Source organism: Ascaphus truei, chromosome 9 (genome assembly GCF_040206685.1).
Source record: "Ascaphus truei isolate aAscTru1 chromosome 9, aAscTru1.hap1, whole genome shotgun sequence".
NCBI classification, from domain to species: Eukaryota; Metazoa; Chordata; class Amphibia; order Anura; family Ascaphidae; genus Ascaphus; species Ascaphus truei.
In genome coordinates this window covers 56,054,156-56,299,259 of record NC_134491.1, presented here as the reverse complement: position 1 = coordinate 56,299,259, position 245,104 = coordinate 56,054,156, and the positions used below count along the sequence as shown (strand labels likewise).

The following is a 245,104-nucleotide window of genomic DNA, read 5'->3' as shown; positions in this document are numbered from 1 at the left end:
GCCAGCTTGCATTTTTATTTTTATTTTTTTGTATTTTTATTTTTTGTCTGTGTAATCTGTTTAGCTGTGTTGCACTAAATTCTCTCTTCTTTTATTTCATGTTCCACATCCCCTGCATGAATTCCTAACGGAGCACTCAAAGATTCAGTGACTGTAGCACATCCTGGATTTGGGACTATTTCTACTGGACTTCCATCCATTGTGGACTGATCAGGCGCCGGTATCTCTCTTTTATTTATGCTGTTCATCTGATTGTACTATCAGGTTCACCAGGCTGCCTATCTACCAATAGGGTTCCCCCTCTTAACAGGGTACATTGTTATTCCCAATAGCGCTTTTTTACATCACCTTTTTTTCTTTTAAACTCATTTATTGAGCCAACACAACGTTTCGACCATGGTGGTCTTTATCATTGTCACTTGATAAAGACCACCATGGTCGAAACGTTGTGTTGGCTCAATAAATGAGTTTGGATATGCTAAATCCGTTGTGCCCTATGTTCCTTTGTTCATCTACCACTTTAATAGACAGTGCAGTATTTTTCTATTCCATGCAGAATTAAGATTCACCAGTCTACAAAACATTATTAATGACGCTGAAGACACCTTTTTATGGAGCAATAAGTCAATAGAAAAAGTGTGTGTGTGAGTGTGTGTGTGTCATGTTGACGTGAGAGCCCTGAATTTGCAGCCTGAAAGAAATGATAACATTGTATCTATTATTAAATTGTCAAAGCTAGCTTACGAAATACAATCCACATTTGGAGTTCCAGAAAGAAAACATAAAATACCAATACATCCTGATTTTTATTTCTTAAAATGGAGTGAGAATGACTAGTGTTTTAGCACACAAATCTTCACGCCCACCAAACCCTCCCCCCACTTCTTAATACAATAAAGCTCAGAGGGGCTGGTTCTTCATCAATATCTATTACTTATTGGGTCGCTTCAAAACCCAACCGGGAGAGATTCTGTAATGTAGACCCAGTTCCTCCAAACCTATTAACATCTGACGGCCATAATTCGATCACTTTTCAAATGCATTAGTCAATTCTCTGGGAAATGTTTCTCCTGCTAATTCTGCCAAATAATCACTGAAAATTAAATAAGTGAATATATGTCAGGAACATTTTATGGGGCTACAGTCTCTCCACGGCATCTCACAATTAGACATTAGCACTCTCTTCATGGAACAAGCCTCTCACACATGCCCTGCCTGGGCAAAGCTTATCAACATTGTCATTAACCCAGGACTGTTAATGTTTTACCTTTGGGCGTTGGTAGTTCTCCTGTTTTCTTATCAGTAGCTCAGTATAAACCTTTGTGGATGTGCAGTCAGCAAGCACAAGGAAGCATACACAATCAGCTTGTCCAAACCTGGCCTGCAGGCGCGGTGTGGGACCACATGCCATTGAAGCATGTCACAAGAGCAGAGAAGAGTACAAATGTCCCTTTGTTTTCACGACACCTTATTATATTAAATGTGTTGCTACAAGGTGCCAGCAACCCACCAAAGAGCTCTAGCAACAAAGGGATTGAATTGGGTCAGGGGTGGGCAACCCCAGTCCTGAAGGGCCACACACCGGTCAGGTTTTCAGGATATCCCTGCTTCACCACCTGTGCTGAAGCAGAGATATCCTTATAACCTGACCCGTGTGTGGCCCTTGAGGACTGGAGTTGCCCACGCTGTTCTCTCCCACCACATCTGCCCAGAAACGGTTGTTGCCGCTTGTGAGTTATAAAGCAATAGAGATCGTGGACTTTGATATTGATATTTTGGTTTATGCTGGTGCTAGTGAATGAGGTGTGTTTAACGCAGTAAAATAATACAGAGGAGATAAGTCAGTCACTGGTAGATAAGCTGACTTGCCCAAGGTCACACAGAACCAATGTACCAGCCTGGTGGTTGAAAGTGGAATTGACCCTACTGTATAAGTATGGTGAAGCAATAGCTTACCTACTGTATACTGTACATTGCATACTCTTTGAAGTAGTCCGGTCACAAAGTTATATATTCTCCGCAAAGCTTTGGTGAGAACTTTTCCTCCTTATATGCAGTTATTACATAAAGGTAAGAGAGACAAAAAGCAGCAACTTTCAGAAAAATGCACTCAGGTTAGAAATTGGAAAGTTCAAAATAAAAGAGTAGTGGGTGCTCCAAACAGCTCCAGAATCTAATCTAAGTGTGAATCATATAGGTACCACTCTAATATGGAGTGGGTATACTACTAACGTGAGTGACCAATGCATAATACTTCTCAATTCTCCTGAAGGAAACAGTCAAAAAGGATGTTGTCACTTCACTGTACCCTCATTGGTGAAAAATATAATAAATGTCCAAAACTCACCAAATCTTGCAGTAAATCCTGAGTAATAATGATTTCTTCAATAGATTTTGCCCACTCCTAAGAGTCCAAACAGCAGCAACAAAAAAGCAGCGCACTGCCCAGGGAGCCAGGTGGTATACAAATATGAAAATTTATTGTATAGTAAACATTACCAAAAGGAGGTTTAACGCCTCCTACGCGTTTCGCACGACAAAGTGCTTTATCAAGGAGTACTCTTTGGCCGCCTGCTTCAATCCTGTATTTTAAAAAATGAAGGCAAAAACCCTGGCTTGGGTGGCCTCTTTAATAAAAGCAGGGTGGCTGGGAGTGTGAGTAACACTGAAATGTGTTGCTGGCAGCTAAATTGCAAGAAATTGATTATTGATCTTGCTTGTCTGATTAGTAAATCTTAGGTACAGACAATTTATCATAGATCTATTCAGTGCTTTTTGTGATGGCTCCTTTTTTTTCAGAGCAACATTGACACAGGATCAGGGTCACCGACAGGTGGGAGGAGCAAGGACAACTGATGCGGGGGGCCCGGCTGGCGCTGGAAGTTGAACCCGGCAAGAGGTCGGACCCAACATCCGCTTCCGGCTGCCGGGTCCCAGATCTCTCTACCTGCCACTGATTGAGCCACCTGTTCTCTCTCTCACTCTCTCGCACTCTGGTAGGTGTAGGGGATGGTGCTTGTCCCATATATGATAGTATACGAAAATGATACCTGGAGGTAATCAACAGGCAGCACTCGAGGATGATGATCAAACATAAATTGTATTGAAGAAGGTGGCACATAAATCCAACGTTTCGGGGTTCCCCCGAAGAAGGTCCCTCTGCGGGGCCGAAACGTTGGATTTATGTGACACCTTCATCAATACAATTTATGTTTGATCATCATCCTCGAGTGCTGCCTCTTGATTACCTCCAGGTATCTATCATTCATTTATATATATATATATATATACCTGAAAACCTGACCTGTTGGTGGCCCTTGAGGACTGGAGTTGGCCACTCGTGCGTTCATGCCTTTTGTTTACAGCCCGTTCAGGGTAATCTTCGCATCAGCACCTCCTCGTTTAATTTCTCCCATTTCAATGCGATTTTCCAAGCCGGAAAGTGCACTGTGTAAAGCGCTTGAAAGTCCAGCCAGGCCCAGCCAGGATTCCCAGGAATCAGGATCTGGGCTCAATCATTCTCATAAAGGCCTGTCCACGACTGCGCTATGTTTCATCCCGCTCATGTACATACATCTACAGCAAACAGGTTTATATATTGGTATAAACATGCATATTTAATACAATAGAGAATGTACAATTGCGAGGCCTGTCAGAATTACTTACAGCAAACACAGGCCTACAATCTTCTATTAGTTTCCAGAGCTTCTATAGAAATGAGACTTGTTCGCCGATCGATGGGAAAAGTCAATGCGTATGATTTAATTAACTGTAATAAACTAGTCTGTTTCCATAATGTCTTGTTAACAACATATCTCATTAGCTTCTCCGTGATGCATTGCTTGCAATCGTGGGTATGAACCTGTAACAGACATTTAAACTGCACCGGGATTAGTGGAGCAGAAACTGCAGCATTCATAAGAATGATCTGGAGCAGGGGATGCTCAGCTCCAATCCTCAAGACCCACCCCCAACAGGTCTGCTTTTTCAGGATATTACCAGCTTCAGCACAGGTGGCTCAATCAGTCCCTGCTTCAGCTCAGGTGGGATATCCTGAAAACCCAACCTGTTGGATGGGGGGGGGGGGGGTCTTGAGGACTGGAGTTGAGCACCACTGATGTTAACTACTGTTTAGATGTGACGTGATATACTGATTATGGCAGGGTAGGCTAAACGTCGGATCCTGTATACATTTCCCTGCCAGACTAAGCTGTCAGGTTTAGTCTGTGTATAATTGTGGGATCCGTGTGCATGCTGCACAGCTGCTCTTTTACATTAGCTTCTCATTACATTTTAAACCTGGGGAATAAATATATCCATATAAATTCATCTGCAGGCTGCTGCTAAACCTGATGAATCTTTCATTTTTACATCCTATATATCTTTCTCCTACCAAGCGACCAAAAGAGGCCTACTCCAGTTTTCATGTATTTTCCTGCCTTTCCTGCGCTCTACTTTTGTTTGTTATTGGGGTTGATACGTGTACCCGTTGTCTTTATGATTTGTGACCTGAGGATGTGCTTGTTTCTCTGTTTGTTACTAATTGGTCACTTAAAGCAGTAGGTCCCCCAATCCTGGCCCTTGAAGAGTGGCCGAGTAAGAAAAACTGTTGTTGAGCATATTAGTAGCAACTCGTCCAGCCTTCAATGCTTTTCAATGGAGGGTCGGATATAAATTAGATGAATCCAGAAATGTACAAATATACAATTCCTGACGTCCCAGCATCCAGATGTCAGCAGGAGGTGCAATGCTTTCTGCAAAATACCATTTTTGACCTGTTTACCTTTAAGCCGCATACTGTAAGTACCGGAGGTGGCAGTAAAGTGATTTATAATGTCTATATGCTCCCAACTGGAGAAGGAGTGGCAGTAATGTTTATGCCTTTAAAACACGTGAACCTGGTTGAAATCACAAGGTCAGCTAATTGTGACCTTGGGTAAGTCACTTTATTCCCTTGTGCTCCAGCCGCCAAACGCAATACACCAAATGATAAAGCGCAGGTAAAAGGTGCTTTGGGTGCGTGGAAGTGTATAATGATAATCAGCATCTTTCCTTACCATAGAATATTGTTCCTGTACCAGTGAACTGCTTCTTTACATAATCCCTTCATTGGCAGGACCAGTAAATTACTTGTCGGCTGCTATACAATTGAATGGGCTGTTTTTTGAGTTCCAAAGGTGCAGAATTAATAACTTATTATACCAAAAAGGTCAACCTTATCAGACAATAAAGCACTGATTCTTTTTGCAGCTCTTCCCTCCTTACTGTTTATGGCGAAATCATATTGAAGGTATAATAGTTTCATTATTGGAAAGTGTGTATTTGTGTGATATTTGTTAGGATGGGACTCGCAGCCTGCTTCTGTCCCCGGCATTACAGCTTTCTGGGTAGCAGAGTATGTGGGATGTTCCAGACTGTATTAGATTAAGACACTTTATTCCTAGTAATATTTAAGCCAAGGACCTGAAGTCGGGATGTGGCATGCTAAACTGAAAATGTAAGGTGGTGATGCTGTTCCCAATTAGCAATCCATACGATTTGACATTCATGGCAGTTTATTCACAAAAGCCATTAGGAATCATTCATTATTATTCACTTAAAAGGCTATTAAAAAGCAATCATGGTTATCTCATTTTAGTGAATATTCCCTGCAGTCTCTGTAGAACATAGAAAATGAAGATCTCTTTATCATTTCCGTCAAATCCAAGAAGAATTGTCAAATGTCCTGGAATTAGAACTACAGTACCAATATTAAATGTGACATGTCTACATGTACATAGCTACAGGCTACTCAAAATGACTTCCTCAGTGGTTACTTTTCCATCTCATGCTGTGAATAAAATAGTACCATGTCAACTATCTTCCCGACAATTACTGTTGGTGAGTCATGATGATTAAAACACTGCTATTGTCACTTATAATGATGTCTTATATCACCTACAGAATAATATCAGGTGCACTGACTCATTGCTACTTTTTCTGGGCTACAACATATGTATTCATTCTTTATAAAGGAAACTGGAGTGAGGGCACAAAGTGGTAGTGAGTTTCTAAAAGATAAATATTTATATTAGTTAATAATAAAGAAGAACCAGTTACTACTAGCTATCCAGAGAAATCAAGGGACACGAAAAACATTAGCAAATATTTGTGGAGGTACAGTATGTACATTTTACAAGATAGTATATATCATAGATGGTCACTTACATTGAACAGTGTTATTATTTAGAGAGGATCCTTAGCAGGGTGAGTTGTCATATGATGTGGGACCGCCAACTGGGGCAATTGTCTCGGGACCGGTGGCTCTTGGGGAGCCTATGTGGTCAATACCAGAAGTCAAACCCAACTTCCATAGTTGCCCGTCTGGCTGGGTCTTCCTCCTCCTCTGCTGCCCACCTTAGTACTTCTCTCCTTTTCTGCTCACCTGAGTCCTACTCTCCTTTGCTGCTCACCTGAGTCCTACTCTCCTCTGCTGATCACCTGAGTCCTACTCTCCTCTGCTGCTCACCTCAGTCCTACTCTCCTCTGCTGCTCACCTGAGTCCTACTCTCCTCTGCTGCTCACCTGACTCCTACTCTCCTGTGCTGCTCACCTGAGTCCTACTCTCCTCTGCTGCCCATCTGTCCATCTACCCTACTCTCCTTTGCTGCCCACCTGAGTACTTCTCTCCTCTGCTGTCCACCTGAGTCCTACTCTTCTCTGTGACCTAGCTAGGCCCTTCTCTGCCTCCCCAACTTGGCCCATGGTCTCCGCTGCTGCCAGATAATGCAGGTATTGCATGTCCGCGGAAACACCAATCATTCAATATTAATCTTGTATAGGCATCGGAATATCCCTTGTCCAATGAGCCACATAAGTATGCTATTAAGAATCAGCTAATGGGTGATATGCTATTTTACCAACAGCGACCACAGTACAACTAATCTCACAAAGCATGCATACAATATCCACTTATAATAATTGGAAATGACATTCTGATCATAACATCTATATTTGCATATATATATATATATATATAATATATATATATATATATACAATATATATGAAAAAAAGAAGAAAGAAAAAGCGCCCGATCCTAGTGTAAATTCAGATTTAAAAGGTTTTAATTAACATGAACAGACGATTGCCAACTCACACTTTGTCAGTTTAAAATAAGCAATTTATGGGACAAGCCCATGCACCACGCTGACGTCCAAGTTTCAGAAGTCTTCCATCTGCATACAAATGTGGCTGCTGTGAATCAGCCCTGCCGTGGGATATGCTGCCGGTACAACCTTTCTCCTCTGCAGGGATGGTAGATGTTTCTGGCTGTATTCAATCACCCACCGATCGAGTAGCAGGATGCAGGAACTGACGTCTGTGCTCTGGAGCTTGAGCTGCTTGGCCACCGTAGTTTCCTGTACCACGTGACCCTACGCGTTTCCTCTGTCTCAGCGGATTTCATCAGGGGCTGGTCCCATAAAATGCTTTTAACTTATTGAGAAAGTGTGAGTTGGCAATTGTCGTTACTTGGCGAATTAAACCTTTTATCACTGATTTTATACAAGGATCGGGCGCTTTTTCTTTTCTTTTTTTCTAATATATATATATATATATATATATATATTATTTTTTTTTAATTAATACGGAACAATAAAGATCAAATCCTAAAGAATATAAGGACCATTTGGAGCCAGTGTAGTTAAAAGATCCAAAAGCTCTCTTACCTAGATCTTTTTTTCAATCTATTTCCTGTCTACACCAACCAGATCAAACCCTTTCCATTTCAAGATGATTTTTATTGACATTCAGCTAGACCTACTATGCAATAAAGGACATTTTATAATAATATTCATATATTCCACAATTCTCGTTTTTCCCACACCGTGTTGCTTACAGCTACATTGTAACAGATATGCCACACACGTGCGTTCCATGTTTCCTTTTGAGTTACATTGGACATGAATGATTTGTTACAAGTATCCATGAAATCACATGCCTTACATTTAACACACCTAAAGCGTCCCCGTGGGATAAAGGACAACCAATTCTATTGTTTCTCTATGCTTGGTTGTTTCAACATGTTAGGGGGAAAGGAAAGTTATTAAATTCCTAGATCGCTTAAAGATGTCCTTGGATTCACATCTAAAGTATTTTTTTTAAAGAAATGAACCATTTAAAAGAACATGCCAGCATTTCTTAGGAATAACTCCTCATGAGCACGTTCACGTCTCACACAGGTGCACAAACCGTTCTTCCACCATAATCTCATTTCTCATTGTGTGCCCACAATGGGCACATGGCAGGTTGGACCATTACTGGTATTGTCACTGGTGTCATCCTTGGTGTTTAACTGCTGAGAGATATCGTTTTCCTCTAACGTAGCGGTTCACAAAGTGGGGGACGCTAGATTGTCTGGTGGGGGGGGGGCTCGGGTGTTACAGAGACCCTGCGCTTCCCCGAAGGCATTTAAAATAAATGCCGGGATCGCGCGAGGCCTCTGTAACTGGTTTACTTACCTTGGTTCCAACGACGCGTCTCCATGGCAACCGGCATCAAATGACGCAGCGGGGTCATTTGACGCCGGGGCAGTGCGGGGGGGGGGGGGTGGGGGTGCGAGCCGGAGATGAGAAAGGGGGGCCTATGACGTTAAGTTTGCACACCCCTGCTCTAACGAATGCTCACCATGAGGTATTATAAAGAATGAACGTATTAACATTGCTTCCTGACATTTATTAATCAACAAGAACACTCCCAAGCGCAAAGACTCCCCTCAGGTATATAGAAAAAGGAAGAAAAACCACATAGTGCAAATGTGTATTTAACAACTGATTGCAGATTAAACTAATGAATGCCCACTCACGAGGTACAGGAATTTTCCGGCGTTTCCAGATTTCTGATCTGGAGCAGTTTTAGGATAGGTATTCTTCCGGACCATACATAAAAAGAAGAAAAGGTGTATATAGTGTAATACAATTTAATAAACACATATACTGTATATGTGAGCAGCGAGCTCATTCAACTCACATGCTTCAACTCACAGGGACGCAGCATGGAGCCCTATAAGCCAATGCCTGCCGCATTACATAGCCAGTAACCCTAGAGCCCTCACAGAAAAGCCACTTTATTATAACAAGTAATACAACTTGCTCCCTTATTATTATTATAATTAGCTTTTTTATTATTATTATTATTATTATTATTATTATAATTAGCTTTTTTATTATTATTATTAGCTTTTTTTAAATTATTTCTCTGAACATTTTTCAGCACATTAATCTCTTTTCTATCCATTTTTTGTAAATGTATCTCTTGTTTGCTGTTTATGTCCTTTTTTTTAATATACATTTTTCATTTAAATCATGCGCCTAGTTTAGGAAATCTGCTTCATTTGCAAAGTTTCTTGTAAGGCCCTGGAACTGCCCGCACGGTACAGTATATTGCTTATCCATCCTGTATGATGAGAACAATTGCCTAGATAGCTGGTAGTAAGGACTTCCTGAAATAATGTGTGTAGTAGAGTTTTGTCATCTGAGATGAACAGCAATAAATCCAAACATTCTATACATTCTTTACTACATTTAAATCTATATTTAGATCCTGAAGGGAAGGACAGGGATTAGGGAGTGATCAACTAAATCATACAAATGGTAATATAGAAAATAACTTCCAATCGATAATTCAAAGGTAGGTGCAACTGTGATTTGAAATGAATCAAGGGAAATAAGGGATACAAAATGTTTGTATCCCAGAAGAAAATTCACTTATATGCACACTACTGTGGTATAAAATGTAACGTTTAATACTAAATACTTAAAACATATATTACCGAAAAGAGTGGTATAATGAACATTAAAAAATGAATTAAATGGTTTAAACACACAAGCACCGAGATGTAGCTCTCATTAATATAGAGATTCCAATCAATAATTGATACTGCCGAAGCTCCATAGTAGGAGGGAAACGCGCGTTGGACGCGTGATTATGTCATCAGTCCCCGTTATGGGGCTGTTTTAACATAGTGTTTGTCCAGCAGCTCACTAGCGCAGCCATATATATAAAAACAGTGTAGCAGCTAGGGAATGGCTTCACTGATATACTGCTGCGGCCAAGTTTATTCGAGCATTTGCCCGTTCTTGGCCGCAGCAGTAGCCTGGCGCGCGCCCAAGGGTGACGGGCGCGCGCCGAAGCAGCGGAAGAGCGCCCTCCGATCGGGGCGCTCTCCCTACCGCTGCCGGGTCCGCCGGGTCCCCCGGAACCCCCTGCCGCCGTCCCGCGATCGCGGGACACCAGGGCTCCCTCGGGGAGCCCTGGACGCGCGTGCAGGGGGCGCAGGCTCCCGAAGACGCGTGACCGCGCGTCTATGACGCGCGGCACGCCGAGGGGCGGCCACTAGCAAGCCGGGAAATCTCCCGGCTTGCGGTACCGGCCACACTTTAATAAAGTGTGTCGGTAGTGTAGTGTTGCCAACTGGATGTTTAGGTATATAGGGGCCTATGCAGAGAGCAGCGCTATTTCAAAACTCGCCATTTTTTGGAGAAATTCGCGCAGAAAACAGCAGAAAATGGCGAGTTACGAAAATTTTTCTATTTCTAAAACTCGCCTCGCGGCTGGCGAGAACCTCCATCTCTCCAGTTTTAAAAATATCCTAATGCAGAGAGGCGCGAACGGCATCTAGCGGCTGTTCGCGCCAATAAAATGGCGCGATTGTCTCCTTTTTGCCTCGCCAGGAAAAGTTGGCAAGAAGCTGCCGCTCGCGGCCATAGGAAAGGAAAAAAAAAGGCGCGATTTTTTTTTAACACATTTCTGCAGCGCGCATCTCGCCAATTTAAACTCGCCACACGCATTCATGTTAAACATGGCAGAATTCGCACATTTATGCATATGGAGAATAAAACTCTCCAAAAAAGCTACTTTTTATTAAACTCGCCAATTTTAAAATTCGCTGCTCTCTGCATAGGCCCCATAGTGACTTATCCCTGCTGCTGTCTGTGGCAACACATCTATTGCGCTATTGTGTGTAAGAGTTGAGCCTTTGGGCTCACCTTGGTTGGTTGCACCCTGCTAAGTCTCTAGGATTCCAGTATCAATTATTGATTGGAATCTCTATATTAATGAGAGCTACATCTCGGTGCTTGTGTGTTTAAACCATTTAATTCATTTTTTAATGTTCATTATACCACTCTTTTCGGTAATATATGTTTTAAGTATTTAATATTAAAAGTTACATTTTATACCACAGTAGTGTGCATATAAGTGAATTTTCTTCTGGGATACAAACATTTTGTATCCCTTATTTCCCTATATTTAGATCCCCCCCAATGTTATTTAAAAATAAACTCCTTAAAGCTGCAGTCCAAGCAATATCCGACATGTGTTTTTTTTTTTAATAAATCAGTTCTGTACTATGAGAAAATACTTGTAGCATTTTTTTAAAAACTGTAAATAAAATACCCCTTTGTGAGCCCTGCCATGTCTCTAGCAGTGCACAAATTGTATCTAGTCACACAGTGCCTGGTGAAATGATCTTCCCCACAGAACTTTGCATCTTTGGTCCTCTTCTACTGCACTGGCAGCCGTTTAGAGATCCCCTGAGCCAAATCATCACCGATCGATCACAGGAGAACGGATCGATCGGCAACTTAGCTAATTACTTATCACTGTGAGGATTGTGAGGTGCACATATTAAAGTGAAAAATAAAATTTAAATATATTTAAAAAATGGCAGCTTGGACTGCTGCTTTAAGGGGTTCCGCACGTCTCACTTTCCAAATTATCAACACATTGTCGATATAACAACACCATCATGTAATATTGGATAAAAATGGGTTATTATCCTAAATTTGTAGAGCGTCCCAAGCAGGCGTCAATAAATAAGTGTATGATGGGGCAAAAGCCTTTCTCATCACTATACTACGGATCTGCCGATAAAAGGGATTTTTTCAAAAACCAACATATGCCATAGAATAAAATCTTTACATCTAAATCTAAGCGCTTGGTCCCTGTTTGAAAAATTGGATATTAGCTTCTGATACAGGTCAAGCTTTTAGGGTCTGTAGCTTTTCAAAAGATTGTTTAAAGCTGCAGTTCAGTCTTTTTTTAAAAAAAAAAATTTTTTTACTTCAATAGTTTCATGTGGGCAATCTCCAATTACCTAAAGAACTGCATAGCTGCCGGTCAATTTGTTCTCCGTCTATTGATCGGCAAAGTTTGGCGACATCTTTAAATATGGGGAATGTAAATCGTTGCTATAGGAACAAGCATGCTTGCTAAAATGGAATACAAGAAAATTGGTCTTTCAAAGTTGTTGTTTTTTAAACAGAAAATGCTAAAAGTATTTTTTCTTACTACAGAACTGATTTATTAAAAAAAACACACATGCAGGATATTGCCTGAACTGCAGCTTTAAGACATTGATAGTCACTGTATGTATATATCATTTATATGTTGATCACTTTTCTTGTTACCCTTCCTCACCCCACCCCCTTTTAAAGTTCTGCATCCTTTCCTGTACTATACTTAAAAAAATAAATGGAAACGAGGAAGCCCTAGAGGATTTAGAAAAAACCCAATAACAATGGAAACCATTAGAAATTTACATTTAAATCTAGTAGAAATATATTGAATATTTGGACTTATTCTTTAAATAAGTGGCTACTAAAAACTATAAACTATAACTATAAACTAACTCGCCAATATCCCTCATCATCACCCAAGATAGATAAGCAATATACCCTATAGCAGGGGGGCTCATCTTTAGTCCTCAAGCCCCCCATAACAGGTCAGGTTTTCAGGATATCTCAGCATGAGCACAGTGGCTCAGTCAGTCCCTGCTTCGTCTGGGCCTCTGATTGAGCCACCTGTGCTGATGCTGAGATATCCTGAAAACCTGACCTGTTGGGGAGGGGTGGGGGAGGCTTGAGGACTAAAGTTGAGCGCTCACGTGATGCGACCGTCGCCGGACCAATAACAAAACCCTCTGTCTCCTCTCCAGTCGTCCGCCCCGCAGCTCCAGGCGGCGCGCACGTCGCTGATGGTATGGTCAGCTACATAGGATTTCAGCAGTTTGTTTTTGCGCTGCGCGGCGTCGCACTAGGCGATGCCGCCAGTGTTTTTTCGGTATAATTCAGTAGTATTGTGAAGAAAAAGGCAGTGTGAGGGCTTCCTACTCGTTTGTTGACGAGAGGCGGAAGTTTTGCTGTTTCAGGAAACACTCGTGCCAGTTTACGACGTAGCGCGCGCGTTCTCTGTTGAGGTTTTATTAGGAGACTCTGGCATGTTCTTTTAAATGATTCAACTAAGAAAAAAAAAATACTTTACATATAAACCCAAAGACATCTTTAGGCGGTCTGGGAATTTAATAACTTTCCTTTCCCCTAACATGTTGAAACAAACTAGATTGGAGAAACAACAGAATGGTTGTCTTTTAGTGTGCAAACTGGTGGATGGGGGGATAATCAATGGAGATCAAACATATTATGTTAAATTACATCATGTGTTAATGCTATCCTGTGATGGGACATACGTGTTTTGCTTTATATACAAATACACTCTACCAGCTTATTTACATTATTACAACCCGTGAATACAGAGGTCAAAGTGACACTAAAATTTATTAATCTGTGTCTGATTTCAGGAAAGGGTAATCCTGTAAAAAGGGGAAGAGGGGGGGGGGGGGAAGGACAGAACTCTTTGTAAACAGATTTCTGTTCATGTCAGATGGAAGGAACGAGTGTGTATATGTTTTTAGATTTTATGATTTCAAATGAACAAAGTAAAAACACAAAAATATAATTGCTTAATATTTTTTAAAGTACTTTTTAAGTATTCTTTTGCAAAATAATGAAGAGATAGCAATCGTTATTTCTAAAGGTGCCATCTAAATATGTGTGTACTTATTTACGTGTCTTTATTTATATAGCGCCATTAATGTACATAGCGCTTCACCGCAGTAATACACGTGACACTCATATAAATAACAAATAATACATAAAGGGAAAAAGTGCTTCAGACATAAAAGTGATATTTAGGAAAAGGAGTCCCTGCTCCGAAGAGCTTACAATCTAATTGGTAAGTAGGAAGAACGTACAGAGACAGTAGGAGGGAGTTGTGATAAGTGCATCTGCCAGGGGCCAAGGTTAATGTATGAGGTGTAATGTATCAGCTACTCATATGCTTCCATAAGCAGGTGTGTTTTAAGGTGGGTCTTAAAGGTGGATAGAGAGGGTGCTAGTCGGGTATTGAGGGGAAGGGCATTCCAGAGGTGAGGGGCAGTCGGTGAGAAAGGTTTAAGGCGGGAGAGGGCTTAGATACAAAGGGGGGGTAGAGAGAAGACATCCTTGAGCAGAACGCAAGAGTCTGGATGGTGCATAGCGAGAAATTAGGGCTGAGATGTAAGGAGGGGCAGAAGAGTGTAAAGCTTTAAAAGTGAGGAGTATAATTGAGTGCGAGATGCGGGATTTGATGGGAAGTCAGGAGAGAGATTTCAGCTGATGTCTCAGCCGTATGATAAGAGATGCTTCTCCTTGGTGACATATTTGCAGTCGCTGCTCCTTGCATGTGTTGCACACAGCTGTGTATGTCAGGAAACATACCAGTAATAGAGTTACAGCTGTTCAGCTGTTCTCAAAGCCATATAGGGCTGTAAAACCTATAATATATCACATCATCGGGATGTATGGGAACAAATAAGCACGTTAGGAGGTGCACGCTCACTCTTATCTCCACTCTGGAGGAATACAGAGATGTCCGGGAATGAGACCACAATAACGTCTGGATATCTTGGGGCATTTTGAGCATATTTGATATGATGTTTTTTTAACAGGCTGAGGACCTTTGAGGAATTACAGGATACATTTAATATACCACCCACAGAGTCATTTAGCTATCATCAAATCTCACGTTTGATTTCCGCTAAATTTAAAGCATTAAAAGATAAAGAGCTTACCTGCTCTGAGAGCTTATGCTCCATACAAGGGCCCGAGGAGGGGCTGAGTGTATGCAGTGGTGGATTTCCTATTAGGTTGAGTAGGCTGTAGACTGTAGCGGCAATTTTTGTGTGTGTGTCTTAGCTTTTGTGTAACAGGCCCTCTCCTGTAGAGTCGCGTCATCATGACAACGCGGCATCACATGCTGCATGACGTCCGTTGCCATGACACGGCGGCGGCGTGATGTCATTCGCTGAGGAGGAGGAGGGCCGCCTCCCCCCCCAGCCTACAGGTGACCGAAAGCGAAAGCCGCCACTGTCTCAATGCCCTAGAAACAAATATGGAGAGCAGCCTTTCCAGAACACTATCCTTCAATACAGCAATTAGCGTTCTGGGGGTTAGTTGGGAGCTGGTTCATTTGAAGTGGGGTTTAGGAATTGGTCTTTAAGTTTCTGATACTGGTCAGGTTTTGGAAGTCTGAAGCAATCCTACAAATTAGTTACGGTTTGGATATTCACTGGTTGTTTATATATGGTAACGTGTGTGTTGAATGCTTTTCATGTAACCCTCCTCTCCCCCATTTATTTTTAGTTTTGGATCCTTTCCCGTATTTTACTTTGCAAAAAATAAAATAAAGATTTGTTTAAATAAAAAAAAGATACATCACATCCTTCAAAAGACGAATGTAAGGGGTATTATGTGTTAGATTAGGGGCCTTTTAAACTTCAACTTGTAGAAAATGAACGTGGAACACTGAATAATCAGAATTCAATTATTCCACAGCTCTTATGTCTTAGAACAGGGGTCCCTAACGGGGTGCCCGTGGGCACCATGGCACCCGCCAAGCCTTTTGGGGGTGCCTGCGACTGATTTCGAGCTACCGGTAGCTCACTGCAGTGCTGCCGACAGCTGCTGCATGCCTCTCTCGTGCCGGTCCACGCCGGAAGTCGGATCCAACTTCTGCATTCGTGAGCGGCTCTGGAGGCCTCCCCCCACGGTAAGTGTATTTTGTGCTCGTGAGTGCGCATGTTAATTGGTTGGTACCCACCACTCTCTCCTGAACTCTCAAGTGTACTCTTGGGCACAAAAAGGTTGGAGAATAAAGGAGGGAATAAAACCAAAGTAACCAAAAGCGGGTTACACTAGGGGAAGCCCCAATATAAACAACCTGGATCCCTTTTCTCTAATTAGAAGAAGCTTTAGTCATTCAATGTATGCCGTCAGGCACAGGACACATACAGTATGCAGGAAAGTTTGTCCAGTCTGAAGACTCAACTCATTTTGAGAAACATACTGTGCAAAAAGGCTGTGCTGTTCCGTTGAAAGCTGTTCTTCAACCGCTACCATACACGGTATGTGTGTGGTGTAGTATGTTTCGATATGCCTGTAAGAGTATCAGTGTGTGTTATTCAATTTGTATATTCAGAAATCTCATAGACATTAATAGTCTCACTGATGGAAATCAGTAAATTAACATGAAATTGCCGTTTTTGGGGTTGGTCTCTGATGGCTGAAACCTCTGTACATTGTGGACGTAAGAACTATTTAGACATTGCAACTAACATGGGGTGGATGTTTTGCTTTTGCGGACAAAAAGAAGGGAAAATGCAACAGTTTCGCTGCTCCCATGTTGTTCATTGAGATGTCAAGAAACAAAGAGCATTGCAGTGAGACTGGGAAGGCTTCAGCAGAATGTCAGGATTGCAGTGACAACGAGCGGCCTCCGGATTCTGCCAAGCTGTGTGGATTGTATTTCTGAGAGGAAAACATTTCTGGTATGCAACATGTGAGGAATCCAGGACCAGGACTATTATGGAGAGGGGATTTTCTGTGGAGTTCAATTTCCCAATTGTTCATCTTCCCTGTGGGCATATTAATGTGAAACGTGCATTCAAACTGTTCAAGGATAATCATTTTGGATGGACAGGGTAGTATAAGAATGATCAAATAAGAGCAGGAAGTGATTTGCCTCCTCTGTATACGCTACAATAAACTGTCCTGGTCCCTTCAGTGCCAGTGAATTGGACAAGGTGTTGGACTGGTTTATCGTTCCTAAGAGCACTAGCCCTATCTCCGCTAACTTACTGGAAAGATGTGACACATTTTGCATGCGGTTTGTTATGGAAATAGATTGGAAAATAGGGCAGTCAACTCTGTTGCTTCTCAATGGCTACTTTTTTCTTCTATGTACAGGTCTTTTCATGCAGCTGTTTGTGACAGATCCAATGCCGATCATTCTTCCTGTAGTTATACAGGTAAATAAGAATTTTAATCAGTTAGTGTTAGGACCTGCGATATTATGCTCATGCCTTGAAGTGGTTCACAGGCTTATAATGCTTTGGCCAAAGGGTTAAACTAAATGACAATTTTTTTCAAGAGATATATAGGTATTTCACTGTGTATTTTTGTCATATTGGAAGTAGCTCTGGGCTCCCTTTGTGTTTTGTTTTTTGTAGTGTACTATTTTCTTGGTCAGAATTTTTCAAACTACGATGTTGTGTGTTCACACCAATTAACGCAACCATTCGCTCTCATTACGAAGAAGGAGTTGACTGTGGTAGAGTCCTCCAACTAATTAGGAACATGCAGAGGTGGCCTCCTGCTTAATAAGGCCAATGTCGACATTTGGAATGACCATCCTACCCTGAAACTTGCACATGGGGCAGACACCTCACTGTCCAGTGCCCTGGTCTAGTTCTAATAGGGCAAAGGTTCCCAACTCCAGTCATCAAGGACCTCTAACAGTGCAGGTTTGAAGTATATCCCTGCCTTAGCACAAGTGGTTCACTCAAAATGATTGTGCCCCCTGTGCTAATAAGAGGACAGCCTTAAACCCTGCACTGTTAGTGCTCCTTGAAGATTGGATTTGGGAACCTCTGCTATAGGGAATTCATGAAAGTCCTGTGCCCATTCAGATTATAGTAGACATGTAAGCTGCCTTTGATCTGACTTTAGGTATCTTTCGCCACCTGCGTATCCTAAGGCATTTATGCCCTTGCTTATCCTGCCCCACATGCATTCATTTACCTGAACCTGAATTATTTTATTGCACTTTATTTTTGGCTGGTGTATGGCAAAATCATTAAACAAAGACAATCTGTAAGTGAAATTGGTCATTTAATATATGTACGGGCAACTTTGACAGTTCTGAGAATTGTCTTGACTTTGTTCTAATGCTTCTCTCTGCGGGATAACGGAATTTATATTAATGGCGCTATATAAATAAAGACATACAATACAATACAATTTGTGATAGATACAGCGCTTATTTGATCTAATTCATGAACATCCAGAAGTAAGTTAGTTGGTAGCCTTTCAGTAAACACACATTGTTATTGTATATCACATATTCATGATTAAATACAACAATTGAAGCTTATTTCAGAATTCCTTCTTAGTTGGAAGTAACCAGAACAGGGAACATCTACATGGAAAAAACCTGTGTATATTGGGGAGGAATCCATTACCCTCAATTACACTGATCACTCCTCAGATATCGCTGTTTGTCTTAATGACAACCCAAAATATGACTCAAACCAAAAGCTCATTTCATACAGTTCCATATTCAGCCAAGATATTCCTTGGTTTATTTCCATCTCTGGCATTTTGCTGCTGTGCATCATGAATGTTACATAGCTGTGTATCATGAATGTTACATAGCTGTGCATCATGCATGTTACATAGCTGTGCATCATGAATGTTACATAGCTGTGCATCATGAATGTTACATAGCTGTGCATCATGCATGTTACATAGCTGTGCATCATGAATGTTACATAGCTGTGCATCATGAATGTTACATAGCTGTGCATCATGCAGGTTACATAGCTGTGCATCATGCATGTTACATAGCTGTGCATCATGAATGTTACATAGCTGTGCATCATGCATGTTACATAGCTGTGCATCATGCATGTTACATAGCTGTGCATCATGCATGTTACATAGCTGTGCATCATGCATGTTACATAGCTGTGCATCATGCATGTTACATAGCTGTGCATCATGCATGTTACATAGCTGTGCATCATGCATGTTACATAGCTGTGCATCATGCATGTTACATAGCTGTGCATCATGCATGTTACATAGCTGTGCATCATGCATGTTACATAGCTGTGCATCATGCATGTTACATAGCTGTGCATCATGCATGTTACATAGCTGTGCATCATGCATGTTACATAGCTGTGCATCATGCATGTTACATAGCTGTGCATCATGCATGTTACATAGCTGTGCATCATGCAAGTTACATAGCTGTGCATCATGCATGTTACATAGCTGTGCATCATGCATGTTACATAGCTGTGCATCATGCATGTTACATAGCTATGCATCATGCATGGCTTGGAGCTTTCCCGCAGTGTTCGCCCACACACAGGCCAAGCACAGAACAGTGAGGACATTATGTGTTTGAGAAAGAGAAGCTCATCTCTCCCCGTGCCACTTTAAATGTTGCCTTTTGGCTTGAGAGTTGGAGGAAAGCAACCCCCAGGCCGTGCTGTCTTACGTACGTTCCCTCCGACTGCAGAACTAGTGATGTAAGAGAGATACCAACATAATATTACACTAAATATATAGCATGAGGGATGTAACATATAAACACAGGCTTACCTTGTAGCAATATATAACAGTATATAAACATGTGTGGGTCTATGTGTATCTTTGTACATGTTTGTGCATATCATTGTATGTCTGTGTGTATCAGTGTGCCTGTGTAGCTGTGTCTTTTGGTATGTATCAGTGTGTTTGTGTGTACTGTAGTGTGTGCACATGTCTGTAAGCGCATCAGTGTGCATTACTAACATTGTGCAGTATGCCTAAAGACCATCATTACTTAGCACTAGGGGTCAGAGGCTATAAATGGTCAAAGGCACCATCAACCTATTCTAGTGACATTAATTCTTCTACTTTGCACTGCTGACCCCTCTGGTAACAAAGGCAATAAGAGAATGGAGCCATCAGGAATATGACAGGCACATAAGCTTATACGGGTCCATGTTTAAATGGATGGGAAGAACAGAGTGACTCACTGTGCTCATTTGCATGTCATTACCCAGAATCCTTGGCTGCAGTGGAAGCACTGTTTGCTAACTGATAATGGGGAAAGACAGGGTTGCAGACCTGTCTGAGACATGCAAATGCACCACCAGTGGTATATTTATTTACTGTATATCATTATAGCGGAAATGCCACCTACTGTACACTGCTACACGAGACAAGTCGATAGTAAATAGCGTTGCATTCAAACATATGACCGGAGGCCACTCTAACCTGCTGCTTCCACTTTGGCGATAATCAGATATTGGAGATAATATCCACAAACAAAGCTTCCCGTGTGCCTCCCATTTGGGAAAAGAACCTCTGCAGCTCTGTCCCGCAATAACAAAATAATAATATAACCTCTATGTCAGGGGTGGGCCAACTCCCATCCTCCAGGGACACCAACAGGCTAGGTATTGGGGATAGCCCTGCTTCAGCACTGGTGGCTCAATCAGTGGCTCAGTCTAAGACCACCTGTGCTGAAGCAGGGATATCCGTAAAACCTGACCTGTTGGCGGCCCCTGAGGACTGAAGGTGTCCGCCCGTGCTCTATACCAGGTATGGGTTTCCACTGACCTTGATACAGAATTTGAAGGAGACGTTTTTCTATTGGCGTTACCTTTTATAAAAACGTATTTAGGTCTCTTCAGTAGTTCTAACCTTTCACATGCGGTAGTAGTAAAGATATATGCCCAGTCATTGCTTTACTGGTGCATACTGCGCCACAAAACTCTCCGTGGCCAGGTGGGCTGTTCTGTGTCCGAGTTAATGCCCGGGCGTGTTATAAACCTGAAGTGGTCACATTCTGATGTAGAGACACAATAAAGAGAAATGAGGGGTTGCACACGACTGACTGAATGGTTTGATTAGTTTCTGTGTTGACTAAATATCTCTTAGCGCCAACCACACTAAGGCCGCGTCCATACTTAGTGCGACGGCGCCCGCGGCGTGAACAAAAGGGTGTTCCTCAATGAGGACGGCCGTGGAGCGCGACGGCGTGGCCGATTTTTTCGCGTGACAACATAATTAGATTTTGCCGCACGGCGGCCGGGTCATGTGACCGGTTCAGCCAATGAGGGCGAACCACTCACTTGACGTCACGGGTACGCCTTCCCCCGTCGCACCTCCTCCAGATTCTGTGGCCTCGGATCGCCTGCGCAGCAGGCTCTCCGTCACGCGCCTGCTGTATCCGAGGCCTAAGGCAATCAGTCTCAGGGCAGAAGCTGGCGGTGCATGTTCAGATCGAGTGCAAACTGCAGACATTGCAGAGAAGTTGACGAGGGCAGAGCTACGTCTAGCAGCACCCAGGCAGCGTGTCCCGCAGTGCTGAACTCTGCATAACAAGGGACACCAAATGGTCAGATTTTCAGGATATCCCTGCTTCAGCACAGGGGGCTCAATCAGTGGCTCAGTCATTATGATTGAGCCCCCTGTGCTGAAGCAGGGACATAACTAATTCCTGACCTGTCGGTGGCCCGTGAGGACTGGAGTTGGCCGCCCCCTGCTGGAGGTGGAAGCCGGTCCCTCCAGCACTGAATGGAGTAACCCCTTCCCTGCCAGAGGGGTCTGCAGCAAAATGCAGTGCTGGCATCTAAGGGGTTAAATCAGAATGCGCTGCAATCCACTCTGGCAGTGAAGGTGTTAAATCAGAAATGTTAAAGAATGTATTTTATATGATGTCTTCTGTGTGATTATTCATGCAGCAGTATTTTCTTCAAACCATGGAGAATGACTGAGTAATAGGATGTGAAACCAAATATACACGTTTCTATGCATTAAAAAAATTATTGCAAACCCGAGAAAATAACAGGCCTTTGATCTTAAAGGGTAATTTGCCTAGTAGGTGATTTTTATTTGCAAATTTGTAATAAAAAAAAAGAATACACAGGATTGAATCAGGGCCTCTCCAGAGCTGAACCCCATTAATTTAAGCTTCGGGGACACCCTGCTTCCAGAGATTTTTACCGCCAAAGGGGGTGCCCGTATCTCTCTGCTTTTTAAAGTTCACTCGGGCCAATAGGAAGCCTCACCTGATGACGCCACAGCTTCCTATTGGCCCACAGGGCGCAGGCGTAAGTATCTCTGGAAGCAGGGGGTCCCGGAGCTGAAATGTATGGGCTTCAGCTCTGGAGACCCCCTGCGTAAATTCTATATGGAAAAAATCAGCAAAAGAAATGTATTTTTACAAACTATAAGCGTGAGACAAAGATACAATCACCGTGTGCCCGTATGCCAGGTCTTGATGTGGAAATGTAATGCTCATTAATAGATACTTTCAGGGTAAATCCAAATGTTTGTGATTGAGAAGACCGGTGATTTGCCTATTCATCATTTTCATACGGTGCGCCATGAATTAATCCCCATTCTTAATCTCCCCGTTCCATGGAAATGTTTCAGAAACCTATGCGCATTCTGCCTTGTTTGTGCACGTGTTGCATGCAGTAGGGGAAATAATTGGGTTGACTGGAAGTTCAGCTGGGTTTCTTTCGGTGTGAACAGAATCCTGCCTCTTCCCTTCTATAACAGAATGCGAAACGACTGCTGGCTCATTCTGCGGGGCGACATAAGTCTGGAGTACAATAGATGAAAAGCCTGTTTCTAAGGCTACCAAAGAACAGCTTAAGGGAACCGCTGGTCATTAAACATTCTTCTTGAGGTTTCGGAGCAGCTGTGGGGCTACTTTGAGCAGCCAGATCCTCATCTTGCCGCGACCTTGAGCTGACACCTGTCTGTTCCTATCATTTTTCAGACAAATCATAAACTTTCCGAACATCCTGTGGTTTTGAACACGAATGCTGCTTTATAGTAAGACTTAAAACCCAATAGGAGCACCCTACCAATTACATATACAGGAACAGCAAGTCAGAACGCAAGTGGTTCGAGCGACCTCTGTATTGAAATCAAGTAATACTAATGAGGCCCGGTGATAGGAAGTGCAAACTCTAACTCATGTGTAATTCACTTGGCCTTCAGTAGGAGTTTAGCGTTCATTAACCGTTTGCTGCCGGAGGGGCTGGCAATGCATTGCAAATGCAGTGAAAGGGTATATATATATTGCTTCCAGCTCTTAAGTGGTCAAAATTACCATGGATGCTTAATATCACTGAATTACTGTTAACCTATTTAAACTTATCTAATGAGCACATTATACAGCCCAATAAACCATGTACAAGGTAATCGTAAATAAAGTAGTAGGTATAAAGCTTCATATAGAATGATTATCTGTTGCTTATATTGATTGTGAGTGTAATGAATATGCTGACCAACTAATTTAAGGTCCCCTATGTGTTTTTATTTGCTGTACTCTGTACGGTGCAGGGTTTTTGCCATTCTTACTCACTCTAACTTATTTTGTGCCTGGTATAATAATGGGAAATTATACATATATAAATAAATATATTGGTGAAGATGACCTAGGCGCAAAATAGGGGAGGGAACAGGAATGTGAAACAGTTAGGAATCCACACTAAATAGAACAAAAATGAGGCACTGTAGTAGAAGGGGATCTAGAAAAAAACAATGTCACTATATCCAACTGGAAAAAGGCTTCTTACTGCATTCATTAAAACTGTAGATAAATTCACTATAAAAAGAACAATGAAGGTGAATAACCAATATGTTAAGATGGGTAGTAGTCTTCTAAAAATACATTTATTGTAAAAACTTCCTCAAGTACAAAATAAAATAAAAAACATAAATGTTTAGTTGAGAGAGGGTAACACTGAATTTAATAGAAGTAAATGTCCCAATGTGTATCCAAGCCTTTAGAAAGACTTATATAACCTGTTGGATTCAAGGGAAAATTCCTTAATATAGGATAAGTTCACATAGAAATAGCAATAGAAGTGCGTCTCCTTACCCTCCGTGATGTTCTTCTGGGTGGTGGGAGAATATATATATATTTTATTTTTTTTTAAACCAGCAAATGAGAAAAAATACAACGGGGTCGTTATACAGGGAAATGTGACGGGAGCACAAAAATATATAAACAAAACAATATAGTGTAGTACTTTGTAGAATTGTGAAGTGAATGTAAGTGAACTACATTTTATGTGCTCAGATATCCCCCCAAAAAAGGGCGTAAAGACCCTTCAAAGTGTTATGAATCCCTATTGTATAAAGTGACCACTTACGACACAATTATACAAAGTGCTACCCTATGTCGTTTGGTTTATATGCTGTATATATTTGTGTTTTTCCGGTTGGAGTGTGGCGCTCCCGGTGCTTCCAGGTTATTATGCATGGCAGCGTTCTTAGAGAACTGACTTTGCAAAACACATTGGATTGCAGCGAGGACAGCACCCAGATCCTCTTAAGCCCTTGTAGGATCAGAATTACCGCACATTGAAGTGTTTGCTTAAGAGGAACAAGCCCGGATGGTTTTCATCTGGGTTTTTGAGCTGCATTATATTTGTTCTATTCCTGTTTCATTGGTATCATCACTTTAAACACGTTTTTTAATTCACGTTCCGGACATCGTATAGGAGTTCCCTATATATTTTTTGTTTAACATTACTCTGGGAACATAAACTTAGCATGGCAGCTTTGACATCATGAATGTGTTACGACTCATTTTTCTTGTTTTGTAAACTCTTCCCTACTGTAGCGGCCAGCAATGTATTACAGCCCACTGCAGGAGGAGACTCCTGATGAAGGGATCTTTCGTGAAACGCGTTGGGGTAATTGCATGCTGGCTGCACCGTACGTCATAGCTCTTAGACATCGTGCAAGCAACCACGAGGCTTCGGAAGTGCGAGTACGCTCCTAGACCCGGAGGTCTGCCATGATCAGAGCGCCAAAAGTCAGCGCCCGGAGACCGCCACTGGCTTTAGTTACTGGTTGTAATTATCTATGGGGAGATGCACTTTTATTGTGGAAGGGGACATTTAGTCGCGGTCGTTTCGCTGTGGCCAAATGGCCGCCGATTTGCCACAGACGGACCCTCTGCCGCAGCTGATTCTCCACTGGAATCCCCGCCACCGGCCACTTCTAAGGTAAGTTTTTATTTTAGGGTATAGGCACAGGGTAGGGGTTTTTAGGGTAAGGGGTAGGGGTGTTAGCGTAAGGGCTTAGGGTAGGGCCTATGGTAAGGGGTTAGGGTAGGGGGTTTTATGGTAAGAGTAGAGGGAGAAAGGGGGTGGCCCGGTATTAAAGGGGTTGCACCCCATTTGGCCATCCCCTGACCTCACCAGGGAGACAAGGGATTAACAGGGCTGAGGTCCAGAACTGTGATTTAACCCTTGTTATAACCTGTAAATGTATTTTCCCCTATTTCCCTTGTTCCATTGTAATGTCGGGTTTAATCAGTGTCTGCATCACACACACACTAGAATCCATCCGGGAGCACAAGGGTTAATAGTCCTTTAATGATTATAGCTCTTTGTGTAATTTCCCGCCTTTTCAGGCACCATTTTGCAGGTCCCCATTGGCCGCCATTAGGGCTCAATGCATTCTAATGGAGAATCTTGTTGTTTTAGTCCTGTTTCCTGTAAAGACCAGCAGGTGGCGTCCGAGAGGGAGAGCGGCGGTTTCCCATTGAAAGTCAATGGGCCCATTGACTTCAATGGAGATTCCTCAAGGTAACTTTCGAAGAACAAGTTGGCTGCCGTCCAGACCGCAAACCGCAAAGCGGATACATTTTCAATAGGAGCGCTTTGATCACTTTCAAGTCAAGGTCAACGTCAAGTGGCGTGGGAATAAACAGTTCTAGGGCCCCTAGGAATAAAATTATTTTTGCCCCTAGTTCCTAGGCTTCCCCCACTCAACCACAACCGGGTTCCCGAATCCTGGACCCCCGATAAGGGTCGAACCAGATGGAGCGGGTCGCGCCATAGGCTTTGCCGGCGGCGGCAGAAACGGCTCAGAAAAATGACTAAGTGGAAAAAGCTGAAATTTGGTACTCCATATCTCCGGTTCCGGAGGGCCCAGCGGATCAAGGTTTGGGGTATCTGTAGTCACTGCTCCGGCATCACTGCAGAACCATCCTTGACCCTCCTGGACTAACCCGACAGAGTATGGACCCCCTTGAAGGTTCGGGACTTTTCCCATAGACTTCAATGGCGGAGAAACCCCATTGACTTCAATGGCGGCAATTTACCATTGAAAGTCTATGGCAGAGAAGCCCGTTGTTTTCAATGGGGATTTTGTGAAAAGCTGAGATTTCTTTTTTAGCGGAGATTTTTGTATTAAAGTGAAAAATGATTTAATGTGCATTTGTGTATCTCCGGTTCCGAAGGTCGTAGCAAGTCTCTTTTTGGACCATATGGTGTCCCAGTTCTGGCAATGAGAACTGGGAAGTTTGGACCTGCTAGACCCAACAGAACTGGATATTTTAATACATTAAAATTTTATGTTTAATACTGTGTCCCAATGTATGGACAAAGACCCAGAGGAAATTCCTTTGCATACCAGGATAGCAGATGGCCCTAGAGGCGACCCAATGTCTAGGACTTAAGTATTGTTCAAAGGGTTTTGTCACCCTCCCTGTTTATTTGAGGGCGGAGAAGGCTCAAACCAGAGCAGTTTTTAAGTGTCCCATTTAACACCTTCCAACAAAGGTTTTCCTGCCAGAGATCCAAATGGGATACTGGCTGGCATTCCATTTGCATATGTGGGGCTACAGAAATGAGGCCCCAGAGTTCTACTGCGCCTGTGCCAGCTAGCAGGGGGGCATGTATTAAAATGTGTTCCCACATTAAAGATTGGCTGGAGGTAATTGAAAACCAATCACAGGTACTTAATGTTAAGGATAGAGGGACAAAAGGTTTATAAACTGCTGTCCACCCTATATCCTTTGTCTTCGTTTGCTGATATGGTTACCTGATATCACCTGAATGATTACCTGATTGCTGAGAGAAATGCTACATCATACTTCTCATTCCCCAACCCCTAAGTAAGTGTACTTCTTGTCTGTTACAGTATTATTCGTGTGTTCACCTATCCAAAGGAATAAAATCACTTTATTATAACTTAAGCCTCGTTCAGTTCAAACCCAGTTATTTTTGTGTAATATTAATAGACCTGTGTAGGCTACCGTCACAGTCATATTAATAAAACTGGTGGCAGCGGCGGGACTGAACTGGACCTGGATTACAGTATTCTGCGGGGTACTGTGATCCAGTGGGAACTTGATGGTAATTGCAAGTTCCTGGGACTAAAGATATTGAACACACAGTAGTGCAGCAAATAACGCAAGTTGTCACACCACCTCACTGCTGCGACCCAGAACCATGAGTGAAGAGGAGAGCATCTATTACCTGAGAACTAGAACTCAGCTAAAAGAAAAGTGCTGTGACTATGGACTGGAATATGCAGACCAGGAGGTTGAGGACATGGTTGCCGCAATCACAGCCTATGAAGCCGAGAGGCTCTGGAGACAGCTCAGCTTGCCCTTATACCACCGCCCGGAGATCAGGGCCTTGTTCAGTTCAAACCCAGTTATTTTTGTGTAATATTAATAGACCTGTGTAGGCTATCGTCACAGTAAGGGGTTAGGGTAGGGGGTTTTATGGTAAGGGGTTAGGGAAGGGGGTTTTATGTTAAGGGGTTAGGGTAGGGTTTTTTAGGGTAAGGGGTTAGGGTAGGGCGTTTTATGGTAAGGGATTAGAGTAGGGGGTTTTAGGGTAAGGCCACAGATGGACCCTCTGCCGCAGCTGATTCTCCACTGGAATCCCCGCCGCCAGCCACTTCTGAGGTAAGTTTATATTTTAGGGTAAGGGCTTAGGTTAGGGGGTTTTATGGCAGGTGGGGTTTACTTGCCTTAGCAGCCGGTGGCAAAGTGGCTGGTGGCACTAGCTTCCAGCAGCAGAGTGAGTTGCCGTGAAGCGCCGGTGGCCATTTGGTCGCGGCAGAATGTCCAAGGCCGCTTTTATTGTGCCTGCTGTATCTTATCTGAATTGTAAGTGTGGGTGCATCTTCTTTTTTACTAGTAACATTTAATATTTTCCTAACACAACTGCGCCCCTGTTTTGTGTTGTTTTTCTTCTTTGGGGATCGCCGGGCTCATGAGGGGGCAGCATTGAGTTGGTCTCCCCGGATCACCCACCCCCAGCACCTTGGGGACTTTCCTCAATCCCCTATAGCCACGAAGCACAGCGCTATTTTCACGTCCACTGTCGAATATTGATACAAACAGGTTTCATATCGTCCGTGTTTCGGACACCGCGTGAGTCTCGGCTCCCAGCTGATGCCAGCTTTTTCAGAGAACCTGTATGTGCCCATTGTCATCTTAGTGATGTGCAGCCTGCCATGAATTGTAAACAGCACTGCAGGCCCCCGGTGCTCCCAGGTTATTATGCATGGCAGCGTTCTTAGAGAACTGACTTTGCAAAACACATTGGATTGCAGCAAGAACAGCACCCAGATCCTCTTAACCCCTTGTTGTATCAGAATTACCACATCATGTTTAGTACAGCGGTAGCCAACTCCTGCCCTCAACACACCCCAAAAGGTCAGGTGTTCAGGATATCCCTGCTTCAGCACAGGTGGCTTAATCCATGGCTCAGTCAAAGACTGAGCCACGGATTGAGCCACATGTGCTGAAGCAGGGATATCCTGAAAACCCGATCTGTTTGTAGCTCTTGAGGACTGGAGTTCACTACCCCATGTTTAGATCGCAGAACATAACTGGCATTACAGGTTTACTGGTTAGTATATTTAAATTAGGTGACTGATTATTGAAACAGACTTTTAGAAAGCGAATCCTGACGGGTGGTCAAAGTGCTTTTAAAAAAACAATAAAAATGGTGACTGATGTAAATAGATGATAAACCTTTAAATATTGGGGCAAAACGCTCCTGACCTCGTTTAAAAAGGATTAGGAAAAATGTATACACCAAAAACCCAAGGGGACAGATACTTACCACTGGAATGGAACCTGATTGACAACAAAGATTAGAATGCAAGCTTATTTTCCCCCAATGTACCCTTCCCATCATGTTTGTAAATGGCTCTGTCCATATTTAGCCCTATGACAATGAAAAATATAAATACAAGTGTGTGTGTATATATTATATATTTATATATTCATCATCATCATCATCATCATCATCATCATCATCATCATCATCATCATCATCATCATCATCATCATCATCCATCCATCAGCTCTTGTTGATCCACATTTGGATGAAGGCCTACCCAGAAATCTTTTGGGTACTGTGGTTGCAAACATCTCGTCTCCATATTGCTCCAACAACTTGTTTCATTTCAATTTCCCATCTTATTTTTGGTCATTGTCTTGGTCTTTCAATATCCCATGGAATCCAGTTGAGTACCATCTTTGTCCAATGATGACCATTTCTTCTTGCTATGTGTCCAGCCCTCTGCCATTTGAATTTCTTTACCTGTGTGATGACGTCACAGACTTTTGTTTTCTCTACTTCTTACTCAGCTTCTTTCAGGATTTCGGTTGTAATTCCTTCTTCCCCGGGAGCCTTCTCATTCTTCATGGTTTTTTGTTGCCACTTCTGGAAAGACACACTGTACAACATTTGTAATTTCTTCTTGCTCTTCCTGTACTGGGTTATGCCCTGTGTTATCTGTGTTCTTGTACAATTTGTTGTAGAAGTCCCAAATATATTGAGGAAAAAGAAAAAAGAAAAAAGAGGCATGTGCCACATAGCTTAAATCTGTGTTGACATTTATTATCAAAAGTAAAGGATCTAAAATAGCACACTCACTAGTGTATTATCTCAACAGGATAGTACTCATCTTGGGCTTTTCGCACTCAATAGTAGGAAATCCTGGCATCAAGGTGGGTATTAGAGTCCAACAAGAAGGTGGGGGTTGGAGATATAAAATAGCCAATCTTTAAGTAGGTAACGTCACCCGGTGGTAGTCCCTGTCCTGAACCGCAACAGCTAGGAATTTAGCTATCATCCGTTGGTTCCTGCCTTGGATTAATGGGCCTTCTGGGTTAAATCGTGGCTGTATGGACGCCTCTCTCACTCCTGCAGCAAACACTGTGTGTAAAGCAGCCCGGCATCCGCGATCAGTTGCTAGCATGCAGGGAGAGATCAGACCTGCACAACGTGATGATGTCACCTCGTACACTACGTCCCAACGCGTTTCATCATCAACGTGACTTCGTCAGGGGAATAATGTGATGGTAGCCCATACAGCCTATATAGTCACATGAATCACTTCCTTGGGGCTTCTCAATCAACGTTGCTCCCTTCTTCCGTTAACATATGAGAACACTTATCTGCTCCCGGGATCACAAGCCTAGGTTTGGATCACACTCACCTTGATGCCAGGATTTCCTACTATTGTTACTTACCATGGAGTGTGAAAAGCCCCAGATGAGTACCAGAAGATTCAAATAGAAGCAGGAGCACAGCCAGGATCTAGCATGAAAACATAAACGATTCCAGGGCAACTCCAGATATCAATACATTTATTTATTGAATGTAGCTCACAATGGAGGTGAAAAAAAACGCGCCTACGCGTTTCGTCCGTGAGGACTTTATCAAGGTGTGCGTGGACTGCCTTATTGTGGACATTTACACAGCACCCTGGACACTTAAGGAGTAAATTTGATTATTCACACAGAGCATAGATGTGATTTGTGAGCACCAATCACCATCCATCTTTACCAGATGAGTACCATCCTGTTGAGATAATAGATCTCTAAATGCGCTATTTCTAGCTACACTTGTCACTGTGCCATTTTAGAGCCTTTACTTTTAATAATAAATGTCAACACAGATAAACGCCATGTGGCACACACCTCTTTTTTCTTTTTTTCAATAGATTCTTCCGGATGTGGTTCATCCTCCCAGAAGCTGCGGGACCGTATATCCTTTTTTATCTTTTTCAATTTATGGACATTTATACTTATCACTGTATTCATAGATATTTAATATTTGATATTAGAATTGTTATATTCACATGTCCACATACACTTATATCTATGGTTCATTCTTTATACAGTATATCTTTGATAACACTCTTGTGATCTGTATACTCACATCCTACTTTGATTATAATTGTGTAACTTTATGCTATTTTTTGGAATTCATTAGCAAGTGCGAACTTTATATATATATATATATATATATATATATATATATATATATATATATATATATATTGTGACAGAAACCAGGGGTTGGTAATAAACTCCATATACAGGGCTCCCAGGATACTGAACAGTTTCTGTCCTGTCTAAGCTGAACAGGGCAGCCTCGTGGTACAGGCACTCCATTCCACAGTTTGTCTGCTGCCTGTTTTCTGTCACCTGTCATGCTGATTAGAGTTCAGGTATATAAGACCTGTTTCCTCTGGGCCCCGCCCAAGAGCCTGGAAGGCTGCTGAACTGCAGAGGGGTGAGAAAGCCTCTTTCCCAAATCGCTTCATTCATTCTGTTAGTTTGTCTAAAGACTGCAAAGGTACTTATTTTGTTGGTGGAAGTGGACAAGTCAGGGACATCTAAGTTTAAGTTATCGCTCAGACGAGCAGCTTTTTGTTTGGCTTTGTTTTCTGTTTAAACTGTGGCAGTCTCAGTGCCTGGGACTGAATAAACCAGGCATAGCCTGTTTAAAGGAACAGTACGTGACGTCTCATCATTTAACCTACCCTGAAAGACCGTGTTCTAACAGTCCCGGACAGACGGCGGAGCCCCGGAGTAAGCCGTTTGTCACATATGGTGGAGAATGCGGGCAGAACACTAAAAGGTCTGGGGGTTAAAGAACTTTAAAGAAAAAAAAAAAAAAAAAGGTTTTTTTTCTCTCTCTCCAAACAAGATGGAAGACGTGGTGAGTGCGCTGGTACGCAATGTCGCTGTCCAGAGAGACGCGAATGAAGCCCTGCAACAGGCGAATGCAAACCAGCAAGAGACAAACCGCTTGCTGAAAGAGGAGCAACAGCGGTTCGCTCAGGGCTTACAGCAGGAACTCGAGATCCTGAGGGAGACTATCAGTAACCTTCCACTGGCAGCGGCAGCCCCAGTTCCGAAAATGACCAGGGCAAGCCACTACCTTCAGAAGATGGGACCCTCGGATGATGTGGAAGCCTATCTTCTCACGTTTGAACGCACGGCACAGAGAGAGGGATGGCCAGAAGCTGAGTGGGCTGGTCTAATCGCACCCTTCCTAAGCGGCGAACCCCAGAAGGCTTACTTTGATCTAGAGCCAGCCGAAGCTAACGTCTATGCAAAATTGAAGTTCGAGATCCTCGCCCGCCTCGGCGTAACCACGGCTGTTCGCGCCCAAAGGTTTCACGCATGGTCCTTCACGATGGATAAAGCCACCCGAAGCCAGATGTATGACCTCATCCACCTCGCCCGGAAGTGGCTACAACCCGAGATCAACTCAGCAAGCCACATCGTGGAACGGTTGGTCATGGACCAGTTCTTGAGGAAACTTCCCTCTGCCTTACGCCATTGGGTCAGTCGGAGTGACCCCCACAATGCGGATGAGCTTGTGGCCCTCGTAGAAAGGTACAATGCAGCAGGAGAGCACCCGCAACCCACAGTCGTGGAGCAACCCCACTACCCGAGGTTCCAGGACTCTTCCAGAGACGGTAAAAGGGTACCGGGGTTAAGGGGAGCTGAAGAGCGGCGACCACCTTCACGCAGCACCAGCAACAGTGGTTCGCACACTAAGGGCAATAGCCAACATGGGGAGCCGGGAAAAGGCTCTAAGTGGGACACAGACTATGTACCTAAATGTGTAAATTGTCATGAGAGGGGCCACACAGCAAAAATCTGCCCACTAAATGATGAGCCCATGCAATGCAACAGCGTGGAACCTTATTCGCTGTTGTCCCAATGTATGGGCCCTAGCCCAGAGGACCCCTTGAATAACCATCTGTGGGCATTTGTAAAGGTTAATGGTAAGAGGGTTTGGGCACTTCTTGACTCTGGGAGTATGGTCACACTAGTGTCCGAATACCTATTGCCCATTAAGAAGAAACAGGTAAACAGTTCACAAAGAGTGGCAATTTGTTGTATACATGGGGATAATCATGAATATTCCACTGTTGATGTTTTTTTTTAAACAGAATTTGGTTCTTTAGATTTCAAGGTGGGTGTTGTACCCAAACTGGCACATGATGTGTTAATAGGGACCGACTTTCCCCATTTTCTAAAAATGTGACCCCCAGCTCAGAATAGCGCCCAGAGTTCAATAGCAGACCATAACGAAGTGTTAGAAGAAACAAATCCTTTCCCTTTTTCAGAAATGGAGGTTGACGAGGGCCCAAATAAGAAAGGGGAAAAGGAGGAGTGCTGTGAAATTCCCTTCCCCATCACTACTTTGGTAGGGAATACCCCAAATCAAGATGTTGATCAGGCACTTACCACCCCAGTACAGGATAAGACCCTCGCTGACCTAGAGGTCAGTCCTGGGAGTTTTAAGAAGGCCCAGTGGGAGGACCCCACATTAGCGGTAGCAAGGGGAAATATACGGGACCAGAATAGTACTCATGGCCAACCAGATAGGTCACTTGCTTACCCCTACTTCGAGGTAGAGAACGACCTAGTATATCGGGTTGATAAAAGAAAATCAGTTACAACTAAACAATTGTTGGTACCACGGACATTCCGTAACGTAGTATTACACCTCGCACATAGTCATCCATTGGGGGGACACCTAGGGGTGGAAAAGACAAAAGAAAAGGTTCTCCGAAGCTTTTATTGGCCTGGGGTTCTGGCAGAAATTACAAACTATTGTTCCTCATGCCCAGAATGTCAGATCACCGCCCCGTTCAAAGCATACCGCAGCCCATTGGTACCCCTTCCCATAATAGAGGTACCATTTGACCGGATTGCTATGGATCTAGTAGGACCCCTAATAAAGTCTGCTAGGGGACATCAGCATATATTGGTAATATTAGATTATGCTACCCGATATCCGGAGGCAGTTCCCCTACGTAGCACCTCTGCTAAAAACATAGCAAAAGAGTTAGTACTTCTGTTTTCCCGGGTCGGAATTCCTAAAGAGATCTTATCTGACCAGGGAACACCATTTATGTCCCAAGTAACAAAAGAGCTATGTAAACTCCTAAAAATCAAGCATCTCAGAACCTCAGTCTATCATCCACAAACAGATGGTTTAGTGGAAAGGTTCAATAAAACCTTAAAGAGCATGTTACGCCGGGCGGTCGATAAGGATGGGAAAAACTGGGACTGTTTGTTACCATACCTGTTATTTGCCATTAGGGAAGTTCCCCAGTCATCCACAGGCTTCTCCCCGTTTGAACTATTGTATGGCCGACATCCAAGGGGCTTACTGGATATAGCCAAAGAAACTTGGGAACACGAGGTTACCCCTTACAGAAGTGTAATAGAGCATGTTGCCCAAATGCAGGACCGCATTGCTGCAGTCCTACCCATAGTGAGGGAACACATGGAGAAAGCTCAAGAAGCACAAAGGAATACGTATAATAAGGGTGCTAGGGTCAGAATTTTTTTTCCAGGTGATAGGGTACTAGTTCTGGTTCCCACCGTGGAGAGTAAATTCCTTGCTAAATGGCATGGGCCATATGAGGTCTTGGAAAGAGTGGGAGAAGTAAATTATAGGGTAAGGCAGCCAGGTAGGAGGAAACCTGAGCAAATTTACCATATAAACCTACTCAAGCCCTGGAAAGATAGAGAGGTCTTGTTAACCCTAGTACCCCCAGGTCCGTCAGAGAATCAAGAAACTGACCCAGAGGTTAGCATAGCTGAAACACTGTCCGTGCATCAGAAACGAGAGGTCCAGAGTTTAGTGAGAAGGAACAAAGAAATCTTCTCTACACAGCCAGGTAAAACTAACGTAATTAAACATGACATAGTCTCTGAACCGGGGGTCCGAGTTAACCTTAAACCGTACCGAATCCCAGAGGCCAAGAGAGAGGCTATAAGTTTAGAGGTTAAAAAAATGCTAAAACTAGGCGTAATTGAGGAATCCCAAAGTGGGTGGAACAGCCCTATAGTTTTAGTCCCAAAGCCAGACGGTACAACAAGGTTTTGTAATGACTACCGGAAACTAAACGCTGTGTCAAAATTTGATACTTATCCTATGCCCAGGGTGGATGAACTTGTAGAGAGACTGGGCAAAGCCCGATATCTCACAACCCTAGACCTAACAAAAGGGTACTGGCAGGTTCCCCTCACAGAAAGGGCAAAAGAAAAAACAGCCTTCTCAACCCCAGACGGCCTCTTTCAATATAAGGTGCTGCCTTTTGGCTTACATGGAGCTCCCGCCACATTCCAAAGAATGATGGATAAAATTTTAAAACCACATGTTCGGTACGCTGCCGCCTACCTGGATGATGTGGTAATCCATAGTGAAGATTGGCAGTCCCACCTTCCAAAGGTCCAAGCTGTGCTCGACGCAGTTCGGTCTGCTGGACTAACTGCTAACCCCGCTAAATGCACTATTGGTCTGGAGGAGGCCAAGTATCTGGGGTATTCTATTGGTAGAGGGTTACTCAAACCACAAACACTCAAAGTAGAGGCGATACAAAATTGGCCAAGGCCAGTCACAAAAAAACAAGTAAGGACCTTTTTGGGGTTAATTGGCTACTATAGGAGGTTTATTCCCAATTTTGCAACTAAGGCAACCCCACTAACCGACCTCACAAAAGCAAGAGGACCGCTAATGGTAAAGTGGTCCCCCGAAGCCGAACAGGCCTTTAGAAGCCTGAAAGAAGCTCTCTGTGCCCAACCAGTGTTGGTCACACCTGACTTCTCCAAAGAGTTCGTAGTCCAAACCGACGCATCTGAGGTAGGGCTGGGGGCGGTACTCTCCCAGGAGTCTCAAGGGGAGGAGCACCCCATCCTTTATTTAAGTAGGAAACTAAATCCCCAGGAGAAAAATTACTCCATAGTCGAGAAAGAGTGTCTCGCAATAAAGTGGGCTGTAGAGACACTCAAGTATTATCTGTTGGGGAGAAAGTTCCGATTGGTCACAGATCATGCACCCCTTACCTGGATGTGTCAAAATAGGGAGAAGAACGCTAGGGTGACCAGGTGGTTCCTAAGCCTACAGCCCTTTAAATTTTCTGTGGAACACAGGTCGGGGCACAAACATGGCAATGCCGACGGGTTGTCAAGGATGCACTCCCTAATATCCATGGTCGCTCACCCCTCGAGGTCTGAGCTGGGGGGGAGGATATGTGACAGAAACCAGGGGTTGGTAATAAACTCCATATACAGGGCTCCCAGGATACTGAACAGTTTCTGTCCTGTCTAAGCTGAACAGGGCAGCCTCGTGGTACAGGCACTCCATTCCACAGTTTGTCTGCTGCCTGTTTTCTGTCACCTGTCATGCTGATTAGAGTTCAGGTATATAAGACCTGTTTCCTGTTTCCTCTGGGCCCCGCCCAAGAGCCTGGAAGGCTGCTGAACTGCAGAGGGGTGAGAAAGCCTCTTTCCCAAATCGCTTCATTCATTCTGTTAGTTTGTCTAAAGACTGCAAAGGTACTTATTTTGTTGGTGGAAGTGGACAAGTCAGGGACATCTAAGTTTAAGTTATCGCTCAGACGAGCAGCTTTTTGTTTGGCTTTGTTTTCTGTTTAAACTGTGGCAGTCTCAGTGCCTGGGACTGAATAAACCAGGCATAGCCTGTTTAAAGGAACAGTACGTGACGTCTCATCATTTAACCTACCCTGAAAGACCGTGTTCTAACAGTCCCGGACAGACGGCGGAGCCCCGGAGTAAGCCGTTTGTCACAATATATATATATACACACATATATATATAAATATATATATGTATATATATACATATATATACACATATACACACACACATATATATATATATATATACACATAGATATATATATATACACATATATACACACACACACACACACACACACACACACATATATATAGCAACTGTAAATATTACTGTATGTTCATTTGCATGTCTTAGACAGGTCTGCAACCCTGTCTTTCCCCATTGTCACCCAGCATACAGCGCTTCCACTGCAGCAAGGGATTCTGGGAAATGACATATATATATATATATATATATATATATATATATATATATATATATATATATATATATATACACACACATACACATATATACATATATACACACATATACATATATATACATATATATATATATATATATATATATATATACACACACACATATATATACACATATACACATATACACATATACAGTATACATATACACATATATACATATATATACACACACACATATCAGCTATGTGCACAATACCAAGTGCCAGCCACTGCATAGGACAGACCAAGCCCGGCTAATGTTGACTCAAGTACGACCATTTGCCCCCCCACCCCCATTCCCCACTGGCCTGCCTGCCTCTGATCTGGTGATTGCTTCATTTCTTGTCGTTTCCTCAGTAACCGCTTTGTCTCATATGATATGTTCTTAGGCTAAGGCCCCGCTCCCTCCGTCAGAGCTCCCGCACTGCAGACAGGCGGGGCGCTGACAGACACAGACCGCGATATGCGGTCTGTAGGGAGCAGGAGCCGGAGTGGGAGGTGGGCGGGAGTGGGAGGTTTGAGCGGGAGGGGGGGCGAGGTTTGAGCGGGAGGGGGGGCGTGGCTTCAGCGGAGGGTCCCGCTACTCTCCCCCCCCCCCCTCCCTCCCTCCACGGGCTCGGGCTGGCACTCATACACACACGCAGACACACACACACACAGACAGAGGCAGGCACTCACGCACTCAGACACACACATACACACACACGCAGGCACTCTCACACACACACACACACACACGCACGCACGCACGCACGCACACAGGCACTCATACACATACACACACACACACACAGAGGCAGGTACTCACGCACTCAGGCACACACATACACAAACACAGATAGGCACTCAGACACACACATACACAAACACAGACAGGCACTCACGCTGCTTTCCCTCCACACTCCTCCCCGCTCCCCGAAGCCTCTCCTCCTCCGGAAGCCTCCCCTCCCCATTGGCTCACAGCCACACCACGTGACGCGTCAACGCTAGGGATCACCATTCTCTTGTATCCCGTAGCGGCTGACGCGTCACAGCGTGTAGTGAGCTGTGCAGCCAGGGGGGACCGGGACCGGCTCGGGAGGATTCCCCTGCTGGTGGGGAACTCGCGTGTGGCCGCCCGCGCCAACGAGCGCAGCGGGACCCAGCCCTTAGCCTGTTTTGTTAGCAGTTCCTTCATTGATTTTGTACGCTTTCAACTACAATGTTGATAAGTTTTTCATTCTTGTCTGTTAACGTGCCCCATGCATGTCACACAAGCTGAAGGGATACATTTTTTGGGGGGGAGGGGAGGTCGTTTTTTAATCAGTTTTCTTCCTTCTATCTTTGCATTAAGGCCAAGATCAACAACATGGTGCTACACTTTAGCTGCTCGCCTTTACTCCCTTTCATTTGAATGGGTGTGAAGGTGTGCTGAAGCTTTGCACGCTTTTGTGGATCTGGGCCCAAGATGCAATTTAAGGCGATCAGTGATTCTTCAATCAGGTGTTACAGTAGCCAGGATATAGTGGGTTTCATTGTCTATTCCATTGGGTCCCTTCCATGGCCATTTTCTATTTGGATTCTTCTTGAAGAATGAATTAATGATGCAGAAGATTGGTAGAATTTGCAGAATGTCCAATCTGTCCCCACATTCATTCCTGTTACCAGAACCATACTTGACAACTGATGCTTCGGCCTTCTGCTGGGCGCCAATCTCTCGTTCATCAGCACACATGGAAATTGTGATCAGCTCTAGCGACGGAGCGCAAGGCCACCCCCCCCCCCCCGGCGGTTCAGCCAATGAGGGCGAACCTGCCGTGTGACGTCATGGCCGCGCCCCGTCACGCCTCCCCGTCTTTTCCCCTGCAGATCAGGGAACCCGGCAGACATGCGTGCAGCGCAGGCACTGGCTTGTTTGTAACCCTTAAAAAAAATATATAGAATTTTTTTTTTTTTAACAAACCTGAGATGTAGTCTTCTAGTTTTCTCACCTCCTGTTGTTATTGAAATGAGTTCCAGTAAACTTGAATAAATATCTGTATTCAGTATCCCTAAAAGGCAACAATTTTAGCATGTACAAGGTTTACTGCGAAACGTATTAATAACATATATTCTTCTATTTTTTTTAGCAGACTAGTTCTTTAACTTTTGCATTGCCTTAGCTATCTCTATAATGTGCTGCTGGTATCACTGTCAGCCAGGCGAAGAAACAGCCACAAACGCCTTGGAAAGGGTGACCGTAAAATGCAGAGCGTCTCCGCTCCAGCTCAGCTGTTATTACTGCAAATAGAAGTGTGTGTGTTGCCTTGGGTGACGTTTTGGAATTAATTGATTTCCTGATTGTGCTCCGGCTGTGAGATGCTCGGTGTAATTATACTCCATGCAGAGCACCGCAGTGCTTTCTAAATGATGAAGAGCTATTGCAATAACGAGTGTACTGAGAAGCCATGCAAGAAGGACACTATTTATTGGCTGAGGGCTCTGCCCGGTGAATTAACGACTCGTTGAAGTTTGGTTGATGAAGAACATTTAAATAAGGGACCAAGGAGGAAGCTCCAACCCCACGTGGAAAACCTGACTACCAGAACACAATTAACCGAAGGGCCTATCCACATGGGCCCGGTAGGGTTCATGCAGGAATTTAACTCTTTGATTATTATTATTAAGCAGGACACATATAGTTAATAGTATTTTCCTCCCATCCGGTGTAGCATTGAAAGTGTGTGCAGTGCTGTACATATTATATTAGAGCAGGGCTGGCAAACTCCAGTCCTCAAGGGCCACCAACAGGTCAGGTTTTCAGGATATCCCTGCTGCAGCACAGGTGGCTCAATCAGTGGCTCAGTCTTCGAACTGTGCTGAAGCAGGGATACCCTGAAAACCTGACCTGTGGGCGGTCATTGAGGGCTGGAGTTGGCCACCACTGTATTAGAAGCACAACCAGGGGGTCATGTACCATGGAGTGTTTTCCCGAGATACATTTGTTTCTATTTTGTTGCCCGATGTTTTGCAGCTGAGAGAGTTTTGATAAAGCGTTCCGTAAATCAGGGGTTCGCGACTCCAGTCCTCAACACTGAAAACCTGACCTGTTGGGGGGGTTTAAGGACTGTTGTTGAGAACCCCCGCTTTAAGTCTTTGCATCTTAATTTGGATGTCCAGGCTACGGAGCAAGAAAGAAGGTGACATGCCCAAGGTCACCGACATCGGAATTTAAGCTGGGGTCACTGTTGTGGGCAAGTACTGAACTTTCAGTAGGGAAAAAAAGTGTGACCCAACTCCACGTCGAAATATTACTAAATTGTGGGAACTGCAAGGAGGTATATGGCAAAACCAGAACTGAGTGGGCCTGTCCCAGGAATTTGAGATTAAGTGGCTTTTGCTATTGTAACAAACGCCTTTTATTTGTTGTTTTCTGTTTAAAGAATAAATATCTAAAGCCACCAAAATTCTCCTGAAGACAGCAAAATGTTACAAGCAGCAGTTCAGCATCATACTACAAGACAAAGTGTTTTTAGCTTGACTGCACTGTCAACACTGTACTAATTAATGACACACAAAAAAACCACGCAGACCCTTCTCTTCCCCTGGAACCATAGTGCGTGAGGAGAGATTTCTTGTTTTTAACCATTATGCTGCCAGAGCGGCTTCCAATGCATGGTTTTAAATTGACGGGGCTTACAAATGAATAGATGAATTAATCTCTGTCAGTGATCTACGATGATATATCTCTCCTTAGACTACACGAACATTTTAACATAAATCATATTATTTGTTAATGCTTAATGAGCATCTGTGCACGGATTTCACAAATAAAAAGGTTCTGCCCACATCTGTGGCGAGGATAAAAACGATGGCCATTCCCAAGATGAAATGATGTTAAGATTCCCTATACGCATGAGATTTTCCCGAGTTGCCCCCCTGCGGCCCCGACCCTAGAGATTGTTCATATATAATAAAAGTTCCTTTATCAACAATGAGCGGGGATGTGCCAAAACGCAGGCCTTTCCCATGGTTATCCAGTCTGGGGGGATCTTGAAGTTCGGTCTCCAAAGCCTGCGGACAAAAGACAGCTGTATGTGTGACTGGCAGGAGACGCGGCTCCTTTGTATAGAATTGGTACTCTGCTCACATACTCCATTGTCCAGCTCTTGAATAAAGATAACCTCCCACTACATCATTGAAAAAAAAAAAAAAAACCCTCTCTGTTTCGAGGCGTTTGATTTAGCCCATGAACCATTATTTAGTCGGTAAACCAGAAGAGACATAAATATATGTTAAAAATAAAAATGAAGAGACGAGTTCACGATTTTTGCCTTCGTGGGTTATTCGTAACGACTTTGTTGGACGGCGACAGAGCGGCTTAGAGCGGTTTGCAAGAACTAAGCCTAGCAATGGATAGGTTATATTATTCTGTGTGTAACCCTTCCCACGGCTCTACCTACACATTTCCCATGTTGGTTACTGCCTGACACGTAATGGATCAGGGGGACGGCCAACTTCAGTCCTCAAGGGCTACCAACAGGTCAGGTTTTCAGGATATCCCTTCTTCAGCACAGGTGGCTCAGTCAAAGACTGAGCCACTGATTGAGCCACCTGTGTTGAAGCCGGGACTGATTGAGCCACCTATGCTGAAGCAGGGATATCCTGAAAACCTGACCTGTTGGTAGCCCTTGAGGACCGAGTCCTGCCCTACAATCAACCAGAACAGACCCAATTTGCCTTGATACCCTGTGCATGCTGTCACAGTTCTTTAACCCTTTCGCTGCCAGAACGGCTTGCCGGCCATTGCTGTGCAATGCGTTGCTAGCCCTCCTAGCAGCGAACGTGTTCATTTGCTTTGTAGAACACTCTGCCCCGGCTGGGATCATTATGCAAAGCCCCCACACTATCTCACCGCCCACGTAGGTGATGTTGTTTAAGTATTCCGTGCTGAGCCTCGGTGAGTCACTGGCGTGTATCCGCTAACCGCCTCGGGTTTCTGGTTCGGAGCGGAGATATTCACAAATAATGGACGGTTTCCCGAGCATATTGTTTGGAAAGGTTTACAGACCGAGGGATGGTGGAACGCTGCAACATATTAACCCCGCTGCTGCCAGAGGGGCCTGCAACACAGAGAAAGGGTGGCTACTTTTTACACAGAAACATTGCATTTGAGACAGACAAGGACCCCTTGGCCACGCTTAGTAGTCTGCCCATTGTATTATCTGCTGGAAAACCTCAGACCTTAAAGATGCAAATCATGCTTTTTTTTTTTTTTTTTTAAATTATCATTATTATTATAATAACATAGGTTTGAAGCAGGGGGGTCTCCAAAGCTGAACCCCATTAATTTCCGCTCCAGGGACGCCCTGCTTCCTGAGATATAGACCTCCGAAGGGGGGTGCGGGCATCTCGGCAACGTTTAAAGCTTTTGCGTCACGCGAGCCAATAGGAAGCCGAGCCTGATGATGTCACGTCTTCCTATTGGCCCGCCGGGCGCTGGTGCTTTGAAACTCCGCCATTACGTGAACCCCGAGCCGAGCGGTTACCGGCACCTCCTATGGAAGTAAGTATCTCAGGAACCAGGTGGTCCCAGGAGCTCAAATGAATGGGTTTCAGCTCCGGAGACCCCCTGCATCAATCCTATGTTAAATGCTTGGATCGCCTCTTTAATTCTTGACTTTTTTTTTTTTAATAACATTTAGGATTGCCTAATGTCTATCCCAATCGTTTTTGAATTCTCTCACTGCATTAGCCCCTTTCCACCTGTTTGGAAGCTGTGCCACGAATCCGCCACCCTTTCCTCACATTTTCCCTTAGCCTGTCACCCTCCAGCAGGCAGCCATGCGGCACCTCCCATCAACTTCCGGGAACCAACGCGGACCTTTTGTTTTTCATTTTTTTTTACCTGCACTAATGTCCCAGCGTGGCCCGTGGGACCTGATCAGTTTTATTACTTGGAATTGCGAGGCTGGGAAGTGTCTGTCAAGTTAATGTATATTTCCGTTGACGATGTTGATAAATCGTTGATGAGATCCTTTGCTCACTCCACATACATCAGATGACATGCAATTAACAGTTCAACAGGCCTCCGTGACTGTCAAGTACCAAATGGTGGTGATGAGTCAAAATACGAGTGATTTGGTTGTTTCTTCCCCTCCTGCAGAGGAGTTTGATGAGGTTTAATAAATGGAACAATTTCGTAGGGGAGCAATCCAAGCTTTTTTTTTTTTTCATTTTTCTTATCATTTTTTTATATAGGGTTGAAGGAAGGGGTCTCCGGAGCTGGACCCCATTCATTTCATATCCGGGGACACGCTAATTCTGCATCTCCTGCAGTTTAAAGCCCCCCAGTAACGTGCCAACAGGAAGCTGCACTGGATGATGTCACAGCTTCCTATTGGCGCCTGGGAGCGTTGAAAAGCTGCCATATAGTACTGGGGTGCGCAAACTGGGGGGGGGGGGGGGCACAACATTTTCTAAGGTGGACGCCGAACTGAACCCCCATAACATTTAAATTGATTGGCATGGGAGAGCACAGGGCCTCTGTAGCTGTCTCTTATCTTCCCTCTGGCTTCTTCTCCTGCATCTTCTGATAGACTCGAGGCATCGCCGCGACGACACATGGTGTATGATGAAGCGCACCTGTCACGTGAAACGCGTGCGACAGGCTATGCGCTGACGTCATCAGTCAGCTCGAGTCCACCTGGTGAACAACACTCGCTGCTGTTTGCTGTTGCCTGCCTGCCTGATTCATGGGCCGGCTGTGTCTCCGATCGTGGCAGGTTGCTGGCACTTGGCTTTTGATAACATTGGCTGCTAAATAGCTTACTAGAGTCCCTTGGGTCACAAGGGCACATTATACAGAGAATGTTGCTACCCCTACCCTCTACCTAATGGGTTCCATCTTGTGTTGGGTATCTAAGAGTCTCTAGACTCACTATTCATAGCACTACCTAACATAGGTTAATCTCAATCCCTACGATTGATTGATTAGGGCAGCGGTGCGCAAACTGGGGGACTTTTTTGGGGTGGGGCGCGGCTCACTTATCCGGCTTCCCTGTCCACTCTTTTCCATGACAACGAGGCATCAAATGACACTGCGGGGCCATGTCACGTGACGTCAAATTCCCGTACGGCGTCACATGACGCCCGTTGCCATGGAGACGTGGCGTCTCATGACTCTGTGGGACATCTGATGTCACATGACCCCGAGATGTCATTTGACGCCCCGGAGGGGGCGCAACACAGGGGGAGAGCAGGCAGGGGGATGCAGCGGAGGAAGATTGCGCACCCCTGGATTGGGGCATTGTTTTACTACGAGTGATCAGGGTACTATAGACCGGGATCTCTCTTTTCCCCTAGCCCTGATTGAGTAGGATTATTATTTAGGTATCTATATAGGGACTTCTCTACCCCTATTCCTGTTGCAGTAAGGTGTTATTTTGACTTGGCTGAAAAACAGCCATATTTATTTATATCCCTATCCCTGACTGTGGGTGAAAAGGAAGTATGGGACATAAGGCAGGGTCAGATGGATAATGGATCAATCGGATCAAAACAAAGGTATAAATATACAAATATTCAGTCACACAATCCCAAGGTGTGAAAAAAGTACACAGATGCTAATGGGGCAACGGTGGCAGTAACAGTGACATTACTTACACGACCATGTGTTACCATGTAGTCATGTATGGTATCTGTAAGGTGTTATTCTGACTGCTGAGTTCTCAGTCTCCCGTGGATCTGCAGCTGGTAACGTCAGTGTGGGAAGGATGTAAGTTCTCCCTGCCAAATGGGAAGTTCCCCAATTCTGAACAGCGCACACGGAGAGATGGTGTTTTTAGAAAAGGCAGATAGGTTTATTAGACATGTAGTGACATTGAACTCACATATAAAAACTTGCTCCGGGGGCGACAGTAAGATCCCGGATCGCTGCGGGGCAGATGGGTCCCGGCTACCGCGTCCGGGATTCAGAGCTGGAACGCAGCAGGAACGCAGCCTGTCCGGAGAGCTATGGTGGTCGTCGAGTGTCAAAAGTCCACGCAAATGCGAGCAACGCGTTTCGCACAATCCTCTGCTTCTTCAGTCTCAGCGATCCTATATTATCCCTGACTGACTGGGATCCACTACTCTTCCAATTGCCAACAGCACTACAGCTAGAAAATAATCTTTACCATTGCTAGTGATTAGAGATTGGCGAATCCACCCAAATCAGTTTCCTGGATTTTTTTCACATTCCCCCCCTCCCCCAACCCCCCCCCAAAATCCGTTTCGCTGTGTTAAATCCGTGGATGGATTTGGTCAGTTTTAATCCCCGCGGATTCATCAGAATCCACCTTTGGATGCAACCCAGTGATGGATTTGTAGGATCCAAGCCACGGATTGCATAACCCGCGGATTGCATTCAACAAATCCGGCCACGGGCTGCGGAATCCGCGTAGCGTATTGGTAATAATAATTAAAAATCCGCCAAACGCGGATCGCCCTTTTTGAGATGGATCCGCTAAAATCCGCGGACCAAAGGAACCAGCCGCTCCGCTGCGGATCCAAATTTGCCCATCTCTAGTAGTGATTGAATAGCGTGTAGGAACTATTAACTGTTTCTTACGCAGCAACTACTCATACAGCGCAACAAGTAAACACCACCGCTGCTTGTGGAGGTGCCGTTTCGCCACTTAGACTACCCGAGAGGGTTAGTTGTTACGTTTTATATGTACTGTATATATGTTTGCTCGCAAACTGTTATTAAATACTACTGGTTAATCACTTTCGCTTTGTGAACATCTTGCGATATTTTATAGCATATTCGGCCTCAACTGATCACACAGCATGTGTTGCTTGCCCCATATTTGCTCTCTTAACAACTTAACCACAACGATGCCCGTGTCTTCACTAGTTGTGCACGGAATAAGGGTTGCTTCTCGCCTTCCCCTCTGGAGAGCCCATTCATTTCCTGTTTTTCCCTTAGGTGCACCTACAAGGCAACATTTGTTGTGTATAGGCGAAGCGGTGAACCCCCTTTGTGTGTATGTGTATAGAAGCCTATGATAGAAATATTACCGCGGTGCGGTATTAACGCATTATTGACGGTCACGTTAATTCCCATATCGCGATTGTGGCCCGAATATCAGCTGCGATCTTAACTCCACTTTAACCGAGTTTGATTTATCTGGGCCTGAGGGTGACTCCATCTTTCTAACAAAGCCAATTACTCTGATCATTTTAAACCAATGTTCTTGGAATGCTATGTAGTGCAGAGCTTTTAGATTGTAAAACAAGAGTGTCCTTGCAATTTGTTATTAATATAATCATTGTTATTAATCATTTTGTTAACTACAATGAAAGTAACTTTGATACAATAAAGTGTAACTCTATCACTAAATGTGAAGCTCAGCTATTCTGGCAAGTATAAAACCATTGTATTAAGGATTCAGTGACACTGCTGTACTGCACCTGTAACAGCCATAAACATGTCACACACAGCTCCTGGAATGGAAGACGATTCAAAACGTATCTCATAAATCAGAGCAGAAATACGTTTTTATTACAACACATTAACTACTAGAAAATTCAGTTAAGGGGATATTTATATATTGATGAACTTTCCACTGAAGACAAAGGAGAATTGCATTTTGAAGCACATATATGAACTGACTAGTTTATGCTATAGACCAGTGGTGCTCAACTCAAGTCCTCAAGACCACCCCCTCCCCCGCCCCCCAACAGGTCAGGTTTCAAGGATATCCCTGCTTCAGCACAGGTGGCTCAATCAGTCCCTGCTTCAGCACAGGTGGCTCAATCAGTCTTTGACTGAGCCTCTGATCATGCCACCTTTGCTGAAGCTGGGCTATCCTAAAAACCTGACCTGTTGGGGGGGTCTTGAGGATTGGAGTTGAGTCCCCCTGCTATAGACAGGTGCGTGTCTTATTCAGTAAATGTTCTATTTTATTTAGCTTCTAAGCAGACCCTCACTAGGGTGACTTCACAATCTGAACAATACAACCAGCATTAAAGTAAACAAACAACCTTACAAGAAAATACACTTATACACCAACTCAAATTGTTTTCAAAGGAAAATTAAAAGGAATTGGTAGACAGTTTGGGATTCTCCTGAAGTGAACTCTTTGTGTTCAAACAGGGGTGCGTTTCCAAAACAGGTTTGATGAAAAGCTGTTTTTCAGAAAGTAGCCGACACAGGCAAAAATCTGGTTCAAGGAGCATTGAAATCACGGCTGTCAGTTTAGGAACAAGCTGCTGGGAAAATCTAGGACATTGGGCTCATGTAATGGTTGCCATGACAATTCCAAAAGAAGGGTGGGCTTCGTAATGGGCTTTATTCCCAGGGAAGCAAATGTTGCAGCCAGCACTTCGTATCATATCACAAAGCATCTCCCAGACTGGCAACTTCATGGGAAATGCTGTTTGTAGCTACTGGCATTGTATGCAATACAATTATGCATGGCAATACTTGGAATTAGCCAACGACAATGGTATATGCTTCCGCCACCATTGAATTTATCTCACATAAATGGAGTCAGTTATACAGGTAGAAAAGATTTGGCAGAGTTTCGCACGCCTGGTTGGTTAATATTCTAATATTCTTACAAGGCTACTGTATAGCTAACTCAGGGTCCCAGGATAAAGAAATGCTGCAACATCTACCCCTGAGTCATCAGTCAAAGTCAATGGTTTGTGTACCTCTTAGAGACCTCCGCAACGATAAACTAGTTGTCTTGAGTCACCATTCAAATGAAATGGGAACACCACATCCTACAACTGTGGTCCTTCCGGAAAAGGGTAATAGAGCAGTCAAGAGGTGTATTTTCTTGGCGCTGTGTTTACTATTCATTAGTAGCCAGACAGATAAAGGATGTATGTTCTCCTTAACTCCTTTCCACTGTGGTTTGCTCATTCACTATTCCCCTTACATGCTACAGTATATATCATAGTTATGGCTCTTATTTGGTGTGCTAAAAAGCTGCTTCCCCATGTGGCAGAAGATTTGAGTCCCATTTATATGAACAGAGCTAAACTCTTCTCCGACGCTGGAAAGTGGATTCCCAGCATAATGAATATGGGTTTCTTTGTCTCAATTTAGTGCAGCAATGGAAGGCCAATCTCCATCTTTTGTATCCACCCTGGCTAATCCCAAATTCATTTATTGCTTCTTATATAATGCACCCATTGTGTTTTGACCATGGGTGAAGAATGAAGTATTATTTAGCTTTTGTTCTGTGAGGGAGCAATAGGATTACAAGTCTCATAACTACAATATATATTATATGCATTAATCTCACTGATTACACCAATGACATATGTTATAATAAAAATAGGAAGCATAATTAAAAAATACATTAATATCACAGCTGCTGATTTTGTTCAAGCCTATTTCATACAGTACAATGATATTTAAACAGTTCAGTGCATGTTTTAGTAATTTAGCTACAAATAGAAGAGAACACTCATAGTTTATACAGTTTATTCCACAAAAATTAAACAGGATAAAAAAATAGTGAACAAACACATTCACATTTGTGCGTAGTGCTGGAAACACACAAAACCCGATCAGGTATATCCTAAAGCAGAACAAAACAAAAAATATGCGCAAATTATTATTTCTAGTGTTTAACCCTTCACCACCGTTGTGTTAATTTGAAACTAAATACAACCTCTAATTCGATGGGTGATCTGCAGCTATGTGAACAGGGGAAAAACCCCTAGGCAACTGTAACACAAAAAAAGACAAAAGCGAAAACGCACATAGTGAAGTTTGTAAAAATATAGGTGTATATTAATTAGGGTATAATATCTGCGTACATCAGATTAGTTGGTAATAGACATTTCATGTACAATACATGAGTTTACCACACGCCGCACTGCCACCTCCAAGCCTCAGATGGTCTCTCTCACAGCATCCAGGACAGTATCACAGCTGTAGCATGGGATCTCTGCCGCACTGCTGCCTTCCGATCGATATCCTTCCCCACTCGCTGCCGTCACCACCGCTCACTTCTAGGATCTGCCTCCGACCGCCACTGTACTCCGGAGCAGTGTGTTGATGAACCACGTGTCCCGCGGGGTTTTGCGACTGACCGCAAAGGGAGGTTGAGGCGTAAAGCGTGATGCTAGCTTTACTGCAGTTTGCCGAGTGCAGCTTTTGGCATGAAATCAGTCCAGGGCAGATAATACCACACAGATTGTGGAGATAGAGTTCTAGGGCTAATAAAAAACTTATCCAACGCGTTTCGAAGCTTGCGCTTCTTCAGGGATAAAATACACTAGGATAAGAGTATATTTATACCCTTAGATCGCCACTTGATTGGTCAAAGTCAAAAGGTATCTAAACCAATCTGATCTTCACCAGGCATCATCCCACAGGTGTGGGTGTTTTGAAGTACTTACTTCTTAATGTGCTCTGGTGGGTTGACCATTTCAGTGCTGGTCCAAGGGTATAGCTAAAACACATTACATTCTTTTTATTCAACTTATAAAATACATTCATAAAAATCACATCAATAAAATTGCCAATGATTGTGAGTATTTCAAAGGCTCTGAAATAAAACAAACAGGTGTTACTGATACATATACACATTATTTGCCTTATGTTTAATATGAATGGGTATCACAGATGTTTATAGATTTTATATATAAGACCAAGCACTAGTCTAATTGGAGACACATAACTATATAGGGCCTATTTATACAAAATGTTTAATATAGACACCAGAGGTCTATGTTTTCATTTAGACCTTTTGGGCTTAAAGACTGCAATTGGTGGATCCAATAAGTTTCTTGGACAGAAATATCTTTTATTCTGTCTCCTCCACGTCTATTTTGGGGAATGGTTTTAATCCCTTTAAATGTCAGGGATGAGGGGTCTTTGTTATGGTGGGTCGAGTAATGACGACTTACACTATGGGTCTGTAGTGCATGTTTAATATTTCTCACGTGCTCTTGGATACGTGTTTTCAGACAACGTTTTGTGCGGCCTACATATTGCAGGCCGCAGGGGCATTCTAATAAGTACACTAGGAATTTGGTATTACAATTGATAAATTCAGTAATATTATACACTTTATGATCTATATTGGATTTAAATGTTTTGCGTTCTCCATGTAGGAGTTTGCATATACAGCATCTCCCGCATGGGAAGTTCCCTACTACATTATTACTCATCCAGGATAGTGCATCTTTATTTTTTGCAGTTTTCCCAATGTCACTCGGGACTAATGTATCTTTTAAACTGCGTGCCTTCCTGTAAATAAACTTGGGGAATGTAGTAATGTGTCCACTAAGAATGGGGTCTGTAGATATAATGCCCCAGTGTTTTTTTATTACTCCTTCTATTTGTCTGTGCATGGAATTGTAATTTGTGATGAACGGAACTTCTATCCTGTCCTCATCTACATTTAGAGGGCTTTTCTTTTTTTGTATCAACAGTTTATTCCGATCTATTTTTCTAACCTTTTCTAGTTCTAGCATAAGTTGTTTATAGTTATATCCTCTTTCTAAGAATCTCAGGAACAGGAATTGGGCTTGTAATTCAAAGTCTGCCTCCTTGCTGCAGTTTCTCTTAATTCTCATAAACTGACCTCCAGGTATATTGCTAATCCAAGTTCTTTTATGATTACTGGAGGCCAGTAAGAGATTGTTAGTATCTACCTTTTTGAAGAAGGTTTTGACACGGAGAGTGTCAGCTATTTAGATCTGGACCTGAAGGCCTCGGAGGCAGAAGGGGTAACAACTAAAACCTTCTTCAAAAAGGTAGATACTAACAATCTCTTACTGGCCTCCAGTAATCATAAAAGGACTTGGATTAGCAATATACCTGGAGGTCAGTTTATGAGAATTAAGAGAAACTGCAGCAAGGAGGCAGACTTTGAATTACAAGCCCAATTCCTGTTCCTGAGATTCTTAGAAAGAGGATATAACTATAAACAACTTATGCTAGAACTAGAAAAGGTTAGAAAAATAGATCGGAATAAACTGTTGATACAAAAAAAGAAAAGCCCTCTAAATGTAGATGAGGACAGGATAGAAGTTCCGTTCATCACAAATTACAATTCCATGCACAGACAAATAGAAGGAGTAATAAAAAAACACTGGGGCATTATATCTACAGACCCCATTCTTAGTGGACACATTACTACATTCCCCAAGTTTATTTACAGGAAGGCACGCAGTTTAAAAGATACATTAGTCCCGAGTGACATTGGGAAAACTGCAAAAAATAAAGATGCACTATCCTGGATGAGTAATAATGTAGTAGGGAACTTCCCATGTGGGAGATGCTGTATATGCAAACTCCTACATGGAGAACGCAAAACATTTAAATCCAATATAGATCATAAAGTGTATAATATTACTGAATTTATCAATTGTAATACCAAATTCCTAGTGTACTTATTAGAATGCCCCTGCGGCCTGCAATATGTAGGCCGCACAAAACGTTGTCTGAAAACACGTATCCAGGAGCACGTGAGAAATATTAAACATGCATTACAGACCCATAGTGTAAGTCGTCATTACTCGACCCACCATAACAAAGACCCCTCATCCCTGACATTTAAAGGGATTAAAACCATTCCCCAAAATAGACGTGGAGGAGACAGAATAAAAGATATTTCTGTCCAAGAAACTTATTGGATCCACCAATTGCAGTCTTTAAGCCCAAAAGGTCTAAATGAAAACATAGACCTCTGGTGTCTATATTAAACATTTTGTATAAATAGGCCCTATATAGTTATGTGTCTCCAATTAGACTAGTGCTTGGTCTTATATATAAAATCTATAAACATCTGTGATACCCATTCATATTAAACATAAGGCAAATAATGTGTATATGTATCAGTAACACCTGTTTGTTTTATTTCAGAGCCTTTGAAATACTCACAATCATTGGCAATTTTATTGATGTGATTTTTATGAATGTATTTTATAAGTTGAATAAAAAGAATGTAATGTGTTTTAGCTATACCCTTGGACCAGCACTGAAATGGTCAACCCACCAGAGCACATTAAGAAGTAAGTACTTCAACACTCCCACACCTGTGGGATGATGCCTGGTGAAGATCAGATTGGTTTAGATACCTTTTGACTTTGACCAATCAAGTGGCGATCTAAGGGTATAAATATACTCTTATCCTAGTGTATTTTATCCCTGAAGAAGAAGCGCAAGCTTCGAAACGCGTTGGATAAGTTTTTTATTAGCCCTAGAACTCTATCTCCACAATCTGTGTGGTATTATCTGCCCTGGACTGATTTCATGCCAAAAGCTGCACTCGGCAAACTGCAGTAAAGCTAGCATCACGCTTTACGCCTCAACCTCCCTTTGCGGTCAGTCGCAAAACCCCGCGGGACACGTGATTCATCAACACACTGCTCCGGAGTACAGTGGCGGTCGGAGGCAGATCCTAGAAGTGAGCGGTGGTGACGGCAGCGAGTGGGGAAGGATATCGATCGGAAGGCAGCAGTGCGGCAGAGATCCCATGCTACAGCTGTGATACTGTCCTGGATGCTGTGAGAGAGACCATCTGAGGCCTGGAGGTGGCAGTGCGGTGTGTGGTAAACTCATGTATTGTACATGAAATGTCTATTACCAACTAATCTGATGTACGCAGATATTATACCCTAATTAATATACACCTATATTTTTACAAACTTCACTATGTGCGTTTGCGCTTTTGTCTTTTTTTGTGTTACAATATCCTAAAGCAGGGGTGCGGAAACTGGGGGGCGTGCAAGGCCTCTGTAACTCCCTCTTACCTTGTCTCTGGCGGCTTCTGGTGACGCGTCACCATGACAGTGCGGCGTCACATGACGCAGCGGGGTCAAATGGCCATGCGATGCCATGGCAACGTGACGTTACATGACGTCGTGATGTCAGATGATGACGGAGAAAAGGTAAAGGGGGGGGGCACGAGCTGGGAGGGGAGAGAGCAAGGAAGGGGGACGCAGACAAAAAAAAGTTTGTGCACCCCTGTCCTAAACCACCTCATGGACCTCTAGGATCCAGCCGTACACACTGTACCGTGCGTCAGCGTCTCTGTCGGGTGCCTGCACTCTCACCTCCGATCTCCCTCACTTCAGCGCGTCCCCTTAGAAGATGATGTCACTTCCAAAATGGACACCGGGGATTCCCAGACCAGCACTGCTTCGCTGGTTCACCCTACGCGTTTCGTTAAGGTCTCTCTTTTCTCAGGGTCTTTGAGTCTGTGCTGTATTGAGGGCTCATTCAGGAGGCAATTTATACCCCTATAGACCCCTAAGAAACCTCGCACCAGGTTCAAATAACAGAAAGTGGCTTCCCTAATAATATTAGTACTGGTAAACACTATCGCAAAAGATTACTCTGATCCCACGCATCAATACTGTACTGGAAATTGCACATGTATATGTACTGCCACAGTAATAACTAGCGTATGATAAATATACAATTATAAGATAGTGTATATATGAAAATGTCTAGACAGTCAACCTAAATATACCGGACAATAATGACTCAAACTCTAAAAACATATTAGACAGCAAGAAATAAAAAACACAGCAGTCTTCGGTTATGAGAGGCTGCTCAACGCGCTCACCCATTGTCTGGGACAGAGGAACCAGGGGGCGCGGGCGGAGGAGAGTTTTGCCGAGTGCTGGTGCAGTCCGGACTCAACATCAGCGCCAGCCACGCTACCTGCTGCCGCTTGTGGTTAGTATCTGTCCCCCCTCATTGTGGCTTTGTAATCATTTTTGCTATGGCTACACTTCTTATGTGAATGTTTCTCAGACCAACTTGATTTATTGTGTATGTATTGTATGTCTTTATTTATATAGCGCCATTAATGTACATAGCGCTTCACAGCAGTAATACACGTGACAATCAAATAAATAACAAATAATACAAATAACAGATCATGGGAATAAGTGCTTCAGACATAAAATACAATTTTGGAAGAGGAGTCCCTGCTCCGAAGAGCTTACAATCTAATTGATAGGTTAGAACATACAGAGACAGTAGGAGGGCTTACTGGTAAGTGCGTCTGCAGGGGGCTAAGCTTTATGTATCGTGTATAGTATTAGCCACGGTGCTACTCATATGCTTCTTTAAGCAGGTGTGTCTAAAGGTGGATAGAGAGGGTGCTAGTTGGGCATTGAGGGAAAGGGCATTCCATAGGTGTGGGGCAGTCCTTGAGAAAGGTTTAAGGCGGGAGAGGGCTTTAGATACAAAGGGGGTAGAGAGAAGACATCCTTGAGCAGAACACAAGAGTCGAGATAGTGCATAGCGAGAAATTAGAGCTGAGATGTAAGGAGGGGCAGAAGAGTGTAAAGCTTTAAAAGTGAGGAGGAGAATTGAGTGCGAGATCCGGGATTTGATAGGAAGCCAGGAGAGCGATTACAGCCGAGGAGGGCCATCCAGGATGATATCGCAGATGGACATTCAGAAACTTTGTTTTGTACAGCAGGTGTAAGGTCAGCGGTTGAAAAGTAAATTTGTGTGTCGGCAGCATAGAGGTGATATTTAAACCCAAAAGATGTGATTAGGTCACCTAGAGAAAATGTGTACAGAGAAAAGAGAAGAGGTCCCAGGACAGAGCCCTGGGGTACCCCCACAGAGAGATCGATAGAGGAGGAGGTGTTAGCAAAAGAGACACTGAAAGTACAATGGGAGAGGTAGGAGGAGATCAAGGATAGAGCTTTGTTACTTTGTTCATAAAAGCTGTGCCAGTTTAGTATCCTGTAGGGGAGAGTTATTGCATTTTATGTAATTGTTGTATATCTTCTTTTCATTATTAATATTGCTTTTTATTTTTTGTAATTGTGTTATTCAGTTGTCACGGGATGATATATGTGTGGTCATTTAACCAGATATTAAAATGGTTATATTTGTAATACTGATCCCTGGTGCGCTGTGTGAGTGCATTTGCTTTTCTTTATCCTGATATATGGATTACGTGTGAGCACTGCCCCATTATATTTAAACGACCTCTCGGTTAGAAATGTGCAATTCTTTCGCCCGAGCTACGTAACGCTGCAAAAGGTGTCTTTAAAAAAAAATAAAAAATGAAGAGATGCGTCAACAAAACCCGACACAGTTTGCAAAAAAATTAATAGGGGTCACATGATCAACACGCAGGTCATGTGATTGGGTTTTTCTAATGCAAATAACAAACATTCTGGCGAAAATGGAAAATTTCATAAACTTTAAAAAAAAAATAAGTAAAATAAAGTTAAATGTTGGCCTTTTTTTTTATATTGAATCCCCACCCCATGTAAACATTTAACAAAACTCTATTCTATGACAGTGGTTCTCAACTCCAGTCCTCAAGCCCCCCAGACCCCATTCAACAGGTCAGGTTTTCAGGATATCCCAGCTCCAGCCTAGGTTGCTCAGAGGCCCAGTCAAAGACTGAGTCAAAGTCAGTCTTTGACTGAGCCACTGATTGAGCCACCTGTGCTGAAGTAGGAACTTATTGAGCCACATGTGCTGAAGCATGGACTAATTGAGCCACCTGTGCTGAAGCAGGTATATCCTGAATAAACAAACATATCCTGAAAACCAGACCTGTTGGGGGGCGTTTCAGGACTGCAGGGACTTATTGAGCCACGTGTGCTGAAGCATGGACTAATTGAGACACCTGTGCTGAAGCAGGTATATCCTGAATAAACAAACATATCCTGAAAACCAGACCTGTTGGGGGGCGTTTCAGGACTGCAGTTGAGCACCCCTGTTCTAAGAGATAATGGGGAAGGGAAGGGTTGCAGATCTGTCTGAGACGTGAATTTGCTCACAAGTGATATTTTTTATTTGCAGCAAAATTGAGAAAATTCCCCCCCCTCCCCCCCCCAAAAAAAATTTGGCGAATGCAAAAATGGCAAATTTGCACATCTCTATTCCTGAATATTTACTGTAGGAACTTACTAAGCAAATATTGTTCCGGTTGATTGGGTTTTTCAGATAATAGCTTTGGGTTCCATTAACATTCTTTTCTAATCGCAATTTGAAGCCAAAAGTTAATGAGTTGAATTTCCACTGAAAGCAGCCCGCATGGATCTCCCGACACAGAAAATAGAGGGAACATTTCCCAAATGATTAGTCAGGAATAGACTGCAGCGACCCTGCGAGCCCTGGAGGGAACACGTGACATTCCCACTTAACATCTTGAATCAGAAGAGACGCTGCATTTCTTTAAGCTTTAGTATGGGAGGAGGGACGGGGGGAAAAACCCTCGCAATAAAAGGTTCCTTTCTTAATTAACAGTTGTGAAAATGCAGGCGTCACATTTCTCATTATTTTGGTAGCTTTTAAATTCATTGCTGCGGTAGATGAAAGTACTGCAGTGTAATTGTTGACCCTTTCAGTGTCAGAGAGGCATGCAACACAATGCTAAGCCCAGTGTCTGACACTGAATGGGTTAACCTCGGAGACAGGTGGCCAACTCCAGTCCGCAAGGACCACCAACAGGTCAGGTTTTAAAGCAATATTCCTACATTTTGAAAAGGCTTTTGATACTGTTGATCATGTTATTTTGATAAAGAAACTGCAGTGGTCTGGAATAGGGTAACACGCTTTAAACTGGGTTCACTCCTACCTACAGTATCAGATAGATCCCAACATGAGTCTATCCTGGGCTTTAACTCCAACCCCTTAGATATCACCTGCAGTGTCCCGCAAGACTCTGTTCTGGGGGCCCTACTCTTCTCAGTGTTCATTAATGATCTACCTACAGCTTGTAATGGAGCTTCAATATGCATGTATGCGGATGATACAATCTTACACACATAAAGTCCTAGCCTCTCTGACCTTGAACACGTACTTCCATATGATTTTTTTAGACTTGAAAACTGGTTTTCCCAAAAGAAACTGTTTTTAAACACTGACAAGACTGTAACAATGGTATTTGGGACCAAGGCTACATTTCTAAAGCTACAAATGACGGAGCTTGAGATCAGAACCAGCTCTAATACCATCTAATAGCCCCTTTCACTAGTTTTAAATATCTGGGCATATGGTTTGACTCCAATTTAACATTTGGGATGCACATTGAAACCCTGAGATCCACACCTTTTGCCAAATTAGGTGTACTTTATAGGAACAAATCCTCCCTAAGCCTGTTGGTCCAAAAGAGCATCGTACAGCAGATGCTAATGCCAATTATAGACTATGGGGAGATAGTACAGCTGAACCCTGTTATAACGCGGTGCTTGGGGTCCACCCGATACGACCGCGTTATAACCAGGATAGCGAAAAAAATTAAAAAATGGCAGCGGCTATCAGGGGACCTGGCGTCACCCCCACACAGGACTTACCTGTAGCAATGTGCTGGGGATCCGACACCAGGGGTCAGCCATCTCGTAGGGGGGGAGTGTTGTGTCTGTCTCAGTGTGTGTGTCTGTCTACGTGTGTAGGTAGCAACAAAGCATTGAATAGTAGCGGGGAAAAAATGGCCGCCGCAATCAGGGAACCCAGCGGTTCCCCCACGCAGGGGAGGAGGGGGCCAAATGAAACCACAGGAATTTAACACTTTCCAATGCTGCAGCCTCTGCCTCGTGTGTAGTGTGTGTCCGTCCGTTAGCAATAAAGCTTTGAAGAAAAAAAAAGCTTAGCTTTTAAAAAAGGGGAGCCACGCTCACACCGCGTTATAAGCGGATCCGCGTTGTAGCGGATCGCACTATAACGGGATTGAGCTGTATATGGTAAAGCACCCCACTCACCTTAGCAAACTAGGTACCCTCTACAACTCAATATGCCGCGTTGTCCTCCAATGTTACTACACATCACTGCAAAATGCTCAAAGAACTAGATTGGTCATCACCAGAGTCTAGGCGCAAAGTACATTTTTCCTGTTTTGCCTGCAAATGCTTTCTTGGCAAGCTACCCACATATCTGAACAAGCTCCTCACCCCTACCACATGCAGACTTTATCACCGGAGATCTGAGTCCAAAAGACTGTTCAGGGTCCCAAGGTTCAAAATGGAATCTGGGCGCTCCTCCTCTTACCGTGCACCTCACACCTGGAACACAATTTAGACTCTCACAGCCAACAACACCAGTCTAAATTTTTTCAAAACTGAAGCGGTCTCATTTTAATCTGGTCTGTAACTGTTACATACGCCTATAACATATATTATCTTTAACTATGCATGCAATATCTTGTATATAATGTATAACCCTGTTCACTTAATGTAACCATGTATTTGTCATCATAACTCTATGCTCAGGAAATACTTGAACATCCTTTTGGTAGCATTAGATAATAGTGACAGTAGTTTTTGTTAAAAAAAATTAAACCCTAAATGCCATTTTTAATCAGTTTTAAAGCATTCTTTGATTTCTTTAGCAGGTTTAAACCCACCTCCCAAGCAGTGCAAGATCTTTGCAACATTTTCTTGTTTGGGATAATTTGTTGCTAATGTTCCCAGCAGTTTGAGATGCAAACTGTAACAATAGATCATGTTACCGTAGTAATATAAGGGTATAGTGTAACTGCTGAGTTACACTGATTGAAGCAGCCATTATGTTAGTCACACAATCAGGATTTTGACAGGTTTATAACAGGAGCACCAAACGATTGCCAGCTTAGGTAAGAATGTAGAATTATACTTTGTCACAAGCTTTACATATAAAAATAATAATAATACAAGTTGGAAAGTAGTATTGCTGCTTTAAGGATATCCCTGCTTCAGCACAGGTGGCTCAATCAATGGCTCAATCTTGACTGAGCCACTGATTGAGCCACCTGTACTAAAGCAGGGATATCCTGAAAACCTGACCTGTTGGTGGCTCTTGACGACTGCAGTTGGCTACCCCTGCTCTACGATCTAACCAAGGGGCAAATAACTGGAACAATTCTCCTAAAAATATGAAAGTTATGCTGTATTTGGAACCACTAAACATGAGAGAAACAGCTTACCAGTGATACTAACACCAAATTCCTTAGGGGGGAATGCAGAGGGGGGAGTGCCCTTCTTCACAAACAAATATTTTATGTTCTCTTAACTCTATGCCCAGAACATACTTGAAAATGAGAGGTAACTCTCAATGTATTAGTTCCTGGTAAAACATTTTATAAATAAATATTTGAATGTAGAGAAGATGCACCCACTGGATTTCAGAAAAGGTCACGCAACACCATTTGAGCAATAAAGTTGAACCATGACCGTGGAGAGCTTAATGTGTGAACAGCAGAACATATCACAAGCGATGACCTTCAGTAGCTTAATCAGCAGATTTGGCTGAAATGATGAAGCTTTGTACTGTGCATGCAGAGAAGGTCTGGAGGTTGGCTCAGGGTGACTTATAAGATCCAGCCCTGAAACGCCAAGCATTAGGGGATTGTTCAATGTGCGCAAAGGCAGCCAACCGGTCTCTTCGGCAGATATGAAATAAGCTTGTTAGTCTGTCAAGGAAAGAACATTTTAATCAGACAGAAAATCAAGTTTAGTCCATAGAACAATAAGAAATTGCATTCCTTTAGTATACGGCACGTAACTGCTACATTGAAGTTTTACCTTGATGGGGTTAGCATTATCAGCTTCAATCATGTTTTCACCCAAAGATGCAACTTAATGGCACCTTTGTTATTAGAATTCGGATCAAAACGTAGAAATCTTCCTAAGGGCTGTTATATACTGTGTGCGGCCGTGCGCGCGTGCCTGTGCGAAGGCGCGTGCCGCACACGTTTTGTGTGTATACTGTGCGCGAAGTGTATGACTGTGTGTGTGTGTGTGTGTATATATATGTGTGTGTGTGTGTGTGTGTGTGTGTGTGTGTGTGTGTGTGTGTGTGTGTGTGTGTGTGTGTGTGTGTGTGTGTGTGTGTGTGTGTGTGTGTGTGTGTGTGTGTGTGTGTGTGTGTGTGTGTGTGTGTGTATGTTTTCAAATAAATAAATCCTTTAATAATTTTTTTAATAACATTGTACATACACACATATACACACATATACACACATATACACACATTTTCAGCTGCGGTAGCGGAGCAAATTCTTTCTTTTTGTCATCTTCCCCTGTCGGCCGGTTCCACTCTCCCTGCTGTGCACGGCACCATTATAGAAAGGCTGACTAACGTCAGCCAACTATAAATGTCGCGCGCGCACGGCGCAGCGAGCGCAGGCACTATAGAACGGGCGTAATAAATAAGAGAGGAGCGCAGGAATTGTATATTTGTTTTCCATACATGAGGCTCGTGTGCTTACTCTGTAAAGGGAGGCGCGCAGTTTCGATGCATTTATTTGCCATGAAATCAAACTATTGATCTTTCATGCGAAACGTTTCACAGTAAATCAGTCGCCATCGCAACCTTCAAGGTTCTCTCGGTAAATGAGGTCTAACCATCTTGAAGACTGAAGATCCTTTTCTACACTGCAGGAAGGAAAAACGCGTCAGCGCTTACTACGTTGCTGAAAGTTATGAAGCAGCGGAAAGCAGGAATGTCAGATGAAAAGAAAAATGCATTTAATAGTATGTTGGCAAATATTATTTTTTTTAATAGAGTGCAAGAAGCGGATGCCGTAAAATACGCTTGAACTTATTATAACTACGCGAAAAGGACTTAAACCTAGATTTACAGCAGGTCAATAATTAAAAAAATGTAAAAAATAATTATTGGTATTTACCAATTTTATTTATCAACCTTCACTAAAGTCACGTCGCAAGAATCCATGCAATATCCTACGCTTTTTAATAAATCAATACTGTAGTATTAGATAAAACTTGCAACATTTGCTTTTTTATTTCAACTCTTAATCCCATTTTCAATAAATTTTAATATACCGAACCTCCTTTGATTTCTACATCAGGCTTTAACACACTTCCCCAGCAGTGAAAAATCTTTACAACACGTTCCTGTTTGTGATCATTTGTTGACAATATTACCAGCTGTTTTAGCTTCAAACGGTAACAATAGATAATGTTACCTTAGTAATATAAGGATACACTGTAACTGCTGAGTTACACTGACTGAAGGATTGATTGAAACTGAAAGGCAGCCATTTAGTGAACCCTGGGAAGCAGGATCTTTGCTGATCAATCACGCGAGAACTAATCGACCGGCAGCTTAGGTAATTCGTTTTCAATAAAGGTCATCAAAAGCTGCATATATTAAAATAAAAGAGGGGGACTGCCTCGTGACAGCAGGCCGCGGAAATACGTCAGCATCATTTTTTACTGGCAGAGTATGTCAATGAGGAACTAAAGTACCAATCGAAGCTCTGCGTTTTGTGTGTGTTTGAAGCAGGGGGTCTCCGGAGCTGAACCCCATTAATTGGTGCTAAAGATACTCCTTGCTCCCATAGATACTTACCTCCCGTAAGGGGTGCCAGTATCTTGGTGCTGTTTAAAGGTCCTGGTCACAGGGCCAATAGGAAGCTGAAAGGGATGATGTCACAGCTTCCTATTGGCCCGCAGGAGGTGGGGCTTTGAAGCCGCCATTACGAGAACCTCAGCCGGAGCTGCTATTGGCACCCCCTATGGAAGTAAGAATCTCAGGAAGCAGGGGGTCCCAGAGCTGAAATTAATGGGGTCCAGCTTCGGCACCCCCTGCTTCAAACGTATTATTAAAAACGCATTCCATGGATTGCCTCTTTTAACAGCTCATTGATTATTTACATGATATTCACTAAACTACCATGTCTGGCAATATCTGGAAGTCGGACAAAAAATAGCACCCATTTTTTTATCACCCGCCCCAGGCTGGTGTAAGGCCGATCTTACCTATGTATATAATGGTCACTATACACATAGGCAAACCCACACACGAACTTGATATCATGCAAGTAAAGAATCAATTAGGATGTGGTGCATACAGAGAATAAAACTGGCTTTGGAAAGCAGCAATAAAAGAAAATGCTACAGATAGACAAGGTAATCGAAAGGAGATAGATTGTACACACTCCGGCCTGTCTGGCTGACACACTGAACCATTACTGTGCGTGTGTGAATATTTCACTCGGCAGTTAAAGCTGCAGACGAGCAATATCCTACATGTGTTTTTTTTAAATAAATCAGTTCTGTACTATGAGAAAATACTTATAGCATTTTTTTTAAAAACAACTCAGAATTACATTTTTAATGTATTATAATGTAACAAGCATTTTTTTCTATAGCAACCATTTACAAAGTCATAGGTACAGAGTCAATACTCCTCTGCAGTTATTTAGTGAACCACCGAGCTGAATCTTCGCCGATTGATCACAGGAGAACAGATCGATCGGCAATTTAGCTAATTACTTATCATTGTGAGGATTGTATTGATGCACATATTAAAAGAAAAAAATTAAATTAAAAATAAAAACGGCAGCTTGGACGGCTGCTTTACTGTACAGGGAAGGGCACCGTGATACTGTAAATTTGCATAAACATGTAAGGGGAACATTGCTACACGAGCATTCAGTGGGAGCGTGTTTGCTTTAACATAGTACAGTGAACATACCGGTGTCTGTAACAATCCTATGTACTTTGCTGCTTATCGCGCGATATGCTGTAATTGTGACGCGGTTTGAGTCCCATTGGGAGAAAAGCGCTATATGAAATAGTTATTATTATAAGATGTTATGTGTAAGGGTGTGTGGTGTTCGTCTGCATTTCTAATTTTGTGAACAAAATGTTATTTTGAAAAGATATATTTTGAGTGCTCCTATATCCTGCCGTCTACATACCTTGGTTTGTCCCTCCCAGGTGTGATACAGATGTGCCCAGACTTACTGTTCCTGGATCCGCTGCCTCTGGATCCGCGGCCTCTGGCCGTGGTCAGGATTCTCCTGGCAGCAGGAACATTAAGTCTAGCTACATCTGTGGTTCCTTATTAGGGTGCAATAGGGGCACTGTGGCACAGCACTGAATGGTTTCGTCATACTTCTCAGTGCGAACGTATTGGATCATGAAACAGGAGATCTGGGTTAGGATTTGCACATGAACTTGGGCAAATCATGCTGCAGATGTAGCAACATCCGCTGCGGCCTCAGCACCTTCCCACACTACAGATCCACAAAAAGATGAGTCTCTTCCGCTGTGGCCTGTACCAGATTATGCCTGGATTCCCACATCTACTGTTGCAGCGGCTGCCAATGCTTGATTCATTATTATTTCACGCGCTTCCTATTCCTGAAATAGACAAGTTGTCAAATGCAGCAGCCCTTCCTTTAATATGGCTGCAAAAAAAGATGTAAAAGGCTGTGTAATGCACAGAAGCGTACGCTAGGTGTTTAGGAACGGTAGATAGTACTTAAAAATACCTCTATACTTAGGGTTACAGTGCCACCTGCTGGAAAACAGGTTACCTTCTTTCTAGTGTGTACTTTTATGAAAACATAGCTTCCTTACATCCATTTTACCTAGTGATGTGCTTGGGAATCACGTAGGGCAGGCCTGCACAACTCCATTCCTCGAGGGCCGCAAACAGGCCAGGTTTTCATGAAATCCCTACTTCAGCACAGCTGGCTCAATTAGTGGCTCAGTATGTACAGCTCCATTCCTTGAGGGCCGCAAAACAGGCCAGGTTTTCAGGATATCCCTACTTCTGCACAGCTGGCTCAATTAGTGGCTCAGTATCACTGAGCCACTAATTGAGCCATCTGTGCTAAAGTAAAGATATCCTGAAAACCTGGCCTGTTTGCGGCCCTCGAGGACTGGAGTTGTGCAGGCCTGGCCTACGTGATTCCCAAGCACATCACTAGGTAAAATGGATGTAAGGAATGGCGTATGGCTTCATGCTGGGGGGGCTTTTGGAGGTTTCCTTTCAAGTTCACAATGAAATAAAACCATTGATATATTTCTAAAGAAGGGCTCTCAGGCTGTTATTAAGGAATTGTTGGTTTTATACCATTTCACAGAGTAGCACAATTTGCAGAGTAAGTAACCACAGAACAGTTTATCATGCAAATACCTACATATCCAGGTGCCAAATAATGCAGGCTTTCCTACCCAGACTAAGAATTCCCCCAAAACAAAATGAATACTTAAGACGGGTACGCTTTCATTAATTTCGTTTATTTAAGCTTTCCTTAGGAACAAAATGGTTTATAAAACCCCTAACGCATTTCTCCAAGCAGTTTAAAAAGCTGAACTGACCATGCTTTGTAGAATATAAAATACAGCAAAAAGCGCCATTACAACACATTCAATTTTTCAGAGGAAAAATAAAAGATGACCGATTTCCCTTTAGTGAAGACAGAATGGTAACACTATCTGCAGCTGTCAGATATAGCTGGTGGTTTTACAGTACAATGTATCGCTTTGAAGACAGGGATTAGTTAGTGGGGGCGAACTGATATATATATAACCAACCCAATGTATCCATTTAACTCATTGACTACTAAGAACTGCTGTGCATTGCACAACTCTTCTATGTTCAGATTTAAAGACACTAGTATAGTTATAGTACTGTACATCGTAACCTTGGGGTTCAATGTGCCATCGAAATCACAATCATATCAGAAAGAATAAATACTTACAAAAACTACAAAAAGGTGCTTTAAAAAATAAAATAAAAAAGCACTCCTGGTGGCACCTTGTTTTTAAAAAAAAAAATAGGTTTGCAGAAGGGGGGTTCCAGAGCTGAACCCAACTCCATAGGGGGTGACGGTATCTCGGAAAAAGTTTAAAGCTCCCACGTCACGTGAACCAATAGGAAGCCGCAAGGGATGACGTCACAGATTCCTATTGGCCCGCAGGACATTTAAGCCGCCATATCGATAGCCCCAACTGGGCTTCTACTGACACCACCTTCCGAGGTAAATATCTCGGGAAGCAGGGGGTCCCCAGAGTTTAAATTAATGGGGTTCAGCTCCAGAGACCCCCTGCTTCAAACCTATTACACCAATACACAAAAAAAAAATGTCGCCAGGAGTGCTTCAACACAATGCGTATGCTGAAATCTGCCATGCCCCAAAACAAAATCGATAGATGGAAACCATATTGGAGTTTAAAAAAAAAAATCCTTTTACTCAATATAACTCCAGTGTTTTTCACTTTACGAAATTGTAATTTTTTGGTATATTTTCAGACACCAGAAGCTGAAGTGCAGTTCAACTGATTTATAGATACCAACCTCTTAGGGGAAAAAAGACCTATATCAGACCTATAGGAAAATGTAAAAGTACTTTTAACAAAAATAAAACTATCTATTTTACACAGACAAAAACAGGATTGTTTTACCCTTTTTCTAAGGGAATGTTAGTAATTAAGCAATATGTTTAATGGTCATTAAAGCAGCAACAGCTACTGTTGTGACTGCAAATAGTCCACTATGCAATATAACAGTTGCTAAAGTTATTACTGCAGGGAAGCAACACAGTAGATGAGGTTGAAAAAAAAAACCCCATATGTCCATGAAGTTCAACCTATGTTACATGTAGTTATCGTAGATAATCATCCTATATTAGTCATTATATTGATCCAAGAGACAAACAAAAAAAACTGAAACATTAGACAATTATGTCACATAAAGGGAAAAATACACTGCATTCTGACTCCAATAATGGCCATCAGATTTCTTCCTGGATCAACATTCTTCCTATGCTTACTTATTTGGTATATTCCTCTATACCTTTCCTTTCTAACATGATGTCCAACCTTTTCTTAAAGATATGTATTGGATCTGCCATCACAGTCCCCATTAGTAGTACATTCCACATTTGATCTGCCTTTTCAGGAAAGAACCCTTTCCTTTTGCTGCTGGTTAAATCTCCTTTCCTTCAATGTCAAGGGATGACCCAGTTTCATTTGCACTGTCCAGGGGATGAAAAGTTCCCTCGAAAGTTCCTTGCATTGACCTTGAATATATTTGTAAACAGTCAACATATCCCCCACCCCTTGGATGCTTCTTTTCTAAGGTACAGAGAAATACTGGTCTCCATTGCACTCGTAGGCAATAATCTTTCAAGTCAAAATCGACATTTAAATAATTTATTTTTGCAGAGCTGAGAAAAAAATATGCACAACATTTCAGGGTGGTCCCTTTCGTCAGATGATCCCCTTCGTAATGTAGACAAACTTAATTTTGATAGCCTTTTCTCATAAGTTAGACCTTCAATGCCCTTTATTGGCTCGCCTCTGCACTTTTTCAAGTTCCATAATGTCCTCTTAATGGAATGGGACCCCAAACTGTAATCTGCATTCAAGTTGTGGTCTTATGAAGGATTTATACTGTGTCAAAATGATGATGTCTTCCCTTCTGTCTATACCCCATTTTATGCATCATAATATCCAATACGCCTTTGCAGCTACTACCTGACATTGAGCACTTTTGCCAAGTCTGCTGTCTACAAAACATAAATTACATTTCCTGTGAAGTTAGCGAGGTGGCTGAAATGCAGAACATATTAAAGCAGCACTGGGGCTAAAAACGACTTTACTTATTGCCAGGGAACAAAGCTCAGTAACTCACCATTCCGATTGCTCAATATTCTGTAACACTGATGTCAATAAAAAGCTAGTGTGCGTCTTTCGCATGGCATATCAACCTTCTGAAGAGACAATGGGACACATTCATCAAGCTCCGATGCGGGGTATCACACCCAATACAAGTCACTGGTGGATCGGGTGGAGACCCCACAGTGGAGCTTTATTAATCTACCCCTATATTAGTACAACTGTCAGATCAATTGCCTAACTAGAATTGGAAGAATGTTACTACTGTCAGAACAGAGTCAATGGACCTTGTCTATGCCTTTTAACCCTTTCTAGGAAGGAAACGCCACCAACTAATAATGAATTTTTAGAGTGCTGCCCTGAATCTCTGCATCCAAGACTTTTACCAATAAAGTTAAGCGTCCAAGTGCACATTTAAAGCCACTACCTTTAAAAAAAAATAAGCCATCTACTTGACCTCTCTGTGATAAGAAACAGTAAGCCTAATTTATATCTGTGAATCATTTCAGTTCAATTGTATTTTGTACCAATGATGTTTCCTGGAAGATTCTCTCTCGCAAGTATAAGTCACTTTGCTTTATTTCTGGTAAATGTGTTTAATATGCTTAAGAGAATTTAGATATTTAAATACATTTTGTGAATATTTAAACATTTCAAGTAGAAGGTACTACCTATAAGTTAAGTAAATACCATTGAATTTTCTACATATGTGAATGAGCTCCCGTGGATATCACATGTTGTTAGTGGTACATAATATTTGTTTTCCCCTAATTATGTGCATCTCCACAGGTACACTAATTATTCTACAAACTGCACCAGTATTGAGTTTGTTTTCATCTTTTTCATGGAGGCAAATGAGAAATTACTTTATATGAAAAAAAAAAAACTCATCCAAAATGAAACTGATCACCACGCGTGTATTTCCTGTACAATCGGAAATTAGGTTCAAACAAAGCCAATCAAACCCTCATTTTAGTATTCCCACTCATCGGTTTTCATATCTAAGTAGCTTAGGATATTATTTGCTAACTTTACTGCTTGTTTTCTTGCCGTCTTTGAACGCTCATCGCCTAGGGAATCAATGGCATCAAGGGCGAGCAGTTGCTTGGTAATGAACTCTTCCAAAATCATGTAATTCTTATCAGCTCTTTTGCCATCAAAGGAGAGGACTTCTTTCTGAAGTTCTGACAAGTTCCCAAGAACATTCCACACAGCTAAATGCGAGGGGTGTTCTGCATTACTCTGATCAATGTTCTGCCTCCTTTCAAGAGCTTCCTTTAGGTCAATGTATGTGATAACAACTTGGACTTCAACCACTGCTCTTCTCCTGGCTTCTCGAATGCATGGATTCTTCCCTGCGCTCACCTCATCCAACTGGACAATAAGACCCTGCAGCTCTGCTTTAGTTCCCAAATGAATATCCGACACATTCTGAAACCTTTCTAAAAGATGGCTTCTTATCTGTGTTGTACTTTGGCGAATTTCTTCTATTTTTACGATCGACTGATTCTGGGCCAGATCGTACGCTCTGGTCATCTCGGCTTCCTCTTCCAGATCCAAATATTTGAACAAGCTGTTGATTTCTCCCACCACCTCCTTTCTGTAGTTCCTCACTTCGGTGTGTCCAGAAACATCCAGAGCATCCAGGTCTGCAATTAAGCCGGTGAGAACGCAGGATAAGTGCCGGTAGGTCTCGTTAACATTTACACCGGCTAGAAGTGCTATGAGACTCCTCCTGGCCTTGTTCACGTCACACATAACAGAGTTAATTTTAGAGACAGATGGGTGCGTCTCTGTCGAGAGAGGGAGACACAGTATCTGTTGCTTTAAACAATTTTCTAGAATTTCTTGAATGGCAAGGACTTTGGTTAAAGTGCGGTACCTAGCTTTTCTTAAAGGTACTTTGCCCTCTGTTTTTACCTGGGTTAGTCTCATTAAGATGTTTTGAATGCCTTCCTCAAACTCATCGGTGATGCATTTCCCTCCTTCGTACAAGGGTGTCATTTCTTGTGCTACCAGATTTTGGACTTCTTTAAAAATCTTCTCTATTTCCAGCCTGCACGGATGGTTTGCATTCTGCTCTAGTTCTTTTAGAACTCGCTCTGTCTCCTGAGCGGCTCTCACTCTAGCTTGCTGAATGTTGCTCTTCCCCTCTGTGTCAATAGATTCGATTTCAAAGAGTTGGTTAGTCAAAGCTCTCTCCAGCCTCCTGTATTCTGGATGACTGGGTAGACCACTGAATGTAGCCACTTGTTGCTCAATATCTTTGACCTTCATCTGTATTTCTTGGAGGGCCGTGATTGAGGCATGTTGATTCCCCATAGCCATTCTCTTTAAAACCTCTCCCTATATCCAATCGGGCTAAAAGGGCGAGAAAAAAAAACAGTGTTTCATAAAGTTGAAATTAATTAAGTAGAAATAGCAGTGTTAGTCCAGTTACAATAATGCAGAGTAAATGAGCACTCCAGTATTAGGTGTTGCCTTTTTTATTTGGGCTAACAAATTGATATTATAACACAAGCTTTCGAGAGCTCTCTCTTCCGCAAGTCTGCAATTCTGCCTTAAATTATTATGGGTTTTTTTACGTCTGGGTTAAACTCACAGAATCTCTGTAAATCAGCATTGCTGACCTGAGGGAGCGAGAGAACTCTCAAAAGCTTGTCTTATAATATCAATTGTTAGTCCAAATTTAAAAAAAAGTATCACCTAATACTAAAGTGCTCATGAATGTGAAAAAAATACGCATACTTTAATAATCAGTAGATGAAAAAAAATGTGACTCATTTATGGTGTGTGTGTGTGTGTGTGTGTACTTCCATAATGTAATAAAGAACTCCATGGTTATAGTTCTAATATTGGACGTAAGCAAAGTGGATTAAATAAATGTCAAGGTATGTGGGTGTGTAGCACACCACAATAATGCAAATAAATGCAAAGAAAACGCGATACTTGCGCACAATGCCGGAGCTCCTGGTTCAGGGATGGCCTATCTGCAGCAATCCAAGTATACAGCAACAAGAGAGATGATCCAGGGCGCCACGGGTTTTTCAGCAAAAGAATTTATTCATGATACACTAGTGTATCATCCGTGGTGCCCTGGATCTTCTCTCATGTTGTTAAATAAATGTCAGACATTATTTTCCAAAAAGTATTCAAAATAACTAAATACAGCTAAACCCCGTTACAGCGCGGTCCTCGGGGGCCACCCGATCCGACCGCGCTAGAACCGGGGTCGCGCTAATTTTTTTTTTTTTAAATGGCCGCCGCGCGCCTGATCGGGAGGTGGCCGGAAGTCCTACACGTCCCCTAGCAACGGCGAGTCCAGCCGCAACCTGCTCCTTACCTCCCACCACTGGCATCCATTTCCTCCCCCCCCAGGCCTCCACACCTACCAGCCCTCCGCGCCATTGCCCACGCGTCCCTCCAGATTGCGCAGACGAGCCTCAGCGTCAGCGCGGAGGAGCGCGGCTCCCCCCTCCGTGGACGCAGCCTAAAGTACTTAACAGCACAAACCCTCCTTAAACCTCTGACATGGGGAGACATCAGGAAAAGTGTATCACAGCATATTCTGACACAACAGCTGTTTCTCTAGCAAGTCAGGACATGACTATTTATCGCTGTTACATCTCTGGGAATCTTTAGCAGAGTATGAACATTTTATACACAGACTCCTTCCTCATAATTCCAGCCATACATGATTAAAATAGAACGAAAGAAAAAAAAAAAGAATTAGAACACATGTACTGACATGTCATAATTACATTCTGTTTAGGTACCTCCCAAGAAAGGTATTGTGCAAGGAATAATCCCTTCAACCTAAAATCACAACTGACTTAATCTCACCGATCTGTCTTTGTCTGTGGGTGTACTTTGTAATAAAAGCTGTGTGAAAACAATAACCGTAATATCCAATAGTTGCGGAGGAGGTACATCGACGATATTTTGGTCATATGGAAGGGAGATGAGAAATCTTTCTTAGACTTTGTTGTGACGCAGAATAACAACAAATACAATCTAAGATTCAGTGAAGATAACACTAAAATTCATTTCTTGGAACCATAGATTTATAAAAAATAAAAAAAATGTTCGATATCAAAGGGACTTGCAACACACATCATTAAATAAAGAACCTATACAAATTCTAACATATATAGTGCGTCCTGTTTTTGTTTCTAGTGTCCACAATGTTTTTCTAATTTAATAACACAATATAAACTGCCAGGCACCTCCTCAGCTGCAATCTTAAAGCAGAGAAACATAAGAGGAGGGTGTATTTTCAGGGTGTGTGGGTCTGTGTATATGAAAGGGATCATATAGAGAGAGACAGCAGGGTCTGGGTAGTAAGGAGAGGTTAGTAGTGAATGGATCTAAAAGAGAGGTCTGGGAATACAGAAATACTTTGTAGTTTGTGAATCACTTCAAGATCACATTGCAATGTAATTACGAAGTAGCCTCTGTCCTAAATGACTGCAGTGGTTATGAATCATTTCTGATCACATTGGCTGCTGTCACAGGACACGTTTCTTTCTTTTCCACCCTATTAATAAAATATTGGGAAAACCCTACAGAAGGTTCACCTCCATGAAGGTTAATGTGGATTAGGTGGTAGCAATGAATGGCATTGCATATACTTAACGTGGCAGAACTGGCAATGGTAGGTGCTTTGGGACTAATTTAAATTACATTCTCTCTAAGGATGTCTGGTATCTGGATGTCCAGACCCGGGTGCTTTGTGAGGATTAGGCGTTTGGCTGATAACCGTCTGTTAAATGATGCATGGGTATTAGTTGATGTCTGTGGGTTTTGGGTGGGTGCTACTCTCTGGGGTGCTGGATGAGGTCTAGGTGCTTTTGTGGTGTTTGGTAAGGTGCCTGGGTATTAGGTGAGCTTTGGGTGCTAATCTCGGGTGTGCTGGATGAGGTGCTCTTGCTGTGCTATTCTCTGGTATGCTGGAAGAGATTTGGGTGCTGGGTAAAGTCGAGTTGCACTAGAATGCTGGATGATGTCTGGGTGCTACTCCCTGGGCTGCTGGATGAGTTCTGGCTGCCACATTTTAGGGTGCAGGGAAAGGAGTGGGTGCTGGGTGCTAAGTGGGTGCTACTTCCTGGACTGCTGGATGAGGTGTGGGTGCTGCTCCCTGGGGTGCTGTGTGAGGTTGAGGTGTGGGTGCTGTGTAAGTGCTGTGTGAGGTATGGGTGCTAGTCCCTGGGTTTTGTGTGAGGTGTGAGTGCTAGTCCCTGGGTGCTGTGTGAGGTGTGGGTGCTGTGTGTTTATATCAGAGATCCCCCATGCCTCCCTCTGTCCTCACCTCCACACTAACCCCCGGGGAGCTGCTGTCCGGGTCTCCGGTCACAGGCCTGTGGATTCCCCGCTGTTGACTCCCGGTGTCAGGGGGCGGGGAGCCCGGAGATCTGGCCCCGGGTCAGGGGCGGGTCACACCGGGTCCAGCCCTGGTATTGGATACAGGGATCTGCGTACTGATCCCCGGACACACAGATCCACCGTTACCATGACACCGCCAGGGCTGACGTTTGGCCGTAAAGCGGCGTGTCGTGCTGCAGCGGCCGCCGCCATTGTTACGGGACGAGATGGCGGGGGCTGCGCTGCGTGGGATGTGGCTGCGCCCTCTCTGCGCTCGGACCCTCCTCTCCCGCCAGGGGCATGCTGCGGCCTCAGGGGCACGGTCTGACCCGGCCAAGGTGACAGGGGAGGGGGGCTGGGGACCCTGACACTAAGTGACAGGGGGTGCCCGGGGACCCTGAGACAGAGGGGGGCTGGGGACCCTGAGACTAGGTGACAAGGGGGTGCTGGGATGCTGAGACTAGGTGACATGGGGAGGGGTGCCTGGGAGCCCTGATACTAGGTGACAAGGGGGTGCTGGGATCCTGAGACTAGGTGACATGGGGAGGGGTGCCTGGGAACCCTGATACTAGGTGACAAGGGGGTGCTGGGATCCTGAGACTAGGTGACAAGGGGGTGCTGGGATCCTGAGACTAGGTGACATGGGGAGGGGTGCCTGGGAACCCTGATACTTAGTGACAGGGGGAGGAGGGGTCAGGTACTCTGGGGCTGAGGGGGAGCCGGAGGACCTGGGGTATGGGGGAGGAGGAGCTGGGTTACCCTTATACTCTGGGGCTAAGTGATTAGCAGCTGGGAATACAAACATAGGACGAGCCTTCAGTCCTTATATATCATATTCTTATCGCGCGTCCCTATATATCATATTCTTATCGCGCGTCCCTATATATCATATTCTTATCGCGCGTCCCTATATATCATATTCTTATCGCACGTCCTATATATCATTCTTATCGCGCGTCCCTATATATCATATTCTTATCGCGCGTCCCTTTATATCATATTCTTATAGCGCGTCCCCATATATATCATATTCTTATCGCGCTCCCCTATATATCATATTCTTATCGCGCTCCCCTATATATCATATTCTTATCGCGCTCCCCTATATATCATATTCTTATCGCGCTCCCCTATATATCATATTCTTATCGCGCTCCCCTATATATAATCATTTATAAATCATTAGTAAGACTACGCCTTGAATATGCAGAAAAATTTTGGGCACCACTCCTTAGAAAAGACATTATGGAACTAGAGAGAGGGCAGAGAAGAGCCACCAAATGAATAAAGGGGATGGGCAATCTAACTTAGAGGCTAGCTAAATTAGATTTGTTTACATTAGAAAAGAGGCGTCTTAAGAGGGGATATGATAACTATATACAAATATATCCGGTAACAGTACAAGGAGTTTTCAAAAGAAATATTCCTCCCAAGGGCTGTGCAAAGGACACAGGGGCATCCCCTAAGGTGGAGGAAAGGAGATTTCACCAGTAACAAAGGAAAGGGTTCTATACAGGAAGGGCAGTTACAATGTGGAATTCATTACCCAGTGAGACTGTGATGGCAGATACAATAGATTTGTTAAAAAAAAAAAAGTTCGACATCTTTTTTAGAAAGGTATACAGGGATATACCAAATAAGTAAACATGGAATCTGATTGCCAATTTGTGGAGTCAGGAAGGAATTTATATTTCCCCTTATGAGATATCATTGGATGATATTTCATTGGGGTTTTTTGTTTGCCTTCCTCTTGTTGGGATGGCCAACTCCAGTCCTCAAGGGCCACCAACAGGTCAGGTTTTCAGGATATCCCAGCTCCGGCACTGGTGGCTGTCAGTGGCTCAGTCGTCCACCTGTGCTGAAGCGGGGACACCCTGAAAACCTGACCTGTTGGTGGCCATTGAGGACTGGAGTTGGCCATCCCGGCTCTAGATCAATATACTGTAATTATGGATATAGGATAAAGTATCTGTCGTCTAACTTTAGCATAGGTTGAACTTGATGGACGCATGTTTTTTTTTTTCCAACCTCATCTACTATGTAATTATGTATAGTATTCTTATCGCACGCCCCTATATATCATAGTAGTCTAATCGCACGCCCCCATATATCATAGTTTTCTTATTGTACGTCCCTATGTAGCATAATATTCTTATCGTACGTCAATTTGTTGCATAGTATTCTTATCGTATGTCCCTATATCGCATATTACGCTGATCGTATAACCCTATATCGCATATTATGCTGATTGTATGTCCCTGTATAGCACGTTAAACTGTTTGTATGTCCCTAATAAAGCATATAATGCTGAGTGTATTCTTATTGCATGTTAATATATATCATATCAAATCATTGTCATATATAATTATGGGGTCAGTTTGCAGCTTTTCATTAGCTGCTTGGCAAGTGCATTGCTGTTGATCATGCTAACAGTAGTAGTGCTGTGTTTGCTTCTTGAGCCTTATGGCAAATTCTCTCTGCTTGTTCTAGGACTGAAGGATTAGCTCTGTGGTACTGTCACTGCCTTTTGAAGTTGGTGAACCTACTTCTCCTTGTGACCTTGGGAAAGTCACTCAATCTTCCTGTGCCTCTGGCACCAAAATTTAAAATGTAAGCTCTGCGTGGCAGGGTTGCATTGTGCCTACAAAATTCTGTGTACAGCACTGCGTCCGCTGTCAGTGCTATATACGAAGGAAAATATTATTGTCTACCTGTCCGGTGTCATTTTGTAATGCACTGCAGCATTATTGTGTGATGGGGCAGAGCCAGCAAGCAGACTCCTCCAAGTGCGGTAGTTGTAGATATCTGGGGCGCTCCCTCTAATTCTCACCAATAGGTACCGATAATATGCCGGACAGTCGGTGTCTTCAAAAGCAAAGTCTATATAAAGAAAAAGAGCACCTGGTACAATACTGGCCTGATGTGTATTGCTGCTCAACCCAGAAAGGATCCTCGTGGAACGATACAAACAAAGTGCGGGGAGCGCAAAAAGAAAAATGAAGACTAAAGAATGAACAGTAGTTGGTAACAATATTGCTGTAATGTGGGAAGTCACAGCTTTCCGGGTGATGGGGATGAGTATAACATCAATATGAGTGATGTACTCACACGGCCATGTGTAAGACTGTCTCACAAAGGTAGTTCTTTGCAGCCTGTAATCCCTCCTCTCCTCAGTAGAAAATCTTTTCTCCTAGCTCTTTTCCCTCTCTATGGGGTGTTCACGTAGTTAGACCCCCAGCGTCCTCGCGATGGGACCCAATAGGGATGACAGACAGCCACACAGGTGGTTTGCAAAAATGCTATTTATTGTTTAATTAAACACGAGTAACAGTGTACTCGCACATAAAAGACGCCCCTGGTACTCACTGCCACTTCCAGCACTGAGATTCAGTTCGCTCCTGCTCCCGGTCGACAGGACTAGATACAAAGCGCTTTTCTACAGAGGAGGGATCACGGGCTGTAAAGAACTAACTGTGAGACAGTCTCGCACATGGCCATGTGAGTACATCACTCATATAGATATTATACTCATCCCCATCACCCTAAGAGCTGTGATTTCCCACATTATAGCAATATTGTTACTAACTACTGTTCATTTTTTCTTTTTGCGCTCCCCACACTCTGTTTGCATCCTCAGAGTGCCGCCCTTGCATGAAGGGGGAGAGGGGTTGTGTAGGTCTTTGCAGCTATCTTTCGGTCGTCTATCCCACAGCTTCGTTCAGCAGGGTACCATCTCAGAAAGGGAGAGAGATGAAAGCAAGGAACTACGGCATCTGTATGTTAACCATTTGAGTGCTAGATGGGCAAGCAAAGCAATGCCCGAGGGGCTAGAGTGCGATGTCCATCTCCCGTTAATGGCAACAGCGGCTCTTGCACGTAGGTATATACACATATACCCCTTAGTTTGCTCATCTACATGTCCGAGCTCATGTTCTTGCGTATAAATACTGCATGACGCTAGAATAGTCTTAAGGGCCCTGTGTGTAACATAGGTTTCTTAGAAACATGAGCAAGAAGCAACTCGAGTAGTTATTCAGCCATCATAATATGTGTGGTCTAGGACATTTGGCTGAAGCCGTTTTGCCGCGACTAAATCTCCGCCTGTGTTTAGCCGCTACTCGCATCGCCACCAGGACCTCGCACCGCCAGCCGCTTCACCGCCAAAGTAAGTCCCTAACCTTACCATAAAATCCTCTCATTTTAATCCCTAATATTAACGCTACCCTAAAACCCCTACATTAACCCTTAACTCACATATTGGAGAAGCGACTGCCGGCGGAGCACCTGGCTGCGGTAGAGGGCCCCTCTATGGCCGGACGCCGGCGGAGGCTTGGGCCGCAGCTTAATGTCCCATTCCAAATATGTGCGTCACATAATTCCTCCAATTCCTTCATATAAGCAGCCCAAGTAGCTGGATACAATGATGCTTAAATGACATCTCCCATGTAACGGCAAAAACACAATTCCTTCAGCTTCATACTTTGATTTCCGTGGTGCATCACATGAAGACAAGACCTGTGTGTCTGTGCACAAGAATGATTTTCTTGTTGGCCCAATGTAAACACACTGAAAGTTTTCCCCTGTGCCCTATAGCAGGGTTCACCAGCTGTTGTGCTCCCAACATTCCAGGTTTTCAGGATATCCCTGCTTCAGCAAAAGTGGCTGTCATCATGATTGAGCCATCTGTGCAGAAGCAGAGATATCCTGAAAACCTGACCTGTGGGTGGCCCTTGAGGACTGGAATTGGCCGCCCCTGCGCGCGCGCGCGTGCGTGCGGGCGCTGTTGTATAATGTCCGTTTCCTTCAAACTATTTGGCACTGTACAAATCCAGTTTTTATTACATGAACACTTGCAATGTTTACAATGACTTCCTAACCCAGGTACCATTCTCTTTTAGACCATAAGCTTCTGCCCTCCTGCTGACTCCAAATATGATTGGATCGGTCCTCCTGACAGATACTCCAATCTGAGGACAATAAAATACTATATTCCAAAGAATGAATCTGAACTGGAGAGAAAGCTTAGGGAATTACGACAAGAAACACAAGATTGGAATGCCATTTTTTGGGCAAATCACAATCTGACATTCATTAAGGTAAATATGCTTATTTTATTTCTAATGCCATATAATGGTGTTGAGATGTATCCTTTTTTTTTTTTTAAAGGATTTTGTGCTATAATATGTAGATTATCTGGAAATAATCTGACATGCATTTTGTTTTTGGAAATACGTTTTGTTTCCTTGTAAAAATAAAAACATGTTTGGTACAGCATTAAATATATTTAGGTTTTAAATTATCAATTTTCTCCAGGTGAAACCTAGTGTATATTTCAACATTTCTTTGTCTGTATGATTTTGTTTCTTTCCACGCTGCAACAAAACTATATCCTCTTATTTTCTATACATTGCTACATTCTTTAGGATGCGGATTCAAAATAAACCTGTTCAGAAAACGTAAGGAAATGTGTAATTATACTTTGATTTAATGATACAGGGTGTTTTTGTCTTTCAGGAAAAAGAAGAATTTATTATTTCAAGATTAAAAGCTTTGGGGCTGGAAGAAAGAGACGAAGAGGGTGAGATGCCCTAGTCATAGACTTGCTGGTTGTTTAATGTTCTGCTTGGTCACGTATGGTACAGGTGGCACTATACCTGTGCACAGGCCTGTGTTAGGCTACACATCTGACTCCTTGACAAGTTCTGAGGATAGTGCAGTCATAGTTGGGCTGCTTTGGTATAGTTCAGAGGTGGACATCTCCAGTCCTCAAAGGCCAGCGACAGATCAGGATATCCCTGCTGCAGCACAGGTGGCTCAGTCTTTGACTGGAGTTGGCCACTCCTGGTATAGTGGACATCACCTTGCCACATGTCCAAAAGCATCCTGCTGCTTTCACTTCCCAGAGACACTTTGGCCAAACTACACACAATTGCAGTGTGTGATCTCGGCGTTCCTCATCACTGCGTAGCATGGTCGGGAAACCTGTGTGGTTGCAATCTCATAATCTGTGACTATGACGGGGTGTTCCCGTGAGGTCCATGGGTGTGGCCTTGTTCTGTGCTTGTGACCGTTGACATCAGTATTGCAGCAGGTGAAACAGAGGTGGTAAGGGCTGATACAGCCAGGGAATTCAAAAATGCTTGGGATAGGCGTAAAGCTACCTTAAATATGAAAGCAAGCCTAGGATTAAATGGGATCTGAGGTTCTACTACAGACTAGGTGGCCAATCGGATCAGCTGTCAAATCCTGTGTTTCTATAAAACCAGTGTACTGACAAAGCAAATTAGTGTCCGGCAGCTGCACAAAAATACCAAATGCAGAATCTTGGGTCATATCATTTTAAAGCAGGGGTTCTTAACCTTTTGGACCTTTATCACCCCTAAACGACCAACAAGGTCCCCCATCACCCCATACCAATACATTTATATAGAATGTACCAGTACAACCACGCCAGTTGTTGGACTGAAACGTTTTGTATAGGGCCCTCTATTTTTTTTTTTTTTTAAGTAAGTACGTCTACTGAACAGAGACAGGAAATAATGGGGGGGGGACCCTATCGACCACGCATTTATGTGGCGCAAGATAAAGAAGCTTCACGCGATGTATCAGCCACGTGTTATTTTAACAGAATAAAAGTAATAAAATGTTGCAATTAAAGCCCAGCACCGTCTCAATCGCCCCCTGAAACGCCCTTCAATGACCCGTAGGGGTGAAATCTAACCTGGTTAAGAACCCCTGTTTTTAAAGGGTTTTGAGAGCTCGTATATTTCCACGATGAAGATATAGGACTTCAAGACTGCGGTTAACATTAGATAACTTTTTCCTGGGAAGTAAATCCTTACTGGACACGAACGGGACAGTGATATTATTTCACTTTATCTTGGCGTCCTTCACTGTTGACCTGCTATTCTATAATAATAAAGAGTTCTCTCTAGTGCTGACAGTGTATGCAACGCTGTACACAGAATGTTGCCAGTGCAAGATGTCCCTGCCCCGTAGGGACGCACTGGGATCAGAACCAGGTTCACCCTCGTGCGCCCTAGTCTCGGTGTCACAAAGTAGAGTAACACATATTTAACAAAATACAAAAATACCCATTGCTACATCCAATGTGACAAAATACATGGTTTAATACTTCAGTACTTATGAAGTATTTAATTATGTATTTTGTCACATTGGATGAAGCATTGGGCATTTTAGTCTTTTGTTGTATACAACTGGCCACCGTGTTTACATATTTAACAAAGCCGTAACTCTCCTGTATTCGAATAGTTAATACATAATGTTACACCTCATCTCAACGTTTGGAACGCAGACCAGATCCCGACACCAACAGATACTTCCTGATGTGCAATGAAATACTGATACAAGCTGGGATAGAATAAATCATCAATGTCTTGTTTTTTTTTTTTAATCATATAAAGATTTAAATGCATTACAGAAAGTGGCTTCTGGGCCCTAAACCTGTCTCTTTTTGTACACAGGACGGAAAAGAACGCTGAATGCAGAGGAAATGGCAGATTTTTACAGGGATTTTCTTAGCAAAAACTTTACAAAACATGCATGCTACAACAGGTACAATCTGACATCTACTTTTACATGGTTTATAGGTACATAAAAGTTGAATACAATTTTCTTTTGTTTCAATCACTTAAAAATTAATTTAAATGCCATGACCGAACAAGCATGTCCCATTAGTCAGGAATACACCCTTTACAGGTTCTAATGCATTTGCTAAGACTTGAAAAATGCACACACACACACTAAATGTTGTAAATACACTAAATAACACACTGATCTTTTGTCAGCTGTCAGATCTTGAGTCTCTGCGTAAAGCTGAAGACCAAGCAATATCCTACGTGTTTTGAAATAAATCAGTTCTGTACTATGAGAAAATAATTGTAACGTTTTGTTTTTAAAAAAACAACTCGAAATTATTATTTTTTTATGTATTATGTAATGAGCATTTTTTGTTTCTATAAAAAACATTTACAAAGTCACATCCCCTTCTGAAACAGGCTCTGGCACACCCCTTTTTGAGCCCTGCCCTGTCTCTAGCAGTGCACCAATTGTATCCAGTGACGGCCTGGTCACAAGATCTTTTCCACAGAACTTTGCATCTTTGGTCCCCTTCTGCTGCACTGACAGCCATTTGTGAACCCCCGAGCCGAGTCTTCGCCGATTGATCCCAGGAGAATGAAGCGATCGGCAACTTAGTTAATTACTTATCATTGTGTGGATTGTATTGATGCACATATTAAAGGAGGATTTTTTTTTTTTAAACCCGGCAGCTTGGACTGCTGCTTTAAGAGTTTCTTGTGGTTAAAGGTTTTGATCAATTCCGTGAACCATCAAATGCTGTGGTTTGCTCACACTGCTTGTGTGCTCCTTCTAATAAGAGAGAGACCTTCCATAATAACACAGTAGTGCCTGTCTGAGCTGAGGAGAAAAGTGAAATGCGTGTTCTGGAGTACTTCATTAATGGGGGATACAAGAACAAAAATATAGGAAAAAGAGGAACGCATTGGATTTCTGTGAAATCCATTTACATTTTTTGGAGCTTTTTTTAAATGACATTACTTATTAAATAGCTGTCATAGGTACAGAGTCAATACTCCTCTGCAGTTATTTAGTGAACCCCCGAGCCGAATCTTCGCCGATTGATCCCAGGAGAATGGATCAATCGGCAATGTAGCCAATTACTTACCATTGTGTGGATTGTATCGATGCACATATCAAAGGGGGAAAAATAAAATAATAATAAACCGGCAGCTTGGACTGCTGCTTTAATAGGTAATATCTGTTTCCAAAAATCAACAAATTCTGTGTTTTGCCCTTTAGAATTTGTTATTTAGTACCACTTTTTTTTAAAGCAATATGTGTAATTTGTAATTGTTCCACAGCTTACATTATTTTGTAACTTCTTTCTTTTCCCCCCCCCCCCTTTTTTTTTTTTTGGTCTTTTTTTTAAATTGACCTCAGAGATTGGTATAAACTGAATTTTACAATAACATTTCTCATGGGACGAGTCGCAATTCTCAGATCTTGGAAGAAGCTTGGCTGGAAAAAGGGGACGATGGAAAATTAAAACCCAACTCCTTTCTGGAAGAAGCAAAAAGCACTTCACTCAGGAGTTCAAGATTACAGAGACACAGGACACACAGGTTCACAATGTCTGATATGAGCTACTTATTTAGCAGATTCTTGACTTATTTTTATACAGTCTCCTCGCACTGCAAACTGATTTAATACTGTAGGTGTTTGAAGGCAAACATTGTGAAGCACATCACAAATGTGGAATTGACAGCCTTATAAACTTTTATGATGCCTTTTAATAAGAAAAATGAACGTATCATTGCAATGTGCTGCTGACATTATAATACATTATTTATAAATATATAATCCCAGTAGGGATTAAAACTGTCATATGTTTTGCTCTTTATTCATTCATCATCAGTCATGCTGCAGAGGAAACATTAGTCATTTCCGCTAGTTAAAGGATATAGACCATTGGTGAGGGCGGGAGCTCGGGGTGAAGAATCAATCCCTGCACCATCATCACTGTAACATGCATTTTATTTCGGCCTTCGTGACTTCGCTCGTCTTGCAGATGACTTGTTTACAATAACACAGGTGGCTCAGAAATGGGAGGTTCGTAGAATAAGAGATTAGACACATTGGACCCCTATTCATTATGCGGTGAATCTGGATCGCCCGTGCTGGAGAAGAGTTTTAGTCTATTTCATGGAACTAAACTCCTCTCCAGCAGGGTCCACACAAAGCCACATTGCATACCAAGGATCATCTGTGTCTCATGCTTACAAGATGATCCATTATGAGGTCTGGGGAGGGGGAGGACATGATGGTAAAATGACAGCGGTTCATAGCGCGTCCCTTTGCCCATCGTCACTTCACTTATTTTTCCTTGAGTAGCTTTTACTGGTTAGGTACTTCTTTAACCCAGACTGTGCTGAGAAGCTGTGTAATGCGTCAGGCATAGGTTTACAGGGGTCCATGTTAAAATTGACAAAGCAAAAGTTGACACTGCTCATTTGCATGTCATTAGCCAGACTCCCTGAAGCATTTTATGCCAAAACAAGGGTGCTCAACTACAGTCCTCAACCCCCCCCCTGCCCCCCCCCCCCCCCAACAGGTCAGGTTTTCAGGATATCCCAGCTTCAACACAGGTGTCTCAGTCAAAGGCTGAGCCCCTGATTGAGCCACCTGTGCTGAAGCAGGGATATCCTGAAACCCTGACCGGGTGGAGGGGGGGGGGGTAAAGCTTGAGGATTGGAGTTGAACACCCGTGTGTGAAGAAATAATGGTGAAAAGCAGGGCTGCCAACCTGTCTTTCCCTTCTAGAATGTTATAATATATTGTAGAGTTATATATTTAAGCCTGTTGGATGTAATTTTCCAGAAGAATCAAAGTGGTCCTTATGTTCTGCCCATTACCAACTTGCCCTATCACATGTGCTGAAAGACTTCTTTGCATTCACCACCTCCATGTACCCATGGACCTTACACCACATACCTCTCCGACTTCTAATGATTACGTATACGGTAAAAGTGTGGACAGGGCCTAGCTTCCTTTTTACAACTACTTAATCCTTAAACATGTTAAAGTATTAATAATGACTCGGGTACTATATAAATACAATTGTATTGAGTAGTCAATCCTGCTACCTTTTTTATTGCATTGTTCACGTGGCTAAAAGCGCTCTGTAACCTGAACATTATCCATGTTTAAATGCTGCTATCCGAGCCCATCACGTGGCTCTCACTACAGATGCTCTTTTGTGTTTTGCTGCTGTTTAAATATTAATGATAAGACGATGAGAAGGGGGGAAAAAACCCACAAACCGTTTCATGTAATAACCTGAGATTACTGTCTGATGGGAGAATAATCTGGGCTGGGGAAATGCGAGAGCTGCACGACAGCCTGAGGGATGTGTAATCGGAGCAACCGATGATAGTTAAGACGCCTTCGTTTCTTTCATCTTGCAAATATGAACAGCAGCAACAAATTGTACCTAATGAAGCCTGTGACATTCTACGGCTTTGTATGCATGAAAAATGCATGAGGCCCATTTGAAGTTTTTAGGCTTCTTGTTTCAGATGTCAATTTCTAACAACAATAAAAAAAATGTCAGTTTTTAGTATTTGCTTCCTAATTCCTTCGGTGTCTGAGGGACTTGTTTTTTGGCACGGGTGGCCAACTCCAGCCCTCAAAGGCCATCAACAAGCCACGTATTGGGGATATCCCTGCTTCAGCACAGGTGGCTCTTTGACTGAGCCACTGATTGAGCAACCTGTGCTGAAGCAGGGATATCTCAAATACCTGACCTGTTGGTGGCCCTTGCACCTTGGATTATACCACTACTGAACCGCTACTATAACATATAAGAACATCTCCTTCAACTTTCATTTTAAAGGTAAGTGGTTAATTTTTAGAAAGACTGCGCCTTGTTTTTCCAGCATAAGTATTACCTTACAATTTCTAAACGAAAAGATCGCGCAGGGTGCATCATCCCAAAGCTTCAAAAGTAAATCCTTTTTCTTTCTTTTTTTAAATTATTCGGCATTGTACCACTACTCATATTTCAGCCAGTTCAGATACGGCTTGCCTCTCATGTCGCTGTAAAGGCCGTCTTGCACTGAAGCGGTTAAGCATTCTCAGAGTCCCGTTACTGTGTGTGTTGTTGTTTACCTTTTTTTGTTACGATTATTCGTAAATGACGCTAATAAATTGCATCCATATTTAGCAATATTTACTTGCATCAGTCAGCGAAACATACCTTGGGTGTGTGCGTCACGGCGCGGTGACGTCACGAGGTGCAGCGCAGATCGACTGAGACCAGTTGTATGCGATTACTCACTTCTACATTAGGCTTGCTTCTAGCCTTTCTACCCAGACTCTATTATATATTTGGATAGCTACATCGCTGCTTATACATAGTGGGTGTTTCATCTGTGCGGAAAATACTGGGTGTAACTATCCTGGAACAGGATTGTACATTTTCTGTGTTCCTTTGCAGCCCTCGGCATACCTGTTCTCCCCAGTTAAGCTGCATGTTTTTCCCCTGTTCTAGCAGCCTTTGCTGTTGTGTAATCTAGGGGGGCACAAACTTTTTTCCCTGCGCCCCCCTGCCGGCGGTCACCTCACCCCGCGCCCCCCCTCACCTCGGCTCCGGCGTCATGCCACGTTGCCATGGCGACGCGTGTGGAGCCAAGGTAAGTAAAGGTTTACAGAGGCCCTGCAGCTCCTCCGGCACTTAATTTAAGTGCCTTCGGGAAGCGCACGGGGCTTCTGTAAACCGAAGGCCCCCCCCACCCCGCAGGCAGTCTAGCGCACCCCAGTTTGCGCACCGCTGCTGTACACTGCAACACTATTGTAACAATAATCCCCTTTTTACACAAGCCACTAGTTGGTTGCCCTGGCAAACTCCCAATCCTCATAGCCGTGAGGTTGGTTTACCCTGTTCCTCTGCCCCTTTCTGTTTATTAGATTGGTCCTCAGCCTGTTCCTGTCTGACAGGAAAGTGTGCTTTCTTTTCTAACAAGCAGCCGAAGTGAGTACACTGTACCTCCATTCCTCCCTCTGCAAAGGCAGTCCTTTTTTACCTTCCTCTCTGAGAAGCGCTCTCACACAGCAGAACACCTTCCCATCATTAGGTCATTCTCCTGACAAGAGAAATCTGCCAATTATATCCTTGTGCAATCACCTTTATTTCTGTTAACTCTCCCAATAAAGTTGAAGAAAATAGAAGGACTTTGTGTGCTTTAAAAAGGGGACGAGTTAAGCTATCTGGACTTATTCACATCCTACATATGACCCTGGGTCCAGAACAGTAAAAAATGATACCTTGTGCTTTGGGATTAGCATAGAAAACTCTAGCTTCTACAGCCATACTACTGAGAGACAAGCTACATATTACAGCTTTCTGGAGGATCAGATAACTGCACTACAGCTTTATACAGATACACAGAGCAGCAGCCTTTAAAACAGCTACACAAGGCAAACCGCTTTACACAGCTACAGAGAGCTGCAGCACTGCCACACAGATCAGTGCATTATACACAGCACTATCACTCTCCTATCCTGCCTGAGTCCACCCTCTACACGGCTACACCGTGAGGAGCAACCATCACACCTACCCCTGTGCCACGTCCCCACGGCTAAGGCTACCAAGGGCCATGCCACCGGACATCCGCCAGGACACGGGTCAGAGCCACAGACACCTGTAAGTACAGCTAACGCTATGCTGACCGCTGCAGGACACTGACCGGCACCATCTGAGACAGTCGCCCATCGCTGACGCAGGTAACAGGCCACATGTACTGGCTAAAGGCCTACATACACCTGTTCCCGAAAGATCTATAAAAATGTTATGCTATCATCGACGACGAAAGCAATCGATCGTTGGTATTCCAAGGGTACTCTGTGCCCATGAAACGTACTAGATTTGTGTTAATCGATGGGGAAACAGTTGACCACTGGTGGGAGGAGGGGACTTTTACCACAGAAGAGGTAGCAGAAGCACTCAGGAAAATGGTTAGAGAGATACAGTTGGGCATTGTAACGCCTGCCGGTCCCTCCATATTATATTAGGAGATGGCTCCCAAGGAATCCACTTAATGGGTTTTACCAGGAAAGGCTCAGTAGAGCAGATAGAGCCATAGTGTCCAGATACAGGCAGTCCCATGGGTATGAGTACCCTTACGTTCCCGAGCCCATTATGAGGGAGATCGAAGCTAATAGAGATTCTTGGCTCCGAGAAGCTGTCATTGACTATCTGAGTTTTAAAAGCAGCTTCTCAGCATATCCTTTCCTCAGTATGATAGGCAATCTCATCAGGGTCTGGAGTGTAGGCTGTGGGATCTTTATGGATCGGGTAGAATACCGACCTGAGAACGGTCCAATCAGGGTCTACTTAGTCCAAGTAGCAGACCATGAGGGGAGGATAGTAAAGAAACCTGACCCCAGGCATTATCATTAAAAAGGGATTCTTCATGTTGGGAGTAATCCAAGTTATTATTGTTATCACTATTCCAAGGTGGGTGGTAAAAACCTGCGTATGCATTAACTGTATACCGTTGTTATTGGTGGTTAATGTCATTATTATTGTTCCAGGTTACTCATCTGCAGGATGGACCTGTAAATTTGGCTCTAAGTGGGGACCATTGGATTCCACCAGAGGGAGAATGTAGCAAGGACTGGTTTCTGGCTACCAGTCTGCCCTTCTCCTGGCAGTAAGCCCTGGTAAGAGCAGGACTAATCCTAGGTTTTCCCCACCCCCAGCAGCTTCAGTGAGTCACAGGGAAGGCAGTGCGACTAGGCCTGTGTGTGTCCAATCACGGACTCAGACTTGGTTCCTGCTTTTCTTGTACTTAAGGGGCTGCTTGAGGGAGACAGGTTCTCACCCAGAAGTGCGGATTGGCTGTGCACTTACTGCCTTCTCCACTTGGGGAGTTAGGAGTGAGACCATACCCCTTGCTCTAATAGGGAGTCAGGGAAGAGCAAGGACTGCTATGGGGGCCTTGTACCCGTAGTGAAGGTCTAGGGTACATCCTGAGGGTCAGGCCCCAAGGACTGCCTGTAACCACTGTGTGAGCTGACTATCTGCAGTGTGTACAATAAAGTGTGATCCTTTTCCAATATACATTCCTGCCTGAGACTGCAAACTATCAGGGGGAGAGGAAATAAGTTCTCCTGCACAGATTGTCTCCACATCCCTGGGGCCTGCAAGAGATGGAGGCGCTATCACCGGGAGTACGAATCAGTTACTACCCCAGAAGCCTGTTCTGTTCTCCCCTACGACAACGCGGGAATGCACAGAAATATACAGGCAATGTGACCCTGAAGCAGTCATCTTATTCCCATGGCTGAAGCACAGGGCTATAGTGACTTGGCCAAGGTCAACAGAGAATTATGCAAAATGGCATCAAGGTCGTTGAGATGATCTTTATGCCATTCCTTTTTCCTCTGATAATTAAGCTTCCTGCTTCGGCGTTATATCACCAGAACATTTTTATGGGGAGAACCAACCGGTCTAGGACATTAGGTCGCGGCCGAGTTGCTGCTGGCGTATAGCCGCCATTCACCTCGCCGCAGGGACATCTTCGGTTTACTGCCAAGGTAAGCCCCTAAAACCCCTTAATACTACCACTCCCCTGAAAACCTTAACAAACCTTACCCTAGAAACCTAACCCCTTGCCCTAAACCCCTCTATTCTTAAACCCCTACCCTAACCGCTAAAACCCCTTAATCTACTTACCTTATTGGTGAAACGGCCGGAGGCTGAGTGTCCAGTGGGGATGGGTTCCTCGGTAGCCAAACACTGGCGCCAACCTGGTCGCGGCATAACGGCCGCAACCAAATGTCTAATTCCGGACCCAACATTGTGTATATTAGGGCTTTGTAAAGTGTTAATCATTAATTGTTATACCGGTAAATGCACAAGATGTAGAGAAAAATCATTATTATTATTACACTCCGTTCAAATATTCAGAGCCGCCTATCAATGCATTGCAATCTGAAACAGCTCACAGAATAACAACATGCAAAGTTAACTTTGATGTAGGATCAAGATAGTAATAATAATTAAACTGGAGTTTCCAGAATGATTGATTAGTGCATTAATTAATACACTCGTTATCTTTCCCGGGCAGAAAATTACAGTCTTGAGATGTGAACAGGATACGGAATATGAAGTCTTTCTTTTCTGTATAATCCGTCAGCGTTGTGTGTGCAGTGCATTTGTGGTTGAAAGAAGATGGTACCAATGTCTCTTCTTAAGATGAGGCAGGTGGATACGATCCATGCGGGTGTTCTTGTGAATACTTGGAGAACATGGTTTTTAAATGTCCCTCAGCAAAAGGGCAGAAATTGGAGATCAAACCTTTCTCCACCAATGTTACCAGTCCTTACAACAAACAACTAATAAGAAAAATATTTGCAGCGATAAAGTTAAAAAAAAAGAAGATTCTCTATAAATATGAAAATTTTCAAATATGACTCTGAGCATCGAAAGTGACAAACTTCATTGCTTATCATGTGAAGACATCAGCAATTACTTTGATTGATCCAGTGGTGCGGCTGGAGCATACTCCATCCTGATGTATACTCCACCCCCACAGTAAGCAGCCACTTTACATTTTGCTTCAACATTGCCCCTTATTCCCTGTAGAGTGTAAGCTCTTCGGACCAGGGTCCTCATTGCCTTCTGTATCTGTTTGTCATTCAGTTTATGTCATTGATATCACTCTGTATCCCCCCTGTACCGCGTAACAGAACATGTCAGCGCTTTACAAATAAAGAATAATCATTTTGCACCAGCATGAGAATTCTTCATGGATGAAATCATAGTGTATAACGATTTACACAGTGAGACTGCATCACCGTCTGAGACCTGATGATGGTAAAAATCAGTGACGTTGATGCACAGTAATATTCTTGTGTAAAGAATCACCAGACTTAACCCTTCTGTTGCCAGAGAGACTTGCAATTCATTGTGCTTCAATTCATTGCTGGGCCTTCTCTCAGCAAAACTTATTTTAGTTTCAAGGAAATCGTTTAATAGACTCTGAAAATATTAATTTATAGCATTATGGATCCAAAATAGAAAACTAGAAACACCTACTGATGTATTTATTTATTTAGTTGCAGGTGCCTCGGGCACTTGTTGGGATATGTAGGGCTGCACGGGAAGGTTCTTATTTATTTTATTTACATACTTACGTCGGTTACCTTCTCCGGTGGCGACAGCATCTCCTCCCGCAAGGTCCCATCAACATAATAATAATGAATAATAATTGTCTGTTCTTGTATAGAGGTGCTAGTTTTACGTAGCACTTTACAGAGACATTTTGCAGGCACAGTCCCTGCCCCGTGGAGCTTACAATCTATGTTTTTTTGGTGCCTGAGGCACAGGGAGATAAAGTGACCTGCCCAAGGTCACAAGGAGCCGACACCGGGAATTGAACCAGGCTCCCCTGCTTCAAGCTTAGTGTGTCAAGTTGCCACGACCACGGGACACTTTATGGCGCTGAGCGGTCACATGACATTCCATTGTCATGGCAACGAGACGCCATTTGACGTCACTGAGCCATGTTGACGCGACCCTGCAGGGGGAGATGCCGTCTAATGGTGGTGCTGCCGCCAACCGGGAATTTAACAGGTAAACCCGCAGATCTGTGGCTGAAACCCGTAGTCTCCCGGTCAAACTTGGACTGGTGGCAACCCTGCCCATAATACTGGGTGTATATATATACTGTATATATATATATATATATAATGCTAAATAAGCACAGGTTTCACCTACAGCCAAGTGATGCATTGCTTATTGCAGGCACCAAGGGGGTTAGTGTATATACAGAGAATTGAAACTCCAGTGTAGCGCTACAAAGATCCTGACTCAAGTTACATGGGATACAGGATAATAAATTCCTTTTTAGTAGAAATTGGGATATATGTCCATTTATTGAAATGTACCTCCGGATCAAGATATGAGTATGCTGAGCTAGACACCCAAATGGTGCCCCGCAGCAAGGCTGGGTCAGCAGGTGGGGTCAAATAAAACACAGCAGCTCTAGATCCAGATAACGTAATCTCCACAGGCAGTGAGCCTAGATCCTGAAGGTGAATGCAGTACTCACGGATCCTAGATGATTGAAGCAATGAATGGATTCATCCCTGCGTGTACCCCGTGAGAGGGAATCCGGGAAAGAATGAAAAGAGCCACGTGGAGCACAGCGGTAAGTAAAGAGAACTGGGGCCAGGATCAAAAGTAAAAAAAATATATACAAGTTTAATTAACACATAGTGCCCGCACAAAAACCGAGGCTGAACTCTGACGCGTTTCCCACCGTAACTGGCGCTTTATCAAAGAGTGTCATCCCCAGGTGAGTCACAGCCTTAGGCCTCGGGCATAGACACTTTGCCCGTGCTGAGGCGCGCTGAGGCTGAGGGAAAGCGGTGCTTTCCCTGGCCTTAGAGCGCTCGCCGTCCTAGGGCGTGTCTGGGGGCGGGCCAGGGACGTCACGGAGCTGGTTCGCCCTCATTGGGCGAACCGTTCACGTGACCGGCCCTGCGCTCCGGCGAGCGCCAAATCTAAAATTTAGGTAAGACACGCTTCCGCAAGCGTGCGCGAGCCCCTGCTAAAGCAGCTCTCATTGCGGCTGCAGGGGCTCAGTGCTGAGCGTGAGCGCGCCTCAGCACGGATCAGCAAGGCTGACCCTACTATGTCCCAGGCCTTATATAGAGGGAAGCCCCAGGTGAAGCACCGCAATCAGTGTCCCACTAGGTAAACTGACCGCCGACACACGATATGTATCATACACCAGACCACAAAAAAAGATGTCCGCCCCTCCGCCGGGGCATCCCACAAGGAGTAATAGTACATTTCACCCATCACATTAAACAAATAAACAAATGAAATAAATCTACAAGCACATTAAAAAACGGAGAATGCTAAAGAATTGTATCAAAGCAACTGAACTAATTATACAATTTAAGTAGAAAACGGAGAACAAAGCAGACTAAATAGTATAAACTTATATATAATTTAAACTATCAAATAATGTTAAATAGTACTGAAGTTGCATATATAGGTATAGTAAACTAGAATGGATTGATAATCCTATATAGCTAATAACATAATCATATATAAACATATTTCCAGGTCATCATTAAGATATATATATATATTATTGATGACCTCGAAATATATTTATTCAATTAGGAAGAAAAATAAATATACCAGGAAAACTAAAGCAAAAGCGTATTAGGGGAGGTGATAGGCTTAAACTCCTCAACAGAGATGTCCCGTTCAGTATTGATGTCCACAGGGGATAATGTATCCAAAGCATGAAGGAACTCCTGACGAAGCCAGCCATTCCATTGGCGAAACGCGTAGAGTGGACCCGCCTAGGAAGTGAGAGGATTGGTGCTGCGAGCTGTCAATCTGTTGCCGGACCGGAAGTGACGCGACGGAGCTGATCGTGCCCACCGGAAGTGACGTGTCGCGCCGGAGACACCGCTGGAGGCGATCCCCACACTGCATGGTGCAGAGGGAGCTACAGAGAACCTGTGAAACAGCCCATCCGGGACGTCGGCGGTGCGGTGAGCTGCGGCAACCATCTACACACTCCATTTCACTAATATAGTGATAAAACGCTATTATTGATTTTAAACATTGTAAGTGCACATTTTTATTATTACATAAATATTATCCTTGTACCATTGATCTGCACCATGGAGGTCTGTCTTTATCTTTCCATGTACGTCTGCACCTGATATTCTAGTCCTAGCTGCTTCCTGTCTGTGTCCAGAGAGACCCACCAGACTCCACATATCCCGCCACTGTCTTTATCCTACTGACATTCTGTGAGTAGGCAGCACATAGGAGCCAAGCATCACATTATTTCATCATTGAACATTATTGTCTGCACTTAGTGTGTTTTTTCTTTGTTGTTTTTTTCCCACATGCTCCCCCTGGGTTGAGAAAAAGCGTATTGATCATCTGGGACCAGTCAAGACAGTACCTTCCAGAGGGTCTGAGCAGGGGGTTACAACTTATATTACTTCTTCACAATTGCACTATTTTTAGTCACTTTAATTTTTTACACCATCATGTGTGTTATATATTCACTGTATTTTAAGTGATCACTAGCATTTAATTAGCGCCAGGTTTCACCAATCACTTTGTCACATTCCAAAGCATGAATCCAATGCATCTCTGTTGAGGAGTTTAAGCCTATCACCTCCCCTCACTGGGGTTGGTACATGCTCGATACCCACGAATTTAAATTGTGAGATATGACCTGAACGGCAATTATTGAAATGTTTTGATACTGGTAAAATGGCATCTTTATTTTTGATCGATCTAATACGTTCCATCATTCTAATTTTTAGGGGTCTGGTGGTCCGCCCCACATAACCCCTTCCACAACCACATGTAAGATAATACACAACATACGCTGTGTTGCAGTTAATGAAGGTTGGCATCCTCTGGTAATGATTGTCATTTTTGAAATACACTCTTGTCATTGGTGCCGCAGAACAACACATAATGCAATGACCACATTTGAAGAATCCGCATGGTTTTATTAAATCCCTGTGCCCTATCTGATTCCGATCGGAAGAGACTCGGTGACAAATGGTGTGCTAGAGATTTGGCCTTCCTACATGCAAAATTAGGACCTTTCTCCACTGTTTTTTTTATATCTCTACTAGCTGAGAGACCCGGCGTTGCCCGGGATGTAATTTTGGGGGGGGGCGTACGACAGGGTTAGGCTACCCCCCCATTGACAGCTAGGTGGGTGACTGAGTTGACTGAGTGTGTGGGTGACTGTGTGGGTGGGTGGGTGACACTTGACTGAGTGGGTGGGTGGGTGGGTTGGTGACTGAGTGGGTGACTTTGGGTCGGTTTGACTTTGGGTCGGTGGGTGGGTGACTTTGGGTCGGTGGTGGGTGACTTTGGGTCGGTGGGTGGGTGACTTTGGGTCAGTGGGTGGGTGACTTTGGGTCGGTGGGTGGGTGACTTTGGGGTGGGTGGGTGACTTTGGGTCGGTGGGTGGGTGGGTGACTTTGGGTTGGTGGGTGGGTGACTTTGGGTTTGACTTTGGGTCGGTTTGACTTTGGGTCGGTGGGTGGGTGACTTTGGGTCGGTGGGTGGGTGAGTTGGGTCGGTGGGTGGGTGACTTGGGTCGGGGGGTGGATGACTTGGGTCGGGGGGTGGATGACTTTGGGTCGGTGGGTGGGTGACTTTGGGTCGGTGGGTGGGTGACTTTGGGTCGGTGGGTGGGTGGGTGACTCTGGGTTGGTGGGTGACTTTGGGTGGGTGGGTGACTTTGGCTCGGTGGGTGGGTCGGTGACTGGGTGACTTTTTCAGGGTCGGTGACTGGGTGGGTCAGTGACTGGGGTCGGTGACTGGGTGGGTCAGTGAGTGGGTAGGTGGGGTCAGTGACTGGGTGGGTGGTTTTGGGTGAGACTGGGTGGGTGAGTGTGAGACTGAATGGGTGGGTGAGTGTGAGACTGAATGGTTGGGTGAGTGTGAGACTGAATGGGTGGGTGAGTGTGAGACTGAATGGGTGGGTGAGTGTAAGACTAGGTGGGTGAGTGGGAGACTGACTGGGTGGGAGACTGACTGGGTGGGAGACTGACTGGGTGGGAGACTGACTGGGTGGGTGAGTGGGAGACTGACTGGGTGGGTGAGTGGGAGACTGACTGGGTGGGTGAGTGGGAGACTGACTGGGTGGGTGAGTGGGAAACTGAATGGGTGGGTGAGTGGGAAACTGAATGGGAGACTGAGTGGGAAACTGAATGGGTGGGTGAGTGGGAGACTGAGTGGGAGAGTGGGTGGAAGACTGACTGGGTGGGAGACTGACTGGGTGGGAGACTGACTGGGTGGGAGACTGACTGGTTGGGTGAGTGGGAGACTGACTGGGTGGGTGAGTGGGAGACTGACTGGGTGGGTGAGTGGGAGACTGACTGGGTGGGTGAGTGGGAGACTGACTGGGTGGGTGAGTGGGAGACTGACTGGGTGGGTGAGTGGGAGACTGACTGGGTGGGTGAGTGGGAGACTGACTGGGTGGGTGAGTGGGAGACTGACTGGGTGGGTGAGTGGGAGGGTGAGTGGGTGACTGACTGGGTGGGTGAGTGGGTGACTGACTGGGTGGGTGAGTGGGTGACTGACTGGGTGGGTGAGTGGGTGACTGACTGGGTGGGTGAGTGGGTGACTGACTGACTGAATGGGTGGGTGACTGGGTGACGGACTGAATGGGTGACTGAATGGGTGGGTGACTGAGTGACTGGGTGGGTGACTGAGTGACTGGGTGGGTGACTGAGTGGGTGGGTGACTGAGTGGGTGGGTGACTGAGTGGGTGGGTGACTGAGTGGGTGGGTGAGTGAGTTGACACTATGGGTGGGTGACTGGGTGAAAGTGACTGGGTGGGTGTGTGGGTGAGTGGGTGGGTGACTGGGTGGGTGGGTGGGTGACTGACACTGACTGACTGGGTGGGTGGGTGACACTTGACTTGACTGGGTGGGTGACTGGGTGGGTGGGTGAGTTGACTGGGTGGGTGGGTGACTGGGTGGGTGACTTGACTGGGTGGGTGACTGGGTGGGTGGGTGACTGGGTGGGTGGGTGAGTGACACTTGACTGGGTGGGTGACTGGGTGGGTGGGTGAGTGGGTGGGTGAGTGGGTGGGTGGGTGACTTGACTGAGTGAGTGGGTGGGTGGGTGACTTGACTGAGTGAGTGGGTGGGTGACTGAGTGAGTGAGTGGGTGACTAAGTGAGTTTTTGGGTGACTAAGTGAGTGGGTGGGTGGGTTACTGAGTGGGTGGGTTACTGAGTGAGTGGGTGGGTGGGTTACTGAGTGGGTGTGTTACTGAGTGGGTGGGTGAGTGGGTGACTGGGTGAGTGAGTGGGTGACTGGGTGAGTGAGTGGGTGACTGGGTGGGTGACTGGGTGGGTGGGTGACTGGGTGGGTGACTGGGTGACTGGGTGGGTGGGTGAGTGGGTGGGTGACTTGACTGTGTGGGTGGGTGACTTGACTGGGTGGGTGGGTGACTTGACTGAGTGGGTGGGTGACTGGGTGGGTGGGTGACTGGGTGAAAGTGACTGGGTGGGTGTGTGGGTGACTGGGTGGGTGACTGGGTGACAGTGCGTGGGTGGGAGACGGTGGGTGACTTACCTTGACCCCGTGGCATCTGGCTGGGGCAGGAGGTGAGTTCGGGAAGCTGGGGGGGGCAAGAGTGGCAGGAGACCCGCGCCGCGCTTCCCCTCTCCGGTAGCGGCGCACGTGAGGGGGAGTCCCGCGCCGCGCTTCCCCTCTCCGGTAGCGGCGCACGTGAGGGGGAGTCCCGCGCCGCGCTTCCCCTCTCCGGTAGCGGCGCACGTTAGGGGGAGAGCAAAAGGCCCGGGCCGCGCTTCCCCTCTACGGTAGCGGCGCACGTGAGGGGGAGAGCAGGAGGCCCGGGCCGCGCCGCGAGGGAGGAGGAGGCTGGAGTTTGCTGCTGAGCAGGAGGGCCGCGGCGCACGGTGAGGGTGATGGTGCGGCTGGGGATGTTGCGGAGCGTGGGGATTTGGGTGAGGTGGGGGGAGAGAGTGAGGGGCACCGGGAGAGGAGGGGGGGGGGTGTGTGTGGAAGGTGAGCTGCGGTCCAACTGACGGGGGAGAGTGAGGGTGTGTGTGTGTGTGTGAGGGGTGTGTGTGTGTGTGTGTGTGTGTGTGAGGGGGGGGTGTGTGAGGGTGAGGGTGTGTGTGTGTGTGTGTGTGTGTGTGTGTGTGTGTGTGTGTGTGTGTGTGTGTGTGTGTGTGTGTGTGTGTGTGTGTGTGTGTGTGTGTGTGTGTGTGTTTTTGCCCGTCACTCTGCCTCAGGCCAATGAGAGGTGCGGGGGCGGGCAGGCCAAGGGACCAATGAGATTTCCGCTAGGGACGCAGACATACAGTGCTTTCAGAAATATATAGTAGATCCAGGTTTAGCACCTTCCAATGTTTGAAAAAAAAATGGTGCGAATTTGACTTGACTGTCTACTGTGTTTGGTTATAGATAAAGGCACCTGCCTATTGTGCCCTTGTTTGAAGTCTCTCTTATTCTTGTGTCTTTGATTTGTTTGTAATAAATCCTGCCGATCTGTAGATTTTGCATACAAACAGGTATTATTGATGTCAGTATTGGTATATCCCTCGGACACAAATCTTTGGGGCAGGTCAGCTGATTGTATTTCAAAGGATTCTTCATTTGAGCACAGTCTTCGAAGCCGAAGAAACTGCCCTTTTGGAACCCATCTTTTTAAAGAGGGTGGGTGATTGCTATCTGCTTGAAGAAAAGTATTTCTAGCATTTTCCTTCTTGTAGATATCTGGCTGTATATTGATATTAACATCAGCATAAACTGGAGCAAATAATAGCACCAGATTTAGTAAGTGAATCCTATTTAAAGCGATGCTACTCTTGTGGCCCTAGTTTTGAAGCCAGGAGACTTTGATACATAAACCTTACAAACCACTCAGATTAAATACTGGAAAATACAGTGGTTCGGGTTATTTATAGGGATTCACATAAACGCCGAATTCAAACGTGTCAATTGTTCCCAGAGTTGCCACCTTCTATTGAAGGCTAACCCTGAGACTTATTGCAATACAGTAAGGCCCCATCATACAGTGGGTTCCGTTCTAGGCCGCTGCTGGAAAGTGAAAATCGCCAAAAAGCAGAACATAGCATTTGCTATGTCCACCGGCGATTTTCCGTCTTTCCTAACCCTTCTGCACATGTGCGGACTTGGTCGCTTCCCCCTTCTGCGCATGCGTGGACTCGGCCGTCCCCCCTTCTGCGCATGCGCGGACATGGCGGCCCCCTTCTCGATACCGCTGTATTGGGGGATCACAGAGAAGCGAAACGCTGAGCAGCGGGGCCCTACTGTACTTTTACATTTATTTCTCTTACCTGCGGCATCTCCCCCCTGCCCGCTCCAGTCAGCATGGCTCCGCAACGTCAAATGGTGCGCGTTGCCATGACGTGACGTCACAGGGAGGCAAGTTGCCATGACAATGGGATGCCTCATGGCGTCAAGGCGCCCCCCTGACACCCCCGTTGTCATGGCAACGGACCACCGCCTGGCGCCGCGATGTCATGTAGCGTCCCGTTGCCCTGGCAACGCGGTGCCATTTGATGTCGCGCAGCCATGTTGATGAGATTTGCAGGGGGATATGCCGCTGCCGCCATTTTCGTGGTAAACCCGTAGCCCGGTGATACGCGGCCGAAACCTGAAGTCTCCGGGTCAAACCCGGAATGGTGGCAACCCTGATTGTACCCCGTTTTTAACACTGAATTTTTTTTTTTTTTTTTAATAAAATGAAATCATCGGAAAAATAAAAAAATTAACACCGAAAAAAAATAACATTATCCCTAATTATTAATGTCTCTCGGCTGCAAAAATGGGGCACACAAATATAGACCAAGATCTCTGCTGTCAGTGACAGGGGGACACGTGCTCCAGGCTGGGAGCTGCGCGGTCACTTTAAGGCCTGACACATTACATCATGACTCGGCCGCGATGCATTGTGGGCGGGGAGGAGAGGACGCCATTTTTTCTCTCTCGCTCTCTCTCTGGTATTGGGGAGTAGACAGAGGCGGATACCGGTCACCGACAGGAGGAGGATGAGACCCCGAGCCTCGGCTGGCAGCTAGGAAGGCCTGGGGAGGGTTCTCTGTAAGAGATCGGCTCGGGTTTTTCCTTCGCATTCATTCTCCGGCCGGGAGGGAGGAGTCACCATCCCCACCCTGACACCGGCACTGACAGGGACCGCAGAACGGTACGGGGGCTGAGGGAAAGAGGGAGGGGCGGGGGGTGGTTACTAAGGTGACAGATGGGGAGGTAAGATTTGGGGGGGCCCTGGCTCTCCCTCTATTCCTACAGAGGGGGTGGCAGAGGCTGAGTAAGGGGTGTAGGGTGGGGGTAGTGGGGGGAGGCTGAGTGGGGATGGGAGATGCTACGGGGAGGCTGTGCAGGGAGTATAGATGTCAACCTTCATGGACCCCGTTCAGTGAGATTTGGGGTGGGGGTTTTGCAATGCGTTGCTGGGCCCTCTTGCAGTTAAGGGGATAACCCATAAAGCAATATCAATTAAATGAAGAAGTGCTGAGTAGAATGTGGTCTCACTGATTGGAAGTCTATAAGAGGACTGGTGCTGCAAATCAATGAGACTGACTCCGAACCAGTCAGACTGCTGTGAGGGGTGAGGCTGCCTCGCTTGCAGTGAGTGAGGTTTCTCTGCTTTACCCTCTTTACATTGCAGTGAGTGGGACTGTCTTCTAATAGGTGACCTTTACTCAAATTGCAGGGTCTTGATTAGGCTGTCTTGTGTAAAGGGCATTTTGATGGGTGAGGGGGATTTGTGTGGGTTCATGGGTATTGGGATGGTCAGTGGTGATATTGTGTTATACTATACTATACTATGTTATTGGTGGAGTTTTTTTTTTTTTGGTGGATGCAAGTGGTCTGTGCTGTTTTGGAGATGAAAAGGGTGTAGGGGTAATATAGGAGGCAGTGCTAAGTGAATTATAGTTTAGTATGTACAAGGATGAGTTGGTGGTGATGGTATAAAGTGCTAGTGCTTGGTGTGGCTGAGTATAATGGAGGGGTAGTAGTACTGTAATGGCTGAGAATACTGTATATATCAGGGAACAGTGGTGGTAATGTATGTATAGCTTTATATAGCGTCCATAGTGGGCTCGGCGCTTTACAAAATGATTGAATCTATATTTGTTGTGCATAATTATGTTAAGGGGGGAAGAAGGGATGATGAAATGGATTGTAATATTTGTGATTTGGCATGCAAGATGAGGATAAGGTGCTGGTATAGGCCGATGGAGAGGTCAGGATTTTGGGTGCATGATGATTGCAGAGGGCTAGCAGTGACGATCTATGGTGATTATACTGCATGGCAGTGTTAATAGGAAGTGAGGACTGGTGGAGCCTGTATCCAGCACTGCTGCTTGTTTGTCTTGTCATTCTCCTAGGGATTGAGCTGCGTCAGTCTGATTACACCCTCACTGTGCAGCTCAGAGGCCCCACCAGAGCTAACTTCCCCCTCACCTCTCCAGGGATATTACAGAGCAAAGCAGTGAGCCGATGGTTTCTCCCAAGGGGGGTCAAGACAAAAGATGGGGCGTGGGGGGATTTGTCTGTTTTTACATGTTATTTTATCATGTTTCTTGCCTAATGTGAGGCTGGGCTCCATTTTAACCCCATTATCCTTACATGTCTATTTTAGTATTGATGCAGTGCAGCAGGATTCTGTGTGTGTGTGCATATACAGTATATGCGATAGTGAGGTCATAACCATTTCAGTGAATGGTTGCATGCCAAACAATTTAACCCGTATGTGGTCTAATAAAGCTAAAATTATCTCGCGTCTGCCATGTGAAAATTCAGCTTCAGAAGAGAGCATGCGGTAGGATGGGACTAGATCCCCTCTTCAGTAGTAAAGGTTAAATGTGACCCTCCCCGCCCACTGCAGAGGCTTTTTGAACCAGTGAATATCGGGGCACAGTCCCCACACTGGGCTGTGCCCGACACACCCTGCCAGTGCCGAGGCTGTGATGCATCAGGGTACTGTCATCGTCCTCACACAAAGAATAGGTGGCAACAAAAGAAATTACCGGAGCAAAAATCTCAGCCTCCCCAACGTACTTGAAATGCAAGTATCCATATGCATGCCCACAAAATAATTCAAGGCGTGCCAAAGGCTTTTTAGGGCATACTGATTGTAATCTACAGAAGCTTTTCAGAAAGAGCTGAGATTTGCAGACATGGTTATCTTCTTAGGCTGCTGCCATAATTGACCAATTAATTCACATTTTCTTCTCGATTGACACGACAATCGCTTGCAACGACTGCATTTAGCTCTTCTCTGTAAGGATCTCGTCTCCATGAAGATGCTTTCTAGTTTTAACTATTTAGCGTTATGTGAAGCAAAGGTTTAGTTTAAAGCGCCAGTCCTGCTTCCTTGGTCCAATATATAATGTTTGGTCTCCTGTTGCCATAGGTAGTGGGAGTGTAAAGGATATTTCTCAAGGAGCCACCATCCTGTTCTATATTAAGGTAAAATTCAGCCCTGTAGGACAGGGTTGCTCAATTCCAGTCCTCAAGCCTCCCCCCCCCCCTCCTCCCAACAGGTCAGGTTTTCAGGATATCCCTGCTTCAGCACAGGTGACTGGGATATCCTGAAAACCTGACCTGTTGGGGGGGCTTGAGGACAGGAGTTGTGCACTCCTGCTGTACAACATGGTGTGGCAGGGGCACACCCTTGACAACATACCTACTGACTCCGATACAGTCTTGTCATTCTCGCGAAACAAGACATGCAGCATTCTAGGACATGTCAAAGAACAACTGGATGACCTGACTCATCAAACCAGAAAATGAAAGCTTGGGTAGTGGTGTAAAATAGAAATAATAATTGACCCAGATTGCTTGTCTTTTCGTCTTCTGACATGGTGGACGTTCAGAATTGAGGGGAGGGGTAATAAACTTTGAAGGACATTGATACCGGAATAGGACATTTGGTCATGACCGTTTCGCCGTGACCAAATGGCTGCAGCTGCGCCGCACCACCAGCCTCCACTGCCGGAATCCCCGCTGCCAGCCGCTTCTAAGGTTAGTTTTATTACTGTTTAGAGTAGGGGGTTCATTTAAGGGTCTTAGTTTTTCGTGTAGGGGGTTTGTGCACTTACCCTTTGCGGCAAAGTGTCTGGCGGCGGGGTCAGGCTTGTCGAAGCGTCGGCCATTTGATCGCGGAAAAACTTGCAGCGACCAAATGCCTTACACCACATTGATATCACCGTGGAATCCGCTTTAACATCAGTTGGAGATGAAAATACTTTAGTGAGTGTAATGACATTAGTAACCAGGGAGATTTTAAAATGGAGGCGCGGTACTTTTTCTGCCAGTTGTCATTATAAACACTTTTGTCCACAATTGAATCCAGAGATTCAAAAAGTAGCAGTTAAGCCAAATACATAGCACATTTATAATAGATTTAGATGCTTTAAAATCATCTAAAACTGTTTCCCACTATGCTAACAATGCATTGTCGTGCATGAACAGATTTATTTCCACTTTCCCCAAATACAGATTATCTTGAAAACACAACAGTGACACATGAGTTAATAAGAGAGAAGATTGGTATATTTACCTTGTATTTTTTTGTTTGCGTCTCAGTCTTGCCATCCTTTACATTTCCATACAAGTAGTGTTGACACATTTGAAGCTCTGTTTAGGTATTTAACTCCATGATGTCTTCTGTGTGTCTAGGTGTATGAAAGATAAAATGTTCTTACAGGCTTTGTCTTGGGCTATCTGTTCCTGTGTCCTACAATAAACTCATTGCTAAAAGCAATAGCCCTTTTTCTCATTGCTCTGACAGTGTTTGCAAGGTAGTACAAATAATTTTGAAGACTCATTGTGTCTCATGAAGGATTTACAATATAAACCAAGGGTAGGCAACGCCAGTCCTCGGCCCCCAACAGGTCAGGTTTTCAGGATATCCCTGCTTCAGCACAGGTGGCTCAAGCATGTATTCGATGGAGTCACCTGTGCTGAAGCAGGGATATCCTGAAAACCTGACCTGTTGGTGGCCCTTGAGGACTTGAGTTGCCAACCCCTGATCTGAACGTTGTTGCAGGTGGCATCCGAAGGTGAAGAGGTATGTTCATGGTCGCAGGTAATTCTGAAGTGGGGATTTGACTGGTTTACGAGCTTCAAATCTTACAACTAAACTACTCTTTTAAAAACTGTTTGGAAAGAGCTGTTCAATGTGCTTTTATATACTTTAGTTAATTATGGTTCAGCAACTTCCATTTCAGGGCTGTTTAGCTGACATTTGCTTACATTTAGAAGTATAACTGTGTTCTTTTTTTGTGCCAAATAAATATGTCCGATCTCTAAATGTATTGGGATGGCCAGTAGAATTCTGCCATCCCAGGAATCCGGGGGATAGAAGACCTTGTTGGGTGGAAAGGAACCACCCACTTCAGGCGTTTTAGTTATGTAAAGACGGCGGGCACGGCCTCTTTTTTTCCAGCTGCTGAAACATTAATGACAAACTCCTTTTGCTGCTCAAAGGTCCTGGAAAGCGTCGCTTCTGCAGAGGCAGCTGTAGTGTTACATCAGCATAAAGTGGCAAACATTCCCATGTGCTGCGTTCCGCGCACTATATTGTAATCGGGAAGCGCTATATGAAATTAAGTTATGTTGAAAATGTAAAATCCTAAATTATCCTCGTGGACATTTTTCTCTCTTAATTTAATTTATTTTTTTTAGAACATCACTCCACATAGATTTTCAGTTACCAGATTATGTTAAAATAGGTAGCAGAAAGCCGACGGGGCTGGCTTTGATGAAAAAACTACATTTTAGGATATTTAAAGTCTAAATGGCTCATCTTACCATATTGTATAATGTTTGTACTTATTCTGCACAACTATTATGGACTTGTCACTTCACAGAACATGGAGGTCTTTTAATGGGATCCTAGTTTCTTAGGACTTGTATTGGATCATTTGCTTTGGGTTTAGCTATATTGGCGTATTTAGTAGAACACAATTCAGTAGCCAAGATACATTTTTACCTTTTTTTTTTTAAAAGAAGGTTTGACTGGCCTGTGTCCAGGGATTGCACAAATATATCATTTTTACCAGCAATTTTCACTTCCTTCCCAATTCAAGTATCTCCCGATGGAGGGAGGAGGCAATTTTCTTTGGTAAGGTCCTTTTTCCTGAACTATTAAGTATTTACACACTTTTCCAGAAGCTCATAGCCAAAACATTTTTTGAAAGGACCCAGATTAAATTTGTAAAATAGAAGTGATTCTGCTATACAGTTTTAATAACATTTCAGATAATACATTAGATTTAATCCAAATACAGTACATATTTCACTGTTAAGGCTGTGTAAGGTTTGCACACATAAACTGAGTATTTTAGTTTCATTTTATGTCCAGTGTTATCCTCCTTGTGACTGCTGGTAAAAGAAGCTATGGATCTATACTACTTAATCTGTTTACTGCGGGTAGTATTTTGTTCTAGTTGCTATGTGCCTTTTATGCAAAGTGCATTTTTTTTGGTAAATTTTTGCAAGCTGTAAAGGTAACTGGTGTTTTTTTTTTTTTTTTTTTTTTTTTTTTTAAACCAATAAAGTCCATTCACCCTCCCTTCCCCCCTCCCTATGTGTGGTGCATTTTCACTGTCAGGGAGTAGAACAAAATTAATTGTAGTAGTGTTATAATCCATCACAGCAACAAATATTACAAGACCAGTTACAGTCTGATTCGTAGACCCCTAGATATGGGTTGCTGCCATTATAACTTAGAACAGTAAAGATAATGTTTCACTTCTCTAAGCAAAAGAAAGTTTACGTAACTAGGGGAAACCCCAATCTGACAATAATTAAAGCAAGTCAGTCACTTACCTTCCTCAGTCGGGAGTGAAAAAATCTCCACTATGCAAAATGACTTTGCTGTTGCCTATTAAAGCAGTTTATAGACCAATGATGGCAGTTGTAACATTTAAAATAAACATTTCAGGCACTTGCATACAGACCGTTGCTGATTGTAATTTAAAAAAAATTTTTTTTCATATCCATGTAGAACATGTACAAAACATCTGAGGTTTCAAATGTTCACGTGCAAGAATAGGGTTTGACAATCGTTCATGTTGGTGCAATGAAACCTTTCACTAACTGCATCACAAACATTTGATATGAAATTGCTAACCCTAAAGCTGGTTGGGCAACTCTGCAGCAGATTCAACACAAAACATATCAAGTGCAACACATCTGCAATGCTTCAGAAACAAACTACTTTTGGGACTCTGCTTTGAATGATATGCATGACCATAAATTAATGTCTATTGCAGGGATGGGCAACTCCAGTCCCTTAAGGGCCGTCAGGTTTTCAGGATATCCCTGCTTCAGCACCGATTGAGCCACCTGTGCTGAAGCAGGGATGTCCTGAAGACCTAACCTGTTGGCGGCCCTTGAATACTGGAATTGCCCACCCCTGATGTAGAAGAAGGAGTAAAAGGCTAGAAGTGTATAGAGTCACAAGGGTGTTTACTTTATTCTTCCTTTTATTTATTTTATTTTTGGGGGTAGGAGGGGGGTAGGAAAGAAGTTATATACCGTAGTACAGTGGTTCCCAACCCCAGTCCTCAAGGATCAGTAACAGTGCAGGTTTTACGGATACCCCGGCTTGAGCACAGGTGGTTCAGTCACAATGATTGGGCCACCTGTGCTAATGAGGATTGCCTTAAAACCTGCACTGTTAGTGGTCCTTGAGGACTGGAGTTGGGAATCACTGCCGTAGTAGATGAGGTTGAAAAAAGACATCCGTCCATCTTCAACCTATGCTAAATTTCGACGACAGATACTTGGCCTATATTTGTACTTGCAGTATATTGATCGAGAGGAAGGCAAACAAAAAACCCCAGTGAAATATCATCTAATGATCTCATAAGGGGAAAAATAAATTCCTTCCTGACTTCAAAAATTGGCAATCACATTACAGGTAGTCCTCGCTATCCAACATTTCAATTTACAATGAATGGCATATCCAACGCAACCCTAAAGGCCGTTTTTCGATGCCGGAATGCGTTATCCAACACCTGAATGCGTTATCCAACGCTCACCGCCACTGATTAACATGGGACTCCCTTTAGTATGGTTTCACTATCCAATGCTACTTCCAGAACGGATTCCGTTGCATAACCGAGGACTGCCTGTACTCCCTGGATCAATACCCTTCCCATGCTTGCGTATTTGGTATATCCCTGTATACCTTTCCTTTCTAAAAAGATGTCCAACCTTTTTTGGAAGATATCTATTGTATCTGCCATCAGTCCCATGGGTAATGAATTCCACATTTTAACTGCCCTCACTGTAAAGAACGCTTTCCTTTGTTGCTGGTGAAATCTCCTTTCCGCCAACCTTAAAGCAACAGTCTGTTTGTATGGGATGTAATCCCAGTATTCAGGGCTCAGCTATCCTGGGTACATATGTATGGATGTACACTGAATCACAGCAGTAATTAATCCAGACACTCGAGCATGAGTAAAAGCTATATGAGACTCACTATGGTAATATAAGCAGGGAAGTGTACTAGTTATGCTGGAGGAATAACACAGATCTCCATATATACCATAAAGGTACTGTATAAACCCCCAGTAAAACAAAGGTACATACCATAATATGCAGTCCGTGTGAGAACCTCAGTAGAACAACTGCTCGGTCACTGATTAATGCGTGCGTCACGCCAATTGCATATGAAGAAAGTGTGTGGTCCGGTGGCGGAGCACAGCAACGCAAACAATGGGGGCTACAAACCAGTTCAAGAATAAAAACGATTTATTGGGTGGTCACAAGGAGTACAAAACACTCTATTGGGTGGTCATAAGGAGTACAAAACACTCTGACGCGTTTCAGGACCTAAGTCCCTTTATCAGAGTTTATCAAAGACTCTTTGATAAAGGGACTTAGGTCCTGAAACGCGTCAGTGTTTTGTACTCCTTATGACCACCCAATATATCGTTTTTATTCTTGAACTGGTTTGCAGCCCCCATTGTTTGCGTTGCTGTGCTCCGCCACCAGACCCCACGGGACCACACACTTTCTTAAAGCAACAGTCCAAGCCAATGAGGACGAACCAGCTCTGTGATGTGTTCGCTATGCCTCCGATCGCCTCCCCAATCTCCTGCAGCCAAGTGCGCATGGTAGCGCGCACCTGCGTGTCCGCACCGTCACCATGAGCGTGGCCGAAGATGCCGCTTTTCTAATGTAAACAAATCTAATTTAGCTAGCCTCTCATAAATCAGATTATCCATCCTATTTATTAATTTGGTGGCTCTTCTCTGCATTTTCTAGTTCTATAATGTCTTTTCTAAGGAGTGGTGCCCAAAAATGTACTCCATATTCAAGGTGTGGTCTTACTAATGCTTTATAAAGAGGCATAATTATGTTTACTTACCTTCCATCTATTGCCCGTTTTAATGTAAGATTAGATTTTGTTTGCCTTTGCTGCTATGCATGACTTTGGGCACTATTACTAAGCCTGCTGTCTACAAGCACTCCTAAATCCTTCTCTATCAAGGATTCTCCTAATTTATACCAATTTAATTTGTAAATTGTCTGTTCTTGTTTCCCAAATGCATACCTTACATTTATCTGTGTTTAAACCTCATCTGACATTTACCTGCCCAAGTTTCCAGCCTCTCCAAGTCCTTCAGGAGAATAATTACATCCTGCTCTGATTCTACTACTTTTCACAATTTAGTATCATCAGCAAAGATGGTGACTTTGCTCTCTCTGCCAACCTCATGGTCATTAATACACAAGTTTTAAAAGGAGGGGTCCAAGTACCAATCCTTTAGGTACTCCACTCACAACTTTAGGCCAACTTGAAAAAGTTCCATTTATTACAACTCTGTCTATCCTTCAGCCAGTTTTCAATCCAAATATTTTTACTGAGTCCAATTTGCTTTATTTTGTACACCAACCTCGTGTGGAAACATTGCAAAAGCCTTTGCAACATCTAAGTAGACCACATCAACTGCATTACCCTGGTGTAAATTCCTACTTTCCTCAAAGAAACTAATAGGGTTAGTTTGGCATGATCTATCCTTCATAAATACATGCTGACTATTACTAATTTTGTTTTCCATTGGGTATTCCTGAATATTACCCTGTACTAAACCTTCTTCAAGTAGCTTCCCCACTATTGATGTCAGGCTTACCGGTCTGTAATTTCCTGGTTGTGATCGAGCTCCCTTTTTTTAAATATAGGCACCACATTTGCTTTACGCCACTCTTGTGGTACTGAGCCTGTGGAAATGGAGTCTTTGAATATTAAATGTAATAGTTTGGCTATTACTGAATTTAACTCCTTAAGAACTCTTGGATGTATGCCATCGGGGCCAATTGAACATTGTTTTGCCAGAATTAATTTGGCCTATGATTTCATATCTTTGAAAACTGACGTTTGCTGTAGATGTATATTATGTTTTGAGATCCTGTGTAGGCTCCATGTTGAAATGGATCCAAGGAACACTGCTTAATCATGGCTTGTTTCCGTTCCCAGAAACAGATGTTCTGCAATATCATAATGCCAAGTGGGCATTTGAATGCACATGGAAAAAACGTAATGTTAGTTGGTTGAAGTCCAGCCTCTCCTATGTTCCAGTTACACTTCCATGAACGTGACTGCATTTTTATGCAGGACTGGCTGTTACTGGGTTAATTAACGTTTATATTGGTATATTTTTAAAGCTTACGTGATCTTGAATTGCTTCTATTTCTGAGTGGCTTAATATTGGTATCGCCACCTTTCCCCCCCACCCCCTGCTAATTGCAGTCTCTTGTGATTTGGTGTATTTTTATGGTCTGGATTTATGTGGCAGTATATTTATGGGGAAAATCTGAAAATACGACTGTATACTAGCGGAGAGGGCTTGCTACAGATTGCTAATCCCACACAGCTGCACATTGGTTATTGTTGTTTTTTTTTCTTTATTTAGTAAGTGGATAGATCATACTACTTTTCTACTGTGGTTTTCTTTTATAAATTACAAACGACAGTATTTCTTGTGAATCCCTGAAATGCAACGTTTGGGTGATGTTGGACTTTATATAGTCAAGAAAGCTTGGTAAGACAGATCATAATTATCATTTCTTATTTAGGTGACTAAAACCAGGGTGGCCAACTTCAGTCCTCAAGAGCCACCAACAGGTCAGGTTTTTAGGATATCCTGAACGTGACCTGTTGGTGACTCTTGACGACTGGAGTTGGCCATCCCCGGAATAAATCATCTATTTGTTTCCTATTGTAAAATACTGCACATTGAGTTTCTTGATGACATGGTGGTAAGAGCCTTCCCTCTTTATGCCTTTGGCTGCTTAAATTGGGCACCAACTAGTTATCAAGATTTGAAGAATAGGAGTGAACTAAAGAGTATGCTGAGCAGATACCAATCAAAACCACCATGGCAAACTTGGGAAGGTCTGTTTAGGGAGAAGACCCTGTTACAATCCTGCATTGATGTACTGTAGCACCACTGCATGTTGATTTTTCAGGAGGGTGGTGCAATGAGGATTTATCCCACATAATATGTAACCGTGCATATACTGACGTTTTTGTTCTTAAACAGACTAGTGGGAGCTCTTGGGTCTTAATTATAACTTGTCTTTCCCTTTGCAGAATGTTTGACAACATGTCCACAATGGTGTTTCTAAAGGAAGACAAGTTGGAGAAGCTCACCCAAGATGAGATTATTTCTAAGACCAAACAGGTGATCCAGGGACTTGAGGCTTTGAAAAACGAGCACAATTCCATCTTGCAGAGTCTACTTGAAACCCTTAAATGTTTAAAGAAAGATGATGAGAGCAACTTGGTGGAAGAGAAGTCCAACATGATCCGCAAGTCTCTGGAAATGCTGGAACTGGGGCTAAGTGAGGCACAGGTAATTCTGAGACCTTACGGAGAAGCTGTCATTATATAACAACGTACGTCTATTGGAAAAACATATATGGATATATATCTCCTTGTAAAGCTAATGTTATTTGGGTGTTCCAGGTAATGATGGCTTTGTCGAACCATTTGAATGCAGTAGAGTCTGAGAAGCAGAAGCTGCGAGCCCAAGTCCGTCGCCTTTGCCAGGAAAACCAGTGGCTGCGTGATGAGTTGGCCAACACTCAGCAAAAGCTGCAGAGGAGCGAACAGTCGGTGGCCCAACTGGAGGAAGAAAAGAAACATCTAGAGTTTATGAATCAGCTGAAAAAATATGATGATGACCTTTCTCCATCTGTATGTAGCTTTTTCATGATTGTCCTCTACCGAATAGTTTTCTTTACATTTTGCTTTCACTGTATTTTCCATTCACCGTGTCATCCCTCCCCCATCCCCCTAAGTTGTAAGGATACCGGGGAGAAGGGGAGGGCAGTGCTTGAGGACTGGAGTTGAGCCCCCCTGTTCTATGTTATGGTTTCTAAGGAAATTCAACTTAAAACTCCTTTTGAGTCACTGCTAACTTTTAATGTTATGATAAACTGAACTTTTCTATTTTAAAATTATTTTATTGGCTTGTAGAGAAAATAGGTTTTACGAACACGTTTCATAGAACTAAAAATAAAGCGGCTTCGCTTTTGAACATTGCAATTCAAATCTCCACGCTGAATTGAAGGGTTCGTGCTGTTGACGAACGCCTTACATTATATCTGCTTGAAAACTATTGCCGATGTGAATGTTGAGTGCTTTTAACGATGACTTTGTTGCTCCTTTTTTATTTATTTTTAGGATGATAAAGACAGCGATTCCTCCAAGGAACCTCTGGATGATTTGTTTCCTAATGATGATGATGATCCAGGCCAAGGAAGTAAGTTCTTTGTGTTATTGTCACGGGTAGTCTATTATCTTGTACGTCAAGGTAGTGACCACACATTCTTCAAAAATACATTTTAAAGGAAACCTGCCGTTTTTGTTCAATGGTCAAATAAACAGTGATATGCTGCAAACCATTAGTCAAAAAACAAAACCGTATTACTGGTGCTGCTGGTTCAAAGGGATACCTGTCACAAATATCCAAGCTTGAACTGTGAAAAGGAAAGATCCAGTGCTCCACAGATTTGCAAAAGTATCACATTTATTGCGCCATACACTTATGTGAAAGTGTATGGCGCAATAAATGTGATACTTTTGCAAATCCGTGGAGCGCTGGATCTTTCCTTTTCACAGTTTTGTTCAATGGAACATATGCCCCATCTCCCTAACACTACCCTCAAAATAATATAACCATACTTGCTTACATTGTAAGCTCTTCGGGGCAGGGACTCCTATTCTTATTGTGGATTATATGTCTGAAGCGCTTATTTCCATTGTGTTATATTTTGCCCATTCTATGTATATGGATGGCGCTATACATATACATACAGGGTATTTAAAACTCTTCTGTCTTCGAGATACAGACAGTTGTGCATGTTTTAATTGATTTAGAGAGAGAAGCAACACAAGGCACATACAGATTTAAGTTAATCTAATTTATTTAGAGCCAATACACAATGTTTCGACCCTTATGCTACTTGATTTCACTTGATAAAGACCTACGGGCCGAAACGTTGTGTATTGGCTCTAAATAAATTGGATGAACTTAAATCCGTATGTGCCTTGTGTTGCTTCTCTCACTGTATCCATTGGATTTACTGCAGGCTGTCCTTCAAACGCAGGAGGCCCAGTAATTGAATTATTATTATTATTATTGTTTTTTGGTGTGCAGCACTTGTCTCTATTTTGAATTGATTTAGAGCCAGATTCCACGGCACTCCAGCCCATAGTGATAACAATCTGTGCATTCATTTACACTGGGTATTTAGAAAAGTTTAGGGGGCTTAGCATGTTGGAAAGCTAGAACAGCAATGTATTTATTTTAGGAAACACTGCTTTTCTCTTTTTTTTTTTTTTTTTTTTCGAAGGAAAGGTTTTATCTCCAAAAATATAACAAATACAAGTACATTTTGAGTAGTCCTAATAAAGAAATAAAAACACTGTTCAAAAGAGCGTATCAGGAACTGTACCATGAAAATAAACTGAGCTTCAAAGGTTTGGCACAAACCAGTGTAATGTGTTTAATCTGATTTGTGCAGTACAACAGCAGCACAGCAGTGCTGCAGCTGCGGCCCAACAAGGTGGCTATGAAATCCCTGCAAGGTTGAGGACCCTGCATAACCTGGTCATTCAGTATGCTTCCCAGGGTAGGTATGAAGTCGCTGTGCCCCTCTGCAAACAAGCACTTGAAGATCTGGAGAAGAACTCTGGTCACGATCACCCAGATGTTGCTACAATGCTCAACATACTGGCTTTGGTCTACAGGTCAGTAGCATGAATTGTCTATTTCCCATTATAAATAGCTCTGTATTTTCACCATATCCAGTTATAACCATGACACAATGCTGAGTTAGCCTGCAGATCATTGTATTACACTCTGTTAAAGCAACATCCGGTTAAATTTTAGTTAACTGTGCTGCAAAATGATGTACACGCTTGTATGGTTACCATCATACAGTTATTGTATGTTAACGCTACTAAGTAAGCAGTGAGATTTATTTAAGGCATTGAAATGCTGCAGCCCTGACACTGCCTTCTTAAGACACAACTAAGTAATAACTGCAGCTATTGGAATGCAGCAGGAGGGTTTCTGAATGCTTGAGATAACTGCAGACCACGTCCTGTTGGTCTGGGCGCCTGTATATCAGGACTGGGGTGAAGGTTGTAGCAGTTATTATGCCTATCATACTCAGTCAGCAACTTGCTGTAACTATAGTGTGTGCAGCAGTGTTGGTTTAATAGCTTCTGCAACAACCTCTTATCCTTGTGTGTGCTTATCTCATTACGGATTATTGGTCCCTGTGGGGGTTGTTCAATGGTCACAGGTGTATGCCATATGGGCTAAAAATAGCCATATGATGGGGCCAGCAACAAAATATGATTGACATGTTAATTCCCAAATGACTGTAGTTTTTACTATGCCCATTTTGTTTCAAGAGCTGCTCTCCTTTAGCATTAAACTAACCACATCCACCCCTTACATCCTTTATAAATTCTGTTTCAGAGATCAAAATAAATACAAAGATGCTGCAAACCTATTAAATGACGCCCTGGCTATTCGTGAGAAGACTTTGGGCAAAGATCACCCAGCGGTCAGTAAACAGATATTTAGTATAAATTCTCTGACTTTTTTTCCATCTCATTGTTGCATTTCGTTTGTTAAAAGTCTCTAATGTTAAACTCAACAGGAGAGTTTACTTATGCCCGGCTATTCGGTACAAGCAGCAGGTAGGACTACACAGTACTGTCCATACCAATTACCAATCACCAATCACTACTTCTTGACGATAGTTTGTTTTTACTTGTTAAAGCAGCAGTCGTCCTGTGTGCACGATTTTACAAGGCAGATTTTTGCTCTAACCCTGGGGCCCTCATGCTGCACCCTGCTGCACGTAGCGTGTCATTGGAATTGTGGTGACGGCGGGTCAAGGCAGCTTCTCCCTTAGTGTTAAATGATCGTGACAGGAGTAGGTGTTACCTGCCAAACAGTCAGCTGTCTGCAGTGAATTATGTATGGAGAAGCCAAGTACAACTCGATTGCTAGACGTGTTTTAGGAAGGATTGCTGCTTTAAGGATAACTCTAAACTGCTTCTTTTCAAATGGAAAAGTCTTGCACTTGATTTCCCCCCCCCCCCCACTCCATATAATCATTGCATGTACATGGAGATATTAGAGATATTGTCAGCAGGTACACAACTAGTTTTGTACAATTGTTAGCTGATTTATGAAGAAATATCCAGCATTAAATGTGCAAACATTACTGGCATCGATGGCATTTATTATGGAGGTACCCGAGATTCATTGTAACCCATTTGGTGTAAGAGAGGCCTGCAACGTGTTTTTTTTTGTATTTTTAATCTCCCTTAACCTACTTTTTTAATTGATGGAAAGCAATGCCAGCTACTTGCAACAACGCCTAACAAGATGGCTCTTGTACAAACACATTAGAATAAGTGGCAGCAATAATACATGCGGCAACAGCAATGTGTTGGAAAATATGTGTTTTTTATTTCTGAGTCAGAGACAACTTTCTTACTGTACAATTTACAAGCACCCGTTCTTAAAGAATAAAATCCTCAATTTAAGAACTAGAATTATTTTCTCTCAAACGCATGTTGTGCAGTCTTTGAAGCTATACATTTTTCAAAACCTAATATGATAACGCCACAGTTCTGGTGTGTGTGTGGTGTCTCAAACTACGTTGCACCTTACAAACCAAAATCATATTCTTTATATAATTCATCGACCTGCAGAAATTTGACTCTCTCCTTGCTGTTCAGTTCCCAAACACAAATTATTTAATCAATACGATATCTGTGATTATTTTTCAATCCTCCTGCACTGAAGTTGCTAACTTGTTCTAGAATTATACACACATCGATTTACCAATGTAATTAACATGTTTGAAAATAGCTGTAAACACAGAAGCCCAAATGCAAATTGAATATGACAAATTATTTAGTTCATTTTTATGTTTTTCCTTATGTATGGATCATTTAGTTCAATCTGTTCTATAATCGGGGTCCCTTTCCCAGTAGCTCTCCAGTTGGCACAATAAAATATATAAATGTGTAATACTGTGGATGTGGGTTTCCAGCTTGCTGCGATTGTGTAGGTCTAATTGAAAGCATTCCTGTGCAATGCCTTTGCTGAAAATGCTCATGAGCTATTTGGTTATGTTTAACTCTTGGCAGGTTGCAGCCACGCTTAATAATCTTGCAGTGCTCTATGGCAAACGAGGAAAATACAGAGAAGCAGAACCTTTATGTAAAAGAGCTCTTGAGATCCGGGAAAAGGTATGGAAAATGAACCGAAGCAGCTGAAGCTTTTTGTTAATAAAGCAAATGTTTGTTTCGTTGACAATTGAACGCACATGGTGTACACTTACCATACAAATGTAACATTGGACAAACATTACCGAAACACTACAAGCAAGCATTGTTCATAGTACATTTTATCCATCACAAATACAGATTCCCACTACTTGGAAAATCTGCAAGATAGGCCTTGCGTTGAGGAACCCAAATTACTGCTGCTTTATTAAAAAGATGTCATTCTCAGTGTACACGGATCATGGCATAACCTCAACAGTAAAAAAATGAAATGACTTGTGTATAAAATGGAAATCCATCATGACTGCACATCTGTGTTTAGGTCCTGGGCAAAGATCATCCAGATGTTGCCAAGCAGTTGAATAACTTGGCCTTATTGTGCCAGAACCAGGGCAAGTATGAAGAAGTGGAATATTACTATCAGAGAGCACTGGAGATTTACCAAACCAAACTGGGACCTGATGATCCCAACGTGGCAAAAACAAAGAACAACTTGGTAATGAATCTCTGCATTTGTGTGTTGTGAGATGAAGTTGGCAATTTTGTGCTTTTTTTTTATTTTCATTAATGGAAAATACTTGGCCAATGGACTGTTTTTGTACCACAGGCTTCATGTTATCTGAAACAAGGCAAGTTTAAGCAAGCGGAGACTTTGTATAAGGAGATCCTTACCCGTGCCCATGAAAGGGAGTTTGGATCCGTTGATGGTAAGGATCCCAATTTGAAATAAAGGATAGATTTGAATGTACCGTTACAATTTTGACATGTTTGCATCAACATAAAGCATGTATTTAGCTTCTTTTTCTTTCTATATTCTTCCTGTATGTTATGTTCTGGGAGGGGAGATGGGATCCATTATTTTACCACTTCACGTAGGCCATTTGCCAACTGATACTTTGTTAACTGCAAACTGAGTTCTATTTAGTTTTTTTGGCAAGTGAGGCATATATTTCAGTGTCTGTGGAGGGGAAAAACCATTTGCTCTGTGCTTGGTCACCTTAACTATTATAAGGACCATAGATGTGACTTTTAGAGCCCCTCTACCAGTTGAAATAATACACTTTCCTGTATAGCTTTTGTAACACCATATACATAACTTGATGCAGTTACCAAGTATTGCACTTGAATTCCTTACACACCGTTACTGTGTTTTCACCCTTCTAGATGAAAACAAACCCATCTGGATGCATGCCGAAGAAAGAGAAAAATTCAAAGTAAGATGTTTGTGGCTGCGACATTAGTACACTGGTTTTTTTAGCTGGATTTAAAGTCCCCACTAACGCGTCCCTCACTGATTTAGGGGAAGCAGAAGGACGGCACATTTGGAGAGTATGGTGGCTGGTACAAAGCATGCAAAGTTGATAGGTAAGTAGATGTGTTTATGACGGGGCTCATACCCTGGGTGTAGTTACCACTATCACTTCTCATTGCGTGACGTGTTTGTGTTCTCCTTCTCTGCCGGAGGGGCCTGAAACACACTGCTTTTTCTCCCCATGTTACTTTTGTGGAGCCTCTGATCTCAGATCCTTGTCTGGGCTGCCATTTTGTTTCAAGAGGTGGACCTGCCCTGTGAGAGTATCCCCGGGCAGGAGTCTGCGAGGTGCAGGTGTATTGTGTTGCTCCTTATTTCTGCGAATCGCAGCTTCTTTTCACAGGGCATAGCTCAGAGTGCATCATTACACGCTCTAGTGCGATCAAGACTCAGAGAAATATTGTACCTCTAGCCCAGGGGTGGCCAACTCCAGTCCTCAAGGGCCACCAACAGGTCAGGTTTTAAGGATATCCCTGCTTCAGCACAGGACTGAGCCACTGATTAAGCCATCTGCACTGAAGCAGCGATATCCTTAAAGCCTGACCTGTTGGTGGCCTTTGAGGACTGGAGTTGACCATCCCTGCTCTAAGCTATTTATACAATGATCTCTTGGTATCAGTGGATTTTAAAACAAAAGGAAAAACTCTGGAGGTTATTAATTGAAACTGGAATATTGCAGATGGGGCCCTATTTCCTGCAATCTTCCATTGAGGTCAGTAGAAGTTTCCATGATGTAGTCCCCTGATCTGCACGATCGCAGCTTAGTTAATAACCCCCTGTGTGTCCAGCCCAACAGTGACCACAACACTGAAGAACCTTGGAGCACTTTACAGACGGCAAGGCAAGTTCGAAGCGGCCGAAACATTGGAGGAGGCAGCGATGAGGTCCCGTAAGCAGGCAAGTGTGAACACGTCCCTCCGCATATATTATTATACAGGTAAATGCTGCTTATGTGACAATATTGCAAGGCGTTGTTAAGTAGATGGCCAATAATGGCATGTAGTAATTGCAGCATTTTCACTCTTGAGTGAATAAGTACCAGAAATGTTACTATCATAATAGCTTCTATGGGAGACTCTGCATCACAAGAAACCTAAAACCGTAAATGAATCCCTTAATTTGTGTATTCGGCATGCTGTAAATTGTCATGTGCCTTTATAGTACCAGTGCTGTGTAGGTGTATTGTTCAGGGGCAGAAGAACCTGAAATGTATCACTTAGTAGTTTTAGTGCTATTTCTACATGACATTCATATCTAGACGATTTTTAATTATTTGGTCTACTGTTCAAGATGTGAATATGTGGTTTTTAATATACATTTCACACAGGAAAAATAAATATCTTTCGTTGTGTGACCCATTTTGAACCGATCCCTAGATGTTTTGCAGCACGCCCCAATTAATTGGAAATGTGTGGTACATTGTGGGGTATTTGGTGCTGTGCTTTTCCGGTTTGTAGGCGTTACACCAGGGGTGGCCAACTCCATACCTCAAGGGCCACCAACAGGTCAGGTCTTCGAATGAGACACCTGTGCTGAAGCAGAGATCCTGAACCTGAGCTGTTGTTGGCACTTGAAGACTGGTGTTGGCCACCCCTGTCTTACACTTACAACAAAGGTTTTATATTTTCAGTAGCTGTACAAAATAACTGGCGGCGATCTTTAAATTCCTTCACAGCGCCAGTATACATTGCTAAATCGTACTGCTCATTTTACCACTGAATGTAATGTGATTCCCATTAGGCCGCGCTTATAGTTCACGCGACGGATGACGTCACCCGTCCCTGCTAGCGAAAGTTGTAATTCGCTTTCCGGCGATGTCGCAGACGACCAGGTCTTTGATTGGTTTAGAGGCTGTCACGTGGCGACAGCCTCTGAAAAATCAAATTTGACCGGCTTCAGAAATTCGTGTCGCTCCCGTCGCGTTTACTATAAGTGCACACGACGACGGCAATACATTTGTTTTGCCGCGGCGTCGCCGGCACTATAAGCGCAGCCTTATTCACTTGCAGCAAGGTGATGTTGGCAGTCCCTTGTCCACTTTGTCTAATACACACTTCCCTCTGTTGCTGTGTCTTTCTCTGGTGACTAATGAGCTCTGTATTACAGGGTCTAGACAATGTCCACAAGCAAAGAGTGGCAGAAGTGTTAAACGACCCAGAAAGCATTGAGAAAAGGCGAAGCCGAGAGAGCCTGGATGTGGTAAAGTACGAGAGTGGCCCTGACGGAGGGGAGGAAGTGAGTATGAGCGTAGAGTGGAACGGGGTAAGTGCAGTACACAGTCTGGGAAAATAATACAGACCATATTGCTTTATAACAAAAAACTAAAATGCATTAACCTGATCCGCATGCTGTGATAATCAATAATAAGAAATCCTTTCCACAAACTTGTTGTAACCTTTGTATCTATTCTTTACTCCCTACCATCTTACAATGCTGATTGAGTGTCCTGGGTTTTGCTTTGTGGCTCCTTTCCAAAGTCTTCCCTAGTTGTAGCAAGTCATTATTTGATTATTTGGTGCGCAGGAGTGAAAACTCCAGTCCTCGAGGGCCACCACCAGGTCAGGTTTGCAGGATATCCCTGCTTCAGCACAAGTAAAGCCACCTGTGCTTTAGCAGATATATCCTGAAAACCTGGCCTGTTAGTGGCCCCTGAAGACTGGAGTTGAGCACCCCTGATTTTAGAGCATTTATAGCAATATTTTAGTTTGGTTTGCGCTCATACCTTTTTTGTATTTCAATTCATAGACACAATGTATTTTATAGGTGTCACTGCTAATATAATCTCCTAGATCTTCCATGTGTTTTGTGGTAGTTAATTCCATGTTTTCTTTATGGATGCTAGCTTCCTGGCCAGTGTACATTTTGTCTTAGTGGCCCAGTTATATCAACTATACGTCTGTCATTTCTCTGATATAATCCTCATTTCTATCCTGTGCCTTCACTTTAAGGTGCCGTACCCCAAGCTCTATTTAGGAATACACTTTTTTTTAATGTAACCGCTATCTAGCATTTTAAAGTGGTCTGTGGTGAATAATTTCACACTTGTGCTGTAGCCACTGCACCTATTTGGTTCTAAATCTGCAAATTCTTTAAATGCTGATTAAAAAACAACAAAACGCGAGTGATTGAATTTTTGGGGAACGGCACTTTTAAATATTATTTTCATTGTGACATTTTTCTCTAACTTCTTAGATGTTTCTAGAGAACACATTTTAGAATTGAAGGTTGGCATTGCTCTTTGTGCCAAGACAATCAATCAGCATCTGTTATGGCTTAACGCAATTTTCCTATAATGTGTCTTGAAAATGAAAAGCACAGGAATCTCCCTGATTATTATGATCTGCTGATTTTGAGCTGTGTACTGTACTCTTCCCTTTATTTCCTGCATGTTGTGGCGTATTGAACCTTTACTTTACCATTGTTTGAAAGCAGAGAGGAGTCTTTTTTTTTTTTTTTTTTGAGTAGGTTTTTGTGATTAAACATAAGACAGTATTTCTAGGTCGGCGATCTAAGCTATAAATAATAAATAAAATTAATAATAAAACCAAAAGTACTCGTGAAATAAACCCCACGTTGTCAGGTTTTTACCTTAATCTTTGCTTTATGGTTTCAGCTCACAGGATGACTTTTTAATATCATATTCTAATGTTAAGCTAGGAAAAGTACCACATACCATATACTATTATTTCACTTAAATTTGTTTGACCCTAATATCATCCTTTATAAACTTTATGTTCTATTTATATTCCATTATTCAGGTTTTTTGTTGTGTTTTTTTTCATGGCTAGAGGGGTCACAAGCGATGCAGATCAGTACGCCCTCTAGTGGTGCAGCTGAGCACTTCTGCGTGTGTGACTACCTCTGCACGCCGAGCGCATGTGTGTGCGTGTGTCTACCTCTGCATGGATCTTGCTGTAATGTTTGTTTTGCTCTCTTGGTAGTGGTGTTCAGAAATAGTTCACTAGGTGACCTTTTTTTTTTTTTTATATCAGTACACGTGTCACGACATTAAATGAGGTTTTACACACAGGACATTAAAGTCTTAGTTTAGATTTGACGTTGTGATATCTTTTTTAATGGACCAACTGAAAAGAGTTCTTCATAGACGACCCGGGGTGTGCAGAACGTTGATGATTTCACAGGTCTCTTCATAAAAATGTACATATGTAGGAGGCTTTGAGATTGAGCACTTTGATCTATGAAGATTAATTTTCCTGGTCAATTAAAAGATATCACACTAACAAATCAATATTTAAACTTAAATTACTATTTCCAGGTATGGTAACTACATTGAAATAGGGATATGTTGATGTATATTTTGTGTCTTCTCCATCGTCAGTTTTATGGTCACTGCATGATTTCAGGCCTCGAGCAAAGGAAGTGCATGCAGGCTTCATGTGACACCTTCTGTTAGCTTGTTCATATCGTGGTGTTTGTGTGTTACTGCTGCAGTGCCTCCACTTATAACAGCAACTCTGAGTGTCAGGAAATGTACTCGTAAGCAGTGGCGTGAAATCTGGACCTAACTTGCACTTTTGGAAAAACCGCGCCAAGAAAATCCTGTGGGGTGTATATATAGCCTGTAGTAAATCCTGTGGGGTGTATATATAGCCTGTAGTAAATCCTGTGGGGTGTATATATAGCCTGTAGTAAATCCTGTGGGGTGTATATATAGCCTGTAGTAAATCCTGTGGGGTGTATATATATATATATATATATATAGCCTGTAGTAAATCCTGTGGGGTGTATATATAGCCTGTAGTAAATCCTGTGGGGTGTGTATATATAGCCTGTAGTAAATCCTGTGGGGTGTATATATAGCCTGTAGTAAATCCTGCTTCTATTGTTTTTATCTCAAGAAAAATCAAGGCTTCAGCAGACTAATAGCAGAGGGGATACATATATAATATAGTATATCCTATAACCCTTCTGGAGAATAGGGGTCTTGGGTTACTCATTTACCTGGAACAGTACATTAAAAATAGCAGAAAGCCACTATCCATTTCCAAATCGGTAAAATAAAAAATTGCTACTTTAATGCATTCGGACATTATTTGCACCCGAAAACTGCCCATCATTACAAGTTGGGTGCCCCAATATAGCTGTTATAACTGGCTGCACAGTATACTTTATATGCATCATTTAGCGGACTGCGTGTCTTTCCTAACATCACTTTCTCCTTTGTAGTCTGTTAAGCTCTAAAAGTAGATAATACATTTTAGTGCAATCTTTTTATCTGCCAAGGCATTTCCTTAAAGATTGTTGGGACAGAAGTTAAAGCTTTTCTTGATCATCGCCAATACTTATTTTATTTATTCCTCTCCCCCCCCCCCTCCACCATCTCATAGAAGGATTCTAGTCGAGGACTAATTTTGCCATGCGACCTAGAAATACTGTAAATCAGAGCTGTTCGAAACTGCAGACTATATTTTCCCAACAGTTTCATCGAGATTTCTCTCTTTCTCTCTCCGTTTCTATCCGACAGGCCTAGATGCCTTGTGTGATTCTAATTCTGCATGACGGGTGTGCACCATCTTCAAGCTTTAACTTCTCTCTCCAGTACTGACTGCTGTGCTCTATCTACTCATTTTAGAAATCTTGTCCAAGCTGCCATGCACTTCCTTGTAAATTGACCATTTCTTCAGTGCTGCTGCCTCTTTCCTGACATTTTTTTTTCTTAATACTGTACATCTGTAGCTTTGCCAAACTGTAATCTAGTTATAAAGAAATGTAATCTGATCAGGCAATGTGTTAATATGTATTATGTCACTAAAAGCGTAGGAAAGAACTTCCACACTGGTTGTTTTCTATGGAGAGTAGATAATATCACAAGGTCCAAAATGGCATGATGGGGACCCCAACACAGAAAACTTACACTATAGAAGTAAGGCATGTGCTACAAGCGCTTGAAACTACTGCCGGAGACCCATAACTTGGTTAACATCAATATGGATCTATGGATATCTCCAATTATGTTTAATCTGAGTTAGAGCTATATCAGTCTTAGTGTGACTTTTTGGCAATTGTGCTTCTACTAATCTTTCAGTGTGTTGGTGATTTGTGTATATGTCTTTCTAACTTCTAATAAACGTTCTCCAACTGACCTGTATTTGTCTCTTGTCTGCTTGGTAAAACCTTTCACCTTGTGTTACACTGATGAAATGACTGGACAATAGGTATCAACCACTTTTTCTGGTTAATTAACAAAATTGCTTGTTTTTTTATTGTCTTTACATTTTAATTTTGCTGCGGTTCTTTGTGGAAGGTATAACAATAACAATTTGACCCCTGCTCGACCTTTGGCCTGCAGTACCTTGCTTTACAGCGAATTGCAGGCCATTCACATGGGGTTATTGGCATTCTGACTAAGTACATACATTGAATGGAAATGATTCTTTACCAGCCCACATTGAAGAAATTTAAACACAGCCTACTATCTGATCCCAGACTGAATAAAATAAATCTAATAAACAGTATTAGACAGCACACAAAACTCTGTATAAAGTGAAATAATAGGTGCAAGACGGGAACAAGGAGGACCCGGATTCCTCCCAAATAATCAATAAACCACAAATGTTGCCAGCACTCAAACGGAAAGAACAGATAGTAAATGGATCCGCCAAAAGTAAGTATTTAATGGTACACGAATGATGCAAAAAATAGTCAAACAAAGGCCAAAAAAGTAAGCACTATGTGCCAGGGCAAGGACAAGGACAGGGAAGGGAGAGGGGAGAGGGAAAGAAAAGGGAAAACACGGGGAGTTAAAAGTCCAGGGCAAGGGGGGCAATGTCACGTTTCGGGGTATAGGAACCCCTTCTACAGGCCCGTTCCCAGGTAGACAGTAGTCACATTGTACTTCCCTAAACCCTGCAACAATGTCCCTGGGAGACACAGTGACCAGCTATCACTGAATATCCCAACAGAATGAAGGTAGGCTGTGAGGCACAGGACTCAGACCAACTAACCCTAAGTGAGTAACAGGGAAACTGGATGATAAGGGTCTGAACCTAAAAGGAATATATCAACACTATAAAGGCTATCTAAGTAGCAGTGGAGTTAGCTGGCAAAGCAGGGTGCTAAAGGGTTAATGCCCCACGCTGGAGAGCTTTGAGTCCATTAAATGCAGGAAATGTCCAATGGCAAAAAACATGTCGTGGCAGCAAACTCCTCCTCCAGCTGGGCTGCCTGCACCAGGAGGAGCTTGCTGCCACAACCTGTTTTTTGCCATTGGACATTTCCTGCATTTACTGGACTCAAAGCTCTTTAGGGAAGTACCAGGTGACTACGGTCTACCTGGCAACGGGCCTGTAGAAGCAGTTCCTATACCCCGAAACGTGACGTTGCCCCCCTTGCCCTGGACTGTTAACTCCCCGTGTTTTCCCTTTTCTTTCCCTCTCCCTTCTCCCCTTCCCTGTCCTTGTCCTTGCCCTAGCACATAGTGCTTACTTTTTTGGTTTTTGTTTGACCATTTTTTGCATCATTCGTGTACCATTAAATACTTACTTTTGGCGGATCCATTTACTATCTGTTCTTTCCGTTTGAGTGCTGGGAACATTTGTGGTTTATAAAATAAATTTAATGTTTCAATGTGAAATCCATGACACTAGTATATGATGTAGTGTCTGCAGCTCTCCAGAGTTAACTTATTAGGTAATTATTTCAGAGGGTAAGAAGATATTTTGGTATTCTTTCTCCAGTGGTTTTATCAAATTGTATTTGAGCTATTGTAGTCACGGTCCCATTTATAGCAGCAATCCATGATATCGGGGGCTCCTTCAGAGCTGAACCGCAGTATTTTCAGCTTTGGCAAAGCCGTTCCCTACAATACTTACTAGTGTTCTCCCAGGGCATATAAATGGCTATCCAATAGAAAGCTACAACAGATTTGATTTGCTGTTTAGAATTCCCTGGAAGGAGCACAGACACCAGTAACACTTGTAAGTGTAAAGCAGGGGTCCCCGGAGCTGAAAATAACACCCCCACCCCCTGGTTCTCATACAGTAAAAAAGCAATGGGTAAAGAAAAAGAGCAGCCTGGATTTCCGCTTTAATAACACATACAATGCTCGTAATATAAGAACTTTCATATAGCGCTTTTCTGCTAATGTTAATGCACAATCCCTGTCTCGGCGGACTTGCAATCTGTCACAGGGAAATGGTGACTTGTCCAAGGTCACAAGGAGTTGCGATGGGGATATAGATTCCCCTGCTTCAGTCAGTGCCATTGTATGCTGAGTCTGTGCCTTGACTCGTTCAGCCCCATATAATACATATACACCTTTACGCAGAGGTTAAACTTTTGAAAAACAGAGTGAATGGTATGATTTTAAATGAACCAATTAACAAAAGTGTTAACCAGAAACAATACAGCTGGTAAATTAGGTTCCGGTTAATGTTCATCATTTCCCTTCTTGGTAAGGTAAATGGATGTGGTACATTTTCAATAAATTCAGTTGGTTAAAAGGGTGATGTGAGACTCCTGACTTTAAGCAAGCATCACCTACACAAGGCTTGGAATTGAAAGATACCTTCTTATACATTTAAAGCTGCAGTTCAAGCAGTATCCTTTTATAAATCAGTTCTGTACTATGAGAAAATACTTGTAGCATTTTTTTTTTAAAATAAATAAGCTTTTTAAAGACTTAATGTATTCTAATGTAACAAGCAATTTTGTTTCTATAGCAACCATTTACAAAGTCCCATCCCCTTCGTCTTCTGAGACAGGCTCTGGCCACACCCCTTTTTCCCCTCTACCAATTGTATCTAGTGCCTGTCTGGTCACATGATCTTCCACACAGACCCTTGCATCTTGGGTATTCTTCTGCAGCACTAACAGTGATTTATAGAACTCCCAAGCCGAATCATTGCCGACCGATCGGCAACTTAGCTAATCACTTGTCAGTGTGGGATTGTATTGATGCATTAATTTTTTTAATTTTTTTTTTAAACGGCAGCTTGAACTGCAGCTTTAAGATACATTTTCTCGTACAGGAAAAAGACTTTCTAGTTATAGGGGTCCAAAGAGTGGGATAAAAAATGAATTTTTCATTTACAATGTCAATGTAGGTTTTAAACCTTCTTTCTTATTTAAAGTTGTGTGTCCAATATAACTGGCATTGAATATTGTTTATATTTAGTATTGTCTCACGTATCTGTATGTATGTGCGGGGCAAGTGCATTTTGCCCGCTGTCGAGTGTTACCGGTGGCGGGGTGCTGCGACGTCTCCCGGCATTCTTCTGGGTCTCTCCATCAAACTTCAGTGTCTCCCCCTGCAGCTTGTGTGAAAATGGCTGTCTGGTGTCAAATGACGCCGAATTGCCATAACAACAGGATGCTACGCGGCGTTGTGTAGCGCCATTTTCGCAGGAGAATGCTGAGACGCTGCAGCCCCCTGCCGCCTGAAAGGGGAGGGAGGGGGGTTACTTAAGACACTATTTTTTTTTTTTTTTTTATAAATGTTCTGGTTGGTGTGGTCTTGCCAGAGGAACACAGGTTTATCTTAAATAACAACTGCATTTTCATGCCTGTTAACCTTTTTTGTAGGATGGCACTGGATCTTTAAAGCGCAGTGGTTCCTTTAGCAAGCTCCGTGCTTCCATTAGACGCAGCAGTGAGAAGCTGGTTAGGAAGCTGAAAGGAGGAAGTTCACGAGATGGTGAACCAAAGAATCCTGGGTAATTATCAGTATTGGTCTTCTCCCAGCTGTGTGCCTTTGTAGCCTAGCACTGTGCAGGAGAAGTCAGAGGAATTGACTTGAGTCTTTGTGATGTACAGTATGTATACCGGTAAGCCAGATGGTCCTACTTTTTAAGAGCGTGCACTTTGGGATTCTACTGGACCTCTGACTCACTGATCTATTTTATACAAAGTTTCCAAAATATGCAGCGATTCGTATAGAACCCACTAGAAGTTTAGTTTTTCTGTTACCATAATAGCAGCAGAAAGTGCTATTTTACGAATGCTACTGACTTGAATAGAGCACTTCTGTGGCAGGTAACTGAATGTTCATTGAAATGGTGTATATATGAAATGGTCAGTGCATGTGAACAGTGTATATAGATTTATACTTGCATAGGGGTGGCATGTGGGGAAAAAGAAAATCTGTGAATGTAATTATCTTTATTTTCTTTTTGGAGATCTATTGTAAATAATTTGTATATATTGTAATTTTATTAAGTAGCATATCAGGGAGGTAATGTAGATTATGCTATTTGATGGTTTCATTCTATGGGTCCAAATGAAAATTATTCTCATAGTTGCAACTAATAGTTTGACTACTTTATGACCTGTGTAATAATTGTATCCACTGCTGGCTTCCTTCTCTACGGCAACCCACAGAACAAAGTCTATTTTAGCTTTAGAGATATTACAGCTGTTGTACAAAAGTAAAAAAAGTACTTCAAGAATGCAAAATTGAAATGGAAAAAATGCTGAACATAGCAATCGCTGTTTTTAACCCGAACCGGGAACCTTCCTTGTTACTAGTAAAACATTCACATTGGTCACCAATAGAAATCACCAGTGTGATCTCACGCTGGCTGGAGCAATTCCTGACCTGCGGTCATTGTGTCAAACGAGCAGATTTTTTTGCCTTGATACTGTCAGGGTGGCTTTCCAGGGGTTGGGAACTGCGGAGCATCCCCAACGTCCTTCCCGGTTCCAGTTAGAAAAAAAATTAATTGAACAGCGTAGATGGCTTCTTTAAATTGATATTTTGCTTTGAATGCAGGGGTGCCCAACTCCAGTCCTCAAGGGCCACAAAGAGGACAGGTTTTCAGGATCTCTGCTTCAGCACAGGTGGCTCAGTCCAAGACAGCCACCTGTACTGAAGCAGGGATATCCCGAAAACATGACTTTTGTTGGTGGCCCTTAAAGTCTGGAGTTGGCCACCCCTGCTCTAATGCATTCAGGTGTTTCTACATTTTGTGCAGTTACCACAATGAAAAGCCTAACATAAAATGCATTGTATAAGTGGCTTGAACAGGTTTTGTAAAATATACCACCTAAAATGTATCTGATTCTGAGGATACAAATTCTCTGAAATATATCATTTGTAAATGTACATTGGATAATACAGTGCAATAACAGAAGCAGTTGGTGGTTTCCCTAATAAAAGTTAATCTACTTGAATTGTAATGATCCTATGCATGACCTTTAGGCATTGGTACATACATTTTTTTTTTTTAATTCTCCCTGATTAGATTTTGTTTTCTTAATGTCTCTAAATAAGAATTAAACCAGATTTTATGCCAACGGGGACCGCATAATGTTGGAGACCAATACAATGGATGCACAACATGTGATCATGATTTTGGGTTGTATATAATTACACGTGATGTTACAGTAAATACCGGCTTATATTACTTTCTCAAATGTAAGCAAAGAAGGGTGGGGGGCCGTGTTGGTCCTTTCCTTCCATGTAGTGAGGGAGAGGGAGTACGTGGTATAACTACCTACTTGTTGGTCCAATAAAAAAGGTCTGTTACAAGCCTTAGAACCTCTCAGGGTCCTTCATCAGGTTTAATGCTTGTAACATAACTACTTGTTGGTCCAATAAAAAGGTACGTTACAAGCTTTCGAACCTTTCGGTGTTCTTCATCGGGTTTCCTGGTGAATGAACCTGAGAAGTTCTATGGCTTGTAACGTACCTTTTTATTGGACTAACAAGTAGTTATGTTACAAGCCGTAGAACTTCTCAGGGTACTTCATCAGGAGGCCGATGAAGAATACAGACAAATTCGAAAGCTTATAACGTACCTTTTTATTGAACCAACAAGTCGTTGTTACAAGCATTAACCTGATGAAGGACCCTGAGAGGTTCTAAGGCTTGTAACATACCTTTTATCAGACCAACAAGTAGTTATACCACCCACTCCCTCGCTCTCCTTCGTTACTACATTTCTCAAATGTAACAGTTTTGTTTTTTTTTGTTACAATTAAAAACTGGAGTTGTGTAACAGGTTTTAATTTATATATAAACATAAGCCTACCACCATGTAATCCAGTTTTAAAAGCTCTGACCACTATGAATTGGCTTCTCAAATCATGCAGCCGGTATGAAATGTTTAACTTTTGAATTCGGAAATGAAAGCCTCATCCCGTCTCGCACTGAAGTGGGTTAGCGAATTCGTTTTACCTTGGTTTTTAGATCTTGCTTTTGTTTTTAATACATTAATGTATATTTTACTTTTTTGCTGAGCAAAATACCAGTTAGTCTAGAAAGGCTTTAAATAAGCCCAGTTACCATATTCTGAATTTTTGTAATGTATATAAATAAATGGATTAAGAGGTTTAAACATGATTCATTGTTTTTTTTTTCTTTGTTCTAAATGTTAGTTTATGTAATAAATAACACATATATAATGTTGAATAAAGTGCAGGTTTGATAATGTAGGCTTGGCCTAATTTGATTGTTTTCAATTTAACCGTGTAATGGATTTGTTGCTAACCCGTGTTGTATATGCTTTAAGATCGTAGATCAGGAGTGGCCAACTCCATTCCAAGGGCCACCAACAGGTCAGGTTTTAAAGATATCCCTGCTTTAGCAAATGTGGCTGAGCCACATGTGCTGAAGCAGGGATAACTTTAAAACCTGGCCTGTTGGTGGCCCCTGAGGACTGGAGTTGGCCATCCCTGTCAAACCATCCTCCCTGCCGTTCTCGTACTAATGCAGACTTATTTATAAACTCTCTTGTTCTGCCATATGTGTTCTCACCGCTTTCCAGCTCTAATCCTAACCAGCATGTGAGTGACATACACAAGCTGTATGTTTATAGCCAAGTACACTATACATGTGGTATACAGCGCCTTTCTAGTTTTTGTTAACCATGAGACCACATCAATCAGACACTATGGAACTCACTCCACTTCCACAGACTGGCTGCTTTTTTTTTTTTTTTTTAATGTCCATTAATTAAAGGAAACCATTGAATCCAAAATTCTCTCTAGTACTACAACAATTTATTTGTAAAGAAATGTGATGAAAAAATCTGAAATATGCTTTTCGCTGGGAAACAACTGTCAGTATATGTGGTTCCCTTCTTTTAATGTCAAATATTACAAATTATATTTAGATTATAAGAAACGAGTTTGCATCTCTTGAATATCTGGATATCAAGAATATTAATCATTGGTAATGTTTATGGGCATATAATGTATAAGCCTTAATTATATTCAACATAATGCTAGATATGCTTGTGCAGCTGTCTTGTATGTTGGTACATCAAAAAGCATAGCAAAATACAATCTATATTTAGCATACATAATTTTAGATTTGGGCACTTGGCTTGATTTTTACTTTTATAAAGTAGAAATTCACTTCATGTCAAGTACCTTTATGGAAGATAACCAGCCATAAACTTATTACGAAACACATATTCAAATTTTACATTAGATACCAAGCACACTTTTTTAAAAAAAAAATCTTAACCTTTTGCTTCTCCGTACATGGCAAGGAACACATCGCTGCATTAATCTTTTGTATACCTGTGTGTTCAGAACGTAGTTTCCAGTGATTCTCATTGGTTTATCCTTGCATGTTCACTATCCTGGTTGCAGCATGAAGCGTGCCTGTTCTCTGAATGTACTTAACACGGGTGGCAAGGCTACTGAAGATCACTTTCAAGTAAGAAGCCCTATCATGTTCTTACACCATCACATAGCACTAGTGTGTGGGCTGAAGATTAAAGGTGTTTTATAAAGATGCAGTTACAATGTGGAGCTGTATTTGGTCAAATGTGTTGTATATGGGATTGAACACTCCCATGCATTGGCTTGATCCACATAGAATCCATACAGCAGGGCCAAGAGCACCCCTCCCCCCCCCCCCCGGTCAGGTTTTAAGGATATCCCTGCTTCAGCACAGGTGGCTGTCAAAGATTGAGCAACCTGTGCAGAAGCTGGAGTTGCTGTAATCTGACCTGTTGGGGGATGGGAGGGGTCTTGAGGACTGGAGTTGAGAACCCCTGCCATAATGTTTAATCCTTTGCTGCTCAAGAAGCCAGTAATGCACAGCTTTAATGCGATGCAGATCATTCTAGTGGTGAAGGGGTTACCCGAAGCAAGTGTACAAGTTTGTACTGCTTGTAAGATAGTTGGAATAGCAATTCATTGTGCTTATGTGGTACATGTTCTCTGCACTTACTAACACAATCACTCAAACTAACCTGCATTAATTTAATCTTCTGACTGCTTTAAATATTACGTGTCAACTGTTACTGTTATGTGTTCACACAGTATTAGTAATGGATTTGATAAGAAAGGCAAATCTAAATATCCTGCTGAATTAGATGCTGCATTTACCAAATCCATGTAGTGCTGCTGCCCGGGCCTGTAAAGAACTGCAGAGTTCATTGCAACATAGGCTAAATTCTCATTACCAGGTGTACTACCCACACCATACAAATTAACATACTGAACTGTATAATGATGCAGAGTATCTAACGTTCAATCCCTCAAATGCCATTCTAGGAAAATGTTTTAACTCCAAGTAGTGGATTTCTTATTTAGTTATTCCCAAATCCTTGCAACAAAGGATATAAAGCAGACGAATCTTAAAGGTTACAACTGTGTAGCCAGATTCAGTAGTGCTCTTTTCGGATGTCCATTTAGTGGGACGAAAGTGGGTGGAGTCAAACTGTTGCTTTCATCTAATACAGGGGTGGGCAACTCCAGGCCTCAAGCGACACCAACAGGCCAGGTTTCCAGGATATCCCTGCTGAAGCAGGGATATCCTGGAAACCTGACCTGTTGACCCTGCAGTTGGCCACCCCTGATCTAATAAAACATTTTGAATAAATGACGTTCTTTTATAGGGGGATGTATAAATCTTGTGCAACAAGATTGTAACTTGTTTTTTTTTTTTTTTTTCCACTTTTTATACAGGAGCGAAATAATTGTCTGACAGACTCAAGAAGTCTGAGTGCTAGTCACACTGACTTGGCGCATTAAGGTTCATGCACAGAAGCTAGCTAGAATTCCTTTGAATGAAGACGCACTGAGACAGTCAAAGCATTGGTTCCTCGCCACTCTGTATAAGGACCTTGTGTTTGATAAGAATGCTATTTTTACTTTTCTAAAAAAAATAGATTTTTAAATTAGTGTAATAAGAAATTTTCTTTTAAAAGGAACATTTTATTTATAGGTGTGTATGTATATATATTAATTGCTTATTGCACTCTTGTCAGTAGAAATCTATATTAATGTGCAGTTAAAATACTTTGGTCACTGTCACAGCAGCCAAACCAATACAAAGAAAATCTACAAAATCCACACAGGGAAAATGTCCTTAAGAAATTAATCTTGGAGACCATGTGGCAAAGATGTGTTATAAAAAATGTAATTACTTGTGGCTATACTAAAGTAAGTTGTCCAAGATAAAAATGTGGATACTGTCCATAAGCATGGAATCATTTAGTAAATTATCATCTTGGCAAACCTCACCATTTAGTCCGTAATCATGAACGGTAAAGCGGAAATGTTCGTTTAACCTTTTCAGTGCTGGAGGGAATGTAACACTGTCAGCTGACAGATTAAATATTAAACTGAATTTGGCAGAGGTATTTACTGTACTTGTCTCAGAAGCTACACAAAATGTGCTTTCAGTTATCTAAAAATGTAGTACATATTTCTAAGCTTTATCCTAAACTTGCCATGATCAATCTCCAAAAATGGCTAACAACAACTTTAAGAGGGTTGTGGGAATCTTTTCAGAATTTGCATCTCTAGCAGTGAAGGGGTTAACACTAACACATGCTTAGCAAATATCAGATGCTGCTAATATATACAAGTGGTTTTTAGTAGTTTGTATAGTGAGTTCCAATATCACAACTGCACAAATCATTATTCAGAGAACTTAAGTCACCACACGTTACATTATCATGTTTTACATTTAATATACCAGTCTTGTAAAGTTTCCAGCTTTGTTACATCCTCAGACTTCTTTCTGGAAACTGAAACAATATATGGTATGCTTTATAGTTTGGCAGATTCTGTGCATTGAATAACTGTTACAACAGCAGGAACTAGAAATGTTTCAAATATTTAAAAATGTTTGTAAATGGGTCTTACTCAAATTGTAAATAGTACCTGGGGTACTATACCTAATGAATGTATCATTTGTATTGTAAAGTTGTTAGATTGCAATCACTATTCTATATAAATGTCGGGATGACTTTTAGCCTATGAAGACATTACATGACACCATGATGAGCACGTTGATTCAAGGCCCCTCTGATAACACACGGGATCATTTTACTGTGGAGCACAGAACATAAGGGCTGTTTATTAATGTACATAGGACTGTCACATTGTGTAACTCAGTGTTGTCTTCGTACAGTAGGCAGTGTATTTGACTTAATGTACATGTTGCTATGTTTGGGCTTCTGTTTGAATTAATCATGTTGATCCAGTGAGGCAAGAAACAGCTCTGCAGGCAGTTGGCCCAGAATTGTTTTTAGTGATCACTGATATCTGGACCTTGGACTATTATAGGTCATGTCCAATACCTGCAGATTCTTACATCTATCTAGGGGGGGGGGGGGGGGGGGGGAGAGAAAAAGGAGAGAAGGGAGGGGGGGGGGGGAGAGAAAAAGAAGAGAGAAGGGAGGGGGGGGGGGGGGGAAGAAATGCCTTTCCCATTTGAATTCTTCCCTTCATTGAAATGGTGATAAGGATAAAAACAGCTTGCAGTAAGATACTGTGGGGAAATATTAGTACCATCGTCATTATCCACAGGCGATTTTATGTTATTAAAGGTATCGGCATCAGTCATACTTTTTTAAAGTTGCAATTAATTATTGGGCCGTTTAGAAAGCCTGTGGTAAGCGTTTAGCGTTTTAGATGCCTTTAAAAGGAGCAGGGGGGGGGGGGAAAGCAAACATATTGTATAACGTTGCCTGAAATCAAATAGCATGGTAAAAAAAAAACACGTAAGCTTGGTAAATGGAGGTTAGTTACATTATATTTGTATGCTGTCTTGATTGAATGATGTTTACAGTACTATTAGTGTTAGTAAGGAAACTTTAATTGACAAAAAAAAAAAAAAAAAAAACCTGTTCATGTACTTTTAGACGAGCATGTTGTCAGTTGGTTGCAGGTATATAAGAATAGTTTCAGAACAAGATTGCAAGGATATTTGTGCACTATACATCCGTTCCGGGAAACCGTTACTATTTTGGTTGCTTATTTTAATCTTTAAAGAAATGTATAAATACTTGAATGGCATAAAAATACACACAAAAGGGAATCAAGTATGCAATTGGATATCGAGAGATGCTGAGTGCATTTTAAGAGCTGCATCTTTGACTGACATTTCTAGCAAATTACTTGTATTAAAAGGTGATTAGAAATTATTGCATTCATTATGGTAACATCTCTGGGATATTTAATGTTCAATGGCCGGGAGTCAAAGCGCGATACGTACTATTGCACCGGCGATATCGGCCGTCGACTATAATGGCGGGTGTAGTGCAGATTTGCCTGAGAGAGCTGATTGCGCTTGGACTACCGCCCACTGTCTCAAAAGGCTTTACATTGGGAATAAACACATTCAGCTATGCCGAGTCATTTAAATATTATTCACTACTTTAAGAAGGCTGATAATTATAAGACAACCTTACACAATCAATAGCTAAAACGGTTATGGCTTTTGGCAGAGGCTTTCTTTTTGTGAATTACTTGTGATGCAAAAGGAGATGCAGTACACAACTTGAACTTCTTGTATTCCTTTAATACAAGGGGGACAACTCAGTCAAGGGCCACAAACGGGTCAGGTTTTAAGGATATCCCTGCTTCAGCACAGGTGGCTCATTCCTTGAGCCATTCCACCTGTGCTGAGGCAGGGATATCCTTAAAACCTGACCTGTTGGAAGCCCTTGGCTATTCCTACTTTACTATCACCCCCTAATCATTGTGAAAGTAACACTTTCTTATACATTTTGTGAAATGAGGGCAGTTGAAAGGTAAATGTAATGTTTTATGCTCTTTGGAAGATGACCATGTGTGTAGGTGTATGTATTTAAACAAGTAAAATGTTTATCCATTAATTAAACTGGGATCCTCTACTCATGGTTTTTTAGAGGGGAATTTGGAGCTGGAAGAAAAGTCCTAAACTCCCAAGGTAGAGGAAAAATAAGCTGTTATATTATATTACCACAGGCCCTGATAGCACAAGAATGAACACAGCTCTCTGACAGAGAAGCCGTTCAAATCCAACATCATGTTTTATTCATACTCCTGTACGGTATGCATTCCCAAAATGTGCACGTTTTGTTCTGTAAATGCACTTTTCTTTGTACAAACCAGTGTTAGTGCACAGCATTTCTAAGGTAATTCTGCTTAATAAACAAAAAGCACTCATTTCTAGGAAATGTACTTATCTGTGGCTTTACCAGTGATTTGTTTTGTTTGTGTGATGTAAACTGTTACAATACTTTAAACTTAAAAATAAAGCACAAGCCTAGCTATAAACAATGTGGACACTGTTGATATTTAAATTAGTAATAAAGTAATTATTGCTTGTTAAGCATTGCCATTTTTTGATTGGTAATTTTACAGAAATTTCACTTGCCAGTAACGAAGAAACTGTACATCAATAACCGACAGTCTCGCATCTGTTTGTCACGTAAATACCACAAAATACACGTCTAAAAATATATAACTTTATAAATACAAAACATGTCAGCACTAACCCATTTTCACTTGTATGTAAAACAAACAGTACAGCCTTCAATTACTACATTTTAGATGCTCCTTTGGCTGAATCAGTTTAAGTTGGCAGTTTCTCTGTAAAATGTTATACACTCACCTAGGAAATCGTTGTGTGCACTAGTCACTCTCTAGTTAATTCACTTTTTATGATCACGCTAAATAAGAAATTGATTGTAATTCCATTCCACCCCCTCCCCTCCACATTATGACCAAGGAGCGAGATATAGATAACTGCTTACAGTTTAAGGCACAGAAGTAGGTTACCAAAATACTGCCACTAGGTAGAAAAAAAAACATTATTCCACAGCCGCAAAGAAGCTCCTCTTGCAAGTGATTAGAGTTATTAGCTCCAGTGATTTGTATGAAGACCCGCCCCCGCCAGTTCAATCAAGCTGAGTCAAAGACAGCCACCTGTGCTGAAGCAGGGATATCCTGAAAATCGGACCAGTTTGGGGGACCTTGAGGACTGAAGTTGAGCACCCCCACACTCCTGTTTCCTTGGCACCATCTCCAGCTTGTCTCACAGGTGTTAATCTCATCATTAGTTCCCTGAATAATCAGCTCTGCACGTTTTCATCTATTCCTTTCACACCTTCCAGGTGCACTGTGTAGTAACAAACTGACCGAGGGATGTGAGGAGCAGAAATGACCTCCATGGTCCGTAAAACACTTCCAGCGCAGGCTTGCGGTGCTGTAGCTTGTGTTCGTGCTACCATCACTCTTACCAGAAGCTGGTTTGACCATGAGATCCCCAAAGCCGGAGACACCGTTTTATCCACTTGGCTGAATTGTATATAGATAAAGGAAATAATTTCAGTATACAAAATACTCTTCACACGACCAGCACCTTCGCTCAGTGTCTGACAGTAGGATAGTGGTCATTTCATGCAGAGTAACATTTTAATAAGGGAAGTTTTAAAATATCCTTTCAAAGCTAGAGCAACTTTCTTGTACTCTTTGCTTAGAATTTTATAAGCCCTTGATTTACGGGTTCCGATCTTCGGTAACTTGCAGAACTCCCACCGTTCCCACTTCACATTGGCTTGATTAATAGTATTACATTCATTACCTTTTGAAAAAGTAACTTTTGTATTCGTGTAATCATATTTAAAATGCTTGGCAATTTAACTTGCCAACCAGGGACCCTAAGCTTTTACAGCCACACCTCGGTTTCCAATAAAATACATAGGTTTGCTTACTCCAGTTTTCCAGATAAGTTGAGGCTTTTCAGAGGGGGATAACCAAAACGACACCGTTACATTGTGTGTGATCATAAATTAAAAAAAAAAAAAACAACTTACCCAAAATTACTCTGGATACAATCCACTTCTCTCACCGTGTCAGTTACCTGGATAAAAACATTGCAGTTTAGTGTGTCGAACACACCATACAAAAGTGTTACAATATAGGAGGTATAACAAAAAGTGTGCTACATTAGGCATATTTTGAGTTAACATACAAATTACAAATGCACCTCAGTGTTCATAAAGTCCTTTCTGGGGACAAAAAGAATAAAGAAAATAATCTGCCATTTTCATTTGAGAAATGTTGTATTTTTAAAGCACACATCGCCAATCTGTTAAATGCCCCACCCCCAAAGTGTCACTGTTCCACTAAAAACTAGCAGCTGTTGTCTGATTCAGAAACACTTAGGCCTCGGACATGGTCAAAGAGACCGTGCTGAGGCGCGCTGAGGGGAAACATTATCCCTATCGGCGCGGCTTCAGATGTCGCTTCCGCAGGCGTGCGGAGGCGTGTGGAATTTCAGCCGACAGATCAATTTTACTTTTCCCGCTGAGGGAAGCGCAGGGCCGGTCACGTGACTGCCAGAAGCCAATGGCAGTCCGTGACGTCGGCAACGTGGTGCCCTAGCCCCGCCTGCCGCTCCGCCTCACCCGGCACACAAGCGCGCTCGCTGATGCTCATGCAGGGAGACGAAAAATCTCCTGCATGAGCATCAGCGCTGCCCAGCGCTCTTCATATCACCATGTCCTAAGCCTTACACCTCATTCAACAAGGGGAAAAGAAAACAAGGTTACAGTACAGTTGGACAATATACCAATATGATTGCAATACAGCGATACTACATTTCAATATACATGTTTTTTTTTTTTCATTCTTGCAATATTACCATCAGCCATGGGAGTTATGACGGATGTTTCATTCCAGACAGCTGGTGACTTGCCATTTACAATGCGGCTGCTTTAAAGATGACAGAGCTGCCAGTGCCACAGCACCTCCCTAATTTCCCGTGTTTAGCACCCTGACTCGCTTTTACCTTGTTCCCCCAATTCCCTTCCTTAATCCCATTTCTGATCTCCAGGAACACTGCAAAGCAGGAGTAGTTTATTTAAAAACATTTTTAATTTGTATTAAATGATATAAAAAAAAAAAGGCATGTTTTTAGTTCATATTTATTAATTGAAACAATGCTTTCAGATTAAAGTCACTGATGTCTCCTGTTTTTGTGTGTTTAGTATTCTTTTCACTGATTCACAATACATTACTATCATGGGAAATTGTTATTACCCAACCCTAGGTTAACGTAATTACCTGATTAATGCAGAGTACAGGAGTCAAAAATCTACTGCTTAGATTGTGAAGTTTAGCTCCGAATGTTTGAAGATGTTTTGCCCTGAGAACAGAGTCACTGGCTGCAAATTCACAGCGAAACAAAGCGGCAATCGAATCGATGACAATAAGGCGGACAGAGCCCCGGAGGAGGAGGATGGGAACTTTTTTCGTGATGCATTCATTGAGCATGTCCTGCAAGCAAGAGAAGTGAAGGTCACCATGACTTCAAGATAATCCTTTTGCTGCTGGACTGGTCAGCCACACAAACAGTAGTTGGCGCCCCTTTGGCAGCAAAAGGGTTAAAATGTTAGAAAACCAATGGATTTGGATGCAGAGTAGAACACTAACCAACAAAATGTATATAATTACGTAAAATCCAAGTCATTTTTATGCAAGATTATTGACTTTATATGGTTAAGGATCTATATAATAATGGATATATTCCAGCCTTTAGTATGAGCTTGCTCGAGACTGTATGAGCATATTTGTATATAAATTTTATTTTTGTGCTTCACAACGTAAATTATTAAAACTACTATGTAATGATGGTAGTGGAAAAATGGATTGGAAACAAACTGCAGCGTCCAAGAAGCACCATCAGCTCACCAGGAGTGAAAATTTTAAATACTTTTATTGAACTACATAAAAATGAAAAAGGACAAACAAAATACAAAAAACACACAACCTCCTACGCGTTTCAGGCTCTAAGAGCCCTTTCTCAAGGGGGATAGTGGGGACTGAGTTAAGCTCATTAATATAGCCCCTCCTGTGCACCTGAAACACAGCTGAAATGGATAATCACAGATTACAATGTATGTTTTTTCAATTAAAACGTCACATACACTTCAATGAGAGTTTAACAAATATTTGAAGATCTTAGAAAAGATCTTAATGAGCTTAACTCAGTCCCCACTATCCCCCTTGAGAAAGGGCTCTTAGAGCCTGAAACGCGTAGGAGGTTGTGTGTTTTTTGTATTTTGTTTGTCCTTTTTCATTTTTATGTAGTTCAATAAAAGTATTTTAATTTTTCACTCCTGGTGAGCTGATGGTGCTTCTTGGACGCTGCAGTTTGTTTCCAATCCATTTTTCCACTTGCATTGCCCTTTGATTGGAAGAACGCGCTGAGTGAAGGAGGGTACGTCGTATGGGAGTCTGTGTTTGCAATCAGATGTTTCCGCGGATACAGCGGAGAGAACGGAGCTGATACCGGACGGACCGGAAGTGATCACGTGCACTACCGGCACTCGGGAGCTCCAGTGAGTTTGTGTGAGGAGACGCATCTGAATTAGAGACGACCAACGCCGATGCTGCTTGCGGGACTGAGGCAGTGAAAACGGAGCGCTACGAGAGGGATTCATGGAGGTAATTACATTTTTGTCTCCAGTGCTTATACATCCCAGGTAGCGGTGTCCATTGGAGCTCCGTTTCTGCCACTTGCTGTCCCTGGTCACCTCTCCAAGCAACATATCTTGACACCCACATATTTATTTTCCCTCACAATATTCCTCAGTCGTCCATATTATAAATAATTATTTTTTATACATTCTGTGTGTCTCTGTTTTGAGCTTGTAGTAGCCGTACCACAGACAATACTATGTAATGATGGTAGTTTGTATTCCTGTTTGATTAGGAATGTGTTTCTATTTTACGGCCAACATAATCCTATTTGAGGAGTAATTTAAATGTTGCAATCACATCCCATTAAAGCCATCATGCTTTTAATTATGGAAACTACATTATCTTCATGTTCTCTGAATTTACCCAAAATATTAACATAAAATGTAAAATTGCAAACAAAACGGAAGAACTCCCCATCGAGAGATTAAAAGCTGCATGCAGAAAACAAATACTGAATTAATTTCCTTCCCCTGTAGGAACATCTTATGCAATATTTATTAAAACATGCTGTTTGCAAATGACAATCTAAAAGCAAATATACAACATTCTGAACATGTGTTAACCTGTATCAGAAATAGATTTGAATATGCTGCATATATGACAACTGGTGTCAGACTAATTAGATGTGTCAATCGGGTGACATTGAAATGGCTATAGCCTCTCACCCACCCAGCAGCAGCGGCGGCGGCAACCCCCATACAGACAAAAGTGCCCGCAAAACACTAAAAACATGGTTTTGGACCAAGCGGGTGAAAGCACTAATTTCCTAGATGTTTATTTGAAAATAATTTCAAACCCACCATAACTTATATAATGTGTGGAACATATTCCATCTTCGAATTGCAAAGCCAGTATAACCAGCCTCACACTGAAGAGACCCAAAAGGTTGAAATAGCTGTCTGTGAGTAGGTTTACTGGCTCTGCACTTCTTTAACTCAGGCTGTGCTGAAAAGCTGTGTAATACTGCAGTCTTCAACTGAGCCACTGATTGAGCCACTGATTGAGCCACCTGTGCTGAAGCAGGGATATCCTGAAAACCTGACCAGTTGGTTGCTCTGGAGGACTGGAGTTGCCCACCCCATGTCTATGGGGACTTTTTATTTGTTACAGTACAATTCTATTAAATGCTGGGAGAACATTTAAGGAAACGTGCACTCTCGCTCCTCTGAGCATCTCTTGGCTTAAGGTAGAGGATGAAAACAGGCTGCACTTACAAAAGCCTTGTTCAGCAACCAAACCCTGCCTGGAGATGTCAAACCGGGAAGGTCTTATTCTATAAAAAGTGATTGCGCGATTTGGCTCTCCTGTAGGAAAAGCCCGATTTCCGTAAATGGGGCTCTCTCTTAAGTAGCATCAAGTCTGCTCTATCGCCTTCGTAAAATAAGGTTCATAGTCTTTAAACAACATTCTCAACCTTTTCGTGGCAGACTCCAGATATTTCTCCTTTCTGGGGAGTAGAGGCATAGAGCGGCAAATAAGAGGAGTTTCCAGTTGCTGATCTTGAACATTGGAGAAGCCCAGGAGACTGGGAGGACGTTGTGCTTGAAGATCTCCGAATGACTTACTATGTCAGCAGCATGCTCAATAAAAATGTTGTCCCCGAATCGTATTTTCTTGATGACATCAAATGGGACGTCTGACCTCAGTTTATGCTGTAAATTAATCAGTTGCTGCAAACGCTTACTTGGGAAGGCGTCCTCTGTGCAGATGTAGACCGCTCCTATACAGGACACACCACGACACTGTAATACTGAATGAGACCGCTCCTATATAGGACACACCACGACACACTGTAATACTTAATGAGACCGCTCCTATACAGACACACCACGACACTGTAATACTTAATGAGACCGCTCCTATACAGGACACACTGTAATACTTAATGAGACCGCTCCTATACAGGACACACCACGACACACTGTAATACTTAATGAGACCGCTCCTATACAGACAGACCACGACACACTGTAATACTTAATGAGACCGCTCCTATATAGGACACACCACGACACACTGTAATACTTAATGAGACCGCTCCTATACAGACAGACCACGACACACTGTAATACTTACTGAGACCGCTCCTATACAGGACACACCACGACACTGTAATTCTTAATGAGACCGCTCCTATACAGGACACACTGTAATACTTAATGAGACCGCTCCTATACAGGACACACCACGACACACTGTAATACTTAATGAGACCGCTCCTATACAGGACACACCACGACACTGTAATACTTGAGACCGCTCCTAAACAGGACACACCACGACACACTGTAATACTTAATGAGACCGCTCCTATACAGGACACACTAATACTGAATGAGACCGCTCCTATACAGAACACACTGTAATACTTAATGATACCGCTCCTATACAGGACACACCACGACACACTGTAATACTTAATGAGACCGCTCCTAAACAGGACACACCACGACACTGTAATACTTAATGAGACCGCTCCTATACAGGACACACTGTAATACTTAATGAGACCGCTTCTATACAGACAGACCACGACACACTGTAATACTTAATGAGACCGCTCCTATACAGACAGACCACGACACACTGTAATACTTAATGAGACCGCTCCTATACAGGACACACCACGACACACTGTAATACTTAATGAGACCGCTCCTATACAGGACACACCACGACACACTGTAATACTTAATGAGACCGCTCCTAAACAGGACACACCACGACACTGTAATACTTAATGAGACCGCTCCTATACAGGACACACTGTAATACTTAATGAGACCGCTTCTATACAGACAGACCACGACACACTGTAATACTTAATGAGACCGCTCCTATACAGACAGACCACGACACACTGTAATACTTAATGAGACCGCTCCTATACAGACAGACCACGACACACTGTAATACTTAATGAGACCGCTCCTATATAGGACACACCACGACACACTGTAATACTTAATGAGACCGCTCCTATACAGACAGACCACGACACACTGTAATACTTAATGAGACCGCTCCTATACAGGACACACCACGACACTGTAATTCTTAATGAGACCGCTCCTATACAGGACACACTGTAATACTTAATGAGACCGCTCCTATACAGGACACACCACGACACACTGTAATACTTAATGAGACCGCTCCTATACAGGACACACCACGACACTGTAATACTTAATGAGACCGCTCCTATACAGGACACACTGTAATACTTAATGAGACCGCTCCTATACAGGACACACCACGACACTGTAATACTTAATGATACCGCTCCTATACAGGACACACCACGACACACTGTAATACTTAATGAGACCGCTCCTATACAGGACACACCACGACACACTGTAATACTTAATGAGACCGCTCCTATACAGGACACACTGTAATACTTAATGATACCGCTCCTATACAGGACACACCACGACACACTGTAATACTTAATGAGACCGCTCCTATACAGGACACACTGTAATACTTAATGAGACCGCTCCTATACAGACACACCACGATACTGTAATACTTAATGAGACCGCTCCTATACAGGACACACCACGACACACTGTAATACTTAATGAGACCGCTCCTATACAGGACACACCACGACACTGTAATACTTAATGAGACCGCTCCTATACAGGACACACTGTAATACTTAATGAGACCGCTCCTATACAGGACACACTGTAATACTTAATGAGACCGCTCCTATACAGGACACACCACGACACACTGTAATACTTAATGAGACCGCTCCTATACAGGACACACCACGACACACTGTAATACTTAATGAGACCACTCCTATATAGGACACACCACGACACACTGTAATACTTAATGAGACCGCTCCTATACAGACAGACCACGACACACTGTAATACTTAATGAGACCGCTCCTATACAGGACACACTGTAATACTTAATGAGACCGCTCCTATACAGGACACACCACGACACACTGTAATACTTAATGAGACCTCTCCTATACAGACAGACCACGACACACTGTAATACTTAATGAGACCGCTCCTATACAGGACACACTGTAATACTTAATGAGACCGCTCCTATACAGGACACACTGTAATACTTAATGAGACCGCTCCTATACAGGACACACTGTAATACTTAATGAGACCGCTCCTATACAGGACACACTGTAATACTTAATGAGACCGCTCCTATACAGGACACACCACGACACACTAATTCTTAATGAGACCGCTCCTATACAGGACACACTGTAATACTTAATGAGACCGCTCCTATATAGGACACACCACGACACACTGTAATACTTAATGAGACCGCTCCTATACAGGACACACCACGACACTGTAATACTTAATGAGACCGCTCCTATACAGGACACACCACGACACACTAATTCTTAATGAGACCGCTCCTATACAGGACACACTGTAATACTTAATGAGACCGCTCCTATATAGGACACACCACGACACACTGTAATACTTAATGAGACCGCTCCTATACAGGACACACCACGACACTGTAATACTTAATGAGACCGCTCCTATACAGGACACACCACGACACTGTAATACTTAATGAGACCGCTCCTATACAGACACACCACGACACACTGTAATACTTAATGAGACCGCTCCTATACAGGACACACCACGACACACTGTAATACTTAATGAGACCGCTCCTATACAGGACACACTGTAATACTTAATGAGACCGCTCCTATACAGGACACACTGTAATACTTAATGAGACCGCTCCTATACAGGACACACCACGACACACTGTAATACTTAATGAGACCGCTCCTATACAGGACACACTGTAATACTTAATGAGACCGCTCCTATACAGGACACACAACGACACACTAATTCTTAATGAGACCGCTCCTATATAGGACACACCACGACACACTGTAATACTTAATGAGACCGCTCCTATACAGACAGACCACGACACACTGTAATACTTAATGAGACCGCTCCTATACAGGACACACCACGACACACTGTAATACTTAATGAGACCGCTCCTATACAGGACACACCACGACACACTAATTCTTAATGAGACCGCTCCTATACAGGACACACTGTAATACTTAATGAGACCGCTCCTATACAGGACACACCACGACACTGTAATACTTAATGAGACCGCTCCTATACAGGACACACCACGACACACTAATTCTTAATGAGACCGCTCCTATACAGGACACACTGTAATACTTAATGAGACCGCTCCTATACAGGACACACTGTAATACTTAATGAGACTGCTCCTATATAGGACACACCACGACACACTGTAATACTTAATGAGACCGCTCCTATACAGGACACACTGTAATACTTAATGAGACCGCTCCTATACAGGACATACCACGACACACTAATTCTTAATGAGACCGCTCCTATACAGGACACACCACGACACACTAATTCTTAATGAGACCGCTCCTATACAGGACACACCACGACACATCGTAATACTTAATGAGACCGCTCCTATACAGGACACACCACGACACTGTAATACTTAATGAGACCGCTCCTATACAGGACACACCACGACACACTGTAATACTTAATGAGACCGCTCCTATACAGACAGACCACGACACTGTAATACTTAATGAGACCGCTCCTATACAGACACACCACGACACTGTAATACTTAATGAGACCGCTCCTATACAGGACACACCACGACACACTAATTCTTAATGAGACCGCTCCTATACAGGACACACTGTAATACTTAATGAGACCGCTCCTATACAGGACACACCACGACACTGTAATACTTAATGAGACCGCTCCTATACAGGACACACCACGACACACTAATTCTTAATGAGACCGCTCCTATACAGGACACACTGTAATACTTAATGAGACCGCTCCTATACAGGACACACCACGACACACTAATTCTTAATGAGACCGCTCCTATACAGGACACACTGTAATACTTAATGAGACCGCTCCTATACAGGACACACCACGACACTGTAATACTTAATGAGACCGCTCCTATACAGGACACACCACGACACACTAATTCTTAATGAGACCGCTCCTATACAGGACACACTGTAATACTTAATGAGACCGCTCCTATACAGGACACACTGTAATACTTAATGAGACCGCTCCTATATAGGACACACCACGACACACTGTAATACTTAATGAGACCGCTCCTATACAGGACACACTGTAATACTTAATGAGACCGCTCCTATACAGGACACACCACGACACACTGTAATACTTAATGAGACCGCTCCTATACAGGACACACCACGACACACTAATTCTTAATGAGACCGCTCCTATATAGGACACACCACGACACACTGTAATACTTAATGAGACCGCTCCTATACAGGACACACCACGACACACTAATTCTTAATGAGACCGCTCCTATATAGGACACACCACGACACACTGTAATACTTAATGAGACCGCTCCTATACAGGACACACCACGACACTGTAATACTTAATGAGACCGCTCCTATACAATAGGGGTGCGCGTGATTTTTTTAGATGGGGTGCGACGGTTGCAGAGGCCCCTCGCTCTTCCCCAAGGCATTTACATTAAATGCCGGGGGATCACGTGAGTCCTCTGTAACTTCACTTACCTTGTCTCCGGCGACGCATGCCATGTTGTCATGGTGAAGGGGGCACGAGCGGGGGGTAGGGGGGCTACAGATGGGGGCGCAGGGGGTAAGGTTTGCACACCACCTGCTCTACAGGATACACCAAACCACTGAATTCTTAATGCCTTTAATGATCCCCTCCCAGAACAGGTACTTTACACCTAAAAGTCCTAATGCAGAAAGATATTTAGATATTCTTCCGCTTACCTGCTTCCAGGCCACCATATCCTAAAGGATACTGAACCGAAAGGCACATCTGTAAGCCAAGCTGAGTTTTTCCAGCAGAGCTTTCTCCAGCAAGTTCTGTAATTCCCACCAAAGGGATTCCACCTCTTAATAGCTTGTCCAGGACTCTACATCCGAGGCTCAGCTTATGGTGCTGAGAAGGAAAAAGGCCCTTTTCACGGCACATCTGCAATGCTGGAGAGCATCAAAAGAATAGTTAAAAAATAAATTAATAAATAAAATAAAAATTCTCCCAAATGCAATGGAAATACAAATCCTTTACTGTATGTAACATCTCACTAAAGAGAAATGGGAGAAAGAAGCATCTACAATTAAAAGAACCAAGCTTTTTATGTCATTACCATGGAAACCTCTAAAGCAGGGGTGTGCAAACTTTCCCCTGCGTCGCCTTGCTGACGCGCTGTCGGAGACAAGGTAAGAGAACTTTACAGAGGCATTTAAATTAAATGCTTTGGGGAAGAGGCACAGGGCCTCCGTAAGCGCTGCGCCCTCCACTTTGCACCCCCCTGCGCAAAAGGAATCTTCCAATAAAAAGAGAATCTATACACATTTATAGAGAGTATATATATATATATATATCTCAAAGACAACACAAAAATTAAGCAGCGCTAAAGAGGATGTGAAATAACCCTAATAAATGATAAATTATAATAACATATTTAAAATATTAAAATACATTAAAATTACCACAATTTAACCTAATAATATCTACAAACCATAACGTGATAGTGAAAAAAAAAGTTAAATCCAAATTGAATGTTCCACTCAAACAAAAAATCCAGAGAGAAATATAGTCTCAATAGAAGATCCAGGGTGCGTCTTTGCAGCTTTAAGGGGAGTGGTATAGCCAACCACTTTTGGAATCTATGAACAAAAAACAAACAAAAGCGCAAGCTCCATAGCACGTAACTGAGTCAAAAATAAGGTACATTTATTTAAAAAATCAGCAACCCATAAGAATGTGCACTTACAGGATTTCAAACAGAACCATTCGTGGGAGAGAAATCTCTATTGTGGTCATCTGCGGTGGTAGGGTGAGTCCCAGGTTTGCAGAGTGGATGTAAACAGCCCAGGTTCACCATGAATTGGCAGCAAGATATAAAGGCATCCAATGCCTGCATGTCCTTTGCTCCCTCATAAAATGATAGCTAGCACTTGAAATTACTGCCAGCCGGAGCGCAGGGAAGCCAGGGACTCCAAATACACCAACACAAGCGCGATGACGTCACAGCTCTACGCGTTTCGTCACACTGCGGCGACTTCGTCAGGAGTATCAGTGTGACGAAACACGTAGAGCTGTGATGTCATCGCGCTTGTGTTGGTGTATTTGGAGTCCCTGGCTTCCCTGCGCTCCGGCTGGCAGTAATTTCAAGTGCTAGCTATCATTTTATGAGGGAGCAAAGGACATGCAGGCATTGGATGCCTTTATATCTTGCTGCCAATTCATGGTGAACCTGGGCTGTTTACATCCACTCTGCAAACCTGGGACTCACCCTACCACCGCAGATGACCACAATAGAGATTTCTCTCCCACGAATGGTTCTGTTTGAAATCCTGTAAGTGCACATTCTTATGGGTTGCTGATTTTTTAAATAAATGTACCTTATTTTTTACTCAGTTACGTGCTATGGAGCTTGCGCTTTTGTTTGTTTTTTGTTCATATATATATATATATATATATATATATATATATATATATACACATGAAGGTCAGTCAGCACACTGTAGTAGAAAAGGTTGTAATAGCAGATGCTAGTCCCATAGAGAATAAGTATGATACGAACCAATCCAAAGACCAGTAAAGAGACAGCAGACCGCACGGGGTTAATCCAAAAATCTATATTCACAACATGAAATACACGTAAGCCAACGTTTCGGTCCCACAGAGAGACCTTCCTCAGGGCCGTGCAACCCACAAGTGCAAGTGACCAAACATATATACCCTCACCCATAGTGCAATGCAAACAAAGGGAACCAATCACCAACATGCAATCAGACAAAATATGCAACATAGCTGTGCTCCGTGCCCCCTCCCCTATTACCTGATTATCCAAATGACTCATCATGACATGAGAGTAGGCACTTAAACTATTAGGAGAGAGACACCCTTAGACACTGGTCCCAGGGTCTACTGCCATTGCGGGGGATAGTCGCGCGCCGCGCTTGTGCAGTGGGCCAAAACATATTGACTGCCGGAGCGCCAGCAGGGCGAGTGCGCCGCGCATCACAGCTGTGAGCAGACGCCTCATTAACTCTCCCTGGCCACCAGGGACGCCGGCAGCGCAAAACGCACATGCGCAGTCTGAAAAACCGCCTCGGTGCACAGTTACCCGCACACTGACAGTAATAATGGGCTAAACAGAATAGTAATCCACAGAGCGTTAAGGTGAACCACAGGGGGACAGATGGAGGTATAGAGCACAAGGAGCGCATAGCATCACCATAATATATAAGGACAAAGGAAGTGCAAAAGTGCAGAGGGAGTGATGCAACAGAGTATGAGTGACAAACATATAAAAGGCATAATGCAAAATTCAATGAAAGCAGGGAGACAGCTACAAAAAGCAGCTAAGTGAAAGTTCCTCATTTAGGCCACCAGGTGTCATAGTTCTTAGTTCATAAATAAGCCTTGCTTCCTGTTTAAGCAAGGTCCTGCCCCTGTCACCCCCACGGGGGGGGACTGGAACCTGCAGAATAGGCATACAACGAAGTGTGGCCAGTGTGTGTCTTTTTTCTTTGAAATGTCTAGCCACAGGTAGACACTTCAGATCTATATCAGCGGCATCACTCAGTAGGGCTTTTCTGATGTTTGAACGGTGCATGGCCATACGTTCTTTCAGCATCCTAACAGTCTTTCCGATGTACAGCAATCCACAAGGACACTTAATAAAGTACACCACGAATTTTGACTCACAGTTCAGTGGTTGTTTGATTTTAATCTGTGCGCCACTATGCGGGTGATTGTAGCTAGGGCCGAGCTGCATATATATATATACAGTGTTCGACAAACCTATACATTTGCTCGCCCCGGGCGAGTGGATTTAACCCCCGGGCGAGTAAATATTGGCACAAGCAGCACACGTTTGGTACTAGGTGGAGAGTAGATTTTTTTGTGTGGCGAGTAGATTTTTTGGTGATTTGTCAACCTATATATATATGCTGTGTGATAATGGTGAAAGGCGGGGTTGCAGACCTGTCTAAGACATGCAAATGAGCATACAGTAATATTTCCATTTTCTATATGCTTTGCTGTGTAGGGTTTTGTCACTTTTTTTACCCACCATAACTTAACTAAGTATGGTAAACCCCATCCTCATTGTTTCATTGCATAGCCAGTTAACCAACCCCACACTGATGAGACCCATTATAGTCGAAACGGCTGTCTGTGGGTGGGTTTTCTGGCTATGCATCTTAACCCAGGCTGTGCTTAAAGCTGTGACTATGCAGCACGCTTAAGCCTATAGGGAACCATGTTAAAAATGGTTTTGAAGCAAAAGGTGACACTGTGTTCCCATTTGCATGTCATTTCCCAGAATCCGTTGCTGCAGTGGAAGTGTTGTGTGATAATGGTGACAGGCGGGGTTGCAGACCTGCCTAAGACATGCAAATGAGCATACAGGAATATTTCCATTTAAATATATATATATATATATTTAAATATATATATATATATATATATATATATATATATATATATATATATATATATATATATATATATATATATATATATATATATATATATATATATATATATACACATACATACATATACATATACACACACACACGAGGATAGAGATGGAAACATTTCACCTGTGGTCCCAGAACCTTTCCTCAGGACAGCAGACACCACGTTTTGTAAATGATGGACGTCGGGGCTGGAAAGCTTTGTCATCCTTTGTAAATCTGGGCCAGAAAATGTTAAAATATCTGTGGCAGATTTTATATTTGCTGAAAACAAACAAAAAGTTGGTCATTCACTCAAAAGTCTTCTGCAAAGAAAACGTTACAAACTGCGGCCTTGCTTAGTTATTCCAATCATTCATTGCAATTATGCTGCAAACTGCACCAAACAGAGACAATAACTACTTGTAACTTTATTATACGGAAAGGGTTAGAGTTAATACATCTCAGAATATTGCTAAATAAGGTTTGTATAGAACAATCACTTCATATAAACATGTAGAATGTTCAGTCCCTTTAACATTTTCTATTATGACGTATCACCAACTCTACGTGTTTCGCACGTTAGGGTCCTCAGGGGTCTTTCCAAATGTGCAAAACACGTCGTTGGAAGCTACAGAGAACTGCTGAGATCTGAGTGCCTTATGGGGACAGCTGAGTAGGCGAACGGGGCTGGTAGCGTTTGGCAGCAGCAAGGCATCGCATCCCAGCAGGTTGGTCACAAACCCCTGCAAACTCCATGACAGATGTTATTTGTACCCTAAGGGCTGGAGCACACACCGCGCTACACGACGTGCGCACGCTTTTGTCACCGACCCCATGCGACCAATGGTAGTGTTCATTGTTGAAACTACCATTGGCTGCAAAGTCGCCGCTTCTGTAGCTGGAGTCTTTCAAAACTGCGATTACAGGCTGCAGCAGCGCGACGTCAGTTTCAGCAGCCAATCAATGCCCATACGTTTTCATTGATTGGCTGCTGAAATTGGGACAGGGGGGACTGTGCGCAATAGGAGCTGGGGCAGAAAAAAAAAAAAAGGAGATTACTATTTGCTTTTACCCCCCAGTACCCGCTGCTCGCACCTCCCAGTCCCCGCTGCTCACACCTCCCAGTCCCCGCTGCACATTATACACATGATATGATTATCCTGTGACTGTGTTTATTTGTCAGTGTCCTATGTCTCAGGCAATCACAGACTGTCACACACAACTTTATTGCGCGCATGCAGCATCGCGAAGCCACAAGTGTGCTCCAGCCCTAATGCTTTAAAGATCTGAGAAAGTGTGTGTAAGGATAACTGCATTCCTTTCCCTGTATAAAAGCTTATTGATTTGCACTGTGTAACTTTTCTCTCTCTGCATATGCCACTCGATTAGAAGTGGTGGTAATTGCAGCTGATTTCACTGGAGTGCATGAAAAAAATCCACCTTTAGGATCCTGTGATATGGTCCTGTTTTTTATTGCCTATCCATTCATATGGTTAAATTGTTTCCATATCACGTTTTCAGCCACTTATTGTTACATTGTGTTTATATATGTTATTGGTAGAATGCATCTAGTGCTCCCTTTATATTTTTCACATATTGTCACTTAGGGCCTCATGCAGAGAGCAGCGTTATTTAAAATCTCGCCATTTTCCAGAGAAAATCGCGCAAAAAACAGCTGAAAATGGAGAGGTAGGAAAAACGCGCCATTTTTTTTTCTATTTGAAAATCTCGCTGCGCGGCTGGCGAGAAACTACAGTAGTTTCTCGCCAGTCTGAAAAATATCCGAATTCAGAAAGGCGCGCTCGCCATCTAGCGGTTGTTTTTGGCGCGATTTTCTTCAATTTTCTCCGCCAACTAAAGTTGGCAAGAAGCAGGAGCTCGCCGGCTATAGGGAAAAAAAAAATGCGCTATTTTTCTTTTCCTTTTCAGCTGCGCGCATCTCCTCATTTACAATTCTCCACATGCAGTAATGCTAAAAATAGCGGATTTCGCCCATTTCTGCATATGGAGAATAAAACTCTCCATTAAACCTACTTTTTATTCCCCTCTCCAATTTTAAATAGCGCTGCTCTCTGCATGAGGCCCTTAGAGCCTTGTTAGGATTTATTTGGATTTTGAGCCTTGAACACTATCCTATATTCATTTGCTACTTATTTATACACTGTCACTGAACAGGATAAGGAGCACCCATTTTTTTTATTTAAGTTAGGTGACCCACCTGCCTAACCAGCACTTTTATTAGACGTTTTACCATTCAAACCGGCTTCCTGCCTCACACCCATGCAGCTGACCAATCATCAACTCCTGCCCAGCAACTGCTGACCCAACCAATCAAGACCTAAAATATTCTTACCTGACAGCAAGAGACCCTGTCACCTAATTCCTAGCAACAAAACCCGGGACGGCGGTGAGAAGTGACCTCCAGAACGGCATGTGCCCCCCCCCCCATCCCAAGCTAAACATCCCAGGGCTCTCACAAAGGTAATAACATGTATAGTGCTTGGATTACCTTTCTTAACAGCTGCAACCACTTTAGGATTCACATCCAGCTGCTCCCAATCCATTTCTTCATATCAGTCAATGGTTTCTATTGGGGATCCAAAACTGTGTATTAACATTACACACATCAAGGGCCAAAAAACACTACATTTCCCCAAATTTTGATATATCTATCATATATATCAAAACAAGATAGGCAGTGGGCACTAAAAATGGAGGATGAGTGCCAATCTGAGAGAAAGTTGTACTGACAGACTAAGCATATACACAGATGGTCAATTAAGATTACTGACTACAACACAGTGGATAATAAAAGCGGACACCAGTCCTGATAGGAGGATATAAACAGTAGTGACATACACAGAACTATACAGATCTGGAGAACATAAATACAGACCTGCATATATAAAAAACATTCTGAATTAATAAAATATATTCTAAAAATCCGAGTGGTTGTTATTTGCTGATAAAGGTAGGTCAACAATGCATATAAAAATCCATATAACAATTAATAAAATGAAGCGGCCAGGTGATAAGGTAGCTGCAGCTCCTAGAAAGGAAGTCCTCCACTCCCTGCTATGCAAAACAAAAGATCTAGGAAAGAATACAGAACACACTTAGGTTGCACTAAATACAAACAGTTTATTGTAATATGACACAAATATAACACTAGACAATATAAACCAGAATCAAAGCTTATCTGCTTCGAGCGCTGGGGTCCTTGGAGGGTCCGTGAGGAATGGCGTCCTCCCAGAAACAAACACCGCTTGCTGCAATGCCACAGCCTAGAGCGCCTGCACAGCTACTGCATAGAGCCTCACTCAGGACAAACTCAGATCTGTCAAGCTTTAAGGGTCCTTCAAGCAGATTTTTATAAAATAAGGAGAAATCAGGTCTGAGTTGGTATTTATACTGGATACAGCCTAGGGCACTAGCAGTACTTAGCCATCGGCATACACGACCCTGCAGGAATATTTGGGGTGCATTACCACCTAGTCCAGCATCACAAGCTAGCAGTTAATAAAACGGTAACAAGGAACAGCATGGAGGGGAAGGGGGAGAAAATGTGGATAAGAAAATTGGGCATCTCTGCCAATGTTCTTATCCACACCTCCCCCTTCCCTGCGGTTTCTTGTCACTGTTTTATTACCCTTCCAATGTCTTCAGACATCACTTTCTGTCCCACCTTATCTGTTTGTTTTTCCCCCTGCTTTCCTAACCTCTGTTTTAGCCATATTCTTTAGTAAATCAGAATTGCTGACATGAGGAAGAGAGGAGAACTCTCGCAAGCTTGTCCTATGACAAATGTAGTCCAAATAAAAAAAAGGTATCAACTAATACTGAAATACACATACATATATACATATATATATAGCAAATGGAAATATTCCTGTATGCTCATTTGCATGTCTTAGGCACACACACACACACACACACACACACACACACACACACACACACACACACACACACACACACACACACACACACACACACACACACACACACACACACACACACACACACACACACACACACACACACACACACACACACACACACACGTATCAGTACCGTGTTAGCCGAGCTTCAATAATCAAAAAATAAATAGATGATACCGTTCTGTGGCTAACGAAATGCTTTTATTTGTGCGAGCTTTCGAGATACACTGATCTCTTCTTCCGGCGATGTTACAATGAATGAAACAAGCAAAAGGTATACTTAACAACAGTGTCTATTGGAATGTTATCTGTGCTGGTCCTTCCTCCGGTGTGAATGTGTTATATGGCTAGAGGTGTTAAATGGTTCCTGAAAGCAAGTGATGTAAGAGTGTGTGTGTGTGTGTGTGTGTGTGTGTGTGTGTGTGTGTGTGTGTGTGTGTGTGTGTGTGTGTGTGTATCAGTGTGAATAAAAATGAATGTAGAGCCCACAGTATATACAGTGCTTTACAAAAGGTGTGTGTGGAGTGGGAGTGGATATAAATGGTGTGGGTGGGTGTGGAAATGTGAGAGATTGTAGCACAACTAAAAGTGTGTGTGGATACTTTGTGGTCCCTATTGGTGTATACACCCAACTGCAGGAGGATCCAACTAAAAAATACATGCGAGAACTCAACAGGATCATTAAAACACTCCCGATCCGCACAAGAGAACAAATTCTGGACCTGATACCAGCTAACCCAAAACCTGGCACATTCTACATGCTCCCTAAAATTCACAAAGAGGGTAACCCTGGGCACCCTATTATCTCTGGATCTGGCACACTTACCGAGAATATTTCTGGCTGGGTGGAGGGCATTCTAAAACCACTTGTCAGGAACACACCCAGCTATATCCAGGATACCACCGACCTGCTAAACAAACTGAATGCCATTGGCCCCCTCCCAACAGGAACACTACTAGCAACCATGGATGTAGAGTCACTTTATACAAACATCCCCCACGAGGATGGGATTTCAGCCTGCAGATACTTTCTGGGACCGCAGGAGCCACTCACAGAGACAGTGACTAAATGCATCGAATTTATTCTGACCCATAACTACTTCACATTTGGAAATGACACACCTCCAGAAAACCGGGACCGCTATGGGTACTCGGATGGCGCCACAGTATGCCAATCTGTTCTGCGCAAAACTGGAAAGTGACTTTCTTTCCACCTGTCACTTGAAACCCCTTACATACCTTCGCTACATCGATGACATCCTGCTGATTTGGACCTCTGGCTAACAGGACCTCCTACAGTTCTATGACAACTTCAATATGTTCCACCCGACCATCAACCTCAAACTCACCCATTCCCCGGATGAAGTACATTTCCTAGACACCACCATTACTATAAAGAACAACCAACTACAGACCTCTGTATACCGCAAACCTACAGACAGAGCCAGCTATTTGAGGGACAACAGCTTCCACCCGACACACACCAAACATGCGACTATCTACAGTCAAGCCATACGATACAACCGGATATGCTCCGTCACAGCAGACAGAGACCAGCGGATTAAAGCCTTGAGATCAGACTTTATAAACCGTGGATATAACCACAGAATTGTAGACCAGCAAATTCACAAAGCCACCAGAATACCAAGAAGTGATCTCCTTGAATACAAACAGAAGGAGACAAGCGACAGGGTACCTTTGGTGGTCACATATAACCCACACCTAGGAGCCCTACGCAAGATCGCCAGGAAACTACAACCCATCCTCCAGGAAGATACAAGACTGCAACAGGTCTTCCCTGAAGCACCCTTATTATCATACAGACAACCCCATAATCTCAAGAATATTATGGTGAGGAGTAAAGTATTCAGCAGTACAACTGAATGCGGGACAAAACCATGCCAGGACCCAAGATGCAAAACCTGCGCAATGCTCTACACAGCGGACACAATACAAATACCACACAGGAATCGGGAGTACAAAATCAGAGGAAGGTTCACCTGTTCCTCCAGCAATGTCGTGTACCTCATCATGTGCATGAAATGCCCAGGGGGCTGCTACTACATAGGTGAGACAGGACAGGGGCTAAACAAGAGAATGAACCTGCATCGCCACAGCATCACACGCGGAACCAGAGACAGTCCTGTTGGCGAACATTTCTCTGACTCTGGCCATAAGATGAACGATCTGAGGGTTGCCATACTCAAAGGTAATCTTAAAACACCAAGAGAGACGGTTGCATGAATACAAATTTATGCAACTGTTCGGGACACTTAGCGGTGGCCTAAACAGAGATTGAAATTTTATGAGTCATTACTGACACAAGTTAACTCTCTTCCCATGAGCGCTAAAGGCCATGTCTGTACATACTGTGCTATATTTATACACACACAGCTGTCTCTTACACATACTTATACTCCTTGTTTTTCCATCCCTATACACCAATAGGAACCACAAAGTATCCACACACACTTTTAGTTGTGCTACAATCTCTCACATTTCCACACCCACCCACACCATTTATATCCACTCCCACTCCACACACACCTTTTGTAAAGCACTGTATATACTGTGGGCTCTCCATTCATTTATATTCACACTGATACACATACACACTCTTACATCACTTGCTTTCAGGAACCTTTTGACACCTCTAGCCATATAACACATTCACACCGGGGGAAGGACCAGCACAGATAACATTCCAATAGACACTGTTTATAGTATAGCTTTTGCTTGCTTCATTCATTATAACATCGCCGGAAGAGATCAGCGTATCTCAAAAGCTCGCACAAATAAAAGCATTTCGTTAGCCACAGAACGGTATCATCTATTTATTTTTTGATTATATATATATATATATATAGCAACTGTAAATATAACTGTATGTTCATTTGCATGTCTTAGACAGGTCTGCAACCCTGTCTTTCCCCATTGTCACCCAGCATACAGCACTTCCACTGCAGCAAGGGATTCTGGGAAATGACATGCAAATGAGCACTCAGTGCCACCTTTTGTCTCAAGCTCGTATTACACAAGCCAATCCTCAAGCCTCTGCATGCTGTTTTAAACACAGCTTTTAAACAGAGGCTGGGATGAGATGCAAAGCCATTAGACCTACTCACATACATGTTTCAACCTTGACGGGTATCATCAGTGTGAGGCTGGTCTTAATGGCAAAGCAGGTTTGTATATATATATACACAAACACATACATACATACACACACACACACACACGACATTTAGTGGCCAGGGTTGTATAATAATAGTCACACATTTTCTGAAAGGCTCAAGGCCATTTCACATGGGATATATATATATATATATATATATATATATACACACACACACACACACACACACACACACACACACACACACACACGTAACTATTTATTTAGAATAAACAGATTTTTGGGATAGCAGGATAGCTATGATGTGCCAGTGCCTATGTGCACGTCTCTCAGACCTGAGCACAGAGGGACATGAAGCAGACCTGCAAGCACCGGCGGAGACACGCGCCCCGCTCACAGTAGAAAGCGATACACAGTAGAAAGTGACACACCATTACAGACCATTCCCTCTCTCACTGGCCGGTCCGAATAAATGGCGGGCAGCAGCCCACCCCACAGACTGCTCTACATAAAGAGCCAACCAATAGCGGGCCGCAACCGTATACCCTCTGCTCTCTTATTGGCTGAGGGAATTAGCAACAAAAAAGCCGTGGTCGACAAACGCGCATCCTATTGGCTGCCTCAAGTTGGCTCTGTCAAGCGAACCAATGTGATTGGCTGCCACGCCAAATGGCGTGCCGATGCCTCCTCCCCCCTCCAATCAGCAGCCACCAACGTTGTGGGCGCGAACTCCCTCGCGTCCTCAGATATGTGCCGTCACCTCACGACGGTAGAGGTGGTGCGGCATCTCCGGGCTCTGATTGGATAAGGGCGCGAGTGGGCGGGGCCTCCGCGGTGCTAGGGGGGAGTAAAGATGTCCGCAGCTCGCGAAGGAAAGAAGCTGGTCCGCTCCCCCAGCGGCCTGCGGATGCTGCCGGAGAACCGGGCGCTCGGCAGCCCCTTTTGCCTGGAGGAGCCGCAGTGGGTGCCGGATAAAGAGGTGACCGGATAGCCAGGACAGAGAGGGCACTCAGGAGTTGTGTTACCTTCTCATTACCGGGAGGGTTTCCTGTCATGTTATTATTTTACTCCCCCCACCCCCCCCCCACGATTAACCCTTTATGTGCGGGGCTGCCATTGCAGGGGGCAGTAAGGTAAAGTTTCTGGCCAGTGCAGAAAATGACCTCTCACACGCAGGGGTTGCCAGGGGTGTGTGTTGGAAATACAGAATTATTGTTGTTTTCCACAATTTTTTTTTTTAATTTGAAATATAGTGTAACATCTCCCATCAGGGCAGTGCATTCTCATGTCACCCTGGTTATTTTCCCCACAGGGAGTGCACCATCTTAATCCGGTGACACCCGTGGGTGACACCCACCCTGGTTAGTTTCCCCCCAGGGAGCAGCAGTTTAATCTTGAGGCACCCATGGGTGACACCTGCCCTGGTTGAGAAACACTGGTTTAAGCAGATATGTCATGATCCAGTCACCTAAATCTATGGGATTTGGGGCGAATCTGCACCCCAAAAAATAGTATGTGGAAATATTGTGTCTTCTTATCAGTCAGACCCTATTAACTTTTGCTAAACTGCTTTGCTGATGTTAAAAATGAGTGAGACTTACCCCAAATGTAGTGAGGTTTATAGAAAACTGGTGACAGTTGGTGTAGTGGTGTTCATTTGATAGGCTTGGTTCACAATGCACAGTCCGGTGAGAGCACTTAATACAAAAGTAGAACAAACTGCTTTCATAAGAAAGTAAGTGGCATACCAGAGGTCTTGCAAAAAATTTATATAACAATGTATTCGGTGGTACGACGTTTCGGTCTCACAATCTGACCTTTGTCAGGATCCGTATCTTGACAAACGTCAGAGCTTGAGACCTGAAACGTCGAACCACCGAATACAATTTGTTGTATGTTTTTTGCGGAGTGGAGTGCCGGTACTTTCTTATGAAAGCAGTTTGTTCTACGTTGCGATATTGTCTCTCTGCAAAGGGTGCAGCTCCGTGCACCCGAGACATTTCCTTATTCCATCCGATTGTGGGAGTGCAAGGAGTGCACCTAACTCCCTCTGATTCTGAGAGTACTTCATATACAGTACATAGAACCAAAGTAAGGTGGAAGTTTTAAGGTTCCTTCTGGTGGATTTTTATAAAGTGTGTGAGTGTGTGAGTGTGTGAGTGTGTGAGTGTGTGAGTGTGTGAGTGTGTGAGTGTGTGAGTGTGTGAGTGTGTGAGTGTGTGAGTGTGTGAGTGTGTGAGTGTGTGTTTACAAATCTTCTCCTTTTTTTTTTGTGAAGGAACAGTGTGTGAAATCCTGAGGAACCCCCAACAGCGTGTCTGAAATCAGATGCATTGTAAGGAACCCCAACACTCTCTAATAGCGTGCCTGAGAGCAGATGCATTGTAAATTTTTCTGTATTTGGTACCATTTTGAAATTACCTGAAAGCTACAGGGAACACTTTAGGGATGCCCGGGGAGCCTAAGGGTTCCAAGGAACCCATGTTGTAAAACCACTAGTGGTATGTATGTATGTATGTATGTATGTATGTATGTATGTATCTCTCTCTCTCTCTATCCTTTTCCTGAGGGATGTGCACTCACAATTTTTCCTTCATATTACTAAGGGAATTTTATTCCTTTTTTTTTTTCCCCCCAGTTTTAATTGCAGAAAATCGCAGCTAGCATAAATGCTTCATTCATTTAACCCTTTATACATTTAACAATGTTTAGTCCACAAGACAATAGGAATTATTTCTTTAGTATAGGTACCTGTTAAAATGGAGTTTGCATGCTTGAATAATTTTTTGGTCAAAACATGCAACTAAATCGCTCCTTGTGTTATAAGAGTTAGGATCAAAATGTAGAATTTCACTAATAAATTCCAAACTAATTTGGGAGGAGTGCAGTGATTTTAGTATTTGTTTTCCGTAAATGTATGGCTAATTTTCTTTCCATAGCAGCATGCTCTATAAAGGTATTGCAAGTTAGGGTTAGGCCGAGTTCATAGACGGACAGGCCGTGCTGAGGCGTGCGGACGCTCCGCGCTGAGCCCCTACATACTCAATGAGGATGCCTTGAGAGGGGGCTCACGCGAGCGTCCGCAGGCGTGCTGACGAGTTGGAGGTTTCAGCCGAGCGCCAAGCTGTTTTTCAGCGTGCTGTTGGCTGAAAACCTCCAATCACAGCACAGCAACGTCACGGCGCCGTGACGTCGGCGCCGTGACATTGATGTCAGTGCGTCGCGGGCGATTGGCCCAGTCCGTGGAATCGTGCTGACTTAAGCAGGCGAGCCTCAGCGTTAGCGCGCCTCCGCTCTCCCCACCCCTCTATGGCCCGGGCCTTACTCATGCATTCCCTTAAAGGAGTATGCCTCCTAATTCTGATCTGTTTTGATACATTATAGAAAGACTGGATCTACAGATGTTTATTAGCGTCATACAAAAAGTAACAAACCATCAATGCAAAAAAGGAAATGGAAATAAATCATGTGTGAGAAGCCTGGAATATGATACAGAGCAGGAAGCCAGTATATTGCGATATCTCATTACATGGCACATTTGCATTGACGTAAATATACAAGGCTACAATGTGTTTATATTGCACCGGACATGAACCCTTTTTACCTTGAGTCCTATATTTAATGTATCAAATATGCTTGGATTTACATTCCCACGTTTTCCTTTCTCTGTAGAGTAGGAGTTGACAACCTTTTTTACATTGTACCTCCCCTGCTAGAACATATTTGTTTTGCGAACCTTTAATGAATACATGTTATTGTCTACTGTTGCTAACAATTGTGGCGATCCCAGGCAGTGTACTGTCCTGACCTTGTGGGGAGAACAGACGCTAAGGCCTCGTATGGAAGTTCAGAGCGTGCAGGCAGAATGGTGGTGTAGCTGTCAATTACTGCGGGAGCTTCCACAGTCACACCCAATAATGTCTTGCTTCTGCGGATGCAAAGCATTATGGGTAGTGACTTTGGAAGATCCTAGTGTCATTGACAGCTACATCACCCATGCTAAGGTGCAGTTTGGAGCCTTTATAAGTGCACTGTCGCCACGCGGGTGCAGGCACCCATTATACCTCCTGGGATCCGCCATCATGTGTTTTTTTTTTTTTTTTTTAAAGTTCGAGAACCTAATGCAAACACCTCATGAATCCCTAGGGGTTCCCGAAGCCCCTGTTGGGAATCACTGTTGCAGATACATTTCCCTTGATAATTGTTACTCGTGTCCTTTGTTTTTTTTGATCGGTGTTGCCCCAAAAGTGTATCTGATTTATTTTCTGATTGGTTGGTGGGTTGATGCACGTTTATTCTTTTACTAGCTGCTTGTCCTGTTTCATCCACTATTAGGGCATTGTGTGCATGATATCGGGTATATAAATGAAACACAGGTGAAGGAGCCTAGAAAAGTGTGTGTGTGTGGTTAGAGTGTGTGTGTGTGTGTGTGGTTAGAATGTGTGCATAGGTCTCACACCCGTTGTGATAACAACAAAAAGTTGTTTCACGTGTAGTGGTTGTTGGTAGGATTGGTTATTGAAAGATTTCCATCAATTTATCATCTTTATGGAGTATTGGTTTTAGATCTTGACCTATTTTGCACAGGACTTCCAGTTGGGCCCTGTAGGTGATAACTAAGGTCACCCATTTTCCTTCCCATTAACAGTTTTGGATAGTTGGGGTGCCATACTTGTTCCCATGGCTGCCCCCCATATTTTGAAGCTAGATATTTTTACCAAATAATAAGTAGTTATGTGTAAGTATTAATTGAGTGTGCTGTATAAGAAACAGCCTGTGGGTAGATCTTGTTGCTGCCAGACCATCTTGGTGGGGAATATTGGTGTAGAGCAGGGGTGGCAAACTCCATTTCTCAAGGGCCACATTGTGATTGAGCCACCTATGCTGAAGCTGGGATATCCTGAAGAGCTGTTGGTGGCCCTTGAGGACTGGAGTTGGCTATCCCTTGTGTAGAGGGATTCCACAGCCAAGGTTGCCAGGATGGTCTATTCTGGCAATGGACCAATAGCAGGTCTGTGGTGTAATGCAGATACCTGGCTGTATTTTTACCAGCCACAAGTGTTTTCAGTACGTGTCCAAAACCCAGAGATAACTGGCGGTACTGGGCTCCCTTCTTTGTATATTTTGGGAATCTTGCAGACCTTTTTTTTTTTTGTGTGTGTGTGTGTGTGACCTCAGGTAATCCATTAAAGGCATCACACCTACCTTACTTTTGTTTATTCTCCGAGCTAACACGGTACAATACCCTTTCCATGCTTCTCTACATAATCTACTGTAAGAGTGTATGATTTAATGAATTGCAGACTTCATGAAGCATGTTAAATGGGATATAGAAAGCCAGGTGATGGGTTGCAGGTGTTTATACAGTGATGCCCATACCACAAGCTCTACAGTTTCACTCCCACATCCTCGGTGACATGTTTTGTGTGGGAGGGAGGATGCTCACTTTTTTAATTTGGCTGTATTCCTGCAGGGACTTTGCCCCTTCTCTCTGTAAACACACTGACTTGACTGATCTCTGAAGTGGGGAAAGTGAAGCGGCTACCGGGAGGGTAGTCTGTGGTTATTGGTTGCATTGTACATCTTCTTGATTAACTGAAACCTGCATGAGATACCATGATACTCATAAACATGCATGAGATACCGGCAGCACCTCCAGACATACTTGCCTCCGGAAGCAGGGAGTTCCCTGGAAATTACGGTGCTTAAGCTCGGAAGAGCTTCTCACCCAGGGGATTTTTTTGTTCAAGGAAATGCTCATTTAATGCAGCAGTCCATGCTATTGAAAAAATATATATAGATATCATTTTTTTATTTGGAAGGTTAAAATGGAGCTTTCCGGCGGCATCTGGTGATGCGTCGTCATGGCAACGTGGCTTCAAATGATGCCGCGGGGTCACATGATGTCAAATGCTGGAGAAAAGGTAAGGGCGGGTGGGACAGGGGGGCACAGACGAAAAAGTTTGTGCACACCTGGTCCAAAGGGTACTATGTTTAGCTCAGAATCAAGAGATTAAGAGAATTTTATTACACTCACATTCACACACACATTGAGTTAAATTCATATAGGTTATTTGGAAAGGAGGGATTGCTTCTTTAAATAGTATTTACACAATACAATCACAGTGCTGACTGAGACATCGTTCAGACTCTGCTGGCTCTTCAAAAAAAATACTGCTTTAATGGCTTGTAGAAAACAACTCCAAATGGCTAAAGCATGACATAAGTCTGTGGTATAAGACCTGTTTTCAGTGTGTAACTCTTCTCATTGTTTCCCCACCCCCTTGTCCCCAGTCTTGTTTATTCCCTCTTGCTGGCATTGCTCTGTGCCACTCGTGTACTTGTGCTGTGTGCCTGGGTCCACTAGATTAGTTTCTCATTGTGCAGCAGATGTACTGAAATGAATGCCTCATGCAGTTTGTCACTTTGCTTAGCCAGCTGCAATGCTGCAACGACCTTGGTTTTTCTGCTCTCTGTGGTGTTTTCACTGGCCGCAAAGTTATGTTTGTCATTTAACCTCTTTGGTGCCAGAGAGCCCTGCAATGCATTGAAGAACAGTGGCTGTTCTGGCAACAAAGGTGTTTGCTGCTCCTGTGTAATGTCAGAGTTCACAGCCTTAATGTTCGGCACCTAGCAGTGGCTTTTATTTGCCAATTTGTCACATTTTGTGAGTCTACTAGTTTGAAAGTGGGCGAATGTGACCCAATCCTTATGAAGGATCTTTAATCCGCACTCCTAAACTGCAGGCCTGTGATCTGTATCCTGCAGAAACCCGAGCTTGGTTTGTGCCAGAACTGTAGAATTGAACCCCTTTCATCCTAGAGGCGCCAGCAATACAGGAAGTGATCCGCGTCTGAGCACATTTTACTGAATTTTAGTGCCATTGGAAGGGGACGTTATTTACACACGCCTCTAGAATTGGCTATGATGATATATACGTTTTTATCTTCAGCGATTGGACGTGCCTCATTTAACCATGATTATTAAACATTTACTTCCAGTCGGAGTGGGGAATATGCTAGTGTTAACCCTTTCACTCCTAAAAGATGGGTTTGGGGAAGTCCTTATATTCAAGCCATGAGATTTAGAAGATGCCACTGTAATGTTTTGGCTGTGATCATAGAGTACTACCAATACCATATCTGATTTTGCTGCTATAGTGGCTCAGTAGTGTTACATGTAAACTGGGTGCTCGCTAAGCTTCTGTTGTGTTCAAACACTGTGATGATCACTGAATACAGTTGTTGTTGTGGGTGTGACACTGCCCTATGGATATGCTAATCCAGGGGTGCACAAACTGGGGGGGGGGTGCGGCAGTTATAGAGGTCCCACTCTCTCCCCCCTGGCATTTAAATTAAATGACGGGGGGTGCGCGAGGCCTCTATAAAGCCATACAAACTTCACCTGCGCTGAGGCGTGCGCGTCCATGATGTCACCTGCGCGTAGCGGGTGCGTTTTTCGGACATGCTAGATGTGCCGTCGTGGGGAGCTTGTCTAGGGGCGTGTCAGTGACGTCAGAGCTGGTTCGTTGTCATTGGGCGAACCGCTCACACGACCTGCCCATCGCGCCGAGAAACCGTTTCAACTGATTCCACGCACAATGCGCGCCCCCTCCTGCTGTCGCCCGCACGGTCTATGGGCGCGATCAATGCCTTAAGGTAATGTGATCGTACCGTGCGCGGTCTGCGGCAGCTTGGACTCAGCCTAACACACATTTCTTTCCCTTCCAGCGACACGTTGTCATGGTAACCCGGCGTCAAATGACGCTGCTGGTCACGTTACCATGGCAACGTGATGTCACACGACCCCGCGTGTCATTTGACGCCGGGGCCGATCAGAGGGGTTGGCGTGAGGCTCCGATGAGAGCAGACAGGGGTGTGCACGGAGAAAAGTTTGCGCACCCCCGTTCTAATCTATTTTAAACACGAAATTGTGCTGCTCTGAATTTTGCCGCACAAATCCCATTTAACATCTCTCATAAACAGTCTGACCTACGAGGAAGTAAAGCCTTGTTTTTCGAACATTAAGATCTTGTGAAACTTTCCCTGCTTTTTATAGACATCCTCTTTGTTGCAATCCAACTTGTACATCTCGTTTCTGTAAATCCTGCTGAGCTGTAAATCAGATGGATTGCAGACCGTGAATTATCATTCACTAATCAGATGGTGGTATCTGATTATCATTCAGTTTGTCGGTACATACTAGAAGCAGATCAATAACAATGTTTGATTATATCAATGTCTACAGTGTGAAATTGTTGGTAAAGTAGAAACCTATCAATAACCTTATATGAATATATGTTGCAGTGTCCTCGCTGTATGCAGTGTGAAGGAAAGTTTGACTTCATAACCCGGAAGGTAAGAGAACTGTAACCCTATGTATTACCTGTTCATTACAATGCACGGCATATAACATTTTACATCAGGAAACCTGTTGATCCTACATAATGCAGGGATGGCAGATTTTGCTGCACAACGTTATTGCATTGGCTGCCTAAATGTTGAAGGATCGAGTTTAACTTTTAGTGCATTCGCTTTCAAATGCCGACATTTGAAAGCTCCTTTCAGGACATTTTGGGCAGAAGTAGAGAGATTGTGTACACTCAGATAAAAAAATGTAAAAATCATGTGAGAATAGAAAACGAGGCAGGTATGTTTCAGTTATATCCCTGACCTTTATCAGGACAACCTTGATGGGATTGAAACATTGGTTTATATGAATAAATCATATCATTTTGGATTTTCACAAGACCCATGAGTGCCTGTACTTTGTGTGAGAGAACATGCCTGTGAGTGCCTGTACTTGGTGTATGTAAGAGGACATTTTCATTCAAATATGACCTTGTGCATGGAAAGTGACAAACTTCATAGCTGATCATTTGAAGACATCAATTACTTTCCTCTCCAAAAATTCTGAAAGAAAATGTTTTAATATTAAAATGAATGTGATGTGCAAACATATTTTAGCTTTTCACCGTCATCTTTGTACATAACAATGCTAAAATAATGCTCTCATTTCAGTTTCATGTTTATATTTTCAATGGCCCCTTCAGTCAGAATAATCTATTTCTAATTTATGGGGCCTCTTATACTTGACACAGCTTATTGAAGGGGTGGCCAACTCCAGCCTCAAGGCCACCAACATGTCAGATTTTGAGGATAGACCTGGTTCAACACAGGCGACTCACTCAGTAGCTGTCATGACTGATCTACCTGTGCTGAAGCAGGGATATCTTCAAAACCTGACCCCTGTTGGAGACCCATTGAGGCCTAGATTTGGCCACCCCTGACTTAGGGCCCAGAAAGGTCAATGTCCGGCCCTGTAGTTGAATATCTTGCGAGGATTCTGCAGTTCTTGGCCGGGATGCACTATATGGCGTTGGTTCCAACGAGGCTGATGCACGGGACGTTTTCCATTTGACTTGAATAGTTTCCAGGTGTTGACACTATCGCACCTTCATGCAGCCCCCCAGTTAAAAGGTTGGAAATGGCTGGATTGGAGCATGTTTCTCTTTCACCAGCACCACTGCCGAAGGTGCGGGAAATGCTTCTGCGATAAGTGCTGCAGTAAGAAGGTGCCGCTGCCACGCATGTGCTTTGTGGACCCCGTGCGTCAGTGTGCCGAGTGTGCTCTGATCTCACAGAAGGAAACCGAGTTCTATGACCGGCAGCTGAAAGTGCTCATGAATGGTGAGTATAGGACCAAAGGCGCACTCCTGCTGTAAAGTTAGTAATGTGTTTAAAGCAGGGGTGGCCAACTTCAGTCCTCTAAGGCCACCAATTGGTCAGGTTTTCAGGATATCGCTGCTTCAGCACAGGTGGCTGTCAACTGAACCACCTGTGCTGAAGCAGGGATATCCTGAAAACCTGGGTGGCCCTTGAGGAATGGAGTTGGCCACCCGTGTTAGAGGTAACAAAACACGAGAAGTGCTCAGCCGTGTAATCGCAAACTGTTTTTTAGCAGTTAATTATTTGCAAACTAGGCAACCATCTTGTTGGTCTAGTTATGGGTTCCTACCTGATCAATTACAAAGACATGATGATCGGGGCTGACATGATCAATTCTGTATTTTTAGGGATCCCTGGTAATAAACTTCAGGATCAATTTGTTTTGGTAATGCAATATAGTGGCCTTTTGGGTATACTACTGTCTTAACCCGGATCATCAGATCTTTGGTCCCTTTCATTATTACTCATGCCCGGAAGAGGATAGCATGATAAATAAATAAAAAGTGCCAAGGAGAAGGAGTGGCTCAGCGAGTAAAGACAGTGTGAAGCAGGGAAACCTGGTTCAATTCCTGGTATCGGCTCCTTGTGATCACAAGTCACTTTATCTCCCTGTGCCTCAGGCACCAAAAACATAGATTGTAAGATCTACAGGGCAGGGACTGTGTCTGCAAAATGAACATGCTATTATGTTCCCATTGAACAGAAATATACATAATCTCACTGGCTTTTGTAGCAATTTACAGATTTATTCATTTGTCTAGCATTATAATTGCTACCGTGTGATTACTTAGAATACTTCAATTGGTCTATCAACAATTAAAACTACACTTCCTAATTGTTCAATATTATTCCTTGTGTCATCAAAACAAAAAATATGTTAGACTATAATAGTAATGCTATTTAATTTGTACTGTAACAGAAGTAATGTAGTGACTCCCCAGCCAACACCCTTTTAGTCTTCATCCAAAATTATATGATGCATGAGTAAGGGAACTTGGTTACAGTGCTACACTTCCTGTTTTGCCATTGCAAAAAAATGTGGCAATTGCTTAGTAACATTGCTTGTCCCATCACCACCGATTGTGATCAGCCATGATTGCATGGAAACCTGTCTTACTCTAAAGCAGATATATAAGCATTTGAGTGTCACATGCTACTGAGCATGGCAATATATATTTAAAACCAGAGACAGCACATAAAACACAGACAAAGCTCAGTTTTAGCACATCCAGTGAAAATCATACACGGTACAGTGCCTAAATATATATATATATATATATATACAGTGTTCGACAAACCTATACATTTGCTCGCCCCGGGCGAGTGGATTTAACCCCCGGGCGAGTAAACATTGGCCCAAGCAGCACACGTTTGGTACTAGGTGGCGAGTAGATTTTTTTGTGTGGCGAGTAGATTTTTTGGTGATTTGTCAACCACTGTATATATATATTTAGGCACTGTACCGTGTATGATTTTCACTGGATGTGCTAAAACTGAGCTTTGTCTGTGTTTTATGTGCTGTCTCTGGTTTTAAACTTGCTCTAAAGCAGGCCTGCACAACTCGTAAAGCGAGAAGGGCCGAACTGCTCCAAGGAAAAAAAATTTGGGCCGCACAGGTATCATCATCATCATCATCATCATCATCATCATCATCTCTCCTCCAACACCTCTCATCATCATCCTCATATCTCCCCCAGAACCCCTCACTATCAACCTTTGCGATACTCCCCATCTATCTCTCATACCCCCATCTGTCCCCCTCACCCACACACACAATACCCCCCTGCACACCACGCACCTCCAATGACCCCCCTGCACCTCCAATGACCCCCCTGCCCCTCCAATGACCCCCCTGCCCCTCCAATGACCCCCCCCTGCCCCTCCAATGACCCCCCCCCTGCCCCTCCAATGACCCCCCCCCTGCCCCTCCAATGACCCCCCCCCTGCCCCTCCAATGACCCCCCCCTGCCCCTCCAATGACCCCCCCCTGCCCCTCCAATGACCCCCCCCTGCCCCTCCAATGACCCCCCCCTGCCCCTCCAATGACCCCCCCCTGCCCCTCCAATGACCCCCCCTGCCCCTCCAATGACCCCCCCTGCCCCTCCAATGACCCCCCCCTGCCCCTCCAATGACCCCCCCCTGCCCCTCCAATGACCCCCCCCTGCCCCTCCAATGACCCCCCCCTGCCCCTCCAATGACCCCCCCCTGCCCCTCCAATGACCCCCCCCTGCCCCTCCAATGACCCCCCCCTGCCCCTCCAATGACCCCCCCCTGCCCCTCCAATGACCCCCCCCCTGCCCCTCCAATGACCCCCCCCCCTGCCCCTCCAATGACCCCCCCCCCTGCCCCTCCAATGACCCCCCCCCCTGCCCCTCCAATGACCCCCCCCCCCTGCCCCTCCAATGACCCCCCCCCCCCTGCCCCTCCAATGACCCCCCCCCCCCCCCTGCCCCTCCAATGACCCCCCCCCCCCCTGCCCCTCCAATGACCCCCCCCCCCCCCCTGCCCCTCCAATGACCCCCCCCCCCTGCCCCTCCAATGACCCCCCCCCCTGCCCCTCCAATGACCCCCCCCCCCCCGCCCCTCCAATGACCCCCCCCCCCTCCCCTCCAATGACCCCCCCCCCCTCAACGGCACCTCACGGGTGGCAGAGCAGACAGGACTCGCACACTCATGCAGTCCTGACTCAGAGCAGGTTCGAGGAGGTGGAGGGGTGAGCGGCTCGTGGCCAGGAGGGGGGAGAAGCGGCTCGCAGCCCGCGGTCGGGAGAGCGGCTTGTGGGAGAGGAGGGGGCAAGCTGGCTCAGGAGGGAGGACGGGGAAAGCCACCGCGGGCCGCACAATGAGTGGAGGCGGGCCGCATGCGGTGCAGGCCTGCTCTAAAGGTTTTAAGGATACCCCTGGTTGAGGACAGGTGGCAGTCATTTTGGCTGAACCAGGGATATCCTTAACCTGACCTGTTTGGGGTTCTTGAGGACTAGAGTTGGGAACCACTTTTGCTAAAAGTTAATGATTGTACTTGGACGTGATAACTGCAGCAATAACATCTCTTGCTCTTTCCATCTTGTTTGTGACCTGAATGGTTTATGTGGATTTTCCAAATCTTTATGGGCCAAGTATTACTCCCTTTTTTGTTGTTGTCATGGACTTCTATGTACTTGGGGCTTGCATATAATATATCTAAGGTTGGGGTGTAACATGGCAAAAGAAAAAGTGAGTGAATGTTAAAGTCCTTTAATTTTGTGCTACCAGGTGCTACATTCTTTGTTACTCAAGGATCTTCAGAAAAATCGGAGACTGTGGTGTGTCGCCTTTCCAACAACCACAGGTACAGTTCTGCATGAACACCTGGGCAGCAATAGCATTTTTACCTCTGGACATTAGTAATGTAATATTGCTGGTCCCTGTTTAAGGTCTTGGGAGTAGAACTACACTTTTAATTGTCTGTATAATACATTGTAGCAAAATGCATGGCTAACTCCTGTCAGAGAAGGTTAATTTGTTATAAAGTATTTTTCCCTCTCTCCGATTGTATAGATATTTGTTCCTTGATGGTGAAAACCATTATGAAATAGAAGTTGCTCGGATTTCTACAGTTCAGATCCTCACAGAAGGGTTTACTCCTGGAGGTAATTTTGTAATTTAGTGTGACTTTGTAGAAGGTAAAATAATAAATTTCACTAACCATACAAATAAACACTAGTCACTCAAACAATTCTATGAAATTCACACCTTTTCGGTAGTCAAATAGCCTTTTATTAAAGGGCAGTGTTTGCCAGAGAGAAAATAAGGATGGTGTGTGATAAATATAGGTCACAAGGGGAAAGACATTGAAAAACACCACACTATGGGATTCTCAAATGACAGATGTAATTACTCAAATGAAATGGTACATTAAATGGCACTGTATTTTAAAAATTGATGCCTTGCATGTCCCCGACTACCAACTATTTGAAAAAAGCCGCGTTTCCTGTATATTGTACACTTATTTTATAGCAGTGATGGTAACCATTAATTTCTTCCTAACTTACCTGCTGTTATATCAATGTAACACATTCTTAGATGTTTCTGAATCTCTTTTCACTGCTTGCTTGCTGCTTTGATGTAGAGAAAGATATTCACACTTACACCAGCCTGTTGGAGAGCCAGTGCATTACTGAAGGTTAGCCGTGTGGGATTCCTTGTGTCCGCATGCCGTGTCTCCCCATTGATTTGAATGAAGACAAAACACTTGTGTAAATCAGTTCTGTCTATTTGATTTTTCCAATGTCACTGCTGGCCCTTTACTGTATAAAATGTGTTCATTGTAGCCCTTAGCCCAGACAGTGCTGGCCTACAGACACCTCTCGGCATTTGATAGTGTTCAGACATGAGACCTTTTGCATGTGCCCCTCTTAATTTCTTCCCCGCCCCCCCCCCCCCATGTGCTACTCAGTTTGTCTGTTCCATTTCAGAACATTTAGGGTCCGATTTAGTACAAATCTTCGTGATATCAAATGAGTTGGTTGTAAAGGTGGCTTATGGTTTTAGCACTTAACTTTAGTACATAAGGCTCCTAATCTCTTCAGGGCTAAGGGAATCAAAGTAACTTATTTTGGGACTCTAACTTCTGCACCTAACTTATTTGCTTAGGATGTAAATATAATTGACACTGAATACAATCGCCTAACAAAATTGAGGTGAATTAGTTTATTGGCAAGACAAAGCAAACCTGTTTTTACTTCAGGGCAAGTGCTCATAAGACTTGTGGGTTTCCTTACTGCTGATCAAGACCTACCCTAGCAGCCAGCCCAGTCCTCAAGGGCCACCAACAGGTCAGGTTTTCAGGATATCCCTGCTTCAGCACATGTGGCTGTTAATGATTAAGCCACCTGTGCTGAAGCAGGGATATCCTGAAAACCTGACCTGTTGGCGGCCCTTGAGGACTAGTTGCCCTCCCCGTGAGTGAGACCGATAAAAAAATTTTTTTTATTTTTTTTGCATATTGTACTGGAGTTTTGTTCTTTTTGCTGCATACCACACTGTTCATCTGGCCATGGCAAATACTGCCATTCAGTATTCTGCTTTTCATGAACAGAGAAGCAAACGTGAGTGAATTACTGCTTAAACATCTCATTTGAAAATCCATTCAGAATACTTCCACAAGCTTGCATATATTTCTCTGCCATAGGATTTAATGGGGAGTGGCTCTACCCACCACTTAGCTGATCTGAATACTTTATACATGTAGGAGGAAACAGTCGTGCTATTGGAATGCTGCTCCAGTACAAGATAGCAGGATTAGAAGACCTGAAACAGATGAAGTTTACCACAAGTGAAGACTTTAACTGTAACAAAAAGACATCTGCATCCTGGCTGGCAGCAATGCAGAAGGTAATCCATTTCATAGATCAAGGGTGTGGTGACAAATCTAATACTGAGAATAGCAAACCGTACACACCCACTATTAAAGCTGCTCTGGAATGTATACAGATCATCCATGCAAAAAAAAGCTGTATCCCATTATGAGCTCAATTTTAATTGCAGTTTCAGGAAATTGCCGCTTCCACTGTTAAGTGACCACCAATTTGCATTTTTAGTCAGTGGTAGAAACTGATGGCCAAAGTTCAGAATTATTGATTAGTATTCTTCACGTACTTGTTGCATTTTGCTACAATTTACCTGTACTATACGAGTTCCTATTGGAATAGATGACTAGAACAGTGTTAGTTCACAAAAAAAACAAGGAGGTTATGGCTGGCTCACTTTCCCCTAGTAAGGATCTTTCAACAAGCAATGTGTATACATTCATACAGGGAGGTACAACATGTTTAACAAAGCTTAACATATCTCTTTTTTTTTTTTTTTTAGAAGCACCAGGCCATTTTTTCCATAGCTGAAGAGTAGGGGAAAACATTGTTACATTTCAGATTTTTAGTTAATGTATTTAAAGCAGGGGTGGGCAACTTCAGTTCAAGGGCTCCAACAGGTCAGGATATCCCAGCTTCATCACAGGCTCAGAGGATGTCCAAGTCTGAGCCAACTGTGCTGAAGCATGGATATCCTGAAAACCTGACCTTGAGAACCTGAGTTGCCCACCTCTGACGGAGGGTCTTGGAGAGGTTTACCAGGAGCTTAAATGTCATGATCAGTTTTGAAGAGCTGACCTAGACAAGTCAACATCTTTAATGCGTTTACTCATAACTATCATTTAATTGTTTCAACAGGCAGCAAAACTTCTGTATGAGTCACGTGACCAGTAACTGAAGCAAACATTTACCAGAGGGGAAAGAAGATGACCAGTGCAAAGTTTTATTTGTAATTGTGTCAAAATTGCTGTTATAATAGTTCCTCTTTGCAACCAATATTCTAAAAGCTATGTATGAAACTAGCATTTGCAATGGTAGTCTTTATAACCATGATTATTCACCTTACTTGTGCAATACGTATACATTTTATTAATGCTTCAAATTTAGTCTCGCACGCAAGACTATATATTTTTGTTAACTTTGTGGTCACGACGTAGGCAACTTATCTACACTATTCTGATAGCACAACTTTCATATACAAAATAGACATGCATCCTCACTTGTTTGCATAGCAAACAACTATTTCACAGACTTCTTCTGTAGAAGAATAGGTGCAACTATGCACCCTTTTATCTCCGTTACAAAAGCACTAATGTTTTCACAGTAAAAGTATGTAACCTGCTTTTTGGGGTTATTTTGTGTGATTGATGGAGTTTATGAAATACACACTATGGAAGTTATATAACTTAATCTTTACAGGCCATGATCCTTTTATTAAATAACACTACACTGAAATGTTGTCTTGTACAGTTAATGTTAGCCTAATAAAGTATCACAGCATGCAAAAACCTACCTAGTTTTCTGTAGGACCAATAGAATTATTAGAACAGGATATTATCTACATTAAAGCAGCAAACCACCCCCTGCCTGATCGTCTGAGGTATAATCAACAATTTCAGGTATTTAAAAGCTAATTACAAATAAGCTATTAAGTTCTCACAACTCCTGATCAGACCATTATTAAAAAAAATCAGTTTATCTGCGGTCCCCTGTTCCATTTCCCAAACATGGTTGCCTTTCCCCCCAGTGGGCAATGGAAAGTCGCAATGTCCTTGGGAGAGGTTGTGGCCGCACATGCACAAGGTTGTTTTGTTCCTGAGCTCAGGGAGCAGGGGGTCACTGGAGTTTAGCTCTGAGAAACCCCTCCTGGTTCAGGTACACTAGAGAGAAGACCAGGGCGGGGGAGGGAGCATTTAGTTAATACTCTGTCCTTGTAGATGAAGTAAACGTGATCCATAGTTACGACACAACCTAATTCCTCAGTGGTGTTAGTCTCCTTGACTGGCAATCTTAAAAACTGTGATAAGTGATAAGTGATTACGGGATGTGCAAGAACTACAGCAGTGCAAGTTCTTTAAAAGCTTTGCCCAATCTGATTCTGGGATTGAGACAGCACCTTCTGCCCAATAAATTAATAAAAAGGTCATCCTGGTTCGGCATGTTAAAACATACAAGCAAAAGGATTTCAGAAACCAGCAATTTGGGATGCCCCACAGTGGGGTCTAAACAAATGAAGACAAGGCAGGGTGAGAAGATTCAAAATCTGCTCATGATAGAATGGCCATCAAAAAACCGGAGTCAAGCACACCGAAAAAAGAGAGAGGCTCAATGTAGTGCAATAAAAAGGTCACTAGGGACAAAAAGAAGTCCTAACATCCAACGTTTCCGTGCATACAAGCACCTTTATCTCTTTAGTGAACTACATTGATCTTGTTGGTGTGCTGGCCTTGTTTTTTTTGAGACAGTTGAACAAGGTTTCCACTTAAAGATTCTCTCTGAAGTACAAGTAAATGTTTAAGAACTTTAAAAAAAAGTTTGGATGATAAAATAGGTACATGTTTTGACATGCTGTAGCAGTGTTTTATTGTCAATGTACATTTTTTTTCTGAATTGTTTTCTAGACCATTCAGACATCACTTCAGTAGTAGCAAATTTTAAACAAATACCCTTATACTTTCCACTATCACCACAATATATACACTTAATGCAAATATGGTAAAAGCATTTGCAGCACAGCATACATGATTTATAAATTACATATACCCTGTGTAAGTCCAATACCTACCATGTATAGGAGAAGAATTACACACACAGCCTACGACTTAAGTAAATTAAAAAATACTTCTGGTATTTTAAAGCTTGTACAGTTAACTCCAGGGAAGTGCCTTTTAGCTGCACACTAGTGTTTCATTTATTGCATACCTCTCTTTCGTTTCCAACTAATCCCATTACTCACATACATGGCAATTCTTCCACATTACACTCAAACCAGTCTCTTTTAAATCACATACTGCATACGCCTTCCACCTCAACACAATTTAGAAAAACCATCTTAAGTATCACTAAACATTTTAGCTCCATCATAGCAAACATGCATGAAATATGTAAGTGTGAAGACAAATGCACATTTGTATATGTAACCAAAGTTAGAGTAAGTTTATACCTCAACTAGGTCAAGGAGAAAGACTGCTGCAAATATTACAGACAAAATGGATTAACTTAATTTCCCAATATATATTGCTGGTCCTTACCATATTAAATAGATAAATTATAAAAAGAAGAAATGTAATGTTGCAGGTAATGTCTCCGTTGAGGAAGTAGACCAGCAAGGCTACAATACAAATTGCAAGCTGTCTTCATACTTGCCAGTTTCTCCACCAAGAACTTGTAGTGTTGCTTAGCTCTCCGGGCCCACCAGACACTTCCATTATCTTATAGAACAGCGGTGGTTATCTCCATGTCAGGTTTCAAGGCCATCGCTGCTTCAGCACAGGTGGGTCAATCAGTGGCTAAGTCTTTGGCAGAGTCACCTGTGCTGAAGCAGGGATAGCCTTAAAACCGGACTTGGAGATGCCCACCCGTTATAGAACAATCCATATAATAAATTAAACCCACTTGCGTTTCATGCTCACAATTTCACAGTCATTTATGCAGACCTACAAAACCCTCATTATGTCTGTTAGCAAAGAGAACGAGTGCTATAAGCAGAAGTTTTGGAAGGCTCACTGGGCAACCCAGTGGACCCATCTGAAAATGCACTAAAATCTGACCACGTACAAATATCAGGGCAAGCCAGAAACCAGCCCAAAGGCTGACATTCAGTGCCTAATATGGGTGTGATCACTTGGGTCCAGCTCCTACTATAAAAACACTGGCACTAAAACATATTACTGCTATAAGCAGGCAGAGAGGAAGTGCTTACAAATTAAACAATACAAAGCCAGTGTAAATTAAATCACCTGTGAATAATGTTATTTACATTGGGGCAGTTGCTGTGATAGCAGAGGACAGCATTTAAAATTGTATCTGCTCTACAGGCAAATGACTTGCAAAACCTTTCATTAACTTTCGCCACAAAATCTGGTGCAGGGGTTTAATGTTTGGCTTTGAGAACGATTGGCTCAGTCATACTACAATACATTGGAGCAGCTGATGACTTTTTTTTAACACAGCTTTGGATACATTTTATATATACTATATATATTTGCAAAATGCAAAGGTTAGTTTGTATTTGAAATGCTGTCCTTTGAAAAAGCACAGTTCAAAACAACATTACAACTTTAAATCCTTTTGAAATGTTTTCAGTCACGGGTTTGGTGTACATTTGTGTTATTCCAGTTTTAGGCAGGATACTGCAATTCAAATGATAGTGCACTCTTTTAAGCAAGCGTTCGCTGCCTTGGTTTTATCCGTGGGTACAGCTGTAAAAGAAAGGGAGAGAAAAACAAAATGTTACCATCTTTTCCAGGCATAATAAATAACATTACTTAAAGGCAAAAAAGCAATAATACAAACAATAGTGTGATTTAAAAAAAAAAAAAGTATCTTAAATGCATGGAACTAAACAGGCAGATGGGGAAACGCCAATCCTCAAGGGCCACCAATAGGGCCTCAGGTTTTATGGATATCCCCGATTCAGCAAAGGTGGCTCAGTCGAAGACAGCTACCTGTGCTGAAGCAGGGATATCTTTAAAACCAGACTTGTTAGTAACCCTTGCTGACTGGAGTTGCTCGTCCCTGAACTAGACGCAGGTTGTGTGATTTAATGTAGAGTTAGGGGAAAAAAAGATACCACAGCACTGCCGTCTGAAAAAGGCATCTTATCAAAGTCGTCTTGAACTACAACATTTCCACTTGGAAATGGCATAGTGAACGTACAATATAAGTATTAATAGTACAGTATAAAGCATACCCCCAGCAGGTTTTTAGGCACATATCCTTCCTTGTCATTAAGACGAGCCCACCACCACTCTGTCTCAACATCATCTTTGCGCCTTAAGATTGTAATGGCATCTCCCTCGCGGAAGGACAGTTCATCATTGTTCTGGGCCACATAGTCCCACAGACAGTACACCAACCCTTTGTTCATGACACCAAGCTTCTCTTGAACACCTAGTATTGGGAAATGGTACAGATTAATAGGACTCCTCTCCTTCACAGCTTGTTTTTGGGCACTCGTCTTGTGCGATGCACAAATTCAGTAAGCAGCCACGCTATACAGAACACTTTATAAACATTAGCTGGAATGATCATTGTAAGTAAAACAATTACTACAGTATATGCACAGAGGAAAAAAAATCCAGACCATAGTGGTAATAATGAGTGTGACAGTCAGTGTGCAGCAGTGTTATGAATGCAGTTACAAAATAATCAAAAAGGAATTGCAACAACATTGCTTTGCTGGCTTCCTTTGCAGTGAAAGATAAATATGTGCAGATTGATTACCATAAGTTCCACTTGTCTTACCATATAAGAATTGGGAACACTGAATATACCCCTCTTCCATCTCTTCGCACTTGTCTGCTGCAGTCTCAATGTCACTTATTGTTGTAGCAAAAATTGCTGCCCCGCATTCAACCAGCATTTTACAGAGATGGACACTGTTGCAAGAAGCTGCACAGTGTAATGGTGTCCTAAGAGACAAGGGGGATAAAAAAAAGACCCTTCTAAGGCATGGACTACATACTGTATGCACAATCAAAGTTCTCCACCAAGTTACAGTAATTTGTTCATAGACAGCGGATGTTTTCTGTATGCTAGTGTAAGGCCAGTCACTAAAGTCCAATCCGTTATCGTAAGGTTACACTTACCATCCATCACTGTCTGCTGCATTTACATTGACACCAAAATCGAGCAAGAATTTGACGATATGATGGTGTCCTGCACACACGGAATTGTGTAGGGGAGTGATTCCTTCATCATTGGGTTTGCTGGGATCATCAACCTAATTAAGACAGTTTGTGAGCACAATGTTGTTGTCTAGCATTATGATGTCTCATTAACACGGTTAGACACTGAAAGCAAACTGTACCTCATATATAATCCTCTGTACCAGGTCAAATTCGCCTTCTAATGAAGCATCAAGTAGTAGAGCCAACGGATTGAACTTTACCCTTAGCCCATGGCCAGTCCGTTCGGAATTGGGTTTCTTCAAATTAGTGCGTTTAATCTGTTGGGAAACCGGTCTAATTAGGGAAGCACTGGAGAATAACTAAAAATATTGCACTTTATATTGTCACTGCTTTCAACAAAACAGCAAATTCCCAGCAAATTCAACACCTAAAACAAGGGAATAACATTTGTGCACAAACACGGACAAGGATTCCTGGAATATATTCTTTATATGTTACCATTTCTAGTTCAGCGATTTAATAGATGCATAGATCATGGGATAGTAATGGAAGAGGCAGTGAATCGCCTGCATATACAATGTCTGAATCCTGCCAGCTCATGAATCTCTGCTAAACGCATTCACTTTGTTTTCCTTCCGTTTTTACAAAAGTAGTAACAATTCTAAATACTGTAGGTCAATTGATCGCCATAAAATTAAACTTGCAAAACCTTTGATTGCAATGTCGGTAGCGGTTTGCCAATTCACCCACCCCACACCAATGGTTCCTAGTCGACACCTGTGAAAAGACCAGTATACACCATCAAGCTGTGGTTGTATCACTCCACTCCTGACGGACTTGTCTGATCATCCTTTCCTACAAGCAAACTTCATCTCAGAAGCATTATATACACATGACAGGGAGCATCTGGAGATACAGATGACCATACCAAACACTAATTGAAACCGATTTGCTAGACATGTTTTGTAAAACACAAATTAAATGAGATGGACATACCGTCACTTATGAAATGGATGTTTACTTTTTAAACCATTTGCTTCTCTAGGCTATAAAAGATCATGACAATTAAATTATAGAAGGGGTCATTTGTTTTGTTCCGTTTTCCATAAACAGGTCATTTAAGCCACACAATTTTGTGTTCATTTTCCACTTGCGAAAAAGTACAAAATGTAAAGGTTATGGCCCATTTTATAATTGTATTTTTTTTTTTATAAACCAGCCTACCCTTTTTATGTTAAGTTGCCTCTAATTTTTCAAAAAGTGTTTCACTTTTAGAGATATGAAGCAGTCATGTGGTACATCCGGTTGATGCCAGTGGTTCACACATGCATACGATTTAAACGGCCGTTTCTTCTTCTGCACCATGCTGCTAGTTATTGTCAGGATACCATGCGTTTTCCCCTAAAGTAAAATTCTATCTAAATAATGGGTACCACCATTTTCTTGTTTTATACTTCAGCATCTTTTAATACATGTGCCAAGATGAGCTCATTTCCCCATACTAAACTGTAATATGTGGGGGTAAATATCTCACTGTCTTGTTGCAATGTCTGAGAAATAAACCAATGCCTGATGCTGAAGCTCTTCCAAGCAATGATCTCTTTGCCTAGGCTACAACGTTGGTGACAATTTGCCATGACATTTTCTTATGTGTATTTCAAACTTTCATACAACACTGTAAACTACTATGGGGCAAGGAGAAGTCTTGAAAGTAATGCAGAACAATTCAAATGTTGCAAATAAATACTGGTGTAAATCATGCAGATTTCACTTTGTACTGTACATAACATATAGGGAGGGTGAATTCACAATCATATCATTTGAATTACTTACAACAGGAGCCGCTGGTGCTGGGACTGCGGGTGGAGGAACTTCCTCTCTGACTGGAGAAGCAACTTCAAGTATTGGGCTTGGCATCTTGTCATTGGAAGAGACTGTGGCAGGATTATTATTGTTGTCTTCTGTTTCTGAGATCTGGTTTATTATTTCACTGCTAATCTGTGCCTCATTGATGGGTGAAGTCAGTTTATTATCATTATCATCTGATGAGATCTGTGGCTCAGGGGCAAGAGGAACAATTGCTGGTTGCATGGACATAGCTGCTTCAATGTTGCCATTAGTGTTGGTGTTGCCATTGTCAACATCTGCCAAAACGCCCATACAGGCTTGTGAGTTGCTCTGTTGATAAAAAGGTGCCACCTCTATTCCTCCAGCAAGAGTATTGAAGCGTTGATACAGTAATTTCTGTATGTTGGGTCCACTTGGACCTTCAGGTTCTGTTATAGAACTTCGTTTCTTTAGGGGCCTTGGAGCATTTGCCAGTTTTCTTCTCAGAGCCTCAAGGTCTGCATCGCTTTGATATCTCATGGGTGAGTGAACAATAGGTGTCAGTTTGGTTGGACTCAGGGGTCGGGGAATGTTTTCCACGCTGCCATTGTCACTTGATGGTGGAATAGGCTCCACTTCTTGTTCTTTGTCAGTACGGTCATTCTGTAGGTGTGAAGTGTTGTGAGGCAATGGTCCATGAAGGAAAGGTAATGGTGATGAATTGGTTGATCCAGGCTGCACAACAGGTTTTCCATATACTATATAATAAATCGGGGCATAAATATATTAGTAAAGGATTGTCTGGAACACAAATCACACCAGATGTTAGGTATTCAATAGGTGAAATCAAGTTAAGCGCAATCACAATCTGTAGTGCTGGAACACCTTAATGAAGATGTATTAAGCCATTTGTTTACATCCCAGAAAGGATGGTAGATGCAAGGAAACAGCTTGGTGAGGCAAAATATAATAACAAATTGAAGAAAATAGGTAGTTATATGAAATATGAAATGGTAAGAAGGTTGCACAATATTACAGAAAGAATGGAAAACAAGTCATATTGTCTTATAACAAGAATTACACAAAAATAGATTTGTTTTATGTTTTGATACCTTTTAGATCAAGCTATACTGCACAGAGTGTTTGACCTCCAATTGACACCAATTTCATTTTAAGAACGTTCTTGCTGGCCCATTAATTTTTTTTCAGTTTATGGTAAATCTACACTAAGGCCACTACATCTACTAGAACTTTGAAATCACAGGAATAGTTGTTGTCTATGCTATTTGTAACATATTTGTAAATTGTAGCATCTGAGGTCATATTTCTAGGAATCCCAGATTATTTATAGGGACATCAAACAATACCTTCTATAACTCATAAAAATGTGGCCAACTCACATGGTTTGCTGAATCTTGAAAACCTGACAAAATATACAAAATGTCATGCTCGTCAGAATTTCTAACTGCATTACTTTGTGAAGTTTGGAAAGTATGCCTCAAAAAGATAATGACAATTAAAAGGTAGTAAGTCAGACTTAATTACCTGCTTTCACCGATTTGTTTAAGGTGTTATATACAGCTTGCTGATAGTTCTTTGGTGGAGTCGACTGTTGAAGGTACATAGAATAAATGGAACTGGAATTCACTGTTTGAGGACCTTTCCTAGGAGATTGTGGTCTTGATCCTTTGTCAGTTAGAAAAGGTCTAATTGCCACAGTCAAAGGAGGTTCAGGCCTAACATCCGTTCCAGGAAATAACGGGGATGAAGAGGGTTGGTATGTGGGACTTGGTGGCACAGAAATTCTCTGCTGTATCAGTTGTGAGGAGCCCGGAGGGTGGATGTTGCTTGATGAAGGTAATGGAAGAGGCCTCTGACGAGTTATGGGTCCAGACCCAGGTCTTGGTAAACTTCCATCCTTCCTCCTCTCTAAAGAATTTGTAGCACTCAAAGGAGGAGGGCTCTGATACATCCCATAACTATGTGGCAACGTTTTACTCAATCCGGACATTAGTGGCAGTTTTCCAATGTCAGGAGTCTAAAAACATGACAAAGTTAGAACTAGAGAGACTTGTTTTTATGCATACAAAGAAAATAAATACAAAAAAACTACATTGAAAATGTCACACATACATTTCTCAGTGTATGGGAAAAAAAATACCAGAAGAGATCTCGGCGATACTCAAACAAAGCCACCCATTTTGTGTTGTTGAGCAGGGTATAGATATCACATCTAGGTAAGGAAAGAAAAAGAAACCTACCAATTTATCAGTGGGTCCAACAGAAGAAGAAGGCATTGGCTGATTAGCGATAGTTCCGGTTTTGAAAGCAGCGTCCATACTAGATTCCTTCCAGTCAGAAGTGCTGAGCTGAGGCTGTTGCACCACAGCTCCAGTGCTTTGTTTCAGTGTTGGCCAATTTGCATCATTCGCTTGAAATGGGAAACATACAAAAATATCAACAGGGCATATAATATATCAAGCGTTAAAAAATAAAAAAAGTACGACGAGGGAAAACAACATTTAAAGTGGAATTCTTAGCTGCTTTGCCAAAGAGATTTGCTGCGTGTAGTCATTTAAAATCTTTTGAGGTTTCACATGTAGCAGCCAAAAAGGGACCACAAGAGTGGACATTACTACTCAAGCAGGAGGCCAAGGGACCACCGCATGAATCCAGTTGTGTTAAGTAAAACCATAGCCTAATATTCACTATACAGGCAGTCCTCGGTTATCCGACACAATGCGTTACTCAAAATGGCGTTGGATAGCGAAACACGTTTTCCCATAGGAACACTGTTTAAATGAAGGTTCCATTCCTGAAGGCATTTTTAACACTAAAATACACCAAATATTTTATGCAGGCAATAAGATACGCAGCACACACATAAATTATATAGTGTATATACTGTATTATATATATAATATAACAAAATATAATAATATAATATATTATATAGTATAATATATATATTATATACACACAAACAACTTTGCAAAGCGTTGTAAGAACGATGGCTAAGCCGTTTTGGCGTTGTAAAAATGAACATAGGTATGCATTGCATAGCGTTGGATAAGCCATTCGTTGTAAAGCGAAGCGTTGTAAAACGAGGACTGCCTGTATATAGTTTACAATTTGAGCCTCTGGTACAGTAAACAATAAAAATAGCGTGTGATAATCTGCAGCTCAGATTCCACTTTTAAATGCTGCTGAATATATTTTTCAGTGACAATTATTCAGTTAATTTAACCGACAATCAAAAAAGAAAATCAAAATAAATAAATGTCAAAATTAACCCACTCGAATCGGTAAATTAAACTTTGGATTGTGAAACTGAAAATTGAGTACATCCTTTTAGATACCTCATTTTACCCTCAATAATGAAGGGAAACGATTTGTGATTTCAAATCCCAAACCCCAAATTTGCCGGTTGAACTTTTACTCTTTACGCACATTTAGCACGGCAGCAATGGGAATCGTTCTGAAATCGCAGTGATTTATTAGACAGCCAGGCACATTTCTTGCACGTGCAATTGCAGAGTGACATGCCCCATCCTCTTTAATCTTTGGATAGGTTTGATCATTAAATGTGCCACAAAAGCTCTACAGTGCTAAGCAGCTCTGTGCTTTATAAAGTTGAAAATGGGATGCACCAGCAAGTAACAGGGGGACATCAAAATAATCTGATACTGATGTTCACTCACCATCATCTGTCCTACAATCATGCCAAGCCAGCTGAAATTATTATACACTTTCCGTACCAGTGTATATATTCTCCCACCAAATAATTGCTATTTCCGTTTGCCCTACTTGTTGGCAGAGGGGGATTTTATGCTCAATGGATTTATTTATATTCGTATACCTTGGGACGTGTGCCCTGTAGGTTCTAGAATACTTGCAGATTTTCTTCCAAATAATAAATAGGACTAGGTAATGTAATAGGTTTGTATGAAAGACATTTATACTGTTCCAATCAAGTAAATGTCCTATGTTCGGATTATGAAATCCATCTCCAATGACTTGAGCACTTGAAAATAATATACATTTAACGGATTTGCCCTAGTTCTTTTTATCCAATTTGAAAAATAAAAAAAATTAAAAAAAACGTTAAATTGAAACAAAAAGGTTCATTAACCTAGAAAATGAAATTGTTAATCATTTGGGGTTTCATTTTAGAGAAGCATAATTGAGTAGGATAATTGTTTTAAAGGAAATAAAGTAGATTTGAGAGTATTAATTTAAACTATTTTAGGATCATTAGACTTCTTCCAAACACGACATACAGTGAGGAATGAGCGGTTTTGACCACTGGGAAGAACTGTAGTCAGGACCATCCAGGTCTGAGACGGTCCATGCATTGTTCGTCTTGTGTGTGTCGTTCTCTGTACAACACAAAAGACAAAAACTCACCAAATCAAAATAACACAAATCTGACATGTGTACAATGGCATGGGCCACCTGTAGCTTCTCTGGAACAGCTCCAACATGGTCAGTGTTGTTGATAATGGAGTGATTCAATGCTAAGCATTCATCTTCACATGCTAGTGCGAAATCAAGATTGCCCCAGCCCCATGCAAAAAAACAGTGCATTACTTCTGTGATGAGCAGGCTGTGCCTTTTTTCCTATGGCTTCTATATGTGGCACCATTTTGAAAAGCATAGCACAGCTGGGACACGCTATATAGCTACACAGGAACACCCCATTTTTATAGATTTTGATTAGTAAAAAAATATCTATATGTCCATTCAAGCGAGCCAATGCCATGTCTGGGAACTTACCTAGCGCTCACCCCGTAAGCACGCTGGTAAAGCTATTTGTACAATAATTGACTAAGGGTGAACGGTATTAAAAACAGGACATTTATTTTTGCCAGTATTTGTACCATAGGAAAATCAGGCTCACAAGGGAGGGAACTGCAATGCCGACAGCACAGAGCACTTCCATTTATTAAAACGTAAAAGAAAGCAGAAGATGTAGGTACAACATCATTACCAACAATAACAGACTTTTCCCTGCAATAAAAGGTTTGCTCTCACTGGCCACCGTGTGTGCACATTATTAACACTGCTGTCTGGGAAGGGCTGCAGAGCAAACCCTTTAACCTAGGGGGTTCTCAACTCCAGTCAGGACCCCCACCCCCAAACAGGTCAGGCTTTCAGGATAGCCCAGCTTCAGCAGAGGTGGCTTAATCAGTGGCTCAAATTGAGCCACTTGTGCTGAAGCTGGGCTATTCTGAAAACCTGACCTGTTTGGGGGTGAAGGGGGGCGGGGGGTCTTGAGGATTGTAGTGGAGAACCCCCTGCTGACTTTTTGTCGCCATTTGATCAGTGTAAGAGAGCAATAACCAACCCAGGGGCTTTGGGTTAATAGATAGTTGTGTAACTAAAGTTAATAGCTAACGCTAAGCCTTATTACCTGCTACTGTCCAACTCCAAACCTTCTACATGCAAATTACAACCGCCTGGAGAAACTCATTGTGCTCATCAAATTACCCAGCAGGTCTTGCTACCTAAATATTTAAAATCACTACATAAAGTCAAGGGGCTTTCGGGATCCAGTAGCTTATATGTATGCTCGCTCTGCATATTCATCCTGTTACCAAATTAGTCCCGGGCCAAATGTACAGCCATGGACAAGCGGGGGTTCAGCAGCTAATAACCAATCATGCTGCAGGAATGCTAGGACTGTCAGTCACATCAAAGAAATCCTTACATCCAGTTAAACAGTGATCTATATTAGGGAATATATACTGATATATTACATTCAGTGTGTGTGCATAAATATACACACACAAAATGTTTTTGAAAGTTGTATATTTAAAGTCATTTTGAATCTCAATATTATAATCATTCACACTTTCTCCCCTGCCTTAGGATAAAGCAAAAAGTATTTTGCGTTGTTCCCTTTAACCAAAGTGGTAGAAATGCTATGCTGCTCTGAAGGGATTTAAAGCAAAAAAGGTAGGATTTTTTTTTTTTTTAATGACAATCTGCTTGTTTAGAATATTTAAAAAGAGTTAGTGTGGTATAAAAAAAATAAAATAAAAAGTAAGAGCAATGAACATATAATATTGACTTGCTTGCAAAATTCAGCATTGTATTAGTAGAAACATTTCCTTAGCCCCATTAATTCCTCCCGAACAGACTCACAGTGAAGGGTGTCAGAGATAGCAGGTGCCTGATGGATGACACTGGGGTCAGAAGGCTGGAGAGAGGAAGTGGGAGATGGCAGCATAGGATCCACTATGATGTCTAAATCTGAAATCTTCCAGGAGCCTGGAGATTTTTTCACACACCCACTGTCTGTCTCTACTGGAGGCACAAAAGATAGAGCGCCAGCCACCCAGACATCAGGAGAGAGAAACAAATCACAGTGGGAAAAAGACAGAGGAGCACAGAGAAGCACAGAGACCACAGAGAAACACATAACAAAACAGGACTTTGAAAGAAAACAAATAAAGAGCGATGGTGAGAAACACAATAGACACGTCGGATTCGCTATAAATGTATTTTAAATGTAAACATATATTCTATCATGTAACAAACAATTATTATGTGTACATCAAGCGTAATGACATTAAGTAGTTATGGTGAATGCAGTTTGACATAATGGACATTACAAAGCCATACATTATCAAAATGTAAGAAAGGGACAAAACGCAGTCCCACAGCAGAAGAAATAAAACTCCTCCCGTTTTATTTTAGATAAAAACACTTATGAAGGCATCAGCCATCCAGATGTAATTCCGGAAACATGTCCCTATTGCTTTATAGTGATCCTAAAAAGGAACTACTGTACACCTTTGATAACCACGGCGAAAAAAAACAGTACACCTTCAACTGAGACGACAAACTGTGTACACCTCGTAACATGGGTATGGAGGCAAGATTGACAAGGTCAAAAAAGGGCTCCACCGAGTGGATCACAAAAGTCTGTTATGTGGAGATCTACTGTTTTCATACAGCACAGAATTCGCCCCAAAAATGTGACAGTGATAAGATCATAGCTTTTCATTATGTGGAGTTACTTTTCATGTAATCACAGAAAACAGACCACTCAACCATTTGTGAAGTTATTAAAGATCAGTTTGAGAAAAGATTGAACACGTGCATTCAGTTCGGATAAGATTCATCAATTTTCTGAAAAACGACTCCCCAACCAGAGACCGTGTCAGCTGACACCACCTTCTAGATCAGGGGCGGCAACTCCAGTCCTCAAGGGCAACCAACAGTTCAGCTTTTTAGGATATCCCCGCTTCAGCACAGATGGCTTAATCAGTGTCTAAGATTGAGCCACCTGTGCTGAATCAGGGATATCCTGAAAACCTGACCTGTTGGTGGCCCTTGAAAACTGGAATTGGCCGCCCCTGTTCTAGATTTTTTGCTGCAGTGATTACTTAATTCTTTTCACCTAATATAGAAACATCAACGTACCAGATTTGGATCGTCCATGTGTTCCAGTGGCAGCGAGGGAGAGAGACTGTGGTTTCACTGGATCAGCAGGCAAGGTATAATTTCCAGCACTGGGAACCTGTATGTAAGGCCCCACTGCTGCTACTCGTCCAGTCGCAGTTAAGGTTGACTGGGGTGATGGTGTTCCATTAATGCGATTCAACTGCAAGTTAAAAGGACCAATATTTCTGAGCTTGCACCTGAACCCTTTTACCACTAAACTCAGTACCTTAAATCAGGGGTGCGCAAACAGGGGACGCAGCGGTTGCAGAGGCCCCGAGCTCTTCCACAAGGCATTTAAATTAAATGCTGGGGGATCGCGTGAAGTCGCTGCAACTTCCCTTGCCCTCGGCGACGCATCAGCAAATGACGCTGCGGGGTCACGTGTCATGGCAACGTGACGTGACCCCGCGTCGACATTTGCCGCCGAAGACAAGGTAAGGAGGGGGGCGCAAGCAGAGGAGGAGAGCAGGCAGGGGGGCGCAGACTGAAAAGTTTGTGCACCCCTGCCTTAAATGAATGAGCAGAATATTGACAGGAGCTGAACATGACTGAGCAATTTCAATTCACTTGGGTAAAAATGACAAGTATTTGCATGCCACCGAAATGCAACATGTGGGCCCCTTTAATAGTTTCTTACGGGAATGTTTTCTTTTTGACGTGCCTCAACTTTTTTCTTGTACAAACGTTCACGCAGCTCGTTGATTCTCTTGTCCATTATGGCCACCTCTGTGTTGCGTTTGTTTAAGAGTTCCTTCTGATGCTGGAGCTTTGTGTTCTGCTCCTGGTTGAGACGATTCCGAATCTAAAACAAAATGTTTCTGCTGTTAACTGTTCAATGGTTTAAAAAGTAACAACTTTGAACAGAATGATACAAAATATGCTGTTTTCATTTATTATTCATAATGTAAAGCGAGTAGAGGTGGCCCACTGCTTGGAATGGTCTGTTTTTTGTGAAGCAAAGTGAAACAAACACAATTTGATGCGGAAACAAAAACACATAAGCCAAATGATGCCACTACTGGACAGAACGTGTTGTAACCCTCCCTAAACACCAATATTAAAAGGCTTTTGTGGTCAGTACCACTGATGGGTAGTTATTACTGTACATTAGAAGAAACACCTATCGAAATGAGCACCTGATCAATATCAGGGTTACTGTTTTTAGGCGCTAAGAGCCCATGAAAGTTGTATGTGTAAAGTAATCAGTATAATATACAACACAGTACAGTCATTTTCAAAGTGTAGAAGAGTAAGGGTGTGCGAGACTACGCACAGATTATAAATACAAAGAACAACTGAATGGGAATGTATCAGAAACACCCTGAAATCAAAAGGCACATTACATTTAGCCTGTTGAGTAATGCAATATCATGGTTATGCTGAAGTAGCTTTGAGGCAAGGGGCTGATCCATGTAGTGGCAACTGGTGGTCACCTGGTTGGCCAGAACCCCAGGTTGTAAAAAACAATAGGTGTCAGGTTCTCAGGGGAGGGTTTGTGTCTTAACTATTATCCAAAGTGCTCAGTAATCCCACAGGTGAATCGCTGAATTTTACCTGTAGCTCTTGATACAGCTTTTTCAGTTCCAGTGCAGCAGGTCCAGTCATTTGCCCATTGTAAGCTTGGAATCCATTTAACTTCCCCTTCCGCAAGTCCTCCAACTGCTGAGTTAGCTGCTCCACTTTTAGCACAGCGGTCTGCAACTCCTGCTGTTTTTCTTGAAACATGTCACTAATGTTTTCAATTTCAGTAGCTGCAAATGTAAAATGTTACAAAATATGATGCAAATCTAACAACAAAAACTTGTGGTTTATTAGCGTTTTGTCAGCCTGCGAGGCATTATGTGACCATAGTATTCATTTAAGGAGAATCTCTAAGACTTATTTCATACATTATTCATCTTAAAGCAGCAGTTCAAGCTGCCGTTCCCCCCTGCCCCCCCCCCTTTAATATGTGCATCAATACAATCCACACAATAAGTAATTGGCTAAGATGCCAATCGGCGAAGATTCAGCTCGGGGGTTCACTAAATGGCTGTCAGTGCAGTACAAGAGGACCAAAGATGCAAAGTTCTGTGGGGAAGATAATGTGACTAGGCTGCTTCTAGATAAAAATTGGAGCACTGCTAGAGAGAGGGCAGGGCTCAAAAAGGGGTGTGCCAGAGCCTGTTTCAAAAGAGGAAGGGGGTGTGACTTTGTAAATGGCTGCTATAGAAACAAATATGCTTGTTACATAATATATTAAAAATGTCAGGTTTTTTTAATGCTACAAGTATTTTCTCATAGTGCAGAACTGATATAGACATAGAGATCGATATAGATATATAGAGATAGATATATTAAAAAAAACACACGTTAGATATTGCTTGATCGGCAGCTTTAATGGACTTTAACGAAATAAATGATAAAATGTACACTCTTTAACCATTCAGTACTCGGCATACATGTGTACATGGAGTGCTGCAATAATTCCCTTACAACTGCAAAATGTAATTTATTTTTCTTATTTTCCTTAGGTAGGCATCTACGGAAAGTATGACTTTGTCATTTCTGTGTGAACTTTGCTTCCTTGTTTGATAATGTGTTAATGTTTTGTATGTCCCTCTGACCGTCAAGGGGTGAAATGCCATGTGCTTTTCCTGTACAAATGCTTAGTTGTGATACTTTTGCTGGCAATATGACCGCTGCAATTTTCCCAAGGTTACATACAAGATCAGGAAGATGTTCTGATTTGTAACGGCACTAGTCAGATACCTACACAGATTGCCATTCATAACTTTGCTGTAGTCCACCTGGCCTCTCATGGCTCGAATCTTCTTCAGCTTGCTCTCCTGAGTCTCTACACGCTCTTTGAGTTTCTGAAGCTTTTCACTCTCAGAAACAGTCTGCAGCTGCCTCCGTTCCTGCTGTTTCAGATAACGTAAACGCTGTTCCTGCCAAAACAAGGAGACACCGTTTATTTGGCACAGGAAGGCTGTTTTTGTGAGCTAGCTAAAAAACAAGGCTCTGGGGTTTGTCTATTTGGAAAAACAATAAACACGATTCCCCACACATCTGTGCTGCTTCCTCTGCTGTTCATTTCCTACGGCCTGAACCCCTCTTCCTGATACTGTAAAATGGTTCCCCGAGGTCTAATTCTAGTCTTCCAAAAGTAAGCAATGACAAGCAGATGATATGAGCAGTGCAGAGATAATGAGCAAAAGTTAACGTTGATAAACACACAGCAGAGAGTTGCAGAGACACTCAAAAGGGCCAACAAAACAGCACCAAACCCCAACAAGGGCACGGAAATATCCACGTCAGTACAGTTGGCACTGATACAACTGCACAAGAATAAGCAATCAAAAAACAGCCGGAGTACGATGGGAAGGAACTGCCTAATGTTAACAGCACTGCCTCCATTTCAAATAGTTGATCAGAGACTCTGAGGGTTATTCACTGGCCAGTTTCTTTCCAATAGTGCCTGGATCAGCACCATCAGTGTAATGAATAGCCCCCTCAGTCCATGCTGGCTCTGGCCTTGGCTAAGTTGCATCATCTCCCTGGGCCAGAGGCACCAAATCTTTATATGTTACTCAGAACAGGAATTTATGGGGCCTGAAAAATATTATACACCGTGTCAAAACATATACAAGTATAATCATTATTTCACAGTCAATATCCTCTGTAGCTGGATGAGCCTGAAATGCACCCCACACAGGGGTCACAATATTTGTCAAAGGTTGCAGTAAACAGTGAAACATGGGTTCAATCATTTCTCTAGCTTTTTTTGTGCGTGCAATTCAGTTGCTTTTCCCAATTTCTCCAAACAAGCAACACTTCAGTTGACGCAACTCCACTCACACCAAGTAATATGAAAGGTGCGTATGCTGTCTGAGCAAAGGATACTGCAGTTTCCAAACCATAAGCTAAAATACATGTCAGGATATAAACAATATGGACTACAAACTAACTAACTAATAACACTCTGTATCAGCGCTTGATCCAACTATCAAAAGTGGAGTGATAATATACACTAAACAAAATATTTGTAAGTGCAAAAAATCAAATAAATCAATGTGTAAAGGACCAGCTGCCAAGGGGACAGCAGACAATAGACAGTTCCAAATCTAACAAAACATAATACATATACAAAAAGCAATATCCCCGGCGCTAGTGCGTTAATGTCCACAGTACCATATTCCAAAAGACAGTCCTTGGTGGAGAAACAGTCCTGGCAAATGGGTGAATTAACCAATAAAGTTCTGAATGGATTAGATGGTCCTCAGAAAGTAAATCCAGATGGTCTCCTGTTTTGGGTAAGCCTAGTGCGCTGTAAAGTGTAGTTTATGCACTGATGAGTTTTTAAGATGCCTTGAAGATGGTCCTTTTGATTTTTCTGAAGCGCTACGAATGACTTTCACAATATTCTCTCGATTCTCCTTTCATGCCGACATTCATATCGTGTTCTTGTCTGTTTGCTCCTTCCTCACAGACAAGAACACGATATGAAGCACTAGGCTTACCCAAAACAGGAGACCATCTGGATTTACTTTCTGAGGACCATCTAATCCATTCAGAACTTTATTGGTTAATTCACCCATTTGCCAGGACTGTTTCTCTACCAAGGACTGTCTTTTGGAATATGGTACTGTGGACATTAACTCACTAGCGCCGGGGATATTGCTTTTTGTATATGTAGGATATAAACAATGGCAGACATTCTTACTGATTGCCACATATAAATCCAGGTTTCATATATATATTTACCTTTGCAACCAGCATCTGTTGCTGATTCTCAATCTGCTGCTGTTGTCTGGCAGCCATGTCTTGCAGTTCTGAAAGTGTGAGTTCAACACGCGGATTTCCAACCTGCATGGAAACACAGCGCACTTATGAAGACATTTTACAAACACGAAACAGACTCAAGAGTCATAAAAAAGATGCAATATACAGGTTATGGTACACTGCTTCAGAGACAGCAATACATAGATGTGTAACGTGCTATAAATTAGTCAGGTCCTAAAGGAATTATATTCTCTTGTCCATATCCAAGTACAAATATTCACATTTAAAAAAAAAAAAATGGGAATGTCTATACAGATCTGTCTTTTCTATTTTACTGGAGTGTGATTCCCTCAATGCATAAAGTATAGCAATATATAGCATATGGCATCTACATCTTTTATATTTACATTTTGTTAACAAAAAGTGAGCCTCACAACTCTAGTTAATATTGCCAAGAAATACTCAGTCCTCAACTTATTTTTTTACAACATGGATTCAAGTATTGCATATTACTACTTCTTTAGTAGGGGTTGGTGTAGTACTGACATTCTGTAGATCATGGGTAGCCAACTCCACTGCTCAAGGGCTACAAACATGGCTGGCTTTCAGGATATCCCTGCTTCAGCACAGGTGGCTCAATCAGTGGCTCAGTCTTCGAAAGAGCCACGGATTGTGATGAACCAGAGATATCCTGAAAGCTGGACGTGTTGGTAGTCCTTGAGGACTGGAGTTGACTAGCCTTGCTGTAGATTAATACGAGCAGAGCTAAGAAACATGTGGATTGGGGAGTAAGTGCAGGTGATAAAACAAACCCAAAGCCAAGAAATGAATTAGAAATTCTAATAAAGTTGGTGCGAGTATTACAGAATTACTGTTTAGAACCTCATCTATTTCCTGTACTGCCTTGGTCATATAGAAATACTGTAGTAGCATTTTTCTATGGTTGGTATATGAAGGTACATGCGTCTCACTATAACACATTACTTAACACATTATACATTAAAACACATTATAGTACACCTGCATAGCACTAACGAATCATTAGCAGCAACATTTTTAAAGATCTTTATCACATGTAATTATGTTCTTCTGATGAGGTCTCACGCATATAGAAACTTTTCATGAACCTCCGAAGAGCGAGTACCAATGATTAATAATCAATATGTACAAATGTTAGTTGAGGATGCAGGAACTTAAAGGTTTGCTGAAACCATAAATATCAAAATATACAACCAAAAAGCATTTCGTCATAATGCCAAATCAGTTTTGATGGAAAATCACTACCACAGTGCAGGAATGGAAATTCATTTATCCCTTTTTGTTTTTGCTCAAATGTTAACACGTTATGGAAAAGGTGTTTACAGATTATAGAAATCATATCAATGCTCAATATAAATCCAAAGCTTCATTAACGGTTATTGGTCTTCGGTAAAGTATTTCAGATGTATATTGAAGCCTTTCCATCTTCACACATTATCCTGCTCTCACAGCTCCATCTCTGCACAGTCCCACTTACTGCTTCCCCAGCGCCAACTCCCTCAATAAACAAGCAGCTATCAGAAACACACCAACCTGCTTATCCCCTGTACCCCATGTTTCCTCTTCCTTATAGATTGTTAGCTCCCTGGGGCAGGGTCCTTCTTACCTACTGCAACAATGTATGTTAATGTTTGATATTGTATTAGTTCTCAAACCCTATTGTACTGCGCTACGGAATATGTTGGCACGTTCTAAATAAAATGCCAATACACTGTTACACAGAATCTCTACAGCAATAGTAGGGTTAAACTAAGCTGCTAATAAAAATGGTTTCGTTTTACACGCCTACAATGCTACATTTAGCAAACTTAATCTATAACAAATTGTAACTTTCATCTATACAACGCAGTAGATAATATTTATAAAAAAATTAATTAAAAAAAGCACTGCAAAAAAAGAAACATTTGGCATAAAAGCAAAGAAGCAGCAATTTGAGATGCTGTGAGGTATACTCAGCTACCATTATAGCAAACTATGCAGCAAACATCCCAATATTAAAATATAGTGTACCGATTCAACAGTGCTTGAAGGATGATGAAACAAACCAACTATAATATCCAGCTTATTTTCCCCGTGCCATGAAAGATTGTATACATAGAAATGCTAAAACACACACACACTTCGGAGATTAACCGGTGCAGACAATAAAAATACTCAAATTCAATTCATATGTATACAAGCCGGATTCCTTCAGCATTAGAGCACCCAAGATGATTTATGCATACAGTAGTTGACGTAGAGAAGGAAAACAATTGTAGCAAACCTGCAACTTGACTTTTTGAGTTTTCTTCACCCACATTGTAAATAAAATAAATATGAGGCAATGAGGCAATGCCCCCACCCCCCCGCCTGACTTTGCAACAATATCCGCTGTCAACCGGCTGGTTTTAGGCTGCTTGGATGCAGGTGGCAAACAGCAAAGAAGGTTCGGTGCATGGAGGAGGCTGGAGAGAGTTTACAGAGTGGAGAGGCAGAGCCCTGGATGCACTCCTTCTCGTTGGCACTGCTCAGATCTCCTGTCTGTAAGGAGCCATCAATCACTTGCATAATCCTACACATTCCAGCAGCTTAATACCAGGCTGTAGCGTTAGAACCTCCCTCTTTAAACCCACAACAAAACAAAGACGCAGTTTCTTCAAGCAAAAAAAAAAAAAAACCCCCACTCATTTTAGAAAGCAACTCTATAAAACAAAACATGTCGCTGGAAGTTTTAGCAAGGCTGTAACCTCTATGCTACCAGAAGAGGCAGGGGAAACAATTTCCTTATTTGATAAATATAGAGCAATGTCTCCTAGCTACAAAACTGGGACATTGACAAATAAAGAACAGTGCATGGGCAGGACATTCTGGTAGCAAAGGTGCCAAGACTGCTATCCTGGCTTTGTAGGATTGATTTGTTTCTTGTATAGGTCCTATAAATGAAGCACACCAATCCACGATGTAAAAAAATAAACTACATTTGCATTTGGTTTGAATTATACCATGTCAAAGTAGAAAACCTGATCTGCTCATCGGCTGCGCTCATTCTCCTAAACCAGGTGTTTGGTAACCTTGTGACTGTCAATTCGAATTGTTCCACGTATGGATTAGAGCAGCAATCCGGCTCAAAATGACAATCAATACAGTATTCTAACCAAAGGTCCTCATGAGCTGAACCCAGCTATTTTCAGCCAGTGGAGCCTCACCCCCTCCAGTTCCCACACACTTCATTTAAGTGCCGCCACACTTCCTGGCTATTTAAACATGGCGGCAGAGGTTGCCCAATAGGAAGCTGCAACACACGTTATATTTGCACTCATTTAATATGCGGCTTGTTTTTAACCCCTTCAGTACCATAGGGACTCCATGCATTGCATGCCCCATTGACATTGTTGAGGTGAAGACAAGATATATACAGTATGTGTTTGAAATGTCCACTCCTCGGCCGCTGGCACTCTGGGATTCCGATATCGATGTGTACTTGGTTTTCTTTTTGTATGAATTTGGAAACAAAATTGAATTAAAGTTTTAAAAACGTATTTAGAGCACCCATTATTCTTTAAAAAAAAAAGGAAAACATTTAGTTATTTATCCAAGTTTCTTAATGAATGCAAAATAAATGAATTAAAAAAAAAAAAAAAAAAAAAAAAACCCCTGCACTAAAACTTATCAAATAAAAGAAATAAATTCTAGGTTAGTTGCAACTCCGTACAGTAAGTGGAAAGACTAAGTGACGACTACAGTGCATTGTGGCCATGTGACCAGGTGCCGTGGAACGCTTATTCTCCATCACTATTTAGGGACTTAACAGCTCTAACCTAATTAGTCCAAAAATGTGTCACATACAAACGAACCTTAATGAATTCACAACATTTTAAAAATGTGCACAAAGAATAACAAAAACGCAGACATATACAGGCCATCTGATCTTAATAATAATCCCCTGGCTCTATGATCACACCTACATACATTCCAAAGCTGGCATGTTTTAAACCTGCTGAGTGGCAACATTCTTCTGGAGCAGAGAATTACAAATGTTATGAACTCCCAGCTGCAGCCCCAGTGTAGAGGTCAGAACGGAGCATGGGTCAGAAGGCCACACATCTCTCTTAACACAAGGGACATGTGCTGGGATTTGCGCAGGATTATGTGCTTTTATAAACTGTTGAAAATGTTGCAGGTTACTTGAAGTCACTACACCAATCAAGTATCATTAACCCAGTAAAAATATATCATGTCTTTATCTTATCACTGTACAGAAATCCAAAAAGTGTAGTTCTTAAGATACAGGTAAGGGAATAATTAGAATGTGTTTTTGTATTCACCTCCCCCCAATAATGTTACATTGAAAAAATGGCTGGCAATGAGAAATACGATCACTAAAAATATATTTGGAGTAGTAACCTACATTTTAAAATGGCTCTTAAAAAAAAAAATATATGTTGTATGTTGCCGTCATATATCACAATATTTTCCCTATAACAAAAACGTGTACAGAAGCAAATTCATCTTCCACACTAATAAGCCGAAAAAGGGAAATTCTAAAGGGGGAAATGATGTGCATTGTCAAAGTAATATATATATATATATATATATATATATATATATATATATATATATATATATATATATATATATATATATATATATATATATATATATATATATATATATATATATATATGAATATAATATAATAATGAGAGACAGAGACACAGATCTATCTCTAGAATATATATCTAGAATATATATATATATTTATTGTTACTTTATCTTTCATAATGGTGTGTGTATATGCGCGCGCGCGCGCGCACACACACACACACACACTTTACAAATTCCAATATTAAAAGGCTCAGTCACAACACAGGTCTTATTAATGTGTTTATTACTAGGTCCCCAAAAAAACAACAAACAAAAAAAAAACACGCCTGCATCAGAAATCCCTTTAAAATCCAATAACTACAACCATGTGACATGATCTTCATGGAGCCACATAAGCTGACACACACAGCTGGGATAGGACAGGAAATCACACAAGGATAGACATCCATAACAAGGCTGTTTGTCACCAAATGAAGTGACATCATGGAAACTTTAGGAGCACGTTATGTATAATGATATTTATTTTGTTTCAAGTAGCATATACTGTAATTATTTCCCTGTCACATAGCTTCATTGGCTGTTTTTATGTAGTGGTAAAATCTTCATAAATAAAAACACATTAGTGTCTTTTGCCCGTGTAAAACTAATGAAATACGGAGGCCTCTCCCTTAAGTTGTTCGAGTATAGTGGTACTGTATATGTTTGAAGGCCGCCTTCAAATTCTCAATAAGCTAATATAGCAAGTAGCAAAGGTGGCCAACTCCAGTCCTCAAGGGTCACCAACAGGCCAGGTATTAGGGATATCCCTGCTTCAGCACAGGTGGCTCAGTGGCTCAGTTGAAGACCACCTGTGCTGAAGCAGGGATATCCTTAAAACCTGACCTTCTGGTGGCCCCTGAGGACTGCAGTTGGCCTCCCCTCGACTAGGTTAACAAGAGTTAAAGGAAATCTTAGAAGATTTTATCAACAGATTTCCATTAATGAAAAAAACATGCAAAGCAAAACTATCTTTTGCTATAAACCAAATAATGTAAGGCGGCTCAACTTATCCAACAACTAACATTTAAACTAACCAATTGTAAACAGACAATCTTACACAGAGGTATAATTTTGAAACAGTAGACTCCTGAGAATCTATTTAAAGCTAAAATGTGTTTGCCAGACAGGGAAATTGCAGGTTATTAAAATGCATTTTGCTTCCACTGGCAGCAAGAGTAAATTTAAAGAAAGAATTGCTGTTCATCGGGTTTTTGTGTATTGCAAGGAACAAAAACATAAGAAACACATTTTCTTTAAAATTACCCCATAAAACTATTGAACAGAAATAAAAAAGCATTTTTGAATTCCCCTCCCTCCCAAACTTGATCTGCTTGTGAATCCTTTGAGTAGTCGGCACTCTAAAAAAAAGCTGTGTGTGCTGTGCACGCGCATAGTAAGTGAAACTTCTTTGACTTTTGTCACAGAAATTGTATTTGTATTGGTGATGTTTTAATTAAAAATCAAAATACAATTTCATTGACAAAACGCAAATAAATTTGACTTAGAACATGCGTACACATCCCTTGTATTTGCACTAAGCGTGAATTCCTCGTGTGTGCGTGACTGTGTGTGTGTGCGTGACTGTGTGTGTGTGCGTGTGACTGTGTGTGCGTGTGACTGTGTGACTGTGCGTGTGACTGTGTGACTGTGCGTGTGACTGTGCGACTGTGCGTGTGACTGTGCGACTGTGCGTGTGACTGTGCGACTGTGCGTGTTACTGTGTGACTGTGCGCGTTACAGTGCGTGTACGCGTGACAGTGCACGTGACAGTGCACGTGACAGTGCGTGTGCACGCGACTGACTGTGCGCGCGACTGACTGTGCGTGTGACTGTGTGTGTGTGCGTGTGACTGTGTGTGTGTGCGTGACCATGTGCGTGTGTGTGTGACCGTGTGCGTGCGTGTGACCGTGTGACGTATGCGCAGCCCCCCTGCACCTCACACATCCCCCTAACCTATTCACAGTCAGTGTGTGTATGTCAGTCAGTGTGTGTGTATGTCAGTCAGTGTGTGTGTATGTGTCAGTGTGTGTGCATGTGTGTCAGTCAGTGTGTGTGTATGTGTCAGTGTGTGTGCATGTGTGTCAGTCAGTGTGTGTGTATGTGTGTCAGTCAGTGTGTGTGTGTGTATGTGTGTCAGTCAGTGTGTGTGTCTGTGTGTGTATATATGTATGTGTGTGTGTCTGTCACTGTATGTGTGTCTCTCTTTCTGTGTCCTGCCCCCTCTCTCCTGACTCCTCCCCCCCCCCCTCACAGACAGGCAGAGCTGCGGACTCGCGGCGGCTCTGCCTGAGACTCTCCTCCCTCCCCCCCCCCCCTCACAGACAGGCAGAGCTGCGGACCCGCGGCGGCTCTGCCTGAGACTCTCCTCCCTCCCCCCCCCCCCCTCACAGACAGGCAGAGCTGCGGACCCGCGGCGGCTCTGCCTGAGACTCTCCTCCCCCCCCCCCTCACAGACAGGCAGAGCTGCGGACCCGCGGCGGCTCTGCCTGAGACTCTCCTCCCTCCCCCCCCCCCTCACAGACAGGCAGAGCTGCGGACCCGCGGCGGCTCTGCCTGAGACTCTCCTCCCCCCCCCCCTCACAGACAGGCAGAGCTGCGGACCCGCGGCGGCTCTGCCTGAGACTCCTACTCCCCTCACAGACAGGCAGAGCTGCGGACCCGCGGCGGCTCTGCCTGAGACTCCTACTCCCCTCACAGACAGGCAGAGCTGCGGACCCGCGGCGGCTCTGCCTGAGTCTCTCCTCGCCCCCCCCCCACCCCCCGGCGAGACGCGGCCGCACCGGGCACCGGGCAGATACCTAATAAAGGCCCCCCCCCTCCGGAAGTGCTGCGTGGGCAGAGGCAGTGTCGGCGGGGAAGGGGGGCAGCGTGTCATCGTCAGCGGGAGCTGGCTTGGTGCTGTGGGGAACGCAGCTCACTCTACCCCCCCCCCCCCCCCCCGTTCCATGCCTCGGCCGAGGGAGGTCAGCAGGAGTGGCGGCAATTAAATTTTGAGGGCTGCCGCCGCCGCATGTCAGCGGGTGGGGGGAGCAGAGCTCGTTATGAGCTGCGGCGGCGGATACCCTCCATGATCCCTGGGCTCCTCTCCTCGACCCCGGCGGCGCTGAGTCAGCGGGACGCAGGAAAGCGGAGGTAGGGAGGAGAGAGGCTGCGCAGCATGTCAGCGGCCGTTAGGAGCGGCGGCTATCGCCGCCGCATATGTCATGGTGTGTGGGGGGTGTGGGGCTGGGTGGGGTGTGGGGGGTGATTAGGAGCGGCGCCGGCGGCTATCGCCGCCGCCGCCGCATCTGATTTGTGGAGCGGGTGTGATGTCAGTGTTGGGGTCGGGCTGAGCCAGAACACAGCCCGGCCTCAACTGCCAGCACTGACGTCACATCCGTTTCATTTCTGTCTCCACAATTCTTTTTTGCCCCATCACGAATGAGGTGCCACTAAGGAAGTTTCACTTCAAAAACCACTGGATTGTAAACACAGACGAAGGAAAGATATAACTAAATTCCGTGGACTTCAATAAAGAACAGTTTCCTGTAGCACTCAAATAGTCTGTGGCAAATCAAATAGATATTCAAGTCTTTTTAAAGAGGCAGACGTAATGCACAACGTTTTGGGGGAAATCCCTTCCTCAGGTGCAAACCCTTTTTTCCCACCTGAAGGGATTTCTCCCGAAACGTTGTGCATCATTAAAGAGACTTCAACGTCTATTTGACGAATCAGAGCATACTGTTCTCTATTGAAGTCTATGGAGCGATTTCTGCTGGGATTGTCACTTTTGCTGCTAGCGCACCAATCACCATTTTGAAAGGGGTGGGGTGCGACCGTCATCTTTGGGTCCGTTAAAGTGCTCTACAAAAGTTCATGGATACACAGAAGCCCCCGTATCAGTTTCAAGAGTATATTGCTTACACCAAGCTATAAACAAGTCTATTTTGTGAGAGAGAACGGTGTGATGGAAATCAGAAACGTAGCTCGCGGCCCTCTTCATGAAATGGAGAAGATGGGATCTGTACTCTGACATTGGGAAGAATGGTTTTCCATGTCATTTAGGACAAATTCAGCTGTTTATTGTAGTACAATATACGTAAATTAAAAATCAAAAGCACTTGCTGCGCAAGTAACAATTTCTACAGCTAGAAATATCTAGAATTGTCCCCGATATTTTTAACCAATGGAGTTTAATAGTGAAGTACAGCAAGGCCCCGCTTCTCGGCGCTCGGCTTTTCAGCGGTACCAAAAAGGGGGGTTGCCATGTCCGCGCATGCGCAGAATGGGCCAGGCCAGGGTCGCACATGCGCAGAATGGAGGGTTGCCGATGTTGCGCATGCGTAGAACGGTGCATTGCCAGTCTGCGCACAAGCCTAAAAATCACCGGTTCCGCTTTCCGGCGATTTTTGATTTGCGGCGGGTCCTTAGAACGGAACCCGCCGCATGACTGTGGCCCTGCTGTAATATAAATACCATGTTAAAGCAGCAGTCCATGCTGATCTGTGTTTGTGTGCATATTTTGATGTACATTTCGATTTTTTTAATCCGATGCCTTATTCAGGAGTTATGCGCAGTGGAAATGTTTAGTGTCTGGCCGTCAAAATGGATGCGTCTCCAGAGCCCAGTGCAATCTCAAGGTTACCACGCCGATTTAAAAAAAACATGTTAAAGAGCTGGAAATGCTCAGGGGATACTAGAATTACAGTATATGGTGTTAAACTAATGTAGGCTTCTGGTGGGCATTTCGGCTTTAATTTATTCAAAAATTCAACATATACATAGGGTCTTTGAAAATTAACCCTCCCCTTTGGGAAATCTTTACAGCTACCTGCAAAAGTACAATGATTCTGCATCTATATTACACGGATATGCAACTACTGATTTACGTTACTAATATTTTCATCACATGAACAGAGATTTCATAAGTGTAATATAGGAGGAGTCCAATAATGCAGGTTTGCAAAATCAAAATATTGCATACTGTTCATTGATAATACTGGAGACCTACAGTAGGAGGTTGGAAAAAACCTCTGTACAGCACAGCATCCATTGCATCCATGAAGAAAACTTTAAAATAGACCATTAAGACCGCTCACAGCCTACAACAAACCAACCCACTGCAAGGAACTTTACAGCAACTCAAACTTTGCCCTACATTCAGTATTGTTCATTAATACTATTACATTTGTTCAACATTACTCATACATTTCACTTGAATTTAGCAATATGGATAACTTTATAAGAAATTATGATTTCTAAAAGAAAAAGCAGCGCAGACGTAATTTGATGCACTTAAGCACGCTTGGAAAGGATATGGTACAAGAACTGCAGTATTTAACAGGCTTTAAATTAACTGATATGCATTTCATGGTCTATTCACCATAGCTGACTTCAAACTTAAAATAATAATAATAAAAATAATTATTATTTTTGGGGAGTACATTAAAAAAGATGGAACATGTATAATTTACCTTTCTTGTACTTGCCCATGTGATTGTATAGGCGCACACTTTTATCTTGCTACATTCTCCGTCAGATGTCAACTCTTGAACTCTTTCCAAATGTGTCAATTCCATTTTCCTGTCTGACATTGGTCTCTGCTGTCAGCAATAGTCTAAATCTGTTTCACCGACAACCCAGGTCAACATATGGGACCACCGACAATTAAAAGGTAAATAATCTAAAACGTGTTACAGCTTCTTTCTAATGTGCTATTCTGCTGCAAAAAAGGCTAACCTTTCCATATAGCAACCCCACCGTTTATTCCTCCTTTTTGGGCGTCCTTTTTCTCAATGCTTTATCAATATGTAAAACTGTCCCTGTGCATTTATCAGTAATCAGTGAATGGAAAAGGCTAGTGGATTTTGCCAGCAGTCAGAGACCTAATCAAGGCGAGATCAAGCCAGCTGTCAGCTCTAATCAGAATGATGCTCTGCACTTTCCATATTCACTGCACACGGTTGAATGTGGCAGCCAACCATCCTCTCGCAACACACACACACACAAAATTATAATGGCCGAATATTAATTTTGCATTCCATTTGCATTTAGCCAGCATGATTTGTAAGAATTAATGTAATATGTAAAAATAAATGTATTCAGGGACAGCAAGGTTGTTGCTTACATCCTCTTGGTAATAACTCATCACTTAATGCTGTGTTGGGTATTAAGAATTTCACCTGACACATCCAGTTTAACAACGTTTGAGTAAACAAGAGAGAAAAAAACAATACAAGCCAAGGAAGACAGAACATGCCTCTGTTATATGTATCTGTGACTGGGAAATATGGCGTTTACTGCTTAATTAGAACAGTGACATTATATGACTTTAACACAGGGGTGGCCAACTCCAGTTCAAGGGTCACCAACAGGTCAGATTTTAAGGATATCCCTGCTTCAGCACAGGTGCGCCAGTCAGACTGATTGAGCCACCTGTGCCGAAGCAGAAAAATACCCAAAACCTGGCCTGCTGGTGGCCCTTGAGGACTGGAGTTGGTCACCCCTGGTTTAACTCCTTCAGTGCATGAGGGACCTACAGTTCACGGCAACATGTTGTTGGTCTCTCAAAGCTTTAAGTGGTTCAAGTATAGAGCCAAGTACAATGTAAACATGATCAGTTCACTCTATTGCTTGGAGCATCAAAAGAGGGCACAATCCCAAATTATAAAGATATACAATTTATAGCGTGGTCAAAGCACAAGACAGCATTAGCATGCATTCATTTTACTCTAACACAAAAAAAACAAAAAAAAAAAACACTTCCTGTCCCATGATTCTACTGGGATTGAAATGCCAAACATTATCTAACCCCTGAACACTATCTAACCCCGTGACTGATAACAGGTTTGTATGTAAATGCACACTAATGACTGAATTCCTTCTGTTCTACACGCAGAATCCATCCAGCTTTATCCCAAAAACTCACATCAGCAATCTCTCTTCCTCTAGTAACAAGGACCACCACGGTTTCTGCTGAGCAGCAAAATACTATATACTATATAGGCTAGTGTTTACCAAATCGGTTGAATAATGTATTAATGCAATGCCCTATTCAAGAATATCAGACACCAACTACAGTACTTGCCTTCTCCACAATAAAACAGGGATATTTCTTGTGGTAGATGGCTAGCACTTTTGAACCAACACTTGTAAATTCTAGAGCGTAGTGCTTTGGAAATCTCACATCTATGAAACCTTTCATGTTGATGACAAAAACAGTAAAAAAAAAAAAGTTCACAACCTACCACAAACGCTCACTAACGTACGGAAAACAGTGAAGAACGTATTACCAAAACTAATTAACTGAACACCAGAATCACTCAAGTAAACCTTTCCCTGTTGGAGGGCACTGCAACACATTTAAGGAAATGCATCAAGTGCTGAACACGGAACCATTGCACCGAAACGGCACACATTGTGTCATTTTAAAACACTGCGTGGCGGTTGTATGGTACTTTGCTTCTTTTGCTTCCGCAATTTGCTCCTCTTGCCCCATGAGCATTTTGGGGAGAAGTTACAGGAGGAGAGAGTCAGCACAATAATATAATGAGATGTATCAAACATTGCGTCTAGAACTAGTGCACCAAATAAATCCACCAGATTAACCTCTGCTCCAAAGATATCAGCGTCCAATGTAGGATTGGAAGAGATTCAAATGTCGCTGCTCGCAAATTGCGCCATTTTTACATACCCCATTGTACCTCTGGCAGAAAATATTAACGGCTAAGAACAGGCAACAACTTCTGCACGATATTTCATAATGCCGAATACAAGCGACAGTATTTTAATTACAAGATTTTGGCCTTTTTTAATATATCAAGAAAGTTCATCTGTTCCAGTTTTGATTTCACAGAATAAGCCTAATTATTTGGGTGATAAGCGAATTACATCCTCAAACTGACACCTTTCAGCCTTCTCAGGCCACGCTTATAGTGCTGGCGATGCCGACCGATGACGTCACAGGCAAAAGTTATTAGATTATCCGTGACTGTCGCCGCGACGTCATGAAAGGGGGCGGGCCGCGGTCTCCGATTGGTTTAGAGACAGTCACATGTGGCGACTGTCTAAAAAAATCAAATAGACCCGGCTTCAAATTTTTTTGCCGCTCCGTTGCGATTACTATAAGTGCTTGCGACACAGTCAATGTATTTGATTTGGAGCAACATCGCAAGGCACTATAAGCGCAGCCTAACTCATAATGCATGGCATCTTATACTTTGCCTGCGAAAATAAGATTTCTACTTCTGCAAAATGTACAAAAAGGTTAGAGTATCTGTTTATGGGCGTCTTCTCAGCAGCTGGACGTTTTTTCTAAATAGTCATGGTAAAAAATACCGGACAAGGTAACCAATTTCTGAAAAAGACACGTTTTACACATATAGCCAGGTCCCCCCTCCCCCTAACCCTCCCCTCTGTACTCACCTCCGCAGCGCTCGGATGGGGGCTGCCGGTTGCGGGGTGGTGGGGGAAGGTGCGGGCACGTGTGCGTGCGTCTTCGGCGATGCGAGCGGATGCCGGTGCGGCGTCGGGAGGGTGACTGAGTTGCCAGGGACTCCCGGCGGCTCTCGCTGCAGGGTGCCGCCATTTGCTGTTTGGTCGCGCATACGCAGTGAGATGCTGATAGTGCGGCGGCCATTAGAACATTGCGGGTGCGCAGAGGCACGGCAGGGAGAGGCGGCCATTACATAGAGGCTGCATGGAGAACTACAAGCCCCATAGTACCTAGGGGCACACCAAACAGAATGCCAGGGAGCCAATAGCGCGGCTCCATTTCCCTGCACACAGAAAAGATACATTTCGCGCGCTGTGAGGGGCACGCCAGTCGGAAGAGGGACAGCAAAGAGTCAGGTAGTGTCCAGGGAGTGGTACTCCTCTGGGCTAGGCCAGACTGTGTCCCCAAGGCCCCAGTTAGGCTCCGATTCACCAATTAAAGCAGTGATTGCTTTAGAGACAGACCCTTAGGTAGGGACTCTACCCCTTTATCGATTTGATAGTCAGGGACACAGTGCGACGCATCGCAGCCCTGCAAGGTGGGTCCTGGGATCAGCACACCACCAAGGACACAGAGACTACACGGTGATATTATCCACGCCGGAATTCACCCCACGCGGTGGCGGATGAAGACGTCGACCCGGACGGAGACCCGGTCATATTCTGCGGGCAGGTATCATTCCACAAAGTGCACCAACACTGTACAGCAACGTACGGATCACGCCAAAAGGGTGGGGGACACTTATGTGGGAGAGTGGCCAAGGGCCCCATACAGTATTCAGGACACGGTGTGGGAACACGGTGGTGGGTTGCGCCCCTGCGAGGTGCGTTGGTCAGTTGCACTTCTAGAGAGGAGGGGTATTTCACATTGGTAACCCTGTTACAGTATAAGACCGTTTGCATATCGTATTAGTAAAGGTTGTTATATGTTGTGTGGTACTATTATTTGTTCCTGCAAGGGGTCATCCCCAACACTAGGGATCCCGTACAGGTGGAGGCGCTGTCACCTAGTAGCTAATGTGTATACTAAGCTGTCAGTGGCGGAGGCTCAGGTCTCTGTGAGCCAGCAGGTAATATCAGCACCAGTAGACTCTTCCCATACAGGGGGTAAGAGGGCTACACACAGAATAGGCGTATTTTTCTTTTTAGTATATAGAAACAGAAGTGCACGGACAGATCTAGCCGACTTGATTGCAAACACTGGTGTGCTAGAGCAGAACAACGCATCAGCGGGAGAAGCAGCAATTTTACCCGCGGCTGCAAGAACATTGGGTACATCTATTAATGAGATGTTATTGTCACTGGTTTGGATGCCCCCAAAAAGTGGCCTGGATCACTGGTGCTTCCTGTAAGCAATGAATTGACTCCATGATATTGGCTCAATCCGGAAAGCAACAGGTTAATGTACTAAGATGCCCAACTAAAAGGTACTATTTTTTTCATTCTACAAACATTTGCCCCACACAACTGAATTATTTTTTTAATGGATTTTATGTTTGAGTAGAAAAAGTTTAAAAATAGGAATTTATTTTACAAATTGACAAAGCTGGATGAGAAAATTCTAAGTGAAACTATTGTAACTCATTTCTCATTTTTCGCCATCAGCTTTTACATTGCCAGCTCAAAATCGGGAGAATAAATTACCGTAAATGCAAAAATATATGATGTACAGTGTAGTGTTAAAGAATATATAAGTTAATTTAATCACGATTTAATATATAGAAGCCCCAAGATACACCAGCAACAAATTTTCCCTAGAATGTGTATTAAAAGTGAAAAAAAAAATACACAAATTACTATATAAATCAGAAGTGTATAAATATATACTGTAGAAACTCTGATGAAGGTGCCAGAGTAGGACTGAAACATTGCACTATTTCATACAGTATTTGCTTTTGATATTCATCTTGGATTGCCAATAAAGATATCTCCAAAACAGGGACAAAAATGCAGCTCTAACAAGGGTTTGTTCCAATCCCTTTCAACAAAGGCAAGAAAAATTTGAGAGCAGAAATGTCCAAAAATATTTGTACGACAAGTAATATTTTTCTTACACATTGACCCTAGCCAACTACAAAACATACCTAAATTATATGGCTAGAAATGAACAATTTTAAGACAAAACAATTGCATCATCGTGAAACAAACCACCAATGAAAAACCATACACCCAAAGGCAGGTTGGCTGCGGGGGAGACGAGGGTTTCAGACAAAACCCCACACTGTTTTCTGAAGGAGCGCACCATGGGATAACACTGTCTAGCAGGTAAAGACAGATTCCAATTAATTACAGCTCACGCTGAAGTGAAAATCTAAAACATGTGCTATTCTGTCCCTGATCCACCATGTTTGGGATTAATCTATATGTGAATTATTTTCTCCATTGTAAAAGCACAGTTCAATGACATTTTGAAAAACTATTTTCTGTCAGCTCTTTTTAAAAAGTTTGTTACTTAAAGCCGCCTTTAACGTGTAAGACAGGGTTTCTCAACTCCGGTCCTCAAGACCAAAACAAGTCAGTTTTTCAGGATATCCCAGCTTCAGCACAGGTGGCTCAGTTGAACCCGTGGTTTAAGCCAAACAGAAGAGGAATTATCCATGACATGCATAACCTTCCCCCTCCATATCAGAGCATTCACATGTAAACCAACATCACCGTTCTGACACAACATGCATGCATATACAGAGCTGAAAAAGTGTCTGTAAACTGACAACAGACTGTTATATGGGAACCTTTCAGAAGGTCAGAAAAAGGCAAATCTCCCTCCGTTAGTCATTTCTATAGCATACAAGAACGATCATGCGGTCCACATCCAACAGTTGTTACATACCCCATTTTCAAGTCGTTTCTCTCCCGGTAAAGTGACACCATTTCTTTGATTTGGGCTTTGACGAGCAGCTAGAAATGGAAACAAAACAGGATGTTATTCAAAGAACTCGATATGAGGGCTAATTTTGTAGGTCTGTTTTGCTCTTCATTGATAATAGCTACTTCAATTCCATCTATTAAACTTTCAAAAGTAACCCTGTAATCAAACAGGGATTAATAGTTTCTCAGGGGACTTTTGCTATTTTTTGGCAAATACTGATCCATACCAATTCCAAAACAGGGGCTCCTCCAGTTTCAGACTTTTCAGTTCAACACAAAAATGTCTCCCATCTGGTCAGGTTTTGGGCCAAATGGTTGTTACAGAAATATAGAATTTCAGTCACATTTATATTTATTTTGACACGTAACTACCACTACCGGGCTTTGCTCAACAGGGGGGGGGGGAAATCTACTTCTATAATCTCAGTCATGCATGCTTTGGGTTTGCCCGACTGAATTAGAGTCAATGTCTAAAATCCATTAAGCTAGAAGAGGTCCAGTTCACCTTTCCATATGCACAATCACTGTAAATATACCAGCATTAAACATAGGAGAATGCCAAAGATACGTGCTCGAGTGTGGCAATAGCACACCATATTAATGTGGGAGATTGTGAGGGGAATTGAAGATTGGGTGCCTGGGGAGAAGAGGGAGAAGAGAGAGAAAGTAGAGAGAGAAGAGAGAAGAGAGGAGAGTAGAGAGATGAGAGAGAAGAGAGAGAAAGCTTTGCTTTATACAGTGGGCTCCCCAAGCCCACCTGAATATTGCCATTTCATTTATTGTAGGCACTTGTTAAAAAGAGGGAGATCCCTAGCCTTTGTTCTCACTGGACCAGAAAAGAACTGGCAGGGACAGTAAAATGACATAGCGTGATGTACGTCGATACCAATTCCTTTATCAGTACTAACTCTTGGTAGCTGGGATCTTTGTACTTGGCCAGTTTAGAGGCTGTACGTTTACGTTTTAAGAAACTCGGGGAGCACCCAGGCTTTGAATACCAGACGCACCATTTCCAAACACAGTGCCGCATAATACAAACTAACAAGCTTCTTTCCCTAACCAGTTTTCACATCTAACTTTGTTGATGTGGCCTTTTATACAAAAATTCACAGGAGTCTCATAAAATATTTTCTTTTTTTTCCCTCTCTCCAAACAGAACTGCTAACTTCACGCCAAAGTGTGTATCGGAAGTTAAAAATGAATATGCAGAGAAACAAAAAAACATGTGTTCTGGCTATGAATCTGCACGGTGATTCACTTTCATGCTTTTAGAGCAAATATTTCCTTAATTGCATGCGCGATCATTGGGTTCTGTGCACTTAGTATCGCTGCTGTGCCCTGCTATAGAAATAATAAGAGACATGTAATGCTTACACTATGCGCTCAACAAATTGTTCAATAGACTGCACCCTCTATCGCTATAACTTTAGCCAAAAATAATTTCCATGGTCTGTTCCAAGAGATTCAGCAATAACATTTTAACAAACAAAATATAAATCCATAATGTCTTTAAAATTTGTCTAAACTGAAGCAACAGTCGACCATGGCATAGATTAGGGATGCTCAACTCCAGTTCTTAAGACCCCCTACTGCCCCAAACAGGTCAGGTTTTCAGGATATCCCTGCTTCAGCACAGGTGGCTCAGAGGCTCAGTCAAAGACAGCCTCTGAGCCACCTGTTCTGAATGCTAGAATATCCTTAAAACCTGACCTGTTGAGGTGCTTGAGGACTGGAGTTGAGCACCCCAGGCATAGATGATATATGTATGACGTTCAATAAATCAGAAACAAGTTAAGTAATTAGGTTTGTGTAAAAATGCCCGAACATTGGTTACAGTATTAGTTTATTATGACTTGTATGGTACTAACCTACAGTACTGTACATGGTATAAAGTTTAACGTCGTTTGGCATAACCCATGGAATGTGAGGTTTCAAAGTATCATGATAAACAAAATTGAAGGCAGAGAGTGCAAGTCAAAAAGCAACACAGAACTGCGTTCCTCGCAGCCGATTTGTGCAGGACTTGTCCTGCCATTTAGCGCTCTCCCCCAAGGCATTTAAATTAAGTGCCGGGGGAACCGCGTGAGGCCTCTGCAGCTTCACTTACCTGATCTTCGGCGATGCGTCGCCATGGTAACCTGCGGCAAATGACCCTGTGACGTCATTTGACGCCAGAGTCGAGGAGGCGCAAGGCAGGAGGTAAGGAGGCAGGGGGGGCACAAACTTTGCGCACCCGTGTATTATATCATCAGTAAGTGAGAAAGGCCACTTACACTGCTCGTTATTCTCAGCTGGAGACTCCTCGTGTCGGAGAAAGAACTTCACCTCGTCTCTGCGAGGGCCCCATTTCTGTAGGTGCTCGAACATCAAATGATCGAAGGGTAAAGGGCGCTCTGAATGAAGAATACATGAAAATACAATGAATATTCCCACTAGCATTTAGCAACACAGATATAATAATAGTAATAATAATAATAGTAATAATAATAATAGTAATAATATGGCAGGAAAGATAACAAAAAAAAGTGTGTGTTTGAACTTGAAGGGTTAAAAACCTGCCACCAAAGTTTAAAGGAAAAAAAACGTATATTTGTTATCACAATATTTGACATGGTTACACGATGTCATGGATCCAATGAAAAAGTGCACAGAATACACCTTATGGCCCATTCTTGCTTGATAGTGTCTTATGGAATAGCATAGCTTAGTAAATATGGGTCACTGTGTAGGGAGGACTAGCAACGGAAGTGTGAAACTCCAGAAGAAGCTTAGTGTGACCTTGGGCAAATCTTTCTCTCACTGCGCACCAGATACCGAAGTAGCAGACTAAGCTTTGCATGCATGGATTCTTTGTACACGGTCAGCATTAAACAAAGGGGAGGGGGGGAAAAAAACACCACATTTATAGCTTCATAATGTCAGTTGACTGGATGTAAAATGTCTTCAGTGACCTTGGTGTAGCCTGCTTATCACAAACATTAACAGCTGCTAGTGTGAGAGTAGCAACACAGCTCCAAGCAATACTTATTAGACTTCAAAACTATTATGAGAATGAATCATTTGTTTGGAACTAAAGCAAGTATGAGTCAACCCCCCTTTTATTTTCCTTTTTTTTGTTTTTATTTTGTAAGAATCTGTCAGGAAGCAGACTACCACTCAAAACCGATGTGTGCGCTAATGTGTTTCAGCATTCAACATCTGGAAGCTGGAGCCTCCAGCACCAACAAACCTTAAAAAGCATTACATGCCTCCAGAGAGCGGATGTAAGCCGCATGGTGCCAAGCCTTTCTGATTCTGTTAACTAAAGTGTCCCTTATTTCTGATGCAACAGAGCAGGAATTATTAGATTTTAATATATTATTCATCCAAAATGTTACTTGAAACAGAAAAATTACTGAACGGTTATTAATGGAACAGATTACAACAGCTTTCAATATTCAAAGTTAAAAATAAAACCAAAACAATTTATTTATTTATTTATAAAATATTTTACCAGGAAGTCATACATTGAGAGTTACCTCTCGTTTTCAAGTATGTCCTGGGCACAGAGTAAAACAAATAATACATGGTGACAAGTACAGTTACATAAATGAACAGGGTATACATTATATACAAGACATTGCTTGCACAGTTAAAGAAAATATATATTATGAGCGTATGAAACAGTTACAGACCAGGTTAAAATGTGAGACAGCCTTAGATTTAAAAGAACTTAAACTGGTGGTGGATGTGAGAGTCTCTGGTAGGTTGTTCCAGTTTTGGGGTGCACGGAAGGAGAAGGAGGAACGTCCGGATACTTTGTTGAGCCTTGGGACCATGAACAGTCTTTTTGGAGTCTGATCTAAGGTGATAAGTGCTGCAAGTGGTAGGGGTGAGGAGCTTGTTCAGGTAGCTGGGTAGCTTGCCCATGAAGAATTTAAAGGCAAGACAGGAAAGGTGAACAGGTGTTAGGGTGGTGTTAGCGTTGGTTCTAATCAGGAGCTCAGTCACTGGAAGCTTTACAAATTTAGTCTTGGTCCCAAATACCATTGTTACAGTCTTGTCAGTGTTTAAAAACACTTTGTTTTGGGAAATCCAGTTTTCGAGTCTCAAAAAGTCAGACTGAAGTATGTGTTGAAGGTCAGAGAGGCTATGGCTGTGTGCATATAGGATTGTGTCATCTGCATACATGTGTATTGAGGCTTCCTTACAAGCTGTGGGAAGATCATTAATGAACACTGAGAAGAGTAGGGGCCCCAGAACAGAGCCTTGCGGGACACCAAAGGTGATATCCAGGGGGTTGGAGTTAGAATGGAAAAACAAATGTACTTTTATAAAACTGAAGGCTGTGATTTAATGGAAATCATTGTCTGGGACTTTAACACGTTAACTATTTTTAAGAAAAAACAAAAACAAACGCAGTAGGTGCTGAAGACCAATGATGCACTCAGGCGTAAGTTACTAAAAGATAATAATTCAATTTTTACATACATTTATGGATTCATTGCTTTTGTTCTGTCCAAGTCTCCTCAATCAATCATTCATACTCTCCCTGATATACTGTTTAGTCATTGATCAGATTCTATACTACATCAAGAACACCCTGCAGCCAAAAGGCTGTTTCACTTCTACCGCAGTGAGGAACCCTGGCTGCCGCTTTATACACCATTTACTAGAGAATATAGGGACCGTCACAAAGGTCACATAACATACCTCTGCCATAGGAACCCGGGGTTTTAATATTAATACTCAATGTAAAAATAGTACTCCCCTAGAAGCGGATTCACAAAATATGAAAAAGTGGATTTATATCAGTGGTATAGAAAGTCATGCGCAGGCACCCGGGCAAAATGTTTGTATTGTTTGGCCACGCATGCGCAATCGGCAATTGCCTACCGCGCATGCGCGATCGGCTCTTTCCAACCGCGCATGCGCGATCGGCTCTTGCCGGCTACTCTTGCGATCGGCAAGCTGCGATCGCACATGAGCGACCGGAAATCGCTGATCGCACGGTAGGCAACCGCCGATCGCACATGTGCAGTATGAAAGAACCTATCGCGCATGCGCAATTGGGAAGAGCTGATCGCGCATGCGCAGTTGGGAAGAGCTGATCGCGCATGCGCAGTTGGGAAGAGCTGATCGCGCATGCGCAGTTGGGAAGAGCTGATCGCGCATGCGCAGTTGGGAAGAGCTGATCGCGCATGCGCAGTTGGGAAGAGCTGATCGCGCATGCGCAGTTGGGAAGAGCTGATCGCGCATGCGCAGTTGGGAAGAGCTGATCGCGCATGCGCAGTTGGGAAGAGCTGATCGCGCATGCGCAGTTGGGAAGAGCTGATCGCGCATGCGCAGTAGCCAAGTGCCGGTCGCACATGCACAGCAGCAAAAATATGTCTTGTTCAAGCTAGAGAGCGGGACCCCGGGCTATAGCTACGCCCGAGTTATATTTAGCATGCTGACATTGTGTTCCTCCAGGATTCCCAGAGTGGCAGGTCCTTACCATTCCCACGCCACACTTCGGCCAGGTGACATGCCCCCTCCCCGGGCTCCTTGCAAAACTCGACCACATCTCGGCATGTTGTCTCAGGTGTTATTGGGACTTCTGTCAGTATTTGCTCGTTGTTACTAAGAAATACTGTTAAAATCATCTGTAAAAAAAAAAATTAACCATAAATGCTTGCCATTTTTATTTGAGTAATTAATGATAAATCATAACAAATTAAGACAGAAGGTGACCGTTCTACATTTCATATTCATTCACTTATGCTACCTTGCATAGACATGTTTTAAGTCCAGTATATATTTTGCCCCACTTCAGTAATGTTACACCGATACTAAAACAATAAGGAGCATTGGTTCAGCTAGTATACCTGTGCTCACCGTTATGAGTAATACTAAAGAAGAATTGTCTTACACTCACATGATTTCCCGCTCTGCAGCGAAGCTCTCAAATTCCATCACATAATCCCTCATTTTATGCATTTAATTGGAATGTAAAAGTCTGTCACCTACCCAGTCTCACTTTTTTCAGAATGCTTATAGATTTTAGTATGAAATCCAGAACCAGACACTGTGTGGTCGATGGTTTAACAAAGATATATATAGTGGTATTATTACGATCTCTAATATGGATGACTTTTGACTTCGCTGCCTCTACCAACATGGCTGCCGAGGCAGGAAGCCAGCCACGTCCTGAGCTGGATTGCTCACACTTGCCTTCTCCCTTTATAAAGGCTTCCATTCCCCTATTTTCTTGCCTGTGCAAGGTACTCCCTACCTTGCCTCCTTCTGGAAGCCTTGTTTTGCCTGCCGCCGAACTACCATTCTGCCTCTCTCCAGTCATGACCCCCACTATCCTACTGATTTAGATCACAGGTATGGGTCAGTCTCTACCTCTGCCTAGCGTGTGTCTCCTGGACAGTACAAAGCAACATATGCACTCATAAGAGGTATCATATGAACCCAATTGTATTATTCTGCTGCAGATGCTACTCTTTATGCACTGCTACATTGGAAATTAATTCATGTGAGTAGATGCAAGTTCAAGTGATAATTCATCAGCAGGTCCATGTTATATTTGGTGTATGTTTGTTTACAGTTTTGAATATGGTACAGCACCCCAAACTCACCTTCGCAAACTAGACACCCTTTACAATACAATATGCCGCTTTATCAAATAATGTAATTACAACACGCACCACTGCAAAATACTCCAAGAACTAGATTGGCTCTCTCTTGAGTCCAGGCGCAAAAAACATTTTTTCCCCTTTAAATACGTTCTGGGCAAGCTACCCACCTCTGAAGAAACGCCTCACCACTACCACACACAGCACTTATCACCTGAGATCTGACTCCAAAAGACTGTTCACAGCCCCAAGGTTCAACAAAGTATACAGCCACTCCTCTTACAGTGCGCCTCACGACTGGAACAACCCACCACAGATTATCAAAACCGCCTTCAGTTTAAGTCTACAGCTGTCTCAAATTTTAATCTTTTCTGTAACCGTTACATACGTCCACAACATATATAATCTCAAACTATCCATGAAATGTCTGTAAATACAATGTATAACCTCTATTCATTTAATGTAACCATGTATTGTCATCAAAACTCTGTGCCCAGGACATAATTGAAAATGAGAGGTAACATTAAATGTATTATTTACTGGTGAAACAGTTGATAAATAACTATGTCTGTGTCACTGTGCAGACATCATTCTGGCTCGCAAAGTAGGTCAGCAGAAAGGATGCCTTTTCATGCGTCTCAAAATCGCACTGTGGCACAACAATTATGTTCTTTTTTTAGGCAGGGTACCGTGCCATGCTCTGCCACAACCAATCTCATTTAACTCTACAATACAACTTACAAGGTAAGAAAACCAAACTAAACTCTAAAAGATGCACGTTCCATTTGGGATGAGTTACAAGGCACTTCTTAGAAATATTAGAATGAGAGCACAAATAATTTTGCTTTAATAGTGCTCTAAAATGAAATATTTCCAGAGGATTCCAAAAGGAGGTCTAGGATTAGAATAGTAAAGAAAAGGCTTAAAATCATATTTAAAAATATATATATTTTTTAAAACCATGTAAGATCCAGCAACTTGCATTTTGGTAAAATTAAACATTGGATTTCTCAATTAAATTCTCAATGTAATTTAAGAAAAAAAAGTAAAAGGTAATTGTAAATTTAAACCACCATCTGTCTGAACAAATGGATAATTAACTGTATTAGTAAAAGGGGTCAGCAACAGAAATAAAGATGTATATTCCCGTAACGAAACTTTTACTGAAACACTTTCAGGTGAAAATATATAGATTGTTAGCTCTTTGGGGCAGGAATGCCTTTTCCTAATGTTACTTTTATGTCTGAAGCCCTTCATCCCATTATGTCACGTGCATTGCTGCTGTGAAGCGCTACTGTATATACCTGCATGACGCTATATAAATAAAGATATACATACAAAGATAAGCCCATATATACAGAACTGCAATTGCATTTAAACTTTACACTGACAAACACATTCTGTTTAAAATTTCTCGAATTTCCAACTGCCTCCAAGTGTAAAACTTCACTACTTGCTTAATTTCAGGTGACCTGCTCCCCTGAAAGCTGCAATGTTTTAAAGATCAAAGTGCTTATTGTATCATGACATAGCAACAAGGTTTAGGAGGAGGATTACCGCACTTAGCATGGTAGATCAGAGTTACACTGATTATTGAAAACACACACACCTACCCAATATATTATCTGCCTTTTGTTTTAGAATTTGAAATATACTAAATGGTTTTTGGAAAATGTGGTTGTACAAGCCATACTTAACAGCACAACGAATCTCACAAAATCTGTTCTGTGGTGTTATTCATAGGGATTTATACAGGGAGTTGCGATCTAAAACTAAGGTTAGCAGGATACAGCTGATCCAGGTCATTTTAATGTCTGTCTTCTCTATATGAACAAAATAGAACAACAAATAATCCCAGATTGCTCTGAGGAAGTGATGGAAAAAAGCAGAGGGGAGCCAAACTGTTGTGCATGCCACAGACAATTTGTACCGCAATGACATGTGTCACAATCACACCGAGACCGACCACATGTATTTATAGTCTGGCTTCAAATGAACAAACACACAATGAAGCACTGCACATCAACTACCCGGCTACCTGGCAAAGAAGGGGTTACAAAGAGTATTTAGGAAGATTCCTCATAAGAACAACCTGGGGGGGCGGGGGAAAAAAAAATTACCGTACTGAAAAGTAATATATTGCCTTTGATGTAAGATTATAGAGAGGCCAAAAAAAACCGCACCAACCATTACATTATACGGAGATAAATTGAATTTCATGGGTTATATTTTCCAATGAACACACTATTTTAATAAATAGAGGCTCTCGTCTTGTTTATTTTGGCGGTAACCACATAGTACTGCTACGGTATGTTGTTTCTCCCTCACCATGAGAACTTTGAGTTATGAGGTCTGCTTCCTAGACCAAGGTTATATTATAAATATTAACACAGCTTAACGTGCACCCAAACTCTTACATTAGGACTTCAAAAAAATATTTTACTTATGGCAAACAATGCTGTAATCCCGCTTACCCAGAGGCAGAGACCATGTCTTTCACTGACTGCACTGTGAGCATCAAAATCCCACTTTGTCATGTTAGCTGCTATCTGCCGAGAATGCAATCATTATTAACACGCACTTTAAGATAAACTAAGAGTCTAAAGTCTTTACTAAAAGTAGTAACAAATAGAATAAAAGACATTCATCCCTAGAAGCAAAAAGTGCCATTTCTTCAATAGAAGACGACAAATTACAAGCAAATTATTAATGAACTGTATTGGTAATAATGGAGGTCTGTAACATTTAAAATGAGATATACAAATAACATTTCATGACTAAAAACTTCCACTGAAACACTAGCAACTTCAAAGAACTATTCCAGGTGCAAAATATGCCAAAGGGTACAGAACGCAATTACATTTCTAAGGCAATGAAATATGTACACACGCAAAAAATGTAATGCCGATTTAAGTCAAGTTTGGAAAAATAAAATACAAGAATGTACGTCTATTCCACAAATATGATGAGAAAAGCCAGGTGGGGAAACAGACCTATATATAATATAAATACTATATTGCATAGGACTTTTAAACAGACATCTCAAGTTGGTGCACAGCGGCTCCCAGAAAACTTGTATAAACTGAAAAAACAATAAATAAATAAATTTAAAAAAAAAAAAAAGAGACTAAAAACAGTAAAGATGGGAAACACTAAAAGACGCAGAACCCAAAACCATTAACAAAATATGTGAAAAAAGCAACAACATGAAGTTGGTAAGAGGTTTATGTAATTCACGACCCAGCAACGACTGCTACAGTAACATACAAAAAAAAGTTAAACCAATAAGACAATAGATTATATTCAATAAATTTAGTTAAAACATAACGGCACACACAGCATGTACCTCCTAGCCATGTACAGATCAGCCGCCCTACCTTTTTAAGAAGCAGTCTTTCCTTTTTCCTATTGCAAGACTTTGATCCAATTCTTTCGCACGGCTGGGGGTTGTCTTTGGGCTTGTTTATAAGGCTTTGCAAAATCATAGTGAAAAAATTCTTCATGTGTAGCTCATTAAATAGAAAAAGGTCACGAAGTGCAAAAAAGTGGTAGTGTACAGTAGATCCAGAAAGCAAGAACAAAAAAAACCAAAAAAAGCTTTAACAACAGAAACTACAAGTGGAACCTGCTCAAATGGCCAAGCTTTCAGACTACTGGCATTTAGAAATCTGTGTCGCTAGGAACATTGATAAGGCGCTCGGAGGACAGAAACCAGATCACGGATGTGACGGCTAAATGATATGGTGTATTATGATTCGCCTAATTAGGCAAACAAGAACTAGGAGACAGATCTGTTGTGCAATATACACCCTTGGCCTTGTGAACGCATGGGGTGGAAATAATGTTATCCAAAACAACACCTAAAATCTTCAGTGTCCTACTCACTCCTTCAGCAGAAAAGGGAATAACGATATTTAAATAAGGGAACTCGGGGTAAACATAAGTAACGGCTTGTGAAGCCTTCCCAGCCAAGTTATAAACGCTTTAATAATACTCAATATAAAACAAACATGCTATTGGAACAGGACAAAAGTGCTCTGTAAAAATTCAGGAGGTAAGTATGTCTAAATAAACACGTTGATGAAATCAAGGCGCTCGTTAACTTGTAAACAAAGAAGCGCAGATGAATGTAGTCACCAATCTGGATGTATTGATTTTCCTGCTTCATTATGAAGTCAGATAAAAAGATGGTTAGAATGAAAGGTTCCTGAAAGCACATTTGAAGAGGTCAAGACTTTTCCTGCTTTGGAGAAGGAATCAAGTTAATTAAGGATTCAGTGGCTTTTGCTGCCATCTAGAAATGCTACTGTTATCATTGTAAAAATAATGTAAGCAAGAAAGCCAAGAAAAAGCCAGGCTATTGAATTTTACAGTGATTAAAAATGAATGGCAGGTTGCGATTCCATTTAATATCTCAACCTGAGAGGGCTTTATGTGCAGTTGAACATGAGCTCTTAGGATGTCACAGTTCTCTTCCAATATCCTGTGCAAAAAAACTCTTGTGAAGGGGCAGTTCAACAAACTGGGGCAAAAACAATCTGCCTGTAGCTTGGAGGTCTGCAAACATCAAATGACATTAGATAAACATTGTAAAAGCCTCCAAACTACTGTATTTACCTTGGAGACAGTAACAGTTGAACAAATTATTTCAAAATACTTCTAATTGTCCATATCTCAAATGACTACATAGGTCTGGGTAAAAATATTTGAACCTCGATTGAAAATTAGTTGAAAGATAGCCAGAGTAGAAAAAAAACCACAGTAATGCACTACTACATAATAATATCAAAGAAAGTAATCCGTACATAAATCCATGTCCATAAGATCAAGGATGGTGCTCCCCTGCAGTGCAAATAAAGTCTGAAAGGCAAAAGTGGGTCGGTACTCCCACAGCAGAGAGTCCCAGAAACGACCCAAAATGGGGTGTGCAAAAGTATCAAAAACAATGAATGGTGGAGGGGACATACACAACAAAACTTGCTGGTAATATACATAGATGCAATGCATGGTCAAAATAAACCAACAGAGAACCATAAATCCTAAGGGGTGACAGTTAGTCCCCTCATGAAATGCTGGGGGTAACGTAACTAGTTAGCATGGAGGTGTCCCGTTCGTTATCAGAATTAACCAGGCAAAAATCACTGCACTAATTAAGATTGGCTATTCATCACCCCCACAGAATCGAGATAGCGCTATAAATCTGTCAATTATTTCCGTGTCCGGGCGATGTTACCCATGTTGAACGAGACTCCTCCAAGCAAACTAGTTAGGGGACCCTCAGCATTTCATGACGGGGACTGTCACCCCATAGGATTTATGGTTCTCTGTTGGTTTATTTTGACTGTGCATTGCATCAATGTACATTACCAGCAAGGGGCTTGAATTCTGTGACTTGTGTTTTTTTAGAGTTTTATTGTGTATGTCCTCTCCACCGTTCATTGTATTAATAAATTGTATTTGATACTTTTGCACACTTCCGTGAGTATCCCCATTTTTGGGCGTTTCTGGGACCCTATCTGCTGTGGGAGTCCAACCCCCTTTTGCCTTATAGACCGAGGGTTGTCATAAATGTAGGGTGACCAGACATCCCCGTTTAGCCAGAACAATCCCGGTTTCTCTTTTGTCCCAGTGTCAGGAAAGTTTAGCCAATGTCCCATATTTTTGCAGTGTTGGCGCATGAGCGGTCAGTGTTCGCCTGCCAAGCATGCGCGAACAGCAAGCGTGACATTTGTCCCGGGAAAAATATGGTCACCCTACATAAATGGAACCTTTTCAGGTTGGGCTCAAATTGTAAGTGGATTACTACAAGAAAGTCTCCATCTTTGCTAATGATACTAAATGGTGTAAGTTATTAAAAATCAGGGCAGGCTGCAATTTCTTTACAGAAGGACTTGGATAGACTGGAAACTTGGGCAGGTAAATGGCAGATGAAGTTTAATACAGATAAATGTAAGCATATGCATTTAGAAAAGAAGATTAAAACAGACTTACAACTTAAATGGGGCAAAATTAGGTGAATCCTAATAATCCTTGGGTGATGGAGAAACATTTAGGAGTGCTTGTAGACAGCATGCTTTAGCAATAGTGCTCAATATCAGGCATTAGTTGCAAAGGCAAATACAATCTTATCTTGCATTAGACGGGGTATAAATAGAAGGGAAGAAAGCATAATTTTGCCACTGTATAAATCATTAGTAAGACTACACCTTGAATAGAGAGAGTACAGTTTGGGGCTATAATCCATAAAAAAATTTTTTTAAATAAATAAAAAGAAGGACACAACTAGAAGTGCAGAGAAGGGCCACCAAATTACTAAATGGGATGGAAAATCTGATTTCTGAGGAGAGGCTAGCTAAATTAGATTTGTTTACATTAGAAAAGAGGCGTCTAAGAGGGGATATGACAACTATATTATGGGGCAATAAAAGGAACTTTCAAAAGAACTACTCATCCTAAGGGCAGTACAACCGACACAGAGTCATCCCTTAAGGTTGGAGGAAAGGAGATTTCACCAGCAACAAAGGAAAGGGTTCTTTACAGTAAGGGAAGTTAAAATGTGGTATTCATTACCCATGGAGACTGTGATGGCAGATACAATAGATTTGTTAAAAAAAAAATTGGACATCTTTTTAGAAAGGTATACAGGGATATACCAAATATGAAACATGGGAAGGATGTTGATCCATTATTGGAGTCGAGAAGGAATTTATTGTTCCCCTTACAAGACATAATTGGATAATGTTTCACTGGGGTTTTTGTTGGCCTTCCACTGGATCAATATACTGTAAATACAAATATAGGCCAAGTATCTGTAGTCTAAATGTAACATATTGAACTTGGTGGCCATGTCTTTTTTCAACCTCCCTACTACAAAACCTATTGTAGATGGCACTGTTCACTTTCGCGTCTTCAAAGCAGCAATCCACACACCCACCCACAAATTTAATGTAGGATTGAAGCAGATGGTCTCCAGAGCTGAACCCCATTCATTTCAGCTCCCGGACACCCTGCTTTGGGCGTTGCTTACCTCCGTAGGGGTGCCGGTAGCCGCTCCAGCTAGCAGGGATCATGTAACAGCCGCTCTTCAAAGTTCCTGTGCCCGGCAGGCCAAAAGGAAGCAGTGACTTCATCCAGTGCGGCTTCCCCTTGGCCGACGTGACGCGGGAGCTTTAAACGTTTTCAAGATACCAGCACAACCTTCATGGGTCTGTATCTCGGGAAGCAGGGGGTCCCTGGAGCTGACATTAATGGGGTTCAATCCTATGTTAAAAACATACTTTTTAAAAAGTGCATGAATTGCTCCTTTAAAACGGGTCACAATAAGCAGTGAATATACACTTCTGAATGTACAGCTACTAGTGCTCTGCACCACAGCATGAACGGACAGTTTCCTGTCTATCGAGTAGAAATATATGATTAATCTGCACACTTAAATGCTGGTGTTTAACACCATAATTCTGGAAATAAGACTTTTATAATGTTTAAAACAACAGTCCAAGGGTGTCCAACTCCAGTCCTCAAGGGCCACCAACAGGTCAGATATTAGGGATATTCTTGCGTTAACGCAGTAATTTTGATTGAGCCATCTGTGCTGAAGCACAGACATCCTTAAAATCTGACCTATTGGTGACCTTTGAGGATTATAGTTGGCCACTCCTTAACTAGTCCTATTAGGAGGCTCTTCCTGAAATTGTCAAAAGCAGATGTGCCATACAAAAGAAGCCAAACACACTTGTAGACCTTCCTTAATGGATCCCCATTGTGCTATCATTTTTTAGATAGTGTGTTTTTGGATGAACAGAAATTTCGTTTTGGAGGTCCTCGTAGACTGAAGAGTATACTTCCGCAATCACATCAACAAACACCATGGTGTTTGTGCCACTGTTCCTTCCACTTGAAACGCAGACAGTAAACTTCAGGAGAGACAATAATGGCTTTGCAGCTACCCTTACAGGAAGTTAGGAATCTCTTTAAAAGGTCTATAATCAATGTTCCGAAGATGAAGCGATTGATGTATGCCTCTCTGCACCTTACATTAATCAGTAGCAAAGGGGTTAAGGAGGAAAAGAAAGACTGCTGTGAAATATATCAAGATATACAGCCGTGCTGTCACTGCATTCATCACTGGCTCTGAAATTAAAGATTATAGGACATTTTCAAAATGACATTTGATCCATTGCAAATCAAGACCAAGGGGATTATTCAACACATTCCAAAAAAGTGAATGTTTTGGCGGAAAACACGCTTCTCAGATTTGAATCATTATATTAATTAAGTCCATATCTTATATCAATTTCATGTTGAGTTGTGTGTAAACTGCCATTATTATGGCTTTTTGAAGAAGATGAGACACCCCTTTAGAAGAGGACGCATTAACGGATATACCTCCAAATAGATCGACCTATCCTGTAAACATTTACCTGGAAAATATACCAACGTAACTTTCAATATATTTACTTATTTAAATTAGCATATTTCCTATGAATCTCAGGTATCTCCACTTGGGGCGTATAAGTTAATCTATTTGATGGTATGTGTCAGTGGGCACCGCCCTAAATTATTTATTTATAAAAAGTTACCAGGAAGTAATACATAGAGTTACTTCTCGTTTTCAAGTATGTCCTGGGCACAGAGTTAAGATGACAAATAAAACATGGTTACACATTGGTCTCTCACGTTCTATTTGGCATACCTACAGTAAGGAGGGGGGGGGGGAAAGACATTTCTGAATGTTAGTTTCTGTAGTGCAACAACATTAGGCGGAAAGAGCATGCAAACGACATTCCAAACAGCGCAGTGTTTATGCCTAGATAATTCTTAAGGAATAACACAATAAAGGACACGATTATCACGTCAAATGACGTGCCGCATTTGGAGTGATTTTGCATTGATAATATCAGAGTTTAATGAATCTGAACTCAAGGCTGCGTCCATGCCGCAAAAGGCCACGCGGAGGCGTGTGCGCGAGTGACGTCACCCGCGTTAAGCTGGAGTGTTTTGTGGTCTAGGGGCGTCTGTCACAGAGCTGGATCGCCCTCATTGGGCGAACCGCTCACGTGACCTGCCCGTCCCGCCGAGGAATCAAATTGAACCGATTCCTCGCGCACCCCCTCCTGCTGTCGTGCAGTCTATGGGCGCAATCAATGCTTTAAGGCAATGTGATCGCGCCACGTGCGCACGCCTCCGCCAGCATGGACGCTGCCTAAGAAAGCAAAAATAGAAGATATTCAGCAATGTTAAGCTTTTAAATTTAACGGTCACTAAATGTTATGGCTCAAAAGCAATCTTATTAATATTTCATTAATAAAGTTACTAGAATTTCCACAAGCTTAAAAAAAAATAAAAAAAACACCTAAGGAGACCAGGATAGAAAAAAATAAGTTTTAAAAAAAGTCCAAAATAGGCCTCATAAATGTGACTATTTATTTTGTATAAAAAACAGATTCAATTATGTAGAGTAATAGCACAAATGGAAAATGTGGCTATTCCCATGTCAGAAATCACAGCTAAAACAATATAGTCTGTAAAGCGGGAAATTAATTTCTACAACTATAACAAAGGGTTTTACAGCTATCATACCAAGATAAAAAGTTGCTTTGTTTAAATGGTACAGGTAAAAACATTGTTCCTGACAGCAGGCAGTGCAAACAACCTGCTTTATTTACAGTACATGGCAAAAGGGTGTTTGCACAGCGACACAGCTGTAATCACATACCCTGCAATACATTGTAAATGGAACAACAAGACAAAATTCATTTATACTTTATTTTTAAAAAAAACAAAAAAAAAAAAACACAGAATATAATAATCTTTGTGGTTTAACAAAACAAAACAAAAAAATCATGCCCATTTCTAATTGTACGGCAAGAATTATAACATAATAGTCTTTTCTGGGAACAATAACATGGCCACTAGAGCTAGATTTGTATCCCACAATGGCCCTCACTGCCGATGCTAAGCTTTCATAGTAACTGTCCAATCTCTCTGTACGTCCCCTTTTCATCCGATACAATTACTGCATTCAACAATAATGCGGTGAGGCAGCTCCAGGGAGGAAAATGGGAGCGGGAGGACAAGGCCAACCAACATGTTATGCTGAGCCTTTGTGCATTGAATCGAGAAAATACAAAACACATCCAAAAGGGAAAATACATCTGAAAATATTGATACGAATAATAAAAGGTGTTACAGAAATACTGTCACTGGTGTTATCACTTAAAAAACAAAAACCTGGTCTCTGAGAACATCACTAGCTCTGTTTTACCTTCTGGTGTTTAATGTTACTCTATATCAGTAGTGGCCAACTTCAGTCCTCAAGGGCCACCAACTGGTCAGGCTTTAACGATATCCCTGGTTCAGCAAAGGTGGCTCAGTCATTGACTGAGCCACCTTTGCTGAAGCAGGTATATCCTGAAAACCTGACCATTTGGTGGACCTTGAGGACTGAAGTTCGCCAACCCTAGTCTAGATGTTTCCATGGCACACAAACAAATGCTATCTGAAAATCTCTTCCACTTTTCTCATCAATCACTACTCCAGTAGATATGGATTTATTGATTAATCAAAGCAATGAAGAATGTAAGGATAGTAAAACCCCTAGCTCCCAATATACTTATACTAGGGAAAACAAAATGGCCACAAAAACAGCAGCATCATTTCTTGCAGCTTCCTGTTAGACATGCATTTAAATCCCCCCACGAAATTAGGAAGTAATGCTAAACATTGTTTAGTAAGCTCCGTGGGATTCACAAGTTTTCATCCTAGGTGTTGGTAAAGAGGCATTGCTGCTTTAAAGTAGTGTGTGTGTGTGTGTGTGTGTGTGTGTGTGTATGTATATTTTTTATTTTTTTTCACATTCCAAAACAAAGAGGAATTATGACAGTGTGTGTGTGTGTGTTTTAGGTCTATTAGAGTCAGTCTGACTAGCAAAAAGTCAATCAGTTTTATGACATTGGGAAGCCTTAACGTTTGTGTTTATTCCTAGTATTTTAGCATCATCAAGCAGTGTTGACATTATAAAGACTGACACATCAAACAGACGAGGTAACAATGTGATGTTATTAACGTATTGAACTTGGGATTTAAAAAATAAATAAATGCTGTGACCGCAACTTCCACCTGGGAAAACTCGAACTTCCTGAATTGTAACATTCCAGTAAATACTACAGAATGACTGCTACTAGAATTATTTTGTATGGTATCCTGCAAAGAGAAAGCAAAATCATTTTCCAAAGGAGGACGGGTCAGAAATCTGTTTCAATACAAATGTCTGCATGAGAAAAAAATGTTACAAACTTTTCTGTAATGCATCATTTCAAAACACAGAAAAAGATGATATGACTGAGCACACACAAAATATGTAAATATACAAAGGGAATAAATGGAGTGCATCCAGCTAATTGGGACATTCACCAGCAAAATAAATGTATAAAAGTTGGGCACGTCAACAATTTTATTCAACAATATGCTCTAAGAGCTTAAAAAAAAAACAAAAACAAAAAAAAAAAACTTACAACAGACGTTTCGGTCCAACATCGACCTTCATCAAAGCATTTAAATGCTCTGATAAAAGGTTCATGTTGGACCGAAACGTCACTTATTAAAAAAAAAAAAAAAAATTATATCTCAGAGCATATTTTCAAGCACAACACATTATGACATACTGAATTATACTGAACTACCAAGCCAATTTGTTTCCCATTACCGGAAAAAATACAAACTTACAAACTACCTGTATATTCAACATGAAAGATACCGTCAGTATCTTCACCTTAGCAAGTGCCCATTCCACACTACATAATACCAACAGCCAAGACGCATAATAATAATAAATTATTATTAGACAGTTAGCGCTCCTCTAATGCCAATTCCATTAGCTCCGTGTATCCAGGGATTATTTTTTTGGGGGGGGTTCATTTTGTACTGTGATGTCTGTTCAGTGAAGTGCTGCATACAAAGTTGGCACTATAACAATAAACACACACCAGGATCACGAGAAACGTGTCTAAACAGTCATGGTAGTATTTTCCAGAGTATTTTAAAAAGGCGCTATGGAGTGTACACTCAGAAAACTATGGAACCTATACAACCTTCAGTGTTGAGAGCAGCACTTCAGCACTAAAAGGTGTTAAAATCAACTGCATTTCATCAGTTTTGCTTGTGCATGCAAAGGTCACTTTCTAAAGATTACAGTAACATTCCTGTGCAGCTGGAGTGTAGCTTTCCTTAGAATCCAAAGATAGCACTATTATGCAACAACAACAACAATAGCACTGTATACCTCCACCTCCTATACTTCAACCAATCCATGTCAGCTTAAGTCAAAGGAAATAAGTCATTGGGAAACTAATTTCTCCCAAGAAAAATTAGGAAGTACAAACTCAATGAGCAATATAAAAAATAAAATAAAAAAGTTGTCAAAGTGAATAATAAAAATACATTGATTTGTCAGTGTATTATAAAGTAAACGAATAGAAGTGTGACCAAATTAAAAAACAGAATATCCTGTATGATTATGCTGCAGCAGTATCCCAAGTAGGAAATGTAAAGCAATAAAACCATAAACCAATCTTAATACAAAAACAACACAATGGCACCAATTCGCCAGAGGCTAGATTGTCACTGGGTTTAACAGGAAGACGACAAGAACGCAGAGGGTGCGAAGAATCCCCAGAGGTTAAACAAAAGTGGTCATTCAAACCTAAACCTGGTTGCCTACAACTGCCGGACACTCGCCAGTGAAACAGCACTGCAAGATGAACTTGAAAAGATTGAATGAGATATTGTTGGCCTTAGTGAAGTTATAAGAAAAGATGAAAGCCTCACGGAGCTCAAAAGCAGACACCAATGTTAGAGACACGGATAATGAAAGAATCAATAGAGTAGGCTTCATCATTAACTAAATATGGAGAAACATAGTGGAGTATGAAAGCTCATCAGAAATTAGCAGCCACGATCAAGGCCGCCAACAGGGTGGGTCTGCCAGGGTTGGTGTCCAGGGCCCTGCCCCCCCCCCCCTGTCCTACCTTCCCGGTACTCTGTCCTTCAGCCTGCTGGACCCGGACCATCTACCGGTATCCTTCGCCGCTCGGCATAGTGGCACCTGGGGCCCGGGCTTAACGTGCCCTCCCTGAGTCCAGAGCCACACTCCTCAGCCCCCCCACCATCCCCCAGGCCCCTACCGGCATCCCCTCGGCTCCCCCAGCCAGGCCCTACCGCCCGGCATCCTTCCCCATCCCTCAGTCCCAGGCCCTACTAGGATCCTTCCCCCACCATCCACCGCAGCCTGCCGAGTCCTACCACCGGCTCCAGTTCCAGGCGGGCCCACATGACCCGGACCTCAACACGCCCTGCGCCCTCCCCAGCCAGGCGGCTCCTCAGACCCCAACCCCCGCGCCGACTCTAGTCCTGACCATCCCCAAGGTGTACACACACACACACACACACAGGGGGAGTGGGGGTCTTTTTATATGTTTTGGGAGGAAGTGGGTTTGACGGTAACTTTATGACAGGCTATAATAATACACCAAAAATACCTGGGTTGAACTGAACGAGGCTTAGATATGATAAAATATAATTTATTCCTTGAAAAAGGTGAACACACAAGTTATACAAATAACAAACAAAATATAGACACTTCCTTAAGATGGAATGATGAAACAGTCAGACATCTGGACTGGCAGTTCATACAGCAATCTTCAAAATCACCAAGACACGAAAGACAATAGTCATAGGCTGAGCCTGGTTCTTATACAATTATTTCCCATTGAACACAACCTAAACCCAGCCCCTCTCATAAATCAGTGGTGAGGTTGACAGTTTTCCCCAGAGTAAAACTCCTCCCACCCGAGGACGTTTAAAAACTGCTTTTCCTATCTAAATAACTTCATAACTTCAGTTTAGTGGTACTTACTGGCACGCGAGCCATATTAATACATTCCGGCACGCATGACGCTCCCAATAAGACTAAATATTACCGTGCAATACTAAAATTAAGAGAGATATTAATATCTGTCTCTTAGTACCTGCTAGACATCATGTGTCTGTAATCCTTATGTGCGAATCAGTCCCACGAATACACCCATGTAGCTTTTAGCACGTTCAGCCGAGGACATCTCATAATATTCTTATATTGAATAAGGTCACTCATTCTGATATCTCCTTGCGTAACCACACCCCTGGCCCCCATAACCCCTCGTCAAGAAATCCTTTGAAGCTGGGACTGTGTGTAGCGAACATTTGTCACAGGTGCTATATTTCACACCCAATGCCCCAGACCTGGGTCCTAGCTGTCTCTACCAGCAATACACCCTTGGCCTGCCAATTAGGTATTAACATACTGTACACTAAACCCCCTCTGTACTTTTCACACCCAACTTCAATCAAGCCTGTTGAAGCCCAGATATTTCTGAAAAGACACCACACATTTGTATTTTCCTAAACTGCAGCTCATTAACCCCTTAAGCCTCCCGCATCAATTCCAGTGTATGTGTTGGTGCAAACACTGGAACAGAAACAATACATTTTTACAGGGGAATATACATTAGGATGCTGAAGCAAGGTAAAAACACATTACTAGACCACAGTCCAGTTAACCCTTTGCTTCCCAGGTGAGAGTAGGGGGTGGCCAAATGGGGTGTAACGCCTTTAATCCCGGGCCAAACCCCCTCTACCATGACACCTCCCCTGCTCAATGGGTGCCTTGTGCCCCAGCTGCCCACCCTGGCACTGGGACACCACGGGCATCCTTGAAGCACTCAAGTCCTGAGGGGTTGGCCTGGCAAAATTGTCCTCCGGCATTGTCCCGTACATTGTCCTGGCCACATTGGATAGTGAAGTCCAGATGCTGAGCAGGACTCCAACGTGGCTGCCAGGCATCCTCCTTTGCCACCCTGTGCCCCCCACCTAGTGCCTGGTGAACCAAGCCCATTGTGAAGGGGCACCTCTGCAGCCCAGGCTGCATACTGCCGAGAGACTGGCATGTGTCTGCACCAGTGAGAGACCAGCTATCAAGCACAGACCGTCGCTTTTCTGTCAACCAAGTCTGGGAAAGAGCTATGTCACTATCCTGTAGGGACCCTACCTGCCCTGGCCCTGTGCCCCCCTGTAGCTGCTCCGCTATACCCTTGCCTCTCCTCCCTGGCACTAGGGCAGTCCCCACCCCGAGTGGCATCACTTCTGGAATCCAGAAACCACCTGGGGTGCTGATTCCTACCCTCTCCTGTGCCCCCTGGGACAAGGCAATCTCCCAGTATCCTGTGCTGTGGTCCCTGGTACCCAGGTGCTTTGCCCCTGCCCTCTCAACACTGAAGGCCAGGAAACAAGCACCTGCTACCACCACTGCTGCTACGGCCAGCATCACTCCTCTCCCCTCCACTGTGCTGCCCTTCCTCCCTGTAGCTACCCTTGGCTGCCCTGGGGACAGAACCCTCTGCTGTACCCCCCTAGCCCTGGCTACTGCTCCTGGCTGCCTACCTACCCACAGCCCCACCTCTGGGAACCCTGGGGAATCTGTCAGGGGGGGTCACTCCGGGGAAGCCAGCACAAGGGAACTCCTGCCTACCTGGCCCATCCCTAGCTTCTGCCAGCTGCCTGACACCCCACTGACCTATCTCCCCCTGCTCCACAGTGTCTACCTGCCTAGCCTCCCCTAGGCCCAGCACCTCAGCCCCTGCTGATGACTCCTGCTGCTCACCTCCCTGCACTCCGCTCCCCCCTAGGCAATCCTAACCCAGACACTGGAACTACCCGAGTGCACCTACCTCCCCGACCTTGTCTCCCCCTTACCAGGGATGAGCTCAGGGGCACCTCTCCAGATGCAACCGCCTTAGCTCTTGGCTGGCAGGTATCCCTGGGGTGGCACAAGTCTGCCACTGCCCATGATACCCCTAGCCCATAGCCAGGCTGCAACAGGGGGTTGCTGATCTGAGAGACCCCCTGAGGCTCTGCCAGGGTAATGGGAAACTCTAGCTGCCATACCTGCTGCTTTCCCTCCCCGGCTACCACTAGCCCTTCTTCGCCTACTGAGACCTGGTGCTGGCTACCTACCTGCAGCCTTCCCTCACTCTGCTTCTCCCTAGCTAATCCTAACCTGGACCCTAAGGACACCTGAGTGAGGCCATCTCCCTGACACTGCCTCCCCATTACCGGAGAGGAGCCCAGGGGCACTGGTGCAGAAGCACCTACCTTGGCTCCTGGCTGGCAGGTAATCTGGGGGTGGGCTACTGTACCACTGCCACTGATACCTCAAGCCCATAGCCAGGCAACAACAGTGGGGCTCTCAACCGAGAGACCCCCTGAGGCTCTGCCAGGGTAATGGGGAAATCTGGATGGCTCACTTGCTGCCTTCCCTCCCCGGTACCCACTGGCCCACCCAACCCTCTCCCAGGCAATCCTACCCTAGAGCTGGGTGCTAAAGGGGCTAGCCTCTCTCCCTGAAGCTGTGCTCCCATTACCGGAGGTGAGCTCAGGGTTGCTGGTGCAGATGCACCTACCTTAGCTCCTGGCCGGTAGGTAACCCTGGGGTGGTCTAACTTTGCCACAACCCCTGATGCAGCATTGCTATGGGCTGGAGGTAACAGTGGGGCTCTTAACTGAGAGTCCCCTTGCTGCTCCGCCAGGGTAATGGGGAAGCCTAGCTGCCCTACTAGCTGCCCTTCCTGCCACCCCCCGGTCACCCCTATAGTGAAACAACAGGGTACAGTCATAGGAAAAAGTAAGTCAGGGTCAGTCTGCGACTTGGTCTGGCTTACCACGCTGGTCCCCGCAGAGACCGCCGCCTTCGCTGGTCCCGATTGCAGGGGGACTGGAGTGGCCGCCGCCGGCATCATCTGGGCCGGGCAGCAACGGGCCGCTGCCGCAACAGCGCCCGGGTTTGGTACAGGTAAAACGGTGCAGGACAAGGGTCCCAGGTCCTTGTGGAGTAACACGGCTCCATTCAAACCAGGTAAAATAACCCCCTCCTGCAATCCCTGTCCCTCCCCCACTCAGAAAGGGCTCCGGCACTTTGCCGGAATCGCGGCTCTTCCGCCGCCGCCGGCGAACCCCGGGTAACTGCCGCAACAGCACCCGGCTGTGGTACAGGGTCGCCGGCGTGGATCGTGGGGCTTCGGTCATCGCTGGGAATGGCCGACTCCGCCAAACAATGTGAAACACCCACCTCCCGCACACCCCACCCTCCCCCCAAATAAAATTGCCGCCGGCAGGATGCCGGAGTGGCGGCTTCTTCGCCGCCGCCGGTTCTCCGCCGGGATCAGATGGATGGCCGCCGCTCTTCGCCGCTGCAGCCCGGCCAGGTTCTCCAGGGGACATCCCGCGAAGGGTTGTCGCCCGGGCTGGGCGGGAGCCATCGGAGGATGTCGCCAACGGGGTCATCTTTTCCGCAGCTCGTGAGCGCTGGCCCTGAGGGGCTTCTTCGCCCGACCGCGCACGGTCCGGGCACCGGGCATTATTGGGGCCGTTTGTTGGCAGTGCCGCAGCGCCTGCCGGAGCTTCTCCGCCGCCGGTGGACTACCCCCCGTAAGGGGCTGCTGAGTCCAGAGCTCCCTCCACAAGTCTCTGCCGTCCCGGAGCTAGGTCCATTCCCTGCTCTCCGGGCGGTTGGATGGTTACAGCGGCTGCAGCTGTGGAACTTTGCTCAGCCTGCCGGGTTTCATGCTCACCGATCGCCGCCTCTCAGCCTTGCCGGCTGCTGGTCCCCGCGCCGACTTGATGCACTCCTCCGGTCTCGGTGCCAGTCGGTATCCAGTCACACGGATGGCCGGCACTTTGGTTCTGGAGGCAATGCTTCTCACAAGTAGGGGAACAGTGAGGAGGTGCCATAACTTGTGTTATATGTTGTACGCTGTGTGTTCAATATCTTTAGCATTAGGAACTCGCAATTCACCCGAGTTCCAACTGTATTACCGAGTCCCGCAGTACACGGTAATACAGGTTCAGTTCAGTCCCGCCGCTGCCACCAGTTTTATTATAAGCCTGTGACGGTAACTTTATGACAGGCTATAATAATACACCAAAAATACCTGGGTTGAATTGAACGAGGCTTAGATATGATAAAATATCATTTATTCCTTGAAAAAGGTGAACACACAAGTTATACAAATAACAAACAAAATACAGACACTTACTTAAGATGGAATGATGAAACAGTCAGACATCTGGACTGGCAGTTCATACAGCAATCTTCAAAATCACCAAGACATGAAAGACAATAGCCATAGGCTGAGCCTGGTTCTTATACAATTATTTCCCATTGAACACAACCTAAACCCAGCCCCTCTCATAAATCAGTGGTGAGGTTGACAGTTTTCCCCAGAGTAAAACTCCTCCCACCCAAGGACGTTTAAAAACTGCTTTTCCTATCTAAATAACTTCATAACTTCAGTTTAGTGGTACTTACTGGCACGCGAGCCATATTAATACATTCCGGCACGCATGACGCTCCCAATAAGACTAAATATTACCGTGTAATACTAAAATTAAGAGAGATTTTAATATCTGTCTCTTAGTACCGGCGAGACATCATGTGTCTGTAATCCTTATGTGCGAATCAGTCCCACGAATACACCCATGTAGCTTTTAGCACGTTCAGCCGAGGACATCTCATAATATTCTTATATTTAATAAGGTCACTCATTCTGATATCTCCTTGCGTAACCGCACCTCTGGCCCCCATAACCCCTTGTCAAGAAATCCTTTGAAGCTGGGCCTGTGTGTAGCGAACATTTGTCACAGGTGCTATATTTCACACCCAATGCCCCAGACCTTGGTCCTAGCTGTCTCTACCAGCAATATACCCTTGGCCTGCCAATTAAGTATTAACATACTGTACACTAAACCCCTCTGTACTTTTCACACCCAACTTCAATCAAGCCTGTTGAAGCCCAGATATTTCTGAAAAGACACCACACATTTGTATTTTCCTAAACTGCAGCTCATTAACCCCTTAAGCCTCCCGCATCAATCCCAGTGTATGTGTTGGTGCAAACACTGGAACAGAAACAATACATTTTTACAGGGGAATATACATTAGGATGCTGAAGCAAGGTAAAAACACATTACTGGACCACAGTCCAGTTAACCCCTTGCTTCCCAGTTGAGAGTAGGGGGTGGCCAAATGGGGTGTAACACCTTTAATCCCGGGCCAAACCCCCTCTACCATGACAGTGGGGGCTTCTTTATATGTCTTGGGGCTTTTTATATATGCATTTTTTTTTTATATGTATCCTACGGAATCCGTTCTGGAAGGAGCATTGGATGTAGCGTTGGATAGTGAAACCGTTGTAAAGCGCGTCCCATGTTAATCAGTGGCGGTGAGCGTTGGATAACGCATTCAGGCGTCGAAAAAAGGCCTTAGGGTTGCATTGTAAAGTGTTGGATATGCCATTCATTGTAAAAACGTTGGAAAACAAGGACTACTGTTTTTTTTTTTTTGTTTTTTTAAATATGTATTTGGGGGGAGGATGGGGGGTTGTATATATTTGGGGAGGTTGTATATATTTGGGTGTTGTGTATTTTTTGTATGTATTTGGGGGGGTGAGAAGTTTTTTGCATTGGGGGGTTTTTGGGCATATTTGGTGGGGGGAATTACGTGAGGGGGAGGGAATTGAGTGAGAGTGGTGTAATTGACGGAAGGGCAGAGGAGAGAGGGGGAGAGGGAGTGAGGAAAAGAGGGAGTAGGGGAAAGAAATACATGTGAGGTGGGGGGCAGGGATTGAGACGGAGGGGAGAGAAATACATGGGAAAAGGGAGTGAAATAGAGGGGGCTCACGAGGTGTAAAATGGGTCTCGCAACACTGCCATTTAAGTAAAAGTTGCGGCAAAAAAAAAAAAAAGACGGTGAGGGGCCCTGCTTCTTGCATTTGTCCTGGGCCTCAAGATTTTTGTTGGCGGCCCTGGCCAGAATAGTCATTTAGTTGACAAAAAAGTTACATTCTTCAAATAATCCAAGCGTATGCTCCAACATCAAGTCATACAATGAAGTGGAAGACTTCTACCATGAAATTAACCAACTTACTAGCAAAGGAAATTGTCACCTCAAGATCATTATGGAAAAATTGACTAAAAATATTGGGGCCCATCAGAAAGATGAAGCAGCAGTTGGTAAGTATGGTTACGGTAACAGGAATGAATTTGCAGAGTGCAAAAACGTCTATATCGTGAATTCTTCTAGAAAAAATCCAAATAGGAAATTGAGTCAGGAATTAAGTTGATTTTATCCTAAACATCAAGAAAAACTTGATTGAAGACTGCACAGTCCGTTCACTACTGGTTCCATTACTTCTACTGGATGGAAGCACTTCCTAGCTACTTCTATGGAAGTCTCCCAACTCATGGAGACACACAAAACACACATATATTTAATAGGTACAGCTGGTCTCACGGGACCCAAAATCATGTACTGTACCTGCTAAATAAGTACAGTTGGAGGATATATACATCTCTATATGGCGCCATCCATGTACAGAGCGCATTACAGCAGTAATATACGGGACACTAGAATGAGCGCATCACACATAAAAGTAGATATTTAGGAAAAGGAGTCCCTGCCCTTGAAGAGCTTACAGTTAAGTGTTAAGTAGGGAAAACTTACAGAGACAGAAAGTATCATGGCAGAGATGTAAGGAGGGACAGAGGAGTTTACAGTCTTAAAAGAGAGAAGAATTTCATTAATACAGGAATATGAATCTATACACACACACACACACCAAAAGATTGGAGCGGGTGCTTCTACTAATGTACTAAACTGTACTAGGTAAAATAAAAAATTAACACAGGAACACCAAATGGTACAATAAATGGTACAATAAATGTGTCTTTACTAGCGCAACGTTTCGGCTTCCCAATTAAGCCTTTTTCAGGAGCTAATTCTTCACGTAACTATTCAGTCACTCCCGCCAACAGAAAGGATTCATATGTCCTGCATATTACTATGTTAACAGTTTTACTGTCAAAGGATTTCAAGCACATTGCCTTGTGATGCACTGGAAGTCCCCTGCATCAGGAAAAGGGTTAATCACAAGTGTTAGGCTAAGGCCCCGCTCCCAGAGTCAGCGCACCCGCACTGCAGACAGGCGGTGCGCTGACATACACAGACCGCGATATGCGGTCTGTAGGGAGCGGGAGCCGGAGCGGGAGGTGGGCGGGAGTGGGAGGTTTGACATTGAGCGGAGGGACCCGCTACTCTCCACCCCTTCCCTCCACGGACTCGGGCTGGAGCTGATGGTAAGCAACACACACACAGGCACTCATATACACACACACACACACACGCACACACAGACAGAGGCAGGCACTCACGCACTCAGGCACACACATACACACACACACAGACAGGCACGCACGCAGACACACACACAGACAGGCACTCACGCACTCCGACACACACACAGACAGGCACGCTGCTTTCCCCCCACACTCCTCCCCGCAGCCTCTCCTCCTCCCGAAGCCTCCCCTCCCCATTGGCTTACAGCCACACCACGTGACGCGTCAATGCTAGGGATCACCATTTTCTTGTGTCCCATAGCGGCTGACGCGCCACAGCGTGTAGTGCGCTGTGCCGCCAGGGGGGACCGGCTCGGGAGGATTCCCCTGCTGGTGGGGAACTCGCGTGTGGACACCCGCGCCAACGAGCGCAGCGGGACCGAGGCCTTTGAGGGCACGTGTTCACTCCCTGCTAATGTATTTCTACAAGTCAGCTTGAAACTGGTTGACATGCCTTTGTGACCTAGTGAATTATGATACTTTGACAGTACATACACTAGCTCCATGTTTTTCAACAGGGGTTCCTATGAGCCCTCGGGTTCCCCTGCCATCCCTAAAGGGTTCCCCTACAATTTTCAGGTAATTTGAAAACTGTACCAAATACAGAAACATTTACAATGCATCTAATCTCATATGCATTATTAGAGAGGGTTTGGGGCGCCTCAGAATTTCACAATATAAATTATAGGGTTCCTTAATTTAAAAAAAAAAAAAAATGTATATTTTTTTTAAAAGTTAAACACTGCACTAGCTCCACAAGCGGTTTCCAACAGCCAGCCTTTTAACCCAGTTGTAGAACAATGGAACGACTAAAAGAGAAATAGTAATCACTAAGGCAGATGATCTTGTTGGCAGTTTCTAGATTTGTTTGAGGACTGTGGGTACCCTTGCTTTAAAAAAAAGGGACTGTTCCACCAAGAACCAAAGTGAACGAATGGCAGCAGCCTGCTTAAGTATAGGTGATTTTCACAGTTTCTAGACAAATAAGATAAGTATATTAGTCATTTGTTTAAAAACATTTATATGTCTCTATTGCAGTGGTTCTTAAATCTAGATGAACCTACGGACCCCTAGGTCCTCAAGAGTTTGCAGACAGACCCTCCCACTCAAATATATTTTCATAAAAATCAGTTTCAAATAAGCAAAAATATATATATATATATATATATATATATATATATATATATATATATATATATATATATATATATATATATATATATATATATATATATACTCAAGCTATGATACACTTTGTGTTTGCCAATAGTGGTTTGCAGAACTTAAATCTGAGCTTTTTAATTTTCTGGTTCCATTTTATGCATTTCTCAAAATTTATATATTTTTTTGTTTTCATGAACCTGCTCAACAGACCCCCAGGGGTCCATGGACCACAAGAACCCCTGCCCTCTAGAGGAACAAAATGCTCTGGAGTATTTTTACCCAATCTCTTTTGTGATAGACAATTTAACAATTATTTACTTGTACACACACACACACACACACACACACATTTGCAATCAAGATTTAGCATTTGTGTTTTGCTTGGCTTATGTTGGCTGCATAGTTTTTCTTAAACAGACACTGGGGAAAAGAAATTCAACACCACGGAATATAATAAAAATGTACTAATTTTTACTCAACAAGTGAAAAACCTCCTTTAAATGTCACCGAGCTAACAAAACAAATACACCAAGCATAAACATACTAATATTACTACCAATGTGCTGCTACATTTTATAGACTTATCTACATGTATACATTCCAACATACTCTTTGACAAAGCGCTTTCTTACAGCGCAAAACGCGTTAGGGCGGCTCTCTGTTTGCATATGTGCCATTAAATTTCTGTGTGTTTAATAAAACGTCAGTCCAGCTGTTTCGCCACAATTCACCGCCAAACAACCATTTTTTCCTAAAACAAATCAGAAGTCATTAAAAAAAAAAAAAAAGGAGGGGGGGGAGAGAGAATGTAATCAGCTTTCTTACAAAGATGAAATCTTACCATAATGTTATTACTTCACATTTGTTCCCCGTTTTAAATGAATGTGTTTTTTTTTCTTTTCGATTTGGGCCAATTAAATTCCCAGTTGCCAGATGTGTAGTGCTAAATTTCTATATGGTCAACTCATAAATGGCATTGTAACGCTTTACAACAGAAAGACAATGGGTGCCTTGAGAAAGCGCTACGGTGCGAATCGCGTTGGTGGGGTTGATGCCTCTGTTTTTTTCTGTGTGTGTCTTCATGACACAAATAATTATATTTTTTATGAAAAATGCACTCTGAATAATTTCTTTGATTGTTCCATTTGTTAGTGCTATGTTTTTCTCCTATATTTTTTAGAAAAACAACGGAGTGGCAATTTTACCTGTAGACGTCATATGATGAAAAACATTAAAGATTGTAAAGAGTCCCCAAGGAACTTGGTTAGCATAGAAACACTGAAAAAAAATAAAAATGATATAGATATACCGTACATACATTACAGTAATTTAAAGACAATGGAAATAATCTACATTTACCCATAGAGCTTGCCCTATCATTAGTTTACTTTGTTCCCAAGGAGGTACTGCCTATGCAACACCAATAAATATTGTACAAGAATGTTTAAAGTTTAATCGTGTGTGTACTGGACAGGACAGATATAATTACTTCAATGCCTTGAGACTTTTATTCGTATGTAAAACAATCAGGAAATATATAATTCCAAAATGACTAGACCACATGACAACCTTTATAATGAACCATCATTTCACTGGGCTCATCCTCACAAGATTACAATGTCTGAAGTGGCCATGGATGGAATTCAAGCACGTTTTATTACTGTTTACAGATCTCACATTAAAAATCTGACTCCAATATTATTACCAGGCAACAATAAAAAATAAAGAACGAGCATTAATGCCATTTGCTCTTTGAGTTACTTAGATGGGTAACCAGCAGTAAAATCACTGGCATGTGATTGAAAATATATTGGGTGTAAAGGACAGGGGACATGTATAAACTTATGAAGCTAAATTCTAATTTCCACAAAGCAGTATTACATACTATTTTATAATGAATCACTGATTAGGTTACCCGACAGGAGCAGACTATGAGAGTGTCGACCAAGAGGCAGATAGAGTAACAAACGTGATCACAAGCAGAGTCAAGTGTGAAGCATCCTACGTGTGGACGGGGCTGTTGGCCAGATGCTCCGTTTCTCCAAAATCCATTTATTACAAAATGATCAAACGCCCACAATTATGGACCATTCCAGTAGCGCAACCAGGGGGGTGCAAGGGTACATTTACACCTCCAAGAATTTCATGTATTTTACTCGCGGTTATAGAGGCCCCGTGCTCCACCCCACAGTAATGAAACCGTTTGCCGGGGAGAGAGCGGTGCCTCTATAAGAGATCAACCCCTCAACTTTGAGGCGTCATTTGTCACTGCGTCATCCTGACAATGCACCATCACGTAGCGTAGAGATGTCATGACGAGGGCCGGCAGTTAAAAACTTTGCACCTCCCCCCCAACATAAATTTCAGGTTGCTACCCTTCACGCGTCATTTAAATTCCTCCCACTCGAAGATGCCCTGAGAGGTTCGAAAGCTTGTACATATCCACTACTTTTTGGTCCAATCAAAAAAAAGGTATCATACCACCAAAAACACATTTCCCTTTGCTTTTATTTTAAAGTGTAGGACCAGGTAACACTACTGTCCTAAAAGCACAAGTCAAAAGGAAACTTTAACACCATAAACCAAAGCAGCATAAATGTAATAGATAATTACCGTACATAAGATGACAATGTTTGGAAAATAAATAAATGAAAAAGCCCTTATGTTTTTAAGCACAAGAAATGTCCCCACTGCTCGTGTCTTTGTAGGTCAGTGCAGCGAGTCTGGAGTGCTGCAGTGTGGCATTAACAGGGGCTGCAGTATTATCTTTAGTGCCATACAAACGCCGCCAGCAGATTAAAGTGTACAACTCATGCCAAGGTGCCAACCAGACATTGGATGACATGAATACAACTCTATGGTTAGAGTCTCTTTAGTGAAAAAGGTACATACTGATAGGTCAACTGGAGAAAGGCACAATACATTACAGTACAGGGGTGTTTACAAATTAAAAGGGGAATGTGATTTCTGATTTTGCAGCTTCTAAACCGTCGGGGTGTAAAAAATGGCTACCCTTCACCTTAATTTAAGCCCTCTTCTGATGTGCATTGATGAAATAATATACCGTAGATGTAGACACAAACATTTAATTATACCAAAGTGTAATCAGAAACGTGGGAAATCAGGAGAATGACAGGAAAGACAAAACTACACATAGAAGTTATTTAAAATTTTAAATTAGGAAACTACTCATAAATCCAGATCTGGATTACGATTTACTTGACACTGCAATGTCCGAAGAAAGAAAGGATTGAGCACTGGGCAACACTCACTGCAGCACTCTGTATGTGTGTGATTGTCTATAGCTGCTGCCACAGATACAGCAACATAGGCACAATGCATGGAGAAACACACACATATACATACATATACATACATATACATACATATACATACACACACACACACCACAGCAACAACAGATATATATATATCTCTGTATATTAATACATGTGTGTGAGATATAGATATAACACAATCCGTTCCCCGCGTCTTACCGGCATCATCTCCGCAGTGGGGGTGGGGTCTTGGTGGTGATTGAGGCCTGATCCGGCTGTCAGACGAGGTATCCCCGTTGCGTGGGGTGTTATCCCCCGCACCGTTTCACTCCCAGACCCTGCGCTCAGCCTCCGGGATCTGCTTCAGGAACCCAACCGCGAAATGGCTGCGGATCCCAACCTCAGGAGCAGGCCTCTCCTCTCCTCCTCCTCCCTCTTCTCCCAGCCTCTCCCCTTCCTTCCTTCCTTCCTGGCGGCAGGGAGAATAGGTAGAGGCGCCGCCACAGGTTGGAAGAGGAGAAGGATGAGCTTGGGGGGGAGTGAAGCTCACAATTACACGGCCCCCGGCGGGGGCGGAGCCATGACAGGAGGCGGAGCGATGGTAGGGACGGAGCCACGGCAGGGGGCGGGGTCTCCCTGACAGGTAACGGCCTCCGAAAGCCCCCCTCCGTCTCCCCCCACCTCGAGGCTCGATTTGTCACGTAGCCCTGCGGCCTTCCCGGTACCCGAACCTCCCTCCTCAGGTGCGGTGCGCCATCCGCGCCTGCCCCTCTCTCTCAATGGCCGACCACCCTTCCCCTGCCTCCCCCCTCTATCTCTCACACACCTTCATGGCCGCCGCGTTTGTGGCGACGTTCAGCGGCTGTCAATCCCACGTGACGTCACGCGCCTGGAATGCTCGGAATGCGGAGGTGGGGGCGGGGCTGTGGAAAGGGGCGTGGCGTTCTCCCCGTTTACCTTGTGGGCCACGTGCCTGGAAGTGCAGGGACATGTGTGGGAGGGAGGCGGGGCAGCTGACTCAGGGGATGCTGCCACTGGGAGGGGGTAGGAAAGGGAAAATATGGGCGATACTGTATGTACATAGTGTGTGCTGTGACAAGAGAGCAGGAAGCATGAGTAGTATTATTAAAGGTGGAGATGGGAATACACTCAGCATGAAGTGCTGTCCTGCAGAGGGATGATGATCCAGCCTGGTTTAGTGTTACCATTGACTGGTCACTTAGTGACCTTGAACTGGTCAATTCCTCCACATGCCAACTTAGGTTGCGTCCCGCTGGCGCTGAGCGTGCTGTGCGCTCGCTTTTACTTATTGCAGTCTTTATGGGGAAGTCCCCGCTCACACGGTGTGCACATGCTCACCCAAGCTTGCCGTTTGAGCAGACAAAAAGAACTGACTTTGAAGCACGCTCAACTTGCCCGCAAACACCCCCCCCCCCGCGCTTGTAAAATAGGCAGGACACTCGACGCTCATGCTTTAAAGTTGGTGACGTCAGTGCTCTCAAGCATGAGCGCGGTCAGCGCCAGAGGGGACGCAGCCTAAAAATCATCTCTCTGCGCCAGATTAAGATGCTGTAATATGTTTTTTTTTTCCGTGCTGCGGGATGTGATGGAGCTTTATCATCATTTATGATAACAAATAAACGCGCCCACACATTCTGTATCGCTGTACAATAGGGCTGGAGGACGAAACCAATAAAATATCAAACATTAACATACATTGTTGCAGTAGGTAAGGAGGACCCCGCCCCAAGGAGCTTACACTCTATAAAGGAAGGGTAAGTGGAAACATAGGGTACAGGAACTTTACAAATAAACAATAATAATAATTAATTGCAACGTCTCAACAAGTCTTTAGTGTTGTTTAGTAATACATCAGTATCTTGCAAATCTGGGAAAGTTATCAACGTGGTGCTATTATTTCAGTACATGTTGTTTCAGCTGCATCAAAAATGATACAGAGAGCAGTGTTCTATTTGGAAGAATGTCTCCGCACCCTTCCATGAGGGTGTGAACGAAACAATTATGTGTCAAAACTAAGGCATCGTTTATCGAGAAAAAATATTTCAGATCAGTCTGTTAGCCATGCAAAATAATTGGTTTATAATTCTTGGAATGATGGAAAATGCAGACCATTCAAATTTATTTTTTCTTTTGCACCATACTAACATATTTCTATAAAAATATGATGCCTGTGACATATTTATATGCTTGATGAGTCGATCATAAAGTATCATAGTTATTTGTGTATAAATACTTTTGTACTTAGTAAGGATTACAGAGCATGAGTTCAGTCAAAAATATATATTTTAATGCTTTTAGCTGTCAAGATGCTATTTCTGCTACATAATCTTATTTTTGATCTGGACATCCTAATGTTTCAGTTTGCATTACATATGAATCTTTCCTTATACATCTTCTTTATGTTCTAGTTTTTAAAAAAGTAATTCAAGCATGTGATATTTTTAGTGGATTTTTTTCTTTTTAACATAGAATTGAATATAATGGGTAGGGATACCAATACCAGCACCCCCTTTGGAGGTCTGTCAATTGGGAAGCAGGGTGTCCCCAGAGCTTAAATTAATGGGGTTCAGCTTCAGAGACACCTTGCTTCAATATGTTAAAAAAATAATAAACAACAGCTTGGATTGCTCCTTCAATAGAATGATTAAAGTTAATAAGTAAGGTTAGTTGGGAACAAGTAAGAATTTCAACATGTTCTCAGAATTTTTCTACTTAGTAAAGATTTTGCATAAAACTTTAACAGTATGATGATTCCAAAACGTATAGACCAAGGAGAAACGTATGTCCTGCCGTATTAATTAAAAAAAAAAAAATTACAAAAGCTTTTAAAGCACTTTAAAATAAAAATCACAACATGAGAAACGGAGACAACAAATACTCAATCAAGTCCTGAACTGTCATTTATATTCAGCAAATTCTGAAATCCGGTGGATATACTGTGATTACATTATCACCAAGAAGTGTTTGCAAAATCCCCTGGACACAAATGCAAGACTTGTCCACATCCAATAAAAGATCTATGCCAGGGATGGACAACTCCAGTTCTCAATCCCCTCCCAAACAGGTCAGATTTTCAGGATATCACTGCTTCAGCACAGGTGGCTCACGCAAAGGCTCAGTCTTCGACTGTGCCATCTGTGCTGAAGCTCGGATATCCTGAAAACCTGACCTGTGGGAGGGGGGAGGGGGGGTGGAATCTCTAGGACTGGAGTTGAGCACCCTGATCTATGCCACAATCACAAATTATGAAAGTGGACACATAACAGTTTATATAAACATATATAGTTGCAAAGAGAGCAGTCCCTGAAGTGTGTACAGTACATCATCAGCTCTCATTGGCTTATTTCAGTCAGCAGACTGCACCATCAAGCTTGCATTGTGCTTTAAGGCAAGCCCTACATATAGCTCACTGCACCAGACTAAGGCTAAGGCCCCGGTATCTCCGCTGCAACGCGCGCCCGCGAGATTGGCGGCGCGTGCAGCCGATTACCTGGTCTGCAGCTCACTGCAGGAAGAGAGACCGGTGGGGGGGGGGGCGTGGCGGGGGAGTGATGGGGGCGCGGCCATGACGTCACCCGGCAGGTTCGCCCTCATTGGCAGAACCGCCGGGGGGTGTGCCGTATCGCTCAACGCGAGTCTCGCCCCAGCGCTGCGGCCCCCCCTCGCAGCGGGCCCGGCGCCATTGAGGGGAAGGCTCTCGTCCCTGCAGTAGGCAGCGGGGTCAAGGCCTAACCTGGAGGGGATACATCTGAGCACACGATGTTGCGGTCAAATACATGTAATTAGTAAAGAATCTCAAGTGATAAAAACCACTCATGACCTCACCGGAGATTCCAGGTGTAATACCCGAAGATTAACACGTTGCACACCTGATCCACAAGAAATGGTTTAATCGCATTCATTACCAGGACTATTATAAATAGATCCGTCCGTACAGGTCACTTTTCTACCAATAACTTGTAGATTGTAAACTCTACAAGGCTGTTTTTTTTTTTTTTTGCATTGTTTCCATCAAGATCAGCACCATTCACTTCAGTACAGCCCTACCTACAAGTAACACAATCCACTGCTAAAAGATGTTTCATCCATAACCACTGATAAAACGCTTCCCTATTCAACTGAATAACTATGCATATAAACTGCAGTTATTACAATGAAAAATGAATTCCTTGATATCCATACGTATGCAGTCTTCAGTGCCTCTGGAATTTTCCACTCACCATGCTGCAAGTAAAGTTGGTGTTCAAAGTACCAGCAAACACACGTGAATATTTAAGAACATATTTGTTCCCCTTGTTCATACTCAACATTTTGGTATTGAGCAGGATATTAATCGTAACAAATGCAAAGACTGGGCAAAGCTAACCACGGTGCAGATCAGCCAATAGTATGTGTGTTGAGCCTGCATGAAATGCTATATTCTCTATGAAAAAATCTGCTACTGCTTGCACCCGCAGCAAAAGGGCCTCCACATTTTAAATGGCACTGTGTGTTTTTATGCAAGTTCTACAAATCAGGACACAAACATTTTAAGAAGCAGCCTCTACTATTCTATATTTACGTAAAAATGCCATTATGTTTTAAAGCAGCAATACCCCCCAGCTGACTACGGGGTATATTCTATAAGCAGCGAGATCGCTGATCCATGCAATCTAAGGCCATGATTATATCAGAAATCACGCGCAGCTTCACAACAAACCAATAAAATGAAATACCAATCGCGACGGTAGCGCCGCGTTGTGCTGCAAAGCTTCTGTCTAATAAAGAATATCACTTGTGAGCACATTCACGTCTTAGACAGGTCTGCAACCCTGTCTTTCAACCATTATCACCTAGCATACAGTGCTCTCACTGCAGCAAGGGATTCTGGGAAATGACATGGAAATGCGCACACAATGTGTCACCTTTTGCCTGGAATATCAATACACATGGAGCCCATTTAAGCAGATGCATCGCCGTTCACACAGCTTTTAAGCACAGCATGGGACGAGCAAAGCAAGTAAAACCACTCACAGACATGTTTCAACCTTGATGGGTATCATCAGTGTGAGTTGGTTTATACTTGCTTTGCAATATTTCTAGGCTGGGTAGGTTTACCATTAAATTTTAAGTTATGGTGGGGGAAAAAGGCAACAAAAAACCTTCACCATTAGCTATATAGCCAATTAAGAATATCACTTGTGAGCATTATCACCTAGCATACAGTGCTCCCACTGCAGCAAGGGATTCTGGGAAATGACATGCTGCAGTGGGAGCACTGTATGCTAGGTGATAATGCTCACAAGTGATATTCTTTATTGGCTACAGTCATGTGAAAAAGAAAGTACCCTCTTTGAATTCCATGGTTTTACATATCAGGACATAATAACAATCATCTGTTCCTTAGCAGGTCTTAAAATGAGGTAAATACAACCTCAGATGAAAAACAACACATGACATATTATACTGTGTCATGATTTATTTAACAAAAATAAAGCCAAAATGGAGAAGCCATGAATGAAAAACTAAGTACACCTTATCATTCAATAGCTTGTAGAACCACCTTTAGCAGCAATAACTTGAAGTAATCGTTTTCTGTGTGACTTTATCAGTCTCTCACATCGTTGTGGAGGAATTTTGGCCCACTCTTCTTTACAACGTTGCTTCAGTTCATTGAGGTATGTGGGCATTTGTTTATGCACAGCTCTCTTAAGGTCCAGCCACAACATTTCAATCAGGTTGAGGTCTGGACTTTGATTGGGCCATTGCAACCCCTTGATTCTTTTCTTTTTCAGACATTCTGTTGTAGATTTGCTGCTGTGCTTGGGATCATTGTCCTGTTGCATGACCCAATTTCGGCCAAGCTTTAGCTGTTGGACAGATGGCCTCACATTTGACTCTAGAATACTTTTGTATACAGAGGAGTTCATGGTCGACTCAATGACTGCAAGGTTCCCAGATCCTGTGGCTGCAAAAACAAGCCCAAATCATCACCCCTCCACCACCGTGCTTGACAGTTGGTATGAGGTGTTTGTGCTAATATGCTGTGTTTGGTTTTCGCCAAACATGGCGCTGTGCATTATGGCCAAACATCTCCACTTTGGTCTCGTCTGTCCAAAGGACATTGTTCCAGAAGTCTTGTGGTTTGTTCAGATGCAACTTTGCAAACCTAAGCTGTGCTGCCATGTTCTTTTTAGAGAGAAGAGGCTTTCTCCTGGCAACCCTTCCAAACAGACCATACTTGTTCAGTCTTTTTCTAATTGTACTGTCATGAACTTTAACATTTAACATGCTATCTGAGGCCTGTAGAGTCTGAGATGTAACTCTTGGGTATTTTGCAATTTCACTGAGCATTGCATGCATGGGGTGAATTTGCTGGGATGTCCACTCCTGGGAAGATTGGCAACTGTCTTGAATGTTTTCCACTTTTGAATAATCTTTCTCACTGTAGAATGATGGACTTTAAATTGTTTGGAAATGGCCTTATAACCTTTCCCAGATTGATGGGCAGCAACAACTGCTTCTCTAAGATCATTACTGATGTCTTTCCTCCTTGGCATTGTGTTAACACACACCTGAATGCTCCAGACCAGCAAACTGCTAAAACTTCGGCTTTTATAGAGGTGGTCACACTTGCTGATGATCAATTAATTAAGGGCATTTGATTAGCAGCACCTGTCTGCTACTTAGCATCTTAATTCCTATGGAAGCAGTAAGGATGTACTTAGTTTTCACATATAGCTTCTCCATTTTGGTTTTATTTTTGTTAAATAAATCATGACACGGTGTAATATGTCATGTGTTGTTGTTCATCTGAGGTTGTATTTGCCTAATTTTTAGACCTGCTAAGGAACAGATGATTATTATTATGTCCTGATATGTAAAACCATGGAATTCAAAGAGGGTGTACTTTCTTTTTCACATGACTGTATATGCTAACGGTGGAGGTTTTTTGTTGCCTTTTTCACCTAACATAACTTAAAATGTAAACAAACTCTCTCTCTCTCTCTCTCTCTCTCTCTCTCTCTCTCTCTCTCTCTCTCTCTCTCTCTCTCATAAAGTCCTTTTTAGAAAAACATTATGTTAGGAGAGGGATTAATATGTTATGTTGATTGTAGATCAGATAAACTTGAACTTAATGAAAAATGTCAGTGTAGTCAAAACATAGAAAAATATTCTGCAAAAAACAGAATGTGGTAAAAAACAATGTTGCATTCAAATCGTTGATACAAAAATCGCATTGTCAGTAACCTCAAAATTAGAGTCCAACAGTGTATTTGTGGAATGGGTGTCTGTGACTTTTAGTTAGAAACAGTGTAGTCAGTATCTCGGGCTGTAGACTCCTGGGGATCTAAGATAGCTGTAGGATATTAACGCTGATAAGACTGATCACTCCCAGTCTGCCATGCCTATTGATCCTGGTACTTCAGCGCCTCAGCTTCTCTGCCAAGTCATACTCCAACCGTGTTCCCCGTCCTCCCGACTCTCCACCAAGGGAACCGCCAAACAGAAGATCTGTCAGGTCTGCCCGGATGCCTCAACGCACACCACACCTCCCG

At 42.8% G+C, this 245,104-nt stretch overlaps 6 protein-coding genes across 32 annotated transcripts; 3 read left to right on the top strand and 3 right to left on the bottom strand.

The window, feature by feature from the left end:
* Positions 1–63,842: 63,842 nt before the first annotated feature.
* Positions 63,843–71,824, bottom strand: BAG5 (BAG cochaperone 5). 2 transcript variants are annotated; one of them, XM_075614986.1, is made up of 2 exons: positions 71,554–71,824; positions 63,843–68,606 (listed from the first exon to the last, which is right to left on the bottom strand). In XM_075614986.1, exon 2 carries the CDS (start codon positions 68,571–68,573, stop codon positions 67,218–67,220), a length of 1,356 nt encoding a protein of 451 aa, XP_075471101.1. In that variant the 5' UTR covers positions 68,574–68,606; positions 71,554–71,824; the 3' UTR covers positions 63,843–67,217. The 2 variants fall into 2 exon arrangements, with proteins under 2 accessions (XP_075471101.1, XP_075471102.1); XM_075614987.1 differs by lacking the exon at positions 71,554–71,824 and adding an exon at positions 69,638–69,772.
* COA8 (cytochrome c oxidase assembly factor 8) lies at positions 70,846–81,030 on the top strand. Of its 3 annotated transcripts, XM_075614988.1 has the most exons (6): positions 71,766–71,944; positions 75,718–75,771; positions 76,505–76,702; positions 77,121–77,184; positions 79,091–79,181; positions 80,589–81,030. In XM_075614988.1, the coding sequence occupies exons 1-6, from the start codon at positions 71,834–71,836 to the stop codon at positions 80,692–80,694; spliced, it is 624 nt and encodes a 207-aa protein (XP_075471103.1). In that variant the 5' UTR covers positions 71,766–71,833; the 3' UTR covers positions 80,695–81,030. The 3 variants fall into 3 exon arrangements, with proteins under 3 accessions (XP_075471106.1, XP_075471103.1, XP_075471105.1); XM_075614991.1 differs by lacking the exons at positions 71,766–71,944; positions 75,718–75,771 and adding an exon at positions 70,846–70,899; XM_075614990.1 differs by lacking the exon at positions 75,718–75,771 and having other exon boundaries at positions 71,773–71,944.
* A 15,645-nt stretch (positions 81,031–96,675) lies between these two features.
* On the top strand, positions 96,676–130,439 carry KLC1 (kinesin light chain 1). 7 transcript variants are annotated; one of them, XM_075614981.1, is made up of 16 exons: positions 96,676–96,927; positions 107,362–107,623; positions 107,737–107,967; positions 108,457–108,535; positions 109,800–110,025; positions 110,765–110,852; positions 112,456–112,557; positions 112,916–113,089; positions 113,201–113,300; positions 113,758–113,807; positions 113,894–113,958; positions 114,694–114,802; positions 116,012–116,140; positions 123,449–123,579; positions 127,463–127,529; positions 128,789–130,439. In XM_075614981.1, exons 2-16 carry the CDS (start codon positions 107,363–107,365, stop codon positions 128,852–128,854), a joined length of 1,878 nt encoding a protein of 625 aa, XP_075471096.1. In that variant the 5' UTR covers positions 96,676–96,927; position 107,362; the 3' UTR covers positions 128,855–130,439. The 7 variants fall into 7 exon arrangements, with proteins under 7 accessions (XP_075471096.1, XP_075471094.1, XP_075471098.1 ...); XM_075614979.1 differs by having other exon boundaries at positions 116,012–116,167; XM_075614980.1 differs by lacking the exon at positions 96,676–96,927 and adding an exon at positions 97,237–97,370 and having other exon boundaries at positions 116,012–116,167.
* Positions 130,440–131,988: 1,549 nt separating this feature from the next.
* XRCC3 (X-ray repair cross complementing 3) lies at positions 131,989–154,783 on the bottom strand. Of its 4 annotated transcripts, none has more exons than XM_075614976.1 (8): positions 154,700–154,783; positions 149,701–149,778; positions 147,336–147,473; positions 143,481–143,693; positions 138,151–138,305; positions 135,167–135,379; positions 133,915–133,961; positions 131,989–133,396 (listed from the first exon to the last, which is right to left on the bottom strand). In XM_075614976.1, the coding sequence occupies exons 2-8, from the start codon at positions 149,753–149,755 to the stop codon at positions 133,171–133,173; spliced, it is 1,047 nt and encodes a 348-aa protein (XP_075471091.1). In that variant the 5' UTR covers positions 149,756–149,778; positions 154,700–154,783; the 3' UTR covers positions 131,989–133,170. The 4 variants fall into 4 exon arrangements, with proteins under 4 accessions (XP_075471091.1, XP_075471092.1, XP_075471089.1 ...); XM_075614977.1 differs by having other exon boundaries at positions 154,710–154,773; XM_075614974.1 differs by having other exon boundaries at positions 154,631–154,739.
* A 250-nt stretch (positions 154,784–155,033) lies between these two features.
* ZFYVE21 (zinc finger FYVE-type containing 21) lies at positions 155,034–170,798 on the top strand. Of its 3 annotated transcripts, XM_075614973.1 has the most exons (9): positions 155,122–155,247; positions 156,547–156,603; positions 162,575–162,625; positions 163,789–163,957; positions 167,248–167,323; positions 167,533–167,624; positions 168,104–168,157; positions 169,226–169,368; positions 170,202–170,798. In XM_075614973.1, the coding sequence occupies exons 3-9, from the start codon at positions 162,587–162,589 to the stop codon at positions 170,235–170,237; spliced, it is 609 nt and encodes a 202-aa protein (XP_075471088.1). In that variant the 5' UTR covers positions 155,122–155,247; positions 156,547–156,603; positions 162,575–162,586; the 3' UTR covers positions 170,238–170,798. The 3 variants fall into 3 exon arrangements, with proteins under 3 accessions (XP_075471086.1, XP_075471087.1, XP_075471088.1); XM_075614971.1 differs by lacking the exon at positions 156,547–156,603 and having other exon boundaries at positions 155,034–155,247; XM_075614972.1 differs by lacking the exons at positions 156,547–156,603; positions 168,104–168,157 and having other exon boundaries at positions 155,038–155,247.
* A 1,103-nt stretch (positions 170,799–171,901) lies between these two features.
* Positions 171,902–238,394, bottom strand: PPP1R13B (protein phosphatase 1 regulatory subunit 13B). 13 transcript variants are annotated; one of them, XM_075614962.1, is made up of 18 exons: positions 238,372–238,394; positions 210,717–210,864; positions 207,514–207,633; positions 205,203–205,270; positions 189,221–189,322; positions 187,230–187,404; positions 186,029–186,225; positions 185,112–185,276; positions 184,454–184,634; positions 183,170–183,331; positions 179,284–179,453; positions 178,568–179,060; positions 177,029–177,780; positions 175,375–175,512; positions 175,154–175,287; positions 174,810–174,976; positions 174,256–174,455; positions 171,902–173,764 (listed from the first exon to the last, which is right to left on the bottom strand). In XM_075614962.1, exons 1-18 carry the CDS (start codon positions 238,375–238,377, stop codon positions 173,723–173,725), a joined length of 3,420 nt encoding a protein of 1,139 aa, XP_075471077.1. In that variant the 5' UTR covers positions 238,378–238,394; the 3' UTR covers positions 171,902–173,722. The 13 variants fall into 13 exon arrangements, with proteins under 13 accessions (XP_075471077.1, XP_075471076.1, XP_075471078.1 ...); XM_075614961.1 differs by lacking the exon at positions 238,372–238,394 and adding an exon at positions 237,765–238,330; XM_075614963.1 differs by lacking the exon at positions 238,372–238,394 and adding an exon at positions 218,870–218,894.
* Positions 238,395–245,104: the final 6,710 nt, after the last annotated feature.

What these genes read in the sequence shown, in the direction of transcription:
- XRCC3 (XM_075614976.1), bottom strand. Translation starts at nt 149,755, where the DNA reads ATGGATTGGGAGCAGCTGGATGTGAATCCTAAAGTGGTTGCAGCTGTT. An exon ending in TTGAGCATGCTGCTGACATA is followed by an intron (nt 135,380 to 138,150) that starts GTAAGTCATTCG and finishes TCTTGCTTGCAG; the next exon opens with GACATGCTCAATGAATGCAT. An exon ending in CTGTACTCTGCATTAATCAG is followed by an intron (nt 133,962 to 135,166) that starts GTAATTACGTTA and finishes GTTTTTATCCAG; the next exon opens with GTAACTGACACGGTGAGAGA.
- ZFYVE21 (XM_075614971.1), top strand. Translation starts at nt 155,122, where the DNA reads ATGTCCGCAGCTCGCGAAGGAAAGAAGCTGGTCCGCTCCCCCAGCGGC. An exon ending in TTGACTTCATAACCCGGAAG is followed by an intron (nt 162,626 to 163,788) that starts GTAAGAGAACTG and finishes CTCTTTCACCAG; the next exon opens with CACCACTGCCGAAGGTGCGG. An exon ending in CGCCTTTCCAACAACCACAG is followed by an intron (nt 167,324 to 167,532) that starts GTACAGTTCTGC and finishes CCGATTGTATAG; the next exon opens with ATATTTGTTCCTTGATGGTG.
- BAG5 (XM_075614986.1), bottom strand. Translation starts at nt 68,573, where the DNA reads ATGGCTATGGGGAATCAACATGCCTCAATCACGGCCCTCCAAGAAATA.
- COA8 (XM_075614988.1), top strand. Translation starts at nt 71,834, where the DNA reads ATGGCGGGGGCTGCGCTGCGTGGGATGTGGCTGCGCCCTCTCTGCGCT. An exon ending in CACGGTCTGACCCGGCCAAG is followed by an intron (nt 71,945 to 75,717) that starts GTGACAGGGGAG and finishes GCCTGTGTTTAG; the next exon opens with CCGCTACTCGCATCGCCACC. An exon ending in CCAGCCGCTTCACCGCCAAA is followed by an intron (nt 75,772 to 76,504) that starts GTAAGTCCCTAA and finishes ATTCTCTTTTAG; the next exon opens with ACCATAAGCTTCTGCCCTCC.
- KLC1 (XM_075614979.1), top strand. Translation starts at nt 107,363, where the DNA reads ATGTTTGACAACATGTCCACAATGGTGTTTCTAAAGGAAGACAAGTTG. An exon ending in TGATGATCCAGGCCAAGGAA is followed by an intron (nt 108,536 to 109,799) that starts GTAAGTTCTTTG and finishes TGATTTGTGCAG; the next exon opens with TACAACAGCAGCACAGCAGT. An exon ending in TGGGCAAAGATCACCCAGCG is followed by an intron (nt 110,853 to 112,455) that starts GTCAGTAAACAG and finishes AACTCTTGGCAG; the next exon opens with GTTGCAGCCACGCTTAATAA.
- PPP1R13B (XM_075614957.1), bottom strand. Translation starts at nt 215,345, where the DNA reads ATGAAGAATTTTTTCACTATGATTTTGCAAAGCCTTATAAACAAGCCC. An exon ending in GTCAAAAAGAAAACATTCCC is followed by an intron (nt 184,635 to 185,111) that starts GTAAGAAACTAT and finishes TTTAACTTGCAG; the next exon opens with TTGAATCGCATTAATGGAAC. An exon ending in TGCCTAAAAACCTGCTGGGG is followed by an intron (nt 173,765 to 174,255) that starts GTATGCTTTATA and finishes TTTCTTTTACAG; the next exon opens with CTGTACCCACGGATAAAACC.